Genomic DNA, 281,603 nt, shown 5'->3' on the forward strand with positions numbered 1-281,603 from the left:
TGGAGATCTCCACTGCCCTGGCCTAGCAGAGAGGAGACTTGGCCTCAATAAAGCCATTCTCCCTGTTCCAGCAGGGTTGTGCCCTAGTGCAGCTCCATTTTTCCCTCTAGTCTCACTGCGGAGGCTCTTGTTGTTGCCGACATCCTTCCTTTCTGATAGATTCTAACTGTAAAGCGTCAAAATCAGTTTGAAAAGTCCCTGTCTCTGGATCCCTGTGGTTTCCTCCTTGGAGAGAAACATAGTACGTGGAGGAGATGGTCTCTGCAGGGTCAGGTTGTGTCTCTGCATCCAGGCGCTGGCCCCTGTGGATATGCCGCAGCAAACCACAGCAGGTTTCTGATGTGTATTCCCCTGCCTTCCTCTGCCCATTGTCTTTTGGTGACAACTCTTCACTCCTTGTCAGGGGAGGTGCAGCTTTTCTTCCACCCCTTTCTGCCTATAAGCTAACTTGGCAATTTATGCGCAGTGGCTGTGTGATCGTAATACAAGTATAACAAAAGCTTTTAACACTTAACTCCCCTGATCAAACAGCAAAGTCCAGGAGGCCTCACAGTACCCCAGGGCTGGTTTTCTGTTTGTTTTCTGATTTAATTTCTTCCTGGCACGGTCAGCTTTGATGTTTTTTGCATATATTTGACGCTGGTTAATGTTGGTCAAGAAGCAGAGCTAGAAGCCACAAAGCTTTCATTGGACTTGCAGCAGAATTCCTCTGTGGCCTCAGGCAAGTCACTCAATGTCTCTCTGTGCAGAGAGGGTGATTATTGACTAGAGGGCTGTAGGACCTACCGAAGCATGCCAGGGTTTGCAGGGGAAGGCGTGCTTTGTGTACAAAGTAGTATTTGTATTATTATAATTGTTGTTATATTATAATTTAAGGCAGGCCAAATGCAGGGTCCAACACTGCTCAGCAGAACCTTCCTTTCTGCAAAGCTACGAAAGCAATTTACATGTAAATGAGTTTGTCATTTTGTCTGAACTCACAGGATCATCTTAAAATCCTGCTGTGGAAGAACAAACTTTCAGATATCTGCTTGTGCCAGCCAGAGTGATTTCTGTGCTGTGGCAGACTGCATTCATCCGTGGGATCTCTTGGCCAGTTTTCATTGTCCTGGTTTGTACCAGGCATCCCTTCTGCACTGTAGATGGATATGCAGGGGACAGCGTGGGCAAGAATGTGGCATGGAAATATACCAATCCGGCTTCAAAAATGATGTGCCGGAGCGTCCCATGGCAAGATAATGACCAGACAGGCGATTGTGGCATTCAGGAAAAGGCAAAGGCTGTCCCAAAGCCATCCGCCAGCGGTAGTCCCTGGACCACTCTTGTACGAGCTTGCTGGGGGTGCCTGCAGCAGAGCTGGCCCATTGCCACGATGCTGGCTGCTCTTCCTTGTTTCCAGATGCTAGCTCTCATTAAAAGGAGCTTAAAATCCACATCTTAGTGGAGAAGGGACGTTTGGAAGGTCAATTGTTGCTGTTCCTGCAGAGATCAGCACGGGGCAGGGAGAAGTCCATCAGACCCTCTCTGGGCTCTGACACACATCTGGAAAGCTTAGGACCTCCTGCCCTGTGAACTCTTTGAGCCTTTGCAGCGGGGACGCGGTGCTGCAGGCAGGGAAAGCACCTCCTCCGAGCCGGCTTGTGCTCCAGTTCTGCCTTTCTTATGTGTATGTTTTCCTCACCGTATTTACTCTCATCAGACACTCTGGGTTGGGCTTTCATTGACTTCGGAGGGAGCACGTTTGAAAACCCACCCAGTATCCTTGTGTGTGTGTGTGTATTTTTGTTCTATGTTGTGTATTTATATATAGTTCTGTGTATTGGAGTTAGGAACAGGTGGCGTGCCAGAAATCTCTGGTTCTGAGACACTTTCTCACAGATCCTTGCGGGCAGCCAGATAACAATGGAGGGGAAGGTTTGAAGGGAAGGAAAGGAAACCTTCCTATTTAGTTAAGGGGAAAAATATTAGACAAATGACTGTTAAAATAGAAATGTCTGTCTTACTGTTAGATCAACTATGAGAGAGAAACTGGTGAAAGTCAGCACTTAAGAACCAAGATGGTGTTGCTGCCTCTCACCAGTTATCTAAAAGTTCTGTGCTGCTCAGTATCACGAAGAGCTGTGCACCCACAGACCTCCCCTCCCCTCACACCGAGCTTGCAGCCGTGCCAAAGGCTTACTCATTGGCAAGCAAATGAGAACTTGGAGTTTGGATATTTTCATCCTGGGGAAAGAGGACATGCCTGTGTGTGAAGGAGATGGAAAAGAAGCCTTTGCATTTTAGCAAGCAAGTAGCTTGAAAACGGGAAATGCATCGGTGTCAACAAACAGCACGGTATTTTTCTGGCCCAGACCTGCTGAGATGGTTGGTTCACTAGTGATGACCCTTTCCTAGATTGTGTAGAAGGTCTGAAGCAGGACTGTGTGAAACCAAAACCCGTGAGGCTTGTGTTGACTGGAGATGGTGATCTGAATGGACATGAACGCAGTTTAGAAGCAGTGAGCACAGGTTTCCTCCCTCCTGGAGGAATCTGGCGATGGCAGGTCGATAGGGATGTTTCTAAACATGAAGAGCCTCATGGCAGATCCGCAATGCCTTGAAAATCCAACACGTGACAGTGTTTCTGAAAACAGAGGAGTCCTAAAAGCCAGGGCTACTCCCTCTCTCAAGTCATGATTAAAAACAGGAGAAGGAATGTATAGTTTCAGTATTAAAGTACGTGGGATACGATCTGAGCAGAGCAGTCAGCCTTGTAGCTGGTGTGACCTACAGTGATATTTTCAGTGGCTTAGATAGGTGGTGCCTGCTGTGTCTAACGTCTTTGAGGATGGTGATATATTGGTTTTACTGTACATAGATTTGCCAGCAGTGATTTGAAATGATATTCTGAAGGTCTTCACTTCAAATATCCAGTTGCTCTTGGATGGCTTTTGAAATGACACCATTGGGTCATCAAAATGGTCTTTGAAGAAGTGGGGCTTGTGTTGTTTTTCATCTGTGACCAGTAGAAATATTTAGGGAGTGTAGCTTCTTAAAAAAAGAGTTGAAAGCGATGCTAGGCTTGGAGAGGGCAGATTGCTGGGGAGAAATGGCGTGGGGCGGGAGTGGGTTATTGGCCTCCCTCCTGCACCCATAGCTCAGGCTTGTTCGAGGCCATGTGGTCCTTACACATCTTGGGCCCTGCAAGGGGAACTAATGTGGGTGCAGGGAAGCTAGAAACCAAAGCCAGAGTCACAGGGCCTCATCGCAGCGCGGGGGCCCTGCAGGCAAGACCTCATTTCCATGCCAGGACCCGCTGAGGCCCTGCACAGGTACAAGCAGCCAGCCAGGCACATCCCACTGCATGTTCACGCTCTGGCCTGAACCTGCTGCTGATGGCAGAGACCACAGGTTGCTGTGTTAGCAGCATCTGAGGCTGAGGCAAAGATGGGGAGCAGCAATGTGGCTGCTTCAGTCTCATTTGTTATTTTAAATAGTGTGGGGTGGAGAGTGGAGTGCGAGCTGGTGAGAGTCCCCAGCCTGGTCACTGAGCAAACTGTACTGCTTAGCCACCCTCTGTTCCCTTTGTCACAAGTCCCCCCAGCTCCTCACAAAACCTTTTTCAGCTGTGTCACTGGAAAACATTTGGCTGACTGCACGCCTTGCAGGACGCTGGGGTAGATGGCAGCTCGGCCTGGGACCGTGGCTACTTGGCTGCTGATCTGGCCTGATGACTACTCCCTCTTCCTAGTTAGACATCTAGAGTCCGCACCCTGTTTTGCCAGCTTGTGGCAAGGCAGCGTCATGTCAGGTGGGGAGCAGAGATCCATGGATCTTCAGGCCAGGGAAAACCCTTAGCCCCTTGTCTCTGATTTTCCCCTTGCCTGGGGTATGGCCTTGCACCCTGTGGCTCTGCTGGGTGAAGTTTGGGCCTCAGCCCAAACCTCGCTATCAGGTGAGGAGGGTGTCCGGCTTCACGAGAGCCCTTCCGCCTCCTGGGGACTTGGTCTTCTACACGGCTGCCCTCTGTTTAGAGCCTGTGTTGTGCCTTAACTCTGCCGGTGGGCGAAGCAGGGAGGGCAGATGAGCTGCCAGGAACCCCTTTCTGTGCATCTGTCCCTACGGATAAACCCAGCCTGCGCAGCAGCCAAGCTGTGACCAGAACAGCCTCAAGACGTGTGTTTGCCAGCAGGGTTCACCTCCCAAGATTTTAAAGCTGGATTTACATCTCTGGGACCATGGCAGTTTTTAACGAGCTCTGTAGCAGCCTACTATTTTTATAACATTGTTTCTGTTTGTGTGGTGTCTGCTTGTTCTATGTTCTTTAAAACCCCAAACTTGTGTTCGACAGGAGTCCAGAGTTTCAAATGGAGACTAAGCCTGAGGTTCCTAATGTGTTTTAGGCCCAGCCCCGTGTCAACCTGTCTCTCTCGGGCAGTGAACCTGTCATGTGTCGTGCTTCGCCACCTCTTCATTTCTACCGTGATTCTGTTTCCCCTGAAATCGCTGACAGACCATAAAGTCACCCTAGAGCGGCACATCCATTCAGAAACATTGTTTCTAGCCTCCCGTGAAGGCAGCCCCTTCCCTTTCCCTCCCCAAAAGACCATGGCGTCGTTCGCCATTCGGATAGCAGGAGAGGAACATCGGCCTGGAGAAGGCTGCACATGGCAGATGGGGCTGGCTGGTGCCTGGTTGTTTTAAACTGTCCTGATGCTGTCTCCTGTCTTTAAAAAGAGGAAGGGAGAGAAAAAACCCCAACCTCAAAAAGCCGGAGGGAAATTTCCTGCCGATTGTTGTGTTTTGCAAACACTGGTCTTTTCTCTCGCGCTCTCCCCCTGCTCCCGGCGAGGCTGGAGATGAAAATGGCTCCTTTGTTCCTTTCCCTGGGGCCCAACTGCAGCGAAAGTGCGGCTCCGGAAACCCTCCGCTGCACGAGCGGCAAGGGTGGGAGGGACCGAGCTGTCGCCGTGTGCGGTAGGTCCTACATAAACACAACATGTGTTGACAATGCCACGGGCAGGGTGGGTGCGGGACTGCGCGGTGCTGCCAGTGAAGCTCCCGCGCGGTTCCTCCTGTGGCAGCAAGCGGGCTGCGAAACCCACGGGGGCAGAGGAAGGGGAGGCGGGTGTGAGTGGTCCTGTCGTCCGAGCAGTGACTGATCATGGGCTGGGGGGCTCTGGGCCCTTTTGTTCTCAGCTTTTGGCTTTCCCCAAAGCGGCAATTTGCAGCCCTGTGGAAGCAGACGGCATCCCGCTGGGGGCTTGTTGCTGGTGCCCTGGCCCCTGTGCCAGGATGCTCCTCGCACCCATCCAGCCCTGGAGCCCCAGTGCTCTGCCTCTGGCCGCGGTCACGCTCCCAACCCAAGTGTAGTGATTCCAAACCCTCCTCCTGTCCAGCCCTGGTTGGACACGCCGCCTTTCCCCTTGTGTTTCTTTAACGTGACAGAGGATTTTGCCGCTCACTGGAGACAATATTTGTCTTGTGTGCTGGAGGGTTTCTGCAAAACCTAGAGCAAAGGCAGAGCTTCCCAGGGCAGGGGGACGCAGGGGGGGACTGGGGCCACAGCAAACCCTGACTGCTGGGGCTGCCCTCACAGCCAGAGGTGAACCTTTCTGTAGTGTGTGCGTGTGCGAGTGTGTGCAGTCTGCGTGCGCGGGGTCGCGTCAAGCGAGGAGCCCGAGGATGCTACCGACGGGGCTGGAAGGAGCCTGCGTTTCTGCAGCCGGTGGATCAGTACCTTGTAGATGGCCTTTCTTCCTCCCCCCTCTCCTTTCTTTTGTTTGGTTTTTTTTTTATAAGAGACAAAAAACAAATGGAAAGCTAAACTAGCAGAGGTTTTTAAATATTTTATATTAGTTTCTAATGTAAATTCTTACATGGTTATTGCAGTGCTGGGTGTGTTTCGCCTGCACGTGACTTTTTGTAATATTTTTGTGAATCACTAAACGTTTTTCTCCTCCTGTGTATTCTAAGTGCATTAAACGTATTTGCAGAATTGTTGGTGTCCTTCTCTGAGTGACTCGGCGGGACCACCTGCCTCCCTCTCGGCCCCACGGCTGCCTCAGCCACCCCTTCTCTGCCAACCCTCGTCGGCACCTTCTCCCCCCAGCCCCGGGTCAGTGGGGTCTCTTGCCCAGACCTCTTAAGGGCAGGCATGGGAGAGAAAGAGATCTTCCTTTCCCCCAAAACCCTCAGCAAAACGGCTGATCCCCATCCTTGCCCGGTGCAGGACCCTCCGCCAGCATCCCGTGAGCACCCACAGGTGAAACCCCTTGAGCTGGGGCAACCCGAGCACCCTGATGGCCGTAGCATTCAGACAAGCCAGAGTGGGGAGTGCTTGCATGTGGGTCCAAGGGTGAAGATGTTCAGCCAAGGGATGGCAACCTCGTCCACAGGCGTGGGAAGGAGGGAGCCGGGGTGAGTACTGGGTCAGGCCCACGCTCCCATCCTCTGCCCAGCACCTCTTGGCTTCGGCAGGCTTTTTGGGGGTGTGGATGTGAGTGGGAGACGTGAGTGTGTCAGAGAAGGGACACAGCAAACACGAAAAAATATTACTGAGCTAATGTTGCAATGATTTCCCAGTAACGCTGAACGATTTTGCAGTAATCTTTTTACACTCCTCAGTAATAAATTCCTTTAAGGTGAAGGAGAGAAAGGGTGGAATATTGGGGGAGGGGTGAGGGAGATCACTGTGCACAGAGGAGGGGTGACAGGTAAGGGAAAGGATGCTTGTAGGAAGCTGAAATCCAGCTTTGGGCAAGTTTTGTGCTTGCTCTTCACAGGCTTAAAATCAGCCCTCCCTGCATGGAAAGCGGAGCAGAGGGAAGGCTTTCCATGAGGGTGAGAGCCATCCTTTCCCAAAGAACAGCTCCCACGGCCGCATCCAGACACAAACCATGGTGTCTCCTGAGTGCTGCCGGCACAGAGCAAGCCCTGAGGGACATGCCCAAGGGAGCACAGCTGCTTGCAGAAACCCCACGGATCAGCCAGGAGCCCCAGCGAGGTTGGTTGCTGGGGCAGGGTGGGGATTTGGGGCAGTACGAGGCTGCCTGCAGCTGCTGCCCCAGCCCAAGTCCCCGCATGGCCCTCGACTTCCCGGCAAGCGAAGGGCCACCCGGTCAGGACATCCTGGCACAGACAGCAGAGCCAGGATGGACCCAGGGCCCCACTGCTCACACAGTCCCAGGAACCTGCCCTGCCCACCCCAGCCACTCTCTTAATTGAATTAATTAATTAAATGATCCACCATCGCTGTGGTGACTGGGCAGTGTTCCTTTCTGCAAGGGCACATCCCAGCTGGTCCCTTGGGTCAGCCCCAAATCCAGAGGGCATCCCTGGGGACTGTGGCACAGCAGGGTGACCCTTTCCCACTGTCACCCTGAGCCCCATCACCAGCACAGCCAGGCATGGCCCAGGCAGCCTCACTGCTCTGCCTCCACCCCAGACGAAAGCACCTTCGGGCTGTGAATTTAATTAAGGTTTCTGAAAAGCGGTGTCTGGGAGCCCCTCCTGAATCTGCGGCTCTGAACTTCATTAGGAGCGGTTTGTTGCTAATAATGCCGGCAGCTTCTCTAATTAATAATGGAAGGGCTGCGAACAGATGCCAAGCCAGGAGAGGGAAGGGATTTGTTTGTTTATTTCTCTCCTCTCTTAATTTTTATGTTTTTTTGGAGCGTAGAGGGAGGGCTGGGGCTCCTTTCCCATCTGAAAAGTGAGCAGCGGCACCTGGGAACCTCAATGAGGAAAAGGGTACAGCTGCGGGGTAGGAGACAGGGTGGGGTGGGAGATGGGCCCCCACAGGGTGGGATGAGGGGCAGCACCCCCAGGGAAGGGGTTCCCACTGCGCTCCCTGTTCACCCAGGGCAGAGCTGGCACAGCTGCTGGTTTTGCTGCCTTGGGCACCTGGACACGGTCCTGCTCCTCAAACCCACTCCCATAGCATCACCCCTGCAGCATGTTCCTTCCCATGGCATGTCCCCCAGCCCGGCGCGGGATGGTGCAGCCATGCGATGCAGGGGATGTGGACATGTCTGTCACACAGCACCTGGGCTCCCAGGGGATCGGTGCACCAGGTCCCTTTTTTCTCCTTCTTTCCCCCTCTTTTTGCCTTGCCTCTCTCCTCCTTGCTGTTTTGCCCAGCAGATGTTTGTGGCACAGCCGGCCGCAGCAGCACCTCCCAGCAGGCCCCAGCGCGCAGGACCTGACACATTAACACCCCGCGCTCCTGCAGGCCCGTGGCCAGGCAGTAACCCGAGAGGGGCCTGAAGCAGCCAGGCTGGGATGTGTCCTGCCACCTCCCTCCACCGTGGGACAAGCACCCCTTGCCCCATAGCTGAGCTTCAGGGACAGTGGGGATCCGGAAAGCATCCTCATCCCACTGCAAACCACAGCCTCACTGCCCAGTGTGGGACACCAGGACCTGGCAGGGGTGGGAGAGGTGCTGTAGAGAAGGAGCCCTACGTATGACACAGCAACTTGTCTAGGAGGCCGTGGTGTGCCCAAAACTTCAAGTTCCTCCAAACAGCTCCCAGAGCAACTGTTCTGCTGTCAGGCAGAGTCTGCATCGGAGAAAAAACATCCCTATCTTGCCCTGACACCTCATCGCTCACACTAATTGAAGCCATGGACAAAACGGGCCACGACACGTGGCCAGCACACCCTCCAGGCAGGTCCTGTCCCCACAGCGGGGTGGGCAGTTGGCAGTGCCCACAGACCAGGGCAATGGGGTCCCACTCTGGTGCACCCAAAGCCTATGGCCCAGCGGGAAGGAGCGTGACCAACATCTGCTACATCTCTTCTCCACGAGGCAGGTGTGCTTGCAGGGAGAAGAGTTTGGGGTTTTCTTTCCCCATCTCGCTGTGGGGCAGCTGCTCTCCCGCCCTGGGAGGAGGGGGTGGGGGGTGCTGCGATGGCAGCAGAGCACAGGTGCTGGGGACCACACGTGGCTGGCCCGGCTGCGGGGACACGTTGGTTGCAGGTGCTTTCGGGCAGCCGTTGCTGGGGCAGCTTTCCAAAAAAGTAGCTCAGGTTTGTTGGGGTCTTTTTTCCCCGAGAGGAAAAGTGGTTTTCAACAGTGCTTTCACACTGCTCACATTGCCTCAGGCTTTCCACAGTCTGGCCACAAATAACCTGCCCGAGGGCAGCCAGTGAGGCTGCCCCGATGCTGGGGGTGCTCTTGCTGCCACTGTGGGAGATGGGGTACCCACTTTGGAGGGGTTGGGGCAGAGGGAAAAGCCCAGTTAGGTGTTAAAAACCTCCAAGGGTGCCCAAGGCAACCAGGGAGACCCAGCATCCCACCCGAGCTGGGACCATCCCTATCTGCTCACTGCACAACCCCCTCCTGTCTGTTAAAAATGCCGGAGCGAATGCAGGGCCACAGCACCTCATACTCCTCACTTGCTTTTGGAATGGGAAATTTATCCAAAGCATCCAGCAAAAGGAGAAAAAATAAAGGCAAAACTGGCTGTGGGGCAGGGGGGCTGGCGGGGCCACGTGGCGTGGGGCGTCCCCGGGGGCGTGGGGCAGCGTGGCAGCCTGCCCGGCCCCGGTACAGGCAGCCGAACAATAATGTGAGGCGTCGGGAACACGCTCGGTGGTGGGAATCCCAGTCCTTGCCTTAAAAGGAGATTTTGGGGGATGCTTTTATTGGAAAATTGTTTTCTGATTATTCAGCTTATTGAGAGTTTTATTTCATTATTTGCAAGGCGATGTGAGGGGGGCTTCAGCTGCGCGTGAGCAGCGACAGCCAAGGATGTTTCTGTGGGTTTCCAGGCCAGGAGAGCCGATTAAATCATCCTGTTTGACCTCCTGTGTTTGCAGGCCAGAGAATTTCACCCAGTTCCTCTCACGTTGAGCCCAGTAACTTGTGGGTTTGACTCCAGCAGGCAGGCCAGGACGACATCTTGTCTCGGCTCGATGACTTCAAGCGACGAAGAATCTGCCACCAGCTTCCCTCACTTGTTTGTCCAAAAAAAGGAAACCAAATCCAAACCCCACGGAGAAATCCAACCCCAGACACCCTGCTGCTGACTTATTTCTGATGAGGATGATCCCACTTGTTCCCAACCTTGTTTCAGACAAAGGGGGACGCCCATGTTGCCCCTCGGCCGGGGCCCACCCCCCAGGTGAGCTTTCTGAGCTGGGTGAGTCGCAGGATCCCTCCCGGTCTGCTGCTGGTGAGCAGCTCAAGAGTTAATGAACTTCCAACAGATGTGACCAACATGTCAAGACACGAGAAGTACGTGGTATGGATGTTTATAAGTACATCGACAGAAGGCATTCATAAAAGGTTATAAACCGTGGTAATAAGCAACCCATCAACTTGTTTGGACTCTAACACTTGATTAACCATTTATTAAAAGGTGCAGTAATCATTTATAAGCCATAAGTGGGACCGAATGTGAAGCATGACTCTTTTTATGTTAGTAGATGCCTCAAGAATTTCCTCTCCCTCCACGCCATGTTTTGGGTGGTTAAAGGCTAACCCTGGCCCCTCCTTTGTGGGGTGCACAGGCTGGATTCACGCTGCAGCCTCTTGCTCTCCTGGCACCCATGGAGGAGGCGTCGGTGCCCCCACTCCAGGTTTGGCAGTGCCCCAAGATTTTGCTCACAGGGAGCCCTGGGTTTCTTTTGGCTGGGCTCTGTCTGACCTCAGTCAGTGCTGGAGCATCCCTCCAGAGCCCATGGGGGGGACCTCCTGGGTGGGTTGGGGTCCGGCAGCAGGGAGGGATGGGCAGAGAGGTGCCTGCTGCCCAGCAGTGCAGGGGACAGCACGGTGGTGGGGAAAGCCTGGCAGATCCCTGGGGAGAGGAGGGCTGCCCTGCCCGTGGCTGTGCAGGTGGGAAGGGCTCAAACAGTTCTTCCAGGCATCCCTGGCACAGCCCAGCACCAGCTCTGCCACCCGTGGGGCCCTGTTGGACCCCAGGGAAGGGCTGTGTGGAGACAGTGACCACCAAGTACTGAGCTGAGCGGGTTGGATCAGGAATCAGGGATTTCAGAGGGATTAAAACCATCTGCCCCAAGTCCCTGGTGCCATAGGGTGTCCAGGGGAAGAAGCAGAACACAAGGAGAGCTGGGGACCTGCTCCCTGTATGCCCCTGCAGCCCCCCTGCATTCCCCTGCATCCTGGAGTCAATCCAAGCCCCAGGCTGCCAACGCACCGGGATGGGACAGAAACGCCTCTGACGCGAAGGCAGCTTCATCCTTCTGTCAACAGGACCCTCCTATTTGTTTGCCATCACACTCCTCCTACCCCCAGACAGACCGTGTTTTCCTTCCTGGTGTCTTAACGAGACCTAAACCCATAATTGCTCCCATTACACAACCCAGAGTGACGGTTTATTAGCAATACTTCCTGACCTTATTTACACGGATACATACCCCCATGCTCTCCCCTTGTCCTTCAGGCTTTCAGAGGAGAGCCCCAGCAGCAGGGAGGTACATGGACTGTGACGCTGGGACAAGTCCCTGCCCTTGCCCTGCCTCAGTTTCCCGTGTCTGTGCTGAGCCAGAACTCAGCAGTGCTGCTGAACCTGGGGACTGTGGGTTTGGGGATTGCATGGGGCAAGGTGGGGATGGATGCTGTGACCTTCAAAGGAAAGCTTGGTAGCTGCCTGGCAGGGGGGCTTTTTAGCATGCCTGTGTGGCTGGGTCGTTTGGCTGCAGCCAGCTTTAATTGCGGGGAGCTTGCAGAAAAGGAAGAGGAAGGCTGAGAAACTGCTCCAGAGTGAAGACTGCAAAAGTTGCACCTCGGCTGGGCAGGGACCACAGGGGCCTTCTGGTGGGACAGGGGCTGAACCCACCTAAAGATGGAAGAGAGGTGGTGGGACTGTACCCCACAGCCACCCGCAGTCTCCCACCATTGGATCTGTGACTCAGGTCACTGGGCTGAGGAGCTCCAGCTCTCCCCTGGACATAATGTGGGAGGCTGTGTCAAAGCTTGAAGCTCTGGGGAAGGCGTTGGTGTGGAGGCACAAGCAGGGACATGGGTCGCCAGAGGGATGCTGCTCTCTCCAGGAGGTGCATGTGTGGGACATGCACCCCGCTGACCCTGTGCCCTGAGGACAGAGGCACCATGAAGCAAGAGTGGCAGGGCAGGAGGGCTCGCACTGCTGCCTGGGGGCTGTAAATCCTGGCCTCACCTCACCACCCAGACCAGGTGGGAAATGCCCCCAAAAGTGACTTTGGTACTGAGGCTGCAGCCTGGGCTCAGGCAGCACCAGCCAGGATGGGGCTGTAGGGGCACTCAGAGGGATTTGCTCCTGGCACCACCCATGGTGGGAGACACAGGATGCCAGCGCAGACTCACCACGCTGGGGTCTACCTAGCATCCCTTCCCCACCCTGTTAGGCCAAACGAGTTACTTTTAACCCCAGCCCATACGTTTTTCAGGGTGCAGTGTGGAGGCTGTGCCAGAGTGCTGCCGAGGAGGAAGAAACATCGGGCAAACCCCAGGGCTGGCAGCTCCCTTGGATGCTCACACCATCCCTCCCCGTTAAGGGCTTCCTGCTGGCAGCTCGGCTCCCACAGCACCTCTCTGACTGGCAGCACAGGGTAAAATTAGACTGAGCTGCAATCTACTTATTTTTTTCCTCCTCTCTGCCACCCAGCAAACTTCCACAGCTCTGCTCCCAGTCCGTCCTGTCTCAGGGGGAAGCAGCCGCCCGAGCAGGGGAAGAGCAGAGGGGCCCGTCTGGCCAACAGCCTCCCTCGTGTTTGGAAAAGAAAAGGAAAAAGAAAAAAGAAAAAAGAAAAAAAAAAGAGAAAGAAAATTGTGCTGGGGTTTTTTTTTGTTTGGTTGGGGTTTTATATATATGTATATATATGTGTGTGGAGGTTTTGTGGCTTTGACGCAGTTTCCTGAAAATCCTGCCTCATCCTGCCAGGGGCTGAGCAAATGCACATCCCAGCCCTGAGCAGTGGGGGAGAGCAGGAGGAGAAGCTGGGGAAGCAGAGAAGAAAGCCTCTGCCAAACTGGCCTGACCAGAATGTGACACAGAGCAGGAAATGACTCATGCCGGCAGGGCAGCTGCTCCCAGGCATTTGCATAGAAAGAAACCCACCGGGCAGGGAACCGCACCGGCCTTCCTCCCCCCTTCCTCCCGCTCCCCGTGCTATGGGCCCGGCTCTGGGCCTGGCTCTGGACCCCAGCTCACTGGCACCCAGCAGAGCCCAAAGGCTGGCCAGAGCAGCCATCCCCAGAGCGTCGCTCTGTCCCACAGCTGGCTCTGCAACCACAGATTTGGCTGTTCAACCCCAGACTGGGTAGTTCCACTCTGGATTTGTCCTGGGCCAAAGCAGAGCTTGCCGCTGTCAGCCCTCATGTGGTCCCCCTTGGCCCGCCATCAGTATTTGCTTTTGCCCTGTGCTTTAGGCTAAGGGAGGAAGGGAGTTTTGCCCCATCAGTTTTGCCCCAAGAGGAGACCCAGTTGTGCATCTCTTGCACCAGGACAAAGGTTTCAGGGGCCAACGTGGCATCACCATCCCCAGCATCCTGTCCCATCCCCATTCCCATCTGCCACTGTCAGATGTGTGGCCTTACAGTGCCTAGAGGGGCCTACAGGAAAGCTGGAGAGGGACTTGTTATCAAGTGTAGTGACAGGATGAGGGGTCATGGGTTTGAACTAAAAGAGGGCAGATTTAGATTATAGAAGAAATTCTTCTCTACGAGGGCGGTGAGGCCCTGGCATAGGTTGTCCAGAGAAGCTGTGGCTGCCCCCTCCCTGCCAGTGTTCAAGGCCAGGCTGGATGGGGCTTTGGGCAACCTGGGCTAGTGGAGGGTGTCCCTGCCCATGGCAGGGGCATGGGACTGAGTGATCTTTAAGGCCCCTTCCAACCCAGACCAGTCTGGGGTTTGATGGTTCTGTGAGGGTGTTGCTGGATCCCAACATCTCGGGGTGCTTGGGACAGGGGACTTGCTCTGCATGCTACAGGGAGCTGCACATCCAGCTCCTGGGCCCTGATTTTTAATTATAGATGACAGGTTTCCCTGCAGGTGCTCCATGCACATGCATGAACCCCATGTGCACCTTCTCCAGCAGGTACCAGGCTGTACGGATGCCACAGCAGGGAGGTGACAGTGTGAGATGGATGTGGGTGACACTGCAGGAGGGACAGGCATGGAATGGCTGGACACAAGCAGTGCATGTCAGCAGTGTGCCCTGTGCCAGCCGTGGGGACTTCTGCATCGTGCTTTCTCCATCGGGGCTGTTTCGCTTCTCCTCCACCCCAGCTGGGAACAGGGGACAGCCACAAGCAGACGGATTTAGTGCTGCAAACCAGGGTATTGCTGCCCTGCAAGTTCCTTAAATCCTTAAACCCAGTCTTAAAACTTCAGCAAAAGCTTCAATGCATTAATCACACGGAGCAGGGCGGGGGGAGCTTTCTCCATTGCACTAAGTCACCTCACCAGGCTTACAGGGAAGGGGCCAGAAGGGTGGTGATGGCTTTCCTCTGGCTGGTTAACTGAGTTACACACCACCCAAGCAGCACATTGCTGTGCTGTACTTTCAGAGGGCTCAAGGCTTCTGGAGAAGGTGCAGAGCTGGGTGCAGGAGCCCACAGCAGCATTCCAGGGACAGGGTGACAGTAGGGAGGGAACCTGTCACTTTAACCACCCACAGCTCTGTATATCTGTGTGAACACTCTCCTCCCTCTCCCATCAGCTCCATAGGGTCCACAGCCCTAAATAGCAAAATTTCTGTACGTCACTTGAGTCTGCCCAGGAAAGCAGAGGCAGGTCTTTGACACAAGCTGCCAGGCACAGCCCCTGCCATCCCCTGCACACCGTGACAAAGGCACCTTGGCTCTGTGGACCAGCCAGCACATCCCAGCTCTCTGGGGATGAGGTTCCCCTGTACTAGGCAATGCCACTTCAGTCCCAGACCCCAGTGACAAGTGGCCAAGTGTCCTTGGCTCTGCAGTGCGAGGGGTGACGCTTTATCTCCCTTCATGGGTGGGTACCTACAACCCAGTTAGTGCTGACTGGGGCCTCAGCAGGGATGCTGACACTTAGCCAGGGAGGCTGGCAGGGGTGGTGGTCTCTCCGGGGCAGGGCTAAAGCGGGGGCTTCAAGCAGCCCCTGCAGAAAAGCTGTGCCCTGCCCAGGGTGGGGATGGTGGCTGTCAGCAGGGGCTGCCTGGTGCTTCTTTATAAAGAAGTGAGAGTCACAAATAGTTTTGTGCTGACTCTTTGAGGAGAGGTTTGCCTCCACACAGGCCCAGCCGGCTGACAGCGGCTCTGACACATCCTGTGCCGTCGTGCTCAGCTCCTGCCAGTCCTGGCTGCCGGGTGGCTTGTAAAATCCTGGAGGAGATGTATGGCCCATGGGTTTTGAGGCCTGACAGGGGAATTACATGGCAAACCGCTCCCTTTGCAGGAACCAGCGCTCCAGCCCTGGAACTGTGCGCTGGGTGTGTGAGGATGGAGGGGACTGCCAGAGTGATGCAGAGTGAGCCCCTGTCCCGAGGTGGCCCTGCTGCAGACTTTGCCATGCCCGCAGGGATCAGCCAGCTGAACCCAGAAACAGGTGAAGAGGCTGCAGGAGGCTCCCCCAGAAATGAGAGGTGACCAGGGGACCCCCAAGCCAGGCTGAGTGCAGCACACTGACTGCAGCATGTGTCTGTGCAGCCCTATTGCAGCCCCATCAGCACTGTTGGATGTACTGGGGTACAACACCATTATTATTCGTTATTTTTTTGGCCCAGGGCAGCACTTTGGTACTGGGGTGTGCTGTCCATAACACACTCAGCAGCTAAAGGTATTCCCTGATGCCTGGCCAAAGCATGAAAGGAGGGGGGAAAGCAGAGGTAGGGAAATGGGATGGGGGATCACGTGTGTGCACAGGGGGTTGCTGTAATAGGAAATGGGGGGAGACAAGGCTCACCCTCACCTCAGGTGTGCTTGTTCTCTGGCAGGCAGCCCTTGTCACCAGGGTTGTAGGATGGTCTGGTAGATGCTACTGGGTGGTGTCTCTGCACAGTTTGGTCTGTGGCTTTGAGACGGCAGCTGGGGACATCCTGGAAGCAAATTGCCATCACTGACTGTGACTCAGGGACAAGGCTGGGACTGGATCCTGAAGCAACCCTCTGAGCTTTTGCCTCCTTGTCACTCCACTATAAACCTGACTGTGCACCCTGAGCGGTTTTTGGTCTAATTATTCTGTCCTCCAGCTGTCCATGTCCCATCACACCCCACACCCCCCCACACCAGTGGGGAATGTGAGTTACACCAGCAAAGTGCTTTATTCCCAGTGGCCCCGCACATTTGGTGAGGGTCGGATGCGCAGTGTCCAGCGGAACAGCTGTGGAAACGTTTGGTGCGAGAGCTGTTAAGAGAGACACCTCTGAGCCCTGGGCTCTGGCAGGAGGTGCTGGGGCTGCCGGTTTTGGGAAGACCCCACGGGACAAACGGCTGTTGCTCTGCGTGGGGAGGAAGCACTCCAGAAACGGTCCGGTGACAGCCTACCCGGGAGGGCAGAGCGGGCGTAGGAGGCTCCTGCGAGGGCTTCTGGTACCCGGGGCCAGCTGTGGCCCAGCTGTGAGCTGCCTCCAGGGCCACCGGCTACTCCACCCACAGCGAACCTGGCTCCCAACGTCGGTGGCCAGGCAGCCGCTGTGCAGCGGCTAGCGAGGAGATCCCGCCGGGGAATAGCCCCTCCTCAGAGGCCGGGCAGGGCCGGCCACCCCGGCGGCCTCGCAGCGCCGAGCACCGCGGTGGGCCCCACCGGCGGCCGCGGCCGCTTTACGGCGCTGCCGGGGCGGGGCGGGGGCGGTCTCCCGTGACGCGCGGCGGGCGGGCCCGCGGGCGGGGCGGGGCGGGGCCGGTGCCGCCGCAGCGCAGCGCAACGCCGCGCAGCTCTGAGGCGGCAGCGGCGGCGGCAGCAGCGCCCGGCGGGACCTACCGGCTCCGTCGCCTCCACTCCGCTCGCCTCCCCCCCCCGCCCCCGCTCCGCCTCCAGCCCGCCGCGACCGGCTCCCGAGCGGGGCGGCCCCTCGGCGCGCAGGGGCGGGCGCGCTCGCCCGCCTGCCCCCACCGGTCGATATACCCCCGCGGCCGACGCCCCCATGGCCGCCCCGCCCGCCCCCCCGGCCCCTAGCGCCGGCGCTGAGCCCTGCCGCCTCTGAGGCGCCGCCTCCCCCTCCCCTCTTTCCCCCCCGAGAGAGATCCGCTGCGGGGATCCGCGTCCCCCCCCCCGCCTCCCGCACCCGCTCCTCGTCTCCCCCGGGCCGCGGCCGCCTCCCTGGGGGCGGCGGGAGGAAGGCCGGGGCGTGGGGCTCCGGCGGGCGGGCGGGCGGCGCCCAGGGTGAGCCCAAGATGGCTGGAGGCGGCGGCAGCGGGGGCAGGCGCGGGGGGCTCTGCTGAGCGACCCCGCCGGGACGGGACGGCTGGGCTCAGGCTCGCCCCGCAGCCGCAGCCCCTCCGCAGAGCCCCGCCGTGCGGGCGGGAGAGGCAGCAGGAGCGGTTTTGTTCCGGTGACTTTATTGAATTTTTTTAAATACCCTTTTTTTCTTTTTTTTTTTTCCTTTTTTTTTCCCCCCTCTTCCTTCCCCCCCCCCCCCCCCCCCCCAATTATTTTTGATGCGCCTCCGGTCTCCGTTCTCAGCAGGGCAGCTCAAAATGGCTGAGGGCTGACTCGGCTCTCCCGGAACCGCACGCTTCGGCCGGCTCCTCCCGGCTGCCCGTCGCCGCCTCGCCCTTTCCCGGCGGGGCCGGACCGGGGAAGCCGCGCCGGGGAAGGGCGCTCCGCGGGCGGCTCGGACGCCCGTCCCTCTGCCCCGGGACCCCCAGCTCCATCGCATTGTTGCCGTCGGGGGGTCGCGTCCCCCCGGCCGGCCATGAGACCGGGCTAGTTCGGATCCCCCCACCACCCTCTGCCCGCGGACGGCTTTTTTTTTTACCCCCCAGCCCCGGTGGGAAGTCCGAGCAGGTTGATTTGGGGGCCGCGGGGTTTAGATTTCCCCTTGGCAAAGCCCACCCTCCCTCCCATCCCTCTCCGGGAGCGTTGGAGGAGGCTGGGAGGGCTGCGCTGGGCTGGGGTTTGCTCTGAATGACCGAGCTCTCCCATTCAAGACCTCGCAATCTCGAAGCGGGCGAGAGGGTGGTGTTTTTTTTTTTTTTCTTTTCTTTTTCCTGTCTTGTCTTTTTTTTTTTCCCCTCTCCCCTCCTCCTTTTTTTTTTTTTCTTCTTCGCTGCTCCGCCGGTTTAGAAGCAAATCTCGGGGGCTGCGGAGAGAATTCGTTTTTTCGCCATCGTCATCGTCGCTATTATTATTATTATTTTTTTTTAATCTTCCTCCTTTTCCCATTTTGGATCTTAACCCTTTGATCTGTTTCCTTTAAAAGACTGATTCCCAACTCCCATCAGGGGGAGAGGGAGGAGAAATACAGGGGAGAAACCCCCCCCCTGAGCGAGCCCGTGCTCTCAGCTGTTAGCCAGGTTGGTGGGGGACAAAAGTCCCTTTAAAATATTGAATGTCAGTTGCAAACCTAAGAAAAGAAAAATCCGATCCAGAGTGCTAAATTTAGGAGCTTTATATGGAACTTGGACTCTGCTGCTGGATTTTGTATGGATTTTTTTCAACCTTTGGTAAGTTTCGATTCACCTTCTGGGGTAAAAAGAAACAAATGGCTTTTAGGGGTGGTTGAGACTTGGGGTTGTAAATCTTACAATACCACGTTGGGGGTTTTTAACCGTTCCCGTCGGGGGTTTTTTTGTTGTTGTTTGTTGGTTTGGGTTTTTTTGGTTTTTTTTTTTTAACGAAGCGACAAGGACGTCGCGTTTTTCTCGCTGGAAATTCCTAGAGTGCTGCCCTGTGGTTTATTTTATCCCCGATTTTTAAAATCTGCTGCGGTTTATTATTTCTCGCGCGTGCTGCGGGGAAGGGAGCCCAGCCGTTCACCCCCAGGCTTCCCGTTGCAGGGAGGACAGACCCCGGCGTCCGTCCCTAGACCCCACTGAGCGACCGAAGCGGGTGGGGGGAAACATCGCCAGAGGCTGCCGGCAGAGATGGCCGAGAATTGGAAGAACTGCTTCGAAGAGGAGCTCATCTGCCCCATTTGCCTTCATGTCTTCGTGGAGCCGGTCCAGCTGCCCTGCAAGCACAACTTCTGCCGGGGCTGCATCGGGGAGGCGTGGGCCAAGGAGTCGGGCTTGGTGAGGTGCCCGGAGTGCAACCAGGCCTACAACCAGAAGCCCAACTTGGAGAAGAACCTGAAGCTCACCAACATCGTGGAGAAGTTCAACTCGCTCAACCTGGAGAAGCCCCCCTCTGTCTTGCATTGCGTCTTTTGCCGCCGGGGCCCTCCGCTCCCAGCCCAGAAGATCTGTTTGAGGTGTGAGGCCCCATGTTGCCAGTCCCACGTCCAGACCCACCTGCAGCAACCCTCCACGGCCCGGGGCCATCTCCTGGTGGAGGCGGACGACGTGCGGGCCTGGAGCTGCCCCCAGCACAACGCCTACCGCCTGTACCACTGCGAGGCCGAGCAGGTGGCCGTCTGCCAGTTCTGCTGCTACTACAGCGGGGCCCACCAGGGACACTCGGTCTGCGACGTGGAGATCCGCCGCAATGAGATCAGGGTAAGTTGGACCTTTGCGGAGATGCGGGTTTGTCCAGCCCAGGGGGGCTGCCACACTCCTTGACCACCCTCTCCCCTGCCATGCTCATTCCCAAAACGCCTGTGTTTGTGTAGGGCCTACACAACATCCACCCTGGTGCTGCTCCTCCTCCGCCCGGTCCCCCTGTGGCGGACATGTTAGGTGGCCGCCCCAGCTGAGCAGTGACGGAGTCTGTGGGTGCCAGGGGTGGGGGGGGCTCCCCAGGGAAAGGTGTCCGTGCCATGAGGTCGTAAGAGCTGTTCAGCCTTAGGACCTGCAGCTGCTCAGGTCTGGGCTGTGCTGGGAAGGGTCTAGGGCTTGGGTGGTTTCAGAGGGGCTGTCTCCCCGGTTCCTGCTGGGGTATGGAGCTGTTTGGGGGAAGACAGAGGAGCTGCCAGTGTCCAAGGTCGAGTTGCCCCAAAATCGGGCACCCCGGGGGGGGACAAAGCAGCCACAGATGTGCACCCCGTCTATTGTAAGGCCTGTGAATGTCAAACTGCCGGCTCTTCCTGCTGCCTCCCGCCGGGGCCAGCAGCCACCATCCCCTTCCCCCCCGGCTCTGGGAGAGCTTCGCGTCAGAGATCTAGGGCTTCTCACTGGCGAGCATTTGCGCTTGGGGTTTGGCCAAATAATGGGGTTTTTATTCGGGGGCACAGGGCTGCCCTCCCTCCCTGAAGCAGCATGGGGCATAGCGGTGGATTCGAGGGAAAGCGAGTCTGTATTTTGCTCGTGGCCAGACCATCTGGCGCAAGCTTTCACCCCTGGCTCCTCAGCCTGGAGTTCATGGTGGGCATTTAACAGCTCTGCGGGCAGCCCTGCCGTGACCCCACCACCACCTTATTCCCCTTCCAAGGCCGCCCCTCCAACCCTTCAAAAGAGGCCCGGCGCTTGTCCACCGAATAAATATTTAACAATGAATTGAATGGTGATTACTGTAAAATGGGGATGATTTCCTGTGTATTTTAATGTTGCCAAAATGAGTCACCATTTAGCAATAAAAAAAAAGAAGTCATAAATAAAAATTGCAGTATAATTACTTTCCAATTGGATGGCCAGGCCTGGGAGGGGGGGCGGCTCTGTGCTGCAAGAAGCCAGCCTGAGCTCACAGAAAGGTTATTTTCCTCTCCAGGTTTTCTGGGGGAAAACCAGAGACCTCCGCGGAGGTGCCAGCAGCTCCGCCACACGCGCTGGAAGGGAAAAGACCCAGTCAGGCTTTTGGAGAAGCGCTTTTCTGCTTCTATTTATAGGGAGTCATTTTGGTCTCCCTCTGCCAGGGTGGGGAGCCACCCGAGGAGGGCTACATGGGGCTGGGACAGGGATTGCGTGTGCATTTCCCGGGAGCCTTAGCCAGGGACCAAAACTATTTTTCCAGGTCCTTTTCCAGGATGCTTTGATCTCATCTATTCCTGCTCTTGCTGCGTGGTTTTTTTGTTGTTGCTGCCGTTGTTATGGCTGGATGTTTGCTGCTCCTTGCGGATGCACGCTGCTAATGACCTGGCAGAAAGCTGCCACCGGCTAGGCTGGATTTTGGCCCTGGCGTGAAATTTTAGGGTATGTGGCCAGACACTGAACGCATCGGACAGCCGTATTGTAGAGCTGCACACTTATTTTGTGACCTTGGCCAAATCCCTTGGTACCTCCATTGCTGCGTTATCTTAATTTCCTTTCTCTGCGATGATAAGCTTGTCTCTTCCCGCTGGGCGCGTGGCTCGCTTGGGTTCCTACAGGCTGGGGCAATGGAGGACAGCACAAATCTGGGGGGTGGTGTGCCCAAAGGACACCCCCACCCCGCAGTTGAAGCGGTTCCTCTGTGAAGTGGCTGCAGTAGAGAAGAGCCCGAAGGAAAAAACCACCTGGCAGGTTGCTGGCCCTCCTGCATGGCTTTGGGCAGGTCTCTGGCTGAAAGCCACCCCTTGCCGGCCGGCAAGGTGACCACCTCTGCTCCTGAATTGGGATGCATGTGCTCAGCTGGTGACGGCTTCCTGCCTGCGGGAGCCAGGCCCGGGATTCCTGGCTGCTTGCTCACCCCACGGCAGTGAGCTGCTCTTTGAGCATCCCAGGGAAGGAGAGAGGAGGGAGGAGGGGGGGGGAGCGGGGGGTGAATAATGCTGGGCTTGGGAGGTCCGGGGGAGGCCGGGTTGTGAGAGGTTTGTTCCATGCGTGGCTCGCGTTTGGGAAGCCGTTAATTGAGAAATGAGTCAAAGTTTGGAGCCTCAGAGCCCTGTCCTTGGTGCGGGGAGCTTGCAAGTGTGTGTGGGTGCGACACCGACTCGGTGTGGCGGGGGTGGCCCCGAGGGGGGACGGAAGCCTGCAAGCACCTTCCCCATAAGCCCACCTTTTTTTAGCATTTATTACTCCGTCTCTGCTGCTGGCCCATCTTGGAGGGCATCCTGCCCCAGTCCAATTTAGAAGCGGAAAAGAGGCCTGAAACTCCTTGGGGACAGCACCAGCGCTTTGTCAGCTGGCAGTTGGGGTGACAGAGGCTGGAGGCGGATGTCTGCAGGAAGAAGGGGGGAGGTCTCTGCGGAGGTGTGCGCTTGGGGGGGGAGGGTTGAGGGAAGGGGACTGTTTGGCGTTAGGCACTGCGCAAACATGCGGTGCCCTGGCTCAGAATTGGTTGAACTTCGTGGTGCAACTGTAATACAAACAGTAAATAAAATATGTGGTTAATCTTTCTTTCGTGGGCGTATAAAGCGCTTACCTCCCCTTCCCCCCTGTGAGATGTTTTCTCCTTTGTTTCCTGTTTTTGTAATGCTTAAAGAGGAGAGGAAAAAAGAAAAAAGCCAACAACCCACCCTCTTTTTTTGCTTCTTGTCGTTTCATTTGTGTCAAGGTCTCAAAACGAAACACTTTTTTCTTCCATCTTTGCCCTTCTGCCCCAGCCATGCACCTCCTGCCTGCATGGGTGAACCTGCCAGCTCCCTAGCACGGGGAAGCCTGCTTCCAGGGCTGAAAAAGAAGTTGATAGATTGGGTTTTTTTCTTTTTTATTTAATATCATAACAGAGGAAAAATACATTGGAACACGGGTCAGGAAGCAGCAGCCAGACAAGGGGACTGCCCATGTTTGGCCCATCTTTGGGTGATAGAGGCCACGTATGGCTGAGACCCAACTGCCTGTCGTCGTCTGCAGGTGCCATCAGTTGAAAAAGGCTTAGGTAGAGGCTTTACTCCTGCTTGGGTTTTGTCTTGGGGAATGGAGGTAAGATTTCTCTCTGACCTAGGTTGCAGCATCTTTTTGGGAAATCAGCAGAAAAATCCCTCCAGTGGTTTTGAACATGAAGAGAGAGAATGCATGTTGTGCCGAGACGTGCGGGAAAATGTTGAGAATCCTCCTGTGGGCCTGTAGGAGCAGCCCCCGGCGCTGGCTGTGGAGCAGTGCCTGTTCAGCACATCCAGGGGTAAGGGACTGGGCTGATGAGTCCATCCACTCCTCCATCGCTGTGGGCTTGCTTTCTTGGCAGCATCCCAGATGAGCCCAGCTCAGGTGCTTTCTCAGGTATGGGGGAGAGAAGAGGTGAGCACTTGGTAGGAGCGCAGGAAGAGATGAATCCCAAGTCTGTATCAAACTCTAGTCCTTGGCCAGCATTGGGCCCAGGGCAGAGATGGCTGTGTGGTTTTCCTACCTGTCCCAGCTCTTTGCTTCTGTGATTCAGAAGCTCTAGGTCTCTAGAGGTAAGATATCAACAGCTTCTCTTTGATAGGTGGCTCTGATGCCAGAGACACCTTCCTGTTCGAAATGAGACCCATATCACAATCACATGCAGCCATCCACGCTGGGGAGATTTTGCTGGGAACCCAGCGAGCCCCAGCACTGCGGAGGCTGGGGTCGGCTCCACTGCCAGGCTCCTGGTGTGAGCTGCCGTTGGCTGTTTTACTCTGAAACAGGTTTGGTAACTTGTGATGGGCTGGATTTTTACAGGCTTACTTATTTTCCAGATGACTTGTTTATGAGGAGTGCGGCATGCAGCTCACTGGAGGCATTGTGAGTGCGAGTGCCCAAGTGTTCGAGTGTTAATTTAGCTCTCGTGACTGTAGATGGTGTGGGCTGATGCCTGGCAGACATTTCCCATGGTGCTCTTTGAACATACCTGGTCCGGAGATGACTTTGGCAGTAGGCCCTATGAAGCCAGAGATGCGCAGGTTCTCCCTACAGTCTCCTTCTGAGCCTCCACCAGCACCCCAAAGCTGAATTGCCAGCCCCTTCCTCCTTCCCAACCAGCCTAACCATAGTCTTTCTCTCCCCTAGCTCTGCCTGGTTCCTGCCCAGGGGTCTCGGGAGTCCAGTGCCAGGCTCCTAAATGTGACTGATCATTGTGCCCTGGGATCCTGTCAGTTGGCCAAGCTGCCGTGATGAGTAATGACTTCTTGGGCCTTGGGCAGTCACAGAAATCCCAGCACCCACCTTGCCTCACTTTCTAGGTCTGCGCTGTTGGCCACCATCGATCTGTCAGGCTTTGCTGTGCTGCATTGTCAGGGCAGCGGGGGATCTTGGTACAACCGGCAGCAGTCTGTGTTGCTGCTCTGCTGCAAACCCATGTGGGTTTTGCTGCTTGAGCAGCAGTGGCTATCTTGGCAGTTCCAAATCTTTGGCTGAACTGGGACGGTCTCCTGCTTCCCCAGAGTTTGCATTAAGGGGTTTTCCCTTCTGCTTTCCTGCTCACCCTGAGCATTTTCTTTGCCCTTAGCCCCTCAGGTTACCAGTGGTTTCTTGCTCTAGACCCGCAGCTGCGAGATGTAGAGTCAATCCGAAAAGTGACAGCAGAGATGAAGGACATGGGGAGGAAGCCTGGTGGGTTTGTGTGGGAGGGAGGGGGCTTGCATGGAGGGATGGCTTTTGTAGGATAGGAGCTGCAGTGGAGAATCCTCTCTTCCCACAGGGAAAAACACTATGTGGACAGGTGCTGGGAAGAATCAGGTGGAAGGGGAAAGGAGAGGTTCATCTGAGGATCTTGAGCTGCTTTCCAAGGAGCAGCAACAAATGATATCCCAGGCTTACCCTTGTGGTATGTAGGCATTGGCTGTGCTTTGCAGGTGGGGATGTCTGGGCACAGCCTTGCCCACCCGTGTCAGACAGCCCTGGCCAGAGAGCTTCCTGCCCTGAACCCCTCCTTGGCTGGTGGCTTTAACTGAGCCCCTGAGGTGGGGGTGTCCTGATCTGGTCTCTGAACCAGTGGATGAAAACCTAGCTTTGGCTGGTGGTAAGAGTGTAATAAACTTAGCCCAGACCCTCATTTAGTCTAAATCCAACCCATGATATTTATGTAAGTGTCATGTGGCTGCTGGCATGGAGGTGTGGAACACGCAGCTCTCTCCTCGAGCCTGTGAGCATGATGGAGAGGGGGAAGTAGGAAAGATGTGGAGTGCAGTGTGACACCTGGACTTTCCCCTACCTCTTAGCCTCATGCCTTGCACATGGGAGCCCGAGTGAGCCCTTCGAGGACTGTGTGAGTCCGGGGACCATCCTTCCCTTCCCCTCCTCTCTCTCTAGCAGAGCAATGTCTTCGAGCTCTCCTGTGTGCTCAGCTGAGCTTGGTCCTGACAGAGGGGGCCCACAGTCCCTCCGCTGCTCTGGTCTTTGCCTCCAGAGCTGAGAAGTTGCCTATGCCCCCATCAGAGCTGGGGAAGCAGAAGGAGGGGGGGGTGGGCTAGCAAAGGGGGTGGGAGGAGAAGGCAGATTTCCATGTCTCACAAAGGGCACAAGCGATCAGATTCGTGCAACTGCCCAAGAATAAAGAGGCTCTTACAGTGCTGGCTGCCCTGACCTCTCTCCTCTCTGCTCCAGAGGACAGCGTGTGACCACACAGGGATTTCTTAGCAGTGCTTTGGAGGGAGGCAGTGGGTTTTCTATCCCCAGATCTGTCTGCAGCTTGCCTCGCAGTGTATTGGCCTATTTTTTGCTTGCTACCTTTCTGTTTACTGGAAATCTTGGTATGCAGTGGTAATTTCTTCTTTTCTTCTCTTGAATTTCATGTAATTGTTTTGATTTTTTTGTTGTTGTTGGGTTTTTTTCAATCTGACACTGAAATGGGGCTGAGAGCAGCAGTGCTTCCAGAGCAGGGACAAAAGTAACCAGGAAACACAGGGCAAGAGAGGAGGGATCGACACGGAAACAATGAAATAGCCAAGCAAGGGAAGACTGAATGCTCAATAGCACAAGCCTTTGCAGAAATGCCTGGCTAGTGCAGCATTTTATAATCAGCTTCTGTGCTGGGCTGGCCTGCAACAGTAGTGTGATGGGGGAGGAATGCTTTGAATTAGCTGGATGCCAGAATTAATTCTGTCAGAATTCAAATGTACATGTATGTACAGATTTATAAATAAACACTTGGAGCTGAATTCTGCTTTGCCACGCAGGCTCTGGGGTAGAATCTGGTCTGGCCTGGCTTTTTTCCTTAAAAATTAAAAAATTAAAATATAGTGCTCTGGATCTGGGCTAGGTGCTGGTGACTTTGTTGGCTTTCTGCATTTATCAGCAGGCTCAGGAGGTGCTGGTTTGGTTGGAGTAAGGGGGGTGGCTCGTGGGAGTCAGAGCTGCTGCACTTGCTTGAGGTGGTAAGCAGTTTTCTGCAACAAACCTCTGTTTGCTGGTAAAGGAGATGGGGCAGATGCTGGGGAACCAGTGAGGAGGTGTGGAATGTGCAGGACCAGGGATGTTTTACCCTTGCCTTTCCTCCATGGAAGAAAGGCTGCTAGAGGCAGCCACTCCTAATTCATCCAGGAGAGCTATAGCCAGCGCTTGGGGAAAAGGAAGAAAAGCTGCTCAGTCCCAAATGTAGAGGGAGGGAGGGATATTTCACAGGCGTGAGACTTGGGACGCATGCAAGAGTTTTTACATATGTCCCCCAGATGAACTCGGGGAGGAGGTTTCCAGTCCCAAATCCTTTCTGATAAGGACATCTTTGGTCCGATCTTGCCAGGGGATCGCTGCTGTCCCTTCTCTGTCCAGTGATCCACTCGCGATGGTAGCACGAGCAAAGTTTCCCGGCTCGGAGCGGGGCCCTGCCACTCCGCAGCGATGCTGTCTGCGTAACGCACGCTCCAAGTCATCTGCTGGGATGCTGTACCAGCACTGGAAAAAGAATAAAAACAAAGCCCCAAAGCACTAAAAAACCCTGAACACGAACCAGTTTTATTTCTCTGTTTCCTCTCTTCCCCCTACCTGTCCTTTCTCAATTCCATGTTGTGTGGATGCTCTGGGGGGGGCCGTCTCCAGAGCAGGCTGGGAAGAGCCGAGCTGCGGATGGCTCCAGATGAGGCAGTTGGCAGGGAGTGACGTTCCGGATGGCTGTGTCTCTCTGAAATATGAGTAAACGTTGTCAGACCAGCCAACTGTATGATCCGGGGCTTGAGGAGGGCTGATCTGCCCTTTCCTCCCTCTGCCTGCCTCTCCCTGTGCAGGATCCCCCGTTTGCTAGGCATCATCCTGCGCTCTCCCTGCCTGGGTGACCTGGAAGCTTCATCCTAGAGATGGAGCTTTGGAGAAAAGGAAGGAAAATCCCCCACATCCTAATGGAGGCAATGTTTCTCCTTGCTGTACGACAGCTTAATCCAGACCCTCATTTGAGCCAGTTATTGTGTGGCTTTAAAACCCCGTCCCCTGGAAACCAGTTTCCCACCCCCTTCCCTCCCAGTCAGTCCTGGTCGATGGAGCTGAGCTCTGGGGTTTGGTGCTCGGCCACACGCAGACCCGGATTGATGGTGCTGGCGGGTGGGTGGATATTTTTGTGGCAGTGTTTTTTGCTGCTGGTTGCAGTGGTTGTTGGAAAGTCAGGGGGGTTGGTGTGCGCTGTGACGGGCTCCTGTGTGTGTGGCATGAGGGGAGAGAGGGTGATGAGAATGCAACGTGTCCTTCCACTCGTTATCCTCTTGCAAGCGGGGGGCTGCATCCCTCTCCCCATCCGAATCCGTGCAGAGCTGCCTGTTCTGCGGTGGGAGCTGCTTTTCCCTGCAGGTGAACTCTTCTGCGCTCAGACAAAGGGCTGGGGGTGCCGGTGCCTCCCTTTGTTCTCCTGTCCTGGTGCACCCGCCTCTGTCGGCAGAAAGCCCCTTGAAGCGTGCCTCTCAAATGGATGGAGCGGAATAAATGTGCCGCGAGGTCTCTGTCCCCATTGTGGACCCTTTGGGGATGGGGGGTGGTGGTGGTCACGCTCCCCCTTCCCTTGGGTATTGTGCTAGCCCCTTAGTGGTGGGGGTGGCCAGATCTGTGGGGGAATTACTGCTTCTTTCCAGCCAGCTGTACTGTTTGGCTGAGGCCTGGTGAGCCTTGTTTGGGTCAGAGGAGGTTTGGTTGTAGGGGATGGTGACAGATCCTGTCCCCATAAGTGAGTGGGAGCACATTTGCAGGTTATTTTCCTGCCTCTGCCTGCTGGCATCCTGGGTGTCAGGGCATCTAGGTGGGGGATGGAAATAGTGCCTGGTATGTTGTGTGAAGAGCACCCCTTGCCAAATGTGTCTCCCAAGGTTGTGAGCCCAGCAGGTAAACTATAGTCTGCTCTCTAGCCAATTTTGCAACATTTTACTTACAGCAGGGGAGAAAAAGGTCAGTTTGAGCTCTGCATTAACCTAAAGTCTGGTATGGGGAGTTGGTGTTACCCTGAAGTAGAGAGAAGCAGTGATGAGGCGACCTACCAGGGAATCGAAGTCTGTGACAATGTGGGGAAGCAATCCTGGGGACCCAGGCTTTCTTTGGTGGCAAGTACCAGCACCAAACATGGCCTCTGATAGCTGTCCCCACCCTGGCACTTCTACCCTTGGTCCTTCCTAAGGTTGGCTTCCGGCTACCGTTAGCATCTATGAGCACACATGGTCCTAATCTCCTTTATCAAAGTGCTTGTGCAGCAATCTGATGAACAGTAGTGAGGCGACCAGCGAAAGCTCAACCTTCCTCTGCGTGTTAAAACTGTCTGCTGGAGCCTTCCTTGGGAAGTGTTCCTCCTTCCCAGCGCTCTGCAGGAGAGAGAGAGAGAGAGAGAGACAGGAGGCATCCAAGAAGACAACCTTCACGTGCACGCTGCCTCCAGTAACTGCAAACACAGGCATTGTGGAAAACATTGTCTTTCCCAAAAGGTGGAGGCTGGGAGCGTCTGTCAGCATGGGTAGGAGATGGAGAAGACCAGGGGAGTGGGAACCCCTGGGGTGGCTATCGCAGGCATGTCCCTGTCCTTGGAGCAGTGTTCCCGGGCATCCTGAATGCTGGTCCTGCTGATTGCTTTGCATCCACGTTCTGCCTGGCACCGGGAGCAGGTGTTGGTGTTTTGAAGGTCAAGCAGGGTTTGTGTACCGGCCCCAAGGCACGGCTGTGCTAGCCAGCAGGTGAGGAGAAGCCACCGCAGAGCCAGGCTAGCAGCCAGGTTGGTTTGTGGGTGCAAGCTCAGCACGGGATGAGGAGCTGCTGTTGGTCTTTGGCTCTAGAAAATGGCAGTGCGGTCACCGCTAGAAATGGCTTCTCTGGTTGTACCCTGCACACTGGCACTGCCCCTCCCAATCCCCGTGCGGCCCTCGGCACATCCCGTAACCTCGGTGCCTCTGCCGCATCCTCTTTAAAAGAGGATAATGAAACTGAAAGGGGGAAGCAGCTGGGGGCACCTTGGACTGCTGGGCTTCATAAAGCACTGCTGGTCTGCTGGAGACCTGAGGAGGTGGATTTTTGAGTCAGGAGATTACATGCCAGGTCTGGCTGCCATCAGACTTCCTCAGGGCTGCTCTAGCATGCGCTGAGCCCTGCTGAGCAGCAGCAGCACGGCAACAGGGCTGCCGAGAGCAGATCCTCGGGCTCTGCTGGGCTCCTGAGTGCAAGCTGCGCTCCACTCTGCAGTGCTGGTGTGGGGAGAGGGCATCTGGCGAGATCCATCCCATTCGGGGATGGAAACTGAGTCTTGCATACAGCTCACACAAATCAGTAGGACTGGAACTGAGCAGAGCTCCCCAGGAGGATGGAGCTGGCTGGGGTCTGAGCTGTTGGGCTCTGATTGCCGAGTCAAACCTGGAAGATAAATGACATTTCAGGGGCCTCAGATCAATGATGTCAAAGGCTGGCCTATAATCAGGCAAGATTAAAAACCAATGACAGGTCTCCTCCTAGGAGCTGAAGTCAGTGTCTTGAAGAGGAGCAGTGGGACTTGCTCCGTTACGATTATTCCCTGGCAGTGCCCACATCCAGAACCCACATTCCTGGGCTCCCACCCTGCAACATCAGCAATTTCCCTCCTTCAATCAACATCGAGCAGGTCGCCCAACCCTCTTTCTTGGTCCCTGTGCAGTTGGTCCACAATGCTCCTGCCTTTGGGAGAGCGGTTGAGGTGAAGACAAAAGCGATGTGGTGTCCTGACTGCCAGCTGCTGTTGCTGCTGGAGGGATGAGCTGTGACTGCAGGAGGCAGAGGAGGGGAGGTTATGTTGAGGCTGTGGATGCCGTAGTGTGCTGCATGTTGTAAAGATGCTCAGCTTCAAGGAGAGGAGCCTGCCCATGGCTCTTGACTTTGTCCTGACTGTGTTTCGTTCACCTGTTTTTGTCGATTAACCACACATGGGCAGGAGGCCATCAGGCAGGACGTTTGGTTGAGCCCATTTTGGGGGTGCTGGCGTTTGAGCTTGTCACAAGGGCAGTTTTTCTCCCAGGTGGGTGCTGTTCAGGGGGCTATGACCCCATGCTTGGCTGGTGTGTGCTTCCCCTGGTCAGCAGCTGCCACAGTCTGGCTGAGGTGAATAAGTTGGATTAGTTTTATTTGCAGGAGCAAATTAAAAGAAATTGGAGTCCCTTGTTTCCTTGAAGGGGTGCATGCCCTGTCACACACAGCTCGGCAGAGCAGGGCCGTGCTGTAGCTCCTGTGAAGGTATCTGGGAAATAGGATGTTGTCTCTATTACCCAAGCTTAAGAGCAGTGAAAGGAGAAGGGGCCGTGTCACCTTCTGCCACTGCCCCTTGTGTGCACATGTGGGGAGCTGGAGGTGCTGGTTGCCTTTGCCCTGGGCTCCTCTTCCCCTTCCTCCTCACTCTCCCCCTTCCCTTCCCCTCCCCACCAGGAAGCTTGGCCTTTGTGTGAAGTGATGCCTCCTGACATCAGCGGGGCGGCGCGATTTCCTCCACAGTGGGGAGGGTGAGTGGGCAAGAAGAGGGGTGTCACACTTCCCAAGGGGTAACGTACGGTTATGGCCTCACTGGAGCACAGGGTGGCAGTGCTCTGGGGGAGGCTGTGGGGAGATGCTTGCCCCCAGCAGCATGGTGGTTTGGTACAGCTTTGCCTGCTTGTGCTGCTCTGCCTGAAATCACCATGCTGGTGTGTTGCTTCTTGCTGCCTGGAAGACTGATTGCTTTGGTAGCAGCTTTATTTGACCCCTCTAGGGATGCAGGTTTGGGGTCTGTATAGCTGAAGCTTGGGCATTGCTGGCTGTGGGGTCTTGCTCCAAAGTCAGCGGCCCAGTGCCTCAGAGCAGAAGCAGACGGGTTCAGAGAAAGGCAGGAGCAGAGCTGACGTTTCCTGTGGCCCAGGGCTGCACCTGAGCCCTGTGAGCATCTTGCTGTCTGTGCAGACACGTCACTTTGGCAAGGGCAGGGCACAGCTCGGCTGCGAGGGGGCTTGCGGGGTGCAGGCTCTTGGCTGCTCCTTGAAAAGGGGCTAATGCAACACATGGGAATTGGCCAAGTGCCTGCCAGCAAGAAGCCGTGGCTGGCACCTCGCCAGGATCGTGAGGGCCTCGCATCTCTTTAATTTGCGACGTGTTTACTGGCGCTTTGCAGCTGGCTGGCTGGAAACTACAGGTCCCAGCATGCTCCCTCCCATGTCGCCCGGCTGCTGGGCTCCCTTGGGAGCGTGGTACCACCAGGATTGTAGTCTTGGTGCTGCAGGGGTTTTGCTGCTGTGGAGAAAGGCTCTGGTTCAGCATTGCTGGGCAGAGCCAGGCTGCGAGACACGGGGCTTGCTCTCTGCCTCCTGCTTTCTTATCCTCTCACCACTCACTTGCTCAGTGCAAGACCCAGTTGGATTCTTTTATGTCACCAGGCTGGGGAGGGGATTTGGTCCTATTCTTACTCGTTTGCAACGTAAATATTTTGGTCCCGAGTACGTTGCTGGGAGCTGGGTGTCACGTTGAGGAGTGTGATTCATTCATGCTGTTGCTGCTCGGAGCACAATGAGGCAGCCTTGGGACTGGTCCCAAAGATTTCCTGTGATCACGGCTGGTGGGGAATTTGGGACGTCACGTTTGAGTAAGTCAGATCCCTCTTCATGTGATTCCTGCAAGCCAGAAGTGCTGTGCCATGCCCAGCGTGTCCTTTTCCTGCCACCCCCAAAATACAGCAGGTGCAGGTATTTTATATACGTTTCCAGAGGGAGCTCAGCTCTTGCCTTCCCCAGCTGCTGGCATGTGGAGATGGTTGCAGGGTGCCTGGTCCCAGCCAGCCTAGCAAATCGATGCACGTTCAAAACCTGCTGCGCGTCGGGAGGAGCCCCGGCAGAGTGTCCGACGGGGCAGCGCTGCACAAGCATCCCTGTGTGTTTAGAGGGACAACCCGAGGCAGGAACCTGGGCAGACAGGCCGGAGCAGTGGAAGGTGCCCCTCCATTCCTTGCTTCCACCGCTGATGCTTTGATGCCAGAAGGGACCTTTGCTCTCCCAGTTTGGTCACTGGTGCCACCCTCCGCTCCGGGTGCTTTGTCCTCGCCGTGCCGCTGAGAGCCAGGTGCAGGCTCTGCAGCACCCGGATTCGTTCTGGCATCCTTCGTTAGACGGTGTTTGTTCATGCTGCATTTTTCTTTTTGCTGGCTTGTTTGGACACGCACTGGTACATTCACGGCACTCAGGCAGTAACGTGAGTCTCTTTCCCATTAGGAAAGGGGCCAGGATTTTTTTTTGGGGGGGGTAGGGGGAGTCGGGAGGGCAGCTTCAGCAGTAGTTTCTGAGATATTTCCTTCTGCCGCCACACCCTGCATGAAAGAGCAATATCCGCGGCTTCAGCTGCTATCACAAGGCTCTGAACGTCTCTCTTTTAATATAGATTGGTATCATTTTGCATTTTAAAGTAAAAACACGCTGCAAGCTGCAGACAGCTGTCGGTTGGCAGCTTTGTTTGAACATCTGGTATTGCTGGGCTGCTGTTCAGCACGATCTAACTATGGGATTCATAAAGATTATAATCCGGGCTTTCAGATCCTCAACAGCCGCCTCACGGAAAGAAAACGGGGGAGAGAGAAAACCCAGCAGGGAGGAGGCTGAGGGGTCCTGGGCGTTCAGCAGGTTTTGGTTGTGGTTGGTTCCTTTTTGGGTGCAGAGGGGTGGATGGGCTTGCTGTATGTCACCTTGGCTGACCACAGGTGCTGATGGGCTGCTTCCAGCCTGCAAAACGCCGGGTGCTGGGGAGCTGTAGAAGTGCAAAGTCTGCTTTTTTTTGCCTTCTTTTTTTTTTGCTTTTGCTTTCTTTTTTCCTTTCTCCCCCTTCTCATTTTTTCCAACTTGTGTGCTGAATCCAGTTGAGTCTCATACTCCTCTGAGAAGTGTCTGGCGCTGGCGAGCTGAAGCAGCAGATTCTGCTGTGGCTTTCAGTAGATGTTTGTAACAGTTGTCTGCAACAGCGGGACTCGGTTTCTTTTTCTTTAAAGTAAGTGATGGAGGAGCCAAGGCTCAGAGTAAACATCTTGGCATGTCAAAACCTCGTTTCCAAGAGAAATTGAGCCCTCTTTTCTTCAAGCAACGGGAAGGGTGAGATAGCCACCTCTGTAAGCCCCATCCATCCCTCTGTGATCAGGCACTTTCCTTGGCACCTTTGAGAATTAAGCAGCCTCTAAGCCCCTAACGGGTTTTATAAATCTTGTTAGTTGATCTGCATTTTTGCAAAGCTCTTTGAATCCAGCCTATTGGCGCATAAGTCACCTTGACTTTCCGTGAGGCTTTGACTCCCAACTCACTTTCAGGCTCCATTTGTCAGTTGGAGGTGCACAGAAAACATCCCCCTTATCTTTATTAGAATAAAAAAAAGCTGCCTGGAGAAATCTAGCTGCGCTCTAGTTGGTGCAAGCCAGTAATAGAGGTGCATATAAACCTGTTCTGCCCTTGTTTGTGTTGATTTAACTTACCAGTACAAATTAAAATAGCCTTGAGCGGTTGGAAGTTTAACTAGATCAGTTGGGAGGAGAAAAAAATAATAAAATCATGGCCTTTAAATCAAAGCAGGGTTTTCTTTCCTGTGCTGCCAGAGCCTGGAGAGGGGCTTTGTGCCACCTCCACACCAGACCCCTCGTCTCTGGGTCACCAAACCAGACGCTGATGGAGCGTGTGGCTGCAGGTCATTGCCTTTGCACTGTGCAGCGGTCTCGTGGCTGGCATGTGTGGGCACATGTGGGTACCGCTGCGGCCACTCAGCTATTCAGTGGTATCTGAGTTCCCCCAAGAACCTGCTTCTGCATCCAGGGCTGAGCTCTGTCCAGAGCAGAAACGAGAAATTAGGGGGTAGGAAGGGGAAGGGGCTCTTGTTCAGAGCTCAGGTCCTCCTGTTGCGGGGCTGAGCTGTGGCAGGTGCGGAGTGGAGGTCTATGGGTAGGAGAGAGGCAGCTTGGCCTGCAGTGGGAGGAAGGGTGGAAGAGGCTGGCTGTGTTTCACCCCTGCAGGGAGAAAGCTCTGAGATCACACAGGCCAGCTGGATCTTGAATCCAAGATGTTTGTTTGGAAGAAGGAGTGAGGGTTTCTCAATTTTGCAGGGGCTGCAGATGGGGGTAGGTTTGCTGCCAAGTGATGGGAGTGGGTCTTTGCAGGATGGCTGCTTTTGAAGGCAAGGCATCCCGCCAGCTGCGTTTTGGGGGTGACTGGCCGGGACCCTGAGCTTGCAGCACATTGGGAAGATCTTGGGATTCAAAGCCAGACGAGGCTGGGACAAGAGCAGATCGAGGCAGGATCAGGGGTGCTGCCAAAGTCTGTTTGGTTTTTTTTTGTGGGGGTTATGGATAGAGCAACTCTCAGATGATATGTCAGAGCAACAGCGTTTGTGTGAGGAGCAGGATTTTGTGATTCGGCTGTTCCTGTGCTGAACAACCTCCCATTTCTGCTCAGACTGCCCCACTGGAGCTGACAGGGTGGAGAAGGTCCAGCCAAAAAGAGACTGCTGGGTTTTTACTGGCTTTATTTTTCAGCCGGATCTGTGGTTGGGAAGGGGCAGATGTATGAAAACTTTGACAAAAGAGGGAGAACAGGAGGTTAGGGCCTTGTAACGTACATGTAAATTGATTGAAACATTCAAGAAACCACAAGCCCAGAGTGGGCTGCAGGCGGAAAGGGCAGGACTCCTTACATGAGCTCTTAGACTCCAAAACCCCCTGAAACCTGATGGATCCTGGTAGGTGTAGTTGCAGGGCCCAGGTTTTATTTTCTAGTGTGGCGAGGAGGAAGTGAACAAGATGGTCATCGGAGCCAGATGTGCTCCAGCTGTTGGTGTCAGTCTGAGGTACCAAGTGGCTGGAAACAGTTACTCAGGGTGCTTGGGTCTGGACGCCGGAAACTTTCTGGGGTGTTGCAAATTCCTGTGCTCTCCCAGAGTGCCCTGGCAGTGCCCTAGTGCTGGTGCTCCGGAGTTGGTTGCTCAAAGAGTGTTTGGTGCTGGGTGGGCTTGTGCTGGGGTCTGCAGCCCTGTGACAGGGATGGCTCAGCAGCAGGGTGAATTCTGGCATTGATTTATAAACAACCCCAAATCAGGATGTTTTCCCCCTCAAATCAAAAGAGGGTTTCAAAAGAGCTCCTCTCTCACCCCCCTGATGGCGAGAAGATGCAGACCTTGTCCTTCATAAACACAGAGCTGAGGCTTGTGACTCCTCCTGGCTCTCCTTGCTCCCAGGCAAAGGCTGCCTGGACTGCCCTCCCTCCCGAAATCTGTCCAGGGAGGGCTGCTGGCCAGCATTTGCACCCAGGCCTGGGTGGGGATCTCCTCTCCCTCCCTTCCCAGCAGAGAGAAAAAGGATTTCTTGAGCTGCTCGCTGCCCCGAGGGTCGGGACGCGCCCGCAGCCCCAGCAGCTCTCAGAGCCTGTCTCTCTGTCTTGCTCCTGCACCACCCAAAAGCATCTGCTGTTCCTGCCCAGAGCAGCACAGGAGCATGTTTTCCCTTCTTGCAGGGTCAGCTCACCTGACACTGGCCCTTGCTCCTTGCCTGCAACATGCTGCAGAAGTAGCTTTGATGTTCCTGGCACCTCTGTTTTGGGGGCACATTGTCCATACTGAGCACCCTGTATCAGGAAGGCTCCTGCCTCCAGGACCTGTGAGGCTGCTGGTGCAGAGGGGATGCTTCTGAAGCTGCCAGCCTCATTTCCCTCCTCCTTAATCCCCCTTATCCCCCTTTTGCCCTCGACACAGCTCTTTGTCCCTGCTCAGAGGACACTGGCTGCAGTGGCAGCCAGGCTGCAGCTTGAAGTTGGGGTCTGGAAGTGGCAGGGAGATCCCCTGCCTCCTGCCCCTGTGTGTACAGGAGGCACGGCTGCACATAACCCCGCCGGCAGCGGGGAGCAGGGCAGCACAGAGGCTCAGGGAGGCAAATTTACATCCTCAAGGTCTTTTTGAAGGTCGCTTTCTGATGGAGAATAGGTCCCTGCTTCCTGGCCTCCAGAAATCCCACTGCTGGCCCCGTGCAACACAATGCCTCGTATTTTCCTTTTATTAATGAGTTCTTCCTTTCTACTGGATGTAAACAAGGGGAAGAGCTGACCAGGGCTGGGGGCACCCGCAGCAGTCTGGGATCTGCTGGCATAAGGCCGTGGGAGTTAGTGTGGTCTGCCATGCCTGCCATCCTGGGGTGCCACAGGGTTGAGGATGGACATGAGTACCGCTGAGCAGACGAGACTCGTCACTCTGAGGAAACCTCTGGCTGCTGTGTGCAAGCCGAGCTGAGCCAGGGTAAGGGTACCCTGTGCTGGGGTGGGCATCAGAGGTGGGATGTGGGGCTTTGTAGCTGGGGTACCCAGTGGAGGTGGGGCATGGGGTGAGAGCAGAGCAGGGAGCTGCTTTTGTGAGAGGCAACCCTTGCATCCTGTTCCCCCCAAGTCAGCAGTGGATGTTTGGCCACTAGCCCTTTTCCATGAAGCACCAGTTCTCCCAGTGCTTGGGGGTTCCCTGGATGCTAGCACAGGGGTCTCTTTGATGCCCATGTGCTGTGTGGCCACTGCTCCCATCCCTTCCTAGGGAGGGCAGCTATTAATATCCCAGGCACTGTTTCCCCTCCCCTCTTCCTTCCCCTGCTGGGGATAACCCAGCCCAATCCCTACATAGGGAGCACCGTGAGAAAAGCCAAACCCCAGAGTGGCATGTGTGTGCTCCAGGCTGGCTGGGGCTGGCGAGGCCTCCTGCTCTGGCCTGAGACCTCCCCTCCTGCCTGGTGCTTACTGTAAACGTATGCAAGATGAAACCCCAAGCAGAAAACATTTCCTTCCTGTCCCTGTAAGCGAATCAGCCTCCTGTGAATGCTGTGGGGGCTGCGGGGAGTATAAAAGAGCTGCTTTTGCCTTGGTCTGGTCAGCAGGAGACTGTAGTGGGGGCTGGGAGGGATGCTCCAGGGGCTTGGGCTGCAGGGACTGGTCCTCTCGGGCTGCGGCAGTGCAGAATCTCATGATTTGAGGTCCTGGTTTTAGGGGGCACTGGGGGGCTGTGCCCCAGAGCTGCGTTGGTGTTGAGGTGCTGGTGTGTTGGCAGGTGGGGGATGCTTTCAGGAGAGATGAGAATAGCTGGTCATGTGGGTTTTTCTCAGAAAACCGTACAGCTGATGGCAAGCAGGGCTGGGGAGCAGGAAGCCTGCGAGTGGGAGGCACGTGGAGGCGAAAGGTTGCGTTCGCCGCCTCAGTCCAGGGCTTTTGGTGCATTAAAATTCAGCCGCTGTGACTTCAGACCCGTCTCCAGCAACGTGCCGGGACGTGGGTCTCAATGGGGGCCCTTGATCCCAGTCCCTGGGCTGAGCTGCAGGTGTCTGGAGCCATTCCCGCGACAGGCATCTGCCCTTCGCAGCTTCCTTGCTCCGGTTCCACCTTCCTCCTCCTCCTCCTCCTTGCCCTTCCTCCCCCTCATGCTCCGAGCTGTTCCCTCTGTTCTGGCTTTCCGGTGGCTGCAAACAATGTCCTTATTCACTCAGAGGCTGGGATTTGGCGGCGAGGGGAAGGCCTGGGCGCAGAGGAGAAGGAAGGAGGGAGGCAGAGAAGTGAGCACGCCTGTCCTGGGCCAGCCGTCCAGCTGTGGTTAAAGGCACTCTGTGGGGCAGGGGGTGCTCTGCTCCCCCCGGCTTCCTATGGGAACGAGGGATGTGCACTCTTGTGGCTTGTCCACCTTGCCTCCTCCAATCCTGCGGTGGGTTTCAGCCCAATTTTCTGAGACTTGGCATCCTCCTAGTGTCCTGCAGGTCAGTGTGCAGGGATGGGGTTGCTCTCTGTGGGAGAATTGCCCTGAAGGATGCACAGCACATATCAGACATAATAGAAGCTCCATGGACTTCATTTCCCCCATGAAGACAGTGAGGCTTTTTGCTGCTCCCATTCTGCTTTAAACCAGAGCTCTTGTCAAGTTGTGGGACACCTCTGGCTTTGGGGAAGCTGCCGGGCTCTGTCTTGACCCTGCTGGGAATCAGGCAAGAGCTAAGAATCAGTGAGAGCTCAATCCCCAGGGGAAGGGGGCTGGCTCTCCCCAGGAGGCACTCAGGGACCTCTGGCCATCCTTGGAGCAGCAAAACCTTGGGGCATGCCAGGGATTTTGCTGCCCCAGTGTCTGTCCCAGGGCCACGGGCTGCTGGGGGATGAGAGCATTGTGCTCCAGCCGGGGCACAGGCATAATCCCCCTGTACAGCACCCTCAGACTTAACAAATCTCTCCTCTGTGAGAGGACAGGGGTAAAGCTGGCCTAGGAAAACCAAGGAGACCTCTTGCCTGTGGATTTCTCCCTGCATGGGAGGTTTTGGGTGGGTGTGAGCCTACACCCCAGTGCACCCCTTTGCAGTGGGGAGTTTCCCGGCTGACTGAGCTGGACCCATGCGTGCAGCACCACCCTGGCTTGCAGCACTGCAGCCCTGCAGTGACTCTCAGATGAGGAGCCTGGACGCCTCATATTGTCTGAGCTCTTCAACTTTTGATGACCATCTTTCTGTCTTGTGGCTGCAGATATTTAATCTTGCTGAAGTTCTGCTCTGTCGGGGCAGCCCTGTCCTCTGACAGACATCCCCCTGTCTTCTGCCATGGTGGGGGGTGGATGTGTCCTACACAGGAGTTGGACCAGTGCAGAGCTGCCCGTGTGCAGGTTTGGGGAGGACAGACTGGGAGATGCAGTGAGTGTATACTGGCCCAGCATAGTTTCCCCAGCCATGGTTTCCTCCCAGCAAGCTCTGGGCTGATGCTGATGGGCAGCGAGCCTTTCCCCGTCATGATCCATGGAGACCAGCTGTGGGGTCCTCCCTGGCATGAGACCTTGCAGAGCTTGCTTTGCACCCTGTAGAGGTGGCCCTCAGAGTGGCATTTGTCTCCAGTGCATGACCTTGGTACCCCAAACCCACCTGACTTGCCACAGTGGCTCCCCAGGATGCACCGCGCTCCCCGGGCAGTAAGCGAAGGATAACCTCCGCTTGTTTCTCCATCCACCTTCAGTGGCCCTGCTCCTGCATGGGGTTGATGCCCATGGTGTGAGCTCTTAGAGCTCAGCCTTCCCCCCACTTTGCTTGCAACTCCAGCAGAATTAAACGTGTCCAGCAGCCAGCCCCACCTTGCTCGGGCCTGCGGGGTTGGTGTGGACCAGCCGCTTACCCCAGCCACAGATTAACTTATTAATTAATTAGATGAGTTCACTCTCAGCTAGTGTTGGAATACAGAGCATTTTTGGTGGCTGTTTCCCAAACTGGCGGCGTGTCTCGGAAAAGACAAACTGGGATCATGGAGTTGTTTGGAGCCCAGGAAGGGCGCCTGTACAGAGAGAGCTGAGGTTCTCCCAGCATCAGGGTCACGCATGAAATATGAGAAATTACCCTGAGAAATTCTGATCCTGGAGGAGGAGGAGGAGTTCATGACTTCAGAAATACCAGATTTGGGAGGGGATGGAAAGGAAGGGATATATTTTCCTTTTCAAAATACCTTAGGAATTCAGCTCGTGCTGTGGAGACAATGAGATTCACCCCTTGGTGCCAGAAGGGGTAGTTCATACCCGTGCATCTTGTTACAGTTTTGGTGGCTGTGGGTGGAAAGCCCTCCCGTCCCCTTGTAATCCTGGGCACGTAGGATTTTTAAATCACCCTAAAATCAAGAGAGTGGCTCAAATGTGAGACTTAAAGAAAATGCTGCGTGTCCTCTTTTCTCGCTGATTTCTGTGGCTTTAGGCTGGGTTCTGGTCACTTTTTCCAGCTGTGCAGGGCTATTAAATTAGCTTCTGTGTATATAAGGTTATTTTTATATATACATTTCTGTTTGTATTTGGGATTTCACATAAATGTATGATTTCACGAGCGGAGCAGTGTGAGGTTTGTTACAAAACACAAAGGTTGGCAGCTCTGCCACAGCAGCTGCAGGGCAACGGGAAGGGGACGATGGTACGTGCATGTCCGGGGCTGTTTGGTTCATCCCTTGAGGGTCCCTCACACTGGTGGGGCTGGCAGGGTGGCCTCCACCCTCCGGGCATCTGGCAGTGGTGGGGAAACTTGCCTTTCCCCCCCCCCTCCAAGAACAGGCAGCGTCAGGAGGGAGAGCAGGGGCTGCCTCAGGGTGGCCCCACGTCAGACACCTGATGCGTGTGCCGAGGTGGAATGGGGATTTGGCTTCTGCCTGGTGAGCTGTGGGCCTTGGGTCACGTCCTGTGTTCTTCCCTGCCCCAGCTGTGGGCTGTGGGAGGCAGGCAGGGACTCTGCTTCTGGGGACTCTGTGGGACTCCTCCGTCCTGGACTGGTGTGGGGTGGGTCTGCCTGCTCGCAGTGGAGACAGCAAGTCTCTGCTGGAGGGAGGAGGCGCAGGGAAGGGCTTGGTGAGAAGGCTCGCTATGTCTCTTGGCTCTCCAGCTCGGAGAGCGAGAAACAGCCTGTGCTGCAAAACCTGCCTCAGGTCCCAGGCTCCACTGGCCTCCTGCAAGCAGGGATGTGGAAAGGCATCTCCTTCCCTGCACTGGGTGGCTTTCCCATCAGTTGGCTGTGGTTTCAGTGGGGAAATTCCAGCTTGCAGATGCCAGGGCAGGACTCAGAGCAAGGTGTGCTCTGCTTTGCTCTGGGCCTGTGCAGAGGGATGTTGTAAACTGGAATTTCAGCTAGTGGTGTTTGGGAGATGGTCATGTTGACATGCACCTGCCCGTGCCACTGCCGGAGCAGGCTGCTGCCCACTGTCCCTCTGCTTGGCTGCATGGGGCTGCTGTCCACCCACCCCACAGCTCTGCCTGGTGCAGGACCCAAAACCCCGTCTGAACCCCCAGAAAAGCCACCAGCAGCCCCTCAGCTGGGCCTGGCTGCTGGCACAGAACCTGGGATGCAGTTCCTGCGTGTTCACCAGGCAAGCAGAGCTCCTGCCTGTTCACCTGCTCCCCAGAGCTCAGTTCCCACCGCAGTTAACCCAGGAGCAGGTTGCAGCCTCCCAGCACTGCAGCAGTGCAAGTGATGACCCTTTTACCATGAAAACAGAAGACTTTTAATCTATGCATCAAATCTCCCACCTGTTCCTCTGGTCTTCAAAAGAGCGATGCCCTCTGACGCTCACAGCACCGTGCTTCTGCATCCATGCCCACCCCCCGCCCTGGGGTCTGCATCGCTGTCGCTGCCCTTCAGACCCTGTTTCAGCGGGTGTGCTGTCTGTGTGTCTGTCCACGTGTGTGTGGGTGGGTGTTCACACACACGTGGGCACCGGGCATGCATGTGGAGCGTGCCTGTGAGTGGGCAGCTGGGTTTTTTTAGCTCCTGAGTGTTGTTAGTGGTAGGAGCCCGGTGGCAGCGAGGCTGGAGGTGCCTGAGACCTTAAGAAAAACAACAGGAGGGAGGAGGCTTCGCATTCCTGCTCCCGAATTGAGTCGGAGGTGACAGCCTTTCCCTGCGATGCAATTAATCCCGGCAGCGCCTCTGCCACCCTCCCCCTCCCGCCTCGTCCAGGAATTAATTACTTGATGATAAATCCCCGAGCGGCGGTTTATAACAGCAATAATCCCCTCCAAACGCACCCGCGCTGCCGGTTTCTTCCCATCTCGCCCCTGTCATTGACAGTCTCTAACGCCACGTCTCCGTGCCAGGCGAAGCCCTTCTCCTCGCCCTGCCAGTGTGCCAGGTTTCTCCTGGCACAGATCAGGAGCTGATTTGGAGGGGTGTTTCGGGAAGCCCTGCCCTTAGCTCCGGGAGACAGAGCCCTTCTCTCATGGACAGTGGGCTTCATCCTGGCTGAGGAGGTGTGCAGGAGCTTGGTGCTCGTGCTGAGAACTGGGGATAAGGTTTTGTCCCAGTTATTAGGCTGCTGGCTCAGCCCCAAGGAGTGGGGGCCGGGGGCTGGCAGTGTGATGGGGGGAGGCCCTGTTCCTCCTCTCTCTGTCCCTCCCAATTACGCTGACGCTGGCTCTGGGGCTTGTCACAGAGGCAGGGAAGGGAGAAAGGATTTGGCATGGCATACAGGGGCGTGAGGGGGTGTCAATGTCTCGCCGAGCCTGCCGGCGATGGGTGATGGGTCTTGAAACGGTGCTGCCATAGTGGGAGACAAGCCTCTCCGCGTGTCCCTCAGGGTCTCCAGGACTTGGCAAGGGGGGTGGCCCCATCCAGGGGACCCAAATCAAGCTCCCCAGCTGATAAGGCAGCCCCACACATGTGGCCCCTGCACGGCCATTGAAATAGCGAGGTTTCCAGCTCCACCAGCCACGCGCAGGCTTTCAGCGCGGCGATGGCATCCCACTGGGAAGAAGCCCTGTCCCTCCCAATCCGCGTGGTCAGAGCTGGGGCAGGCAGTGCCGAAGCTTCCCAGGGCGTGCTGGGCTCTGACGGCTGCTTTTCTCTCCTGTCTCTGCAGAAGATGCTGATGAAGCAGCAGGACCGCCTGGAGGAGCGGGAGCAAGACATCGAAGAGCAGCTCTACAAGCTGGAGTCGGACAAGCGGCTGGTGGAGGTAAGTGATGCTTCACCCTGCTACAGCCAGCGTCAGGGACTGTCACCCCATGGCGCCATGGGGACAGGCTCCCAGGGTGCAGGAGGAGGGAAGGTACACAGGAAGAGCAGCCACCCAGACCTGCTGTCTCCATTCCTGTGCTGGCAGTTGTGCTTTTGGGAGACGAAACGTGGGTTGCCCTACAGCCTCGTGGGTCCTGGCATGAGTTGGGAGGCGAGGACCAAGGCTGTCCTTACGTGCCAGGTGGCTCTGCTGCCTCAGCTCAGCACAGCCTTCCTCGGGCCCCCTTCATCCAGTGTGGGAGGGGAGGGTCTGGAGGTGTGAGACCCTGTAATAAACATCTGAAATACCCAGGAGGTGGAAGAGATACAAGTGGGTGTTTGTGGGGACATGGGTGAAACAACATCAGCTTGTGGTTCTTAAAGCCTCTCAGCCAGAGCATGGAGGGGAGGGCTCTGCAGCGTGGCGTGACACCACTCTGGGGTGGGGATGAGAACAAGGACAGGGGTGAGGATTGGGATGGGAATGGGGATGAGGATTGGGATGGGCAGGTTTTTTCAAGGGAGCGCACTTGCCTTAGTGGTGCAGCAGGTTGTTGCTTGGTATTAGCTTTCCGGAGGCAGTCTCTACCCCAGGAGGTAGATCCAGGGGATCCACTGTATCAGCTGAACCTCTGCAGCTCTGGTGGGTCTACCGACACGTTGGGGTCCCACATGGCAGCTGACCACACGTTGGTCTGTGTGGGCATTGCAGGAGAGCGGAGCTGTGGTGCAGCTCTTGGGTGGCACTCACCCCTGCCAGGGAAAGGACCCAGGCATCCTGCACTGTCATGGTGGAGGTTAGAGGGCACAGAGAGAGGGGCTGACCCCGCTCCTCTCCCCCAGGAGAAGGTGAGCCAGCTGAAGGACGAGGTGCGCCTGCAGTACGAGAAGATGCACCAGATCTTGGACGAGGACTTGCGGAAGACCATGGAGATCCTGGACAAGGCCCAGGCCAAGTTCTGCAATGAGAACGCGGCCCAGGTCCTGCATCTCAATGAGCGAATGCAGGAAGCCAAGAAGCTCCTCAGCTCGGTCCAGGTCATGTTTGACAAAACTGAGGATATCAACTTCATGAAGGTGAGATGAGCTGCCTGTGCTGGGGGTGGGAGGGGGGCAGGGGGAGGTCTGCTTGTGGAGCGGGCTGGGGGCACCAACGGGGACTTGCTGGTGCCTCCAGAGGGGCCAGCAGTGGGGGAAGGTGAGGAGCAGCGGGGCAGGGTCAGTGGTCTGGTCGCAGCTTCACAGAGATGCTACAGCTGGAGATGGGTCTGGGGCATTCTGTGCCAGCAGGAGGGGGGAAGGGGTCCCAGCACCCCTGGGCAGCCTGTCTCTGCCTTGGGGCTGTGGCAGGTGGCACCAAAAGGGCAGGTGGTCACTGGAGCAGGGACTGTCCTTACTGACCAGGTCTTCTCCTTCCCCTTTTAGAACACCAAGTCTGTGAAAATCTTAATGGACAGGTAAGTGCAATGGGGCAGGCATGTCTGAGGGGAAGGGGGGCTGTCCTGGGAGCAACAGCATGGGGTCTGTCTGGAGGAAGAGTAGGTCCAGGGATGCTGCAGGGCCTGGGAGAGGCATGCTCCATGCCTCAGTTTCCCTCTCTGCTTGGGAGGATGAAAAATCCTCTCCCTGGGCCATTGTATCAAGTCTTCCCCATGGATGAGGGGAAGCATAGCGCTGTGTTTGGGGCAGGGCAGAGTTGGGCCCCGGGACCCCAGCCAGGGTGGGACTGGTGGGTTGGGATGCTGGGCTCAGCCCAGCTCGCCTGGGGCAGAGGCAGGGCAGGGGCTTGAGGGCAGCGTGGGGCCAGCAGCGTGGAGGGACGAGCCAGACAGCTCCCCTCTGCCCTCCACACTGCTGCCCGAGGGAAGGCCTTTGGCCCTGGGAGGGGGTGTGTGTGTGTGTGTGTGTAAGATCTGTCTGACCCCCTCCTGAGCGTACATTGTCCCTCCCACCTCTCCTCTGCCCACGGGCACCAACAGGACCCAGAATTGTACAGGTGGCAGCCTGCCCCCACCCAAAATTGGCCACCTCAACTCCAAGCTCTTCCTGAACGAGATCGCCAAGAAGGAGAAGCAACTCAGGAAGTTGCTGGAAGGTGGGTGAAGCCTGGGGGGTGCTGGGGGATGGGGCACAGGACTTCCCTGTCTCCTGCATCCATGGCTGGGTGCCCTGCAGATCCCAGTACAGGAGGGTGGGGAAAAGTGTCAGAGCACAGCACTGTGGTCAGCGGGGTCAGGGTGTGGAGATGCCATGAAGCCAGCTCCGGGCGCTCCCCGGGACACTTCCCTTGGCTTGTGGCATGGCTGCATTTTGGGATGACGCAGGATGGAGGCTGGCCTTTGGAGGGAAACATCAGTGGAAAGCTGGGGGCCAGTGTGGTCCTGCAGCCCCCAGCCCACGCCTGAGCAGATCTGACCCACGGAGGCTTCCCAGTCCTCTCTCCTTGGGGTCCGGGCTTTGTGACCCAGGCTTTCCTGCTCTGACCCCGATACAGACTGCTGTCACAAGCTGTGCAGGGCCTCAGCCTGCCCACGCAGCACTTGGGGCTGCTTGGGGCCAGGTCCCAGAGCGGAACCCGCAAATTCACCCCCATACGCCCCTGTGCCCAGTTTGCTGCTGGCAGGGCAGGAGCTGGAGCACGTGCCTCGGGGCTCCTGTGCCAGTGTGAGCCAGCAGCCGGGGCGCCCCGGCGCTGTGCTTGACGCGGTCTCCCTCTCCTGTTCCCCTCCGCAGGTCCTCTGAGCACCCCCGTCCCCTTCCTGCAGAGCATCCCCATGTACCCCTGCACCGTCAGCAACTCCGGCGCGGAGAAGCGCAAGCACTCCACTGCCTTCCCCGAGGGCAGCTTCCTCGAGCCATCGTCTGGGACTGTGGCGAGCCAGTACATGAGCCAGGGCGCTTCGGCTGGCGAGGGGCAGTCCGCACAAGCCATGGTGCCTTGTAGCTCCACGCAGCACATAGTTGGACTTCCCAGCGGCCCGCAGCCGGTGCACTCGGGCTCCGTCTTCAACCCATCTCACTACCCCAACACCACGTCATCTCAGCAGTCTGTGCTCTCCCAGTACGGCGGGCGCAAGATCCTGGTCTGCTCCGTGGATAACTGTTACTGTTCCTCCGTGTCCAACCACAGCGGGCACCAGCCCTACCCGCGGTCGGGGCACTTCCCCTGGACGGTCTCCTCGCAGGAGTACTCCCACCCGCTGCCGCCCGCCCCCGCCGTCCCCCAGTCGCTCCCGGGACTTGCCGTGAGGGAATGGATTGATGCATCCCAGCAGCACGGGCGGCAGGATTTCTATAGGGTCTACGGCCAGCCGTCGGCGAAACACTACGTCACCAGTTAACCATCACACCCTGGAGAGTCCCGTTCCATGGCGCGTTCGGAGAGAAAAGTCTGGTTTGGTTTGGCTTTGCCTTTTCTTTTTTTTCCCCTCCCACCCTTTGAAATCAAACCCAGTTTTCCCCACCTCACACCCCTCCAGGATTTTGGGGAGGGTTGTTCTCTCATCTCTCTCTCTCTGTTTTTTCTTTTCTTTTTTTTTTTTTTTAAATCCCTTTCAAACAAAATAATATTTTTCTTCCTTTTAATTCCTTTTTTTTGTTGTTGTTTTAATTTAATTTTGGAAAGTCCTTGCTGCCCCTCGCTGGGAAAAGACGAGGGAGAAATTACCAAGAAGAAATTGATGGGGATTTCACTTGGGCGTCCGGGTCTGTGCGTTGCGCTCTTCCTCACTCCTCTCTCTGCCTTCGGAAAACTTCGGAAGGGACGATGGCACCTTCTCTCTTTCCATTTCTCCGAGTTCATTTCTTCTGCTTCAGTTCAGTTTTTCCCTTTCCCCACCCCTCTCTCGCCCTTTTTAACCAGAAGAAAAAAAAACCAACCTCATCCAGGAGTCGGTGTGCCCGGAGACTTGTAGATTTGGGGTTTGTTCCCCTATTTTTTTTTTTCTTTTTTTTTAAGACTGATTTGGTTATTTTCTTGTGTTCCGAGGCCGCTCCTCACGCAACATACTGGCGGGTTTTTTTCCTCCTCCTTTCAGAGATTTGTAAATACACAATGGCAGGAAATTTAATGCACAAAAACAGAAAAAAAAAAAAAAAGGGAAAAGAAACTTTAAAAAAAGAAGAAAAAAACCCAACAAAAAATCCCCCCCCCCAACACAACACACCCCCCCACCCCCACCCCCCGGATAAATAAATAAAGAAAAAAAATGAAAAAAAAACCCTGTTCTAGTTTTGAGGAGGGGAAGCGTGGCCCAAACGCGCCCCCCTCCCGCGTATCGCTGATGCAACTTCCTGTAACAAGCACTTTGTATAAAAAAAAAAGTGGACTTCCTGCTCTAAGGCACAGGTATTTATTCTGTAACCGATTTTAGAACACACACACAGAGAAAAAATATTCAAATAAATGTGATCACTTAGTGCAAACGCCTCGCTCTGCTCCAGCTCTTCCCCGGCAACGCCGGCTCCGGCAGAGGCTCCCACCTGCCTTCCGAGGGACCTGCTGCCTGCACCCGCCATGGCAGGGAGGGAGCTTCCCGGCGGGGCTGTTTCGGGGATGGGGTGGCAGCGGGTCCCACTGGGGAAGGGGGTCTCCGCTAGCGTCCGTCCCACAGCCCGGCCCCACGGAGAGGGATGCTGGAGCCGGGGCTCTTCGCTGTCTCCCAGCCGGTGAGGATGTGAGTCAGGCACGGAGCCGGCTGGGCCACATCCTGCCTGTGGCCTCCAGAACAATCCCCATTGTGGGATGGGGACAGGGACAGCAGCTTTCCTGCCTCCACCGGCATCCACCTTGTCGGCCTCGCTGCAGCCCCAGCACCCGGCCCTTGAGGCTTCGACCCACCCCATGGGGCAGTGTGGGTGCTGGCAGCACCCCGGGCCTTTGGTGACCCTTGTGGGGCTGCGGGCTGGCCTGACCCTGCACAGGGGCGAGCTCTTCGTCTGGGGAAAACGGGCTGACTTGACAGAGCGGAGCAGCGGCTTCGCGCCATCGGGGTTTTTCCAGCGCTCTGGTCGGGCCTGGCTTCATTTTGTGCTTTTCCTGGTTGCAAAATGCCCCTGGCTTGGTTCTGCTTTGGATTCCCCCCTGCCGATTCAGTGGGAAACAGGAAGGGGAGAGTCTCTCGTGAGCTGGAGGCAGGGGAGCAGCAGGTCTGGGAGAGGGGGATCTTCACAGCCCGCTCCCCCGTTCCACCCCGCGGGAGGCAGCAGCACATCCCTTGCAGATGGGGCCCCCTTTCCTTTCCAGGTGGTGCTGTGCAGGGGGCCAGCACCCTCTGCCCCGTGCACTCCCAGCCACCCTCCTGGTGGGTGCTGCCCCATGCAAGGCAGCAGAGCCCAGCAGCTTGTCCCAGTCCTGCCCAGGTGCTTCTAGAAACACCCACCCTGTGGGATAGCTGGGGGTTCCCGCTTGGTCACAAGCAAAGTGCCCTGGAGTGACAGGAGGGAGCGGGATGCTCCCTGCCTCTGCCATGGGCATCCCATGATGGCTTCCTCCTGTGACACCCCACTGGCTGCTGGTGGGGAGCCCCTGTGCTGAGGGGGACACTGAAGAGTGTCTGACACTGAAGGGTGACAGGAGTGACATCCCTCCTCACAGAGGGGGGGTCTTGGATGCCCAGCCGGGGGCCAGGGCCCACCCCAGGGTGCTTCCCAGCAATGGCCCTTGGCTCAGTGCCCTCAGGTTTGCTGTCCCAGCTGTCCTTCCTCATCACCCTCCTCTTCCTCCTTGACACAGCTGCCTCCTCCTGCAAGAGTGAGCAGCTGCTGGCCCCGGGTGGGCATTAAAGCACCTGTTGCCTATAGATGGGGGGATGCAGGCACAGCCCCTAACCCTGCAGAGTGACTCCCGAGGGCTTGGGATGTGTCCCCACCACAGGCAACCCCCACCCTGCGCCTTCACCAGAGGGAGCAGCCCCAGAACAACAGGTGCCCTTTGCTGTAGCCCTCAGACCCCCCTGGCTGGGAGGAGGACCCCGGTGTCCCCAGTATGCTGCTGGTGTCAGGGAGGGAGGCGATGGCCACCCCTGGGTCACCCCCTGATTAGTGGGGGAGACGAGGGTGGGGGGGAACACGTGCCCTTGCCCTGTTGGTTTAACGGTGTCCTGGGCTGCCAGGAGGGGAAGTGCCGATGCGGGTGCTCAGCAGGGTTTTATTGATGGATGGCTCTGTCCAGGGGGTGGGAAAAGCAGGGGGAGCAGAGGCACATCCATCCATAAACAGCTCGAGTTGTGAATGGAAAGAGACGGATTAGGAGCTGGGTGAAAACATGTCACACAGCGGAAAGAAAAATGAGCAGCTGGGCCAGACCAAATTGGTGTCTGATGAAGGACGTGGGGCCTGGTGGAAAAAGGATCCTGGGCCGGCGGTGCTGCTCAGGGGAGGCTGATGGGGAACAGCTGGAGCCGGACACGCACATCTGGTGGAGCAGGGTGAGGGGAGTGGCGGCGGCGCCGATAACCGGTGCACCTCTGGGCACCGTGCTCGGGTCGCAGGGCTGCGGCTCGTCCCCTGAGTCCTGCCTTGAGAGGCCAATGCTTCACTTTCGGGTTGATCCTGGGGAGGGGGCAATAGACCCACGGCCCATCCCTTGGCAGAGCTCTACCGGGGGGGCGGGGAGGGGGGAGGGGGGTTTGGGCTCTGCGATGCTGAGGGGTCCCCAGGTGGAGGAGCCTCTGCCTCTTCCACCATTTGCATAGATGTAAATAAGCAATCAACATAATGAGGACGAATGCAAACCAGGCTTTCCGTTTGCAACCAAGGCCTATTTTTAACCTTGGGAAAGGGCTTCAGCAGGGACCCGCAGGCCCTGCTCCCATACCTGTCACCACATCCAGCTGTGGGGTGCTCACACCCATCCCTCACCCCGAAGTGCCACCGACCTCACGGCTGCGGTCAGCACTTGCCACACTCCACTTCCGTTCCCCAAGGAAACAGAAATCATGCAGCCCTGTGGGAAGACAGACACCACACCCTGGCTCATGGGAGCCCTTTTGGGCATCTCTCCCACCCCCAAACCTCAGGTCCCGCTTCAAGCTGGGGTGTAATGCCCGGGGAACCCCCCGGTGCCCTGGGAGCAAAGCTCCATGCTTAAACATGAGCGGTATATTTAGATGGCATCAATTTAAGTTTGCACATCAACCTTATAAATATGAAAGCCCATCTCGGCGAGATGTTTGAGATACCTCATCAGCCCTTGGAAAATATGCAGGAATATTAATTAGCCAGATTTGGGTATTATCTCGTAATGAATAAATGAAGAGACTTGCTGCCTAAGATGAATCACTGGCGGCTTGCTGGGGGTTTTTTTGTGAGCTTTTTTTTTAAAGTGTGTTTCTAAGGTAATTCGCTCTTTTTAACCCAAGGCCCATGGAGGGGCTCTGGGGATGCAGCAGTGCTGCCTCGGGGTGCCCATGACATGGCTGGGCCCTTATGGCTGATGCTTTACACCCCCTGATTTGGCCCCAGACGGAGGGACAAGGCTGGAGCCCTGCCCTGGCTGCAGCAGCCCCGGGCCCAGGATGGAAGTGAAAAGTGCAGGCTTAGTTCTTTAAAACTTATTTTTGGCTTCTTCCCCTCCTGCTCTGCTCCCCGGCTGCTTCGCTCCCTCCAGCCAGGCCAGGCCGGGAACTTCCCGGTTGCTGTAGAAACCCAGATGAAGGACACACTTCAAACGAACAGGCCAAACAAGAAATGGCTTTGTGTGCGCCTCAACGGCCGCTCTCCCTGCTGGGACCTTCTTTGGGGCCTGTGCTGAGCAGCAAGCGGAGGCTGGGGGTTCCCAGGAAAGGGGCTTTCGCAGTCTCCGTTGCCCAGGGGTTGCCCAGAGCATCACCGTGCCCATGGATGCAGCAGACATCTGGGTTTTGCCATGCTGGCCAGCTCTGGCACCCTCTCCCTATCCGGCATTAGAGCTGAGGCACCCCTGGGACCCCAAGGGGCATCACCACCCGCCTTGCAAGATTTTGGGGTGGCAGCGCAGTGTCCCGACGGAGAGAAGGGGCTTGGGGCTGCGCCTGGCCAGAGGTGGCAGGGATGGGGAGGCCAGTGAAAACCCTGAGGTGTGGGTCAGGTGGCCGAGCTGATGGGCCAGGCAGCAGAGCCGTGCTCAGCGGGTGCAGAGAAGAGGCTGGGAGGAGACGGGTCCAGCCTGACCCGCCAGCAGCCGCTGCCACCCCGGGAAGCCCCATCCGGACCCAGTCCCTCGGCACCCCCCGGCGCGTGGCGGCTGGCGGGGCCGGGGCGGCGCGTGGGTGTGGGGCGCTGCCGGCTGCCGGAGCTGCCATTGTTTGCCTTCAATCAAGATGTTTCAGGCGGAATCAAAAGCACCAACTGGGGAAATCATCATCACAAAAAATCTTGCGCCTGCAAAATAGGTCAAGTAAGACTCCAAAGAGAGAGAGCGTCTGATCTGCATTGCAAGGAAGAATAGCAACAGCTGTGATCTCCAGTATATATGGATGGGCTGGGGGGGGGGGATAAATATATATATCCATGCATATGTATAACCGCTTACAGCTGTTGGGCCGTATGTTCATTAGGGCCAACTGTTTTGGAGGCAGAGGGATCAGCGCTAATCGGGAAAGCGAGTTTATCATCACATTCAGAGGCAAAAGTGTCAGGAGCAACTGCAGCCCCCCCCCCCACCCCCACCCCCGGCCTGCAGCCTGCACCAGCTGTGCCACACTGAATGTGCTCGATTCAGCATCCACCCCCCCCCACCCCGGCCCCCACAGGGCTGTGAGACTTGTGGCTCCAGCCCTGGCCCCAAAAGTAGCTGCGAGATGCAGCCCTGGCCCCCTGCCTGGTCTCAGACCTGAGCGTCACCACTGTGTGCAGACTGTCTGCTGTGCCTCAGTTTCCCCATTCCCACAGAGCAGCCCCCGTGGCGTGGCCCCTTCGTTATCCCTGCCTGGCGCTGGCCTCACAGGTGCCAGCTATAAAAACGAACTCAAAATACATACAAATCCTCCTGCCTGACATCAGGCAGGGTGATGGAGCCGGGACAGGACAGCTGGCTGACCCAGCTGTGGCAGGCTGGGGACCACACAGTGTCCCCAGCCCGCAAATGATGCTCTCTGCATGGGGGGGACCCACTCCCCTGGGCTGTGTCCACCTTGGCACCCCAAGCTGCAGCAGCTTTTCTCCACCAGCCAGAAAAGCCTTAGAGCTTGCGGGCTCCAGCTCCCATCAGTACCGCAACGCAAAGGTTGCAAAGCCAAGCTGCAAGGTCAACTTCCATTAAAAATACCTCTCATCCCAATGATTTATTTGCAGGGCGTTCCTGCCAGCGCCTGATTCAGCTCAGACTTGGGGCCTTACCTCACCTGACAGCATCCCTTCCTTGTAGTATTATTTATTCAGGGTAGCGTTTGGCTGCCCAGCCATGCTGCCCGTGGGGCTGCAGCTCCGAGCTGCACCATCACGGCACATTGCTAGCAGAGGAGCTCCTTCCAACCCCTCCTCTTCCAACTGGGATTTTACTTGTGTTTTTTCCTGTTTTTCCCGTTAAAAAAGGATACAGGTATTAGTCAGCCAGCTGAATGGGTAAAGTGGAGGGGGCACACATCCCCCCCCACCACCCCATGCCATTCCCAGCAAGCCTTTCATGGCATTCCCCAGCCCGGGCACAGCCCCACTCCAGCTTTACAGGAGTTTTGCTTCCAGTCAGCCCCGGGAAGCGAAATAAGTGAACAGATTGCAATAAAAAATCCAACAAACCCAAATTCAGCCAACTGAGCCCGGAGCTGCAATTCAGCCAGGAGCCAATCACGAGGCCGCGGGCAGAGCTTGTTTCCACTTAAACAAAACAAAATACAAGAAAATTTAAAAAAAAAAAAAAAGCTTTGGTGCAGCAGCTGGGTGGGTACCCAGCTGGGTGGGCGACACGGTGAGGGCACGACCACAGCCATAGGTCCTGCTCTGGCAGAGCAGGGGGATGCCCACGTGGCTCAAAGGCGAAGGCTGAAACCCCCAGCTCCGCGGACGATGTCTCTGCCCTGATGAAAGCAGCCAGGCTGGGGGGCACATGGCTGTGAAGAGCAGGGAAACGCTGGTCAGAGAGGAACAAAAATCCCAGTGTTTATTCCTCCTCCAGGCTGGGGGTTATTATTATTATTGTTGTTTTCCTTTCTCTCCCCTCCCCACATCCCAGCCACGCCGGTCCTTGTCCTTTCGGGAGCAGTAAATTCATCGTGTGCATGTAAAGCGGGGCTGTGCGGCGAAGGGCGCCGGGCTCGCTCGCGCAGACGCACGCAAGGTCACACGCAGCCTCGCCATAAATTACGGCGTCTCCCACCGTAAACAGCAACAGGAGGGAGGAAGCGCGGCGGCTGCAGGGGCCGGGGGCCGCGGGGGCCAATACATAACGTCCTGACAACTCAAACAACTCTGGGGGTGTTCGCTTGCCAGAGGAGTATTTTTCGCATCCAATCCATTAGGCAAACAAGATGAAAAAGTGTTTCCTACTTCGCTGAAAAAACACCAGGGCTGGGTACAAAGCCTGCCTTAAAAAAATAGAGAAAAGAAATTAAGTGTGAGCATCTAGGATGGTTTTTTCCAGCGGCTCTGACAGCCTCCCAGGCACCCTGGCCTTGCAGGGCGCTGATGCTGTGAAGAGCACTAACGGTCTCCTGCTTTTTGGCTCGTCCTCGTGTTGCAGGAATGGTAAGGAGACAACCTAGTTGGAAAGAAACCACCCCAGAACTTGCTTCCCCCTCCAAACCCCACCTCACTGAACCAAACTCAGGTAATTCTCTGCTTTTCCTCTTCCCTTTCCCTGCCAGGCCGGTGGGACCGTGCCCACGACACGCCTGTTATTAACCTACCAAAGGATTTTTCGAAACAAGAAGTTTCCCCATCTCGCTGGCTGGCTTTTCCAAGAGCTTTGGACAAGTGAAGATATCCAAAGGGAAAAGGCTTCTTCCAACGGTTTTGACCCCTTCTAGTACCAGCGACGGTCTCTGCTGGGGAGATGGGGGGAGCGGTGGAAGAGCAGCTGCGCAGACTGAGTGGCAGCTCCGTGGGACGGCTCAGTCCTCGGCTGACCGCTGGAAAAACGAGCCCGCCGGAGAGGAAGGATCAGCCCCAAACACGAGTTGTCTTTCTACTAAATTTTAATTTATTTCCTTTTTTTTTTTTTCCCATTGACAAAGACATCTAAACCATACACGGAGTGACAACACGGCGCGGAACTGCAAACACCCCTTTTTGGGTGACATTCCAAAGGGAACACAACAGAGGGAGCTTCTGCGGGCGCCTCTGGCCTGGGATACAACAGCCGCCACCTTCTGCTTTTGCGGGGAGCGAGCCAGTGGGGCGGGGGCAGTTTGAGGGGGCTGCTGACACCCCAGAACCCCGGGACAGAGAGAAGTTGGGTGAGCAGTTACGTTTTCAGCAGCAAAAAGTCATCAGGGTGCAAGAAGCAGTACTGGGGGAGGGGGGGGAAGGGGAGAAGGTTGTGTGAGACTTTGGTGAGTGTCCTCTGAGGGCCAGGAGAGCCATTCCCTGATGGAGCTGCAGTGGGGGGAACACGAGTCCCCACGGCTGGCGCTTGCGGTCGGGGCAGGGGCTTGGACCCACGTGTCCTGGTATGTCCTTGGAGAATTTCACTTCTCCGCCATGCCTCCCCTCCAGAGAACACTCGGGGGGCAGGAGAGGCGTCTCTCATCCATCCCAAAGGTAAACCCGGGTGTAATGATGTGAAAGGGAGGCACAAGGAACTGCCCCGTGGGAGGGGAATTATAACCCCTGAGACAAACTTCCCGGGGCCTGGGGTGGGTCTGCCTGTCACTCCCAGCCTTCCAATCAAGCTGGGTGCCTTCCCACCAGCGATGCTCTAACCCAACCGCAAGTCACCGCGCCGACGGGGTGGCGTTTAATGGGCTGTGTTATGAGGGAGGTCAGGAGAGAGGAACACAACGGTCCCTTCTGGCCTTAAAAATCTATGAACTGATGTGACGTGTGGCAGAGCTCCACCCATACCAATGAGGGTGTTTGCACCCTCCCCCCCCAAGTCTCACCTAAAGGAGGGCAAAGAGTTGGCAGGACAAAGCTTTGCATACAGTTACCATGGACCAAACAGGAGGCAAAGGGCTGGGGAGAGGGGTAGAGGTTTGGCCAAGCAGCACAGGTGTTGTTTTGGGGGGTTAGGTGGGGCAGGCAGCTGTACAGGTGCTATTTAGCCAGGTGCTGCCAAGGGAGGAGAGCCCTGCAGAGGGTATAGGGAGCACAAATGCTTTTGGATAAGGTACAGCAGTGAGCAGAACCTCAAATCCTTTCACATCTCCCTCAGGTCGATGCACAGAGATGTTTTCCAGACAAAGAGCATTTCCAGCCACCCCTGCCAGGTGATTTACTTAAGTCAGGTCATTTTAACCCTGCCCCTCCACCCTCCCAGCACAGTTCTGTCACTGCCTTCCTCTCTCACTACCTGGTGCAGGTAAACCAAATTAATCTCCTGGATTATGAGGGAAGTTCTGGCTGGTACAGTCGCATGCAAACAACACACATAGCTGCATACAAACGTACTGAATGAGCCAGCAAACACCTCTGGATCCTGAGTTCAGCAAGGCAGTTGGTCCTTCCAAAGCGGAGCCACAGGAGAACTGCTGTATTTATTTATTTTATGGGTGTTTCCAGGTTTAACCAATGTGAGCCTAAAAAAACCGAATTACCCTTCTGGATGCTTTCTGGGTCCAGAACCGTGGCACCGGTGGGGTGCCACAGGGCAAGTTTGCCACAGCTGAAAATGTAGGGAGTGGGGAAGCACTAACTCAACTCCCTTGCAAGAGCAGGGGCTCAGCACCCTGGGGACATCACTCTGTCCTGCCTGGACCAGAGGGCTCCCAATCACTTCACTCTGCATCTGGTACACAGTGTGAGCAGATCCGAAGCTCGGGAGTACCGGTCACAAAGCTCTCCCGCTCAGCCAGCACAAACTGTGCCTACAGGAAAGGGCTGCAGTTCTTTACAGTGCTTCCATCAGGCAAATGCATCAACTGCAGGGACAAGGCGATGCTGGGACGCTTTTCTCTTCCTTGGGCTGACCCAGGAACAGGCTGTGCTCAGATTCCCAGAGCTCCCGAATGAGCTATGTTAAAATGAACATCTCTCCTCACTTTATGACTCCTTACTCAACCCATGCAAAACTGGAGCTGTGTCACTAGCGATTGCTTAACAGCTCGCTTGAGCCTGCTGTTTTCCACCCCCAGCCGTCTGGTTTTTGAGGCAAGGCTGTGCCTCTCCAGCATGCGTGTCCTGCCTCGGCGCTGGAGACAGATGCACTCGGAGGGTGCTGACTCACGGACGCAGGCAGATTAAAGCTGGATTGCTAAAGCAGTTGCTGCCCCAGCTGTCCCTCTGCCCCCAGCCACATTGAAGACAGTTAACTACCCCAAGATCAACCCCTGAACTGCTACTGTACATCCTAAAGTATGGGGGGACGAGGACAACAACCCGGAATCAGCCCCAGACGATTTAATCTGCCGGGCTGTAACGCACAGGCGGCCAGGGGCTGCTTCACGTACAGTGCAGATGTTTTTGTGGTGAGATGGAGACGTCCAGGGGAAGGGAGGAGCAAAATGCTGGGAGCTCCAGGGGTGTCAGCCGTCTGCCTGGGTCCATGAGTCAACTCGCTGACGCGTGGTAAAGCCACATGCTTTAGTACACGCAGCTTTCCCCACACTGCCCGCCGGTCCATCTCCGAGAGGTGGAAGGGGTAATGCAGTCCCTAGTCATTCTCTGGCCTTTCGCAGGCAGGCAGCAAACAAAGCTGGCAAGCAGGGCAGTGGGATTATTTTACCATCTGTGCATTAGAAACCGGCCCAGGAGTCACCAAGCTCACTTTGCGCAGGACATGGCTGCTTTGGCGTGCTAATGACTCCTGCTCACTGTCAGCTGGGGCTAGATTTGAATCGGGGATGAGGAGCTGGAAAGCACACACTCTTTCCTATTTCAGCAACCGCATCCTTTTAAAGGGGAAGAATGAATCCTCGCTTTAAAGAGCACTTCCCATCTGCCGTTGATCAGGCTCCTCACCCTCCATCAGGGCAATCCGCAGCCGGCACTGGGCTGGGGACCTCAGGCCCTGGGCAGCCAGCCCGCTGCAGGGCAGCTCCCCCTCCAAGTCCCTCAAAGGGCTAGGCAAGGCCTGCCGAGGAAGGAGTTGTGGTGGGGGGTAGGAGAATGTATTTTGCATATTTCAAAAAGGAAACCTGGGACCTGGTATCTCATTCTAGAAAGTAATCATGGACTTAATTGCATTTTGCTGCAGAGTTGCCTTAACATCAAGGGAAAATCAACAGGGATTGTTCAACATCAAGACTAATCTCACATACGGAACTTACTGAACGCAGGAACCACGTTTTTGCTGGCTCAAGGTGAAATGCTGGGCTAAATTCTCCTTCAGCTGCAAGAAAAGCCCTAGGCACGCTCATCCTGCATTATTCCGACTGTAAAGAGCTTCAATTATACACATATAACCCTTCTCTCCCTTCTACAGCGGTGTCGCAATGCAACAGTGCCTCGTTATGATCAAGCTCCTCTTTTATGGCTATAGGAATATGTGGAAGTCTTCTACCCTCGTTACACAAATGACTCCTTAGCAGCTTTATTTTAAGAAACTACCCACAATTGGTAACACAACCATATTTTATCTGTCACTGAGGGGAAGCTGTGACTGACACCTGAGCATGTCCTCAGCAACCACAAACCCGCACGTATAGGGCAGGTCCTTATGTATCTAAGCAGCTACAGCAACTCATCGCTCCCTCTGCTCCACGCTGAATCACAGTCTTGCTTCTGCTTACAAACTTGCTGGCTAATCAGACATTTAATACTATTTATGCATAGGGAGGAAATACATAATTCCTTTATTGGGATAAAAAAATGACACTAAAGAGCAGGTCAGGTTCCAACCCCAGCAGTAGGGTTTAACTGATGTTGTTCCCTTTTTTTCTTTTCTTTTTTTTTTTCCTTTTTTTTTTTTTTCCTTTTAACAGCTGTAGCTGTGCACAGATGGAAAAACATTTGGTCAGAAAGCAGCAAATTAGTGTTTTCAGGCTAGAATTCTGCTCCCACCGCTCCTCCATTTCCATGCAGCTCAGAATGCTTTATTTCTTCTTAGCATTGACATTTTTGCACACCCAGTTCATGCCGTCCTTCAGACAGAGAAAGGTAATGTTAGTCAAGCGAAGGGAAAAGGGATCCCCCCAATCCCACCTCGCCCTCCGTTCTGCCAGCGCTGTGTTCTGCCTCCTCCTGTACCCCCCGCCTGCCCTCTGCGCCCGAAACCGCCGCGGGTGAAAACAAATAAGTGCTTCCTTGCTCAGTAGATGTTGTCACACAGAGGTTATTAAATCTTTCATCTGACCATAAAAAGTATCATCGTCTCATCACGTGGCTATCTATGTGCAGGTCCTTCGAGGAAGGATGGCTCTGCAGCCAGGGTACGTCAGTGGCAGATGAAGGCTCCAGGTTCCAGGTTCAGCTGCAGCTGATGCGTGTAACCTCGGGTCGGTCACCTTATCTTCGAGACCACAGGGTTTAGGGGGCTGTTTGTTACACAGTCAGCTCCCTGTTAAGAAAACGGCTCTAATTCTCTGCTCAGCTGCAAGCCTCGGGATCCAGATCCAGCAGGGTTGCTGGCTTCCTGCGCCCCTGTCCCCAGACTGCCAAAAGGCTGCCAAAGACCTCAACTTCCCCAAGGAGAGAGGGCCACAGGCACGGCACGGCAGGCTCTCTGGGTGAGCTGAGACCCGCTGCCGTGCCGCCGCCTCCATGTTGCCCCTCAGCCATGAAGGTGGTGGCCACGTCGGAGGGGAGCTAAAGAGTTAAGAGAGAAGAGAGGGAGTCCTCAGGGCTTAATCAGAAGCAGAGAGGTTCTCACTTGAAAATACCAATTCACCTTGATAGCTGCGCTATGTGACACTTCTTATCTGAAGGGGAGCAGCAACTTTTGAAATCAGCCCTTGTTGCTGTGTTAAATAAAGAATAAACGAGCCCAGCTTGTGCTGGGGTGCGCAAGAGGCCCTGCACTAATAACACTTCTAACTCTAACCTTGGGGAGGGTTGATGTCTCCAGTTTCATTTATTTATCTCCACAGCAGAGATCAGTGTAAAACAAATTGTCTGAAATCCTCGGAGCAAATGGGAAAAGACGAGAGGTAGATTCATTTTAAGGCCCAGTAGCTTTGTGTCTTCCCCTTTCAATAACACTGATAACCTAGGTGTAAAACATGTAATGCCTTAAGCAATCAATAGCGTGGTTTAAAGCTTATCACTTTAGAGAGAGAGGGAGCCAGTGATTCCCAGCATGAGGAATGCCAGGGTTTAACAATGGGGCTAGGAGGAGAGGTGTCAAGCCTTTGGCTTGATTGTGTGCTTTAGAAATCTGCATGATTGCCTGCAAGGAGCAAAAATAAATAAATAACTAAAAATGCTCCCACAATGATTTCAGCTTCCCCTGCCTCGGAAGCAATAATCACATTTGCACACATCATGGCATACAAGGCAAGCAGAGCTCCTCATTCATTTTGAATGTAGGTTTATTTGCTGAACCAGAACAGCTGAGACAGCTTAAAGTAATAAATATCAGCTGACACCCTCTGCTATTCAGCACGGTAATCCCAGAAACAATGCATCACTGCAAAACAACAAACACGCATCCTATCTTCCACCTAATCTGACCACAACCTGAATTCACAGTGATTAAAACTCTGCCTGCTGCTATTTGGGAGCTGGGGAAGGGGGAAGACAGGCAGACTGTTTCAGCACCAGTGTGGTGAGGGTCATAAAGCAGAGTTTATGATGGGATTTACCATGGCTGGGAGCCTGGCTGCATCGAGCATGTAACGAGGGCAAAAGAATGACATAGCAAAATGCAAGAGGAAAGGTGAACTCCAAACAGGCTTGAGATATGTAAGTAGGTCACTGAACTTTTAAAGCAGGAGTAGGTTTAAAAAACTCCTGGTATGAGTTAATTGACAGGGAAAAAAATTGTATTTAATTGTAAATATCTCTCCGCCTGGCAGTGATAAAGGGAAATTGAACATGCTCAGCTCTCTGTGTGTTGTATCAAAGAAGTATGTGTGAGACACCTTCCTCATCTTCAGCCACACCACGACTACATCCACAGCTTCTGGTGCCCCTTTGCTGGAAGGATGTGTGTTCTGCAGTGTCCTCGAGTGCTTCAGAGAGTAACAAATGTGATAGGAAGCAAAAGAATCTAAAAGGTATGTTTGAGTTTCTTCCATCTAAGGTTTGAAGCAGGATGGAGGGTTGGTAAGATAGAGAAGTCCAGGGAAGCTGCTACAAACACAAAGAGCTGTTTTGGGGAAGGCACACAGGAAGGAGGAAATGGTGCTTGAAATCGAGTCAAGTCCACAAGGAGTCAAGTGTTGTCATCCTTTGTCCCTACACACTCTGTCCCTATATCTCTATGCTTAAAAGATGGCTCTGTGCAGAAAAGTACAGTTCCTACAGTTAACATTCAGGTCTTGATAGATGTCCTTGTGCTGCTTTGTTGAGACACAGAGATGTTGGCAGGTACTCTGAGGATGGAGGCGGATACAGTATTAGTATTCCAGCCTCAAGTCAACCCTGGGAAAACTTAGCCAGGGAAAAATTTCAGATCTTTCAGCTTTGCCTCTCTTAGCTCCTTAACAAGCAGCTAGTAAACTTTACCAAAGCAAAGAGAAAGAACTCCAGGGAAGAAGATAATGCTCCTGGCAGAAAAATGCTGCTCAGCACAACCCTGCCTTGCTGCAGTCGCATCTGCTATTGTGCCAAGGGAGTTGTACTCTAACGCCCTTTGGGAAAGGGCTGGTAGAGCCATCCCTGGGAGAAATAAAATGTCCTGCTTGAGATTAGCCCACTGCTTGCTTATTCTCTGCATTATCAGCTTTGCAGCTATGGGAGTGAAGTAATCTGACTTCAAACACGGAGAACAAGTCCTTTCCACCCCATAAAAAGCCTCCCGATTTCTGCTCCCCTGCAAGCCAGGGATCAGGCGAGGCCACAAACTTGTGACCCCTAACGTGACCTTAAGGACAGCAAAGCTTAATCCTTTCATGTAATCCTCTGTCTGCCATAACAAATTGGGTCAGGCAAGTGCAAAATTCTCCATCTCCAGCATTTTAGGGATGCGTTATTTTAACTGTCTCTCTCTTCTCCCTCTGCTCAGCAAGGACTGTGCCTTCATTAGGTGTCATTCCTTTGCACCTCCAGTCATCATACAGGCTGGCTTTTACAGGCTCACCAAGTGCATTATCCGTTGGGATTCGCCTGGGTGCAAGTTTTTTTGTGTGTGTGTCCTCTGAGACCTTGTATCCTTGATGCAGTGCAGTACACCTTACCCTGCTTAAAAATCCCAAGACTTTACCCTGGAAACATGGTTGCTTTTCCTCAACAAGCACTGGCTCTGCCCGCCCCAGGAGAGCCACAGTCATCAAAACTGGGTTTAAGTCACACAAATAGCCCTAGAACCTTGTTAAGATGTGGAAGATCCCTATCTACCCTGACCTGGCTAAGACATCTTGCTCTGAGGACATGCTGTTGGGATGCCTGTTCTGAATTGTGCCCTTATGAAAGCGCTGAGTCACAGCATCTGCCTAACTCAGGTCTTGGGCTTCACTTTCAACTGGGTTCCAACAGCCAGGGAGGAGAAGGTGACTCAGCCTTTCCCACAGTCCTTTGGACCAAACCACCTCTGGCTTAAATTAGAGAAGTTTAGTGGCTACTCTCAGTGCCACTGGCTTTTATCAGTCTCCAGAGGGCTGTTATGCCTGGGCAACTCTGGACACAAAATGCTGCAGCATCGTTTTTGGAGACAATTCCTTGGGGTGGGCTGAGCTCCTGCTGCCTTGATCAGAGACTCTCGCTTCAGATGAGAAGCAAGCTGCAGAGCATGGACTGGTTCAGAGGTTCAGTCATGTTTAATACACACCCTGGCCCCTAACTAACACCTCCAGCAAGAGAGCAGGCCTGCTTTCACCCCACCCTGGCTGGTCAGGGTGGGATGCACATTGCTTTTGCATGCCAAGGACTACAGTGGAGATCTGGTCATCAAAACACAACCCCAAGAGACTCTGCACAGTGCCAGAGAGCTGTTGTGAGGCAACAGTTCCCTTGTATTTCTCTGATGACATTGGCAATCGCTGCCCTTGCTTTCTGTACCCTGTGCAACGGTCTCAGTGTAAGCTGGTGCAGGACTCCGCTCCAGAGGCAGAGCCCAGGTGGCTGCAGCAGGGACAGCAGGTCTTGCTGCTCCCCTAACGGGCTGAAGGATAAAATCAGACCCAAGCAGACATTTTGCTTGAAAAAGCCTCTAAGCATGAGGGATGTCACTCCTCCCTCAATGGCACCATGAAGTCTGATTAACAAGACAAGTGCTGCCCACGGTTACAGTCAGGAGGTAATGAAGTCTTCAGCTGGCATAACTGGGGCTGCCAGCTGGTGTCCAGAGGACACTACACAGGGTTTCCAGTTAACCCAGTCACCTCTCTTCTGAGTCTGCCCAGGTCACTGCTGGGTCCCTTTTTCCTGGGTCCCTAATGGTTAATTTTAAAAAGAGAAGATGACAATATGGATTCCCTCCTTAATTAACAGATTTATTAAATAACCCATTTCAAATAATAGTTAAATTCTCTAAATTTATATCATTCTATTAACCATAATCTAATCTCATTAACCTTGAAATCCCCAGTCTTAACTACCCAATTCTATACACCATGGTGCTAGCAGCTAAACTAATTAAATGACCTTCAAACTATTTCTCCTTCATGTATTGGCATTATTTATCTTTGCTCATTGCTCTTCCTTCAAGCTATCACAAAAATCTTCCCCTATGAACTCTGTGGCTCCACGTACTCTGTACTAGATATGCCACCACTTCTCCCTGCAAAATCCATCGGCGAGGTCTCCCGTTTTACTCCAGCTAATGCACTCCATCAGCGGCGACAGTTAGTGTGCTTCCTCCTTGGCTTTTTTTCTGAATACCTGATGCTTCCATATCTTCATTTATTTTGCTGTCACTCATTGTCATTTCTCAAAGAAGTCCTTAAAGCAGTGACCTGAGATTTGACTACACAGAGAGCTCCTGGTCTAAGCCATTAGTAGAGATACACACCGTGATTCTCAAAACCATCTTTCTTACTCACACTCTTTAAACAATTTCTTCTTTGATTCCCCTAAATTCTGAGCATGTTGATCTCTCCTTATGGTGTTTTCAGTCCTGGAACATTTTTCCTCCTGTGCTGATGTAGGTTTAGTTTAAAAGCCATCTCCCAAACCTTCCCCCACCCAATGAATTTCCAAGGAAAGGGAGAGCTTGGTGTTCCTGCTGTCTGATTTGACAAGGCTGGAGTTACGGCAGAAGGGAAATGTAGGAGCTCTTTTTCTATAAGGTGTAGGGAGATCGTGACTTCCCTGACCTTTCTATAATAATCAGTTAAGGAATAAGCTGCAGTATTTAGGGCAAAGAGGCTGTAGACAATGAAGTGAGACATTATCTGGCCTGCATCTAAATTGTCTGGATAAGCATGATGAACAAAATATATAGGCCTGCAAATACTTTTATTTAGCTCTTGTCTTCCACTTTCTGGAAGTGAATGTAGAAGCAGATTTCATTTCCCAGTAGAGGGTATTGAGCTGTACATTTTGCTCTATGGGATATAGAGGGATGCACTGTATTTCAAGGAGAAGGCACAGTCGGAAGGTGCGCTCAGTGAAGAAGTGTGGAGCCCACAGATCAGCCTGAGAAAGAAGCATTTTTCAGAGCTCCTGAACAGAAAGTGTCACTTTCTATCATTTATTTCTTGCACATCCAACATGCCTCCCTGAATTCATCTGCCACTTCATTGTCCCTTTGCAGCTGGAGAGCCTGCTTCCATAAGCTAGAGGGGGGCCTGGAGCAGGGAAGAAGGTGACCTATGCCTGCCTGCAGCTTGGGGAACTGCCCCCTCACTTTCTTGATCACATTTCTTTGGACTTGAATTGCACACTGTCATTGTGGAATGCATTTTCCTCTACCACCACCACTTCAAAATAAAGATTAGAGTTGAAGCCTTTCATGAGATTGGCTCCAACATAGCTGAATTTATATCTTAGCTAACTAAATAAAGGCCCTTTGGAGGTCTAAACATCAGGTTAAGAATTGTAAATTAGGAGAACTGCTGTAATGTCCATCCAGGCCAGCATCCCCTTTCTGGATGCCAAGGGAAAGAACATGCAGGAACAGGATCTTCCTTTCTCTGCTTTTTCCCTCCCAGTCCACAGCCCAAGTTGTTCCTCATTCAAAAGCTGCCTCCAGATCTTAGTGGTCAGTGACTGCCTGGGGATCTCTTATGCAGAAATCCACTTAGTATTTTTCCAAACCGACTGTTACTTTTGGTCTCCACAACATCCTGTGCCAATGAGATCCACGATTTAATTTCACAACTTGCAAAGAAGCACTTATTTCTTTTAAGCTGTTGTCTGGTTATTTCATTAGAACCCCCTTCCTCCAGTAACGTGAAAAATAGCATTTAGTTTATCTGACATTTTTATATCTTATTTTACAAATCCTGATGATGTTCCCACTCTCCATCCTTTCTCTTCCAAGCTGCAAATCCCAACTTACTCTCAGTGTGTTCTCGCTGTGCTACTGGTCATTCTCGACAGAGGGTTCTCCAATCTCTCCTAATTCTGAGCAGATATACAAACAGTATTTTTTCTGGTAAGTGTAGTTAAGTGCTAGAAGAGGTTACCTAGAGAGGCTGTGGAACCTCCATGCCTGCAGATATTTATAACTTGATTGCACAAGGGCCTCAGCAACCTCCTCTAGACTTGCAGTGATCCCTGCTTTGAACATTAGTTTGGTCTAAAGACTTCCTGAAGATCCCCTCCAACCTCATTTTTTGTGGACTCTCTGATTCCATTACTACTAAAATCTTTTACATGGGGCAGAGGCAGAAATGAATGTCACATTCAAGGTCTGGGCCCACCATGCCTTTATCCTGCTACGCAAGAAATGTTTTCTGGGATGTTTCTTGTCTGCTTTCTGATAACTCTGTAGCATTCAATTTTTCCTCTCTGGCTTTCAAAAAAGCATTAAAGCTGCTGGTTCCAGTGATCTGCTCCTGAGTAATGGCAGCTAATTTTGAGTCCATCATGGTGTGTGTGTATAGTTAGGACTGTTGTTTCTCATGTGCATTATTTTGCATTTGCCAACACTGAATTTCATCTGCCATTTTAGTGCCTGCTCAGTATTGCAGGCTGCTTCTGTGACTCCTCATACCCAGCTTGAGACCTGACTATCCTGAACAGCTCTGTAGCATCTCTAAGTAAGGCTTTCCTGAAGCTGCAGTGAAGACAAATCCCTTCACCGTTCTGTTCCGTTAAGTATCAGTGGAGGGAATGCTCCCGACTGCTCCAATTGGGAGCACTGCAAATATTCCATTAACTCAGGAAAGCCTAGGAGTGAAGTAAACAAACCTGGGTCCCATTTACATTACAAAGAGCTACTATACTGCAGGAACTGGCTACAGCACAGGAGTCCCAGACACAGCTATTAGAGCTCAGCCCCCTCGGTGGGTTTTTGCTGCTCCACATGCTGCCATTAGAAGTGGTCCTCGCCCTGTGTGCAACTCTTGTGTTTCCCTGGGTCAGGAAAATTGATGGGTTTCTCTGTGGTGCCTGGGTTGAGCAGAATGCCACATGACATGAGCAGCAAAGGTAAATCGGATTTCTGAAGTGCACGCTTGTAACAGTCAAAGGGGTAAACAGCAAAAACCCATTTGTTTTGTGAAAATAATTAACCTGACAGCAGTCTCTCTAAAACAAATCAGTGTCTTCATTTGGGCCAGCCAAGGGGTCCTAGGTGGGGAGGCAATCGCTCTTCCCTTTCCTGGGGATGGAGAAATCCCACAGCCCCACTGCTCTCCCCTCCCTTTGCACAGGGGACAAGACACGCACCAGTTTGGCTGTGCTGACCTTCCTTCATAAGGCAGCTGGTCCAGCCCCACCCTGCAGTTCAACAGGCAGCAATCTCTTACAGATGGCCTGCTGGCACAGCAAACCTTCTCCAGAGCCTCACCTGTACTCCCTCTCCTGAAAGAGCCGAACAAGACTGGATCTGCCAGACTCTGTCCCGGATTGTGTGTAGGTTCAGTCCCTCAGCAATCTCCGAAGCAGGGGCAGCTGTCAGCAAATCCTGCTTGTTAGCGAATATGAGCACGGGGACTCCACTAAGCTTTTCTTCATCCAAAAGCTCAGCCAGCTCCTGTGTCATTTACAAGGGAGTGGGGTGGGGGGAAGATGGAGAGAGGGAAGGGAAGAAGAAAACCTTCAACCACCAGTGGTTGTCTCTAATTAGAAATATATTTAGGGCAAATGCTAGAAAAGCATGCTCCAGTGAAACCTAGATCTTATTATAAGAGAGCAAAAATGTATACAATCATCTCTGCCCAAGGTTCAAAAGCTATTTCTTCCAATTACAGGTTACAAAAATCTTCATCTTAGTCTGAAATTAGCAGTTGCCTTAAAGGCTACAACTCTGTGTTTTACCATTCCCTGCTCCCAGGAGACCAAAACTGATGAAACCACAAAAAACATGTAAATTGGCAGTATGAAGAATCTGTCTTAAGTTATTGCCTGACTGGCATTTGTACCTGAGCAGCCGTTGACACCAGCCCTGATATCTTTGCCAATAATGAGTTTCAGGGTTTCGTTCCAAGTTTTATACACTGCAATTTGAGTGGGAGAGAACTCTCTTTTTTTTTATTCTTTTTTTTTTTTTTTCCCCAGAAATGGAAATCTCCCTTCCACAAGAAAGTGCTGATGCTTTTGAAGGCATTGGCTAGCTGAAGACAAGTTAGATCAGCTTTACTAGCTGGATTTTGGCTCCATACGCAGAGCGTGCATTGGGTGGCATCTTGGGAAATGGGTTTGCTTGTTCAAAACTGGGTGACTCAAAGAGGTGGTTGTTTTTATTCTAATAGCTCAGGTCTGCAGTGGATCAGTGATGGCTGATGTTCTTCACGTCTAGGGTTATGCAAGGGCCTCACGTGAAACAAGCACATAGTCTCAAGTCACTTCTATGTGAACATCTGACAGCAGAATTCAAACCTGTATGGACTGTTTGCCTTACAGGTAGATGAGTACATGAGATATCTGCGGGGTCCTTATTTAGCTGGAAAGATACTGCCCTAACATCTTTCATCCATGGGCTAGAAACTTTTGGATTAAATGAGTGCAGTCAGGGAGATGCTTAAGCTGCAGCGGAAACCTGATTCCATCCCCCCAAAAGCAATGTTTGGTTTGGAAACCAGGACGAGAGAAGGGAGTTATAAACAGAGTTGGCTGGGAATTTTTCAACAAAATAGGTCTTTCATCTGACGCAGCTGATTTATTGAAACCAAAAGTGTTTGCGGAAATATGAGGGGTCCAGGCTGACTCTGCCTGACTCAGGCAAGTGCTCCAAGCTTCTACTTCCCCTCCCTCTCTTTTGCCCAATGAATATTCAGTTACTGATATGGAACAAAATGGCTCCAACAGTGGAAAGATTTCCCCAACCTCTACAACAACCAACAGTTCTGCTATTAAGGTGTGTCTGTGATACTCGAGAGGCAAAAGATTGAGTACGTCCTTCAAATCAGGCAGAACAGAGGGCTTTAAATCTCCCATTTCTGGGGTGGGGGGTAATCTCTTGCTAGCTATTTTGGGACACTATCACTTTCTGAATTTTACCAATGAAAGTTCAAAAGTCCTATTTTTGTTCCATCCTAAAACACAAAATGTTACAAAACATCAAAACTTTGCAAAACAGAAACCTTATTTTCTGTCCAGTCCTAGTTACAAAGTTCTTAGGGTTTTTTTCCCAATTACATCCAAAAGACAATCAAGCCAATATGATTTCCATTTCAACTTTGTAAATAAGAAAATAGGATTCCCTAGGGTCTTGGTTTGGCAAGGTTTAAAGGACTTGGAGAGGTTTCTGCTTTCTGTATTAGGCTCCATTTGCTATTATTGTATAACTTCAATGAAAACCGTTCTATTTAAACGGAATTAGGCTACCTATTTTCCTTGTCTCACATCTACCAAAATAATCTGCATTGATGTTGAAAGGCAAGTCTCTTGAAATGCAAATTTCCCTCATAAACAACAAAATCATCTTCCTAACTTTTGTGAGCAAGGGGCACTCAGAAACACGGAGTTACTTCAAAGGAAGCTGGGCATAAGTAACTCACCTGACCCGTTTCTTCAAACCTCTTCCTATCTGCACTGTCAATGACATAGATCTGAAAAGAAATGAGAGGAAAAGTTACTCTTCCCAGAAGACACTCTTGCACAGTATCATGTGCTTTAAGTGAGCTGAGCTTAATAATTATGCTTTTGGGCACAAAGATCCCCAGTATTATTTATAGCAATTGTTGAAAAGACTTCATGGTATTCTGTGAGGAGAGGAGCCACCTCTTTTAAAGCTGTGTGGGGTGTACAGACACATGGGTAGGATCAGGAAGGAGCAGGGGGCAATGCTGGGGATGCTCTCACCATTTCCACAGCATCTATTATTTGAAGACAACAGAATACTGCCTGGTATCCTTTCAAATGACTGGCTTACAAGCACAGGAGGGCAAAACCTGGGGATCCAGACACAGTCTTTCACCCTAGCAAATGGTGTACAAGCACTGCACTGGTGTGACTATGACATGCTGCCCTCTAGCAGGATGCATCACCTCCTTAATAAGCCACCAAGGCACACAATGGCACAGGGGTCAGATTAATGTATTAGGGACATTGAGTTCCTTTCCATCAGGCAGTCCTAGTGTAGCTGTGGAGGAAGGATCGATCTAGCCTGCAAGATGCCATCTTCAGCTGTCAGCTTGTTCACCAGGCTAATAGAGAAGTCAGGGAGCAGCTAGGTCACAAAGACTGAAAGTAGGGTCCTCCCTTCCTCTCAGGGCTGGGCACCACATCTCAGTCTATGAGGAGGTCCCAACCAGACACCTGTCCCCTGGTACTGCAAAGGGCAGATCCCCTCGCCTGCAGGCTCCCTGCTTTGGGAGGGGGGTCTGTATGGTCTCCAAGCAGCATGGCGTGTGCTTTCACATGTAAATGCAAACAAGCCTTCTCAGTGAAGGCAGGTCTAGGTCTGTACAGCCCTGAAAGTTCCTCCTAAATAAGCAGTTGGGGAGTCCAGCCACCCTCCTGCCCCCAGCAATGCTACTGCAGCTCAGAACACACAAACAGCAAGCTACATCTAAAGAAACGGGGAACCTCAGTATAACACTCAGACAAGAACAGCCTGGCATCTCTTTATCATTACTTGGTCCAGGAAGGTTTTTGAAGGAGAAGGGCGTTGGGACAGCAGACAGGGAAAGGACTGGTGACAAACACTGAGCATTTTGCTTCCAGTCCCTGCCATTTCCCATCAGTGGTGATTGAAGCTGCTAGCATGTCATCTGCATGCTCTTTGGTGGCTTACAGGGAGCAAGTGTCAGCCTGGTTTTCAGGGAATAGATGAGCACAGCACCCCGCCATCAAGATAAATGGCATCCTTGCAGGCAGTCTCAGCATAAGACTCCATGCTTCCAGGATAATTTCGACCAAATAGTAGGGGGAGGGAAGATCTCTAGCAGCAATATCTATTAAACTGTAGGCACTCCTTTAATGAGCAGTGTTAGTGTTGTTTGAAATGGGACCAAACACGCAGCAGAAGAATCTGTATGCCAGGCCTGAGGAGGTAACCCAGCAACCTCGCAGCCTTCTCTGCTGATCATTTGGGGTCTTGCAGTCCTCCGGGGCTGGCATGATGCACAGTGACAGAGGCTGGGGGACACGCAGCAGGGCTGGACGCAGCTGCGTGGGGGTGCGTCAGCAGTGCACGCACTCGGTGCCACGTGATGGGGAAAGGCCTGTGGGCACGAGGTGACACACAGCCTCTCCCTGCAATGTTATCCCAAGCACATGCTCCAGTGCTGTACCAGCTATGCCCATCCTCTCTGCCCCTCCCAAGCACCCACGCCTGTGCACCCCACCTGGGGTAGGAAGAAGCTGCGGGGTTGGCAGTTGTGCCCCGGGGTGAAACTGGACTGTCATCTGTCCTCCTTCAGGACGTCTCAGGGGAAGCGTAGCAACACATAAACACAATAGTTCAGTGCTACTTCTCAATTGGAAGGTGGCACCTCCCATGTTACGGTGCTTCTCTAACTAGCAAGGAAGAGCTCTAAGTCCTAGCCAGCCAGGCCTTCTCCTGCACCACTCTGTTTCTTGCTAGGGAGCTATTTTGCAAGATGAGAACTGGAGACAACGCTTGGGGCGAAAGCCACAAAAGCACAGCACAGAGAAGGTAAAGTATGTGCAGAGTGCCTACTTCCAAACCAGAAAGCACCGTGCCAAATAGCTGCAGGTGCCTGTCTGAATATGCAATCAGCCAGATATCCACACCTTATTTGCTTAGGTTAAGCTTCCAAATATCACAGGTGTGTGATGCAAGACCAAGCTCTCATTCAAAGACACCTACATGGATTTGAATTTGCAATCACTTCCTGCTTTTTAATACCCTTTAGAGGGTCCTTTCTGTTTTGTGCAATATAGTTTATGAGAAGACAGAATGAGGGGGTCCTGGAAATCATGACGTATCTCATCTCCACCTTTCTTCTATGGCCAAGGTCACACAACAGCTTGTTTCTGGTTGTGGTGCTCAGTAGCACAGTTTGAACAGCCACTGAATACACCATGTTGTAGAAACAGAGCTTGAGAAACAAATTCCCGTAAAGCCAGGTGTCTCCTTGGAGCAACAGGCCAAAAGAAAACCTGGAGTAAGTGGGCTGGGCAGAAATGGCAAGTAGTGGGACTAGATGAAGAAATAACATGAATGATAAGTTGGCTCAATTTACAGAGGCACAACCTGCACCAGGTTAGTCAGAGGGGAAAATTACTGGCTAAAATGGAGGTGAGGGCTGGCAAGAGGGAGAAAGAGAGAGAGGGATGGGGGCAGGGGGGAGGTAGAGAGTGTGTGTGAGCATGTAATCAGTATATACCTGATTAATGTGCCAACAGCTCCCAGTCTGGGACTGGGTGTCAGCACAGAGTGCAGGCAGAGGAGCTCAGGTCCACGTGTGCACCAGGTATTCCCTCTGAATCCACACCGCTGCTTCCTCCAAACTGGTTCTGCCTCTATCTTTCTAACCATTTTCTTACTTATATGAAAATAAAGGCTTTCTTTGTGCATTGCTTTAACTGAGGTAGGAGGAGGGCAAGGAAAACAACTCCTTTCATCTCCTTCAGTCTTCAAATTCACCTTTATTTCTGGCCTCCCATGCAGCACATGGTAGGAAGCCCACAGGCCAACGCCGCTCGCTGCTTTTGCCAGCAGAGTCTTCCAGGTCCTGTTTTGCAGTTGCACATTCTGTGCAGCCTGAGCACCTGCCAGAGCAGGCAAAGATCCCCCAGCTCCTGCTTTACAGTGTTGACTTTGATCTGCACCCCTAGTGCCTCCCCACCACACAGAGCTGCCGAGCTTGGACTCAATGGGCACAAGCACCTCGCAGCTGTGCCACGTCCCCCTTCTCGATGGCCACAGAGCAACCCACAGAGTGTGTCCAACTGTGTTTATGCTGTGGTGGCCTCGAACAGCTGAGATCCCAAATCAAGACTGAAAAAGGGGGATCTACAAAGAGATTACTGAGGGTTTAGTAGTGTCATTTAAGCAACAGCTTCATTTGGACGATGCTTTCTAAACTTGCAGGCACAGCCAGGCTCTTCAGGACCCTGACATGAGCCTTGGAGTAGAGTCTCCCGTTCTTAATTTTGCTGATCCTTCTGTGGAAGTGCACTGAAGCTCTTGACACATTAGTGTGAGTGTGTGACAGGATGGAGGAAGGGTGTCTTTCCTAGAGCACTTCCCACCTTCCCATGGGAGCCCTGTAGACCTTGCTTAGAATAACTTTTTCTGCTGCTACAGTAAACATTGCTTGGGGTGGGGAGAGGCCTGGCGCCCTCAGCCTGCCTTCATCCTGGCACACATGGCTGCATGTTAGACCTGATCTTTGAAACTAGTCAGGACAGCACTTGGAGAGTCCCAAGGTAGCATGGAAACACAAAGGTCCTGCACTGTAACTATAACTGTAGTCATCTGTAGCTGTAATTACCTTACAATTAACTAAGTTGTCAAAAACATTAAAGGACATTCTTATGATCAAAGGAGCACAAGAGAAGACCAAGGGGTCTGTGTCCCTCAGCCAGAAGCTTTCCTATTTGATGCCAGATACAGCATTTATTTCTGTTGTGCCTGGGTTTCTCCAACTAGAAAACAAAGGCACCACACCGACCTACATGAGGCTGAAGTCACTAATGCCCATGACAGGCCTTCAGCGTCTCCAGTGAAAGGAGCTATAGGTGAGTAAACTACAAGTTATTAATGTTCTTTCATTTGAAGGAGACTGAGATGAGAGTAAAGGAACTGGCTATAACCAGAGTCATCCTGTGAAAGTAAAAACATACAACTGAATGATTTCTCCAAACATTGCTGTATTTTTCTTACTGCACCCAACCAATCTTGCCATTTCACTCAGAATAACTCCTGTTACAATGGCAATGGTGTTGCTGAAGACTGGGACATTACATTACTTGTTCCTGAATTTCTGGCTAGGACCTTGGAAAACCATTGCATGAACACAGCATTCAACTGCAGCCAATACTCACAAGGATATCAGTGTTTTCAAAATAGTTCCTCCAGTACGGCCTGATCTTCCTCTGTCCACCTATGTCCCATACGTTCAGCTTGAAGCCTTGAGACTGTACGCTTTTGATGTTAAAGCCCTGGAAAAGAGCAGAAACAAAGCCACATAGAACACAAACTTGAATGGCTGGAGCACGTTCATAGGCAGACATTAACACCTTATATATCCCATGCCTGCAACGTGCAGCGAGATGGGCAGGGCAGCCACAAAGATGGATCGGCTGTGGGAGAGGCACTGGCAAAAGGGAACACAGCTGCCAAACCATCAGTTTGCCGGTGTTCTTGGGTCAAGGGGTGATGCTGTCATAGCTATGGAGACTTATGATGCAGTTAGTGCCCTGGGAGGGTTCAGCAGGGTGGGTGCAGGAAGAGGTGGGAGAGATGCAGATAAGGAGAAAACAAGGGCGCTGTGAGAAGCAGGACTGAGCTTGTGAAAGCTGAGAGTCCCTGCTAACATGAAGCCAGAGGTCTCAGCTCAATTCGACAGGACACAGCTAATGCTGGGCTTAAAAGAGCAACAGCTGCACGGCTGAAGGGTCCATTTCATCAATTAGAGCACCAATTGAAAGGGCATTCAAGTAGAAAAACAGGATGTGGTGTGGGCTGGCAACGTGCTGCCACACCACCCAGGGGACTGGGGCTTGGAATTGGGGTGTCAGGGTTGGGAGCTTTGGGAAGCAGCTACGGGGTGGGAGGGGGAGCATCTCCCATAGCTCACTAGCAACCTCCTCTGGTCAACACAGGAGTGATGCTGCAGTGCTTCTGACAGGAGACATCTCCCTCCCGAAATCCCAGGCTCAAAGAAAGGGAACCAGAAGCATCAGAGAGGAAATGCTGGATAATGCAGGACCCTTGGAGCCAGGGCCTTGTCCAGTGCTGCAACATCCTCTGTATATGTCCCTTGTTTGGCAAGAACAACAGGAACAAAGTCTCATCCATGACCCAAAAGCTTTCTGCAGAACTCCACAGTGCTCATCCATCCACTTTTACGCTACTAGAGAGATCTCACCTGATGCTCTCTGGCTCCTTCAGGGAGCCTCCTCTTATGCAGAAAGCACACAAACTTTATGATGCACTAGACTTTACTTTCTCTCTCTTCTACTGAAATAGGCTGCTGAATTATTAGTGCTTTGTTATAGTAAGGCAGGTGGGACCACAAGAACTGCCTTGGGCAGGGAAAGACCTTCCTTACCTGTGTTGGTGTGATGTGGCTGATGTCCTCAGATGCCAGTTGTTTCAGGAGTGTGGTCTTGCCTGCATTATCCAGTCCCAAGAGGAGGATTCTCACCTCCTGGTCTGGGGCACTTTTCAGTTTCCGCAGGATTGATAGTAAACCCTAAAATCATGAGAGGGAACGTAGCTGTCATTTTTCCTCCTGACTCTCTTGCACCTCCATACCATGCCCTCCTCCTATGAAATGGGTTCTGTATGACAGTGGATCTCAGGACACCTCAAACTCCTTCCTGCTATTCCGATTCCCATTTCCTCTTCTAATGCTCCCCCTCATCTCTATTTTCCTTCATCTCAGAAAGTATTGACAAGGTCTCAGACAGCACAAATGTGGCTCAGTGGGGTGCACCACTGGCTGCATTGCTCTTGCCACACAGCTGTTTGGCATTCCCAGTGCCAGGCAGGCAGTACCTATGCATATCCTGTGTAGGAGCTGCAAACCAAGTCCTTGCGAGCTCTTCATTATCTTTATCAGAGGGAAAACCCCATTAATTTAATCTCCCTCCTAGTTAACTGCAGGTTACTATGTACCTGACATCAGTTCTTTTCATAGTAACTCCCTGATCATCTCAAACCCCGTTTATCTGTCTAAAACATGCTGGACCCATGGGGCACGTGCAGTTCTGATTCTCAGGATGTAGCACTTAACAGCTATCTCAGATCACCACACATCCTCGCTAAGAAAAGCACAGTGGATTTCAGTCATTAGCCAGGCTCAGCTCTCTGAGCTGACAGTATCACTCAGGATTAGGAAACAGAATATGCAGGTCAGCTCATTTACAACCATGCACGTTACAGCAGCACACCCAAGCTTTTGTCAGTGCCATGGCTCAGAGACCCACACCTCTCTCAAATGAGGGGAAAAATACTCTGGATCCTGGCACGTAACCAAGAGACGCAAATCAGCCCACTTCCACCTGCCTCTCACTGCCCAGCCCAGTCCCACAGGAGTGGGGCAGTTGCAGCCAAGGGCACAGGATCCCACTGCGAGCCCACAACAACCTGGGTGCCCTTGGACACGTTGCTGCACTGCTCTGCACCCACCTGCTTGGCAGGAACCACTCCTCGGAGCCTGAGCAGAGCACACCACACTGACATGCAGCCTGGGGACACAGATGCTCTTGCAATGAATTTGCCTGAGCAAATCTGGGAGAGGAATATACCTGCATCCCTTTCTGGAGTCCTCAGGACTCCTGCTTAGTCTCTCCCAGACAATTCCCGCGTTGAAGCCCACTAAGACCCAGACCTGGGCACAAAGTTCAAGAATCAGCACAAACCTGGGCCCACAGAGGCCCATCTCTCAAGCTTTATTTGTTCTGCCATTTGCAAAACAGAGACGATGCTTCTTGTCAACCTGCAAGGGTGAATCAGTTAAATGTCACAAAGTGCTTAGTTGCTATGAGGAACTACACCCTCTAAATATTCCTGCTGGGAGCCAAGGACTATTTGAGCTGTGAAGGTTGCTCCTGATCCCCTCCAGATCACAGCAATCAGAAACCTGTCCTCAAGATAAAGAGCTGCAGGATGCGGTACAACTGTCACCACTACAACACCTCCCCTGCCTGTAGCAGTGCCCTTCTGCCGACCGGAGGAGCCCAACCTCAGCCACTGGGAACGGCCACTTTCAACTGCTCATCACGCTGCTCCAAGCTGGGGAGAGATTTGGAAAGGACACAGCACCTGGGTTTTAAGGATATCTCTGGAAAGTTCCAGGATTACCACTGTTGCTGTGCTTTTAAAAAGCACCGTTGAAAGCTGAGGTTCAAAAATTCAGAGCTCCTGCAAGGAACAGTAGAACTGGGGTCTTACAGCCCAAAAAGCAGGCTCAGGGTATCATCTATTTCACAGAGAAGCTGGTAAAACCCAGGGAATCCAGGTCCTGCCCAAGAGCTGTTAATCAGCAACGGGCTCTGCTTGGTAGAGGGTGCCATGCTCGCGTGGTGCAGGCACAGTAAATCCCCAAACTGCTCTTTGTTGAAGCGTACAGGCCTGTAACGTCACGTGCTGAGCCCTGAGGGCCAGATGCTCACAGCTGGCTCTTGCCCATGGACCCGTAGCTAATGAATTTGAAGGGCTGTGTTCAGGGCAGCCAGTGGCTGCAAGCCCTCCCAACCCAACAGCTCATCTCGCTGGCTGCCGTGCCCAGCTCACGTCCTGCGCTGATGACAGTCTGTTCTTCCACACGTCTGAGGGGGAGAACAGGAACTGCCACAGAAATGCCTCTGATGCTGACTTGTTTACACGCGTGTCCTGAGTGCCCTTGACATCATTAAAAAGCACAAGTTTTAACTGCATGACTAGGAACACATTTTCTTTTCACCTGCAGTGAAATTTACAGTTGTGTTTGTTGGCTTGTAAATCCGGGGATTTCAGCTTGGTGTGGACAGACCCCACAGGAGCAGGAACTCTAAAATTCACACGTTCTCCCTCCTTTCCAGGAAAACACTGAATTTCCTATTCTTATGGGCCTGACCCAAGGCCACCATACAGGCAAAGTACTACTGCTGACTTCAGAGCGCTCTGAATCAGGCCCTATTATTTTAGTTTATTGCTCACAGTTAAAAAAAGAAGCTGTTGAAATGCTAATCCTATTCACAGCACCACTCGCTAAGAGCAGAGCAGCGTATCCCTGTGCAGATCAGGATTAGGAGCCTTTACATTTCAGAATTCAACTCCAAAATACCGAGCGCAAAGAAATGTATTACAAAGTATTGCTTATCTACCACGGAACAATTCTCAGGGGTCAGGAAGAGGAACAGTTGTAAATGTTAATAGAGCTTCTCCCATTGTAGACAGATGCTATTTCTGGGCTAGTATGACAGCCTACGAGAAAACGATCAGCATCGTTCCATATTCTACTCAAGTGACACTGCTGCATGGCTGATCACAGGATTATCTGGGGTAGCCAATAGAAGAGAGGATATATATAGAAATAAAAGTATTCTCTAAGGTATAAAGTAAGCTGATTTAAAAGGCTGGAAGACAAGCAAGCCAACACAGAGAAGTGGACTTTATTTCAGTAGCTGCTGGTATTGGTTACGTGGTCTGTACACACAATTTACATCAAGAGCCAAATAACAGTATTGGTTACTGATTGCTGTATTATGAAAATATTCTCTACAACTCGCACCCAGCATTCTCCCTCCAGTTTGGGAAGATTTAAGATTAAGGAAAGCTGTGCACAGATGGGTTTCTAACATTTTTATTTTTTTAACTGGCCTTAGAAGCACACTGGCTAGGAAGACTGAAAGCATTTCCTGACAGCTTACTAGACTGGAAAAAATAACTCAGCTGAGTTCCCTGCTGCATGCCACATTATGTGGGACAAGCAACCCTCACTTACTGCACACACACTGATGGTTGTGCACTTCACTTGCAAACACAGCACTGAAACTAACTTGGGATGATGAGAGCCAGAAAGGAACCCCTTGTTATTAATGGGGGATGCCAGGTAGTAAGCCATGGGAAAAACTTGGTGCAAAGAGGATGCTCAGAAGCAACAGGAGAGGAGCAGACCTTTGAAGCAAACAAATGTGTCAATGCTGGGACTTAATCTGCAGTGAGAAGGAAGGGTGTCCACGATGCCTGCCTGGCAGCCAGGCCAGCAGTACCCGCTTACTGGTGTGTCCGCAGGTGAGAAGCAGGACAGGTTTCAGGCAGGACAGTGGAGATGTTATCTGGCTGAGGAGCTGCAGAGACAACTCAGAGGAGTGTAAGGGCAGTATGTCATTCGCACAAAACTAAGCAGACTGCGGCATCTGTAACAGAGAAGGGAACTGCAGATGCCGCTCAGATAATGAACAGCACAGCGTGGCAGCACGTGCAGCCTTTGGAGAAGGGCAGCTACACAGAGCAACTCAAGGCTGGGCACAGTCAGCCAGCAACCACTTCTTGGTCACCTCTGGGTTAAGCAAACTATGTTTTATATCAGATTGGCTTGTTTAAAAACATCTTTGTCCTTGGCGGAGAGGATTTTCTTTACAAGCACGGTAAGGAGACAGACTGATGGGGTCAGTGATGAGGAGACTGCATTATCCAGACAGCCAGTGGGTACGTACAAAAAGGAAGAAAAAAAGCCAGAAAAACACTGCAGACAATTACTATGAAATCAGAGCGGAGCATTAAATTCAGAGATGCAACTAAATGGGCAAGAGCACTCATAAACACATCGAGCATGAAAGCAAAGCTAACCATCTTATTAGCATCCTTCAGAAAACAGGGATGTGTGGTTTTATGAAAGTATATCATTGCTAGGTTTAAAATACCCACTGAATTATCAAAGGGCTTTCAGTTATAGCTGCATGCAGTAATCCTATTCTCTTAAAAAAATATACAGACATATATAAAAATACAGTGACATTTATAGTCCTAGCTAAGGCTTTTGTGGGTTTATTCAGCTTTAAATCCATGCTGTATATGGGTCTTTTGAACTAGTTGATGCATGTAACTACATCCTGTACCACAGAAGCCGCTGAAAGGAAGATTCACTTTATAGGCCAAAGCAAAAATTGGTTTGGGACAAACAGACTATTGAGATAATCTGTTTAAATATTGTATCAGATTGGCAATATAAGGCCATAACGGAAAGAACAATTTCCCCTTGTACTGAGGGCTGGATACACAGGGCATGGATAAAGCATGGCCCACAAGCCACTGCAGAGCACAGTTGATTCCTATTAGGAAAGAGAAGTAAATGTATTCTCTTTAACTTTATTAGCCACAAAGCTCAGATAATGAATTTAAAATAAAACCACCCTCAGTCACCAGCAATTGCTTCTCTACTAGATCTAGATATTTAGCTAGAATCGAATCAATTCACCGAGATGCAACACAGCCACAAAGCTCAGCACCTCAGCCTGCCGCTGTGACCACATCTCCCCCAGCCCTACACTGATGCCCTCTTCCCCGCTGCTGGAACCACAATTCACTTGTCTTCACTCTCAAGGCCCTTCCCAGCCAAGTGCATTTTGCCGTGGAGGTGATGGCTCCTGTCTCCCTGTGGCTCGTGATGGCAGCCCCAGTGCTGCCAAGGTCCATTCTCAAACCTTCCTGCCTTTCCTGCAGCCGTGGGAGAAACTTTGCCAAATATCCATAAAACCATCCCATGATTCTCCTGCTAATTCCTTCACTGCCACACCTACAATCCTTGATGAGGTTTAGGTGGTGAACATACCGAGTTCAAACCTGTCTTAGGCTCTCCTTACTCGTATTGCTTGGTTATCTCTCACCTCAGACCGTATTTCCGCAGCACGGGGAGGGAGCAGCTCCATGTTCTGCCTGCACAGCACCTAGTGCAGCCATGCCTCACGATTCACTTTTAATTAAGCAATATGGTAGCAGTTGGTTGTTTTTAAAGAGTTAAAGAGTAAGATAGAGGGTGCACATGATGGTTTCAGAAAGTCACACAGGAAAAACAGACATGGGGGAGGATGAGGAGCTTAGTTCAGCCAAATATCCTGCCTTCAGCAGTGGTTATTTGAGGCTACATTTGTTGTCCAGGGTGCGATCCTGCACACACAGAGCTGGAGGATGCGAGTCCTTCCTGACAACTGCACTGATTAGCTGGTGCCCTGAAGAATGACGTTTGATTACCTTTATCTTCGGCTGCAGAACTGCAAATGTCACTAATGGTCATAAAATCACCCAGCCTTTTTCAAAATACAACTGAAGTAAATTAATCTATTGAGCACAGTTTATTCAATACTTCTTACTCTGGCAAAACTCCCAAAAAATCATTTGCTTGCTGCATGTCTCCACCATATGGTGTCATTCAATGCAGACTTTCTTTCCTGCATTGAAATCCAAAATTTAATGGAGTCAAGTCACCTACAGAGTTTTTCCAGCTCAAACCTACTAACATAGTTTTTCTGTCATAGAGGTCACACAGCACTTTCTAGTTTGGTATATTAACCAATATCAGCAGGAATCCTTTATTAATTAAAATTAAACTCCTCTGGTTCTAGCAAGTTTGAAGGAAGCGCTGTGCAGAGAAGAGCTGGTGCTCGGCACCAGGCAATGTCAGCTGTCTTTGTCTGGTGTCAGAACTTGAAAGCCGTGGCCAGTTGCTGGTGCACTGTCCTACCTGCAGGTATTTTCGCATACCAACATTGCAGCAATCAGTGAAATAAACAAAAAAACCCCATGATGTGGAACTGTACTGGGAAACTAAAGCTGCAAGATGCTACAAAAGATCTTGAAGGCATTTTTTTTTTTTAAATGGGGCCATTTACAATAAACCCTTACTGCCAAACAATGAGGGACAAAGGAGAAATTCTGGGTGCTAAATACACCTACAGCAGGCAACAGATAGATGACATTTTTGCTAGAAGCAGGAGTTCAAGGACAGGAGGAAGATGCCTGACTAGGCACTGAGCTGTGCTGGTACTTCATCCTCTCCATCAGACCTGCCTAGTGTCAGCTAGACACTGTGTGACTCAGTTTCTCAACTGTAAAGCAGGACCATGCTTTGATGACCCTGGTTTTGACACAAGGATGTCATCTTCAATCAACAGATTTAGAAAAACACTGTCCATCCTCCAACCCTGCCATCTATCAATAACACACCATCTCACCCAGTAAAGATTGTTCTTACAGTGAGGAGGAAGCAACAAGCTCTGCTTCACACAGCATTTCCTAAACTTTGGAGAGCTGTGTGTCCTTTCATGTAGCAGCCTCCCTTCGTCCTCAGTGTGCACCCACTACAGATGCTGCTTAACAGCAGCAAAGACTTCAGCACTAGACATCCCTCATGCTATGCAGTTTTATGGCTCATCTTCCCCTCTGTGCTCCACCTATAACCTTCCATGACCTCAGCCCCACAGCTGTGAGAAATGCTGGTATGCTCTGCAGGAGGAGACACTTCCCCTCTGTCCTAACTCCCTTGGATGAACAATGAAATAGTTTAAACCTTGGCATTAACCCTCTTATCACTGGAGCTGGAGCAAGCAGTCATTGAAGGGGGTTTAAGCACTTCCCAATGCAATCATAACATGCCAGTAACATGCTCACGGGCAGCCACCACGGCTCAGATGACAAGCAGTAAATTCTTACATCAAGTTGTCTGGATCATTTCTGACTGCTGACCCACACCCCCAGGCTGCCATAGCTGCTTTGGGTACATCTGCTGGTGCTTCAGAGAGTTTCTACCATGAAGGATTATTTTGTTTCAGTGAAAGCTGAGAATCTAGAGAGACAGTTCAGAGCTCTGCAGTTCTCTGCCCAGCCCAGCCAGTCCACCAGGCACCCTGAAATGTCACCCACCCTGCCTGAGAGGCTGCAATTCAACAAACAACTCCCAGAAATGGAAAATAGACAAAGAGGCAGTAAAATGCTGTATCAAATAACACTAACACTGGAAAACACCCGGTCCGCCCTCTCCACACACAGAGCGCTCTGGTAACAGCAGCCAGATCCCAGGCTACACCAGCTTATCGGGACATCACAAGGCAGAAGAGCAGATTTGGCTAGCAGCAGCTGCAGGCCAAGTGTGTCCCACAAAGCACTGCACTGCTGGGGGCAGCTGCTCTCATCTTTACAGCAGATGTCCATCCTGTGATGGCTTTGGTGTCTGGAGTGACGTGCTCCGTCATCAACTGATCTAAAATAGAGCAGATCCCACAGATCTTATCTCAGTCTCCTTCTCCGTGGCCCAGGAGGTGGGGATGCAGCCAGAATTAACCCAGCAAAGATGAGAAGCTGCCTTTGCTGCTCTTGCTTACACTTCCTCCCATAATGTCCACATGCATGAATCCAGCTCTTGGACAAAACATGGCTTCACCCTCAGCAAAGCTCTTTCGCCACTGCCATTTCCTTCTGCCGTGCTCTCTGCACATGCTGCATTCTCAGCAGCAGCTCCTCCACCTACTGCAGTTCTCACCCTGGCAGCTCCAGCCCTTCTTTCCAGTACCCACTGGACTCTCCCAGCATCCCACTTGTTGCACAAAACCTACTCCGGCTTCTAACAAGCTGTTTCCAACACCCCAGCCCATCATCCAACCTTACCCCAACCTCAGACCACATTACAACCTTACCACCCCACCTGTCTCCCAACATCACCCTCCACCTTAACCAGATCCTTCACTGCACACAAGACCCTAATTCTTCCCTTCAGTCCACTTTGCTCTCTCTTGAACAATTAATTTATGGCCTTGAGCACTTCTTTTCTCCCTGAGTCCTCTCTTTCTCTCATCAGCATCAAAACTCTACTTCCAGCCTTTCACACAGTGTATTCTTAGCTATTCTTTTCAGCCCAGACTGTCCCTCATCTCTCCATCCCCTGGCAAAATAACCCCACCCCAGAGTGCACAGCATCCCTGCAAACTATCCTAGCCAGGCAACACTGACTGGGTTTTCCCCATGACTCACCAGACTGTTCATCCCACCCATCTGGCAGGCTTCTTTCAACCCCTGACCACTGCGCCTCAGTCCTGTCCATCCCTGAACACCCAACCCCTTCATGCAGGCTTTCTCTGGCATGAGTGAACTCCCCTTCTAAGGCTGCTTAACAACAACCAGCCCTTCCACCTCAGCAAGCTCTCCTATAGCTCCGGTAGCCAAGATTCAAGTCCCAGGGTGGCCCCTCACACCTTGACTGGATTGTGCAGTCCCCCTTCACAGTCACAGATGCTCCCAGACTCTTTGGAGTGAATCCCTGACAGTCCTCCATCCTCAGCAGGGCCCTTCATTGCTCCTTCCCTCCTCAGGCCAAGTGGGCCATTGCTGTTCTGCTCCCCAGCCCTCCTGAGCACCCAACCCTCCATCACGTGTGCTAGACCTTAAGTGCATCCGTTCTAGGCAAGCTGACCCCATCCCAGCAAACGGGATCCCCACAGAATCCTCCAACTTCCTGACCTCTGCCAGGACCCAACTCAACCTCCTTCTCTGGGTCCCTCACAGCCTCCAGCTCCCGCCAGGGCCCAGCTCCAGTCAGGGTCCCCGTGGCCGGAGGCACCAAATTCGCACGGTCCCCAGCCCCAGCGGCACCCCTTTGGGTGCGTGCCCCAGGCCCCAAAGCACTGCGGCCCCCTGCCTGGCTGGATGTCCCTGCTCCCTCGGATCCCCGGTGTCCCAAGCCCCCACGCGCCCCCGGGGCCGGCACCCCCGATCCCGGTGATCCCCGGCCTGCGGGACGCTCAGGGTTGGTGCCGCCAGCCCTCACGGTCTCAGGCCCGCCACAACGCCTGCCCCGAAACCCGCCCGGCGGGCCGGCCCCGAGGCCCGCCGAATCCCCGGGGGGGGCCTCCGGCTTCCATCGCTCCGCGTTCTCCCGCGACGGGCGCCCCCAGCCTCAGGCCTGCCAGGCGCCCCCCACCCCCTCCCCCCCGCCCCACTCACCATCCTCCGCGCGGCTCCGGGGTTACCATGGGCAACTGCGTCACACACACGCCGCCACTACGTACGGCGTCAGCGCTTCCCGCCGTGCGTACGGAACGTCTCGACGGCAGATGGGAGGGGCGCGGCGCGGCGCCACCGCCCCGCGGCCAGCCCCGCCTCCTCAGCCGGCGCATGCGCCCGAAGGCCCACGCCGGAACGGGCGGGGGAGGGGTGTGGCGCTTCGAGGCTGGGTGATTGACGGAGCGCGGCCACGCGGCGGAGTCCGGGCGCGGGGGGCGTGCGAGGGGGCTGCCGGTAGGGCCGCGCCGCGGGGCGGGTGGGGTGCGCGGCGCAGTGCCGGGCAGTGCCAGGGGACGGGCGTGGTACTGCCGCGGCGGCGGGGTGCAGCGGTGTGGGCAGCGGGCGGGGCGGCACGGCACGGCGCCTCGGGGGGCGCGCGGTATCGCACCGCGGGCAGGGGAGTGCAGGGAGCTGCCCCGGGTAGCGCTGCGGGGGCGGTGCGGTGCCGTGCAAGGTGGGGGGAGAGCGTGGCGGCATCGAGGAGGTGTGTTTGTCAGTGTCCGTGCGGCGCGATGCGGTACGGTGCCGTGGGACAGCCCAGCCTGATGCCAGGGGGGCTGCGGTCGTTGCTGGGGTCTGTGCGGGGCAGGCTCCGGAGGATGCAGTGCCGCAGCGGGTGCGGGCAGCGTCCTGGGAGCGTGCGGGGTGCTGGCGTGCGGGGTGCTGGCGTGAGGTGTGCTGCCGTGCGGGGTGCTGGCGTGCGGGCTGCTGCCGTGCGGGGTGCTGCCGTGCGGGGTGCTGCCGTGCGGGCTGCTGCCGTGCGGTGCCAGCGGGGACTGACAGCGGGGTGGGGGATGCGGCGCCGTGCCGCGTGTGTGTGTGTGTGTGTGCGGGGGGGGTGTGCTCGCAGGGCAGTGCTGCTGGGCCCCGCAGTGCTGTGCGTGCCGCCCCGAGGAGCGGGTGCCAGGTGCTGGGGGTAGGCCACGCGAAGGGGAGCGCCCCATGTAAGCGGGGTGGTGTGGGAAGGAGCTGCCTCGCCGCAGCCTCCTCTGGCTGGCACCAGGGTGCAGGAGGCTGCCGGGCTCGGGGCTGCTGAAAGTCCAACTGTGCTGTTAAATATCAACTCTTACCCAGTTAAGCGCTCCCGTGGCCGTGGCAGGCCCACACCTGACGGTCAAGTGAGGCAGGACCCTCCTGAGCCACCTTCTCCTCCAGCCCAGACCCACGTTGAAATGGCCGCTGTCCCCCTCGGCTTCAACATTGATGCCCCACGATGGGACCAGAGCACTTTCGTGGGGCGCCTGAAGCATTTCTTCAACATCACCGACCCGCGGACTGTGCTGGTGCCGGAGGCGGAGCTGGACCGGGCCAAGGCTCTGGTGGAAAGCTGCAGGTGAGGGGCCAGGGCATGGCTGGGGCAGGTACCTGACCACCTTGATGGGATGTGGGGCTTGGAGGTGGTGGTTCCCCAGTGCTCGCACTGGGATGTCACACCCCTCAGAGACCGTTTTGGGGAGTTTCCCAGGCTTCTCCCAGGAGCCTCAAGCTGGGACAAGTTTCCCCTCGAAGGAGCTGTTTGTTTTCTCCACCTTTCATGTTTGGTGCCTGGGGCTCCCTGCCCCAGCAGGGCCAGGTGCCTGTGGTTCGGCAGGGCACCCCACAACAGGCTCTGGGCTTGCAGGGCCGGGCTGGTGCCGCCGGGAAGCACCCAGGAGCAGCTGCTCTACGCCAAGAAGCTGTATGACTCGGCCTTCCACCCCGACAGTGGTGAGAAGATGAACCTCATTGGGAGGATGTCCTTCCAGGTGCCGGGCGGCATGGCCCTCACTGGCTGCATGCTCCAGTTCTACCGGTGAGCCCCTGGGGATGCTGGTCTGGGGGACAGCTGTGACAGCCCCCAGCCTCTTGAGGCGTCCCCAACAACTGAGGCACAGCTAGCCTGTCTCCTCCAGGGCTAGCTGCTGCCCATGGATCCTGTGCCTGCCTTTGTCCTGTGGCCAAGCCCTGTGTCTCTGTGGCTGTTCCCCAGCACCCAGCCTGCAGTGGAAGCATCATCGATCCTCTCCCAGCCCCTGGCATGGCTTGGGATGGTCTTACTTCACCCTGAGCTCAGCAATTCTTGGAGCTTCTGTAATGATTAATGTGGCTAAGCCCTGTGTGGTTGCTGCTTTTGCTCCATGGACCGTAACAGCCCCCCAAACTGAGGACTGAACATGCCCCCAGGCCAGGCTGTTCCAGTGTCTGCAGCCCATGCTGACAGCCCCCTGCATTCCCCTTCCGAAATGGCAGCTGGGGGGTGAGTGGTTGTGTCCCCAGCACAGAGGACATATGGGATAGACGCTGCCTTTCCCAGTCAATCTTGGTCCCATCCCACCCTGATTTGCTGGACTGGTTTGGCTGTTGATGGTGAGGTCTGGCCTGGATGGGGGAATCTCCCAGCACCGACTGGTCTCTATGTTCCCAGCCCAGCTCCACCCTTCTGCATCCCAAAGTTTGCTTAAAGCCCTGTCTCCTCATATCCCCTCCTGCCCTGTGTCAGTGTCCCTGAGACTTCAGTGGCAGTCCAGGTGCCCTGGTCACCCCAGAGCCATCTCTGTCCCAGTGTGCACCCTCCTTGCTGCTTCCGTTGACAAAAGTTTATCTTGGCCTGGCAGGATGGCTGCCACCCTGCTAAGAGCTGGGTCTCCCACCCCTGGCTGAGTGCCCTGCAGGGCTGGCTCCATCCTGTGCTCTCCAAAGCCCTGCAGCAGAAAGGGCTCCTGGGGTCATTGCCTGGCGCTGCCACTGGCTCATGGCTTTGCTGCAGTGCCTCAGTTTCCCTTGGGAGTCACCATGCTGAGTGTATTGAGGGCATCTTGGCTGTCCTGCTGGCAGGCCTGGCCACAGGCACAGGCTAGAAGTCCCTGATGGCTCTTGGGCACTCTCCTGGTCCTTGCCTCCACAGGACAGTGCCTGCAGTGGTTTTCTGGCAGTGGGTGAACCAGTCCTTCAACGCCATCGTCAACTACACCAACCGCAATGCTGCTTCCCCCATCTCACTGAGGTGAGCATGCCCTCACACAGGATGGGGACCACCCTCTGTGTTGGGACCCCCTGGATGCTCCGTAAAGACTTCCCCCCCCTGCCCCCATGCCACATCTTGGGCACCAAAGGAACAGGATCAAGGCAGAGTTGGTGTTTCTGTTCTCTCCCTTCTTTGGAAATCACTGTCCAGGCAAATCGGGGTGGCTTATGTCACAGCCACTGGAACAGCCCTGGCCACTGCAGTGGGACTCAACCTCTACACCAAGGTATGCCAGGCTGGGGCTGGGTGGGGCAGCTGGCAGCATCCTGCCCTCCTGTGTTGATGCCAGCCTGTCTCCCACAGCGAGCCCCTCCCTTGCTGGCCCGCTGGGTCCCCTTCGCGGCTGTGGCTGCTGCCAACTGTGTCAATATCCCCATGATGCGGCAACAGTAAGTGCCATGTGTGGCCAGGGCGCTCGAGGGACCCAGCTGCCTCCAAAGGCAAGCTGATGGTAGCCAGGTTCCTTGGCTGCCTGGTCACCCTGCTGCAGCTTCCCATCCCAGGGCCTGGAGGGGGTGGGAGGGAGTCGAGCCAGAGTCGGCTTGTTCACAGTGCTGGGTCTCTGGTGGAGGGTGCTGGGTGGGGTGGCTCAGCCTCTGCCCAGAGCAGGGGGGTGATTTTGGGCTGGGGATAGTGATTCTGGGGTCTGGGCTGGAAGATCCCTCAGATGCAAAGGTCTTCTGCATGTAGTCATGGGAGAGCCCCAGTCCACAATGTTCTGATGCTGGGACCCCCCAGACTGGGTCCATGTAGAGACCTGTGTCTGCCACTTGGGGTGCCCCCCAGGAGTTGGGGTGCTGTGCGTAGGTCTGCCCCTGTCTTGGCTGTGGGTCCCAGGCAGATGTTGGCCCTCCAGATGGGTGGACTGGGCTTGCTCCATGCCCTGAAGATACCATTGGCTGAGCTGGGGACTGCAGCATCTCAGGGCAATGGGGTACCCAGAGCTGCTGTGACAGTACAGCACAAGGAACCCCCTTGGCACACTCCATCGCTGTGTCCTCATGCTTCTCTGACTATCCTGGCCCCCACTCACAGCTGCCTGTTTCTTCTAGGGAGCTCATCAATGGGATCACAGTGACAGATGAGGACAACAATGAGCTCGGCCACTCCAGGGTGAGCCTGGGGATGGGTGTCTGCGTCAGGGCATGACATGGTGGGGGCTCATCTGCTGCTTTTGCTTTCAGAGGGCGGCAGTGAAGGGCATCGCGCAGGTTGTGGTTTCCAGGATCACCATGGCAGCACCGGGCATGAGTGAGTGGAAGGCAGGAGGGTGCGGGACTGGACCAGGAGCTCCCCCGGGACCCACCACCTTGTCCTCCCCCAATTCAGTTTTCCCCAGGAAGAAGAGGGAGGGTTACCCTGCATCCCAGATGGCATTTAGTCTCATCTCAGTGATGGAACTGATGTCCCCATCCTGCCATTCCTATCAGAGTCCCCTGAGCCCCAGCCCTCCTCATCCCAACTCACAGCCCATGGGGAATGTGGGGTGCTCCCATGGCAGTTGGGCCCCACAAGGATATCTCTTGCGCTCTCTGGCCCCTTACCCTACAGCCCAGCATCTCCTTGCCCTCATGAGACCCATGCTGCATGCCCAGCAGGAGTGATGGGATGACGAGGAGCATGGACAATGTTGCCTGGGCGATGGATGGATGGGGATCCTGTGCCAGGTCCCTGCTGTGAGCAAACACCCAGTGGCCCCCCGCACAACTCACCACTGCCATGGCCCCTGGGAGGACAGTCCTGCTGGGGCAACCCTGTGTGCTGGCTTGCGGGGGGGGCTGACCTTTTATCTCTGCACCTAGTTATTTTGCCTGTCATCATGGAGCGACTGGAAAAATTCCCCTTCATGCAGGTGAGCCCATGTTTCTCTTGCCACTGTTTTCCAGTCTGGTGGTCCCCCAATTGCTAAAATTCTGGGGATGAAATGTGGGGTTGCAGATCCTGGCTTGCTTTGTCTTCTGAGTCACCAGAACACCAAAGGTCCCTCAGGTGACATGGAGAGGCTGTGGGAGGGTGACAGGGGTTGGTGGCACCTTTGGAGGTGTTGGGCATTCAGCCCTGCTTGAGGGGAGAAGTCTCCTCACCCTGTGAGCAGGACCTGTGCTGAGGCTGTGGACTCATTCCCAGCTCTTCCCTTGCAGCGGATCCGGGTTCTCCATGGGCCTCTGCAGGTGCTGTTCTGCGGGGGCTTGTAAGTATGTCACTGCTTGGGCAGCTGAGGGTGCCTGGAGCATGGCTCTGAGGGGTGATTGAAAAAAGGCCTCTTCACAGGAGGAGACTGCAGAGCTTCTTGCCTTTCAGCCTGGGCTTTCCCCAGTTATCAGGAGTTGTGGGGTGTTGTTGTGGTTTTACCTGGCTGAGAGCTGACATCCATGCAGCTGCCTGCTCTTTAAAGGGAAAGAGGAGGGGGAGAAGTGCGGGGGAGCGGGGGCGTGAAGGGAAGGGAAAAGGAAGGAGCAAATAACCCCAAAACCAAGAAACCAAAAGCCCATGGGTTGGGATAAGGATAGTTCACTAAAATAGCAGAAAGATAAAATATAACAATGCTAACAGGACTTTAGAGCAAAAAATCTATGAAGCTGTTGATACACAATGCAGCTTCTCACCGAACCCACAGCTCAGGCCGTGCCACCCAGAGCCGTCCTGGAACCTGACTGTCCCCCAAAAACCATGTGTCCTGGAGCCACCCCTGCTCCTCCTCCCATCAGCCCCCCATTATACTGAGCAGGACGTAATTGGCATGGAATACTCTCTTTGGCCAGTTTGGGTCACCTGTCCTGGCTTCATCCCCTCCTTTCTCATTAATAGAGAAATATGAAGAGCTGAGAAAGTCCTTGACTGCTTGACCACAACTAAAAACATCAGGGTGTTATCAGCACTGCTTTCATTTTAACTCTCAAACACAGCATTCCATCCGCTGCTACAAAAGAACTTAACTCCATCCTGACCAAAACCCGGACAGGTGTGAAGGGCACCTCTTAGGCTGAGATCCCTGTGGCTGTGGGGCAAATGGGCTGTGATCCCCAACACTAACACTTGGCTTTTCTGTCCCACAGCCTCCTGTTCATGGTGCCAGCAGCCTGTGCCCTGTTCCCGCAGAGATGGTACTTGTCCTACTGTTTTCCCCTCCTGTGTGGGATCTTGGAAGCTGCCTTCTTCCTTAGCTCTTCTCTGTCCATCCTTGGAGAACCATGATGGGCACCAGCCCTTCAACTTGAGGCAGCATCTGCCTGTACATGCTGGTGCCCCAGGCAGCGGGAGAGGGTGTGCCAGCTCTGTACTGAAAGCAGTGGGACCCCCATCCCCATCGGCAGCTCTCTGGCCCCCAAAACTGGGAGCAGTAGATGTCAGGGGTGGGTGGTGGGTCTTGACATGAATCTGCAAGATCCTAGGGTTTGCAGGGGACCTTTAATGGCAATGGCAAGGGAGGGTGGCCTGGTCATAGAGGAGGACTGGTGGGTCTCAGTGTCTGTACCCTTTCCCCACAGCTCCCTGGCGCTGGCTGACCTCGAGCCAGAGCTGCGAGACAGCATCGTGGCCAAGCACGGTGACAAAGTGCCATATGTCTATTTTAACAAGGGACTGTAAGCAGAGACTACCTAGGGAGCTATCACAGCCCTCCAGCCCCCTGCCACCACCAGCCTCACATTCCCTGAGCAGGGCTCAGATGCATGGTCCAGCCAGATCTGGCTCCCAGCGCAGCAGCCTCCCTGCTGCCTCCTTCCCCTGGAGCGGCAGGCTCTGGCTCTGCATGTCCAGCTTGCAGCACTTTGGCTTCTCCTGAGCCTCCCCCTTTCTGCAGCTGGCTGTGTCCTTGCCTTTGAAGTCCTTCTTGCCCTGGGTGATGGCTGCGCTTCCTGTGCCTTCCTCCTGCCCTGCACAGGAGCACCTTACCCAGCCTTCCTGAGCCTCACATGGTTGCTGGCCTTTGCCCTGCGAGGCATCAGGTTCTCCCTTGGAGCTCAGAGCACCGTCCTACCTCTGAAAGCAGGTGTCCTGCCATCAGACCAGGAACCAAAACACGTTGCTGCCTTAAGCCACTGCAGTGGCCTCTTAATCAAGAGCTGGGTTTTGCCTTGGCAGGCAGGAAGGCAGGGGGGTTGGACCTGATGATCTTTTGAGGTCCCTTCCAACCCCTACAATTCTGTGAAGGGACCGGACCTATCCCCTCTGTACTCCAAAGTCCAGGGACCAATGCTTGGACCATGCGTTCCTTGCTCTCAGCTTCAGGTTTTACTCACTTTGCAATTGCCACAATCCAGGAAAGAAATAGCTGATTGTTTTTTATGCTGTGATTTTTGCAATCTGTCCATTCCTCTGAGCACAAGAGTCAGTGATGACCTTTGTCCTGCATTTTGCTGCCCCTATGGTAGGACAAAGGGCCTGCAGCCTTGGGGGACAGTTGACTCTGGTCCCTCTTTGGAGGGGGGGAAGGAGGTGCAGGAGTCAGCCATTGACTGTGGACAGCAAATGGCCCAGAGGATTGACAAATAAACTCTGGTGATTTTTAAAAAAGCAACTGCTGGTTCTTGCTTTTTGCTGGTCTCTGGGTGTCTGCTTCCCTGGGCAGAGCTGGTATGTGGGTCTCATGCTTTAAAAGGGAAAGGTGTGGGTTCTTGTCTGACCAGGCACCAGGGTCAGCACAGGGGATGGGAGGAGGAAGAGCTGCAAGGGCTGGTATGAACCCTGAAACCCTTGGGCTTCCTATATAGCCTTCCCTGAGAGGCTCTTGGGGTTGCAAACAGTCCCAAGAGTAGTGACAAAGGGAGATGACAGTGCTGTGCTTGTGGTGAAGCTCATTCCGTTGGGAGCAGGATGCTATGTCACCCTACAACCATGGGTGCTGTTTGCCTTTGCCTGGCAGATTTGCACAATGCTAACCTGGGTCTGCTGCATGGCATCTCCCACTCACAAAACTGGGGAGCTTCAGTTCACTGCAGCCTCCTGTTTCGAGAGGAGGAATCAGCCCCAGTGCTGTGGCCAGGCTCTGCTTGGTAGTGAACATCCCCTCAGTGGGACAAGCATGTTTCTAACCATCTATATGATGCAACTGCTCCGAGAGCCCTGTGGTCTGGTGGATGATCCATGCTGCTGTAAGGGCAGCAGCATCTCAGCCACCTATCAGAGTGGAGACACAGGGTCTGCACCCAAAGGTCTTTCTGGTGCAGCTCCTACAGAGAGAGTGACCAAACCCGAAACATACTTCTTGAAGGGCCAAGCTGTACCTGCAGAAGGTTTGCTTCTGCCTCAACTGCAACAGGCAGAGGGCAACATCTCCAACCACATGCAGGTACAGCTAGAAAGCTGCATAAGAACTCTGAAATAATTCATAGCTCAGTGGAAAGTGGGAAAATGTGCTCAAATTTGTGTACCTGTTCTCTGGGCATTAATAGATTTCTTGTTAATGAGCAATTAAAAGAAAAGATAAGCACATGAACCAGAATAGATGTCGCTGCTGTTGAGAGTGGGAAGAAACCACGAGGATGTATCTCTGCTCTCTTTTTTTCTTAAGCTCCTTAAGCTGCTCTTGCCCTACACCCAAAACTGCTTTAAGCATTTCTAGAAAGGCACGGCCTGGGCTGTGTTTGGGTACAAATTGCCTCTGGCATGCTTGGGAGCATGGCAATGCCACAGCACCCTAAAACTGCTCTTCCCCTGCATGTCACAGCCATGCTCTTGCTGTTGACCCTGCCTGTGTTTGCAGCATGTGGGGGTCCTGGCAGGAGAGGGGGCTCTGCGGGCAGCAAAGCCAGGGCAGTGCGACTGTGGTGGGAAAGCCTCAGTGGTTTTGTCACTCCTTTGTTCCTGTCCCCAGCCATACCAGAGGGGTGATGGAGCAGGGGGACCCTCTGAAGAGCTATTTCCATTTTGTGCAAGTTCACTCCCAGCCCTTGGGAGCGGGACACAGTGCAGCTCATTGCTTTTGGTCAGAGGAAGAAGGTTACTCTTAGCTCGCAGGATCAGCAAGTTGGCTGGTGCCAATCTCAAGCCAGCCTTCTCCTCTGAGTTTCTAGCAGCGGATTTCCTCTTCATGTTGACGTGGATTTATGCCAGCTGACAGTTTAGCTTGGTGGAGTTTCTAGGTTTTCAGGCTGTAGCTGTAATCTCCCCATGAGGATTCAAGTAATCTTTACAACTCATGTCACTGCTGTTGGGAGATGGTCACTGCAGCTGGTACCTGCTTGTGCTCCCAAAAACCACAGGAACTCCCTAACCTGCCTTGGCCTGGCCACTAAACAGAGAGGTCACAGCCAGGCTGCAGCCTGCACGTCCCTGTGCTGCCAAGGGTGGCTCTGGCCAGCCATGCCTCTGTTTCCCATCGCCGCAACAGGAAGGAAACCTCATTACCGGGAGTCAGAGCCAGACTCATCCCTGTTTGTGAAGAACTGCAAGTGTTAATTGCTCTCCAGCAATGAGTCACACCCGGTCTGGGCTTGTCCCTGCTCCCTGTGCTCACAGCCTTCTCCCTGTTGTGCCTCTAAGTTCCAGGGCTACCTGAGAACAGCAAACAACTGCGTGTGGCCAAAATGTCAGTGCTCCAGCATGCTTATGGCCTCCCCTCAAATGATAATCAGACCAAAGACGCCATGTTGGGCTGCAGCAGTGCCTGGGGAGTGGCTGGGGAGGCGTGGGAGGCTGGGGGTCTCCTCTGAGGCACCACAAGACCCAGAAGGCAGGCTTGGCTCACTGCTCCTCACCGAAAGGCTGGTCAGGCCAGAGCACTGCCTGCCTGGAGAGAGGACCAAACAGGGCACACGTGCAATGGGTTAATACCTCCCGGCCCACGCCAGTGGCAGGCGGGTGAGCTGATCCAACAAGGTTAGGTGTGCCCCAAGTACTGCCCTGATTGAAAAACTCCAGGATAGGAGATAAGCTGCTAGGTTGATTCCCCCCCGCCCCCCTCCCCTGGCACTTCTTAATTATCTGAGCATCTGATAAACCTTGTCATGCCAGTCTGGCATGGAGGCTGCCTGTTGCGCCAGGAATGGCGCCATAGAAAGTCTCTGCTGCAGAAACACGGGCCATATTCCCCAAGCTGTGAATGAACCCAAAGTATTGGTGCCCCCACTTCTCCCAGGGATGCAATTCCAGGCAAGGGACTGCTGTGTGGGGACATGCCAGGCCCTGGCCATGGTGGGAGATTGTCTTATCCATACAGCTTCTGTCTCCTGCTGCGGCTGGCACCAACATTCAGCTGCCTGCCAGGTGCTGCCGCCGCTGTTTTAGCACCCTCTCTATGTCAAGTTCCCCAGTGCAAACCAGGCCCGGGTGGGCTGTTTGGGTTTGGGGCCCCGTGGGTGCACTGGGGAGGAGGCCAGGCAGGGATCCCCGTAGCCAGGTGTGACCAGGCAAAGGGGGGTTGCGCGCCTGGCTGCCACTGGGGTGTGAGGGAGACTGTAGCAGGATAGAGGGTGATTGCGCACCCCCCCGCCCCGTTTTGCAGTGTCCGGGTCTGACCCCGGCAGCGCATTGCACTGGGGTTGCAGGGCCAGGGGGCGGCCCACCCCGCCTCTCCGGCCAGTTCCGACACTCACAATATGGCAGCCCGGCCCCCACGCCAGGCACCCTCCCCGGTGCGCCACACTCAAGATGGCAGCTCCCTGCGGGCAGGCCCCGCCCCTCCCGGTTCTGCCCTAAGCGACAGCGCGCTGATCCAATGACGAGCTAAACAGTGCGCCGTCCGCCCAATAGGCGATCGGTTGGGGCGGGGCGGGGCGCGGGGTGCCCCTCGGCTCCCGTCCCGGGCCGCAGTCGGGCTGGGGAGGCGGGGAGCGGGGGGTGGGGGGGATGGCGAGGAGGTTTCGTGCCGCCATGGCTTTGCTGCTGTTCCAGGCCCTGTCCGAGGGGCTGCCCGTCAGCGTGGAGCCTGCCCAGGTAAGGGCTGCCCAGGAGGGACCGCCTGGGGTGGGTCTGGGGTCGCGCTGTGCTGTGGGGGGCTGTGTCCTTGGGGCGGGAGCCGGCTGTGGGGGGCGCGCAGGCCTGGAGGGGCAGCGGTGTGAGCCGGGGGGCTGTGTCCTCCGGGGCCAGGGGGGTGGCCTTTGGGGTAGGGGGTCAGTCAGGGCTGGCAGGAGTGGGAGCGGGCGCATGGGGTGCGTGGACCTCTTGGGCTGGTGGAGGGGACTTCGGGGGCATGCTCGAGTTTGAGGACACCCCACCATCCCCCTTGGCTTAAGTAAAGCTGTAGGAGATGCGGACACCGGAGTTCAGGGGTGTTTGTGTGTCGTGGGGATGGAGAGGGGTCGTAGGGATCTAGGCATGGGTGGCAGTGCCTCTCGGTGGTGCTCTGCACGGCAGAGCGGCTGCAGGACCGGGAAGAAAGGTGTGTGATGGTGTTGGACGAGATCATGGAAGAGGTGGCTATAGTGAGGGCAGAAGGCTTGAGCTGGCAGGTGCACAGGGGCCTGAGGATGGAGGCACGTGTGTCTTTTGTTGGTGGTGACAAGGAGGGAAGGTGGCCTGTGAGGGGACTGGGTTGGAGGAGGTTTGGGATGTGCTGAAGGGTGGCGCTGGGGCAGCTGGCCGGAGGAGTTGGGCCGGTAGGGAAATGGGATCTGTGTGGTGCTGCACGGGCCAGGTGAGCTGGTCTTGCCGTGGCAGGAACTGTGCTGGGCAGGTTCAGTCCAAGACTCTATGCAGAGGGAAGGAAGAGAGAGTGTGTTTCACCCGGTGTGGGGGGAACTTGGCCTTGTCTTTGTAGGCTCTCACCACCTGCATACTGCCTTCTTCATACCTGCAAAGGGTTTTAATTAAGTTGATTGTCTTCTTCATCTCTTTACTCTGTTTCCTGTCTATGCTGCAGTGTGTGCTGTTCAGATCTCTAGTGATGTTCTTGGGTCACCCTGTGTCGACACCTGTAAACCTCTCCTACTGTGATCTGTATGCACAGTGTCAGTCGGAGAGGACTGTACTAGGCCAAGCAACACGTGCACAACCTGGATCTTATTGTCCACGGAGTCAAGATGTCTTTTTTCACCCGATGTGGAACGTAGATCGAATACGATGACTTCTGATTTGATGTGGTGTGTTACTTACAAGGTGCAGATTGTAGTTTGCATTTGTTGAAGGTCTGAGCCAGTGAGATGCTGCTCTGTCACTGTGGGTTGCGTGGTGCTTAATGTCACAGGTGTGCAGATGGGGAGTGTCCCTTCTGGAAGGGGTCCATTGAAATACTGCCCAAGGCTTCTGCAGGAGGAGGAGGTGAGGATTTTGTCTGTGACTACAGATGTTATCCCCTTTTTGAATTCCCTTCTTTAAAGGGTGCTGAGAGCACCAGGTTTACTTTACAAGCTGTGTAATTCCCCGTTGGTAGTGCCATCCCAAATGTCCTTCAGTTGCACTGAGGCTAAGGTTTGCCTGTTGCTGCCCTAGGGAGCCAGGTGCGGGATTGTGGTGAACTGTGCTTTTTCCACATTGTCTCAACTGGCTTTAAGGGATGCAATACCTCCGTTTCATCTGCAAGCTGAAGTACATAAACTAAGCATATGTCAGCACATCTTGGGGCCATTTTGCTCTCTGGTTGTTGTGGTATTTCCAGCTGTGAGCAGTGGTCAGGTGGTAGGACTATCTGTACAGAAGCTGTGAAAGTCTTCGACCCTGTACATGCTAATAAAAATACCATACCTGCTTTGAAGGGTGTGAAAGACACTTCCTGCCTCATACAGCTTATACCCAAGGAGCTGGTAGAAGAAAGGAATAGGAAGTAGAGAAGGAGGAAAGGAAGAAGGAAAAAGGAGGAGGGTGTGTGGAAGCAATTATACAGCTAGGTCGCTTGTGGAATAGTTGCATACGTGACTTGTGGATATTCTCTCCAGTCAGTGCACCAGAAATAATCCTAAAATAACGTCTTGAGTGGTACAATACATGAGAGTGGGGGAGAAGAGCTTTGGCAGCCTGTGTTTTCTTTAGAGCACTTAGATGTGGATGCATCTTTTACTCATTTTCTTTTCATAGTTTGTCTATATAAAACTCCTGTGGTTTATTTTAGATCTTAAATGTAGACTCTGTCTGTCAAAAGGCTGGTATAATCTCACTGCATACTAGAGATTGACAGCTACCCACTCAGAAATGACAGTGGTAATGCAGGAACTTGAAAGTGAGTATGCAACAAAACTTTGTCTGCTTTGGTGTTGCCTTAGAGCCCCATTTCCTCAGAGCTGCCAAGCGTGTGGAGAAGAGGTCCAGTGGGGCAGTGCTGGGCTTGCAAGGTCTCTGCACTGAGGTTTCCTGCATTTCTAGGTGAAACCCTGACAGCATTTGTCTCTTGTCCTCTCCAGATTGTTGCTGCCCTTGCTGCTTCTTCTGACTGCTGCCTGGTTCCATCTACCTTGCAGCCATTTGCCATGCCCTGCTTGCCCCTGCTGCTGGAGAGCTTGTTGTTTGGGGTCCCTGCCTCCTCGCCTGTAAACTGTCCCGCAGACCTGGTGGTCTAAGGCTGGGAGGTGCTGCAGGAAATATGTCCTCTAAATAATTCAGGAGGTGGAGCTGTACTGCCTAGCCACACTGAACAAACATTCCCGAGAACACCCTGTACTCTGCAGGAGGGTCTGATTTTTCAGGTTAAAATAAGTCCAGGCTGCCCAGGATCTTCAAAGACCTTTCTTTTAACTAGGACTTGTTTGGGGTGGTGGATGGAGGGGAGAAGGAAGATAATTAGCTCATTGCCATCCTGAGTCCAAGTTGTTTAACTGCCTCTGTGACTACTGATTGCAGTTTCACTTGTAATCAGAGCACAAGCCCCTGTTAGCTGGAGTTGAGGCATTTATCAGTAGATTGCGGGCAGAAATTTTGCAATTATGTTATAAAATCAGGATAAATGTTACAGGAAGAAGAAATCCAGCCATGGTCTGTTGCTACGGTAGATGTGTAGCCTTCACTGCACACTTTATCTGGTCACTCCCCTCTCGGTTTGAGGGAGAAGGAAATAAGAAATTAATATCTTTTAAAAAGAGCTTGATCAAAACTGTAATGAAAAACCTAGTAGCTTGTCTCTATGGGGCAGAGTAAAGGTTATTTGACCGCCTTAACTATCTGTCTGCTTCCCACGCCTGCAGCTTAATTATCACATAGTTTTCTCAACTGTTGTTTTCTTTAAAAACAAGAGATTTAAGTGAATGTTAACTATGTGACAAGTCTGTGGAATCTGTCTTTCTCTAATAAGGTGTTTTTGAGCCAAATTCTGACAGAAGCGTGCTCTTCCTAAAGACTGATTTCACCCCAAATTAAAGACTTTGCTTGAAGTACTGTGACTTGAGGGATGATTCATGGTATGCGACAAAGAGGACAGATCTTTGCTTAAAGGAAGAACTCAGCATGACTGTTCCTGTGGCTAACACCCCCATAACACAGAGTTTCTGTCCAAGACTGTGTGCTCTAGCTGTGACCACAGCTCTGATTGCACCAGTGTGGAGCTACCACTCCTCATCCAAGAGTTTAGCTGCATTTGGGCCCTCTCAGAGCATCACTTCAGGTAGTTTGTGAACTGAATAGCCAAGTTTCAGTTTTCCTCGGGTAAGAGAGGCTCATTTAATCTGTAATTTTAAGAAAACTGTTTTGATTAAGGGAAGGGTATTTAGTTGCAACTGCACTTTTTCCTCCTAAAATGCGCTGGGGTCCTTCAGGAGGAGAGCTGCTTGTGTAATTGTGGGATAAATTTTGTCTGCAGTGACATCTTGGTGACTCTTGGTTTTTGGCTTGCTAATTTCCACAGTTTTGGCAGGAGGCAGCAGAGATCAAAGTACGTCCTGTACTTGTTCAGAGCAGGAACCTCTAAATAACTGTGCGGATTGGATTAAGGACCGCTCATGCTGTGATGATTATACCACCCTGAGCTCCGGTGTGTCCTTTGTATAGCCTGTGTTTGCGTGTTGCCCTCACTATTGCAGACGATGCTGTCAGAATTTCTCTCTGCATCTCTGCAGCCCTGCAGCCGATGGGAAGTCTGGCCCAGAGGTGTCCGATGCATCCTGGGGAGTGAATGGGACCCATCATTGCCTTTCTGAGAATTTCCCTCTACATCTTAATTAACAAAGACGTAGCACTCTGTTAAGAATAAACTTGGGCAGCTTTTGCGGGGCTGTGCAGTGCTGCAGGGGAACTGGGAAAGTTTCATCTGCCAGGAGGGCTGTATGGGTACAGTCGGGGATTTTTCCATCCTCGCAGCCTGGCGAGCCAGGCAGGGTCAGGCCAGGTCAGCCTTGCCCAGCCAGCGGCACATCCAGTACCGGCTGTCCCCGAGCGGTGGCTCTGCTGGGCGCAGTGCTGCTGGGCAGCAGGGATCCTGCCCTGAGTACTGGTACTGCCATCAGCCCTTCCAGTTAGATGGGGATGGGTGTGTTCAGTGTGTGGCCACATTTCAGCAGCGGTAACTCAACTCTGGCTAAAACAACCCAGCGACCCCTCGCTTTGATTCCTAGAAGTGCCGCTTCCCTAAGTGCCTGAAGCAATCGCTCTCCTGTGGGAACTTTCTGTGGGGATGGTGCTCTGTTCCATAGCTCTGTCAGCCTCCCTTGACCCAGTATTGTGCTGAAGTTCACCTTTGTCTTGTCTTTCTGTGGTATTAGAAAGGTGTTAATGTAGGTAACAGATTGTGTTTCTTCATAGTCTCAAAACACAGGGACATCTTCTGAGGTAGTGAGCAGTGTCTTTAGTAAATGCAAACTGCCCACCTTTTATTTTTCCTCTTTCCCGCCCCCCCTTTAAGTCATTTTAGAAGGACTGGCAGGATTGAATAGCAGGTGTTAGTTTGTGGCAAAAAACTAGTGATCTTCTAGCCTACTTCCATTCAGTGTTGCCTGCTGTGCCCTTTGGTCGAGGCTGTGCCTGTGCAAACGTCTCCTTGCCGGGCAAGTCCTGCAGTTTTAGTAATGCTGAGCTACACATGGCCTTTTGTTCTGTCCCCTGGCAACATGCATATGTGGTACTGGGTTTGGGGATGTTCCTCTAATCTGAGCTGTCCTGTTTTACAGGGAACAGGGTAAGAATTTGCCCTTTCTGGTTAGCTGCACAGGAATCTTCTTAGCTTATTAATGCATTTAACCGGTGGCTTTATGGCTGTACACGCTCCTGTCTTGCATTTGTTTCAGGGGGTTCATGAATTCAAGATGACTGGGCAAGCTGCTCTTGCCAGGGTTGTGCTGCTGCTTTTGCAACATGGGAGAAAGAACTTGGCGTGTTGGGGTATCTCAAAAGCAGTCTCTGAGGCAGGGCCGGTGACAGTCTCAGCAGGGCCATTAGTCATGTCAGGGTAGAGATGCTTGTTGCACGTTGCAGGACAACCTGATTGCACCAGGTTTTGGTCTGTGCTTCTGAGTCAAAAGAAAGTGTGGGATGGTACTCCTGGATGGCTTCACGGAGAGATGCTGATGGGGAAGTCAGGTCCCTCCCTCCCCTTGCTGTCTTGTGTGATTAGAAAACCCACAGCTAAGAAGATAGGCTTTGAGATGCCAACACCTGGCTGATTTGGCAGCAGAGCTCTGACAGTCGATTGCCTGCATGGCTGAGCCTGTGAACAGCGCACGTAACAAACACGCCTGAAATAACAGCTGGCTGGAGGGAACAGGCTTGCCAAGCAGGAACTGCGTGCCCATACCTTGCCTGTGACAAGAGTGTGTTGGTGTGGCAGTCACAAATGATCCTTTCCCATGATTTCACAGGTACTGACTGCAAAGGAAGGCTGAAGGGGCTGCAGAGACCTGCTGTTTATCTGCTTGGAACTTGATTCTTCTCTAATGATGTGATTATCAGTAGGGTCACTGCCCCCAGTATTATTTTTAGATGACAACCACAGCCTCTGCAAAGGCTTGTGAAACTGTAACGCAGCGCTCTGCACGAGGGGCTTGCGGGGTGCGAAGCGAGGTGCTGCTGGCAGACTGATGCAGCAGGCCCAACCATTTAATGCCAGTGTGGCCCATGCTCCCTGGCATGCTGTGCCCTGAACACCACCTGCAAACAGATTTTCTTTTGTGTGGAGTCAGCTTGTGGTGTTTCTGGTTTGCAGCTGCATTCTCCACTGCGCCAGTGTCCATCCACCCGGCATTGCCTGAGGTTGGTCCAAACCAGCAAGAGAAAAAAGCATGAGAGAGCTGGGTTGTGCAGGAGATGGAGATGCAGTTACCTGACTCTTCCTTCCTCCCAAGCACTTTTACACCACCATGTTGTAAAACAAACACTGACAGTGTACTGAGAACACTTTGCTAGCAAGTCACTGCTTCAGCATGGAAGAAATCCTCAGTGCATCAGGGGACAGAGCTTTTGCCATTTAAAAGGCCACCAGTGTCTTGCTGATATGGGTTGCAGGCGTGTAGGTGGGTATGGAGAGCAGCTGCCAGCACTGACAAGCTGCAGGCTTCTGGGTTTAGGGAAGAAGGGAGAACAGGGATCTTTGATATTCTCGTGGCAGTTCAAGACCTCAGGATCCTGAGTGTGGTCCTTAGGACTAGCAGAGGAAAGAGTGGCCTCAAGAAAGGAAAGATCTCCTATCAGTAGGGAAAAGGATTTTCTCTACTCCTTCCTCTTTAATCTTCTGTATTACTATGAGGTGGAAGTTTGTTACTACTTTTGATGATGTGTTTTAATTTCATCTCTGGCTCTGGTGTGCGCAAGGCAGTGTTAGAAATTTCAGAGACAACATGAGCAGAGGTCCATGAGGTTTTTTGGTGTGGTTTTTGGTTTTGGGTTTTTTTTTGGGGGTGGCGTTAGTGTTTTGGTTTTGGTTGTGAGTGGGGGTGGGGTTTTTTGAGATCTGGGAGGCGTTATGATCAAAGCAAAAATTATCTGTATCTTGGGCTCTACTTGAGGCTGAGGGAACTTGTCAAGATACTGATTTGCCAAAAGTCATGGAGTTAGACAGAGAATGGCTTTAGCAGTAAAATGGATTTTGTTAATGCAAAGAAGACAGTTCACAGAAGGAGGTGAGCTTTATGCAGTTATCAGTGCCTGGCTCCCCATTAATTAATGCTGAAGCCACTGGACAACTTACAAACAAATTTGATAGGAAGAGACCTCAAAGATGCATAAGATTTGAGCAGAATTCCTGAAAACAAATAGGCACAGAGTGACCTAAAAAAAAAAAGCAACCCCAAAACACAACAGGGAAGCATCACTGAGTGAGAAGGTACAGTTACAAGCTTATTAAGCACTAGGAAATTTGTGAGTCCATGACTGACTGACATGATATATGCCTGAGCTTCTGGAAGAGCTTCAGTTGGAGCTCACAGTTTGCCAGCCTGCAAAGCCAGTCAGCCTTGTGGAACAGACTGATGGGAGGTCAGCTTTGCAGAGCTCCAGTGGTTACAGAACTACTTCTATTTCTCTTTTTTTTTTTTTTTTGTCTCCTGCCAGCTGAACAGCAAATTGAAGGGGAAAGGGCTGATGAGCTTTAGAGACAATTATGAAGAGTGTATTTTGCCAGGAATCTACCGGCCATATTCAGCTTTCCCTGTGTTAAGGTGTCGAGGATTGGCTGTTGCAAGTGGGGAGGAAACTCCAATGTTAATGGCATGCTGGCAGACATTGCAGGGGCTTTTTAGTGAGCAGAACTGATTCACTCTTCTCTCAAGTCCCAGCACACAGATATGACCAGTGGGTAAAGTACTGTTGTACACAAGAAACTTTTTTTTTTTTAAACCTAATATAGAGCTGGAGCTTGTAATCAAGTCAGTCTGGGAAAATGCTGTCAGTCAAACAACGGTGTAATTGTGGCAGCCACACCAGAAGCCTGATAGGGAAGGAGTGCAAAATATGCAGAAATGCTCGTCTTTGCCAAGCTTTGTATTCCTGACTCTGTAATAGGCTTTTTATTTGTTAATACTGCATCAGTAGTTGCATGGGGTTTTTTTTTCCAAAACCTCTTTCTCTGTGTGGGACCCACTTTAAATCCCAGGTAGTGGGTGATGGCCAGCAGGAAGCCACAGGACCAGCACATCTTCTCCCTCCAGTTCTGTTGCATAAAGTATCCCCCATGGCTGTGGTCAGAAAATGGGTCCCAGGGAGCTAGCAACCTGCTGCAAACCCACCTTTCAAGCTCTCTGGCTGAGCTAAGCAAGAATGGGGACTGACTGGTGTGGAATGAAAGGGTTAAACAGTGTCTGGGATCAGTCTGAGCCAGGAGGTAGGGGAAGGGCTGGAGGAGGTGATGGGCATTGTGCAGAGGTGGTGTAAAGACTGAACAAAACCTTTTAAGAAGGCAGTTGTGATACTGGGCTGACTTAATCTCATCCTGAGTATCGACTGTATTGGTAAAATTACCAAAAAGTGCTTCCCATCCCCACATACTTCTTGGGGGGAGGAAAGACTGTTTGCCAGAGACAGTCTGAAAGACCTTGGAAAGCATTTAACACAGCTACCTGAATGCATGTGAAGGTCACGACTCACGGCTGGGTCTCGTGTGATGAATTCCTCCTTTCCTTACACTGTTTGTTCCCTTGCAGACTGCTTTTCAAGCAGTGAGTGCTGAAGAGGAGGGTGAGGAGGGTTGCAGGTGTATTGTGTTGTCTTCAAATTACCTTGCTGTTTTGACTTCTGTCTTTTTAGACGAGCCAAACTTCACAAACCGCTCGCATTTGATTCTCCAATCTCCTGTGATCTAAAGCTCGGATAAGGCAGACTTGCAGACATCTGTCATTGCTGATTGTCTCCATTTACTGACACTGACCACTTGGACTCCCACAAAGGCCATCTTAAATTGCAGTGTCAAAAATAAGAATTCTTAATTTATTTTCCTCTCCGTTTCCTAGCTGTATTGTTTTCTATCTGTCTTCATTGTTTTGCTCATTTTTCCTACCCATCTTATTAGGGAATTTTTGCATCTCACGTAGATGATAATTAAATATCACTCTCATGCTTGTGGCTCATTGCTTTACCAAGTTTCTTGCTTTTCTGCTCTGTCCTTGTATCGCTCTGTTTTCCGGATATGTGATCATATTAAGCCATCACAGAGCAGTTAGGCTGTGGAAACAAGAGTTAGGACCCATTCTGTACTCTTAGATCCACCCCTTGACTATGAAGTCTGAGGGTCGTCCTGGCATTTTAAAAGATGATTCAGAAGGTCTGAAGTGATTTTACTCTTCACAGTATTACTTTCCATTCTGAAAGCTGTAGTCTGCTGTCTCTACATGGGCTAGCTGAAGAAGCAGCCCTCCTCTATTTTCAGCATGCTGTGTATTTATTGAGAAGCATTGTGCCAGGAAAACTTTAGATTAAGGGACCAGTTATTACTGTGCTGGTGTGTAACTTCAGAGTGATAGGAAGTGTGAGAGGCTTGCTGAATTCCTTGCCTGGATGAAGCCCAGGCAAATCTTTTTTTGACACCAGCCTTTAACAGGGCAGATGATCTTTAGGGAACAGAAAGAATAGCACTGATGCTTTCTTGTCTGCATCGTGTTATCTAGCAGTGCATAACCAAAAGTCTTCTCTCTATGATCCTACTCTAAAATATTTTAGAAATAAAACTGAGGGATTAAATATATTCAGTGTGTACTAATAAAACTGGACTGAATTTGTGTATGTAAGCAGTGAATGCTTGGGCTTTGGCTTGAGAATACAGAGATCTGCAGGGGAGGAAAACAGCACTAGGGGAGATGTTTCCAGTGGCCTGGTTGGGTCCTGTGCCACTTGCATCTTGACCTTCTGGAACCGAACAATGGAGGGTGACTTTGTGTCTGTGAAACTTCGGAGTCCTTCCTTTGACACACAGGTACTTTTTGCAGGAACTCACCAGTTCTGATCCAGATTTACCACATGATACTAAGAAAGTAATTCCATATTTCATACCTAAAAGGGGGGCATTAAAATAGTGAAAGTACTGTGAACTGTGGAGGTTTTTTTGTATCAAAATGCTGGGAGATTGTGTGGTACTAGGTATATAAATACTGGGTAATTTCCCTCTCCAGCTGGGGGTCTGGGTGAGAGTCTTCAGGTCTAAATTATTAATTGTTAACCAAGAAACTCCAGGGTTTTTTCTGCAAGGTTTCAGTCCAAAGGTTTTCAACGCCCTCAAGTAATATGGTCAAACTTTACCTAATTGTTGAGATACAGTTTTATTGTTCTTGGCTTCTTCTGTACTTGAGTGGGGACTGTTCTCTTTGTCTGGAAAGCATTACTGTAAATAATCAACATGTGAAGACATAGAGGATCAAGCTTTTGTGCACCTCACAAATTGCATGTGCTGTGAAAATGAATAATCCAAGTGAAAACTCTTCCTCCTTCTCATATCCCCCCTACTCCCATCAGGGGAGTTGGAACTAGATGATTTTTAAGGTTCCTTCCAACCCAAACTGTTCTGTGGTTCTCTGATCTCTTAGTTAATTGGCTCTGTAGTGAAGTCAGGAAGTTGAACTTACTGTATCATGTTCCCCCTTGAAAGCAACATCACGCAGAGATGCAGACTGGGGACTAAACCACCAGGTGCAGGGAGCAGAGCTGTGAGATGAGCGAACTTGCTGCAGTGCAAACGCAGGATCTGAAAAGGGGGTACAGAACCCAAACTGGCAGCCTGAACTGTTTTGATGGCTGTGTTTTGGTTTGAAAAATCCTCAGATGCTTAGAACAGGGTAGTCTTGTCTCTAGACCTTTGGAAGGTGTACCAAAATCTTTATGGTGGCCTACATGAACCACAAGAGCCTGTTGTGCATGCCTTGGAGAGTGAAGGTGAGAGGGAGCCTGGAGCAGGTCCTGTCTATTGTGGGACCATGTTGGGGTGGGCAGGCAGAGTAAGTGGCTTTCAAGTGCCCCTGAGATGTGGATGTCAGTGCACAATCTTGGCTTGCTTTCTTTGGCAATAGGGAACTTGACTGCCCGGCAACGGAGCTGCTGGGAAGGCTCAGACATCTGTTTTAAGTTTGTTACAGGATGGAATACTTTCTATAATACCCAACCTTTCTACAAAGACACTTCAGGTCATCTTACTCTAAGCATGACATTTTATATTTGACCACTAAAAAGACATCCTCCATTTCCAAACAAGCACGTCTCTTGCATCTATCTCCAGCTATTTTTACATTGCACCTTTCATTTAGGTGATGAACCCTCTAGTTTGAATTCCTAATTTTTCAGTCCTAACCTGCCTCCATCCCAAAGTACTTGGGCTTTCCATACAGATAATCCTCATGTCCTCCTGCAAAGAGGGAGCAGGGTACTTCTGCGTGGGTGGTGGGTGTTCATCCTTGCATTTGTTGTTCTCATTTAAGTGAGAGCTTGTTCAGCTTGTGTCAATAACACCTTTGATCCTCTTATTTAAATGAGGCAGTGGGTGTCCTGCAGAAAGACCTCTTTAAAGTGCCTTGCAAGGTTACGCTACTACATGATGGTTGATAAAAGTTCATAAAACTGTAATTGGTCTGGAGACTATGAACAGTTTCCCAAGTACAGTTCCCTGTATTGCAGTCTGCAGCAAACACAACGTATTCTCAGCTGATCAACCTCATGTGGACTTGTGCCTGTGTGAGTAGCAGCTGAAATCAGTGGTCTGAGCTCTAATCTGCAAGTCGCAGACAGTAGGTTATTATTTACAGAGAACGCTGGGCAAGTCTCTGGCTGCAGCGTTTTCACTCAAAAGGTCACTTCCGTGAGCTGGTGTGCAGCTGAATTCAATGTTCCTTCTCAGCAAGGCAGGCCACGCTGCGGAGGGCGTAATTACACTAAATACAACTTTGTTCTCTGCTGAAAAAATCCATCTGAAATAAATTTTTCCAGTCCTTCCAAGAAATGCTTTTAGTGAGATAAATAAAAGCAATTCTCGCAGATTTCACATTCATTCAGCAGGAATGTTGGTGGGTGTAGGGTGCCTCCACTTAAGTCACTCATCACAGTGCCTTCTGGGCTCTATCAGCTTGTGTATTCAATAGCTGGCTAAGGGTAGTGTTTGCAAATTGGGTTTCTCGCAAGCCAATTAAAACCAAGTTCATTATTTCTTACTTGTTTTGAATCCTGGTTATTACTTTGAGTAAAATTGTTCTTAACAGCAAGTACAGAGAGTTCATTTAGACTCTCAACTCGGGCAAACTTTATGAATGCTTTGATAGGTACATCTGGTTTTAGGGATGTACGTGTATTTAGGCAAGCTTTTGTGCCCCTCCCTTCCCCCCCACCCCCATCGTTGGCACTAAGTAGATTTGTTTTCTTTTGTCTTCTATTTTGCAACACTGGAAATACTGAAAAAGTCTCTGCTTACTACAGAAGGAAAACTAAGAGTTCCCCCCCCAACTTCTAAGCAAGTACTTAAATTAAAAAAACCCAACCCTCTGATCAGCATGTGAAATGCCCAAACTTCCCTTTCTTTCAGTTTTTTGCTAAGTACAGCCCAGGAGCTCTGCTAGTCGATCAAGGTGGGAGCTGCATCTTTGGGTGGTTTCTCCGGGTTGGTGAGCAGGTCTGGTCACCTCTGAGGTTTCAGAGGGGCTCTACAGGGTGATCCCCGAGTGTCTTTGCGCCTTCCTTGCAGAGACTCTAGAAGTGGTTTCTAGTCTTCTCCACTCAAAACCACCTCATGGTAGCTTTGGGAACTACCTGGTAATATTGTATGGTGGGTTGTTGCTGCAAGGTCATCTTCTACAGAAAATCTGAGGCTGCAAGGGAGAAGAGACTCAATGTGGCAGTGCCAGCGGTAAATGAAAGAGAACTCAGCCATTCTGCTTTTGCCATGAATTTGGACAGCCCTGTGCTTGGCCTGAAGAGCTGTGGCACCTGTCCTGTTTCCTTTTAGTGAGCAGGAGGCACTGAGGCCTTTCAAAAGGAAAGAGTCTGATACAGAGATAGAGGGAGGTCACTGAAATCTGACCACTCATCCTTCATTAAATGAAAGTAATAGTCCTGGGGATGAGGTGTGGAAACTCACTTCTTCCTCCATTCATTGTCTGCATGCTAGGTTAGATATTTATCCCTCAATGACTTAGTATCTCTTCAAGCTCCATTGACACTGGAGAATGATGAAAGGGAGAATATACCTCTGTCATTCAACTGTGGGCTTGTACCTTATGGTCACTGTTCCGCATTGATTTGGAGCAGATTTCATCAGCGCCGAGATCATGGCAGTCTGTCTTTTTTCTCAGTGTATTCTTTTCTCTCCTTGCTTTTCTCCTTTGTTCCTGCCACCACCTTCCTTTTCCCCGTGCAAGTCTCTGTGTTCTCTTGTATCTATTGAAGCAATCAGGTGTTGAATACTTTGTACTTGCTAATGAAGCTTCTTTGGCAGTGAGAAGGCCAGAGAAGCTCACTTAAACTAATTGTTGTTCTAGGATCTCTCTAGGCATCCTGACCCTCCGTGCAGACATGGTTTATTTTTTGAAAGATTGTCTTGAGTTAGAAAATCAGCTCTTGTCCAGAAACAAAAACACACATTCATCCAAACCTGAATTTCACGTGGGTTGTGTAAACATGTAATTTGGGTTAGGTCCGGTCATTGGAAAGTATGTGATGATATTGTCCTGGAATTTACAGGGCAAGAAATGTGGGGAACTTCAGAAAGTCACGTTAAGTGTCTCTGGAGAATTGCCTCAGAAATCCTGACCTCTGCATTTCTGCCGTGTGCTTTATGTGACACGAGTGAAGACGGTCACTTGAGCAACTGCAACATTATTGTACGTGTGTTTGTGTGACATTATGAACTGTAGAAGGAATAACACTGTGCTTCCCAAGCTGCTTCCCAGACACTCGGCCCCTGGATGCGGCACATGAGCCGTCACTCTGACCTCAGTGCACCCTCTGCTTTGATCCATGCCATGTTGCCTGTGGCCTATCACAGATTGCTGGGGGTCTGGGCACTTGAATTTCTAGGGGTGATGGCTGGGGTGCTTTGAGATCCAGGGTCAGTGTGTGAGGCTTTAGGTTGATCCGGATACCCGATTCCTATTCCCATCTGGTAAAGGTTTCCCGTGCAGGATGTTAGTTTTACCCTCCTCTTTATCAGTCCTGACAACAGTTGTTTCTTAAATGTTGCTCAAGATTTTCAACGTGATCCTGGGATGACTGCTAATTCCTTCAACCCCTTGTTTTGTTTTAGAATTTCTAATCCCATTTTCTATGACTAAATTCAGTTGCGTGGTTTCCACAGCCAGGATTAGAGTTTACTGCTATAGGTACGTCATTCTGCCTTTGAAGCTGCTTGCTCATGCTTTCCTTGGCAAGCTCTGGCAGACACGCTTAGCAACAACAGAGATCCTATCTTTTTGAAGCTGCAAAAGGGTTAATCACAAGCATGTTTATGAAACCAGGTTGCTTACCCTTACAAAGCTCTTACTGTGATCTTTTTAGATGCTTTTGGAAGATTTATCACCTGCCTTTGTAATTTATGTTATGTTTTTCTTTCCTTTCTTGAAGCTGTTTTAACACTGTGTGTGATACTATAAAAATGAACTATGATAAGAAACTCTTCTTGGCGAGCCCTAAATTGCACACCTCTTGGATGCAAACTGGAGAATATGACTGGCTTCCTGTGGATGGCACAAAATTTTTGGCTGGTGTGTTGGGGGTGGTTAAATGAGCAAGCATAGGGCATCAGAAGTACATCTGCAGCTTCAAAACACATCCAACAAAAGGACTCACATCCCTCGGGCAGGCAGATAGCTGTTTGTACAGATGTTTTTTTCTCCAGAGCCTTTTTGTAGGATTGGTTACAGTTGTGGTTGAGTTTACTTAGGTGTGCAGGGAGAGAGGCTGGTGGCTGTTCAAGGGTTTCATCGGGGAGATTAAAGGTATTGCTATTGATCAGGATGTTTCTTTGTGTGGAGGCTCTCCAGTGAAATGGAGCACCTGAGTATATGTAGTACTTCTTTAAAGATGTTAACCAGGATCTACCCTCTGATGGGAATTGTTAATTGTGCTTTTGGCTCTTATCTGCCTTGCTGGCAGATGTACCATTGTGAAATTTTTACAGCCTAATAAAATATTAGAGGATGCTTCACTTCAAGAGGAAACTTGATGGCTGCTTTCAGCTGATGCCTCTTTGAAACCAAGTGAGAAACGTGTGCTGGCCTCACTGGTACTTGAGGCTACCTCTGCAGCATAGCACCTGGACAGCGATGCAAGGTCCATGGAGCACAGAGAGCCCGAACAGTTCTGGTAGGGTAGATGTGACAGTGCCAGGCTCTGCATATTTGTTATGATGCAGTTGAGCAGATCATGGAAATCTTGTTTTTTAATGTATTGACTCATTTATGGATTTTGATAGAAACTGTGTCTTGATTTTTGGCGCATTTCTAAAGCCCTGAGGGAGACTCTTTGGACTTGCTGTGTTTACCCCAGGCTAGTAGTGAATGCTGAACTTGTCCAAGTACTGACTTTTGGTATGAAGTTGCGTGTTGTGTACTTGTAGTACAAGGATCTTTCAGAAAGCCATAGCAATCTGGTGACTGTTATTTCTATTTTCTTGCTTGTTCAAATCACACAAATCTAGACTCTTCTGTTTCTGAAGATTTCATTTATTTCTTTTTTTTATTTTTTTTTCCTCCCCAAGAAATCTCTCTCCTGGGATTTTAGTATTTGGTCATACAAATCTCTGTGATTACAGACAAAGATCAAGTGTCACATCACTAGGTCACCAGTTCAAATCTAGTCCGAAGTGGTAATGGGCATTTTTATAGTCCTAACACCTTTCATCAGGATTTATGCTTAGCTGCTTAAATTAAAGCCAGAGCATTTGCTATTCAGAATTATGGATTCAAGTGGAGAATAAAGACTAGAAGAGGGTTTTTTGTATCGCAAAAAACCCCATTTGACATCTGTATGTGCTAGTCAGCATACATAGTGCTTTGAAAGAAGTAAAGGAGGCATCTTCCATGAAGAGGGTGTGGTTTGCTGCATAAGATGTGTAGGGTAGAAAGGCATCCTCACCTAGCAGAGAAGCGTATGCATTAGGTATTTTTGGTGTGCTTTGCTGAGATTTTTTTTTTAATTTCAGGAGCCTTTGAAGAAAGTATAGGAGGATATAGACTTTGAGGGGGAAGAGATTTTGAATTTGGGAGTGCACTGTGAGAGTTTTGAATGGCAATTAAAACACTTCTGGATTAAGTACTTCTCAAATTCTTCCAGGCAGCTTCTCTTCTAGAGAATGATGGCTGGTTGGCTGGTCAGTTTACTTTTTTCTTGTCTCTTCTAGCATACATGTTGGGGTATTTGTATAAAGCTTCACTTCTAAATCTGACCTCTAATCTCACGCTTCTGGTCAAGAAGTGTGTGGATGTTAGAGTAAAATCTAGTTCTTAAGGTAACTCATTGGACTGTGTGTTCCCCGGTCTGTAGACAGTCTGAAGTGGTTCAGTTGAGCCGCACGGGCTTTTGCAGCTTCACAGTTTCTCCTTGTCAATTAATTATTCTAAAGCTGGGCAATCTCTCAGATATGTTGGGATATGGAAAACCTTGTAAATCTCTGTAGTCAGGGGCTGATGGCTTGTGTGCTGGGATCTGTCTGCAATCATCTCTTACTTCCAACCTTTTCCTGAATGTTTCCTGAGTTCTCTGGCTTGTTTCAGGGACCAGCTTGGCAGTGTATCAGGAATCAATAGCTGGAGTCCTTCAGGAAAGAAGCTGAAGATGCTGAAGTATGAATTCTGGTGTCCTGGTTGTTAGAATCTGTTAGGAGAGATGTCAAGATGTGAAGAAGAGAGATGTGAAAGCTGGTACAAAACTTCTCTTTGTGCTCCTGAGTTGAGAAATTAGTATCTAAGTTGGCTTCCCCATCCTGAAGGCTGTTGCATGGCTTCCCATGCTTCTCATGCCACGGGAAATTGCTGGTGACTTTTGTCAGTATTTGGAAGCACAAAAAGAGGGTTGTGAGGTGTGGAGACAGGAAAAAAAGGTATTTAGTGACATGAAAAAACCCCAACCAACCCTGCCTGTAGATCTTGAGTTATCACTGTGATGCTTCATGACAAGGATTCTAGCCCTGAGGGTCTTAAAAGTACGTGTGCAGATTTCTGCCTCTCTTGATGCCGATTTGCTTTATAAAGGCAGTACTGAAGTTCTGTCTTAGCAAAGGAATTGTTATTGTGGAAAAGATTTATTATTTTAAGTGTGTATTTGGTCTATAACGGGGTAATCTAAAAGGAATGTGCTGCTTTTTAATGAAGACTGACCCTAAAAATATGGTTGTCATCAGGAATTGCAACTTTTCATGAATGGCATGACTTTTTATTGGTTGCCCTTGTTTCAAACAAGTAACGAAATCGTGGCATGTCCATGTCTGAAACCTGTTATCTTCTACTTAGGTTATGAATTCTAGTTGTTTTCAATACAAGTACAAACATTAATACACTGAACTAGTGTGAAAAAACAATGTCAAGTCTTTTGTGTAAAGTAATAAGCACTACCACATCAAGAGTCAGAGTCAGTAAATTCTGTTTGTATTTTGCTGATGGAAATGAAAGTGGTATTGCCAAACATGAACTCCAGTATAGTTTGAGAATGGACCACAAGTTATTTGGAGTCCCAGATCTATGTTGTATAAAGGCCATAATTTGTCTTGCAAAAAACCTTGGCTAATATTACAAAATGTGTTGTCTGTCTTTTTGAAAATAGATGAAATAGATTGCAGAAGAACATATTTGTCAACAGGAAGTAACCATAACCTTAGGAGGCATGCAGGCATCCAGCACGGCTGAACAGGACTGCAAAGAATAAAGACAGAGCCTCTTTCCCCTCGCTTTTCAGGCTGTAAGTAGGACCAGAGAACACCTTTTGTGAGGGTTAAGTAGGCTTTTCAAACCCCTTTGGGGTGTGTGTGCAGTGTCTTAATGTGTCATGGTACTGGGCTTTTGTGATACTGACTGTGGGCTGTGTGGAGTGAAGCTGGAGGTTGTCACCAGCCCACAGCTCTTGCGCTCCTGGTGCCAGAGGAGCGTTTAGGTGTCAGTAGGGCTTGGTGCAGCTCACATCCAACACGGGAATGTCAAGGGGTCCCTGTGCAGGTGTCTGTAGTGCTGCCAGATGTGCCTTACTGAGCTGTTGTGTGCAAGGAAGGACCTTTTGTGATTGCGTTGATCAAGATATTACTGTGGGTGTGTCCCTCATCCAAGGGGAAGAGTGAGGTCAGTAGGGATGAGTGTTGTGCTGCAGCTCAGACTGGAAAAGAGATACTTGGTGTCTTGGGAGGGTAAGTCTCACACTTCTTTGGAGCATTCAGTCTAATGTGGCAGTCGTAATGTTATGTGGCAGGTGACTTTCTTATCTTCTTTGTTGAGCTGCCCTACTTTTTCAGGTGAAGGCCAGTTCTGCACTTTGTACTCTGTTTTTTCCTCTGGCAGGGGTTCCTTCCTGTTGTCCCCGTACACGTGCCTCAGCTCTGCCCTCTGTCTCCCTTTGGCTCATAATGACCTGCTGGTGTTGCTCCTTGTAGATGTGGCTAGGCATCCCACCCTTCAGAAAGCTGGAGGCCTGGTTTCAGGTTGTCTCCACATGTTTTTGGATGTGATATATAGCCATTTGGATGTTGGGCTTTTAGATATTCGGATGTTGTGGTGGGAAATAAAGGCAAGCAGGGAAGCAGCAGACAGGAAAATCCTCCTGTCTGCTGTATCTGCCAGTAGCCCTGGAGGAATAAAACAGAGATGTTCTTTTAACTCTTCCGCTTTTTGGGTTAGTTTTGCTTGTTTGTTCAATGAGTATTTTCTGTCTCAGAACACGTACAGAAGTGGGATGGCTACATATGCTGCTCTCAAAAAATCAGAGAAGCTAATGTTGGCATTCTCACCATTTCCCACATCATCTATACTGACACAATGATGTTCCTTGTAAATTGATGGCAAAACATATGATCTTTCTTTTTTTAGGTCTTGCTTCCCTCCACAGTTTAACTCTTGTTATGAGGTGTATATCTGATCAAAGGATATTAACATAATTTTAATCTTCTTGCTTTTACAAATTTGGCTTAAAAATTCTCTGCTTGAAACTTGGCAAACATTGCCTTGGTGTGCAAACAGTGGAGATGGGATAGGGGAAATCACTTGGCTGTTGAAAAACTACATATGGGGAAGTCACATGGAGCTTTCAGTGTTTTATTTATAATTCTGCAAAGGCTTCTTCTAATTTGAAAAATAGAAAAGACCAAATTGTGGCTTCTGGAAAGCAAACAGCTAGATTTTTCCATGAGTATTAACTTCACAGATTGTAACACTCTTTCCTCCTTAAATACTATTTTTTTTAGCCTTCAGGATGTATAATTGGGTAAACTAACATTGCAAAGAAAACCTTAACTCCTGCAGCATCTGGCTTTTTAGATTCTAATTACGAAACTGTAAGAAATGTTTTGTTTTCATTTAGCAAATACACACTGAATTTCCAGAAAGGTAACTTGATTTACAGTAAGCGTGCCCAGTGGGAACCATATGCTTTTCATGTTTGGCTTTTAGTGGAGGATTAGGGTATTTCTTTCAAAATCTCATTTCCAGAAGAACGCTAGTTTTAACCATTGAGTAACACTGAAGTAAGAATGGAAGCTCAGGTTTGGCTCTATGTGTGAACAGACATTCCCAAACACAGGTCCTTGGAATGATTGTACTAGTTAATAACACAACCATGAGTTCTGAGCAGTGTTTTGCTGATAGCAGTATAAGATAACTATAATGTGAAATTACTTGAACAAAGGTAAAGGAACAGTGACAGAAGTCATCAGCCTGAGAGACTCCAGCATTGTTCTTCCCTTGGAATTGCTGAACATGACTAACTCTTGCAGAGTGGCATTTAAGGTTACATTTGGAGTCATTAGGTTATAAACAGTCCACAAAATATTTTGCATACTTCATGTTAATATTCCTCTGAAGATCAAGATTCCCTGGGGAAACACGAGAATATGCAAGAAAAACATTCCTAGTTCTTGAGATTTATCTACAACTTCCTAGATGACTAAAGATCAACTGTCTCATGGAGAAATCATTACAAAACAAATTTTGATGCTGCTCTGAGACTGGGTAACAGTGGGGGGAATATGCTTGGTACGGCCCCTTCTTTTAGTTGTCAGATTTTCATCATTTTCCTGCCTGACTAGGTGTGTAGATTGGGATTGGGAAATTTTTCTGTCTTGAATTCGGTAGATTTATACAAACCTTCGTGTTCAAAAATGCTTTTAGTCCCAGGCTGTGTTGCAAAATGACATGGCAAAAGCGTTCCGATCTTGACAGAATGTCTGAATTTGTGCTATTGATGAGAGAGAAGGATCCTTTCATTTCTGTTTCTCAGGAAGTCTTATGGGGGGTGTGTGTGAGGGGGTGTCTCAACCCTTCTTGAAGACGCCAGAGTGTCTGAGAGACATGACCTACCATGTAACTTTTTGCCAAGAATAAATTTGTGTTTACTGTGAAGAAGTGGCTGTTTTGTGCTGGGCACCATCCATGTAAAACTGGGTCTGGGGGGGTGGGGGCTGTGTTGTGCTTGTGAAAATGGTTGTGTCCTTTGTTCTGTTCTAGCACTGGCATTTTCCACCTTTCCTGAATGCTTGGCATCTACAGCGGTACATCGAGAACCCGCTTGCCTGTGCGCCCTGCTTGTGTGGTCAGCCAACCTGGGACAGCACTCTGAAATAAAGCCTCTAGACCCACCAGCTTGTCCTTCAAAAATGAGTTTTATTTCAGATTCCACTGTTACTTTGTGAAACACTGGGAGGAGCCACTTGTCAGGATGGCTCTGGGAGAACTGTCACACTACAGCAAGATCCGGGCTCTCTGTCACACCCCTGACTTAAATGGCATTTCTCATATTTGAGGACGCAACTCACAAGGGACATCCTTGGCATCTATGTGCATCCATATTTCTTCCATCCTGTTTGGATGAGAGGTAAAAAATGGAGGACCTGACAGAGTCTCTTGAGAGCTGCTATAAGCAGCAGACACTTGTGAGCTAGTCGCAGTTTAGAGACTGTAGGAGCCACTGGTGTGCATTTCTGCTCCTGAGGAGTTTAGGAATGAGCATTTTCCATGTGTTTGCTGAGTTGTTGGCGGTCTGGTTATCCCTCAGTGTAGTTCAGAAGCTAGTTGCAGAGAATTTGACATCAGTACTTTACACTAATGAGGAAGCAGCAGGGTTGCGCTTCCTCCAGCCTGCCTGGAAAGGAGAAGTACAGAGGCTCAGCTGTTCGGAGCTACACAACTATATAAAGAATAATAATAGCTCACAGGCTTTTAACTACTCAGCTCAAGCATGCACTAACTGTGTGTTAGAGAACTAAACCTTGTTGAGTGTGCCTGATCTGATAGCAGAGATGCTTGGTTGACCTCTGATACTGATCTGGTTTCCAAATTGAACACCATCCGTAAGGGTCTCTTGGTGCATGGTGACACAGTGAATACCGCTGGTTCTGCTGGCTCGCTTTGGTAGACACAAGTTCTGTTTCACTGATAAGTTTCTACACTTAGCTAAAAACTGTTTTAGCTTTTTTGATTGAAACTTTTCTTTGAATTTCCCAAGAATTTGTAGATATTCTTGACAGTCACTTATGTTTTTTCCTTATGGCGACTTCAACTCCACGTGAGCTCAGACTTCAATACACAGTCTGCTTGTATGGTGATACTATAAAGGATAAAGTCATGCTGTCAGTTTACGCTGAATTCTTTCCACAAGTAGGTTTTAAAAAGTCTTAACATTCTTCTTTCTCATGCCAGACCTGCATTTTAAAGGAATCTTGAAATTTATTGTAATCTTTATTATTTTTTCCTGATGTTAAAACCATCAGTTGTCTAAAACTGAAGGGACAGTAAAGATTTAAAAATATTTATAGATTTTACTGTTCATATAGTTTGTCTTTAGCATAAGAATTGTCCTGCAGCTAGCAAGGGACACACACAGGCTTAAGAAAGGTTCTGCAAATTCAGTGTTCAGTGTAAAAGAAAAAAACCCACAAAACAAAAAAACAGCCAAAAGAAAGGTATTGATCTAAAATTTAATGAGGAAACTTGAGTAACTCTTTAACTGACATATGGACTATTGTCCTGGGTTTGGCTAGGATAGAGTCCAAACCCAGGACAGGTACATATATAGATACAGCATTTGCTTTTCTCCTAGTTCTCAAGGGGAAAAAAAAAAAAAAAAAAACCTCAAAAAATTCACAAGCTCCTGATTGTTGTTCTACACACATTAAAAAGAATACTAAATGTAAAGGGGTCAAATTGAAGGGAGCAAATAAGGAGTAAAAAGTTAGAAAATGAAGTGCTTCAGTCTCTAGTAAGGTACTAGAAAAAAAAATCCCTGAAAGCTTTATAAGCATCTCTAAGGCAATGGGAAATGAGCAGTGTGGATTTACCAGGAACAACCTCATGGTGGGGGTGGAGGGGGGGGGGAGAAATAATATGGTTGATTATGGATGTTTTCCGGCCCAACACAAGTGAGAGAGCACATTGGTTATGGGATGCTGAGTAGGGATCTGTTTTCAGGATTACTGTGACAGAAATATATGCTAAGGAGTAGTCTGTAGTGGTGACTGGGGACCTGGAGGGGTTGGTTCTGCCTCTTGTGCCAACAGTTTGGGAAACAAAGAGAAAGCACCTGAGGGTTTTTCTTTTTGACAGGAGAACAACTTGAAGAAATAGTCTGAAGCCTGTGTCCTTTATCCTGAGGGAAAAACGCAGGGTACTATTGGATGCAGTCAAATAGAGGGAGCCTGGGATTTTGGGATGTATCAAAATTGACTACAGTTGTTGCAGAAAACCTTATCAAGTCTCTAATGATCTAGTAACAGATGTGATCTATGCAGGTATTTTGTAATACTCCCTGTTTGTAAGTAACATGCACAATTTTTGACCCCGCATTTTAAGATGGGTGTATGGTGCGGATGGAGAAGAGCAGTAAAACTGATTTAATCCTTGCAGGCTATGAAAAATTACTTCTTTTGTCTTCTGAAAGCAGCTTATAGAGGAATGGAACAATTTTCCATTGAGCTAAGTGAAGATGACTGTGATCAGTTGTCTTGTTTTTAGTGGAGAAGAAAGAGTTACTGTCTTACCTTGCACTGAGGCTGGAATGAATGTTAATGAGAAAGAACACCCTAATTTTTTAAGAGCACTGAGCACAGGAGCACATTGCTGGTTGAGGTTGTGAGAGCACTAGTGACTTAAGTCATCTTTAAGAATAGGTTAGAGAAATGTTGAAGCTTAAGGTGCAGCAAACTGTTCCCAAAGCAGTCTGACAGGGTGACTTCTTGAGAAGCCTTTCTGCCTGGTGTCTCTGGGCTTGTGTCTTTCATTTTCAAACAGCCCTGCCCTCTGAAGTCAGCGTTAAGGAACAACTGCTGAAAGGCAGACAGTCTGATGGCCAGTCTGTAATTAAATCTGTAATTAAATCCTGCTCACAAATGTTGCTGTCTGTTCGAAAGGTCTTTATGTATTTTCACCTGGAAGATGTCTCTTTCAATGGTCTGATGACTTTACAAGCTGTGGCAGTTTTCTCACTTGTGTACAGGAAAGGAGGGTTGGTCCTGGTTTTCCAAAGGAGATGCTCAGAATTTCTACTCCCCAAACTACCTGTTTCAGGGGAAAAATACTACTGTAGAAGCCTGTGATGTGTCAGAAGCGAGTATCTGTAACAAATGAAAGTATTTCCTTGCCTTAGAGTTTCTTCATTCAACAGTCCATCACAGGTCTGTGAGCTTACCCAGTGCTGAGGAGGACAGGTATATTCACCCTTTGAAGAAGGAAATAACTGGCTTCTGACAGCTTGGGGTTTGTTTGAGATTTTTTTGTTTGTTTGTTTATTTTTAAGATTTACTGTTTTACTGTGGTCATGCTAATTAGCACCAATTACCTTCCTGTGAAAAGGAGGATGTCAATCAGTTTTTTGAGCTGTTCTGATTTATTTTTTTTTTAATACAGACACATATAGACTATTTGGTTTATGCTGTGGGAGAACTGAAAAGAAAACAATGGATGCAGAAGTAAGAGGCCACTGGTATTGTGATCTAGAGGAAGTGTGTGTCTGGAAGCCAGACTTGAGCAAGGAGAAAGCAAGCACTTACCCTCTTCTCATTTCCGTAGCCTGCAACCTTGCTGCAGAGAAATGTGTGAAAGAGGTAAAGCAGTGCCGGTCACCCTGTCCTCATCCAGCCCGGCTGCAGCCAGGGGAGTGTTGGCTTTATCTGCCAGTGGAATAACAAGCACTAATGGAAATTACAGCAGTTGGGATAAGATAATACCCATAAAGGCGGGTTATGGTGATTAGCGTTTCTTCCCAAGATAAAGCTGAGCTGAGTTTTGAGTTCCTGGGCATTGAACTATGTGAAATGAAGCATGCTTGTGCGTGCAAGGAGAGCACACCTTCCCTTGTGCCTAAGGGGGAGACACTACACATGCCACAAAGGTGGAGGAGGAGGAGGACAGCCGGGTGTTGAAGGTATCTGCCCTTGGAATGGTAAAACCGCCCGGCCTGCAGGTACGTCACTAATATTTAGAAACTGGCTGGGATTCTGGGTGCCACTAGTGCTTTTAATTCTTAAGCAGAGCACAAACTGCGTAATGCCACGGCTGATGCTGAAACACGACACTGGGACGTCGCTTCCTCCCAGCCGCCTGTTCCTTACATAACTGTTGGCTGTCCTGGGGCGGCCTCCAGATGAGCCGAGCCCAACAGGAAATATTTGGGTAACCGGTGGCAGTTCTGCTGGGCACAGAACGAATAACAATTAGTTGTGTTTAGGGTTCGATGGTTGTAATTTCTCAGACAAATTTCCGCCACTCTCTCCATTTTACTGTTAGGGAAAACAGCTGCAGAGAGGAAAAATGCAGCAGGATGGAGGAGCTGGTGATGGGAGGCATTGAATTATGTATGTTCAGATTGAACCAACTTTATTTGTACCTGAAAACCTACACCTGTGAAGTTACTGCATTATGTAAGTTGTGCTTTCTGAGGGCTTTCCTGTTCGTGGCAATCCCAAAAGCTCTCCCTTTCTGTTGGCAAAGCAACAAAGTGTGTAGCCTTTTGGGGAGCTTTTGTTGCCTTCCCAGTAAGGATGTGGGCCAAAGCAGAACCTGTACTGCAACAAGGAAGGGATTAGGCATTAAGGTCTTGGTACTTCCTGCTGTTTCACTGACATGGGTAAACTCAGCTGAGACATCACTTAACCATACACTATGCTGGTTTGTTTGTTTCTTATTTTTGTTTACTCATAATTTCAAAAAAGAGATTAGTTCATGTTTTTCTTCCAAGTACTTGGAGAGATCCTAAACAACACAGCAATTCCAGTTTGAAAAGATGAGCTTGTGTTTAAGATGAGGGTTTCTGAAGTGTTTTTTCCCTAAAGTTGCACGTTTGAAGAAGTTTTTAGCCATGGACGTTAAGATCTGGTATGTCTTAGAGTTTTGTTTAGTGATTTGAAAGTGATGTCTTTAATACTCTTGTGCTGTGATCTTTTAAATGCTTGTGGTATTGAGCTTTCTTAATAGTTAAACTTGTGGTTTCCTTTAATTCTTCACGTTGGTTGTATGAAGATAGATGTACGTGATCCTTAGTGTGCTTCACTTTGGAAAACAAGTCTTCCTGTCCTTTTGCTGGTCAGACCATGCTGTGTGGAAGGGCATTCCTCATGTTTGTGCTGGGCTCTAACCACAAATTGAGCCTCAGCCAACCTGTCACAGTTCAGATGAGTTTACTTTTCTGCCAGACAACAAATCCTGTAACTCTAGGTACTGCACAGCCCACTGGTGTTAACTGACAGACTTTAAATTTTGGGAGTATTGTATTGTGATCCACGTATATTTTTCTAAAAGGATGAAGACTCAGTTAAACCAGTGGTTTGTGTACTGCAAACCCAGTCATCTATGCAACCCAGAACCTACCTATTGATGGGGATGTAGGTGCCATGACAGAGCCTGGAGTGTGAAATCCAGGAATAACAGCAGGAAAGTGCTTGAGGCTTTCCATACATAGGACACTCCGAAAATGTTTCTTTGCCTCAGCATAACCTATGCCATATTGCTCTGCTGTGTAACATTATCAAACCATAACATCCAGAAGGGTGCTCAGAGGCAGCTGCTAATGTCTTTTTGCTTTCACAAAGGATTTCCCAGAAAATCTGTTTCTCTCAAGAACAGTAAGGCCCATGTAGAAGTGATGCTTTGCTGGAAACAGAAACTTAAGTCTCAGAACTCAATAAAAGACCTCTTTCTTGTAAACTGAGCAGGGGAAAACAAGACTTCTGGTATTTTGGTTTTTTTTTCTAAATTTGTTCAAGCTGTAAACTTAAGCACCAACAAACTTGAGAAAGATCTGACCAGGTCGTATGACTAACAGATCCCCCAGCAAAAATCTTATGTGATGGGAAAGCCATTTTAACCAGTTGTGTGCCTCCTTCAGGTTAGCTAACTGCACTGTTGCTCAAGAAAGATCTGAGCATCTTGGGGCAATCAGATGCCTGTTTGATACCACTGTTCTGAACAGGGTGTGGGGTTTTTTTTTTAGGTTTATATGAAAAGTAGCAGAGGTTAACATCAAAATCCTTCCAATTTTGTAGGGTTATCATCACTTAAATTACATGCATCCATACCCATGTGATTGCCTATTACATTTATACTTCTGTGGGTGTTTCCCATGGTCAACATGTCTGTGCTTTGTGTGCAAGACTGGGTTTTATCTGAACACTAGCATTTTGCAGAGTGGTACTTGTGAGAATGAAAAAGGCTGTGACTTTCCTTGGCTTTTGTCCTCTTGCACATGGCAATGTGATGCCGTTTGGTTCATCCTTGACCCTCCTCCCCTGTTCCAGACTTCTGTCTTGGGTATATCTTGGTGATGAAATGCCTGTATCTTCAGTGGGTTCTCTGGTTTTGTGGTCTGTGCTTTTTAAGCACATTGGCAGGCTGAGGGAGATCAATTTCTGCCTGATCTGCAGAGGCACTTAATTCTGTCATAGTTGGGCCCAGCAGTGATGGTGCCACATCCCAGATAATTTCTGCCTGTAAGTATCCTTCTTTTTGAGGACTTACAAGTTAAGATGGTCTGCCGTTATCTTAGACCCTGATGAAAAATTCCCTATCCTACAACCACAGAGGGTTGTTTGAAGTAGCATTACACCATGAGTTCTAGAGGCAACAGAAGACTAAGGAAGAAGAAAACCTTAAAATCAATGCTAGTCACCCCAGCACTAGTTCTGTTAGCTTTGGCAAATCCTGTCTCAACAATAAAGCCAGCTGCCATTTTGGCATCAAGACAGACAGACTTGGCATCAGCCCCTCTGGCACCAAAAAAACGCTTCGTGGGAGCTGGCACCAGCACTGTGAAAAAAGGGTAAGGCCCAAGGGAAATGCCAAGCAGACATGAGATGAGTACTAAAAATAGTGAGCTGCTGTCATTTGGAGAGAAAACAAATAGCACTTCTAAGACGAGGGCACTGAAGATCTGCATCAAGGTTGTGCTGGTAAGCACCTTTGGGACAATGCTGTTTCCTGTGATGACGTGACCAAAGGACACAGGCAGGCTGTATTTTTGGTGCCCACATGGTACAAGACTCTAAAACTAGAACAGTCACTTACCGTCTTGATGCCACTTTTGGGGGATCTTGTTACTGTCTGCAGGCTCTGCCTTCTTCCCTGTCTGGAGCAGATCATCTCCTTCTGAGCCGTTACCAAAGGTCCTGTTTGCTTACACTGGCGTAAGGAAAACAAGAACTACAGTGCCAAGAAGTAAGGAGCCAGGCTAGTGTCCCTACACCACCCCAGACACACTAGCCTTCCTGGAGACAGTCTTATCAAATGTTTAACAGCTGAACTCCCCCCTCCCTCCTCCTTCTCCCCCTCCCAGCAGGCCCAGAGAAAGCTGAGTAGGCTTTCCAGTGACTTCATTACCCACTCCAGACTAAAACTGAAGCCTGACATCGGTGCCCAAAACCTGGGAATGCTAAAGAGAGAATCGACCTTGCCTCCTTTCAACTCTTTAGTCCCCTTGTGCCTCAGTGGCAAAGGACTTCAAAGCTTTTTAAGACCTCTGGGCTTGAATGGCAAGGCTGGGTATCGAAACAGTGGTCATGCAAAATAGATGATGCAAATAATCACTGGCATTATAATTACATTGGTTGGCCACAACATTGCTGCTTTGAAGAAAAGAGTGCTGGACCTGTGGCTATCATTTTCTCCTTGGTGGGAAAAAGCACTGGGAAACAATGTCATTGAGGGCTGGAAATTTCAAGCTACGCTTAGCAAAGACTATTTTGGTCACTGAGAAGGAGCCTGGACTTTTCATTGCCACCACTGTCCCATCAGCCAAACAGCAGAGTGGGTAGGAGTGCCTGGAACAGCCTGCATGTGGCCTTTTTTGTCTCTGCTGTCAGATGGCTGTTGGAGAGGAGTCCTCTTGGGTATTTCCTTCACATCCACCCCTTGTCTGCTCCCTGCCTTTTCCTGAGCACACTTCTTATGACAGCTTAATAGAGAAAGCAGCTTCAGGTGAGGGGTTGGTTGCTGTGCAGAAATGCAGAGCAAACACCTTGACTGTTGGTGGACAGGCTCCCACTGAATAAACACCCGGGGACAGAGTGGGTAGTGGCTTCCTCTGCATTGCCCCCTCCTTTGGTTCAGGACTTGTGCTTAGCTTTCAGATGGGGGTTGTGGCACATACTTGCACTTGTCCACTCAGCTGATTTGATTGGAATCAAGATCCGACTGGCATCAAGCATGAACTGTTGCCACTGAAGCTCTCTGCATCACTGAGTGCATTTTGAAGTGTGCAGTCTCTTCCTCCGTGGTTAACCAGTTACTGAAAGACAGCTGACCAGTGAAGGTGAAATGCACTGTCCCTATTTGCTTATCTTGACTTAGGAACCTGCAGTAGTTTCTTGCATTTCTACACCCCTGAGTTGACAGAAGCGGTGACAGGATGCAGGACGAGGGACCTGCCCAAGGACAGGTTCTAACCACTGCAAGCCCTTTTGCTTCACTGCACTTCACAATTTACTGATCCAGCAGACACTAGCACTGGCTCACAAGTCCGTTCCAACACATGTGGTGTCCTCTCCTGCAGTTATTCTTTGCTCTCTCTAAACAATGATTAAGTTGCTTTGGCCTGACAGACATTAAATGCAAGTGACTTTGTAGTTGAACTGCACACAAACTGGGGGACCCACGCTACCATGCTCCTAAATATTATGGTAGTACTGGCCACACTGGGTCTGAACGTGTTGTTTTGGACCATGTATTCCCCTAAGCAGTAGAGTAGATACTGCAGGTCCTGTAGGTCCTGGAAGTTTTCAGACTGACCTGTTCCTGTTTGTCTTCTGGAATATTGTTGATGATGTTCTTTGTAGGCAGCACCAATGATATACGTTATATGAACCTGAGGCGTGTTCTTGTAATGGTGCTGTCAGGGTGGGGAGGTGGCTCTCCACTCTTCAGGAATCATCAACAAGCAGGCAGATTTTGCCAGCAGGTGGCTAGCCAGAGATTGCTTCCAGGCAGATGTAGTACTGCATCACTGTTCCATGATTTCCCTCCCAGTGTCTCATGCTGGTTTTGCTAGCAAACAAGCCCCTTTAGCACATTTGCTGTCAAGGCAGATAAAGCTTCGTTGTTCTTGGCTGTTGTCTTATTCTAGAGAAATGGAGGTCTGCTTTTATGCCTGTCTGTATATTTATTTCCCCTTTTTTTTCTTTATCCCCAGAGCCACCTCCAGGATGGGTAAAGATAAAGTCACCCTCATTCAGGTTGCTTCTTTCACATTCTGTTTTGAGTGCCTGACAGACCTGTGTAGTCTCAGTTCTAGCACCCAAGGCTGTGGGCCGACTGATGAAAATGGATAGCTGATGCTCCAGGGGTGCTCCTGTTACCAACATGGAAATAACAGAGTGCACAAATTGAACAGTCATTAGATAAAATTGTTCCAACTTTATGGTCAACCTGCATATATATAGCTGCAGAACCATGGTATTAAAGTTTAACTGAGGGGATATTACATACCACCCATATTTACTGTTCAAGACCCCTCCCTGCCTAGGACTAATAATGGAGCAACTGAGAGTAGCCTTGTGCTTCAAGCCTGACAGATCTGAGCAGTGCAGCTCCGGGTTTTGTTCTAATTGTGTTGTCATAACTGGATCATCTGAAGGTCAAGCTGTCTCCTCTGGGGATATCAAAATGGATATTCTATCTTGCTGCGTTACTAAACCTGCTTGCAACATCTTCCATTAAACATGGGAGCAGCTCTGAAAAGGCCCAAATGACTTCTGTCACTTCCTTCAGTGGCATGCTAATATCTGAGGTCACGAGACATGGTGTATGTTGGGCTTGTGAAGGTGTCAAGCAGCATCCTTTGCTTGACATCATGTTTGGGGCAGATGGCACGTTCAGGAGAGCAGCACCACAGACTGGTGAGTCCTAGAGGTCTTTATTCCCTCTTTTTCAAAGGAAACTCGGTCACCGTTATCCTCTAGTGGCATGAACACTGACATACCAGAAGAGGATGGCTGGTGACTGCCTAAACAGGCAGATCCTCACAATAACGTAGATCCCATAATCTGTCCTGACATTAGCCTGGACTTTTCAGAGCCCTCAAGAGATTCATGTACAGAGAAACTGGAAAAACTTGTGCTTGCTCTGTTTGCTATAGCTCAGATAGACGTGCTTTTGTGTCATAGATGGGTGGCCTTTGCAGATGTTAAACTCCAGGTTCACTGCTGAGCCTGCCTTAGAGCTACTCTTGCATTCATTAAAATAATTACTATTTCAGCTCTGGTTGCCCCCAAGCAGGGAGCAATAGAAAATTAGAAAGGTTTTGGAAATGGGCAACGAGCAGCTGAAGGCTTTGGGAAAAGATTTTACATTAAGAGGATGGGGAAGATTGATATCTTTTATAAGAAGATGGCTAACAGGTACAGAGTAATGAATGGGCGAGAAGATGGATGGGGACTTCTGTTCCCACCTGCTAATAATACGGAAGTCAGATTACAAGGAGGTGAATTCACTCCTGATGAAAGGAACTATTTGTTCACAACCACTGTCTGTGAAACTCGTTACTGCAAGACAAGCACTGGGGCAAGTAATTATGAACTTAAAAAAAAAAAAAAAAAGAGGGAGGGGGTAAAATTAGACCACTTGGAAATCCAAAGCAGCTGCAAAGATTAGGAGAACTTTGGTGATCTGAAAAGGTGTTAAGTGTATTGATTAGGGGATTATAAGGGTAGGATTCTCATCCAGTTTGTTTGGGGTTTTTTTTGCCCTTCTCTGGGGTTTTTTCCATACTCACCTATAGCAGAGTTTGTGGAGTGTGTTATAAGCCACTGCCCCTCAGAGACTGCAAGATAGAGTGGCTGCTGCCACTGCAGTCAAATGCAGTAAATGCGTGCTTGCAAACCACCTTTTTTGTGTCAATCTCTTCAGGATTGTTAAATTCACACATAAATTAGGATGCTCTTGCTTTTCCACTAAGTTACAGTCCTTCACAACTTGTCTTAGATCTGGAATGACGCTTCGCCTTTTGAGTACGTGCTGGGGGAGAGGCGGGTGGTTAAAGTTAGATTCCTTCTGACAGTAGGGATTTAGAAATTGCTGCATTGGCTCAGCCCTGGGATCTGCCTAGTCCAGGGCTCTGGATAGCAACAGCCAAAATCGGGTATTTGAAAGGACAGCGTGAGGCCACACACCAGATTACTAAAACAGAAAGCTGCCCTTTTATATCACTCCTGTTTGTCCATAGAATTGGAAAAGCAAAGGTTGTGAGTTTGTTTGATCCAAGAGCACAAAAGCTGGAAAATCCTGCTGCCTGGCTGATCCTAGTTACACGGGTGTTTTGTATCCTCCAGGAAGTTACTTATGTGCCTGTTTTCTCTAGGGGAAAAACTGAGATGTGCTCACCTTAAATAGCAAATTTATATGGTGGCATTAAGTTGGTGTAAAAAGAAGTAATATTTGTGTGTAGCCTTACAGCCTAATTGTGTAGAGGACACCCACAGTGGGGTTCTCACTGGGGAAACAACCCTGGGCTGGGCTGGGCTGGGCTGGGAGGAGGCAGCAGCAGTGGTCACTGGTGGGGGGCTGGCAGCAGCAAATGGGTGTCTCTCTCTGACACTGCTGCAAGCTATCTGGCTGGCTGGGGAGGGAGGGGGGGGGATGCTGTTCTGGGTTGAGTTTTTTTCCTTTCCTTCTTGTAATTTTTTTCCCCTGATGTTGCAAATTAGCATTTGTAAGAATGTGGTTTTTCTCTCTCTTCTGAAGTCCTGAAATTGCTGCTAAAACTGCTAGTAAAAAAGGGATTCCATGAACTCTCTATGGATAAAAACTATATTCCTTCCCTCCTCAAATATTCTAATGTGCTGAGCTCCAAAAGCCAAAGAGGCCAAAAGCTAGGGGTGTTGCCCCTCTGTCAAATACCCGTGGAGCTGCTGCCAGCCCACGTGGGAGTGGTGGTGGTGTCCCAGTCCCCCCCACCCTGGACAGACAAGGACAGCTGCTGATTAAAGTGAAGCAAAAAAAAAAAAAAAGAGGTTGCTGAACTTTCAAAGTGGAGGTAGAAAAGGGAGTTAAATTTAGATTACCTTCTGCAGTGTCATCTCCTACACTGCTGTGGAACTTGCTGTACTCCTTACTTGGGAGAGGACAAACAAGACATGCCATCCTGGGCAGCAGATGATAAATTTGTTTATAAGCCTTAATTGCCCCTTGGCATGAAAATATGAAATGAGCTCAAGTCGAATGAGAAACCTTCCGTTGGGGCTAGTTGTGTTTTCCTTGGGGAGAGGTGGATTAAAATGTCTTCCTATCACCCGTCTGATGCTGCAGAGGCCCAATCCTGGTCCTGCCGAAACCAGAGGGGTTGTTGCCATTCCTATAGTAGGACGGCTGTTACCTGGAGGGGCTGAGAGTTGAACAATGCCTTAGGAGTTGTTTACTAAAGAAACGGAGCTGTGGTGGTAGGCAGAAGGTGGCACGGGAACGCTTTGGGTCTGTGAAGACTTTACCCAGGTCCCTGGGGTCTGGAGGTGCTGGGAGAAACCCCAGTGGGTGCCCCTGGGGCTCCAGCGCCGTTCGCAAGCAGCGTCAAACGTAGCTTCCTCCTCAAAACCAGATTAAATGCCTCCTTTTGCTTAGTGAGGTTTAATCACCACTGAGGAGCTGTCAGCTCTTGCCAACATGTTTAATAGATTCCCCTGCGCTCGCAGCATCCATTTAGCAGAGAGGAGGTGGCTGCTGCCCGGCCGCGGCTCCCTGCCAGGGTCCCGCACGGCAGCGCTGCCCGGCAGCAGGCAGCTCCCGTTCCCAGCGAGCTGCCGCCTCTCTTAAGGCTCAGGGCTGGCTTTTTTTTTTTGGGTTGGTTTTTTTTTTTTGCCTCTTTTTTTTTTTTTTTTTCAGAACTGCCTGACCTGATGTCATTTCCCTCTTGCAAACACCCCGGCTGGGCTGCGTCTGAGATATGTCACGGGGAGTGGGAGGAGGAGGAGGAGGAGGAGGGGGAGCCAGCGAGTGCGTGCAGTGTCCCAGGACCCTGTTTACTTAGCATTCCCAGCCGAGGAAGCCCTGGTTTAAATAGGATCGGAGGAGCGGGCTGCCCCACAGCAGATGAGGAAATGGTCACTGTGGGGCTTTAAATTCCTGCCTTCCCATGCGCTGGTGCAGAGGATGAGCCTGCAGAATGCCTTTCCTCCTGGGTCTCAGACAGGTAACCAGCCTCGGTGCAGTGGGAGCTGCTTGCTCAGGTGGAGGATGTGACTGACTGCTTTTATTTTTATATTTCCCTACCCCAGGAAGCGATTTCTGACTTTCCCAAAACGGAACCGTACACACAGCGCTTCCCCGCCCGTGGTGCTTGATTGGGGAGCGCGGTAGCGTGAGAAAGGCTTTTTAATAGCAAGGAAGGAGTAAAACTGCAAGCTGGAGAAAGCAACTCTCTTGTTGTTGCGGCAGGGGGGCTCTTTGTGTCGTGCTGCGGTGCAGTTTTTATTTGGTTGGGTTTTAGGGTACTTTCAGCAGTTCTTAAATAAGGAATTGTGTTTACATTGCTTAAAAACATGCCAAACTTGGAACCGTTTCCTTGTGCGGGCAGTGTTTTGAGCGTTAAACTGCTGTGTGTTGGGTTGGTTTTGGTTTGGGTTTTTTTTTAAAAAGAGACTTTTACATAAATCTCATCTCTGACAAAGGTCACCAAACGGAAAATGACGATGGGCTGTGACCCCCACCTTGCTGACTTTGTTATAATCGTTCTGGGAGAGGTTAAACTTGGAGAAGAAACTTGGGATAATTTAATAGCTGGTAATGTGGAGTGGAATCAGAAACGGTAGCAACTGCCCAGCTGCTCCCCGCTGGAGGAGGTGCCAACTATGTGTTCCTAGGCTCGGGGAGAGCAAACCCTTTTTTTGGTCTGAGAGGCACGTCTGTAGGGGAATCTAACTGTAAACTCTTCCCAGCACTGCTGGGATCTGCAATCCGCAATAAATAGATACTGCATGATATCAGACTGTTGCTTGCAGTTTCTAATGCAGAATTAAAAAACAAAGATGGGAGTGCAGCATATTTTAAACTACCTACTTTTGAGTTGTTTAGAAAGGAAGGCAAAAGGGCTCAGAGCACACTGCTGAGTAAACAGTGCTCTCTTTTTCCTTATCAGCTCGGTTTTTGGTGAAATGCAGCTCCCTCCCCTCCCTCCCTGCTGAACTGAAAACAGTTTTACATAGGAAACTACCTCTAGCACAATGACCTTCTGTAACTGAATGCAGTGGCTGTAATAATGGTCTACTTGTTAGCACTCGGCAAAGAGACTTTCCCTAAAAACTCCGAACTCAACCAGAGAGGGAAATTCGGGCATGAAGGCTGAATGGCTTTAGGTAACTCTCCACTTGCAGCGAGACGTGACTGGGCTTAACTACTGAGTCTCAGGGGAGTGTTTTTCTCTAAAGTCCCTACTTCTAAATTAATCCTTTTTGTTTTAGCGAGCTGTTGGGGGTGACTGAGGTGCTGCATAAGGTGTAAAACCAGAAGTTAGGTGCAATTTGGTTTCATTTGCTCGAACTGCAACCATCTGGTTATCTCAGGGGCTGCGTGGTGCTTTTTCTCGGCTTGCAACGTTTCGGCATTGATACAGAGGCATTGACAGGAAGCGGAAAAAAGGTGTTGCCTCAAGAACACAAGAGCAAAGCTCTTGACTATTTTTATCCACTGATGAAGGATACAGTGGGAAAAAGCTGCCTGCACGGCTGCTTGAACTTTGCTTAGTTTTAATCATCCTGAGTCTTAATAATTCCTTAATAATTCGTAGACTTTTTAAAAATAAATAAATAAAATGATCCCGATGATCTCTCGAGGTCTCTTCCAACCCCTTTGATTCGATTCTATGATTCTATGATTGACCCCTGCGTGCAGATAGTGTTCAGCGATTGCTTCTTCCACTTCTAAAAGAGCGGGTTGGGGTGGGGTGGTGGTGAAGGCTTGTTAGTGAACAGCGCTATTTAATTAGAAGTGTGAGAGGAATTCAGGAACATCTTGTCACGCATCCGCTTCTATTGTCTCTTGTGTTTGCACTCGGGCTGTAAACACTTGGTTGTCTGGGATGTCCTTTCTTCTCCTTCCCACTCAGCCCAAGGGGTGCTGATCCTGGGGTGCTGATGCTGGGCTGCGCCTCGCAGGCTTGAGGTGCAAGGTGGGGTCTCTTCCCCCACGCTGCATGGCGAGGAGGAAACGGTCATGGTGAGAGTCTCATCTCTCCGGGACAGGCACCCCTTGCCTGCCGCAGCACTGCACAGAGCTGCTGCTTCTCCTGGGTCTGCCTTCCCTCTTCTTGGGGACCCGGTGGCGCGCAGCACGGCAGATGGGCTGCCGAACACGTGGTAAAAATAGGGAGCTTGGCTTGTTGGGGTTTTTGTTGTTGTTGTTTTTGTTGTGCAGTGGGGATGATGTTTAAATGCCTAAAATGCTAGGTCAGCTCTCTCTGACACCGGCGCAATGTGGGTGTTTAAAGCTCCCGTCTCAGGAAACGTGATTGTGGATCTCAGCTTTCAGTTTTAAGCGAGCATTTCCTCTTAGGGTTGCAGGTGAAGCAACATGTTCTTCTAGTTAGCTGCTTAAATGTAAAAGGGGAGGAAAAAAGGCTAAAATGTTGGATTCATAACTTCTTCAGTTTTAATTTAACTGCTGGAGGTTCTCAGTGTTGTCATCTGGTTGGTGGTTTAAAACAACAGAACTTGAGACAGCCTCCTCAAAGCTGTCATTTCCTAGAAACATCTCTCTCTAATGTGAAAGGGCTGGGACTACAGCTGGGAAGCTTCTCGTAGGTGTGAAGCAAGTAAACACTTTCACATGGCACTTAATGCGAATGTGCAGTTCGTGGAGCCTGAAAGTGAAACTTGTGATAAACAAAAATGAAACCAGCTGTTACTGAGGTATGTCAAAGGGTCCCCCAACTGTGGAAGGACAGTGTTCCTTTAAAGATTGTTGGAATGTTTCTCCCAAAAGAAATGGATGCAACAGCTAAAGGTTAATAAAACCTCAGAGGTTCTGCATCTACTGGGGGTGAGGATGGGTCTGCTGATTAATCATGGTGATTTCAGTGTAATTCTCCTGGTGCTACCATTAGCAAAGCAATCAATGTTGTGGATTAAAATTCCCATTTTGGAGATCTTTATTGTGCCCAGGACAGCTCACAGGCATCATTTCTCCCCAACTTACTATACTTTTTAAGTATTTGGATGTTTGCACTTCACACATTTTTTTTCCATGTTCAGCAAAACGGAATTTGTAGTGGGTGTCTTATGAAGAAATGTCCAGACTTGATTTATTTCCTGGCCTCAGTTGCCTGTTGTAAGGCAGGCTTAAAGGAATTTATCCCCTGTCGTGCTGGCAGGGGCTGGCATCCAACGTTCCAGTAACTCTCAGCAATGAAAGCCGGTTTCATCTTTACCAATGTTACGTGCTTTCATTAAATTGAATCCACCAAAGGCATGGAATTTGCTTAGATGGTGGATTTTTGCTTTTACATTCCAAAGGACTAGTGACTGTAGTGTTTATGAAGATGGGAGAAGGACCAGAGGCGTCAGGGTGTGGGTCAGTCCTGAGCTGCTGTGGTAATTCAGGGCACTCCTGTGTCCTTGCTGTGATCCCACCTGCTGTCCTGTGAAAGGGTCTAGTGGGGGTTTATTTTTAATTAAGATGAATATTGGTTAGGAGCTGGGGGGTGGCTGACAAACTGGGAATTGAATTAAACCCTATGGCAAGATTTGGCATTTCAGCCTAATATTTTCAATAGCAATTTTAACCTACCGCCACTTGAGACTCTTCTTTGACAGTGATGCTCATCATCTTTGGTAGCTTTGTGTTTGCATTCTCATGAGCTACTGCAGATTGACTTGGCTAGCCAACACTAGGGATAGTCTGACATGAGTCTGAGTAAAAGCCAAGTGGTGCATCATAGTGAGCATCCAATACAGATTTTCCCTGTTGGCTGTTTCTAAAGTATGTAAGATGCTGACAGCCACTTCTGTTCCGTTTCTCTAGGGGCTTCAATAATATATATTGTCCAAATGCTGATTTATAAGTTACTCAAAATACGTAATGTACAGCATTTTTTCTGAAGATTGTGTCACTTAAACCCATCCTGCTTGGTTGTTACGGGTGCAGCTGGGTACTGAAAGGAAGGGGCTGCCTCCTGTGCTGTGAGTAATGAGATTAGTGAAATAACTAGGTCAGGATTTAGCCTTTTTTTTTTAATTATTAAATAGAGGCTTATTACCAAAGGCCCCTGTGAGAGCTCTGAAACCAGAAGGTCTGGAGTGGTCACAGGTTGAGCCCAAGTCCTGTTAAAACCAGTAGCATCTTGCCCTGCAGCGGATGCCAGCTTGGCAGTCTCCCTTCAGCCTGCTGCTGGGCTTTTCACTGTGTCCCCCTGATTGTGTGCCTGTTACTCAGCTCCTTACTCACCCCTGTCATTCTGCTGTTAATCCCCATCTCTTCCAGTTCAGACAGTAATTTGTAGTGTCTGAACAAAAGCTGTATTGAAGTTTGGGAAGTACAGGAAATTAGAATAGGTCTAAAAGCGTCTAGAGGTCTAAATAGGTCTAAAGGGTGTGTAACCTGCTGTCAGTGAATGCAAGTCCTGTTTCCAAGTGTCTTTCAGGGTGTTGGTGTGTTACCAAGGTTAGGATGAATGCTCTGGCAGGCTGAATGACACACAGAGGCCATGTAAATGCAAGGTGCTCATATTTAGGGTAATGAAGGCCAGATTTATTCAGAAAGAGGAGACAGAGCGAAAAGCTAAAATGGTTATTAGATCTCTGTGTGGTATCAGTCACTGCTGGTTTTGGTTACCTGGTTAATGCCAATTGAGGAGTCATCTTTTGTAGGTGGTTCACTGCCAACTATGCACTTTTGAGCGTGGGCTGTGGTGTTTGTTGCTGCAGTTGCACATATTAATTTTCAGCTTGGAAAACAGCCACACTGGTCTGAGATTTCCTCATCTTCCTCTTTCCCCTTTTTGACATAGCAACAGCGTTCCCAGGTTAAATGCTGACTTTTCAGAGTAGAAAAGCTTGAAGTGCCTTGATCCTTTTGTTGTAATGATACTCCACTGTCAATTAGTTCTCATTTCCCCCTATTTCCCAAGTTGGCTTCAGGCACAATAAATCCTAACAGATTTACAGGTATTAAAGCCAACCATTTAGTGCTGAAAACCTTTACAAAAGTAGGATGAGGAGGTCTGATTCCATCCTTTCTTGCAGCAAGGAGCAGTTCAGGCAACCTACAGACCTCCACGAATGCCTCCTGTCTTGATCATACCCCAGATTTTGACCTTTAATTTGTTGTGTAGAACTCCAGCAAAGGTCCAACATTGAACTGGAAGGTGGAGAAAATAATTGGGTTTTCTTGCCCAGCATTGACGTTAATGTTTGCGTTAGCTTCAGATGTGACAACATATGGCGCTGCCTTGAGTTCTCTTATACCTACCACTGCTGGATATTTTAAGGATTATTTGTAAAAGTACTTGACAGCAAAAGGGTGCTCCTGACAGAGTTGCCAGCATGCTGTGGGTTTATCACAAATGCTAAATGTCAACAAGAAATAAGTGGGAAAAAAAAATTTATCTTATTTTTGTTCAAAGTTGCTTTATAAAGTTTATGACAAGTGAAAGTTAACCTGAAACACCACATCTAAACCATGAAGAGACCCTCCAAACACACGCCAAGATGGGGCCTTCCCAACACAACTGGTTTAATGAGAAAGAGCCTGAGCTAGGTTTAACAGGGGCCCTCAGTTGGGTTGGGTGAGGAGAGAACAGACTCCAGGACTGTAGGGCCTTCTCCTGAAAGCTTCCAGCTTTCGAGTGTGTCAGGGATCCAGTGAGTTCAACCCCTCAGATGTGCGTCAGCTCACAGGGTGCTGGCAAGGAAGCAGTGATGCACGTGCAGTCTGGAGTACGTGCTGCTCTACAGGACAGAGCAGATCCCTTGAAGTTAACTGGAGATCTCCTGGGCTTTGCAGGTGGGAGATAACGGATGGCATGTTCGGGCTGCTTAGTTGCAAAACAGGAATATTCTGCTCTAATGGACTTGAATGCTCTTTGAGAGCAGACCCGTGTAGATGCTGCTTAGTAATCCTGTCTGGAGGCGTCTACAGTTAGCTGAACCAGGGCTGGTGGGTAGAGATGTGCTTGCCTGGACAACAAGAAAACAAGACTGTCCTACAGCAGGGATGCCTGTGCTGGAATGTGATAACCACTGGCGATTGGGGAAGAAAGTGCTTTCGGAAAGAAACCCTCCCTCTTCCTTGTTTGTGTAAGACTACCTAAAAAACCCAAACAAAACCTCTTTGCAATGGTTTGATTAAAAACTCTATGCTACTGAGAACAATAAAAATGAGCGTTAGAGGCATTAATAGAAGTGGAAATTAGAAACAAAGGCAGGTCAATAAAATGTGCCTGCAACTTTGCTTCTAGGAGACTTTTCCCCCTCATATATACTTTTCTTACTTACAAAACTGCTCCTTCAGTCCTTGCCTTGTCCGTGCCTGTTGGTGTGGAAGAGGAAATAATGTGCTTTCATAGCACGAACACTTGCAATAGTGTTTCCAGGAAACATTTAAGCTGCTGATAACTATATTGTTGATACGTCTTAAGTAGTTACCCTTTGGCAGCGTGTCACAAAGCATGAATGGGAGAAGGAAGTAGAAATAATACAGCACTGATGGTATGAAAAGTGCAGGCTGGGATTTAATTGGAAATGAAAGCCTGATCAGAGTGCTTGGCAGTAGGCAGAAGATGCCTTAAAAAGAAATGTTAGGGTCTCTGTCATGGTCTGTACTGATGGCAGTCCAAGACATCTTCTTTGGCTTGTGAAATGGTGCAAGAAACTGTTTGGTGGCTCAGCTTTGCACAGAACTGAGCCTTAAGTGGGGAAGGGAAACTGAAACACGCAATCTGAAGGAGACACCTGAAACGTGTCCTGAAGCAATGCTCTTTCTGGCAGGACCTTTGCTCCTCGGCTTTTTCTGAATATTTGTGGCCTTTGCGTTTTATCTCTTTCCCTGTGCTGGGTTGAATAACCTAGCGTTGGAGGTAGCTGTGCTCTGAGCAGGGGTCAGGCCATGCGACCTGCTGGGATCCTTTCCAAGCCAAATTATTCCTTGATTCTGTGAAACTGTTTGGAAACAAGGGTGACATTTCTGGGTCTGACACGTGGCACTGAGTCTGACGGCTCCGCGTTCCCAGAAACCCATTGGTGGCTGAACTGGCAGAGGGCTGCAGAAAGGCTCCAGAAGAGCAGTGTGGGCTTTGAAGAACATGGCTGGTGGCCAGCACTGCAAGGACTTTGAAACTCTGGACTTTCTGAGCTGTGGGAGCTGAAAGGTAACTGTGAGGCTATCCAAAGGTACAAGTGCTTACGCATTAGCGAGGCAGATGATTTCGCTGGACAGTAGATGGAAAAGCAGGATGTTGATTGAAACTCGATCTCCAAAAGCAGGCAGGAACAACCTGTGGAATACCAGCCTAGCTGCTGAGGATCTTCTGTTCAACATGCACACCCATCCCCTCATAGACCTGCTTGCCAGCTGAGCTAACAAGCAGCAACCCAGCACATAAGCATAGGGCATTGCGGAAAGGTCATTACAAATACAATAAGGTCAGCATGAGGGAGTCAGGAAGTTCAAATAAAAGGATTATGTGATAAAAGCTTCTGAAAATAGGACTGCTGCAGGTTCTTAAATGGGGAAAAATACAGTGATGCTGAAGCTGTTATAGGTCGCTGCTGCCAAAAGTTGCCAACGTGTTCCTTACTGCTGTTCTTCAAAGCAGGCAACACTGAATGGAAATAATTTTTGGAAGCAAAGATGGGTGGTCAAGGACAGACCAGTGCTCTGATGCAGAGGAGTTCTGAAACGGCACCATGGGGCTCTGTGACTAGCTCCATGTGATTCAGTTGCTGGTTCAACAGGTCGCATTGATCTTCATGTGTCACAACCTCAGCCAGTCACTTTCTGGCTTGTGCATTATCAACAGGATTACAATTTTGCAATGGGATCTTAATTTCTCAATTCTGTTGATACAAGAGTCAAAATCTATGCTGTTTGTCAGTTACGTTAACTCTACAAGGCCAACAAAAAGGAGGGAAAATGCAAATAAACTAGTAAGAACAGATAATAGATGTGTTCTGATTTACTTTTGCTGACTAAAACTACAATTTTTGGAATTAATAGCAGAAAGTGCTGTGCTAGCTCAGCAGTGTCTCCTAAAAGTTGCTGCCATGCACCACAGTTAGAGATGGAAACACCTCCTTACCCTATAGGAAAGATTTTGTCTCTTATTGGCATGCAGTATCTCAAGACAAAATATAAAAGCTTTAGCTACCTGTAGTAAAACAGTTGGAGCAGTCTGTTCAACCAAATGGTCTTCTGAAAAACCCTATCCAAAGTTGGTGTGACTTCTTAGGAGAAAAATGCTGCATGGGATCTTCTCTGTTGAAACTTACGTAGTAGGAGGTGGTTCTGCTTTGAGAAGGTGTGTTGCTGCTGTACTGTGGGTGCTCAAGTGAGGGACCCACGTGCCCAATGTTGGGCAGATACGGCTCTGACCAGGAGTGCTGCATGTTAGGGGAGCACCAGCACTCCTCCAGATCCCAAAACAGACTGAGTCTTCTTAAGAACTTAGTGCAGGACTCTGGCATGGAAACTGCTGCCTTACGCCACTTGTTTGGGGCGGCCCATAATTTGGGGTGGACTTTGTGCTTTGCTCATGGAGTGACTCCCCAGAGGCTCGTGAGGAGAAGCGTGCCCGTGGTGCCCTCACGTAAGAGAGGAACAGTGCAGCTCAGCACGTGGTGGGATCCACCGCTGCACGTTCCTGTAGCCTGCTGGCTGGCTTTGCTGCTCTCCCTAGCTGGTTGGGTTCGTTGAGGGTTTTTTAATTATCTGTTTGTGGTTTTGTTTTGATTTTATTTCTTGAAAGGTGGTGCTTAAAAAGTGAGTTCTTTCAACATGTCTTTCAGTATAAGCCTCCACACGTTTTCTTTGCCTTATCATAAATGTTTAGTGAAATAAAGTGGGAATGTTAGTCTTTGCTGCAGGTTTGTTTGCAACATCAGTGTTTTAAGATTGGTGTGTTTCTTAAGAAGCTGTATAGTGTATTCTAACTTCCAGGTTGCCCCAGAGAGGATGTACAAACCACAGCCTGTAAAATGCTTCTGGTTTCCTGTGTGTTGTACTTTTTCTCACCCAAGTTTTCAGACTAGCAGGAAAACAGGGACTTATGTGAAATGGTGCACCACGTGAGGACCTGAGACCTCAGACCATAGTCCTTCCCATCTGAATGTCCCGAGGACCTGCTGGGTGATGCAGTACAGCTGATTTGGCTCTGCTCCTGGGCTACTTGGCTATTCCAGGAAGAAGTTTTACAGGAATGCTGATCTTCTATAAAGCACATAGCTAATTATGAAGGAATCATTTTAGATTGGAATCTTGCAGGAACATACTGTAATTATCATTTAGATCTAAATGAATCCGAGCAGTCTTTTCTCAAGTTAAAATGTTCTGTTTATTAATGCAGTTCCCCCACTTGGCATTGGGCCCCAGTAATGCAGCAATAATGTGTAAGATGTGGAACGAATGATACCTCTTCTTTTAAGAGGTTGCTTGGCTCCCAAAACATGGTAACTTTTTAATGGTGAAGGAAAGGAATGATGAGAAAGCAGCACTGACTAGGTGTTAAAGCAATGTAACTCACAGATTTGGAGGTACTGGGCTTTCTTCTGAACAGTCCTGTGTGGGTTTTGGTGATCCTTAGCTGTGTTTTAACCTCTATGTATTTTAGAATTTTGCAAGACCATAACTTGTGACTTTTCAAATGCTTGCAGATCATTGACTAAAAGGTTACATTTACAGAAGGTACTGACAAAGCATCTTAAAAGTGTGTTTGTTTAATTTTAGGACAAGGAAACCTGCATGGGTGTCAACAATCAAAGTTACATATGTGAAACGGGCCACTGTTGTGGACAATCCCAGTGTTGCAACTACTACTATGAACTCTGGTGTAAGTCCTTCCATTTTGTATGGCTTCCCTTCCTAATCTGCATGGCTCTTGTACCATACTACAGGTCTGGCTTGTGTCCCATGGGGTTTTATCCAGCCCTTGTTATGCATTGCCATTGCGTTTCACTGCAACACCAACCAGGGTTCACCTGATGTGGCATGGGAAATAGGGTTGTTACAGTGGGCATTACTGTTTTTTTGAGGAGTAACGGGTTGTCTTGCCATGTTTGTCACAGGATATCTTTTTTTTGGGGGTTTTCACTGATTTGGACAATACTGAGGGTGCTCAAAATAACATTGTATGTACGTGAGGAGCCCGTGCTTGAAGGAGAAACGCCGATACGCACAACACTAGTTTGACACGCTTAAACAGAGACTTCATTCAGTATCTTTTATCATATTGCTTTAGTTCTTTGCAAGAATGACAGATTAAATTTGATTTGTCTTTTTAAGCTGCTCTTTTAAACAGAGGGGGCCAGGACACTTACTCTCTTCAGGACACATTGTGTTTGGAGCACAGCTTTTTGGATGGAGAAGGTCTTGGGCAAATCCTGTGGCCTGACAGTGACTGAATACCGTGGGCAGTGAGGAATGTATACTGCCAATTGCAACCCTCTAGTCTTCTCCTTCCCAAAATCTGGAATTTAAAACTAGCCGTGTTTTCTAGTGAGTGGTTGAGTGAGTGTAACCACATCCCTTTAGATGGCAGCAGGCAGTCAAAGCAGGTCAGCAAACTTCAAAGTTACATGGGAAAATGGGAAGTTGGAAGGATAGAAAAGTAAGAAATGCTGAATTTTAAAGGCAAACGTTTAGAGTTTTGCTTGTCTGATTGTGTCTTCCTTTCTTGAGGAGGAACACAAAGGGTTGAACGGTGATGTTGCCATGCTATTTGTACTGCCAGGAGCCTAGGCTGAGAAGGCATATGTTTTCCCAGAATTTGGAAATGTGGAACTCTGAATATTGTACACCCACATTAGAGACTGGAGGTATTTTCTTACCACACCCAACGATATCTTGTAGTTTTTATGCAACTGTGCTGTCTACTTAATCCCACTGCTGTGCCCACAGTTTCACTTTCTCAAAGTAGTGTGTGTGGGGAAATCTATTATACATACAGAGAGCGTCACTTAACCTGGATCCAAGGACAGGAATAGCTGACACTTTATCCTTTAGTCTGGAAACATGCTTTTACTTTTCAAATTAGCCAGTGAAGCATGGAGGTTGTGGTTGTAAATTAAACAGGACTCTAATAGATTCCTTCAAGACACACTGTGCATCGGACTGCAGTGGCTGGGTTGGTATTAATGGCAGGATTTAAATGTACTGCAGACCTTCTGCAGCAGCTTTATTTTCAGAAATCTCCAGGCAGTTCAAGAAACAGTTTGGGACTTGGTGGACAGCTCTGGGGACCCTAGCAGGCCAAGACAAAGGCATGAATGTGTCTGGCTAGGACTGCCTGCTTCAGATGGCAGCAGTCAGCAGCACAGGCGGAACAGATGACTGGAATTTGTTCGGACTCTATGGGATGCGTGGACAAAGCAGACTGGGGAAGGTCAGACCCTGTTTTGGATTTGTGTGGGTGGGAATGTAGAGGAAAAGGCATGTATGCAAGGGCTAATGGACCTTGTGGCAAGCAGGGTCTAAATTGAGCATGGAATATAGCTGCAGACTGGAGCTTGTTGCGCAGTCACCGTGTTTCTCCCATGGACACCTTGGAAGAGAGTCTTAATGGAATTGTGTGCAAACAGCACGGTCCTGAGCAACCCCCCTGCCATTGTGATGGGATGACATGACTCTGCTGCCTTTGTGCTCCCACTGTGGCACAGGCTTTTATACTTCGTGGTGCCGGGCTGCATCATAAAAGTTCTTGGAGGATAGAACTTCTATGAAGATCCTGTGAAGTTTGGCTTGTTGAGTCTGGAGAAGAGAAGGCTCCAGGAGCACCCTGGAGCACCTTCCAGTACTTAAAGAGGCTACAGGAAAGCTGGAGAGAGACTGATTACAAGGGCATGGGGTGATAGGACAAGGGGGAATGGCCTTAAGATGTAGGAGGATAGATTTAGATTAGAGAAGAATATCTTCCTAATATCTGTGGGTGTGGTGAGGCCCTGGCACAGAGAAGCTGTGGCTGACCCCTCCCTGCCAGTGTTCAAGGCCAGGCTGGGTAGGGCTTTGGGCAACCTGGGCTAGTGAGAGGTGTCCCTGCCCATGGTAGGGGGGGGGACTGGGTGATCTTTAAGGTCCCTTCCAACCCAAACCAGTCTGTTATTCTATGAAAATGAAGTTTTGTTAGAAGGAAGCCGACAGTATTTCAGGCTTCTCTCTAGGGCAAGTACACAGGTCATGCTGAGATCACAAAATAAACCTATTGGTGGCATACACTGCTGGATAGTTCCTCAGGAGGAACAGGTTTCAGTCTTGAGATTCACATTCCTTCTGCTTTGCAGAGCATCACGTACCACACTGAGATGAGTGGAGTAATGCCAACATGAGACCTATTCTTCTAGGCTTTCTGCAAATTCAGGCAAACAGCCAGCATCAATGAAAAATTGGTCGATGTTTTCAAAGCTTGTTTTGCCATTATGAGTGATAGAAAAGGGTTTCTGGGATTGGGAGGGGAGACATAAGGGACCATGTCCTTTCAGTATAAGAAAACTCGTGTTCTAGATCTTGCCACCATGGCTGCAGAACTTACCTGCTGCTCCAGGAACTGTTGAATATCTTTGGTAGGTACGTGAGGTCATGCACACCTGAGACCTTCAAGGGGAATAGCGGTGATAGGATATGTAAATAGTCTAGAGCAGTGACATGATGGTGTGGAGAGAAACAGCTTTACATGGCTGGAATAGGTTAGCTTTTTTAAAGTTATTATTAACTTTGGTTAATGAGCAGTTAAGTTAGCAGCACCTTTTAAGGATGGCTTCACAGTTCTATGTTTTAACAGGTGTATGCATATGCTGAAGTAGCTTTTGAGAAGTGTCTGTTCCTCTTGACCTTCTTAGACCACTGGTGCTATAGTGTGCCTGAGAACAGACCACCTTCCTAGTCCCCCTGAATTAAACCCTGGATTTATTCTCCACCACAGCTTTGTGGAGAGAAGCAGCAGAGGAGGAGGGTGGCATTTGAAATGGAAAAGAAAACTAGTCTGTCTTTGCTGGACATGCCTTCTGAAATGTGATCCTGTCTTGTGGCCACTTGGAGTTTTTCCCATGAAAAGGATCTTTTTCCCTGTTTAAGAATTTGAGGGAAGTTTGTCTTTGAAAATGACTGATCTCAGCATTTCTAGACAGCAAGCAATATTGCAGTAATTAAAAACCAGTCCTTGAGGGCAGTGGATTAGGATGCAAAATCAAGGTATTATTTTGTTAAGGGGTGGAGTGGAGGAATGGAGAACATGATATGCCAAGCAGGTGGACAGCCCGTGTTTAAAATTAGATAACAGCCCAGTTCAGATTCCCCACCCATCTCTTATTAATAAAAAATAGTGCCATGTTGCCAAATAATAAAACTATATCCAGATTTAAATATATATAGGTGTCATATATATATATATGCCTAATATATAAAGGTCTAATTAATTTTTAGCTCAGCCTTGGTAGTCTGGTAATATTGGGGGGGGGGAGTGGACTACATCTTTTAATTTTCTTAGAATGGAATCATAAAAAGTAAAAGGGAAGAAGGGGCTTCACTGGTGTATTTCCTCATGGGGAAAGGTGTGTGATGGGGAGGTGGCTGAGCTGGTTCAGCATTTTAGCCTAGCAGCTTCTTTGGGCTCCCCAGGGAGCTCACAGTCCCCAAGGGAGAGGTGGTGTTCTTGGGAGAATGGCAGCAGTCTCTGCGTTTTGCTTACTAACAGTTTTTATTCAGGTCTGGTATGTGATTGTGATTTGCTGGAGTTTTCTAATGTTGGCCTTTGGCCAGGCCTGACAGGTGTCTTACAGCACAAATATGCCCAAAAAACGCTTTTCAAAGCAGGGGAGAGGAAGGTAATTGAGGGTTGCAGGTTAAGAGTAACTTGAAGTGTGTGATACAGACTGAAAACCAAATCCAGGTCTCCTGACATCCATCCTTGTGTCTCCGCTTGCCTGTTGAGGACCAGCATGAGATTAGGCTGTCCCAGAGGCTCTGAACACAGCATGCAAAGCGGTACCAAGTATCTTGAGTGGTGTGTTTGGAAGAATAGGATGGAATAGCTTCAGGAGTCATGGAGTGTGGAAACACATGGCTGGTCACTGTCTGCAGATGATGTCAGTTGTAGGAGTTCAAAGTTAGAGGGCGTAGCTGGTCGTGGGTTTGGGTACTGTACAGCAAGCCAGCATTGGCAGCAGATTGAGCATTCACGTGTTGGATGTGCCTCTTTTGCTTCATTTTGGCTGCTTTAGCAGGGATACCAAGTCCCTCTGTTTCTGAAAGGAGAAAAAAAAAAGATCTTGACTGTTTGGGCCCTACTGGAAGGGTTGGACAGGGAGAAATGTTCTGTTTGCAGGCAGCACAGTGAATGTTTTTGCTGATTTTGAACATTTTGCTCATCTCTGTACACTTCCCCTTGGAATCTCCAGACAGCTCTTTTCCCCAAAAAGTGTGCTGCCAGAAAAATTTGGCAGGAATCCTTTAGTTCGCTAAAACTAAAACAACTGCTGCACCACATACATGTTCCAGGTCAGCTTTACAGTAGGAATTCATTTCCAAGACTTTGCTGCAGTTCACCAAAGCCTTCAGTCAAACAACATACCAGTCCAGTCCTGTGTTGTCTTACACTCCAGTACAACCACCTCCTTTTTCAGAGGGATTTGCCCTGTTCCTTGCCTTTCACCCAGCCTCCTACACGGATGTACTTGCTTTCTCTTCCCTAGGTATCAAGCTTCACCTTTGGCTGCTGCTACTCCTCAGCTGGTGTTCCAGCGATAACCCTGCCATGACAAAGCCTAGCTGAAAGTATAGGGCAAACAAACCAGATGTCCCAGCCGTGCAGAAACTCAAATAGGGTCACGAGGGAGTTACTTCCTGATTGTCTTGTGCTTTTTGTAGCCTAATCCCCACAGCGAAATCATCTTAAACTTGTTTTGCTGTGGCTGGGTAAAATTCACAAATCCAAAGGAGAAGGCAAGCTGTCTTGCATAGTCTGACTTGTGCCCTGCATGTCCTGCTTCCACCTGCTCCCTGTTAAACAGCGAGGAAGGGCAAGAGAGCTTGCTGGTGCTGTTTCATCCCCTGCTTCATGTACCCCCACCCCAGCTCCTCGCCAGATACCCGGATCTGTTGGTGCAGACTGTTCTTCAGATCTTGTTCCCATATGTTCTGGACATGGTCTCAGCTGGATCTTCCCCTCTGAACTCTGCCAGACCACTGCTCATGCATTTTACCAACATAGATGTTTTGGGAGGAGTAAGTCAGCTGGAATTGACAGGGCTTACAGAGGTGTCTTCTGGAGCATGGGAGCAATTGCTCTTCAGAGGCTCCTTCCCAGGACAGAGGCATAAAAAACAACATCTGCAGACTGACTGCCTCCAGTTGACTCTCATTGCAAGATAAGCAAAGGATTTTTCTCAGATGTCTTTTTCCATCTTACCTCATGGCTGTGGGTGTACCACGTATGCTGGATGCTGTCCTGATAACTGGAAACCAGCTGCAGTTAATGTCCATCTCCTCCTGTCCCACTTACCAGTCTGGCAGCAAGTGAGCAGGAGCTGGAGATACTGCCTTCAGCTGCTTGCTTTTGCCATCATACTCCACAAACATTCAGTAACTTTTTCCTGCAGTGTGCTTAGGCTGGGTCTGCAGTTCTACTGATTTAAACTGACATAAAACTGTCCCTGAAAGTCAGAGTCTTTCTCTTGCTACTGTTGAGTTTGGCAGATACGTTCCAGTCTGCTCTGGTTCCCTCAAACCAGTTCAAAGCACAGTTGCACACAGCTTTGTGCTGGCATGAGAAGAGGTGGAGGAGGCAGCAGGAGGTGTGGAAGAGACAGTCAGGAGAGGACCACGTCATTCAGCAGCCTTTTTTTTTTATTATTATTCCTTCTTAAAATGTTTCTAGGCCTATGGCCTGGATCCTTCTCCTGGCGTTCTTGAGCAGCAGTGTTGACTCGTACAGGCTCGTGTCTGAAGTGGCAGGAGATGATCTGGTCTCTCTGCCAAGGACACTGTTAAACCCCAGTGCATCTGGGTTGTGGTACCAATTAAATCTCTCTCCTGGTTTTGATGATAGTGTTGGCCCTGTGCAAGACTTCTTTTTTTTCCCCCAGTCATGACTGACTGTGAGGCCACCATTTGGGACATCACTTGTTAGTCAATGAAATTGTCCCACTTCTCCTTCTGTTCAGGACCAGCTCTCATGGAGCCAAAGCTATTACCCAGATGCTTGTCAGCCAGACACAAAAACACTTTGCAGTATGTTTTGGCTTGCTTTTAGGGGACTCCCTGCCAATAGAGCGATGGCATTTGCCCAAGTTTACCGTGAACTTGAGGGCAGATTTCTCTGTTCCTACCCTTGGAACACTCCAGAAAATGTTTTCCATTTTCAGGGGATAAAAGGAGCTTCCCTCAAAGGGAATGCTGGTGGCTACATCCCAGGTAGCAAACAGCACAGACTCAACACTGCTCCCCACTTTTCCATGAGGAGGGAATGCTCTGGGTTCTTTATTCTTAAATTATTTTATCCTTAATTGTTCTTAAGTTTGGGCAGAACTGTGTTCAGTGTTCCAGAAAGGTTTTTCGTGAAGCTTTCAGTCTGGCATGTTCTTTCATGGCTGCTAGAAAACATCTCCAAGTGCATGCCTGTCTGATGGGACTCCCTTCTCTAAGGACGCTGTAAATGTAGCAGCCTTCTTGTTCTTGGATATATCTTCTGGCTGCAAGAGATGACTTTCATGGGAGGCAATTCCATTCTCAGGTCTCTTTGCAGCTCCCTTCCTGACTGAGCTTGGAGCCTTACAGCTCTGAGCCTGGGGAAGACATCTGATGCTGGGTAGAAGGTTGGCTTTTATGAAAGGTGTTGATGCTCTGGAAGGGAAATCTCTTGGCAAAACTCAGCACCTTGGCTGGGTCTGATTCACCCTTTGGTTGCATCATTATCCACCCATTGGCATCATCAGTGAATCTGACAGAAAATACAGCTGGGTTTCTCAGTACTCAGCCTTTTTTGGGCTGGGGCAGTTCAACTTCTGACTCTTCCATAAACCAAGAGCGAGTCTGAAATCGCCTTCCAGTCTGACAGTCCCTTGGTGTGCATTTAGCTCCAAACGGGTTCATCACTTCTGTCAGTGCTGTCCATCAGCAGTTGTTTTTCCAAAAACCTTGTGTGATCTCTGCTTGTCACGTTGCCCTCAGATTGCCACTTTTGTTCCCAGTGGTCACTGCCAGGTTGGCAGTGGGAAATAATCTCTCTCAGATATCTCTTGGCAAACGTGGCTCAGGATGCCTGGTGTCTCACAAACCTTCCTCTTTTCCCAGTGACTGCAGTGATAGTGCAGTGCAGCTGAAAACCAGCTCCTGTCCGTTTGGGAAGGAGGCACATGCTGAAGAGCACAGGAAACGCTTTAGGGGATGGGGAAGGCTTTTGGGGACAGTGAGGCAACCAGAAGCCACGTTTTGCTTGGCTTCTAGAGGCCTTTTAATGCCAAACTTGTGTTGCCTCTGCACATCTCACCCATCTTCAGCACAAGGCAGAGCTGCTACCCGCTTTTTCCATGAGCGAGGTCTTGGCGTGTGCCGCTGCCGTGCTCAGCTCCGTGGTTCCTGCCCGTGTAGTGTTGTCTTTGGGTGAATCTGAAATTCCCCTCCTTGCCCTCCTGCCAAATGAGCTGCTGGGCGCTTGGGCCGGTGGACTGCTCGGCTCACCTCCCTGCTGCTGGTCTGGAGCCCGGCATCACCAGGTGTACAGTGCGCAGCTCGGCCCTGGACATCTTCACAGCTCATACTTTTAGACATAATATTTACAATTGCACTTGGCCTCGCACACGTAGCTTTATTCCAGATAAATGACTGTACTATATATTTGCTAGGCTTCTACAGGCTTTCTGTTCTGCAGCCAAAATTGCAGCTGTGCCCAAACTTCTGGCTAGGGCATGTTGTAGAGCCTTTTATGGAGGCCCTGGGCTCCCAGCACCATGCTGGGCTTGCAACCAGAGCTGCACCCGCTCCGACTCAGCGCTGGCACCCCTGCTGAGGTGACAGCCCAGGAGCCCCTCGTGTGCCTCAGCACCTGTGAGTGGGTGTCCTGTCCTCTTTGCTTCCTCTGTGTGGGGGGAGCTTTTGGCCCTGCGGTGTGTGATGAGGGGTGGGCAGAGCCATTAAAGAGGACACCAGAAGCCAGGGCAGCAAAGGACTGTGGTGGGCAAGCGCAACTGACCTCTTGTGATCATCCAGGCAAGTCCTTGGGCTCCTGCTGACTCAGGGCTTGAGTAATTCCTAGAAGCCCTGGGAAGCGTCGGCAGTTAATGAAACCGAGCAATAACTTGGTATTAGTGGGTTCTTTTTCTTGAAATTCCCATGAAAACCAACAGATCTCACCCACATGTGGTTGGGAGTGTGCACAGACCCTTTGCATGAGAATGGAGGTGTTGTTCCTGGCACTGTGGCCAGATTGCAATCCAGCAAACTGTGGTCTGTTTACTTAAAGTGCCACCTGTGGTTTCGGTAGGATCCAGCCTTAGTTTATTATCCTAAACTGCTGTATTTTGTTACTGCCTGTTGTTTACAGAGTTGCCGTCTTCCCAGGAATGGCTGAGCTTACTTTGACCCCTACTCTGAGCTTGTGCCTCGGTTTGTCTGCAAAGCACTTTGGGATTTCTCTGGAACGGGTAGAGAAGTTTTCTAAAGAAATACTATTTTTTAATCTTCTGGATGCAGGCTTGGGTGGGAGCAGTTATTCCCTGCAGAAAAACTGGGCTACAGCTGAGATTGCTTAACAGTGGCAGTTCTCCAGGACATCTTAACTAACTAAGTGCTGCTTCCTACCATTGCATCTAGAGTCCTTGGGAAAGGACATGATCAAATGTGTTAAAAAGCATCTGTTTTCATAACTGGAGCTAAAATCCCTGGATAGTTGGGTGTAATTTTCCATTGTTTTTGAACACACGATCACGGGCTGCTCTTCAAAAATAAGGAGTGCTTAGAAGATGAACTGCAGGCCTGCTGTAGTGCATGGTGCCGTGCTGTGCCAACGACCTGGTTTTGACGAGAGTGTTCTTGCTTCCTCAGCAAGCGAGAGCCAAGGGACCTTCTCTTAGCAAGAAATAAAGTGTATTAGGGGGAATCTTCAAACTGCAAGAGAGTGGCTGCAAGCTTCTGGCTTTGGAAGGAGGGGTGGACTAGACCAGTGCCTTTATTTTATATAGCAAGGCATTTTTAGAAACAGGGAAGGTGTGTGGAGAGCAGCAGACACTTTATCAGCTCGCTTTGAAGGAAGTGCAAGGGGCATCACATGTGCTTTGTCTTTTGCTTCTCTGGAGTGAAGACATCTTCCCTCTGCCCTTCATGGTACAGCTGAGCAGGCTGACTAGAAAAACTGCCTAGGAACCTCGATTTCCAGCCAAGCAAGAAAAACGGAGCATGTAACACCTTCATTTGATAGCAGGTTTGATAAGGTTTGGTATAAGGCAGAATCCAGTCCATTAGGGAAATTGGTTATGCAAGGCAAGAGAGAGATTTCAGTTTGCTGTGCCAAAACACAGGGAGAATTCGGGTTACGACACAGGGAGGTGAAAGTCGAGGCTCAAAACGCTCGGAGGCACGATACAGCGTATCCAGTTCACCTACAAACAGCCTGGTGCGGGGCTCTGAGATCTGTGGTATGGGTTGGCTGCACTTTGTCCTGATCCAGAGCAATGCCTCACTCATACTTCACATTCCTAAAGCGTTCACCTTTTCCCCACCCAGCTCTTAGCAGAGAAAACACGGCGAACTCAGCAGGGGATGCTGCAAACGACAAGGCATGGTAGAGGTGGGACTCAGAGGTTTTCACTAGGGAGAAGGAAGCTGCCTGACCTTGCAGGGCAGGAGGCAGTGCTGAAAGCGGGCTCTAGTGCTAGGAGTCTTCATTTGGGAAGAATGAAGAGTGGCAGAGGTCTTGCTGAAAGAAAAACGCTGGTGTGATCTCCACTGGGGAGCGGCTGCCAGGCGTTTCTGAAGTGGGAGCTCTCCTGGTATCCGTAGCTGCAGAAAGCTGAGTTTAGGGAAGATGAGGGGTTGCAGGTAGTGAGCGTGGGCTGGGGCTGCAGGAGACAAAAGGTTGTAGCTCTCCCAAGTGCATCTCGGAAGCATTTCTCTAGTATATGCAAGCAGGAAGGGGGATTTGTGGAAAGGGGCTGTTACTCCACACTGAGGGAGTGGGGAAAACTCAGGAAGTGCTCCTTCTAAAATTCCCTTCTGAGGAGCAGCGTGCGTACGGTACCACCGTGCACAGGAACCGGCCGTGACCACAAGCAGGGCAGAACTTAGGTTCCTTGAGGATTCAGAGTGGGGGGCTGGTTTAATTTAATTTTGGATAATTTAAGACATTGAGTACAGAAATAAGTCTTAAAAATATTTTGAGACATTTATGCAAAAAGAATGTATTTTTTGTTAAATGTAACAATGAAGGATTTGGGTGGAAATTAAAGAGCAGTGCAAACAAAAGCAAAACATAGTGCTTGGGGTTTTCCTCTTCTGTGGTCAATCTGCAGAGTGTCTTTTGTGTCCCAATTGTTATTTTCAAACCAAAGTGGCAGTGGGAGACAAGTTCAATGCTGCTCTCAGCTCTGCTTGTATTTTTTGGTGAGATGAAATAATATCCAAGGGGTGGGGGCGACGAGGCGTGGGGGGAATCTTAGCCCTGTCCCTCTCTCTCTTTCTCCTCCAGAGTTGTGCCTATTGAACATAAGGCCACGCTGTACCAAAGTGCCTCAGAACTACCCCATTCTGTCAGGGCTACCAGAGTAGCAACCACCTACACAGCCTGGTCCGTGTCGAAGCCTCCTGGCACCCCGTGCATTGCTGCCTTTAGAGCAGTGCAGGGTTCAGATCCAGCCTTTCTGACGATCTCCATCGCCTTTGTGGGGTTTCCTGGGTCTGGATGTGGCTTTTGCACTCTGGCTAACACTTGCTTTTCCCCTGCTGCAGGGTTTTGGCTGGTGTGGACCATCATCATCATCCTCAGCTGCTGTTGTGTTTGCCATCACCGACGCACCAAGCATCGCCTGCAGGCCCAGCAGCGACAGCACGAGATCAACCTGATTGCGTACCGGGAAGCCCATAACTACTCGGCCCTGCCGTTCTATTTCAGTATGTACCTCACACTGTGCTTCCTGGAGCTTGTGGGGAGCAGGGCAGCAGTGAGTTTCCCATGTTGGGTGGAAGTGGGGAGCAGTGCCTGGGCTCAGCAAAAGGAGGGGGGCAGCTCTGCTGCCTAACCTTGGCTTGTAGAGAGGAAGTGGTGTACCCCAGCTGCTTGGATGCATTTAACCCCCTGAGTCGGGAGTCGAACTACAGCAGCTACAGCACCTTCACAGTGTCCTGTGACTTGGCTCTGTGAGTGCAGTGATTCCTTGGAAAGCTCTGAAAACACCTCGTTCAGGACTTCACGAATTCTCCTGCTTTCCAGCTTGCACTTGCTGCTGGTGGGACTGAGATGTAAGAAGTGGCTTCACAAAATTCGGTCACACAGGCTGGGTGGCAGTGGTGCCTCAGCAGGGACCATGCTTGCTCCCACCCTGTGCTGCTGGTCCCAGAACAATGCTGCTGGTGAGCAGCTGTGGGAGGCTGGACAAAGGAGCTGTTGCCCACAGCTCAGGCAAACTGCTAGAACAGTGAGTCTCGGCCTTTTGATTGGAGGTACCACAGCTGAGTTTCCTGCAAGGGACTCTTGAATGGCATGTCTGAACTTGCTTTTCTTGTTAAACTCTTGCAGCCACCTCAGCAATAATGCCCAGCAGCGCTTTCCTTCCCAGCCCCAGGGACACACAACTGCATGTGGAGAGCTGCAATGCTGTCTTCAGTCTGCTCTGGCTCCACAGGCTGTTTTGTTGCCTCTTAAGAAATAAGTAAAATTTTTCATGGATTTGAGGGGCTGTAAGCACAGCAACCAAAACTCTTGCCAGTGCTGCCAGTTTAGTCTGACTGAACAGAGAAACTGAATCCAGCACTAAAACAACCACCACAAGTCAGGATCCTGAGTTCCTTGTAACTAACTGCTCGTGTCTCTCCGTGCTTGCACAAAGCTTTGTGAGATGAAGTCTTTGCTGTTGAAAGTGAAAACTCAGCTGAGAAGCTGGTGTTGGAGAGGGCTGGCAAGTCATCTCCTGCCAATGCAAGCCATCCCTTGGTGCAGTTTATGGGGCTATATGGGGTTACAGGGCAGTGGAGGGAGGCTTGCCCGGTAGCCTGAAGTGTAGACTCGAGAACTGGGAGATCAGGTTGATGTTCCCAACTGTGTCCATCTCTTCCTGTAGTGGTGCCCTCCATGACTGCTGCTTCTCTGAAAAGTGGCATAGCTTGTTTGTGCAGAGCTTGGCACTGAGTTTGGCACCCCTTGTTAAGCCGGTTGAGCTGTTTGGCAGGACAGTGCTGGTAGCTGACAGTGACAGTGACCTGTGTTAGTGACTCATGTTCATGAAGTTAACTTCTCCTTGCTTCCCACTTGTAGGGTTTTTGCCAAATTACTTACTACCTCCCTATGAGGAAGTGGTGAACCGACCGCCGACCCCCCCACCGCCGTACAGTGCCTTACATCAGCAGTGCATCCCAGCAGGCAGCAGTAGCACAGCCCCAGACACGCCAAGAAACCTGCAGCCAGCACAGAGCAGCTCAGCAGCACCCAGCAGCAGTCACAGCAGTACTGACAGCGCTGGCTCCCCTCACCGCAGGGACCCCGAGCCCTCCACCACCGCGCTGGTGGAGCGAGCAGTTGCCAAAATGCAAAGTGTCGAGCCCGGAGGTACCAGCACGGGAGCTGAGCTGGTGGAGAGGGCCAGTCCCGATAAGGATACAGAGTGCAAGGAGGAACTGCTGAAAGGTTACAGCTCTGAGAGCCTAGAGCAGAGCAGCGCCATTCCCGACGCGAAGGACAAGACGCCGGGCAGGCAGCGCCGTTTCACCGGTGACTCGGGCATCGAAGTCTGCGTATGCAACCGGGGCCATCACGATGACGACCTCAAGGAGTTCGACGGGCTCATCGATGATGCTCTGGACGGGCCCCTGGACTTCTGCGACAGCTGCAGCGGCCGCCCCCACAGGGACGAGGAGGAAGGGCTTTTCGATGCCGCGGAAGAGCAGCACCGCGAACACAGCCACCACCACCTGCCCCGGCAGCCGGTGTGTGTACTCTTGAACACAATAAACGAGCAGGACTCTCCAAACTCTCGTACCAATAACTCCCCCAGCTAAGGTGACAGCGTGGAAGGGAGAACTGGGGAGAAAAAACAAAGAAATAAAAGTGAAATAAGAGGATTAAAACTTTTAACAGGAGGAAAAGGTGATAAAACCTTTTGTTTTTGTTTTTTTTTTAGTTTCTTTTTCTTTCTCCCCCTCCGATGTAATTTGGGGACTAGTTCTCGAAGATCCGGCTCGTGGGGGAGACGGGTCACTCTGGGTTTTGTTAATCGTGTCCGTCCTGCTCTGTGGGGCAGGGACTGATGTTTCTCAATGAAACCTAACAAATGGAATTTTCCCAATGGTGATTTTGGTGATGGTTACTACGAGTTTGTTGGTTTTAGTTTTCCGAAACACTGCTATATCTCACAATCAGTAAAGCTCAGCACATCTCACCCTGGGAGGGTACGAAATCACTGCAAGGCTTCAACCTCCAGGTGTCTTCCCAGAAGCATCAGCTTCTGACAGTGCCGGCAGTCAGTAGCCCAAGAGTTCTGGTTTGATGTAAGTGCTCTTGAGGCATTGGGGATTTCTTTTCATTTTAGGTGGTTTTTTTTTTTTTTTTTGGTTTTTTTTTCTTTTTTTGGGGTGTGTGTGAAGTTTTCCCGCAGCTGATGAATACCTGAACACATCAGCCCTATTAATCTCTGGTGCTTTGGTGTTTGAGACAGCAGGTAGGAAATTGCCCACTCGAAGCTGGTGACTGAAGGACCAGTTTCTTCCAGAAGGAGTGTTAGCCTACAGTAAGCAGTTTGCAGAGAAAGGGTGTGCAGAAATTTGCCTTTATATGTCTTTTTTTAAAGACAAGGGTATTCCTTCAATGCCTCCAAGAGCACAGTTAGAAGTAGAATCCAGGCAGCTGGGCTGCCTTCCAAGTACTGTGGTCTCCAAATGACCTTTTCCCGGTGTGCTGCAAAAGGGCTTGGCTTTAGATATTTTTTTCTCTTTTTTTTCTTTTTGCACCCCAAGAGCAGCACACCTGAGTTAAAATGACAAAACAAAAAGAACAGGGCTCTCTTTGGCCAGCGTGCCTTCAAGCTTCGGTGACGCATGTTGGAAGTGGAGACGAGAGCTCCGTCCGTTGCGAAGGGAGGACTTACCGTGTCCATGTGGAAGACCTGTGCAGTATTGTTTTTAGGGTTTTTTTTCCTGATCCAAAGGTCTGGTGCGATCCTAACGTTGACCACTTAAATGAATGTCCATTTTATTTTATCTTTTTTTTTTTTTTTCATGGTGGCAACTGGCTACTGTATAACGTCTGTGAGCGTGTGTGTGCGACTGCAATCCATGCATGCGAGTCCTACTGGTAATACAAAAACCTGCTGTAAGACTGCAAGAAAATTTACTGTAGCTTTGCTTTAATAAACGGTAGAGATTTCGTTAGTAACGACCTGAAGGAAAAAAACAACCAACCTGAAGAGCTGAAACTCACATTCCCTGAGTGCTCGTGTGGAAGAGAGCACCGTTCAGACTGTGTACCTTGTTCTCTCGCCCTGGGGTTTTCTCCCCGTCCCTTTTATAATGATGGTCGTCCAGATCGTTACTGTTATGGGGGGAAAAACAGAAATTGAAAACTGAATTCAGACATACTCAGATTTGATTGATTGAAAAACCAAAATCAGTTTTAAATAAGGTGAAAACCAAAATATAATGCCTTTTCTGATAACTCGGCCCTGTGTGTGTGTATCATTGTGAGTTAATGAGATGTACCTGCAGTTTGTGGTTTGGGTTTGTTGGTGTATTGTAACTGGAGGTGTGTAGCTCTGCGCTGGGTACAGGTGTCAGAGCAAGACCAGTGCTGCTGAGCACAGCATCCCACCCACGATTCGAAGAGAGCACTTTTACCTCACAGGGTGCAGGAGAATCTCCGTTGCCTGTCAGAGCCTTTCTCTCCCATCAGAACAGTGGATGAAGACATGCTCTTCAGGTTGGGTCTTGGGGAGCTTTTAAGAACAAAGGATTTTGATTTGCATTCAGGAGGCCTCGTTCCTGGACACCTGGAGCACGAGTGGTAACGGAGAGGCCGTGCCTGCCCGGAGCCAGGCTGGCTCGCTGCACGCCACAGCCACCTGGGGACCGGTCTCTTCCAGCCCTCTTCACTGACCACGTGTAGCTTTTGAGAAGAGAACTAAAGATCCCCAGTGCCACCCTTAGGAATTCTGTACGTATTGGCACCTGGCTTTGTTCCTGGCAGCACAGTGGAAGCTGAAAAAGCACGTCACCCCTTATGGACTGGGACTGCACTGCTGTAAAGCCTGGGGATGGCCCCGTGCCCGTGGGAGACCCTCAGCCAACATTTCTCTTGGCATAAGGCAAAAAAATCATGTATTTGCTTTCCTCCCATCCCACTGAGGGCATAGGAACCCCCCACTTCTCTGGACACAGAGGTGAGTACTAGTAAGCTGCACTGATGTCCTGATCTTAAGGCGTTGGGAAGCAGCGGTGGTGTGCCTGGGGTGTGACTCCTGGAGGTCTGTCAGGTGTTTAAAGACCACGAAGAAACACAGCACAAGCTGTGTCTCTTCAGCTCCCGTGTCTGTGGAGGAGCAGCACGATGCTTCAGGCTTTTAGACTTGGACGTGAGATGGCCAGTGTGGTGAGGGGGAGTGGTGTGGGGCAGGACCCCGGCCTGGTGAGCTCCTCAGAGATGTCCAGGCTGGTGTCTCTTCAGGGGAAAAACATGGGCAGGCAGAGGACTCCCAAAGCTCCAGCTCTGGAGCTTCAGAAAGGTGCTTGATCCTCACATGTACCCCTTCATAGAAAGCCAGCGCCACCCAAGCTCCTCTCTGACAGCAGACTGTGGGTGTGAAATGACAGAGCAGTGAGGACATGGGGGCAGGTGTGCACCTGTAATGCCAGAGCACCAAACCCCACCAGTTCCAGCTGTAAGGGGCAAGTGTTGTATGGGATCATGAACATGTCATTTCAGAGCTCTGTGGCACATGGTGCAGCACAATTGAGAGCAAATCAGTGTCCATCACCGCTCCCTGTTCTTCTTTACTATGTGCTTTTAAGTGTTAATGCTGGTAATACTTGAAGTCTGTTTTTGCCAGAGTCTGTGGCCCTGCAGCGCTGCTTCCAGGGCATGTGTCTGGCTGCCGAAATTGGCTCTGAGGGCAAGGACCTGGTGGGTGTCCTGGTAGGCTTGGGATGTGTCACCTGGGGACAGGCTTTTCAGAGCACTGTGATTCAGGGTTCCTGGGACCGGTGGGCACCGCAGCATCACCTCAGTGTTCCTGAAGGACTCTGTGGCTCCCATGATAGACATTTCCCCTCTGGGAACACCCTTCCTGCAGCATATCGTCCTGTGTTTGTATAGCCCAGCGGATGGGTGTGGGCTGAAGATGGAGGAGGAGGGAATTGTGTGTCCTGGTGCTTGCTGGCAGCCCGCTCTTGGAGCGTGTACCTACCTAACTCGAGGCTAAGGGAAGCTGAGGACTAGTTAGGCCTCTGTGTTACACGCTGTCATCAAAAATCCTCTGGGCCAGGAAACCTGAGCAAGCCCCTGGGACAGGACCGAAATCAGCAGGCTCCACTGAAAGCACGAGGCTGCACCAATGGGTGATGGGAGCTTTGGGCTGCGCGCCCCAGATCCCGTCGGGGATGTGCGTCAGTGGCGACAGCCTGGGCCCTGCTCGCTTCCTGGGCCACCTCGCTTCCTGCCCCACGCAGCCTGGGTTCCCACAGCCAAATATCCTCATGTCCCCCGCACGCCTCAGCCCGGCGTGTCCCACAGTGACCTGCCCCCGGCGGGGCTTGGCAGGGAGCCGGGGCACGGTCTGGCTCCAAGGAATAAACTCCCCTTGCCTCTCCTTGAAGCCTGCTGCTGCCTGGCCCTTGCTTACCCTGCCTGTGCCACGCATCCTGGGAAGTTTCCCCCCCACCACTACCCTTTTTTCTTTTCTTTTTAAATTTTTTTCTCTTTTTGTTTCTCTAAGGGAGAAGCCTGGGCCGGGAGGGGAGTAGCAGTTGGGAAACATCCTGCAGCCTGGGAAGGCCGGCATCAGTGGCTTTTCCTCCTCAGGACTGGTTCCCCTCTCCCTGGCCGCAGGGATCTGGTGATATCAGATGGGGCTGGTGCCTGCGCCAGGCCCTCTCCGTGCCGGGAGGGGCCACAAGCTCCCTGGTTGTTTCTCCATTTGTTTTTGGTGGAGGCACAGCTGTGTCCCAAGGTTGGTGCTTACTCAGCTCTGCTGGCACCCAGCCTGCCACAGAGCCCGCAGGTATTTCTGGTGTCGCCTGCTCCTCCTGCCCCGGTTGTACCTGTCCCGTGCTTGGTGTAAAGCGAAGCCCCTAAAATTTGGAGGGGTCCTGAGCTGAGCCCTGTAGCACAGCTGGGTCAGCCGAGCGCTGTGGCGGTGCCCGTGCTCCCCTCACTGGGTGTGTGTGATGGAAAGGCTTGGGCTAACTCTGCCCCCTGCCCTCAGGCCTGGAGCTGCACCTCCACTTCATGGGGTACCCGGGATACAGAGTGGGCACAGCTGCGCGTGAAAAGGCTTCATCCTTTCTGCCATCATCAGTTCCCCTCTTGCAGACCCCCTCCGCCACAGGAAATGGATCCACTAGTTCCCAGTCCCTTTGGCACCAACCCCTCCTGTCCTGTTTGCCCTGTGCAGAGACCCAGCGTGGCCCCAGAGGAAGGGAGGGCAGGGCCCCGGTGCCTCAAGCCCTTACAGCAGCAGGATTATTTCAGTGGCAGAAGCCTCAGCGTTCCCAGCTGAGCCTGTGCTCAGCCAGCCAAAACCTGGTGCCAGGTGCTGAGGTTCTCCCTGACTGTCTGTGAGTATCAGCGCCTCATCCCCCCAGTCTGTGGGTCACTGGGCTCTCCTGTGCCAGGATGAATGAAACTACAGGGCTCGTCCGAGGTGGTGGATTTGCATGTCTTGGGGTCCTCAGTTTCTGCAGGGGACTCAGGGGAGCAGGAGGAGGGAGGGACGGAGGGAAGGGGCTGTGCAGGTTGGGTCCAGCACTGCCCCGCTGCTGCTGGCAGCCCAGGAGAAGCTGGCTGGTGGGCTCAGGGGTTCGGATGCAGCAGCAGGGCTCTGGAGCAGCTCTCAGGACATAAATACCAGCTGGATGATTCAGCAGCGTCTCTGTCTGTTCCCAGAGCGGGAGCAGCCATGCCGGCGGCTGTTTACCAGTTCGCAAGGTGCTGGGCAGCTGGTGCTGGGAACTGAACCCCCTGGGGCGGCTGCTTCTCCCGGTCAGCCGGTCGGGAGAGACGAGCTGGGGCAGGGGGCAAATCACCCCACGGCAGGGCCGGGCTCGGTGTAGTGGTGTTTGTGGTGCGTGGCTGGTCTCCAGGCCAGAAATGGGATGTGTGGGCCCTGGCGCATGGGGAAGCCCAGCTGGGGTGCGAGCTTTGGGCAGGAGTCTGTGGCTGCAGCCATTCTCTGGTTTAGAAACATCCCCCATCCAAAAGTCTCTGTTTCTGCCTCAGGGTCCAGGCTGGTCCAAGTGCACACACCCTGCAAGGTGCCAGCCCCATGCTGACTCTGGCAAGGAAAAAATCCCTTCCCCTATGGAGCACACACAGACTCCCTTGGCAGAAGGGCACAGAGGTGTAGGAGGTGCCAGGCTGATGTTCTCAGAGGCAGCGGGAAGCTGTAGTTACTGGTCACCACAGAAGATTGTAGAGGAGCCACCCTGCCAGCACATGATGCTGGGGACAGGGCCTGGGGCAGGACCGGGTTGGCATAGAGGTGCCAGTCCCCAGAGCATCATATTTAGCCAAGATTTCCCCAAACCCTCTCTGAGCCCAATCCCCCTTCACCCATCCACCCACTCCAGCCTGTGCTGGGCTTGCAGACCCCCTCTGCCTAGGGGGATTGGAAACTAAGCAGCATCCCCCGTGTGATGGAAGCGGGAAGGGGTGTGAGGCTCAGCCCTTACAAGCCAGCAGAGACTCCACACAGCGACGGTGGAGCTGGGCTCCTGCTGCACTCCCCTCAGCCCACTTCTGGAGTCAGCTGCGCGTATCGCCCCGAGGACTGTCCCTGCGGCCGGCATGGGCACCGTGGGTCTTCCTCCAGCTCCTCCCTACCGCCCCGAGAATGGGCTGGGAGGAGGGAAGGTGCTTCTGGCGCTGTGCGGGGCTGCGGGTGTGTTTCCTTCACCGCCCCAGCGCCGTGGGCCGGCGGGACCCGTCTGGCATCAGATGCTGAGGGGGGAGGGGGCTGCGTGGAAGCCAAGCGCTGGCGGTTCGAACCCCCCGACCGTCTGATGCAGAGAGTAGAACGGTCGTCGGGGGGGGTGGTGGTGGTGTAGGTTTTACGTTGCTGTTCCTGCTAGCCAGAGCGCGGGCGGGGGGAACAGAGAAGGGAGGAAACACGGGGGGCTGGGGGGCCGGGGCGTTGCACCGTGCTGCGCTGCGTGGGGCTTTCCCCTCGGCCCCAGCCGCTTCCCCCCCCCCCCCCAGGTGCCCCGAGGCACGGCTGGGCTGCTATTCCGTTAACTATTAAAAGGTGCAGTAACTAATTGCCCGCTGCCCTCCGCGCACGGCGGCTTTTAGCGAAGGCGAACACGTCCCCTCGCGTCGCAGGGAGGTTGTGCTGCTCAGCCTGAGGGCCGGTACCCAGCCGGAGGGAGGGAGGGAGGGTCAGCATCAGCGCCGGGACACCGAGCAGGCAGGAGGCGCCACGATGCTGCGCGGCCAGTGCCTGCAGCCCCCGGCTCTGTGGGGCCCGTGTGCCGGGGCTGCAGCTCAGCTCAGCTGGGTGGGAGCCTCCCAGCTCCTTCTTTTCCCCGCAAGAAGTGGGTGGGGGTCCCACTGCTGAGGGCATGCTGCCTGGGATGGGGCAGGGGAAGGCAGGGTGGGGGGAGCTCCCTCAGCCCCGGGGCAGGCTCAGCTCCCAGCTTGTGTCATGTCCGTCCTCCCTGCTCCCGTGGGGAAACTGAGGCAGGGCGCAGACAGGGTCACCCACCCGGGGACATGGCCACTGGGCACAGTCTGGGCAGTGCTCACCCACAGAGTGCCCACTCGTCACCTCTTCCCCCTTACCCCGCTGGGGTGGGCCCTTCACCCCACCAGCCATGCGGGTGGCTGGTCTCCGTGGCTGATGGATGTCTCTGGATGGGCTCCCCCACATCCCCCGGGTGGGGAGGGCAAGGGGCTGTTCCAGCTAGCAGCCCAGCAGAGGGGCCACAGCCTCCCAGCTCAGCCCAGTGCTCACATGAAGTTTTGGGGTAACCGTACATTATCTCAGGCACCCTCCCACCTCCCCTGCCCAAAAGTCAGCTGGAGCCACACTGCTTTGGGAAGAGCTTTATCTGGGCAACTCCACATCCATGGGGGAGGCGGGGTGTAGACCCCACGTTCCCATCCAGGGGCTTGTCCCCATCACGAGGCCACTCGCCAGGCGTCCCGCAGCCTGGCCTTCACCCGAAACTTCTGCACCTGCAGCACGACACCAAACTTGCCCTCCAGCGAGGGCAGGGGCTGATCCTGGGGGCACTCGAGCGTGAACCTCTGCAACACCCAGGCCAGGAAGAGGAAGAGCTCCATCTTGGCCAGGACTTCACCCAGGCAGACGCGGATCCCGGCCCCGAAGGGCAGGTAGCTGGGTGAGGGTGAGTGGATGTGCTGGCCCTGCTCATCCAGAAAGCGGCCTGCAAGAAGGGGCACCACTGGGGTCAGCAGGGATCAGTCCCTTCTGCCTGAGACCTGCCTGAGCTCATCACATGTGTGTCCCTCCCATGAGCTGCCCCAGCTGCAGCGGGGGAGGAGCAGCATCTGGCCCCCCACCCCAGGCTCAGCCTCTCCTGCTGTGCCCACCCTGTCGTCCCCTGCCCCCCCCCCAGGAGCACAGGGGGCACCCAACCCACCGGGGTTGAATTCCTCGGGCTTGTCCCACTCCTTCTCGTCGTGGTGCACGGACCAGAGGTTGATGATGACCCTGGCGCCCTTGGGGATGGAATATTCCCCGATGCTGCAAGGCGAATGCAGAGTGAGGTGGTCGCTCCCTCCTGCGGTCTCTGCCCGAGTCCCAGCTGTGCCCCGGGGTCTCACCTGGTGTCGGCAAGGGACACATGTGGGATGAGCAGGGGGGACACGGGCCGGATGCGCAGCACTTCACTGATGGTGGCCTCCAGGTAGGGCAGCAGTGGGCGGTCGCTGAGGTGGGGGTGACGTGCCAGGCCGATTTTCTGGTCCATCTCCTCCTGGATCTTCCTCTGGACCTGGGAGGGGAGCAAGGGCTGGGGTGGAAGCCCGGGAAGACGGGTGGCCTGTGCGCAGGGTCTCCCCATGGCAGTAGGGCACACCTAGCATCACCAGCATGTCCTGGCAGGTTGTGCAGGGCAGAAGTAAAATGCCCAGAGCCTGATCCTGCTTATTTGCAGCACCTGACATCTCTCTTGGTACCTGCATTGCCCAAAGCCCCCACCATGTCCCTGGTGCCAGAGGGAGCCCAGCCCCCCTGCTGCAGGGTGCAGAGCCTACCTCGGGGTAGTGGAGCAGGTAGAGCACAGCCCATTTGAGCACAGTTGTGGTGGTCTCCACACCAGCCCCGAAGATGTCCCCCACTGTCATAAGGAGGTGGTCATCAGTCAGCTCCAGCCCTGGTGCCTGGGGGCTGCTGTTCTCAGCGTTGAGTCGCACTTGCAGGAGGGCATCCATGAGGTCCCGCACCGTGCCACTGCAGAAGGCTTCCTGCCAAGAGACACATGTGAGTTGGGCTGTCGTGGCACCGTCCCCTCCTGCCCCAGCTCCAGCACCCTGCAGCTCCCGAGCATCTCCCTGTGCTGGGTCCATTGGCACCTTGTGTTCATTGAACTTCTGCTGGAGCAGCTGGTCACGGACCTTGAGGCATCTCTTCAGCAGGGCCAGGTCCTTGTTAGGGAAGATCTGGGGAGAAAAGCTGTGTTACAGCAAGGGGCTGCAGCTCAGCGCAGCCTCTGCAGATTCCCAGGCAGTTGCTCTGTGCCCAACCACGGTACTGCTTCTCATGGAACAATGGGATGGGGACCTTCATAACCGTGGGGGGGGCTCAGGTAGCCACTTCCTGCAGGACACATCCCAGCTCCTTCTGAGCTGAGGGGAACAGGCATTTTCCATGTCCCTACTCACCTGGAGCCAGGGGAAGATGTCCACCAAGCTCTCCTTGGCCACTGTGTCCACAATACCCTGGCTGTACTCCAGCATGGCCTCGAACTCGGGGTCCCCACGTTGGTAAGAGGAGTTGAAGCAGAGGGAGCAGACCACGTTGGTGACAGCCCGTGTGAGCTCGGGGGCCATGTCCAGGGCCACATCCTGTGCAGTGCTGAGCGTCTCACACAGGGACGCAGCCTCTCGGCAGACTGGGGTGAAGGGGAGAAGCAGGCAAAGGGGTGGTGGTGAAGCCGAGGGGGTGGAGGGGGCAGCTGGGGACTGGAAGGGGAGGTCCCACACTCATTCAGGGTGTGCAGCCTGCAGAGAGCACCCCCAAGGCAGGGCTGAGCCCTGAGGTGCTGGGCTGAAGGATGGAGATAGAAAGAGAAGTCTCCATGTGCGGCTTGATGCTCCTCCCAGGTGGAGTGAGGAGCCCTGGGGAGGGGGAGGTGGGGGCTGGCTCCATGCAGAGCAGGCAGCAGGGAGCTGCCTCCATGCCTCAGTTTCTCCATCTGTGAGTGGAGTGAGGGAGATCAAAGCTCAAAGCTCATGGTGGAAAATGCCACCTCAGGGAGAGGTGTCAGGGATGGAGAGAGAGGGACCAAGCCCCCATTAGGCAAACTGGAGGATGCTGGGGGGTTAGGGCTGAGGCAGTGAGTCTCCCGTTAGTTCCCGGGGAATCACAGGGCACAGAGAAAGCAGACATCCAGCCTGGATCAAGTGCAGGAGGGAGGCAGAGCTGGGAGGGAGCCTGGGGGCTGGCAGGGGCACTTACTGATCCTCTCGAGGGCAAGTGAGCCCTCCCCAAACATGGAGAGGGCAGCGTGCACCAGCTTGCGCTGGAACTTCCAAAGGGGCCCGTAGCTGGCGAAGGCGATGTCCTTGCCTCCCCGGGACAGCAGGTCTGTGGTCACCTGTGGGACAGGCAGCCCTGGGGTCACCCTGCTGCAGGGCAGCCCCAGGGAAGCTGTGTGTTGGAGAGGGGGAAAGCTGCGGGGGTAGATGGCCATCTCATCCCAGGGATGATCTGGGGGGTTGGTGGTTAGTGCTGGTGGGCAAAGCCCAGGTCATGAGCTTTGTTTTCTCCCCACCAAGGACCAATGCAGAGGTCAGGGGACAGATGCCAGGGTTAGGGACTGGGGTGCCCAGAAAACTTAAGGGGTGCAGAGAGCCTGGTGGTACCTGAACCCACACCCCCATGCCCCAGATGAAGCCAGCCCAGAGGAAGAATGGGCACCCTCTGGATGCAGGATGTGTGGGATTTGCCCTGGGGAACAGGGAAGGAGGGCTGCCTGTGCCATTGCCTTGCTGTAGGCAGGACAGGGAGAGGAGACAGATCCGTGGGTGCCAGCGCCTTTCCTGTGAGCATCCCTTGCACCACCCCACCCCACAGTGGGATGGGGTCCCCCCCAAACCTGCTGCCAACTCACGGTGCGGGGCCGTCCAGCGAAAGCCTTCCCCTTCTTCAGCAGCACCTCCCTGGCATGCCGGTAGCTGTTGACCACCACGACGTAGTGGGAGCCCATCCAGAGGGCGTAGAGGCTGCCATAGCGGCCCTGCAGGCTCCACAGCCGCAGGTGGAGCTGGGGGTGCCCAGCCAACTGCAGCAGGCTCCCCACCAGCGGCAGGGCCGGCAGGCTCCGCGGGCGTCCCAAACCCATCCCTGTCCCTGTCCTCGCCACCGAGGCGGCTCGCCGGCGTGCCAGCCCCCAGGCGCAGAGCAGGGCCAGGGCCAGCAGCAGGGCTCCCAGCAGCAGCATGGCGGGGCTGGCTGCGAGGCTGCGGCAGCACAGGGGGCCTTTATACCGGCTGCGGGGTTGTTGCCTTGACCCTGAGGCGGGCTTGCTGCCTTATCGAGGGGCTGGAGGGGGAACCAGGTGCTGGGCCTGAGGCCAGTGCTGCAGCTGAGCATCTGGCGGGGGGCAAGGGCAGTGAGGCCACGGCCGCACCGGGTGGCCATGGGGAAGTTGCATCCAGTGGGCTGCAGGCCAGGGGATGCCCAGTGCTGGGCCTGTCCCTGGGGCTCCGTCCCCAGGGCCTGGGGGGTGCAGGGGCACCTAAGCCCTCAGGGTATCCCCTAGGTGCCCTGAGCTCAGCTGGGGAGTGCTGGAGTATCGGGGTCTGTGCTCAGGCTGGGGGCCCCTCGACATGTCTGGGAGGGGATGGAGAACACAGGGCTGGGGCACGGGGAAAGCACCGGGATGTGCTGAGAAGCACTGGTCAGCACTGGTCAGTGATGAGAAGCACTTGTCAGCGCTGGGCAAGTACTGGGGTGTGCTGAGAAGCCCCGCTCAGCCCTGATCGTCGTTGGGCAGCCCCGGGCAGCGTTGGGCAGCCCCAGGCAGTACCGCAGCCCTGCTCGGCCCTCAGCCCCGTGCTGACGTGCACAGCCTCGGTCAGCGCTGGGCAGCACCGGACAGCGCTGGGCCGCCCCGGGATGTCCATGTCCAGGGCGATGTCCGAGTCCGATCCCAGGGAGGGTTCCTGGGGGCAGCCGCGGCGGGACGCGACCTCCGAGGGTGCCGTCCCGGGCAGAGGTGGCCACTCCTGGGAGCTCTCCCGCCGCGGCGGTCCCCGCGCCTTCCCAACTCTTCTGACCCGCCGCGCTCGCCGTAGCTGCACGGCCGGACTCTTCCGACCTGTGGCGCTCGCCGTAGCCGCACGGGCGGGGCAGGCGGGGCAAGATGGCGGCGGGGGCTGCGGCGGACGCCCAGGCGCGCTTCGGCCACTCGGTGAAGGGGCTTCTGACCGAGAAGGTGACGAGCTGCGGCACCGACGTGATCGCCCTCACCAAGCAGGTGCTGAAGGGCTCCCGCAGCGCCGAGGTGAGCAGCGGGTGGCGCCGGGAGGCCTGCGGGGCCGGGCCGGGCCGGGAGCGGCGGGGTGTCCGGGCCGGCGCTGCCCCCCCGCCCCCGGGGGATGCTTCTCGGGGTCGTCGGCCGAGCCGGGCGGCGTGGCCGGGGAGCGGGCGGCTGGCGCGGGGCATGCCGGGGGCTGTAGTCGGGGCCGGGCGCGTCCCCGGGGCCGGCGGGACGCCCCCGTAGGGCTGTTGGGCCGCGGGTGCCGCTGCCGGCGCTGGGGGGGCTGGCGGGAGGCCGGCGGTCGCCTGTGCCCCGGGACATCTCTCCGGAGCGCGGGGCTGGGGCGGTCCTGAAACCCGTGTGCGCTGGGGGTGGGCACGACACCGCGGTGCTCCCCGCGAGCCCTTGTGCCGTGTCAGCCGGGCCCCGGCCCGTCGGCAGCGCTGCTGGGCAGCCGCCAGAAGCGCTCGGGAAGCGCAGAGCTGCCGCCGCTCAGTCTGGTCCCTGCAACTTGTTTTTTTAGCTCCTGGGCCAAGCTGCTAGAAACATGGTGATGCAAGAAGATGCCATCCTGCACTCTGAAGATGTAAGCCACGTTTATCTGCTACAGCACCAGTGTTTCTAGTGGGCAGGCGGAGAGCAGGGTTGTAAGAACAAATACGCTGTTCCTGGAGCCCTGAAATGGAAATATGTGCATCCAGGCAGCAGGGCTGGTGGCCAGAATAATTTACTGCTTTTTCAAACCCTGTGTGCTGCTGGCCTTCCTGAGTCCTGCAGCGCAAGCCAACATCTCTACCAGAAAGCTCGAGGGCATGTAGGTTGAATCAAATCACTTAGTGTCTGTGCCTGGCATTGGGAAAGAAAAGGGGAGCGTGCCACTGCTGACAGGTACTGGTGGGGGTGTTTCAGAGGCAGCGTGGTGGGACAGTGATGGCTGTGCTGGAGGAACTCCCTGGGCGTTGGCACAGCTTGCCCTGTGATTCTGCTGAACTGCTCCTGTGTCACATTCATTCTTTGTCTTGTTCTCCACAGAGTTTAAGGAAAATGGCTATAATAACCACTCATCTACAGTACCAGTAAGTAGGGCACATGTTCTCTCTGGGGAGCTGGGTAGATTCCTCAGTCCCTTTCTGTTCTGCTTTGCATGAGTTCCGCTCAGACTGTTCCCTCTTGCCCAGCTCCTCAAAGCTGAGTAGACCCTGGAACTGGAATCTTCCAGCCCTCTCCAGCTCCACTGGTACAGCTCAGGCTGTTACGGGGTGGGAGCTGGGAGTTTTGCTTCCTGTTTGCCATGCGCTGTGTCTCCTGCGAGAGCATGTGATGCATCTAGGGCCAAGGGGGAGAAGACAGTGCTGCTCCTGTCCTCTCAGGACTTAATCCAGAAACATAACGGGGATTTGGCCTCCTGAGCCCTTTTCTCCAACATAACACAATCCCTGTTGCTGAGATTCTGTTTTTCTAATGCTCTTTTTGTCTCTTTTTTTCATCTAGGCAAGAAGCAATCCAGAAGAAGTGAGTACTCAGCTGAAGGAGCACCAGGAGGACCCAGGGACATGTGTAGGAGTTGATGGAGAGGGAAAAATGATGGAGTAGGTTGGGGCAAAACAGTGAAAATGTTTCTGCAGCTGCCTTTGAAGTAGATGCTGGCACAGAGGGATAGTGTCTCAGTGTTGTGAAGAGATGGGAACTGGAGCGAAGGGGTGATTTGTACCAGAGCTTCCAGTTGTTTCATTAACATGGTAGAGCCTGTGAAATGATTTGTGACAGGAGATGAGGGTGGCATAGAGCAGAGCTGTCTGTTTTGGGTCTGCAAAATGAGGATTGCTTGTGGAGACATGGAGGTGGGTTGGGGAATCCTGGGGTTACTCTGCTGTAGCGTTGGTGCTAGAGCTGTGCTGGTCCCTTGGGAGCAGGCAGCGCGGTCTGGGGAGCAGATCTGGCTGTGAAACCTCTTCTTGTTTCATCCCCAGCGTGGAGCAGTCGTCCAACCTACAGGACCAGCTGAGTCACTTGCTGAAATGAAGTGCAGCTGAAGGCATGAGGACATCTTGACTGGCACCGAGGGCAGTGAAGCCTCCTTTCCCCTCCAGACCCCCGGGTTCAGACCTGTGTCTGAACGGTGCTGGATGTCAGCTGGGATACGCGCAGGGTCTGTGTTTCTGGGCACATGGGGCCCCTCTCACGTGCCTCCATCCACGTCTCTGCTCCAGAACACTTACCCGCTCCTGTCTGAAACAAATTTGCCTGAAACTTTACCCCCCCCCCCAGCAATTCCTATGTCCACTTACTTCCCATGTAGCATGAGGTCCTGGGCCCACACCAGCACCCCTGGGAAGAAGCACATGAAATCGAGCCATAGAAGTTCCTGCCGTTCAGCACTGGTCTGTGTTGAGGCGCAGAGGTAGCACAGGGCGCAGTTGATTCAGGGTGTGTTAACCAGCGGGAGCTCTGAGTGCCTGGGTGGAGAAAGGCACTTCCCTGTAAACTGAGGTACCATTCCCAGGCCAGCACTCCTGGAAGCGGGATCTGGGTGTACATCTCTGTTGTGGGTCCAGCTGGACGTGGTTTTGCCAGCGTCCTTCTCTGAGGTTATCTCTCTGCTCCGCTGGAGTTTGGGACACCGTTCCCTTGCCAACCCATCTGCACTGTCTGCAGCCTTCAGCTGTGTTCTTCCTGGGCTGCTGCTCCAGCTTTTGATGGAGCAGCCTTGGAGCTGCGGGTTTGGATCTGGTTGGGAAGGTGTCCAAAGGCCTGCCTGGGACGCGGGCAGGGGAGCGTCATGAGCCGCCGGGCTCAGTTCTGCGCTGCTCTGTGTCTCAGGACCAGCGACCGGGCTCCTGTTGTCATCCCGGGGAGCGACAGCAGGCCCGGGCTATAAATACCCAGTCTGGGTTTGAAGTCACTTATCTGGAGCACTCAGCACGTGGGAAGCTCTTGTTTGCCCAAGTGTGCTTTTCATCGGCTGATAGGGGAAGGCAGGCTGAGAGTGGGCATCAGCCTGCCGTGTTCCTGCTGGAATGCTGCTGGGGTCTGGTTCCTGTGCTGCAGAGCCTTCTCCTGGGCTGGATGCCACCATCCTCTCCAGTGCCACTGCCGCCTCGGGCTTCGCCTGCATCCCTGTGAAGGTGCCACTGTTAGCTTGGAGCCCACTGGGGGTATTTTTGCCTTGGGAGGGGCCCTGATCTCCCCCTCCCCTCCCCCCCCCCCTTTGCAGATGCACTTTGGGAATGAGGTTTTTCCCTGAGCTGATGGAGAAGCTGTGATCCACTTGCTGGGAATAAAAGCTGCCCTGAACACCACCAAACTGCAGCAGAGTCTCTTCTAGGTGCCAGTGCTGGTGGGCACTACGGGGTGGGGGGAGACGGACGGTGGGTCTCTGCCCCCCCATGTCCCATGTCATGCTTTGGCTCCGGGTGCTGCTTTGGAGATGCAACGTGTCCTTGCTGCAGGTGGCTCGTCCCCTCCAAGGTCCCATCCTCTGCAGGGGCCAGAGCAGCCGTACAGCATTGAGCTCTGCTCTCCTGCCTTTTGTGGGAGCAGAGACTGGGTTGCGCCGGGGTGTCCAGAGATGCTGGAGAGGGGGAGGCAGCAGGGTGGGTTTTTTTGGGGGGTGGGCGCAGGCACAGATGGTGGGTGATGGCAGCGGGTCCCCGATGGGAGCAGGGCCAGCTCGCCGCGCTGTGCCCCGGGCTCTGCGCGCAGGCTGCGGGGCCGTGAGCCCGGGGGCCGGGCCAGGCGGCAGCCGGTGGCGGGCGGAAGCCGGGCCCCGGGCGGTGTCGGGTGCCGGGGCGGAGCGTGGCCCAGGCCGGGCAGAGTCCGGCAGGGCCGCGGCGGCTGGAGGCAGTAAGGCAGCGCGGCCCCGCGGGCACCCCCGGGGCTGAGTGAGGCCTCTGCAAAGCGCCGGGGGGAAGCAGGGATGGGGAGGGGGCGGTGGGGTTTGCTCTGCAGGGAGGTTTATGGGGGCAGCTGGGACTGGGCGCCTCGGGGGGTGATGTCGTCAGGTGCACCCAGGAGAGTCCCACTAGGCTGCAGGTTTGGGGGGGTCTCCCCGGGTGTTGCTGGTGGGTGGGGGAAAAATTGCTCCTGTGTTTGGGGGAAGAGGAGGGGTTCAGCGGCCTCGGGAGAGCCTGTGGCGGTGCCCATCGCTGGGGCGTCAGGCACCATCCCCACGTTCCCGTTGCAGTGGCAGCGCCCTGCGGAGAGCAGATTCACCGGGAAGTGCAGGTGAGGGGTGCGGGTGGGAGCTGGCGGGGGGGCGGGGTGGTTGGGCAGGGGGCCGAGCCCGGGCTCTGCCGGGATGTCTGCTGCCCGCAGAGGGCAAAGCTTGTTTCAGGGCCCAGATAAAAACATCCGGCGTAGTTGGCTGCTTTGCTCCCGTTTCCCAGGGACACGGGGACTGGGCACCCCTACGGTTCCCGGCCCTCCTTCCCTGTGCCCCTCGGGTCTGGGGGCCGCAGCCTGCACACCCGTCTGTGCTTGCAGGCAGGGGGAGCTGCGGAGGATGCTCCACGTGAGCCTGGTTTGTCACCAGGTGCAAACAAGAGTGCCGGTGCTGGAGAGCACCGGGGGGCTTACAAGCCAAGCACAGGCATGGCCCCCATGTTTTGGTGCATGGGGAGATCCTGGGGCACAACTTGCTGACGTTTGGTGGCCTCTGTCCTTCCCACCGCAGGATTACTACGGCAAAGAGCTGCAGAAGTCAGAGGACCTGAAAACCAATGCGTGTGTCACATCAGCCAGGCCCCTTCCCAAGGCGGTGAGAGATGCTTTGAAGCGTGTCCATGAGGAGGTGGTGGCCAGGTAAAATCTGGGGTCTCCCCTCTGCTGCTGTCGCCCTGTGTGCTGACAAACCCCCTCCCCCAGACCACCATGGAGCTCCTCTGCCTGGCTCAGCTCAGCATCCCCCCAGGTACTATGGCTGTGGTCTGGTGATCCCCGAGTGCCTGGCGTCATGCCGCATCCTGGACCTGGGCAGTGGCAGCGGCAGAGACTGCTACCTGCTGAGCCAGCTGGTTGGAGAGCAGGGTCACGTCACCGGGATAGACATGACTGAGGGCCAGGTATGGCGCAGAGCTGGGATGTCCTCTTGTTCCACCAGCATCCCTTCACCACTGTTCCCTTCCTCCTTCCCAGGTCGAGGTGGCGAAGAAGCACATTGCCTACCACATGGAGAAGTTTGGCTACCAAAAGCCAAATGTGGAGTTCCTCCAGGGCTACATGGAGAAGCTGGGAGATGCTGGGCTGGCTGATGAGAGCTATGATATTGTCATGTAGGTACCACATAGACCTGCTGCTGCTCAGAGCCATGGGCTGGGGTCCGGATCCGCATCCCACTGGGTTGCCTGTTTCAGGAGCACGTGTTAGAATAGGGTAATCCCAAGGCAGAGTCTGGGCTAGAGCCTGGGATTTTCATGGTCAAATTGGCATCTCCAAATCCTATGGGAAGCAATGGGACATGCAGCAGCTGGCAGATGTGCAGCATCTGGTGGTACTGAGCATGCGAGAGGGTGCACATGAGCCTTGGTCTTCTCCTCCCCAGCTCCAACTGTGTGATCAACCTTGCACCTGACAAGAGGGCCGTGCTACGGGAAGCCTACCGTGTGCTGAAGGTATACTGGGGCTGGTACCCATGGCAGGAACGAGGCAGGGTTGGGGTGCCACTGGGATGCAGCAAATGGGGTTCAGCAAGGTGGGGATGTGGGATGGGGTCAGAGGAGGGCATCTCTGCAGGGTAGGTCCCGAGCAGAGTAGTGCTATGGGGTGCCTTGTTCTCCCTGTCCCTTTCATCACATTGCTTCTTGGGGTCTCCCTTTGCTTCTTGCTGCCTTCCAGCCCGGTGGAGAGATGTACTTCAGTGACGTCTATGCCAGCCAGCACCTGAGTGAGACTATCCGGAAGCACAGGGTGCTGTGGGGTGCGTAGGGCTCCAGGATGGGGGCGGCACGGGATGGGGGGACTGGACCTTTGCCTCCATCACACACATCTGCGGTCTCTTGCCAGGGGAGTGCCTGGCAGGAGCTCTGTACTGGAAGGACCTGTACAGCATCGCTGAGGAGGTGGGGTTCAGCCCCCCGTGCCTGGTCACTGCCAGCCCCATCACCATCGGCGACAAGGAGCTAGAGAGCATCGTCGGTGAGGGTCTGACCAGAGACTGTTGGCTCTGGGCAGTCATGAGTAGCTGTGCTGGGATCCTGGGCTCTGCCAGTTCCCAGCTGGGGTGCTCAGTGCCCAGCCCTCCAACCTCTTGCAGGTGACTGCCGCTTCGTCTCCGCGACATTCCGCCTGTTCAAGGTGCCGGGCAGCAGCCGGGCCGGGCCGGGCCAAGTCATCTACAATGGTGGGATCGTGGGGCACGAGCGGGAGCTGGTGTTCGATGCCAACTTCACCTTCAAGGTGCGGGGAGGCACACTGGGGTTCCCCAGGATGCCATGTAGTCCTGGTTTGTAGGGATGGGGGGGGGGGAAGCTGATGACACAGTGACAATCAGCCACATCCTCTGTGATTTTAGGGGTAAGCTGGGTGAGGGGGAGCAGAGGTGCTGTATAAACCAGGGGAGTTGCAAATAGGGGCAGGAATGGAAGCTAGACCCATGCAGCACCTGAGGGTGAAGGTAGGAGCAGGACATTCATGGTGGCTTCACAGGACAGCCAGCTGCTTGGTCATTGTGGGTGTTTCTCAGAGTTTTGGGCTGGGCTGTGCCCCTGCATTTGCTCCCATCATCATCTGGCTGGGTGGCTGGGGTCCCCTGGGCCACATATCCTGGACCCCAGCCTTGAGGCTGTCCGTCTTTCCCCAGGAAGGAGAGGTGGTGGATGTGGATGCTGAGATGGCTGCAATCTTGAGGAGCTCCAGGTTTGCAGATGAGTTCCTGATCCGTGCCAGCGGGGCTAATGCTGCCACACCGCAGGGACGCTGCTGCAAGGGGGTGAAGGTTGGTAGCGGGCAGGGATGGTGACATGGGGACATCAGAGTTGCCCCAGGGTATCAGAGAGGCAGTGGCATGACACCAAGTGACCTGAGCTGTTCTGGGCCAGGCAGGAACCCATGGGGCACCAACGGTGCTGCCTGAGTTTGGGCAACTGCACCCCAGTGCAGGTTGGAGCCCTCCAAAGTGGGGGTCTGCTCTATCCACCAGGTGTGAGAGTCCCTTGCCCTGCCTCAACATGTCCCTGGGGGCTGCCGAGGCTGACAGCTGGGCTTTCCTGAGGTCTCCCAAGTAGAGTCATTCTTCTCCCAGAAAAATGGCTGGGGACAGCCTACCCCAGGGAGGTGATGGCCCATCGCTGTGGCTCAGTGCTGCTCAACACTCTGCCAGCTGCTGATGTGAGCTTGGCCCTGGCTGCCAGCCCTGACCCAGCAGCACAAAGCAGCTTTATCTGCTGGAAGCCTCACTCCTCCTCTTTGGTGGTCTCTCCAGCCCAAAGATGGGCCAGGAGAGGCAAGAGAGATAAAACTCTGCAGCCGTGCGTCCCTGAAACACAACCTTGGGGAGGGGGAAGATGTTCTTGGATCCTTGTCCAAGCAGGGACATTTCTCAGATAAAAGCAGAGCAGAAGTCCCAGTGAAGCTCTTGGCTTCCTCCTCGTGGCAGGGAAAAGCAGCTGGGGTGACAAGGGGCTGCCCTCACATTAGCTAGGGAGGGTCTGCCTGTGGGCTGCATGGAGCATGTTGGGGGGAAAATACCATTTTCCCGAGGTGTCTCTTGCTTGCCCCTGTCCTGATCCTGCCCTGGGTTGTTCTCTGCCCTCCAGGAGAAGATCTGTGATCCCTTCCAGCTGCTGGAGCGACTGGCAGCCCCGGCTCCTGCCTGCCGTCCTGGTGGCGCCTGTGGTCCCCCTGGGTGCTGCTGAACAGCGAGTGATAAAATATTTGGGTTCAAAAAGAAACGTGGGGAAGTGCTGAAGGGTGGTTTGCAGTGGTGGCAGCTGAGGAGGGCCTGGGTTCTAAGGGGGGGGTTGCAGAACATCTGGAATGAAAAGCATGAGCGGCCAGGCGATGCCCAGTGACGAGAAGTCCAGACACAGGCATGACAGCCCAGAATTCTCAACCCGCCCTCTGCCACCAGCTAAGTAGCAGAGCGATTAATTCACAGTGTAGAGATTAAACATAAATAATGCCCATAAATACGTTTTCTTGGGAAGTTGCCTTGCCACCTTGTCCTTTTGGTTTTGGATGAGGCTATGGGTCAGACCTGGGAGTATCATAGCTTGTAAGTTGTTGGGTTTAGAGCTCCCCATGATTAAAAGAAAAGGCAAATGGAATTGGTGTCATGTGCAGGTAACAAGGCACGCGTTGGCGGGCTTCAGGGGGTCTCCCTGGCAGACCCAGGGAGAGGAGCTCTGGGATGGTGTGGAAGGACGCCACTGATGGGACCTCAGAAGGACCCGCTGAAAACATCTGAGATGCTGTTTAATGTCTCTTCCCCCACCCTCCCAGCCCCCTGCTTAGCTGTCTTCCGCGATTACATACAAAGACTTTGTCTCAAAGTCCCCAGACGTCCTGGGGGAGGGCTGGCAGCAATTAGCCCCGGCTAGCACAGAGCCTTCCCAGCGGGAGCGGAAGAGCAGGTGGGGCAGGGGGTCCTACCTACAAACCCCTTCATTAGAGGGGTCCCTGCCGCGGCCTTTCAGCTTGCCAGGGGAGAGAGGCGCCCGCAGCCAGGTCCCCCCCCGCATGCATACAGGAAAAGGTCACAGCTAAATGCCGCTCATTTGCACAGCACTGGTTGGGGTTTTTTTCCCCAAAATTCTCAGCATTTCTGGGAGGAAGCAGCAGAGGGAACTTGACTTTTTGGAGTATTAGAGTTTTCCCCAGGCTCTGAATGGGGGGTGGGGGGGTGGGGAGGGTGGATTTTGGCTGCCTGGTTTTGCTTGTGCACAGCCGTGGGGGTTTTAGCCCCGAAGCCGTGAAAAGAGGGGCTTCCCACGTGAGGAGCCCCAAAATACCCTGTCCAGCAGCCCGGTCTGGGTGTTTTGGTGGTGGCAGCGATGGGCCCATGTCCCCCTCTCAGCGCGAAGCCCCACGTGTGCGGGGGGAGCTGGCGGGAGCCGGGACCGGTTTGTTTGTGGGTGCAGCCCGTCCTCTGCAGACCCCGAGCACCGAGGGCAAGGGGCGCGGGGCTCCCGGGCGGCTCTGAGCCTCCACAGCGGCAGCTCCAAAGCCCCGTCCCACCGGGGCCAGGTCTCGGCGCGGGGTCGCCCCAATTCTCTCCGGGGGGCCGGGCAAGGGGCGCGGGGCTGAGGGGGGGGAGAGCGCGGCTTGGCAGATCCGCGCTGAGCGGTCAAGTCCGATGGCGGGAGCGACCGAGCAGAGGCCACGCTGGGGCGCGGAGGGCGCCCGCAGTACGGAGCGGGGAGCGGGCCTCGGCCCCGAGGAGCCCTCCCCCGGGAGCGCTGCCGGCGGGAGGGGCAGCGCAGGCGGGAGCGCGGGGGGGACGCTCCCCGCCGGGCTGTGCCGCGCGCCGCCGCCAGGGGGCGCTGCGCGACCGCCCACCGGTGCCGAGGGGGTGCCGGGGACACGCGGGGCGGCGCACCGGGGCCGCCGCCGCGGGGGACGAGCGGCGCGGCGGGCAGCGGCAGTGGGCAGGGCAAAGGCGGGAGTGTGTGTGTGTGGGGAGGTGGGGGGGGGAGCGGTCCCGTCCGCCCCGTCCCGTCCGGTCCTCCGCGTCCCGCAGCGCAGAGGGTTCGCGAGCCGCCCCGCCGAGCGCCGCACGCGCCGTCCCCAGCCCGCCGGCCGCACCGCGCCCCCATTGGTCGCGCCCCTCCGAGGCTCCTCCCCGCCGGCCCCGAGTCCCGCCGCCATTGGCCGTGGCCGCGCGGCTGGCCCCGCCCCGCCCGCCTGGCGTACACACCGGAGTCACGCGCCCCCCGGGCTGGGGAGGCGGTGGCTGGCGGCGAGGCGGGGCCGGGCCGCCATTGGCGGGGGGGGCGGGCGCCGATTGGCTGCGCGCGGGCCGGGCCCCGCCCCTGCGAGGCGGGCCGGGAGGGGCGGGGAGGGCAGCGGCTTGAGGCGGTGCTCGGCTCGGCCCGGCCCGGCAGTCGCCGCCTGTCGGGTCCCGCGGGCGGTAGTGCCCGCCGCCTCGCCCGCCGCCTCACCGCGCCCGCCACCGCCGCCGCCGGGGGAGCCGGGGCACGCCGCAGGCGCCGCGCGGCGATGCGGGGCCGCGGCAGCGCCGAGCCCTGACTAAAGATGGCCGCGCTGCCCGGTGGGAACATGGCGGGGGGCGGCCGGGGGGCGCGGGTGGTGCTGCTGCTGCTGCTCGGCTGTTGCCTGGTCCGGCGGCCCCCGGCCGCCGCCGCCGCCGCGCCTCCCGCCGCTGTTCCCCCCTCGGCGGCGGCGGCGGAGGAGACGGTGATCATCGGCCTGCGGCTGGAGGACACGGACGACGTCTCCTTCATGGAGGGGGGCGCGCTGCGGGTGAGCGAGCGGACGCGGGTGAAGCTGCGGGTCTACGGGCAGAACATCAACAACGAGACCTGGTCGCGCATCGCCTTCACGGAGCACGAGCGGCGGCGGGGCGGGCGAGCGGCGGCGGGGCCGGCGGGGCGCGGCGGGGGCGGCGGCGGCGGGACGGCGGGCGGCGGCGCCCCGCAGCGCTGCGGCATCCGCACCTCGGACATCATCATCCTGCCGCACATCGTGCTCAACCGCCGCACCTCGGGCATCATCGAGATCGAGATCAAGCCCCTGCGCAAGACGGAGAAGAGCAAGTCCTACTACCTGTGCACCTCCGTCTCGGCCCCCGCTGCCGCCGCCTTGGGGCCCGGGGCCACCGGAGGGCTGGCAGGCGCCGAGGGGCCGGCCGGGCCCCCGCCCTGGGGCGAGACCACCTGGATCTACCATGACGGCGAGGACACCAAGATGATCGTCGGCGAGGAAAAGAAGTTCCTGCTGCCCTTCTGGCTGCAGGTCATCTTCATCTCGCTCCTCCTCTGCCTCTCGGGCATGTTCAGCGGCCTCAACCTGGGCTTGATGGCCCTGGACCCCATGGAGCTGCGCATCGTGCAGAACTGTGGCACGGACAAAGAGAAGAACTATGCCAAGCGCATCGAGCCTGTGCGGCGCCAGGGCAACTACCTGCTCTGCTCCCTCCTACTCGGCAACGTCCTGGTCAACACCACGCTGACCATCCTGCTGGACGATATTGCCGGCTCTGGGCTGGTGGCCGTGGTGGTCTCCACCATCGGTATCGTCATCTTCGGCGAGATCGTGCCGCAGGCCATTTGCTCTCGGCACGGCCTGGCCGTGGGCGCCAACACCATCTTCCTCACCAAGTTTTTCATGATGATGACCTTCCCGGCCTCCTATCCCGTCAGCAAGTTGCTGGACTGTGTCCTGGGCCAGGAGATCGGCACGGTCTATAACCGTGAGAAGTTGTTGGAGATGCTGCGGGTCACCGACCCTTACAACGACCTAGTCAAGGAGGAGCTCAATATTATTCAAGGAGCCCTGGAGCTGCGCACCAAGACGGTGGAGGATGTGATGACACCCCTCCGAGACTGCTTCATGATTGCTGCCGAGGCTGTGCTCGACTTCAACACTATGTCCGAGATCATGGAGAGCGGTTATACCCGCATCCCCGTTTTTGAGGGTGACCGCTCCAACATTGTGGACCTGCTCTTTGTTAAGGACCTGGCTTTTGTGGACCCCGATGACTGCACTCCGCTCAAGACCATCACCCGCTTCTACAACCACCCTCTGCATTTTGTCTTCAATGACACTAAGCTTGATGCGATGCTGGAGGAGTTCAAAAAAGGTGGGCTCGTGCCTGCGTTGGGGGCACGGGGGCGGGAGGCGCTGCTCGGTAGCCGTCAGCTTCTGCCTTCTTGAGGCGAGGGGATCCTGCAGCAGAGGCTTCTGGGGTTCCTGCTTGCAGAGGGGTTTGGGAAGGCGCGTTCAGGATGGAGGGTGGCCGGTATGCAGGCTGCTGCCAGATCTGCCCGTTCCCTGGCCCAGAAAGCTGATACGCGGCTGGTATGTGCCCCCCGGCCGCTTTTCCCCACTGCACTGGGATATGTGTGTGTGGGCACGGTGCCAAGCAAGGTTGTTTTCTTTCTTGCTTTTTCCACTCATCTGTCCGTTATAGTGAGAACTGCTGACGGGAATCCGCACCCGTTACTTGGCGGTGTCTTCTCCGTGCTTTTTCAGCTGGCCTGACAGTGAGGAGGGTGGGCTGCTCGGGTAGGTCACCCATATCTTTCAGGCTTAGTGCGCGCACACGTGCTGAGATAAACAAGACGTTTTAGCTCCATTCATAGGCTCAGCTGGCCAACCTCAGCTCTGTGCTCGTGTTCCAGCTATTTTGATTGACGCTTTGATCTTGTAACTCATAAATAGTTTCAGGGTCTTAAAATACATTCGAAAGCACTTGTTGGTGCTGCGCTTCGGAGTTACAGATCTCTTTTCCTAGGCTTCCCTCTGCCCCCCGGGACCACAGGCTCAGCCAAGATGTGACCCTTCTTTCTAGCTCTCCACTGTAGCCTGTGTGTGAATTGCATCAGAATGGGACTGAGGCTTTCTGGCTCTGTCTTAATTGTTGGAGGTGTTAACCTGACAAATGCATCTTAATATCTGTTATAAGCTTTTGCTTATGAGGAAGGAAAACCCTTTTTTAAAAAACTTTTTTTCCTTTTTAAACCTGTTCCTATCTGCAAGCCAAATAGTAACGCTGTATGGCTGGCACAGGGCAGTTAAGGGAGATTTCAAACAGATTGGATATGTGGACTCCAGTACTGGAAAATGAAAGGCAGTGGGAATGCCATGGAGCTGACTGTGCCCAGGGAGATCTGATCAAAGTACTGCTGAGCAGCTCAGTCCCTGGGAGATGCTCTGGCTGAAAGAGAAATCGTTATGAGGTGCTGACCCCACAGTTGGGCTAACGGGGAATATTTGAGTTCACCTTTAGCAGCTACAAAAGTTACCTTGCCGACAACTTGGTGAGTGGTCTTTCTAGGTAGTAAATCTAAATTGCCAGTTAAATTTCAGGTGCTGTTTTGTCCATGTGCTGAGCTTTGTCAGTATGGCATTTGGTCTCCTTCTTTCTGCTTAACTCAGTCATGGGGATTTGGAGGGTTACCCCATTGGTTACCTCATCTTTATTTCATCTTTGTGGGTTCACCTTTTTACCGACCGGGGCAGCGGTGGTTTCTTTCTGACTCTGTGGAATGATGGGGAAATCTTACTTGCATTTGGAGCTGTTAAAGGAGAGAAGAGGCCGTGGTTTCTGCACTGTGGGCCTGCAGCTCGGGCCTGGGAAACTCAGTTATGTCACTGAACCGTTGTCTGGTTGGGATGGATTTCGCTGTGTCTGCAGGTGTAGGATTTTTCTTCTGTGCCCATCTCACTGCCCCTGTTATTCAGACTCCAGATACCACGATGGGGCTCTTAACCTGCAGCAGCACTGGGGTTTTGTTTGCAGCCGTGTGTCTGAAGAAAGGCTGTTACCTTGGGCGTTTGATTTCCCTTGTCTGAAAGGGATGAACAGAGGAGTCCCTTACTAGCCGGGAGAAGGTGTGTGTTTTAATCCTGCAACTGTGGCCAAGCCAAATATGCCTCCTTACAGTTCCTGAAACTTGTGCTTAAAATAGGCTACTTAAAAATCCTCCTGGGTTGCTTGGAAGGTGCAGATCAGAGATTGCTTTCCTTGGTAGCCAGAGGACTTCCCCTGCCTGCCTAGGAACAGTCCCAGTAGCACATGTCTAGGACGGCTTCCTAACGTGTGTGTTCCCTCCTGAGATCACTTTGTCCTGGAATAGTCTCCATAGTTGTGAATTAATTCGGGCTTGTTTGATCACACTCAAATGTTTACTTCAGAGCAGCTATGCTGGTTGGTCTGTATGGACAAGCCCTCTTCAAAAAAGCGCAGATATGGTGGAAATAAATGGCTTCCTTTGTGTCCTTTGAAATGAATGTAAATAACTGATAGCTTGCTTGATCTGGCATAGCACTGTGTCTTTTGCAAGAGTTCTTCAAACTTTCTTCTTCAGAGCAACCTTGCCAAATTCCCGTGAGAATGTACAAATTAAGGGGTGAGAATCAAATTGCATGTTACTCTCTGGTAGAGTGAGGAAAATAAATAAGCTTACGGTTTTTAACTGTTCCCTTCCCATCACATTGACCTGCTGCTGCTGTAGGCTTGTCTCAAAACTCACGTGTGTTTTTTCCACCCAGGTCCCTGCTGCCACTGTTCAGTGGAATAGGCAGCTCGTGTATAGCACTTGCCAGTTGAAAAACCTTAATTGGTTTAAGGAGGGGGGGGGGGGTGGGTTTTGGTTTGATTTAGGTTTTTTAAAGAAGTTTGGTAATTAACTGGGTGGGCAGGGTTTTGAAGCTTTTTTGGAAGGGGGGGGGGGGGGCAGAATCAAAACATTCTTAACCTAAACATGGAATGGAGATTAAAGCCAAGCACAGCAGGATGTATGTCCTTACCCTGTTGCAGAAGATGAAGTGGGTAGTTCTGTACTTGTTCCGGTGTTGAGGCTGAACAGCTGGAGGATTTGGTGGTGGACCTGTTCACAGTTGTCCACAGTTGCAGAATAAAGGTGTTTCACTTCTGTGCCGTCAGGCAAGAAACTTATTTTGAAGAGAGCTGCAGCACATTCCCACTCCCTTGTTGCCTTAATGTCTTGAAGTGTGAATACAAGTGATTTTGGAAGCAGTCTGCAAAAAAGCTTCCCTTCTAAAAAGCACTGTTTGCTTACAAATAAACAAATCAATAGCTTTTGAAAGAGGGGCAATTTTCTGTTCCCATTGACACACCTTCGAACTTTACCAGCAAAGCCATTTGCCTAGGAGTTGTACAGACTAGCGTTTAAGTTACTTGAATTCATTCACTCTAATGCAAGGATGTATAAGGTACCTTTTATATGGGCCTGGGAGGTGCCCTGCTGACTTTGCTCAGCACAAAGAGGTATCTCATTTTAACGAAGTTGATTCCCATCTGTCCTGATGTTGGTGATTGTTACCTGCTCCAGGATCGATTTGCATCCTGGTTCCTAAGCTGTGGCAGGGAGTGAATGAGTGACAAAGTCGTTTTTGGAAAGAAGCTGGTGAGCTGTCTCCACTGGTCTCCTTTTTCTTGCTGACAAGTGTGTGGGCTTGCTTTTTTTAATATCTTTTTTTTTTTTTCCTTCCCCTCCTCCCTTTTTGACAGTTTTCCTAAGTCTCTGCTCAAATGCTCTCTGGAACTTGCTCTTGGTGTTTATCACAGGCAGATCTCTGCATGTGTGATCCTAAATCCAAAGTGTTCTATTTCTAGCTCCCTGCCTGCCAGAGCTACAAGAATTCAGCTTGAAAAGCCTCATGTTGTAATACTAATATTTTAAGATTGGCCCACTTTCTGCAAGCCGTTGCAGGGCTGCTTTCCTGGTGGGCTGGATGGCTTCAGAGGGCAGCAGTTTGTCCACTGGAGTCCTCCTTGTCTGGGCACTTGGAGTCATATATTTTGATTTTTTTTTTTTTTTAATGTATCAGTCTCCACTATTATGTTATCCTAAAGATCAGAGTTAATAACCTGTTACAGACAAGTGGCTGTAACTGTGTGCAGCAGTTAGAGCCCTTTTTTCTGAATCACATGGCAGCCTTGAGAAAGTTCCTAGATTCCTTATTAAAAACATTGCCAACTAGACCTTAAAAGACTTTTGTTTCCTAAAAATCTTGTCAGATTTAACTTGATCTTCTCTTCAGGCTTTGTTGGTCCTGTGTTGTCTGTTTTTAATAGTGTGTATGTTTCGTGACTACATAGGACCTGGAGAAAAGCTTCATCTCTTTCTTTTCCCTCCAAAGAAACCCAAGCCCCAGCAACCTGAAATGTAAACCCCTTACTTTTGAGGGAGTAGAGAAGAATAGTTAGACCTACTTGCTCTTCTTTTGAGCACACAGATCCTCTTTTTGGAAGCGGATACAACAGCAGCAGGTGATTGGTAGCCCAGGGATCCAAAGCTCTTCATTATTGTTGTTCATCTGAGTTGGTTTCATTCTGTTGTTAGGTCACTTACCTTTGTGGTACTGCTCCAACCCAAACTTGTAGGTGGCTTCTTTCCTTCTCCATTTGAGGTTTTATGGGTTCCCATCCTGCTAAGTCTGAGTCCAGACTTGCAGTGATTAACTCTTACTTAGTGGATCTGAATGCTTGCTTTCCAGTGTATCTGACAGGTTGTCTGTCTCCGTGTGAGCCTGTGACTGCAGTGTTATGAGAAACTGGAAGAAACTACATAAATCCCTTCTGGGATTATGAAAGGCATGTAAAACTCCTCCTTGGAAAACAATATTGTTTTCAAGACTGCTTGGCTAATAAAAGGCACCTCCTCTGATCCTTTCAGGGAAGGTCATATAAAGGGAAAGGTACTGAGGAGGTCCAGTGTGGAGACTTTTTGTGTGAAGAGAGTAGGGGGGTGGTAGGTGGGAGAGAATTTGCCACCGAGGTACAGAGAACTTAGCAGGATATATGCCTGCAGATTTGTTCCCTGAACAAAAATTGCATGTGGGGGTTGCCTCGTGACAAGCTGTTTCTTGGCTGTCTGACAGCGTAGCACCCGCAGGTACTGCGCTGCCAAGAGCTTTGCTGGCCTTGCAGAGCTCGGGGGATGCGTGCTGGTTCCACTGGAGAGGGGTGGATGTGGGTTGCTGCAGGCAGCCCTCCTGCTGGTATGCTGGGAGGGAGCTGTGGTGGGGGGTGCATCGGAGAACAGCATTGGATCTTCCTGCACACCCTACTGCGAAGCTTTTTTTTAGGGATCAGGAGAAGAAGAGATGCTTCTGGGCAGCAGCAGTGCTTCTTCACCCTGGCCTTGGTGAGGAGCCCAACTGGAGGCTCTGTTCTGCTGCTAAGAGTAGAAAGAAATATGTGATTCTGTTGGCTGGCAGGGTCAGGAGTAAGTGAGTTAAATATCTTGAGCAGTGGAGCCTTGGATCTGACACTTATGTTGGGTCTAATTCTTGGATTGCTTTTGAAGCAATTGCTAGCAGCTCTTGTCATTCAACAAAGACAAGAAGTTGCCTTTTCCTCCCCTCAACTGTTTGCTAAGTTAGCACGTGCTTTCCTGAGCTGAAGCTGAGGGGAGTGAATTCCATCAGAAGTGAACCACATTCCTATCTGCTTTCTCTGTGTCTTTAAAGGTTATCTGTAATAGGCAGAGATGTAAACTCCAGGTCAGTCTGTGCAGCCAGAAGCATTTCACAGCCAATTTTGGAGTAGAACTGAGAGAAGAGGCAGAATGTCAACTTCTGAGCAAATTAAATACTCCAGGAAAATGATCAGGTAGATTAACCATTGCAGTATTCTTCCAGGGCTGAAATTTTTTTATGTTTAGAGTTTTGTTTTTTCTCTGCCAACATGAGGTCCTGAGGAGCAGAGCACTGTCTTGGTGAGCTTCAGGTGGCTCTAAGGGTGTAGAAACAATGACAACTAATCCTCAGCAGTAGTATGTGTCTGACAATGGCTGTGACCAAGACCAAACTTCACCGTGGAAGCTTACTGATCTCATGAGGCTGCAAATCAAGAAGTGCTGGAGCTAAAGATAATGTCTTAATTCAACAGCTCTAGATGCTGTGAGTGTGTCTAATCAACACGGAGCCTTTGTCAGCTCTTGTGCATAGACAAGCAGCAGTAGTAGGGTACCTCCTGTCAGTAGCTTTGCGGTGCTAATGGTAGAAAGAAGTGGATCTAAAGGTTGTATTTCTGATTGTGACATCTGTATGAAGCCATCCAAAGGTAGGGTTTGTTTTGACAGGCTGTGATGTCATGCTAGCTGGTAAATGAGGAAATGAAGGAGTTAGCCACCTCACACTTCATATGTTATAACTCCTCAGTCCCCTCCTTTCTTTACTGAAGGAATCATTATAGTGAATGGAATATGATGGAGGGAGTTACTAGGTCACTTAGCTTGGAGCATCATTGCCATTAAACTGTAGAGAAGATTGAGCTATCTTTCTGGTGTTGGCTAGTACAAGGGTTTCTTGCTCACTTGGAGGGCAAACGTTCTAGTACACAGAAATTGAGACCTGGAGAATATGGAGTCTCACTGCTTCACCTCTTCTAGGCACCTTATAGTGTATGCTCGATATCAAGAGTTATAAATCAGTTTCAGAGCTGTTTAGGCACCACCAAGTAGGCCTAGAATGAAAGAAGTGGCCAAGCAGTGTGTTGGCTGAGTCTATATCTCATCCTGAATTCTTCCCTAAGCACTTAACAAGAGTTTACTGTTTTGTTAGCTTATGAGCCTCTACAAAGCTGTGGTGCAACTGCCAGTCTAGGTAGACCAATTGCACTTCTAGTGCTGACTCCATCCCAACTTCACTGATGAACCTTGTAAGACTAGCCCTCAGCATAGAGTACTCCAGTGCTCTGAACTGTACCCTGGTGAGTGTAACCTGGTGTTCCTGTTAATTTGGCAAGGTCCTGGAGTACAAGCTACCAGCTGCAAATAGGAGTATAAATGGTTGGTGTTACTGAGCTACAGCTAACAGCACATGGATCACAGTCCTAAGTCAGGTTCTTGATCCAGCTTGGCTCCTGCCAAGGTCAGAGTCATCTCAGGACTATCTTGTGGGGGTTTTTGGTGTTTTTTTTTTTTATAGTTTGGTTTGGTTTTTCAACAATATGTAATCATAGAAGAAGAGATGCATAAATCTGTCGTTAACCTTCTGTGGAATTCACCTTTTCCTTTGGCCTAGAAATCAGAATTGCCCAATAGTTGTCAGAAGAAGCTATGCTGGGAATAAACTAGGGCTTAGTTTGGTGGTATACCAAGTATCTGTGAGAAGGACATGGAAAGTAAAGCTCATTTAGGAACCTTAAGGGGAGGACATAACCTAGTCACCTCAGGGTCGGTGGTCTAACAGAGGTAGGTGTAGGGAAGATAAAGGAATGGCCTGGAACAGGTAAGCTGAGAAGCCCCTGGGTGTTCTAAATGGGGGTTTTTTGTGCCACATGAAGTAATGACAATCTGATTCTTCAAAGCATATTGTTATGAATGTAGGCAAAGACATCATAATCTGCTGAAAGATTTCCCATAACTACTGAAAAAACAAAATAAAAATCCCAATGTCATACAAAAAAAAAGCCACACTAATGTTATGACTCCGGGATACACAACTGTACTGTGTTTTTCACAAAGTGGACTTGGAAGAACCAGGTCCTGATTTGACAGTCCAGCTTGAAACATGTCCACATTGCAGTATCAGAAGGATAATGGCAGACAGTTCCCTCTTTTTCACAGCAAAGCCCATTATGTTTGGAGAGGTACTGGATGTTTTTTTACTTGCCCCTGTTGCATGTACCTGATGTACCTAACATAGTGGCTGGCTCAGCTCATCTTTCCATCCCTGGTCCCAGTAACAAAGAAGATTTGATTATTTGCAAACTTGTCTCCACCAATTCCTTTCTGCTCTCCTTTTCTCAAAACCGCTCACTTCCTTGTTTATGGATCTGTCTGTAGTAGCTTTTCACTCTCAAGAGTCATGAGTTAGGAGCCCTTGGAGACCTTTGAGCCATTGTTCTTAGGTTTTGTGTTAAAATTGCCTGGGAGCCTTCCAGAATTTTGGTAGGCAGCCATTTCTCACTGAGCAGAAAAATGACTTTCAGGATTTGCCACACTTCAGTGTTGTCTGTGGGGCAGGATGAGGACTGTTGGTCTTTAGTGACTGTGATGTTTAAGTGCACAACCTGTAGATGCAAGAAATGCTTCTTTGGGTTGGCTGATATGTTGGAAATGAGGATTTGTGGTTACTTCTGTGGTGTGCAGACATGAGTCAGTCTTGCTCTTTACCTACTGGTGATGATATCTGCTTGAGAGGACCAGTAAAAGAATACTAGAAAAGCAACTTATCTTGCCACCAAGTTGTCTTAAAATACCTAAGCCCTAGACTGAACAGAAACCTCAAAGCTGAGAAATCTTGTGTGGATGGGATGGGCTTGTCTCTGTATTGAAACATTTCGCTTGTAAATGTAGTTGGGCACAACAATTTCAGTGTTTAAATATGAAGCAACAGCCCTTCTTATTGAGGAATTGTACTTCGAAGGGCAGAGCAAGTGTGATGCTTGTCAATCTGAGAACTGAAGCCTGATGATCATTGGGGCCTCGGGAGTTACAAGTTAACGCGATTTTGCTGCAGTTACTAATTAACCAAGCAAGAGCCTTGCTCTAGCCAAAGGAGCTGGGGCCAGGAGATGAGCACATAGGTTTCATAGGAAAGATCTGTATGGCTTTGTTTTCTGTAATGCTTTCCGTTGGGATTGCACCACTCTCCAGCTGGCAGCCCTAAAAGGATCTGCTCTTCAGATGAGAGTGGTGTTGTAACATTGCTTTCTGCAGGGTGAACCATGCCATCCAGGCCGGGCTCCTACTTGCTCGAGGTTCTCTCCCACAGCAAGTGTGGATGAAAGTGGTGTTTTGTTTTGGGTGGGTTTCTCTATAGTGACGCTTTTTGTGGTGGTACAATCTCCTTCACTGATATGATGGAGCCACCCAGGGCTGTTGATCTTTGTGGAGCTGAACAAGGCTTTACTTTCCCCACTTGTCTGTGGGAAGTGAGGGCAACAAAACGCTGACTCTGCCGTAGGTGGATACTCTGCTGCCAGCAAACAATTTTAAGACTGATCTTGCCATTTCTGGTTTCCTTCCAGTACTCCACCTCCTGCTCTCAGAAGATTGTCCTGCCTGCCCTTTGCACTGGGGGTTTAAAGTGCAGCCCTTGGCTGAAAGTGATCCTGCAGGACCCCTTTCCATGCTGCAGTTACGTGAGGACAAGGATGATCAGTTGCCTGCTTTTATTGCTTGCGAATTGCTTGTCAGCAATTTCTAGTCACCTACAAAAAAAGAAGAAAATCTGCCAGTGTGAACTTGTTCTTGATAAAAACTTACAATCTGGCACCGAAAGTAGGTGTGGCTGTGGGTTTTAGGGAGGCTGCAGGCTTAGTTCCTCCTATCTGGCTGGGGACATCCTTCCATTGGAAGCAAGTACAGCTTTGACAGTTACAACAGGAAGTGCAGACAGTGGCCCTTAGTTGATGTTTCAGGAGCATCTAGTAAGAGGCTTCAGTTAAGTTTTGTACTAGTTAAGGTAGGCCTGAGTTGTGACTTAGCAAAACTTACCATAATGAATAACTGAGTTTGTGGGGGTTGTTTTTCCCCACACTAACTGAGGTATGGGTACAGATAAAACTTCTGACTTTCAGCTTTTATTTTAGTGTCTTGATGTGTATGTGGGGAGAGAGCAGAATCATCTCTCAAGATACCAGTTGTGTGAAGACTTGCTGGATGCTTCACTGGAGGCTGGGGCAGTGGTCCTATGAGTAACTCATATGTTTGGGCTATGCAGTTGTGGGATTTATTCTGCTCTGCCACCTGATCTGTTGTTTGTTGCATGCTGGTTTCCTGCCCTGGTGGGGAATAACTTTTATCTTCTCATTGATATTCTAGTTTGCCTGGAGCCTTTTGGAGCGTTAGGCTTGAAAACACTGATAAGTCCACAGTTAAATTCAAGGACTTCACACAGCTCACTGAGGGTATTTTTTTTTTCCCTTCTCTTAGCACAAGCAATTCTTCAACACTCTATGAATGGGATTTCTCACAGAAAAATTAAATTCCATATCAACATCATTGTCTGTTTCTCTTAATGAAAATCTTGCACTGTGTACTTTAGGCTCAACATCAGCTCCCAAATGTTTGAGTGCTTGCTTCCAATGGAAACGAGCAACTTTTGTGTATAGCATCTAGGAAAAGCCTGCTTATCTTCCTTCAGTGTGTTTTCATGGGGCTCTTACAGAAGTCACAACACACTTAAAGCTTTATTCCCTTTCTATATGATAGAGCCTGTCTCTCTGTCTTCATCAGGACTGACAGTTTTGCAGGTCTTTCTGTTCAATTGATAAAGGCCCGGGGATGATTATGATCACTAAACTGGGATTGCTTTGCCAGTAGTTTTCTAGTTTAATCCAGTTTGTGTTGTATTGACTGAAGGCTCACAAGGAGATCTGGAAATGGAGGAATTGCACAGTTCACCCTGTAGGCAGTCTTGGTGGGGGGTGAAGCTTCCCAACGTGGGAATCCCCTGAGGTTACAGCTTGAAGGCAGCTGGGGCAGTGAAAAAACTTAATTACCTGCATAATGGATGCTGTCTCCAGGAACTACAGCAATCTGTTGCTTGATGCCAAATGTAGGGTTAAGCCTGTGAGTGCAGTTGTAGTGTGTGCAGCCAATATGTAAGCAAATAGTGTAGCTTGCTTTTTTCCCCTGCTTTCTCCAGTGCCCCAAGGTTAAAGGGTGGGGATGGAGGTTTTCCCGTGTTGTGTGATGTACCACAGATGGGAATCCTGATCTCTCCTCCTCTCTGCAGGGACACACCTGCTCCATATAGCATGAGGTCTACCAGGAGAACTCTGTTGTCAATGGCTCTATTCTGTTAATGTGTTGTGGTTGGTTGGGGTTTTTTTTCCTCCTTTCCAGAACAGCTGTTTTGAATTTTCCAGTTTTTGCTGTAATCTTTGAACAAGCTTTCTTTTTTCATGAGAGGGAGACTGGGGGAAGGGTGGGGTGAAGACACATACATTTGAGTGTTGAGGGCATTTTCACTTCTGATTCCTGGCTTGAAAACTGAGTTTGAACTTGTTGCCTGCCTGCTGTTTGAACATGGTCCAGTGGTAAGAGGCTTTAATACATTTCTTCTTTGCAAATCATCAACCTCACATCTTCCAGTAAAGGAAAGAATTTGGGAGTATAGCTTCCAAGAGTAATAGCACTGTCAGCCCCATGCAATGCACAGGCTCTGATCAAAAAGTTCCAAGGAAAATAATCAGAAAGAGGGAAGTTGTCGTGTTGTATCCCTGATGGTTTTGCATTTTAAACTGTTGGGCTTTGCAGAGAGGCCAGTATGCTCTTTTTTTCAGATAGACATACAGCCATCCTGGAACTAATAACTATGCTGGATATCTTAATCCAAGCATAGAGTAGAGAAATTAACAAAATTTCTCGTATTTCCCAAGTTTATACTGATGATGGTCTGTAATTGGCCATTTTTCCTGCTGTCCAATTAATTTTTAGCTGAAAATACTGGAGGCTGCATCCAGGTACCCTGCTGTCTACCTGCATCTACCTCAGTAGAAAGAGCTAGGTGCCTTGAAGTGCTTCAGATGCTTAAAAGGAAGATGCTGAGCTGTGAGCCACTATGAGGAAGCTGGTAGGCATGGGAACTTGTGTGGTGTTTATGCCTCTACCTCTCCTTCCTCTAAAAAGCATTAAACCAGCAGAGTCCTGGAAGTTTTTAGAGGAAGTGTCGTCATGAGCATTCGTTCAGGAACTCAAGAGATTCATGTAACAAATGGGGTCATCTTAACTGCCCTCCCCAGTGCTGCAGTTGGTAGTTGCGGTAAGGAATGAGTGTGTACTGTGATTGAGCATGCACTCCCACAAGGAAAGGCAGCATGCAGTTTTTGGGAGCAGGTGGTAGTGCTGTGGTAATACTCATGAACAGTTCTTCCTAATGAGAGTAATTCTCATCTCTCAGTGTTTTCCACGGTTTTGGGGGTGATTGGGATGTGAAAAACGTGGAGATATGACTGAAAGCAAAAGTTCTTGCAAATAGGAACAGGTAACTTTTTAACTAATAAACATTAGTTTAATGCATACAAGAGATTTAAATTTCCTGTTTGTTTCCTCCAAAATGGAAAAAATGACCCAAGGAAATCAAAGACATACCTGCTTCAAGGGACTTGAGAGCTGGGCAAGGATGAAGTGGAGGGTTTGATCTTTTGGATTTCCTAGTGCTGTCCAAAGTTGCACATAAACTAATGCCTGCTCCTTGTGCTTCAGTCACTTTGCCCTAGAATAAGGACTAATTTTTGTCCCCTTCCATTGTATCAACTGTGTGGTTTTGTGGAAGTAAGTATGTTTCAGCTTTTCTCCTGCAATTTAAGGTATGTCGTAGGAGTTTGGTTTAATTTCTATGTAGTAACTTCCTTGGATGATGATCGCAACTTTCTTTAGACTGACAGTCCCTCCAATGACAGATTATTTTTCCCTTGCCCAGAGGTCAAGACAGCCCTTGGCTGTCAATGTCTGTAACTTAGTGTTTCCCTGTCCTTTCTGTAGATCATGTGTACTTCTCCAGGCACTCTTTGTTGGCAGGAGGTGAGGACAATCAGAGAGACTGGGAGACAGTAGCAACAGGTTTAAATGAGGCCACCAACTATATGGATGTGTGAAGACATAGTTAAGGTGAATGCCCCTATGGTTAATGCTTTGTTCTGTGTATCTTTATGGGTATTAAAATTGCTGCTGTAAAGTTCATTGTTGGATGCTTTCTAACTTATGTCACAGGGTTTTATTCTGTTGGGGTTTTTTCCTTACCATGTCAGAGGTGCTGTTTATCCTTTTATCCTGAGCTGCTTGGCTTTTGTTTTCAGACAGTTTTAAAGTAATGTCCAGTTTAGGATTGATTATGAACTAAGTATTTTTCTGTTTTACTGGCTGAAGACTTAAGGACTTCCCTGCTAGGTGGCATGCCCGTTACTGCTTCAATTCCCAGTCTTGAGGGATGTCGAAGTAGCTCTCTTGGTTTTTGGTTGGTTGTTTTTTTCTTTCTTGTCAGTGGCAAGGTGGTAACCAAAGTATGATCAAAAATCCTTGGCTCCCTTACAAGCCAAGAAGTCTCAAGCACTATTCCTGGCATAGCTGGAGAATGTGTTCTTGAACCAAGGGGCAGGTTGGTTACAGCAGGGGCTAATGCAGCAGTGTTCCTTGTTGCCATCCCTGCCAAGCAGTCTTGAGTGAGCTGGGTAAAAGGGATGCAGTGCCAGTCTGTTCTCACTGCTGGTGAAATCTGGGATGAAAGGGATGCCTTAGTTGGGCTTTTCTGCTTATTGTGTGTGGTGAAGCAATATGGGGAAATAGCCCACCAACCTGCTATTTATCAACAGTTCAGCAGGTGTGCAGATGTGTCCTTTTGATAGTCCAACCCTGCTCTATAGTGGTGCAGAATGCTTCCTCTGTATGCTGCTCACACTGTCCTGCCTTTTCTCAGAGTATTGATGAAGTCTGGATTGTTCCACTGCTGATGGTTTTATCGGGGCCCATGTGTATGTCAGGGTCTAGGCTGGACCTGCCTCCTTGACACAGAATTGAAAGAACCTGTGTCCTGTTGATACCATTATCACCACGTCTCTTCATGTTTCTGTTAATGACTGATGTCTGATTACAGTGTCTGTTACTGCAGAAGTTCAGTGTTGGGCTTGTAATCAAGGGCACCGTTGTGTTGTGCTAGCATGAAGAGTTGAGCTGCGGTTGTGATCACATTGATCTGTCTAGCTCTGTCCTGGTTCTTTATTGTTTTCTTTGGCATAGGAGGTAGGAACAAGATGGAGGACCTCCATTTTCTCATTCCTCTCTGAGGGGTTAGGCTTCTGTAGGGAAGGTGTGGACAGGGACTAGCACATCCTTCTTCCCTTCACTGGCTGAAAGAAGAGGTGAGGGAATGGTGTCCTCCAGTAGAGTGTGAATTCAGAAATCTGATTGGAAAAGTTACTATGAAGGAGACAGAAATAGATTCCTGGTTTCAGATAAAATCACTTTTTATTTTGTGTTGGAACAGGGAGGTGAAGGGAGTGATGATAGGGCTATGCAGGGCAGCCTTTGAGGGCTGCACAGGGAAGAGATGGGAGTGTCGCAACCTTTGGGTTGTTAACCTTTTGAAGTCGCATGGGGTAGATGTCTCATTACCCTTGCCCCGACACATGCACATTTTTACCTGTGACATACCAAGCAAATTGCCTTCTGCTTCAGCTGGTGAAGGGTTGTTAAACCTGTTTGGCTTCAAGGCAGTCATTCTGGGGATTCTCTTTATCTGCATGCGTGAGGGTCAGAGGCCTGCAGAAGCTGCCCTCCTCTTCCCAGGACTGATGTCTGCTCTGCAGGACCAGCGCTTAAGGCAGAAGCTTCTGTCTTGGGTGAGGGGTTTTAGTAAGTGCTTACAAAAATAGTGGTAGTGTCCCTGCAGGGTCAGGAAATGGAGCTGTGATGCTTGTGGGGGAAGCTGCAGCCACGATAGGACAAGCCAGTGACTTCTGGCAATAGAGAGGGTGTGCAAGTGCTTGAAGAACTTATGAGAGAAACAGAACATTAAACTAGCTTTGCAGTTTGAGTTAAAATTTGATACTAAATTATTGAAGCCAATTATCATATGTTTCTTATTTTCCCCTATCCAAGGAAGCTGTATTTAACTGAAGTGGCTGACTGCATTAGTATCTGTTAAAGTGCTGGCTTCAGCATGAAGAAACAGTTTATCTCCATCATGTACATATACACAGAGATGCGTGCTGGCAGTGGTTGTCTCTTGGTGAATAGCATGTCTGCAGCAGGTGACAGTAGTACTGAACAAAGTTGTGAGCATTTATGTTGCTTCTATTTTTTTTTCCTATTTTTCATCCAGCTATTGCAAACTCCTGTGAGATTGCTGAGAGAAGCCTGGGGATGGGGGTTGTCAAGGAGAATCCAGAAGCTCTGGAAAGAGGGGAAAAGCTAGAGAACTGCAGTTAAGTGCATGGGAGAAGGTTAAAGTATAAAATACAGAAAATCAGACCTATTATAGAAAAATAGGTGAAAAAATGTAGAAAGAGTAAAATCTCCTGATGAGAATATTCACTGAAGCATCTGACCTCTGTCTGCTGCTTGTGTCACAGCTAACACACCCCTGACCTGCTGTGTGTGCTTGCCTGTGTTTAGGTGTGTCTCAGTGATCCCTTTAATGTTACTAAAGCAGGTGCCACATAAGATGCAGGCAGATGAACGTTCTTCTTATGTTCCACCAAAGGATATGACTCATTGCTGAAGCAATGGTTCATTTAGCAGAGCAGTTAAACTAAAAGTATGGAAACTGTCAGGCTTTCCAATAATAACTATTTCCTTTGGATATTTCTTCTGTTATGGACACAGCAAAGGAACATGGTTGTGGACATTGGTCTGTTAGGAATTGACCTCTAGTCAAAAGTTCAACTGATGTGAGCCTCATATGTGGGTAACTCCTTGGCAGTAATGCAAGATTTGGACCTATGGAAGGTTATTGTCTTGATCTTTTAATCTGTCAGTTTACTCTTCATTCCTGTGTTCTGTTTGGATGTTGTAGTTTTGAGATGTTTTTGGAAAGGGTACTGGGAAGACTTGCAAACATTTTTCACGTAAGAGGTGGTTTGTCTTCGTGGCTGGGAGGGTTCATTTGGACACTTGCTCTGCAGATTTTTTTTGTTTTGTTTTGTTTGTAAAAACCAAAGTTCTTAGAAGTTAGATGGCCTTGGCTTCTTTGTTCTTCTGTCTCAGACATCTGTATCAGCTCTCTCACCAAGCTCTTTATCTTACTTGGCTTTTCTGTGGATGCCTGGAGGCCTTGGCTCACATTCTCAAGAGTGTCCACTGGTTCAAGAAGCCATCACTGCTATCAAATTACCTTGACAGCTGTTGTCCCATTTCATATTTGCCATCCCCTCCCCCTGGCTCCCTTGTGATTTTTGGCAGAAGCTGTGGATATTGAGCAATAAAACTTGGAGCTGAGAATCCTTTTGCTGGTGGGAAAATGAGATGAGAGCATACTAGTTAATGCCTTGCAACTTGACTTCTTGCTGATGTATAATCAGTAGCATCTTTATTGAAAACAAAACTACCACTAGTGACTCTGTGGATTGAGCAGATGGTTCATTTACTGTTCACCTGTGAAGATGTGTATGACCAGACATGCTCCTGATGAGGAGTCCTTAACAAATGCCTATGCATAAAGACTACAAACAGCCAGCATGCTCATGTTGATGGAAGTAACCCAGAAGGACATGGCTGACTTTGTCTTCATGTTAGTTTTATTATGATCCTTCCCCTGCACAACCTGAAGTAGAGCTCCTGTAGTACTTTTTAGTAGATGTTGAAGATGACCCTATAAGCAGCACTTGGTCTTGCTTGGATTTGATTCAACAACATGTAGAGATAGCATTTGAGAGCTGCTCTTTTGTGTGTGTTTAGGGATTTTGTTGCCTGCCTTTTAAATGCAACCATAAACCACTTCTGACAACTGACAGAAATGGTGATAATCTGGAGACCAACCATCATAGGAGAGCTGCCATCCCTGTAAAACTCTCCTTTTGAGATGTTTTGGGTTTCCTTCGTCAGTTGTTTGAGAAGTTGGCTGATGCATGGCATGCTTTAATCTCTACTATCGTTACTCTTGTCCCTGTTAGAACATGTCAGGAACTAAATTTTGTGTAACATGCTGGAAAAATTAGGAAGGAAGGAAGAAGCAGATCTTAACTGGAAAGATGACTGACAGAAAACAATGAACGTATCCAGAACACTTAGTTCTGAGGAACACATAAAGGAAAAGCATATAAAAAATCACTTTGCTTGCAATGTGTGTGATTTACTAGCTGATAACATCAGTGTGAAATGTAAAGCTTGTTAAGTCTGGATCAGTCCAGCCTTTATGCATGTCTTACAGCTCCTAAATTACTGTGCCAAAGTGGGGAGACTAGACTCCTACAGAAACACGTGCTGCGACTGTTCTGTGCGTATCTGCAGAGAGGGGTATTTTAAGCAGTTGGTGAATGGCTCTAGCTTGTATAGAGCAAAATCCTGACTTCAGCCAACGACTGTAAATTTGAGGGCTTGTGCCTTGGGACTCCATTCCAGTAGGAGCTGTTGGATTGTGGCACATGATGTGGTCTCAGCATTGCAGGTGCTGTGGAGTTCTCCAAGGTTGTGCTGAAGAAGGGCTGGGGAGGTAGTGCCACCAGCTGTGAAATCAAGAGAGAAACTCAGCAAGCATAGGATGGAAGATGTACTCTGACTTCAGAAAATGACAATTACATCTACATTACCTCCTGGAAAAGAAATAGAAGAATGGATTACATCTAGGTGAAAAATACATGAAGTGTCCTCTCCTAGCTGTAACGTGTGAGGTGCTGGGTGGGATGTGCAGGTTTTACGTTGATGTGTGGGCAAAAACCTTTTTACAGGCTTTTCTTTCCCTCTGAAGGAAAACAAAGCCCACTCCATTTGGCTTCAGTTTGTTGTACAACTTGATTAAGGTGGGTTTGTGTTATTTTATTTTTTTTTAAAAAAAGTGGCAATTAATCCTTTGTGCTCTGCATCCCTTGTACCCTGGCATTTAACACGGGTGTAAACAAGGTGCTCCCTGGTCCGGTCTCTCCATGGAGCTCGCAGAAAGCGCTGGAAGGCTTGAGCTTCCTGCGATCCCTGGCATGTCTTCCGTTACGCAGCTACGGTTATTGTAGCAGTAGGGGACTTGTTAGTTTTCCAACTGCAGTTCCCAGCCAATGTGTCCGCTCTGCTGTGTAGACTCCTGCATGTTCGGTGTTTAAATAATTCTATAGCTTTCAGGCATCTTGCATTTCAAATATGGGTGGAGAAACAAGTGTTGGCCTTTAAGGCAGGGGTTTCAAAGGCTTTTGATATCAAAGGCCATGTTGACAACTTGGCAAGCACTTGTGGGCTCAAGTGCTTAGATCTTTAGGATAGGAGCTGACTTGCTGCAGGCGTTGGAAAGGATGTTTTGCATTGTTTCAATGTATTGTCAGGTGTGTTACATCCTTTCTCTTCAGTGTGGCTGCTGAAAGGTCTCCTGCTTTCATGCTAGGCTTGGCTTGCTTTCCCTTCAGCCAGAGAAGGGGTTAATTTGCTGTTACAGTCCACTCTAGCTTGTGTCTTGTTCTCCAGTCTGTTCTGCTTAAGCATGCTCTGGTGGGGAATCCCAGTGCCGACTCCTCTGCCCCAAGCAGCTCAGGCTGTGTCTGCAGCGGGTGGAAGGGAGCTTTTGGGGAGCTGCTGAGCTCGGCTGTGAGGCTGCAGGGCGGCAGGGAGCATCTCAGCTGGGAGCCCTTTGTAGCCCTCTCCCTGATGAGGGAGGTGGATAGGGTTCTGCAAGCCCAGGAAAGCAGCTGGATCTAGCAGGGCAGAGCTTGTCTCTCCTGGTCAAGGTCTTGGAGGTCTTACCAGATTACTTGCTTGTTGACTGTGTGAAATACCAGCGTGTGTCCCTTCTGCTCCTCTCTTGCACTTTCCAGCCTTGCTGAACTGCCACTCTGCTTTTGTGTGTGTGTGTGTGTGTGTGTGTTAGCTTCTCCTGTTTGTGGTGGTGTTTGAGAGGATAGATGAACGTCTTACCAGGTCTTAATGAACTATGCTTACATCTGAAGGGGGATATTTTTATATTCTGTGTGAGGCAAGAGGAGTAGAGAGGTGGATGCTACAACACAGTGCAGCAGGATAAATGCAATGCCCTGTTGCCACCAGCATAGTTACGAGAGTGTGGAGTGCAACCGGGCTGATACCTGGCTGAAGCGATAGCTTGCTTGCTGGAAGGAGCAAAGCTGGCACGGATGTTTCAGCTGTTAAATGCAGTCACAGGTTTTGGTCTGAGGTGGAAGCATACTTGAAGAGCTACATTGTTTTGCATAAACGACTAAACAACAAATCTGTAGCAGTGTGGAGGAGAAGGCAGTTCTTCTAACTCCAGATCATGTGCTTTCACCACAAAGACCCTGTTTCTTCTTTTACTTAACTGAAGAATTCCATTAGATCAAAAGCTAGTTAAGGAAAATAGAGCCCCATGTGGTCTTGTGTGGTTACTTAGGCAAGTGCTATTTTTAGGAATCCCAGTTGAGTAAGCCCTGGCTCTTGCTGCTGTTAAAATCCATGAAGCAAAATTAAAACTTCTACCTTCATCTGAACTGCATGTAGGCCACTTGGCTCTAGCCATCTGGGGTTTTTTCTCACTTGTGCCACCCCCAGCTCATTCCCTGCCTCTGGGGGATTTCTGCCTGATCATTATCAGAGTTGATAATGAGCTCTTGCCCTCCAGTCCTAGAGTTCTGCCTAACTCTGCTCAACTGCTTCTCCTCACTTTAGCATCTGTGCCCCAGTTTCATTGATCTGCAGAAGATGCTCCCAAAGGAATGGTATGAAGCTGAGACAGGGGAGATTTAGGTGGGTTATTAGGAAGAAGCTCTTTACTGAAAGGGTGGTCAGGCAGTGGAACAGGCTCCCCAGGGAAGTGGTCACAGCACTGAACTTGATTGAGTTCAAGAAGCACCTGGATGATGCACTCTCATGCTCTGACTTGGCTGGCCCTGTGTGGAGCCAGGAGTTGGACTCGATGATCCTTATGGGTCCCTTCCAACTCAAGATATTCTATGAGTCTGTGATTCTCCTTGCCCGCTTTTCCCCCTACCAAAAGTAGGAAGCCCAGGTTTGCAAAATGTGACTTGTGTGCAACATTTTCTCCTTGGTGCTGCTGAAGAAAGCTTCTTGCTCACAAAGTTTTGTATACAGACCTGCTTGACCTGCCTTGTAGAAGCATTTGGGAGAGGGTGGTGGTAGTGATGACAGAAGTAAGACAGTTTGGTCTTGAATTAAAATATAAGAATCCAGTTCCTTTTTTGGAGACAATTGCTTGATGGTGACCAGATTCCTCTCTATAACTTCATGCCCTGGCTTGCAACATGTAAAGGTTTTGTTGGTTAGCTTTGTGATAATTTTTCTCAGAATCTGGGTAGAAAAGCAGTAGAGAGGGCATGGCAGGAAAAGAGGCTGAAGCCTGAGAAAGCTTTGGGAGTGTAGCTTCAGAAAAATCCCTGCTGAACCTTTTTGGCTGAAAAGGCTGAGAACTGCAAGTGGTGCTTTGTTTGGTTCATAATGTTCATACAAATTTATTTTCCATATTTATTAAAAAAAATACTTCCATGAAATCACTCTGTCACAACTCTTAAGCAGAACAACAAACTTGTAAGGGCCTGGAGATCTAGCCAAAGGACTTGGTTCAGAAGAGAGGGCAAACGGTGTTTTTAGTCTGAAGACTCTCTGTTGGCTCAGTATTTTTCAGGTTATGTGGTCCCTGCCTGAAGAACCCCTTGTTTAAAAACAACAGCAGCAACAAAATGCTTCTGAAATCTTGTGCCAGGGCTAAAATTCTCTGCACTACCAGGCTGTATGGAGAAGGCATAGCAATACTCAGTGAAATATTTGACGTCCTTTGAAATGCAGAGCAAGTAATGGGTGACCTTTTATGCTTGGTTGACATTATTCACTTACTAATGTTTCATGTCAGGCTGAGGTGGTGGGAAATTAGTCAGGGATGATATTTGTGCTGGTGTAAATGCAGCTAGTTAAGTTTTCATAATGTTTCAATCTTCTCCATTTAGAGATCTGGCTTGAGTTTGAGTGGCAGAAGAGTGATCTTACTTATACAGGTTGCATGTCCCCCCAGTCTTGTGAACACTAGTTAAGAGCAATGTGTAGAGAAGCCACAGGTGACTTGAACTGAAGCAGTGCATTAAAATGTTAGGAAAGTATTAGTCTCAGCACAGTTGTGGATCAAAACATCCTTGACTGTGCTTAGAGTATGGATGGTCCTGTGCTGCTGCATCCTTGGTAGTGTGGATGTGGTTGTGTCAGTTGGCAAGGCTCAGGGCTATGTAACAGGTAAATATATAAGGATCTGTTGGCTAGATGAGGCCATGTATGTCTAGTCAGTTCGTGTGTCCCCACCCACCGCTGCTATAGCTGGGACAGTTAATCACTCTCTAGAACAAGAAGGTCTTTGCATCAGAATGTGAAATCCTTCTGTGTAGAGGAGTTGGTCTTGTGGCTATCGGAGGTTCTACTCGGGACCCACTTCCATGCTGGGAACCTGCAGTCTGTCCCAGGACATTGACTTCCTGTGGTTTCACTTCGTGCCCTGTAATGCTTATTGCAGGGTTGGGATTTTGTTGGGAGTGCTGGTGTCTGTAAAACTGTTCTGCCTAAAATCAACTTAGGAAGTTCCACACCAACATGCGTAAGAACTTTTTCACAGTGAGGGTGACAGAGCCCTGGGACAGGCTGCCCAGGGAGGTGGTGGAGTCTCCAATCTCTGGAGATATTCAAGACCCGTCTGGACACCTGTCTGTGCAACATGAGCTAGGGAGCTGCTTTGGCAGGGGGGTTGGACCCAATGATCTCTGGAGGTCCCTTTCAACCCCTATGATGTTATGATTCTATTCTATGATTCTATGATTCTGATGAGTATTTGTTTGCAGACCCCCAAAAAGAAGGATGTGGTTACTGTTCCTCAGGGCTAGAATTGTTTTCTGTCTGGACAGCTTTATGGCTTCCCATCACAGAATGAAAGCCCAAGTAAATAATCCCAAATTCTGTGAAAAAATATGGAATAGATAACACTTAGCTGGCCTTGACGTGGCCTGGGGGCCAGAAACAGCATCAGTATGTGAACTGCCATAAAGATCAACTGTATAAAGTGATAGGCCTGGGAGCCAGGATTTTTCACCATAAAATATTGATTGCTTTCCGTCCGGAAAAGGAAGTAGATGTAACATCTTGTTACTGCAGAGTCTCCTTGCTGCAGCTTAACCAAAGAACAGGCTGCTGCCAAGCCACAGAATGAATTAGATGGAGTTAATGTCCCACAGTGACAAAGACTGAACTGACTGGTGAGATGTGACATCAAGTAAACAGAATGAGCATAGCATTTCTCGCTTGTATCCTTGTAAGAGGAAGAATGTTGTGATGTTTTCAGTCTGTTGAACTAGTTCTGTAAATGTGTTTTTCCCCGCCCCTCACACTTTCTGGGTGGCACTGCAATGAATGACTCGACTAGCTAGCCTGCCAGGCAGCTTTTTCTGTAGGTTTCTTTTTTTCCTTTTTTAATTTCCCTAAAAATCTTGTTCCCAAATAGTATTTCCCAGTCACCTTTTTTTCTGAAAGAAAAGTATTCTTTGAGATCTCGAAACTATATTTTGTGTGTTAGCCATGGGTGTGGTTTTCACCTTGAAGTCCTGTTGGGATACAGGGTGGAATAGGTATCATCTGTACTTTTACGAAAGATCCAAAAAAGCTGTTTGATATTGTTTTCTTCTGGCAGATTTTTTTTTTTTAAGAAACAGCTGTGGAGTATTGCCACGTTGTGTTTTGGAGCGTCCAAAACAGAGTGTAAAAGGTGACTGAATACAGATGCCCAAGAGCACTGGTGTTCATTCAGCGTTGTCTCTGCCTTCAGTCAAAGTGAGTGGAGAGGGTTAGTCCCCAAAGAGGTGTCTTTAAATGCCTAGTAGCATGGCCGTTTTCATCTGCTGTGGTCCCATGTTTCACCCCTAAGGGAAGACTGCGATGCTTTTGAGAGTCGCAGGAGGTGGAGAGTGAGTAGAAGAGCACTGTAAGAAGCTGGCAAAGAGCACCTCCGCAGCAGGGCTTCAGCTCTCGCATAGCCAGCTACTGGGTAAAACACCTGCAGCCCTTATTCCCCAATAGAGGAAATAGTGAATATTAAGTAGAGAAGACTGTGTCGAGAATTACAACATTAACAAAAGATCATCTCATTGCTCTGCTTCCTCTATTAGCTAAGCTGTGCGGAGGGAGAAGCTGACTCACGCCAACCTGCGTTACAGGCCGCTTTGGGTAGAGCAGTTGGAAAACTGTGTCACTTCAGCCCAAGAGAGCTGTAAGAACAGAAGTGTGGTAATATATTAAAATTACATCAAAGGCTCCGGGAGATTTTAATGAGATCAGCCCCATATTTATTTTCATGGTTAGGAGCAGAAATAACTGAGTAATGTCATGGAAATATTCTGGAATGAGGACATGTAACAGCCAAGACTGTCTCTAAGCTGGTCAGAGGCTTTGCTAACTCGAGGTGGGTGGCTTCGACTTAGGGTATTGAGTACTCGCAGACAGAGGGTTTAGGCAGAGACCTGGTGAAGGTCCCAAAACAAGGAAGCCAGGCAAACATGGCAGTGTTACTTGAATCAGCAGCAGGGCCAAGCCAGCATTGCTGTGGGCTGTACCATCTCTTTACGCTTAGTCCTCCCTGGTAGTCTGTGCATTCAATTAAAATGGTCTGGAGCTGCTTCCGAGAGTGGTTAGGCCTCAGCTCCCTCTGCCAGGCTGCTGCAGCGGTGGCTGGTCCCAGCTCGCCTCAGCAGGACCCCGCTGCTCCAGGGACACTTCTCGCCTCAGGATTTTCTTTGCAGGTAGCTGGGTACTGCACCGGGGTAGGACCGCCAGTCAGTTCAAGGCTTAACGTTTTTAAGGGTGTCCCATATTGCAGGGGAATTGGTGTCTTCTTTGTGGTCCCCAGAGGGTGTCAGGAGCCAGCGCCAGCTTCACCATCCTCTCTCTTCCTCCCCCTGAGCTTTTTCCAGCAGTCAGCAAAGCCCTGGGCCTCTTTATACATGCCTGTGGCATGCTCAGGGTGCTGCAGGAGATCTGTCGCTGCGTGGATGGTGTAGAGTTGTATAAGCCTGTGTCAGCAAACTGTCCATAACGGGTCTGAGAAGGTTTCTGCATATTCCCTTGCATGTCTGTGCTCTCATGGGGCCACGTATGCTCGTGCTGCATGCACTGTGTATTTGTGCAAGCAGGAGGCTAAATATTTTCCCTGGGCTTTGCCGAAGGAAAGGGATATTTTTTAAAAATGGCAGGCATTTGTTTTAGTCGCTTTGTCAGAAATGAAGGGAAATGTTACTCAGCTGGTCGGAGGTCTGTTGGAAGCAGGGTGTGTGTGGCTGTGATAGAGAGGAACATATCTGATCTGGCAAGAGGCGGGCTCCAACTGTTAGGTTACTTTGTGGCTTGTGGAGCCTATCTTTGTGTGGCATTTCAGTGGCAGTGAAGGTTTTAGGCACCAGAGCTTGGACTGTGCTCCTGCAGTTTAGAGGAAATGCATCAGCTCCTGTGGGGCTGGATGGCAAGGATGTCCCAGAGGGAGCAGGGAAGCCAGGGGCTGAATCAGCAGTGAAAGTGCTTAGCGGTATGTTTGCACCTCCCAAACAAGTATTGAGACAGAGGTGGGTTGGGAAGACATAGATAGTAGGCTTGAGCAGCGTAGTGTGTTCCCGTTTGGAAGCAAGATGAGGGATGTGGTAAAGAGAAACCTTTCAAAATGGGAACCAGTTCTCCTTTCCAAGTGACTAAGCTAGGAAGTCCTTGGCAAAATTATTTCTTAAGAAGAGTATCTAATATCCTATTTGGAGAAAAAAGAAGTTCAGTACTCTCTCTAGCATCATATTATTGCTGTTCTATTTCTTTTTAGACTTCAACTTCAATGGTACGATAAAAACTGTCTCTCTTTTAATGTACTTATCAGTAACTAACAACAGTCTTGGAAAATTGCTTGGTTTTCCTGCCTCAATCTCAAATGTTTTCCCTCTTGCTTTCAGCCACCTAGCATCTGACATACTAACATTGTGTTTTCTTCAGAGTGAATTATGCTTAAACTTAACAGAGGCACAGGAGAGTTGTGTGTAGTGCAAAGTTCTTTTATAAATGAATAGAGAAGTTGCATTTAAACAGTCCTTAAGAACTTCGTGGGTTTGGATGCCAAGAGGGTGCATGTATTTTAGTATAGGAGGACAGAAGTCAGCACAGCCTTTCAATAAGTCAAACAGCAAAAGATAATGGAAAAACTTGTCTTTAGCCTTGCTTGAGTCAAAGGAGAAAGTCTAAATATTGTTTTTTTTTTTACTTTTTTCCCCCTCCTCCCTCCCTTTTGGACAAATTTCACCTTGTGAATAGGTGAATTCTAAAGAAATCCTGTCTCTCTTATGCTAGCTGTTCATGGAAGAGTGCTATTCTTTCAGCAGGCAAGTTGCTTGCAAAGTGAAGTCGTCCAGATACTAAGAGTCTGTATTATTCTGTGATTGAAATGGGTGGTCAGTCAGGAATCCTTCAGGCTCATGAGGGTGGTGTCTATAAAAGCCTTCACTTCAATAAGAGTATTTCTCTTGCAATTTTATTAACTTCTGGTAAAAGTGTCTGGAGTTAGATAAAACCTGGGATTGTTGCAAAAGCGTTTTGACTTGTGAACATTGTGTGGTGTAGACATGGTCGTTGTGGACACAAGGCTACACGGTGCCTCTGGAGTCTCCATTCCAGTCCTGCATCTCTAAACTGCTTTGTGGTCCTGGGCTCCTGGTCATCCTGCCACCACGTTTTGTTGTTGGGTTTGATTTCCCTAGCAGGAGTCCTGGGTGTATGAAAGGTCAGGGCACAGCTCAGGCTTTTCTCAGTGCGGCTAGAGCATGATTTGAGAGTCAGGCTTTAGGAGGGGTGGGATGGGGATGTCCTTGTCTTGCAGTGTAACCTCAATTGTCTGTGTCCTCCCTAAGCTTATAAGAGAAAAGTTATAACTTAAAGGTTCAGTCATCTTTAAGGTCTCCGCGGGCTTAATCTTGTGTGTCTGGTACTAGTACTTTTCTTTCTTCGTGCATATGGCATGTTAGGAAGGCATGAGACAATTCCCTGATGTCATCTTTGTGCAAGAGGTGTTATCTGATGTTACCCTGCTGTGCTTTACAGTGGCCAGCGTTATAGTCTGGCTACTGCCAATGGTAAAGCACTTGCCTTGGCATAAAAAGAATAAACCACAGACACTGCTGGAGAATGAGCACGGAGGAGGGAGGAAGCTCTCTGAAATGTTACTTGGTTACACATGCTCAGTCTTTTGGGAACTGATTCCCATGGACTTTGAAGGGAGCAGCGCATCCTACTGTGGCTTTTCAACCAAGATATTTTTGTGGAGTGGTGTTAGCCCAGGTTTTGGTCTTATACATAGCCACAGAGGAGAAGCCTCTGAGGACTCTTCGTCCTCTTCAAGTCCAAACAGTGTTAGGCATCATAGTCTGACCCTGAAGGGTTACTTTAATCTGCTTTAAGTGAGACAGATGTATTTTATTTTCCAAAATGCTTTAATTGCCTTCTATATTGTCCTTGCCTGTCTTAAATTGGCCACTTAAACCTATGACTACAAAAGACTTGAGTCTCCAGGCTCTTTAAAGTCGAGCAAGAAGGTTTTGTTCGTGCTGAAAATGCAACATTACCCTTTGATAGAAAATAATAAAGTGTGACTGCCTGAGATGAGCAGTTGCTTCATCGTGCATGACAGAGCAAATCAATTTTCCTCCCATTGCTTTTTCTCTTGGGAGACAGCATGCCAAAATAGGCAGTACGCTGTACTGTGAATGTTCAGGGTTAGATAAATGGTGCACTGAGGTTAGTGGTTTCTTTTTCTTTCTTTTTTTTTTCCCCTCCACTAATAGCTTAAATAATTTTGCCTTTGGAAGCCCTAGTGTAGGATTTCACATGTCCTAACAATACATTTTGAGTTTAATGCTTCGGTACAGGATTTCAAGTGTGGGTATTTTCTCTCCTGTCATCCCAGATGCTTTTTTGAATTTGGCAGGCAAATAAGAAATGCAGCTGTCTTAAAAGGTGTAAGGTGCTTGTGGAGGTTTGGCTCAGCCATGTGTGTTCTGTTCGTAGGGAATGTTTTCTGGAACAGTGGTTTGGGGTTGTTTTTTGGGTTGGTTTTTTTTTTTTTTACCCTTCAGCATAAGTGTTTCTCTTGTTTTCTATAATTAACAGCACAACATTATGCTGTTGTATACAACATGTTGTTAGATGAATTATTAAAACTGTTGTGGGGAGCTGGCAAACATAACATTCCCCAAGGAGAGGGAAGCGAGATACAAATCATTCTAATCTGTCAAATTTTGTGTCGCAGAAAGAGTAATGCAATCTAGCAGGAGTCACTGTGAATGGTAAACAGGGGTAATACAAGTGCAGGAGGAATCAGAGCATCTTGAAGAAACCAGGAAGTGTCCTGAGCATTAGTGAATGTGGACTGTGGAGGGGACCAGGGGTTTGAGAAGTGATGCTTTTTGGTTGTCTCTAGCAGTTCAATGTACTAGTAAAGGCACCAGGTTTTCTGGAAGCACATAAGTACTTAGGGCTTGGAAGTCCAGCCCTCTGTGAGGGGTTGGTTTGAACAGCCAGGATAGCATCTGAAAAATGGGAGCCACAGTGCTAGAAGAGACTTTCTTAAAAGCTGAGAAACCATCTTGTCCAGTAGTGGACCTGTACAGCTACCTGCCTGTGTAACTCTGGTTTTTTGGGTGTTGTAGTTTTGGGGGTTTTGTTGTTTTTGTGTGGGTTATTTGCTTGTTTTGCTTTGGTTTGGTTTGGGTTTTTTCCCCTTCCCAAAATAGCCCTGCTACTGATGTTCAAAAAGGATAAAATAAGTAAACCAAAAAAGTTGTTTGTGAGGAGGATTTCTTGTGAACAACAGTTTGACTGCAGCACAAAGCTACAGAAATGTCCTGAAGTTGTCATAAAAAAAGCATAATCAAAGGTATTACTGCATAAAACTTCAGGTGGTGAGAGGCTAGGAGCTTAAAAGAGACAGTTTGAGTAACCAGGACATAACTACTCATGAAAGCTCCTGATTACTAGTAACTTCTACAGGTGACCAGAGTGCCACTGTTGATGCCTGTAGATGTCTGATATGTAATACTGAAATTACAGCAAAGCCTGCAACAGATGTTGGTTCCTTAAAGTAACACATTAGGGCATTGTCTTGGTTTCCTCTAGAAGATGTTTTGCACCACAGAGTATGATTTATGGAACTGAAGATGGTGTATAGGAAATGATGGTCAAAGGCTTCTTTTTTTTATGTGTCAAGCAATCACTCTTGGCTTTGTATGTTTGTAACCAGGCCTTCAGCTGAAGGCAGACCCACTAGCGAGCTGCGAGCACAGAATAAACTGAAGGTTAAGTTACATTTAATCTGTGCTGGCTGTCTGGACTTGGTAGGCTGTAGGGTGCTGCTGATTCTCACCTGAAGCTCAATTTTAAATAAGGTTGGGAGATTCTGTGAAGGCTTCAGCCTGAATGGTGTGTGCTTCACAAGTTAACACCGACTGGACTTCAAGACTAGAGTTGGGTGTAAAGTTAATAATGCAGTATATTGTGTGATATAATTGTGCTGGAAGGGTGCAAAGCGAATCATGCAGGAGTCAGAACACAGGTTGTCATAGAAAGAATCCATCTCTTGAAGGCTGCCTTGTTGGCCTTAGATGGTAGGCTTGCTAAATCTGTAAGTGGCAGAATTTCAGCTGATGGTCAGCAATTGTGTGTGACTGGAAGCGGGAAGGCATCACCTGGTTTTCTTGGTGCATCAAGTTTCATATAGACTTTTTTCCAGGTGAAGATAAAAACATGCCTGAACATGAGATAGAAAAATGTTATAGAATGTGGCATCTATTTAGCAATCCCTTTGTGGTCAAAAGAGCAACACCAGCAATGCAGCAAAGGCCAAGCTTGGCTGTCTCCACTGAATTTAAAACTTGAGACATCAAGTGACTTGACTCAACGGATGTCTCCACTTCTACAGATTGTTATTGCCAGATATCTGTTTTGAGGCACTTGAAGCCAGCATAGCTGCTGAAATGGGCTGTGTACTCATTAGTCAATTGGCAGAAGGCAGTGCACGTGTATATTGTCTGTGTTGGGCTGATGGGTTCAGGCTTGCTTCAGTGGTGGTTAGTCCTTCTGCTCTGGATGGAAGACCTCTGGTGGAAAGAGATCCTAGGGTGACTCCTAGTAACCTGCCTGTTCAGTTAGATTGTCAAAGTCAATTTTTTATGTTGCCTTCACCAGAGGGGAGACCAGCACAGCATGAAGATAAAAGCTGCTCCATCTGTTTTATTTGTAGGCATTAATTAGAAACTGATGAAAGAAACAACTTTGGTTCAAGGCTGATAGGATGCCCAAATTATATAGAGTCTGAATACAGAAGCATTGCTGCTCTACAGCTACATAGAGCACACAGCTGAAACTAAAATAGCTGAGTTTGTTCACACAGTTATGGAGGATTTATACAAATAAATGTAGATGCTGTGTTTATGGTTGCGAGTGGAAGCCCTTGCAGGGACTTTCAGTATTTGCTTGCCTTATCTTCCGAACGGCTGGTGTTGTAACTGTGTGCTTAGAGTCTTGTGTTTTCTTAGTGACTTCTACAATTTGTTCCAAATGACATTTCTTAAATCAAAATAACTTTGAATCCTGAGGCTGGGAGAGGAGATTAGTACCTTAATGCAGTCGCTTTGGTTTGTGTCTTATCGAGGTACGCTGATAAGGCTTCTACTGAGCCTTTCCGGTGTGTAAGGAAAGAATTGAGTACTTGTCTGTCTTTGCTGGTATGCCTTTTCCAAGCAGAGAAGCCTGTCTTTGTATTGAAGGTCAACCTTGTGTGTCCCCACAGACCAGTCACGGTGGTCCATCACATGCTCTGTAATCACAGTAATGCATTTAATATTTTCCATTCCTTCACAGCCGCATAGGAGGGGAAGGTAGACAGTCTGTCTGGAGGATAAAGGAAACTCAGGCTTGGTATTCAGACATGGCATGATACTCCTCTGGCGCATCTCCTTTCAGCCCTAGTGACTTTCTCACTATCTGTCTTCTATCCTTGCTCTCCGGGTTTAGTTGATGAAAAGAATTTGCAGTGGAATGAGGCAGAAGTGTGGAATTAACTTTCTGTGTCCCCATCAATGCTACTGATTTTGTGAGCTATGTTCCTTTCCTGCAGGCTCTCTACTCTGCGAAGACATTTTCCTGTTTCTTCAGGTATTTACCAGAGTAGGGCATCTGGAGTTCTGAGTTCAACCAGTTGGGAAACATGCTTTTTACTCTTGAGTGTCAGAATTCCGGAGAAGGTAGATTTGGGAGAAATCTGGGATATCCTATAAGGATGCAGACACAATCTGATTTAATAAACCATTATCTAAAATAGACAAAACCTGTTATCCTGGAGAACCTGTCTGTTCTGAGAGGCTGGAGAATGCGTGCAGCTTCTGAAAATGTGAGTTTTAAAGACAAGTAACTATATCTGATACTACCACTGGTTATGTATTGGATCTACTTCAGTTCCTTCACAGAGATACTCTCAACCTAGTGCTTCTTCCAGTACTGGTACCTCAACCTCAGTCACTCTGTGACTTTGAAATGCTTCGTGCCTATGAAAAATGTAAAAGCAAATCCAGGGATTATCTGGTGCCTTTAAACTGAGGATAGTCTGCCAACATCAAAACCATTCCTCTGAGCAGTTGTGATCTCACTGCTGCTTCTTGGCCAGAGTAGAAGAAGATATTCATCTGTGTTGATGTATCACGCCACCTGCACAATACTCAGCAGCTCTTGATGCACCTTTGCACCATGCTTGCTTCAGCAGAACTGTGTGACCTCCACCTGCCAGGTGATGCATGGATTGTCAAATGGGAAAAGAGTTTTAATGTGCCTATATCTCTTTTGAGAGAGTTGGATATACAGTTGTGCAGAGCTCTGCGGGACTGCCTGGGATTGCTGAAGGAGCAGTTGTGTTTGTGGGTTCCTGTGATTTATCAGATGACAAATGTTGCAGTTTTGAGGTCAATAACAGTACGAAAGGAAGGCTTACATATGGTGGGCTTTTCTTCTCTAGATAGTTTAAATGTCTGGAAATGATGTTGTGGATTATAATGCCAAATTGAGCACAGCATTTAACCTGGGAGATCTAATCTGCTGTCTCACAGTTCTGCCAAACCCTGTTGAAAGTTGAATGTAATCAGTTCAGTTGGGTAATTTGTACTAGGAGAGTTTGAGTCAGATGGTGGTTCCTCAAGATGTCAGAACTGTTTCTTCTAACATTTCTAAGCAGTATTCAGAGGGTCTTGGAACAAGACTCTCATCTAATTTACTTCCCCATCTCTTTCTAAGACAAGGTAAGAAGGGAGCACAGAAACTGGCTTATCTCCCCTGTTGTCATTTCGCTGTGCTGATACTGCAAGCATGCATTGGACTCTTGTTTACTTTTAATGGCCACCCAAGCTGCCCTTTCTAAGGGCTGTCCATGCCCAGTGTGGTACCTGGTGCTCACAGACATCCATGTCTGCACTCCACTTCTTGTCATAGTGCAGACAGTCTGTGAGGACCATGGCCTGCAGAAGCACTTGCTGGTTCCAGCAGAAATCCAACTCATTGCTGTCCTTCAGGATGCTGTCATAAAGGTGCTTTGCTGGGTAAGCAAAACATTGTCCTCTTCTTATTTCATGTTAGTGGTCAGCATAAGTTTAGATGACCTTCCAGGGTGGACAGGAGATGTCATCTCATCTATCATTTTGTGTCTTTGAGTTGAGAACCCAGTGGGACCTGGGGCTTGTCACAGTGGAGAAAGACTAGTGGGAAGCTTTATTTGATGCTCTTGATGTCACTTAAAGGGCAGGACCCGTTGCTTGGCAGGAAGCATGCGTTTGGCCTTTCCAAAAGCTATGGTCTTTATGCTGGTGGCCATTAATTCCATTCCTTTTAAGGCAGTGGTGAGATTGGCTTGATGTCTGAACCTTCCTTGGCTCCTGCTGGACGGCATTGACCCGGGTGTGGTCTGGAGCCTGTTCATGTGAGTATAACTATCTTCTCCTGGCAGTCTGCGCGGATCCGGTGTCCATTCTTGTACTGTTTGTTCTTGTCAGCTGGCTCTGTAGTTGTCAGGCTGTGTTGACACACCTTTCCTCTTTGCTATGGAGAGATCTAAGCAGCTCAGGCCTTGCTTCATTATTCTCTTTGGTGATCCCCACAGGCAGTATTAACACTTCCAGCTCTGAGACTGCCTGGCGCCTTTGCCATGGTACCATCACACATGACATTGAGAGAGGTGCATAAACTAGACCTCTTGTGGAACTGCTTGCTCTCTGTTTTGAGCAGTTGTTCCCTAAAATTCATACTACTTAAGCTCTGTTGAAAACTACTTCTGTGTGAGATGTATTGTATTCCTTGGTTTGCTTGGCTAGCTGGCTATCTAGCGATGCTTCACTGCAGTCAGCCCATGGAGTGGACGTCTCCTGTCTTTTGTTGGGATGAGTCTTGTTTGGAAACAGACCAAGAAAGTTGAGTATGTAGAGAACATGGAAGTTGGTGTAAAGCCTGTTGTCAGGGATGACCATGTTACCTTTTCCTTTGAGCTGTCAGCATTTCCCAGTAGCTGCTCTGACCATGGTCAAAATGGTAGGAGGGCAGGCTTCAGGGTTTGGTTGACAGAGGTGGCAAAATGTGGCACCAAGACAACTTGTTCTGTTTAAACTACACCCAGCTGTCCATTGAAAGGGCCTGGGTACTGCCTGTGCATCGCAGGGGAATCTCCTTTTGGTATTTCCCCCTCCTCTCCAAGATTGTCTCCTGTTATTTGGAATTTTTCCAGAGTTTCAGGTTATTGTTCTCTGTGTAATTATGTGATAAGGATACCAGTTAACCCGCTTCCTTAGGCACTGACCTCTGCGGGGGTCTAAGTGAGGGTGACAGTGTGTTTTTGTCTGTTTGCATCCTGTACAATGCAAGCAGTTTCTGATAGGGCTTCAGCAACGAAGTGGCAGCAATGTGAGAAGTTCAGAAATTGCTCTGATTTTAAGTTAAAAGCTGCCAATGTGGAAAAAGGCATTTGCCCTGCTCTTAAGTGTTAAAATACTTGGAATCCTGTTCCTTTGGGACAGCCATTCTCTGACTGGTCATTGCTAGAAGTTCTTTGGTGGCTATAAAATTGTATATGGCTTGGTTGAAGTTAGGAAGCAGCAGGCCTGTTAAATCACTGTGCTAGAAAGCAAGTGTGTTGGCAATCTGCTTTGCAGGTGCTGACCCTACTGACTCAGATGTCCTTATTTTGCAAGTTCAAAGCTGATAACATAGATGCTGACTCTAAGTTCCACAGAGATGACTCAGACATGATTTCTATAAATCACCAGATAAAATTGATACAGCGGCTATAAATAAACACAAATATATTCCACTTAAAACAGGAATGCAGAGTTTGAATCCAATTGCTTATATTGGAGCATTGCCAGTGCCCTAGGTAAGGCTAATTGGAAATCACAGAATCAGAGGTTGGAAGAGACCTCAAGAGATCATTGAGTCTAACCCCCAAGTTTTATAAATATTGCAGATTTAGATTCACCTTTAATCCTGGCTACAGGATGGAATATTAAGTAAAAAAACATGCAACAAACAGTAACAAAAAAACCCAAGTTGCAGAGGCTTGGGGTTTGCTTGCAAGACAGCTCCTTGTTAAGGAGGTAGAAAGTTGCTATGGGAATACACAGCTTGTGTGCTGCAAACTGCATACATTGGTTTGATGGTGTGCGCTGCATTTGGGGCAGGATATGAGGGGACCATGAAATTGCATGTGCAAATAATCAGCCAACCCATGGAAATGATGGAGCTTAAACCTGCCCTCAGACTTGCACAGCCAGTCAGACCTCCCTTTAGGAACAAAGAAGGTGCTCTGGCTCTGCAGACTTGTCTCCAGCTAAAGGTCTGTCAGGTATCTGAATCGTCCTTCTGCTCTGGGTTTTGTACTCAACTCCCTTGTAATCCTAAAAAATAAGGCAGGGAAGTGTAATTCACTTTCTCATGTGTCTGGGAATAAAGAGTAGAATGCAACTTTCCTTTCTGTTTGGTGGGTGCTGTTCAAAATCAGGCCTCTGCCAAACAGGGTCCAAGCTCTTTTCTTGCCAGAGACACTGACCCCGTAGGTAGCCTTTAGCTCATCAGCCACTAACTGTTCCTGTTACAAAATAGTGAAGTTAAGCTGAGGGGAAAAAAAAATTGAACTGGAATTTAATGTAGTTTAGAATAACAAGGGGGTTTGTTGATTTGTCTCATCTGCATTGTGTTACACAAGAGCAGTATCAATCCACCAGCAAGGTCACTAATTTGTCAGGCTATATCGATCATCTACTTCACATGGTTTCCTGCAAGCAAAGCAAGAAGGTACTGTGGTCACTAAAAAACAAAGCAGTCTGAAGTGATGAGCTCTGCATTGTATCTGTGATGTTAAGGAATGAGTTCATGTACTAAACAGTGGAGTTCAGAATGGAAAACTTAACTTGCAGCTTGACTATTGCTAAGGGATAAGCAGGGAAAACTGACCCTCTTTAACTATTTATTCCTTCTCTTTATCCTATAAAAATGTCTTTGTGGCTTTGTTGTGGCCTTGTTGCACAGTGAAACACTGCCTGCAAACCTGTGCTGAGTAGCAAGGTGGGGCAGGATGAAGCTGTGCATGCTTCACTCCTTAGGAGGTTCTCCAAAGAAGTAACAGCTTTTCCAAATTGCTCTGATTCTTCAGTCAGTATTGAGGAGGGGAAAAGTGCTGAATAATATACTAAGCCTTGCATCTGTTCACAGCACTTCAGAGTAAGGGAAGCTTCTCTCTGCTTCCACTTTCAAACTGCTTGGGAGGGACTTGGGAGCAGACATGCTCATGTTTAGAACTGGGCTGGGGTCATGGTTATGGTGATGCTTTGTTGGGGCAACTTGCAAATTAACCCCATTTTGCTATCACGTATCAAATAAGAAGGTATATTTCATGCCTTTGTGGACAGAAGCACAGCAAATCTCCTCACTTTCTATTCCAACAGGGCTGAGAATAGTCTCTGCCTGTCCTGTAGTAAAGTAATTGTATTTCTAGCAGCTAGGAGACTGGCTCTTTTGGCTTCTCTTGCTTAACAGCCTGGTCTGAATTTGTCTGACATGAAGGCAAAATCAAATCTTCTTTTAAGATTATGCACAAGAAAAAGGAGGTGATGGATCTCCACCCTGATGCTACTGGAGCAGTTTCAGTTCCCACACATGAATTCTAAATGCAATTGGTGTGGGAGCTGTGTCAAAATGCTCTGTTGCCTTCTGCTGTGGACACCCTTGTTTGCTGGAAAGGTGGTGTTGGTTTGTGCTCCTGACAAAAAAAACAACATTTATTTTTGCATTGGATAGTGACCAACATGCTTGTGTGGATACTTAACTAGATGGTAAGCCTTATTCAGAGGGGAATGTAGCAATGCCATGCCTCCCACCTGCTCTTTTCCCTCCATCCCCACAAATTTCACCTCTGGAAGAGAATTGGATCTGGTCGTGGTTGTAGCAGTTGTGCTAAGAGGCCTTTTAATCGTAAGAGGCATTGCTGCAGTGCCAATTTCTGCTGTTGTCGTCCAAGTGTAAGCTCTTCTGAAAACCCAACTCCCAAAACACTTACATGTGTATGTCCTGAAACATGCAGCTCATCCTCATGAGGAATGGCTATTGATTAAAAGAAAACAAAAAGAACACAATTCCTAATGCTTCAGTGGACAAGATTAACTTTTTAAATGTCAGAAATGGTCATTCTACCAAAGGGGGAGATTTATCAAGTTCACTCAGCTTACACTGTGCTTAAGGACCCGTTTTTAAACAAAAACTAGCTCCATGAATATTCACCACGGGCACCTGGTCTCTTGTCCCTGTGTTGTGTGTCCAACTGCAGCAGGTTTTTCTTGTGAATTGTTTGAATTTTGCAGAGTTATGGCTGAGGTTGTTTCCTGACTCCTTTATCCACCAAACCCCGCACAGAATTCCCATCGGAGCGCTCAGGAGCAGTGCTGCATTCCAGCCTGGCGCTTGCTGCTTGGCAATGGCCGTGCGCAAGTCAGCGGGGAAATTAAGACAACCTCTGAGATTTGATGCTAATAGGGCATTGTCCTGACCTTGTAATTCCGAATCTCAGAACAAAAATCTCTAGTCAGCCTCATCGTTAATTGACACAATTGCTCTTGGTATGATCCTGCAGTAATCATGTCGTGATGGCTTGGAACATACTTGCTAATGTAAGTGCTAATTGGTAACTTGGTTAAGCAAAGCGCTGCTGTGGGCATGTGTGTTCAGTGAAGTGTGTCCTGACACTGACAGCCGTTCATGGCTGATAAGAATACTTTGCTCTCCCTGTTCATGAGTATGTGCTCCCATTCACTTCCTTCAGTGCCAGAATTGCTTAAAAGAGGAGTCCAAGTGGGAGATAATCCTGATGCTATTGTATTTTCTCTTTGTAGACTGACTGCTCAGTAACAGTCTTCTGCAAATACTGTGTCGAAACTCCTATGTGTATTGATCTTTATAAACTGAATTATGTTCCAGTTATATGTACTGAGCTTCCAGCAAGGCACAGAGCTGGTTGGGTTGGCAGATGAGTCCCAAACACAGCCTGAGAGGAGCACACATCTGTAGTGTACAGACAGCAGCTAAACTCGCTCTGTGTACCTGGAAAATGCAGTCTCTGACTTAGTCAGATCCTCTGAGGAGAAGCCTCAGGTAATTCAACAAAGTTCTAGCTGGTTGCTGGTTTAAGAGACATCTTGGTACTTTTTCTTAAACCTAGGAGGCCATGTGAGCAAGGTTTTGTTGCAGAACAATTATAGTACTATCTGATAGTAATGTGAGAAACTTGAGGTGTGCAAGGAAAACTGGAGAAAAACATATTTAGAGGTGGTTGTCTGGTGCTTCCATAAAGGCGCCTCTGCCTCTGGAAATGGACTTAAAAAAATAAAAAAGAAGAAATTCTGCAGCTCTCAAACCAGCTTGTCAGTTCTTCCTGGAGAAAGCGACACTTGATCTAAGTGTAGAAATTCAGTGCAGCACATCTTGATGTGTCCTGCCTGATGCATCGAGGAGAGAGAAGCATGTCTGACAAACTGTCTGCATGGTGGCAGTGCTGGCTCAGCTCCCTGCTGCAGCGATCCCAACTACAGGTGATGGCTGTCCTGGTGAGAAACCTGGGTGTGGGTGGCTTTTTGGGGTTTAGTTTTGTTTTTCCTGCTCCGGCTGTCTCTTTTTCTTCCTTCTCATGTGTTCTGTTGGGGAGCAAGGTGTTTTATTTTTTGGGGGGGGAAAGGAAAAGGGAAGAGGCAGAACTGTAGCTGGTGTATCAGAAAGCACACAGAGTGTTTAAGCTTTGCTCACCATTGCACTGTGAGCTGCGCCTGGTTACATTCCCACAGCTTAACCCAGAGTGTAGAGCTTTTATTAGTAATTAGCTCGTTGTGGCTTTAGGGCTTTCAGACACGAGTAGTTGTTTTCATTGGGGGTATTAATTATGAATCACAAACCTGTAAACAGCTATAGCCAAGAATGTGCACGTTTGCAGATACGACTGTTTTCCTGCTCAGCCCTGGGTTAGCTCTGCACTGCCCTCATTGTTGTTGCAGAGAAGTGTATGGAAAACATGTTTTTAACCTCCTAGATGCTATTGAGTTCCTGCATAGCGGTCTGTGAAACTGTGGGAAAAACGGCTGCTCACTTGCTTTCTAAGCAATCTGGTTTAAGTATGATGGGTTGGAGCAAGGACTTTGAGAGCCCACTTCTCAAAAGAGCTTGCTTTTAAGATCCTCTTATAAATACACTTAAAAATTATTTGACTTAAATCTTCTGGGGAGGGGAAAGACAGTGTTTACACAGGACAGTCTTACCAGCTCAGCGTCACTGGTGCTGGCTTTATTTCCAGTGTTGTTTTACCGATTTTCTGCAAGCAGCAGTAACTAATTAAGAAATCAAATTAAATTCTCTTCCTATTGAAATTGATAGGAAATCTTCCCTTTAATTCAGTGGAGCTTAGTTTTTCCTCTTTGTCTGGCAAACTTGCTCACTGCTCAAAAAACCAGGGTCTTTGTAGACCAGGGGTCTTGGAAGGCTCCTAACAGCATCTCGTGCCTGTTGAGATGAAGCAAGACAGAATGAATAGGGGAGACTCTAGGTAGAGATGATGGGACATCTGGATTTCTGTTGTGGAAATGCTTCCCAACCATGTGGCATGAATAGTTCTTGACCACTGACTTGACATTCATCAACAAAAAGGAGAAAGGAGGAAAAAAACTCGAAATGACCCAAAGCAGGATAACAGCTTTTTGTATTTCTCTGGTCATGAATTGTGAGAAAATGAGAGCTATTTTAATGCATGTGTTGGGTTGTTGATGTTTGAGCTGCTGTTTGGGGAGGAATAGTACTCCGCTATATATGTACAGTACTGCTATATATGTATAGTACTACTCCGCTAGCTATTCTGTCGTCATGAAAGAAGCTGATCTTCCTCTCTTCGACCCTGCTTTCTGTGCAGTCCATGAGAAACTGTTTGTGTCAGATTTGAGTTTTGAGGGACACCAGAAATCCAATCGGTGGTGGCTGGGCTTGCTTTTTTTCCCAGCAGGTTCCCTCCTCTTGCTCTTTTGATTTTGACTAAACTCTCGTAGTACCTCTCTAACCACAACCCTCCCCCCCAACAAAACAAAACCAATAAAGAAACCCCCAAACCAGCCAAAACTGAAACCCAAACACGAGAAACTAATTTTGCAGAGGTAATAAAAGCTGAATCATAAGTTGGCTTTTGAGAAGTAATTTTCTTGGGCAGATTCTTGAGGCACTTTCATTATTGCTAATTTCCTTTCTTTAAATGTGTTTTGTAGTGGAATGTCAGAGAAAACACAGAAGATGTACATGAAATAATTTGGGTTTTATTGCCAGGTCTTTGTGTAGAGATTTATGTGAAAGGATGGGGGAAAGTGTTTTTATCCAGTCTTCTGTCCTCCCCTTCCAAGTTAAGAAACAGATGGTCTGACCTGTGTAAGGCTTTAAGTGTTGGAATTGGCATCAGTGTCTTCTTAAGGATTATTTTTAAAAAAACAAAACCCAGGAAGCACAGTGTCTTTGCTCAGCGTGAAAGCTGGTCTGTACAAAAATAGCAGGCTCACAATATGTGACTGAGATGATGCCCCGACCTAAATAAGGAAAGTGATTACCTGGTATTTGGAATGTGGCTTTGCTTCTGGCATTTCCTCCTGCAGGTATGTGTACCTACCTTCCCTCCCCCTACCCATCAGCATGCACTTTTCATTAGTGTTGCAGCTTCCACATATCTCATAATCTAAGCATGTCTGACGTGGCAGCTTGCAAGGTGGTTCCTTGAAGTGGGGCTGGTTTGATTAGTTGTGCACACACTGGGAAGGAAAGTGATGGAGAGTTGTTGATGGTAGAAGGTATCTGCCACATCTAATCTAGATATAGATGGCCAACTGTGATTTTAAATTCAGCCTAGATTTGTTTCCTTTTTAATGTAACACTTGCTGAAAATAAGGGAAAGCTTATTGCTGTTCATCACAGGCAGTTAGATTAATAGTTCTCCACAATGTGGAGCCCAAGCCCACAGAGAATAGATTTTTATTGTTTTCTGTAATGAGTAAATTGGTTTCAGAGAGTGATATTGTTGATGGGGAAGAAAAGCATCAAAACGGAAATCTGTTTAACACCTGGTAGGCTTTACTGGTGGTGTCTTCTCCAGTTAATGAGGTTCTGGGTTTAATTTCCAAATCAAATAAAGTCTTCTCAGTACAGTGTAACTAAGGAGCATTTCTGTTGTAAAACTTGCAAACTGTGGTTGGGAAAAAAAAGTCGCATGAAAATAGATCATAAACCAGCGTGCTTTAATAAAAAAAAAAGGACTGCCAGCCCTGCTGAGCAAATCCTGGTGAAGTATCTTTGGAGGGGTCCCTATTCACATTTTTCATTATGCTTCTTGGTAGTCTTTCTGTATGTGCTCATTGCTTTAACTGAATGAAATTATTGAAAGTCTTGTAATTTTTGCAAAACTTTTTAACCTTGTTTAACCATTGCCACCTGTCTTGGCCAGTGATTAGGCTCCAGCATACCTTTGGAACACAGGTTTGCTCTTTATGCTTGCAGAAACCTTTTGGGCTGGCTTATTCTGTTAATAGCCAGACATCACCTTGGCCTATGAACTGAGCTGTTTGGGCTGAAGGAGCATCCTTGAGAAAGGCTGCTGAGTGCCTGCTGTGTGCTCTTGGTCCCTGGGCCCTGCCATTGGCCTTGGGGAGAGAAGAGGTTCTGGGCTATGGGGAATCTTTGGTCTTGCCCATTACAGCTGGTTCTACAGAGAACCTGCTGAGCTTTGTTCAAGCTGAAGCTGTAGGCATAATTCTACCCTGTTGTTACATCTTAAATTGACATTATGTGCTTGTTAAATAAAGCTGTGATGACAGTGCAGGTGGAGCAGGGTAGTTTACTTGTTATTGCTGCCTTTCTAGAGGAGAACGTGGGAATTAAATAAGAATCCACAATTGGAGCAGTAATATCTGCTTCCTGTCCTTTCTGATGCATCTCTAACCTTCCCTAATCACCATACTCCTTTCTGACTAGCATCTATCATGTCACTCTCATGCCCTTCTCAGTGCATGCCATCTGTGGACAATTATCTTGCCTGCAACTGCTTAATCTGTTGGCATTTCCTTAAGCGAGAGCGTCTGCGGAAGAGTGTTTGTTTTGTTGCTGCCTCCTTTGGAAAAAGAATATCTGGCACATCTCTAACTGAAGCCAAATGGTTGTTGAACAGGATGAAAATTGTTTGATCTTGCTTATGTTACAATATTTGCTACCCTAAGCTGTTACGCTGAGAGCAAGGTTGGCTTTGGTTTCCACATGGCAGGCCTACACAGGCAGCTAGCCTCGTGTATAAATAACATGCTAATTGCAACAGAGCTTGACCCTTCAGCTGAAGTGGAGCTGGCTGCCTTGTGTGTCCAACCAGCTAAGAGTTTCCATATAGGCAGAGGAGTTAATGGGCTGTGAATGCACACCTACCTTGCTTGTACTTCACTGCTTGTGTCACCATAACTCCATGTAGCATGCATTATAACTTTCTCAACTCTCTGATCTTTGGGGTCACATCTGTGCCAGGATTGCACTTACATAGTTATCTGTAGGATCATATTTGTTTGCTGGAAACGCAGATGTTTGATGTGACTTGAAGCCAGTCTTAATAATACTTGGTTTGTATATGACAGGTTCCTCTTAGCCTCTCTTTATAAAGAAGCAAACCCTTTTACTTGAGTATCAGGCATGTTGTAGTTTTCATTTTGTTTACCTTAGGATAAGAAGCCCTACTGAAACCGACAATGATAACGTTCCTAAAGACATCTAATTTAGAGGTGTATCTGCTGCTCCAGTTCATACCTGCTGGTGAAAAATGAAATTCTTGCTCCTACCAATTGATATGACTGTGGTTCCTAGCTGTGGAGGTACCTACAGCCATAATATATTAACTTTGAAAGGAGGAGTTGAATGTAATGCAGTGTATTCTCAGCTGGAAACATCTAGTCTTGTTGGGGTGTCCATGCTGTTCATCCACAGTGATGTCTGGTTGCATCTGTGGAGGATTTCTAGTTATTGTGAGACCTATGTGGTATTTTGAAAGCCTGCTTGTCCAGCTCTTATAGACTGTTCCTGTGTGGTGTTTTGTTGGAGGGTTTGTTTCTTTGGGGTCGTGGGGCTTTTGCATGATTGGAGGGGTTTTTTTGTGTGTGTTCTGTTTTGTTTTCGAGCAGGTTACACTTATGGGGCTAGGGAATAGCTTTCCCACTGGAGCTAGTATGTTCTAATGAACCTTGCTTATGGTGTGTTCTTTAGTCTTGTTAGGTATAGCTAGCAGGTCTGGCTTGGCAAAATTAACTACTCTGCCAAGGTTCTGAAGTCACTAATGTTTGGGGGGTTTCTCTGCTAACCCCCTTATGCTTTCTGTAGTCTGTTCCTGTGTTTGGGCAGGAAACAGTGCACCTCTGTGCAGGCAAGCAGTTCAGCCATTGAAGGGCAGGCCCTGGACTCACCGGGGATCAGGAAAGGCAGAGAGAGTTGGAACCAATGCTTAGGATAAGTTAGAGAGTTTAGCAGCAGGTCCCTAGGAAAGGCTCACGAAGAGATGGAACTCTTTCTGTCTGTGTCTTGAATTAAGTGTATGATATTAACTTTGAAGGGAGGATGAAAATGAGATGAAATTGAGAGGTCTGTCATTTTGCAGTGGATGTGAGCTTTTCATTGAGTCTCTTGGAGGTGGGCCAAGGACAAACCATTAAATTCTTCAGCAGGGTAGGCTCAACTCTTTCTTCTGTTTTGATGGAGAAATGGCTCTCGTGTGCAAGGCGTCTGCTGCGGAAGTTCACAGAGATTCCCTGTTGGAAAAGAGCTGTCTGATTAGCTGAAGCACTTTAATCCTCCTGCTAGACTACCTACAGATGTGCCTTCAAGCGAGGTACATGTTCATCTTCAGCTGGGAGTAGATGTTTGGGGAAGTGAAGAAACAGCAAGTATGATAGATTGTCCTAATGTACAGAAAGCGAGTCCCTTCCTGCCTTTCCCCTCCAGACCTTCAGATTGACCCTCACTTACTGTTTATGTTATGCTGCTTTCTTACAGAATTACTAATTAATTTCTCCTGCTGAAATTACACCACTGTGATTGTAAGAACTTCACTGGGGGCTACTGCTGACTCACCTCTGCGACAGAGGCAAGATCCCCCCACAAGAACTTGTTTTCTTTTTGGAGGGCATCACAACAACTGTTCAGATTTCAGTGGGAAGCTACAGTGCTACAATAGTTTCTACTTAATTTCCATAGGAGCTACTTTCTAATGCTAATTTCACGCTTGATAAATACAGTCCCTTGTTGCCTTGGCAACAAGTTACGGCACAAATGTTCATTACTGCTCTACTGGTTAATGAGTCTCTAGTGTTCTGAAAAAAATTACAGCCAGAATTAAGTGGGTTTATTCACTTTTAATCTTAAATCACCCCCAATCTGAAAGCACAATCTGCAGCGTTTCCAGGTAGAAGAGATACCCCAGTGCAATGGCAGAATAACCAGAAGAACTTGTAGAAGCATTTAGTACAACACTGCCATTATAAATACATGCCTCCTTCTGCATTATTCTTTCCAAGGTCTGCTGTTTTACAAGGATGACTTGGTTGTGAACACCAAAATACTTGTTTATGAATGAGATAAATTTCCAGAAACACGCTTTTTGTCAACAGTCATCATCTTTCTTAATGTTGTCTAGCTTGACCAGGTTAGCTTAAGAGATTTTTCTGTGCTGTTAGAGCTTTGCATCCTGTTATTTCCTACTTTATTGTAAAAGAAATGAAGGCATATTTGGTTTGATGTCCTGAGGCAACGGTAATTATTTTCCAATACAAACGTGTCAAGGAACCACTTGCCAGTGGCTGGTTTTGCACCAAGTTCTCAGTTTCCTTTTTTATTTTTTTTTTTGTAGAAGGTCTCATTTATGGAGATTTGTTCAACTTGATTCAGTTCACATGTAATTAAGGCAAGAGTTCCTTGGTGCTCCGTTGGTTGAGAGGGGGCTCTGCTAGTTGACCTTTTCTTTGGTGACTCAGCGTGGAGAACTCAACACTTCCCTGCCGGGCAGAGACCATTGTTAACTTCAATTCCATTATTATTTTTCATTTAAAAGCTAATTTACTCTTTTGCCTTCAATCCCTGTCATACACATTATTCCAGCTGTTAAGTAATATGAAAGTTTGTCTTTGGCAGGCTGCACATGTCATCTTGCCTTGGGAAATCAAAAGGGAAGATTACATAACAGCTGACAGTAAATTTGGCTCCAAAATGTCATTAAACTAATGAACGTTGAGTTTTCTTTCCCAGTCACAATATTCTTGAGTTCAAAACTAAAACCTCTTTTTATGTGAAACCTAGAATGCACTTAAGTGAGTGGCAAAACTTCAGGAGCTTTCTGATCATACACCACTAAACAGAGCATACTCCTTGGTTCAAAAATCGGAAATCCAGACATATGGAAGTCACTTGTCCCTAAGTAAGTTTAGAATAACTTTTTTAACTTTGTCTGTCTCTAAAGTTACTGTTACAGCTACCTAAATTTGATGTCTGTTGCTTTTTACCTCTGAAGGATTCCAGGCTGCTTATTTGAATGCAGAAAAGCATTGCCCCCCTTTGTTTATGAAATGCTTCTAAAAAAAGGGAACTTTTTTTGATATAATTTTTTAAAAGACAAATTCTATTTTGTTGTTGTTGAAGAGTAAAGATTTATAGGGCATAAAACACCTGTGAAGGAAAAAAATGTTAGTACAACTGCTTATTTATGACATGCCTGTAAAAACTCACGAAGTGTTGGAATGAAGTTCAGTTGCTGTTATATGTATTTTAACCGAAACCCAAAGCTTTGGCTGGGAATTGCTAAATTCAGCTCTCTACCATTGCAGCTCCTTAAGGACTTCTGTAAGACCAGAGAAAGAAAATTATTGCTTCTATTTAGTTTAGCAGCATAGCTTTGTGTGAAGAAATCAGTTTTACCATCTCAGAACTTCCTCTTCCTTTGTTATTTACTGTAAGAATGTATTTGGTTGCAGCGGGGTACCGCATTTTTGCTGTGGCTATAATAGTGTCGCTATGTTGGGTGCTTGCTGTGTTAGAAGCTGTAATGCAACTTGTAATGTCAGTACATGTCCCAATCCTTATTTGTGCTAGAAAAAATTTTACAAATTATACAGTACTATATTGGCACTTTGCATGTTTGAAAAAGTGCAGTAGGCAGGTGTTTGGGATTTTGTCATTTGGGGCTTTTTGACTGATTTATTTTTTTCAGTGGTGTTTTTTTCAAAATTCTCTTTAGAGAGGCATTTATTGGGCTAATGAGAAAATGGGCTTGCAAATCAAAGGAGGGTATGTTAGGATGCATGGGTGTGGGCTGCTCTTCAGGATGCTGTTTACCGGGATGCTCTTGATTACTCCTGCTTAATAGAAAAATCTTGTTTGGCTTGTAAGTCATACTGTAAATGTTGTTATTGCCTGTTCTAAGAAACAGAATACTAATACACTTTCACATTTTTCATATATTAGATTAAGAAATTGTGGTTCTGAGGCTTAAAATGAGCCTGTGGTGAAGCAAGCCACGTGCATGATGTGAATAATGATGATGCTATGCAAGCACTCCATAGTAGAGTAGTCTCTAGTGTGGGTGATTTGGATCTTCATGTCTGTGCATTTTAACAACCCTCATATGAACAGAGTAATGCTGTTTGAAGTGGGGCCTGAGTTACACAGTTCAGACTTTAGACTTTCCTTGCACAGCAGGCAAGTCTATTTTGCAAAAGTAATCAGGAACCCAGAGCAGGTGAGATGCTCGAAACTCTTGTTATGTCCTTAGATGTGTGCTGCCTGATGTGGCCCAGGCATCGAGGGTGGATGGTGGAAAGCACCAAAGGATAGCTGTGTATGTTAAAAATAAATGGATGGTTTAGTGGCTTAATTAGTAGTAGTAAACCTGATGCAAAAGTGGAGTCTATATATGAGTAAAAACTGTTCTAAGAAGCAATGTATTTATTACTCAATTATAGGGTAATTTTCTTAAGAGTGTGTTGGGTTTTTTCCCTGGAAGCTGTGGCAGGCTTGTCAGAGTTCCTGTGGCAGTATCTGCTTGTTGATCTAACAGTACCTGCAAATTTGAGTGGAGTCTCTTTCAGCAGCACCTGTCGTGGTTCCTGTTTCTCCATCAAAAAACTGTTGTTTTGTGCAGGATCAAGGCCAGTGACTAATGTTCTCTCAAAATCTATTCAGAATCTGCTTAAAATTAAGAGCAAAATAAGCAGCACATGCTCCTTTTGGATCACTTGGTGCTTGCAATCCTGTGCTAGTGCTGCAAGTAGTACAGGCAGAGTGGGTCAGCCTGGGAACTGGAATTACGAGTGAATATATATGGTTCTGTTTACTTGATCTTAAATCTGTAGGTAGATTTGATTTACTAGTTCTGCTTGCTTTGTATGCATAGCCTACCCTGCTTGGTATTCAAAGGCAAAAAGTGTATTTACACTCTTATAAAATACTTCAAGCTGGACATAGTGTTCAAGGTGCTGACCAAGTGTACAAAATGTTTTGCTAAATGTTCAGGCCCACTGCCTCAGGGAAAGCTGTTCCAAGCATACTAAAGCAAGGTGGCAAGCTGTGATGAGGAAGGGTTAGAGAGTCAGCTGGCCAAGCACTGGCACCAGATGGGCTGGGCAAGCTCTTTGGTTGAAGGGCCTTCTGAAGGAGCAGAATTCTTCCACATTACTTGTGTCACCAGGATGATGCCCAAGTGCCTAAATTGTAGATGTGTTCTGGGGAATATCTGTAAGAGGAAAGACATACTAATCAAGAGGTGTGATCTCTTGACTGTTGCTGTGAAAAGTGTGCCGGGATAGGTGGAACTCTTTTGGTTTGACCTTGTGTGACTGTCCTGTTGGGGAGCTCCTAGGGGAGTCTCAGGACTTGGGCCATGGTTCCCCCAACAATCAAAATTAAAAGTCAAGGGGAAATGGTCCTGCCAGAGCCTGCCTTGTCCTTGCAGGATCTTCCTTTGTCCATTCTCATTCTTCACAAGTAAGTTCAAGATACTAAACCTCAAGTATCTCAATTATTTCTGGGTTAGTTTTCTGGAAATTGGGTGTTGTGAACAGGAGAGAATCAAGAAAATAACTGGATGGGGCAACTTAAGGACAGAGATGTCAGTGACTTAGTGTCAACAGTGTAAACAGTGTCTGGTGAGTATGGGAAAGGCCAACACTGTGCTGCTGCTTTGTGCAATAGCTCACAGCCCTCTGTCAATGTGTACATTAGCCTTTTTGATTGACTTAATAGAATGATGTTGTAAGTAGCTTGTAACAAGTATGAACAGCTACAAATCTTCCTGAAAGTTCCCAGCAGAGTGTTACGTTAGTCTTTTATGCCTCTGCTCCAGCCAGATGTCTTGGACATCTCCTTTACGTTTCTTGGTCTTCCTTGTTGGTGGGGATTTCAAGATGCTGAGTTAGCATGAGTGCTATCACACCTGCTTCATAAGGGAAAGCTGCCACAACTTCTAACCCTGAAGTTGAACTGTCTACTGTCTCTTGTGGAACCTCTTACTGCTCTTTACACTGTGTTTTGGATGATGTGGGAGCACCCCAACATGACTTACCTGATGCTGGGTATAATTGCTGTTGTTGGTTTCCTAACCATATTTTTTGATTGTTTATATCTCCTCCTCCTTCTCCTGCCTTTATCTACCTTTGAAAATAAAAGCTGCCTCCAGCCATTTCCAGCTTGTTAATTCAGTGCAGGCTGCAGCAGACCCGGGCGTTTGGGCAGGGGTAGCTTCACCGCTGCTGCTGCCATCGGAATGGCCGTACCCTGCACCAGCAGCCCTTGGTCTGCATCTGTCCAGCTGGGAGCATAACGAGCTCAATCTCTGTGATGAGTGAGATAAACCCCTCTGCTGGTGTTAAACTGTTCCTGTCGCTTGTTCATCCTGAACTTCTGAGGGCTCTAATTGTGTAACCTCTCCGAGAGCTGCGCTCTGTTGCAGCCGTGACAGTTACTCTTAAAAAGATGGTTTTAAGGTGGAAATCTGTGTGTGTCTTCTGTCAGCAGGCAAGATGATATTATATCCTGCTCCTATGTAAAGAGCAGTGAATCTTCCAACTGAATCAAAGGATTTAACCCCTTATAACTCCAGAGCTTTACCTGCCTGTTTTGAGGAGATGCCTAGATGCCTATTGTAACACGTTTCTGATACCTGCCTGACTTAAGAACATGTGCTCATCACTTCGGGGGGAGGGGGGGGGGACACGGACGACACACAGACTATTTCTTAAGCCTGTGAGTCTGAGGTGACTGACTGGGTGTTTTTTACATGAGAATAGGGTGAAATCCCCGTTTCCTGACCTTACTGGAAAGGATCATCAAAACCTCAGGTTGAAGGGTCTGGTGGTGGTGACAGAGGGGAGGATAGTCCAGGGGTTGCAGTGGTTTCTTTGGATCTGGTTAAATGACTTGTGTGTGAGCTTGCAGTTCCCACCTGCCCTGTAGTGGATCCACTCCTAAAGCACAAGCACTTCTGTGTACCCCTGGGACCCATTCCTCTGCTGCCTTTGGCACTGCTAGCACCAGGTTAATAAATCTGAGTGGCTGGATGAAGCTGTATCCAGTCAGAGATCCATCTTACCACATTTGCCCTGCTGCATTGTTTCCAGCTTCTGGTATGTGGAGTGGCCACCCTGGGTCAGAGCAGGAGCCCAGCTTGGGTCCCATTTCTACTAGTGGCAGAGAACAGAAGTCTTGAGAATAAAAGAAGAACAGGGTCTGCATGCAGTAGTTCAACCCCACTACACCATCTCTACTTCCAGCTACCTATAGCTACAGACCTGCCTGAAGCAGAAGCAGCATGTTTATATTTAGCTTTCAGTTGATTTTTTTTTCCTTTGAACCCATCCAGTTTTACTTTTAACTCATGTATTATTGCCACCCACAGCGTCCTCTGCCAAGACATTCTCATCCACAGGGTGAGTGCACGTGGCTGCTTACCTCTTTGATTGTTTTGACCTTGCTATCGGTTCACATTCCTTATCTCTTCTGCTAGAAAAGAGCATGAGCAAAGCTTTCTTTGCTACTTTTTCCACGTTGCTGACTTCTACAGACCTGCAGAAGCCAGCATGAGCCTGGAAGTGCTTATTCATTCAAACTGCTTATCCTGATGGTACAGTGTGACCATATGATCAGGGAGAAACTGAACCAGCAAAACTGTGACTCACTAGCTGACTACAGGAGTTGGCTGCTTCTGTCAGGTTCTTCCCTCTTCTTACCTGCTTGCTTCAATCTTCTTTCTGCCCCTGTATTAGGTTGTACTGTGAAGGGTGCTTGACAGTACACCATGACACTGCATCCAAGACAGAATAACAGAGTATAACGGAGGCCTGAAGCTGCAGAGGAAGCTTTAACGGGCCGACTGCACCCTGAAATAACTGTGCCAAAGGAATGGTGTGTCAATGTAAATTTTCCTTCTTGAGTCAGGCAGTAAAAAGCTTAATTGTCATGCATGGAGGTTCAGGGTACATGTTGGGGAAAAGTAATGACAGAGCAATGGAACAGGTTAATTAGGGAAGTTTTGGACGACACTAGGAGATGAGTATGCTCAAGGGATGAGATCAGTGAGAAGATGGAAATGGTATTATGTTTGCCTGGTTCGATTGTTTCTCTCTATCATTGTAGACCTCAGGTAGAGGTGGATATTAAAGGGGTGGGATTTTTCATAATAAGCTGGTGCCTTCTGTTGGCAATGTGTATTTTCCCTGTATAACGAACCTCCCCTGAAAACTCTCTCTCTGTTAAGATGCAATAAGCAAGGTTTGTTAACATTTTAATAAACTCAGAAGGTGGGAAGGTTGTTACATGGTCCAGAGAGTGAGAGAACAGTTTACCTGGTGATGCTCAGGTTAGATCAGCTTAGTGCTTTACATGACAGATCCTGTTTCTGTAAACGTAATTACAACATTCCATAGAAATAGGAATACTTTTAGAAAACCATTTAAGAAGGCAGGATTTGGAGGTAATACAAAGTGACAGAGCTGTCTTGGCTCAAGATAGGTTCAGCCTGCAGCTTGTATAACATCTGCTTCTTTGTATTTCTGTACTGGACAGCTAGATTCCTGTGATAATCAGTGCTATTATCACTGAATGCGGGAAAAATGTTATTTTAGAAAGAATTCTAAGCTGTGCTTTAAACAAATATCCAGAAGTGAGTAGTTTCAGTAACTTGGGTAAACAGTGCCCATTGTTGCAGTGATGCAGACCACCAGCAGCTGCTGGTCTCACTTTCCCCACGTTTCTTTTCTGAGAAGAAGGTAAGGACAGGCCCACTTTTTACTAATTTCCTTCCCCCTCATTTTTTCTGTGCCTTTTAATACCAGTGTTAGCTAATGGTGTGCATTTATTTAAAAATGCTCCTTCCTGCTTAGCCATGATTTTATTATCTTCCTGGAGATATTTGTCTTAAAACATATAGACCGTGGACAAAAGGCCAGAGTTGAAAGAACTATGACATAACCTTTGACAAGGTTTAGCTATGTATTATTTGACAGAAGATGGGATATTTTTATCTCAGCAGTTACAGGGAGCGCTGAGCTGACTTTCCTTGGGCTAATCTTAAAAACCCAAAATACAGAAGAGCCCAGTGCAGAGACGTTTGAGACTGCCTTGGGCCTGAAGCTAGCACATCCTATCTACTTGTGTTAATCTGGTGCTGTATTTAGGCTAATAAGCTGCAGGGTCTTGCAGATCTGACCTGGGTTGAGTTGTCTCTGTGCTGTAGCCTGTTTTTTGTTCTAGACGTGCTCCTTGCACACGCTGAATGGATGGTTCCAGTCTACATATAGGATCTGTGACTGGGAGCACAGTGTTGTAGAGCTTGTTTCTTGGCTGGAGGCAGGTGGTGGTGATGGTTTTCCTTCATTTCTTTTCCCCAAGACTTTGTGTCTCCATGTGGTTTTCTGATGAACTTCAAAGTGAGGGTTAAGTTCTGACAAGTTTAATGATTTATGGTTGTTTTCAGTCTCCAAAGGACCCTCCTCTACTTCCCGTCTTGAGGAGTTAAGACTAAACTTTCTGTGGGTGTTATCAGGTGTATTTGTCTTTTGCTTTGCCTGGCACCATCCTACATTTTTTCAGGGTGATGGTTGATAGCTTTGAAACTAAACCAAGCTTTTGCTGACCATTTCTGCTGTGTATTTTTATCCAGGGTACTATAGTCAGGGCAACCCAATGATGTCTCCTCTTTCTTTCTGGAAATACCATTCTGCTGAAAGTTGACACTGTTTTATCTAGGTTTTCTGAAGAAACACTAGCCTATTCCTGTCCATTATAGATGTCAGCATACTTTTTTTAAAAAAAAATAAATACTATGCTCTTTGTGTTTTTATTGCTCACCTTCTCCAGCATTGTCCCTGAATGATATGGGCGATCCCAGAGAACTTTGACCTCTGTTGAGCAACCTTTGCCTTCTCCGTGGATTTTGAATGTGTTCTTTGTCGTAACTTTGCTGTCAGGATGTTATTTCATCCTCTGGCAGTTACTGCAACATTAAGTATTTAAACTTCTTTTAGTGTTGGAGGAACACTGGCAGTGAAAGCAGAACAAGGAGGTCTCAGAGGTGTGTAAGGGAAAGATGATGCTTGGCCTCTGCACAAGATAGGTTATGTTTCAGTGGGAAGACTTGCCTTGGACCAGATAAATTCTGTTATCTCTTTAGCTGTTCCTGAGGCAGCATCAGACCTTTCCAGGTGTGTGTTCTTGTTCTTGGGCAATTGAGAGCTCCCCTGATTCCATGTGTGTACTTGTTCTGCTGTTGCTGGGTTCACTAACCTGGCATCTGAGAGCAGTACTGCAGAGACTGCTGGAGTCAAGAGTCCAAGCTACCTGTGAGGGCACCTTCACCATATTTATTACAGCAGCATGGGTTAGTTACCCTAAAACAAGGTCTTACACTGTAAAGGTACAGCATAGAGGGTGATGGCCTACCTTGGTTCTCCCCAGGCTACAACTCCAGTGGGCTAGGGAGAGGACAGCAATATTTGACCCCGAAGCTGTGAGGAGGCTTTTTGGAGCAATGGTTGTCAGTTAGGGATGGTGGAGGACTAGAAAGATTGATCATATGAGAAAGCAGACAAGCAAAGGTGAGAACACTGCAGTTAAAGTAGAAGCAAAGCTGAAGCTCTCTGAATTGCTGGTGCCTTCTGTGTCTCCCTGCTCAGCTTCCCTCTGGCTCTGCTGAGCTCCTCTCTGCTGTGTCTCATGACTGGGAGCGCAGGTACCGGGACAGTGTGGTGTGTCCTGTATAGAGCTGTCAGAAGGCTGCACTAGTCCCATTCGGAGTGTGATGATACCTGGAGGGAGATGCATAGCAAACCTCCCAGTACAAGGGACATCTTTTGGTGTCAGCAAACACCTCTGGTCCCCTCATTTTGCATGCAGGGTCATGTATATATTGCCAAGCTAGCCTCTGAATCTGAGGTGCCATCTAGCCTGACCTCACTGCACCCCAAGATTTGCATGCATGATGTTTTGGTGAGAATACCAGGCCTGAAAGATGTCTGGAGCAGACTGGCTTTTGTTTTTAGCTAATGCAAAAGAAAAAAATATTAGAATGGACTATGACCAAACTCCTCATTCTGGTCATTCCATTTCCAGAAGAAGTAGGTTAGAAGTAGGCTGGGATGAATGCATGCCTTGTCCGGTTCCTCTCCTCCTCTGCAGAGAGGAACTCAGAGTGGGAGGACCTGAGATTGATGGAGCTTGTTAACTTTATGGGGGGAGGATCTGACCTCAGGGCTAGTTCATCTTGGGGGGTGGGGAGAGAAATCTCTCTAGCAAATTTAGTGTCCCGCTGGAAGAAATCTGGCTTGGCTTGGGTGCCTAGAGCTGTGATGGAGTTATGGATGTCTGCCTCAGTTCTGCTAAATAAGCTCGGGATGAGTAATGAACTCTTGAGCAGAAATCTGCCTGCAGGAGCTGCAACAGCCCTTCTTGAATTTTGCTAATACCAGACTTTTGCAGACTCCCTTCTGGAGGTCTTGTTCCCATCTCTTTCCTCCCTAAGTCCTCCTACACCTTCCACTTCTCCTTGTATTTCCTGTTCTCTAACCATTTCCTCTAATGTATTCCTTTTGGTGTTTTCCCCTTGGCCATTGCCTTGCTTCTGACTTGTTACCTGCTTCCTTTCTGTGTTTTGCCTGGCTCCCTGTGCCTTTGTGCTTCACAGTTCTGGTAAGTGTCACAGGCAGAAAAACATGTGCTCTCAGGCTGTAATTGGGGTGGTTAAACAGAGACCTCATATACTTTAGTAATCAGTGAATTTGAAGTGACACCTCCTTCACCTCCTCCCTGCCCAATGCAGCTGTGATCCAGCTGATGTGCAACTCTGCATGGTGCTGCAGGGAAGAAGTCCTGCTGCATGTGTTGTGTGGCCAACTGCTTAGAAACCTACCTTGGTGGAGGAGAGAAGCTGGAACTCTCAGAAGGATCACAGTCCCAGGTTAGGGGCTCCAGGCATTTCTACAGCACCAGCATGTAAAAATAATGACTAGAAATTCCTATATTGCATAACTTACCCTATAATTGCTTGTGGCATCTCTAGCTCTTGATGAGCAGGGCCATTTGACAGCAGTTGTTTTCCACGTAAAAGGCTTATTGCTGTGAAGCACCTTTGTTCTTCAAGAAAGAAGCATCTCCTGTTGCAAGCTCTCTTCTGGTTTGGATCGTCTGAACCAGACGGGATTTCAGTGTGTAAAAGTCTCCAAAAGAGGTTGTTTGGTCTGCCAATGATCTTAGTTGTGCTGGAGAAGCACAGGACGCCTCGGGAGGTGGCAAAAGCATGGTGAGAGCAGATAGGTTGTCTTGGGAGGCTGCTTGTCCCCGCTGCCTTGGTTACACTGTGGTTAGCCTGTGCTGACACAGAGCTAGTGACCAAAACCTTCTTTCCTTGGCTCCTGCATGAATCTGCTGTAAGTCGTGGCTGCAGGCTGAAGCCCCTGCTCGAGTTTGATCAGTGGGCAGCTCTCAGGGAGAGTGACCTGAAAGAGAAATAAAACTAGTGTTTTGGGGTGGAAGGAGATTCCTGTGCTTCCTGTTGCCTTAAGGTTTGGAAAGCAGATGCACCTGGTCTGCCATATTCCTTATGGAGGGGATCTTTCCATGGTGAATGGGTATCCATACCTTGGGGGGGCTGCCATGTCCTAGATGGTGCTAACTTGAGCAACGTTTTTCTGGGCTGCTTCCTTGCAGGGAGGGAGGTTGGTCTGCTAGTGGTGGTGTTAGAGTCACTTTATTGAAGAGTTTGTTTGGTTTTTAAATGCCAATTATCAGTTAGCTTCCAACTAATTGCTTTCTATAGTATTGTGGCTGTGAAAGATTGGAATAAGCTCTTGAGTCTTTCCTGGAAGCATCCTGGCCTGGAATTAGGTTGTGTGGTTTTGGTGCTGCAGTTTCCAAATTGCAAAACAGTAATTATCCTCACTGTCAGGGGTCCTCTGTTTTATCAGAAATGTTTGTCATGCAAAACCAAATCAGGCTGAATGAAATAGAAGAAATGGATAGCACCAGTAGCAACATAAGTCACATCTTGGACTAGCTGAAAAGGAAAGAAACTCTGAAATGTTAGAGATGCAATTTGAAAAGCCTTCTTAATAAATAAATTTAAAAAAGATTCTCACTCACGATTGAATCGGTATATCTGACCAAACACTGTTGATTCAAGGGTGAGGTATCTCAAGGACCTACTGAAGTTGTGAGGTAAGGCTGGCTGCTCTGCCATCCTCTTGTGCTCAGGCATGCTGGGTACCAAATCTGGACCCCTGCTTTGGTAGGGGAGATGTTGCACACTCTCAACTGCTGAGATTTTGTATACAAGGAAAGACAGGTTGGAAGGACAGACCAGGGCTTGTGTGTTTTAGTGATGTTTTTACCTTCACAATATGTGTTTGAAGGAGAATTTAGAAGTGTCATCTTGAAAAGGTAGGGAAGGCTGTCACCACTGGCAACTGTGTGGGATGTGAAGTGGAGAGTGTGGTGCTCAAGGCTTGATCTGTTGAGTATCTGAATGAAACTGCCATCATCCACCTCCCTGGAATAAATAATTGATGTGAACAGCACCTTATACTTTAAGGTCTGCAGTTTCCATTTCCCTGTGGTGTTGGGTAGCTGCTCTGTGACAGTCTCGGTAACCGTACCATGTCATAATACATCATATTTTTAGTTCCTACCTGTTTAGGGTTGCTGTATGCAACTATGCATGTCTGAGTGGTCCATGCCCTTCTCTGGATGTGGTGGGCTCTGTGGCTCTGCCCAGGGCTGCATTTGACTGGCCTCTGGAGGAACAGCGCAACCCTGTGCTCACTCCCCTGTTAGGGAATAGAAGTGTGTTGCAGGAGGAGGTGCTGTTGCAGAGACTTGAACTTCAGTCCAGCAGTCGTCCAGCTCCATGAACCTTGTCCCTAATTACACCCTGAAAACCATAATGTGAAAGAGAAGGCTGTCCAATCCAGCCGTTTCGTCCTGGTCTGTGCTGTATAGACTGGAATTAAGGCACCAGTACATGGGAATGCCCAGAAAAAAAAGGAGGCAATCTCTGCAGTTGAGTTCTGACCCTGTCTTATGTAGTTTTAAGGAAGGTGTTTATACTCAGTGTCTCTTTTTTTTTTCTGTGAGCTTTCAGTAAGTGCAATATTGGAGGCACCTTTAACACTTTAAATCCTTGACTTAAGGAAAAGCCCTGTATGTGAATTGCATTTTCTGGTATGTCTCAGAAATAACAATGTTAGAGACACTGCTCTAGCATTCAGAGCATAGAGCAGCCCCAATCAAACTACATCCTTCAGCCTCAGTGACTCATGCAGGGGCGAGAGCTCTGCCAGTTCCTGAAATTTCAAACTCTGGTGATGTCCTTAGAAAGGCCCTTAGGTCAGCGGTCACCACTCAGTCCACCAGACAAATGAAACTTGATTGCATTAAGAGAAGATTTTTGTTGTTGAAAGGTGAATGCCAGACCAAGTGGGTTTCTTGGAAATGTGTTTCATACCTATTCCGTTAGTAGGCTGTTGCTTAGCCTTCTCAGGACTCTGCAGTTCAGGCCAAAAAAGGAACACAGTGTTTCAGGAAAATTAAGGAAATTGGGCAATGCAGAATGCTGGTATATGCAACTGTCCCTCTGGAGATCTTTTTGATCATAGAGGTAGGTTGTTTTTATAATCAGCTTTATTTCTCTGTACATCTTCAGATATTGGGGTTTTTTTTCCTTGCCAATCTAGTTGCAAAAATATAAATATTTTGAGGGATCCTGATGATTCTTCTGCTACAGGTAGTCTGAGGTGTTCTGATATTTTGAAAATACAGTCAATGCTTATAATTGGAGAACTGAAGAAAATTCAGCCCATGAAATGACTGCAGAAACAAGTCTATAGTCTGATAACCGGTGACTCATTTGTGAATAGAGAGCAGGTGATTGCCTATAGGAAATACGTGCTTGGATGCCATCCCAAAAAGATGCTAAACCTTTCCCAATTCAGGAAAAGGATAAGGGCAGGGGGAGGGGTATATGTTGGCATAAATAGTTTAGTGAAGTAACTGGAAGGGACTTGAAGTAGAGGAACAGCCTGAAGGTGTTCTTGGTAGCTATTTTGGCTCATCAGTTTTTGCTGGTTCACTGATCGTGTAACTATTCACTCTTCTCCATTGCAAAAAAGCAAGTTCTTAATGTTTTAAAAATATTTCTGCATCCCTAGATAGATGCCTTTTGACTGGTTCTTCAAGTTCTGGTATTTCTCACCCACTTACCCAAAATAAGTCTGCGTTACAGTAGCTCATTGCTGTAGTGTAGATGGTACCTTGTCCCCTCTTTCTTTAGATTCTGCAGCAAATTATCCCAAATGCTCCCTTGTTTTTCTGTTTTCACCCTTGTCCTCCTAGAAATCTTTAAACATGTGGGCTAAAAAAATTGTACAGGAGCAAATATTCATGACCTATTCCTGACAGCTTTTGTAATTTTCTTGTACGTACAGCTTCTCCTCTCAAGAACAGCCTGTTCTGGTTAGTTTGGAGAGGTCAGAGGCAAAAGCTTGCTGCTCTTCTGGGCAGTGTCCTGGTAGGATGGGGCTGTTTGCTAGGAACAGCCCAGTTGTCCACTGAGCAGTGACACATGCTGTGCGGGCAGGAGTCAATGGCATTCATTTAATGGTGTTAAAGATCCCTTTCTTTTACAAAATATTTCATACCACTTCTTGCTGTGGCACCTTTCAGGAGGAGGATGGAGCCCATTCTCCTCTGAAGGGCTAATGCATTTGAGCTGTGAATAGTAAATTCTGGGGATTAATGGATGGGTTTAATCCCACTACTCAACCCAATCACCTCAAATCTTATTACAGTGCTCAGCTGATTAAAATGAATGGTGATTCCGGTGGGGATACAGCTTTCCCTAACCCATTTGCAGATCTTCATGGCCACAGTTTTGTAAGCTGCACTATGCTCCTGTGAGGTGCTCAGAGATTCACTCTTTCACACCATACCTTACATGGTTGAACCCTTCAAGAACCTAGTGTGTGAGGATTGCTATAGTAGTATTCAACTGACAGGAATCGTGCTTGGATTTAACCTTCCGACTTCCCTATAATAAAATCCTTGTTAATCAGAATACGTTCCCATGGTCTGTCTTGTATGTTTAGGATCCTTAAAAAGGGAAAGAGGAAGTGAGTGCTTTTGTCATGAGGCAGAAGCTCATTGTCTGGCCTGAAATCAAATCTAGAGAATTAATATATTTAAAAAGAAAGAGGAAAAACTGTGCTTACTCTCTTCTCTTACTTGTGACCCTGAGATACAACTGATGCCGCACCCAAATGGAGAGAGTCCCAGCACTAAGTCCTGCAGTGCAGGTGGCAACTTGACTTGTCCCACTTAGCACTAAGAAGTGCAAATATCCCTTGGACAGGCTACATGCTTTCAAGCATCTCCATAGACTGAAGGCTTTTCTGTTTTCTAGCACTCTTCCCATAAGCTTCCAAATGCTGGTCAAAGAAGTTCTGAAGATAAATTGGTATAGACAGAAAAACATGGGTATGGAGGAGAGCAGGCTTGCCTAAGATTATGTTGAACCATCTGTAAAGTGGGAACAAAGTTTGGATCCCCTGACTCTTGCCCTCCAGTCTAATTGCTGGACCATACCCTCTTCATTTTTAATGATTGCACATATGAACCCAGCTTTGAGTCACTTTAATCCTGTAGAGCTCATCTGTTTGGGAATTTTAACTATGACTGATATCCAGCCCCCACTTCATTTCCAAAAAAGCTCATGGAATTACACATTCCAGTCTTTGTAGCCAGAGCTGTGCTTCCTGCAAGCTGCCCGACTGCTGGGAATGTGGCTCTCTGTGCGGCCTAGCCTTCCAGGAATGGGGAAGGGCTCTTCCCCGTGTCAGAGCTTCTCTGGAGGTGTGGAAAAGTTCAGCTCTCTGATCTGTAGTGACCATGCCTCTTGATGCAGGACAAAAAAGTTGTATTTTTCAATAAAAAGACCCTGAAAATCTCCCAAGGGTCAGTACGGTATTGCAGTATTAGGTATTGCCCCATTGCCATTGTATTCGTGGAAAGATCTGCCACCTTTTGGCCCCACCAAGACTCTTTGTTTCAGTCTTAAGAGTAGAGGTAACAGAACAGTTACTAAACACTGTCAAGATGGACAAGGCTAAAATTGAACCTTTTCTGTCATTCCTTCTCCCCCAGAGGACCCAGCAGTCTCTGAGTGGTCAGACAAGTACCCTGAAACCTCTGCTAAAGAGAGACCAAGGGTGTTGAATGCCATCTTCTCATCAATCAAATTCAGATGTTTTCAATGTTGTAAACTTTGCATCACGTTTGCCCATTACCTGTGCTGTCTTTTGGAAGTGGGCTGTGGGTAGCCATGCCTAATATCCCCTCTGCAGCAGAATTGAATGAGACATGTCTGGGGTTTTAGGTTTTCTTTTTTACCTTTAACTTCTCACACACATCCTACAAGGTCTTACATGTACAGCAAACAAGTTTACATGAAGGGCTGTAGGTTTCTTTAGTAAGAAATTCAGTGCCAAAGTTATTGTTGTCTTCCACGTTGCATAGCCAAAATCACCCAGGCCTTGAGGAGCAAGTAGTTTTCATTTGACTGAAAAGAAGTCTTCTGGTGAGAGAATTAAGTCATGCCTTGCTCTGTGCAGTGATAATGTTATGGAGAAGCTTCTAGTGAAGTATGCTCTAGGGCACTGCAATGGAAATTATAATGGGCAAGTGTAAAAGTGACCCCTCCCATACAACTAAGATGATGTGTTTGAACTGGGATTTCTCAGTTTGGAAGAGATACCTGTTGGAAGCCTTAGAGGAGCATCCTGAACAACTTTACTATTTTCCTTGTGCCTTAGATTACATTAATCAAAGGATTTGGTGATAGAACTGAACTTTTTGCCAGCTGCTAATTGCTGGGCACTTTGGAGTGGCGATCACAGTGAGCTGTGGCCCACTGGTGTTTCACCATTGTTTCTCCCAGAGGCTGACGTAAAATTAACTAAGGGAGTGAGAATGAGGGCAGCATACTTGGGAGAGAAGGGGGAATTATGCAAAAACCTGGCAGATTTTCTACAGTGGAGGGATCAAACTAAGGAGCTTTACCAACATGCAGCAGTGTCAGGGTTGCTGACCTCTGCCAAGTTACATGCCAAATCTGTGGCTGGCTGCCTGCCTCTGGTATTGTTCTGATGGATTTTTCTATATAAAGCCTTTTTCATTAAAGAACATTTGTATTGCATTCAGAGCAGGCTGCATGAATGTCTATTATTAAAAAAAAATTTTGAAACTCAAATCTTTCATGTTGTACTTAAGTAGGATTTTTGATTGTGATCTAGCATATTCAACTAGTGGTAGCTGTCTTAATGAGACCTGCTCTCATTAAATAGTCCACGTATCCTGCTGAAGTTTTAAAGTCATTGACTGAATTTGCTGGCTGAGTGCTAAGAAACAGAGTTTGTTTGAAGTGATAAAGCGAGTTTTGATGACCATACTATCATAGGTAGGTACATGAAAGAATACTGTTCAAATTTCTGATTTTTAATCATCAAATGAAATAAAGTTGGGAATTGAAGAAGCAGGGTAAAAAAAGTAAAATGAGCCCATCCATGAATAAACGAGCAGGAGGGAGATGATGGCATCTGCTAGTTCCATGAGCTGATTATCATGTACTTCAGACAGGTTGACTTCCTGCCCTGCGGACAAATCCTCATCTTTGATGGAATAGTTTTAAAATGCAAATTATGTCTAGATGAACTTTATCAGAAAAATATTTTTAAATGTTTAAGTTAAAGCTTGAGTTATTAAAATAAACTTAAATGCTGTTGCATGTAAATTTGAGTCTGCTTGCTTTTGGGTTTGATACAAATTGTATGTTTGGAAATAAACTGAACACCTAACACCGTTTCACAACACAAGGAGAAATCTGGAGGAGCAAAGTGTAGTTCTCTTGTTCCTTAAACAGACGTGGTTTGTGTTTGTGTTATCACTGAACTGGCATGCTCAAACCGCAGTGTCGGGACAGGAACCGGCACAGGAGACAGGGCCAGGGCTGCTCAGCGTGCCTGTCCCTGCGGCTCAATGTGGACCAAGCCAGAGGGTTTGCCAACAGTTTTAAAGATTTTGTTGGGGTGTTTTTTTTATGCCACCCAGTCTGGAAACAAATACTATACATCACCTGGTTTTCTATTGGAGAAGTTGCATCTGTGTTTCTCTAGCTTGAAGAAAATGTGAGTTTCAATTCCTGGGGCTCTTAATAGGAGTTTTAATTCTAAATTACTTACCTTCATTTACCTGCGTGAGGACCAGCCTGTTTATAGTGGCTGATGGCTTGTGAGCTGCTGAAGCCAGAAACCCCTGCTTTATAGTCTCAGAAAGCAGCTGTAAAATCCCAGCTTTCAAATAATATGAAGCATTAATCTCAAATTGTAAAACTTCACAAGGTGTCTGCTAAAATCCTGATCTGCCTGAACTATGGAGCAGAAGGTGCCTTCTAACATGTCCTTATTTTAAGGTTTGATGTGTTTTTGTCATTACCTGAAGCACTTTAAATGATCCAGAAGAGCATTGCTACTTTTTGAAGTGTTTGTCCTACATTTCTTAGGAGACCTCTCTAGACAACCTCTTCTGTTAACTTGTGCCTCTTCATTGTGGGAAGAGCTCCTGTGGGAGGGTGCACATGGAAACCGTGGTTTCAGACTGTGTTGTGCCTGCTTGCTGTGTGTTTTGCTTTTCAGTGAACTAGAGGAATGCTGGATAGTGATTGTAGGGTATGCAATTATTGCGTGTGGGGCTTGGAGGAATGATTTTGGTCTGTTAATTTACATTTACATCTTGCAGAGAGTGCTTCTAACTTTTCTTGTTGTAAACAGCCATTTTTCACACTGAGGATATGGCATCTAAAAGACCCCAAACCAAAAAGCAATGCTAATATTCTCAGGGGTCTCTTCCATCTGTTTCATCTCCTTTGGGGTCTTGGCTTGCAGATTTGGTGTGCTTGGGTTTAGAAAGAATAATATGTTGTAATTGAAGGCCACAGTATTGTGGTTATTCTACAGAAACTGATAGTTAAGTAGAACCCTGTTTCTCCTCACTAGGCATTGAATAAATTACGATGTGTGGTAGGAGGCTGGTAAGGACTGCAGCTTTGCTCTCTTGTGTTGTTCTTGACTTGCTGTAAGAGAAGAACTTACAGGTTCCTTTGTTCTTTTCCTGCTGTTTGTCCATTCAAACCTATTTTCCCCACAAACAGAAATAAATTGCCCAGAGGCAAAAGCACAAATGCTCTTACTTTTCTATCCCAACGAGGCAACATGTCTGTGTGCTGAAGTCCTTTTCCTACTCCTTTTTCTGCGTGCTGTCAGACCCATACTGCTCGGCTTTGTAGTAGGATAGGAATGTGTAGGGGTCAGTCACTGTGTCCCAGCTGAGGGGACTTCCAGCTCTGGGAACATAGCTTCCTTACCCGCTCTAGCACACTCCTTTGTAATCATCTCATTAAACTCGGTAAGAACAAGTACATGGTGGGATTTTGACACGTAAGACTGATGTAACAAATTAAGTAAGTACCCATTCCTGTGGTCAGACATGTATATTTAACTAGACAGAGGATATTCGGTTAGTAGGAAAAAATTGGGGTTTGGAATTGTAGTATTGTTTCAAAGCTCTTTTGCAGTGTCAGGACTTCCTCCACGTTCTGACTTTGATGAAATTGTTTTGCTCAGCCCACGTTAGATGTTTTTTTTAACTTGAATGGCTACATCAGAAACATCATCTGGGGTTGTGGTGAGTGCTCATGTTGTTTCAAACATATACCTGTGCAGTGAGTCAGTACATCTTTTGTGTAAAAATGGTCTCAAGCTTATATGTTATTTTTAGTGAAACCAAGGCTGGTATATGAAAGGCTTTGGGACAACTTCTGTGATTGAAGGTGGCAGAGAAAACCATACTGATAGACTGCTTACTGCTGAAAGCTTGCTTTGTAGTATCAGATTAATTTCTCACTGATGTCCCTGTTTAGGTGTTTTGGAAATACTGCAGAACTAATAAGTCTGATGAAATTCATTGATGAAAAACCTTTTTCTATCTAACAGAAAAATCTGCATCTCCAAGCCCTAGCTATTCCATTTAAATCTTCTATTTATCTGGAATAAACAGAGAAGTGGAAGGCAACTGCTTGCATAGGTTCCCAAAAATCTCTTAATATTCCTTAGATATATGAAAATGACAGATCCCATCAGTGGAATGAAAACACTAACCAGTAAAATTGGATTAAAGTTAATTTAAAACAGGATCCCATAATTAGGAAATTCCTGCAAAGTTGCATGAACTTGTCATCGTAACATCTTCAGGCTACAAGCATGGCTTGACAGCCCTGCTGGGACAGAATTTGAAGTTGTTAAGCTTCACTAAAACACTTGCTTTTCTGACAGCTCGACTACACAAGGCAGTGTGTAAAGGTAAATGTTACAGACTATCCGGGCCTACTCTTGTTCTGCTTGGTACCGTTTTGTTGACCGCCTGCCACATGAACACTCTTGGAAGCTCCCTCCCCTGTAGGGACCAAAGGAGATGGAGGGCAGTGCTTCTGTATTTCAAGGTGCCCTTTTGGATCCAAGGAGACAAACCACTCAGTGAGCAAAGCTGCCTGTCAGTTGGGAAGGACTGTTAGACTATTCTCCGGTTTCTTTCTCCAGATGGAGTCAAAAGGATGTGAAAGGGAAAGAGAAAAATCAGGAGACGCAAACATCCTTCAGCAAATCTATTTTCATAAACCTATTGCAGCAGGAATTAGGATGTACTCACCCGTAAATCCTTTTAGCAGACATAATGCCATTAATTTATTCCTCCTCTCAATATTATTAAAAGAGTTCTTGCAACAAAAGAACCCCAAGGCTAGTAATAATAAATTCTTCATTTTACAAAAAGACAGGACAAGAAACCCCAGTGAAATAAAATTATTTTGGAGCTGCTGTATAGTCCCCACCGTTAAAATTAAAATCTTAATGCAGCTTTAGCAGAGCAGAAAGCTTTCTGTAAGAGTGCTTTTTGAGTAGGAAGATCAATGCCAAATGCATTATTGGGCTTTATGAGCTGCTTGAATCTTTAAGGTGTTCTGGAAGGGAAAAGCGTAATGCAAGGTTAGTTAAAATTATTTCAGAAAGTGCTGCCTTGCTGAAATGTGTTCATTATGTTCTTGAGCCTCCTCATAAAATATTTGGTGCTTTACATTCTAAGGTATGACTTGCATGGGTTTCTTTTTATGGGGTGCAGGGAAGGTGTGCTGAAAGTTACAGCGTGATTTCTAATAGGTTCAAGCAAGTACATTTTAAACGTCCGTGCAGGGATACATCCTGTAATGGGCTCAGCTTTTGGCACAGGAGGTCTGGGTTTGAGGCTGATGTGTGCAGTCAACGTGCAAATAACTGTAGTAAGAATGGGCTGGGGAGAAGGCAGCTGTAACCCTACTGAGCTCCCCTTGTCTAGACTATCCTGGGAAGTAAAGTTGCTATTATAGATCAGTATACTTCACCTACTGTTGGGATATTGACCATGACCCACCATGACCCAAATCTCATGCTTGGCCTCTAGAGATCCTACCCCCATCTGTTGTCGAGACACCTCTCGTGATGGCAAGAGTGACTCGAGAAGCCTGACCCAGTAATGTGTGTTATTCCCACTTCACCCATCCACAGTGGAGCAGTCAGAAGCCAAATAAATGCGGGATCTAAGTGCAGTGATGTATTGGAGCTGAGCAAGCTGAACTCTGAAGTTACTAGAAAGGTAGGTATGGTTTCTGGTGAGAGGGAATTAGGGTTGCAACACAGTATGTACTTAGAGAAATCTTGGAAGCAGCCCAGTTTCTAAGAAGAGTTTAGGCTTAAACCTGGGGCAGTGCTGCTGTTCAACTGATCCCAATGCCAACTGCAACTGGGTGTAGGGAGGGCACATGCTTGGGCCATAGTCAGTGTTTTAGACACTGACAAGCACCTAGGGAAAGCATACATATATGGAATAAGCTGGCTTGCATGTTTGGTATCTTCCCAAAATGTTATTCAAGAAACAAGTATCCTGGTTTTGGGCAGGCTGGAGTTAACCTCCCCAAGCAGCTAGCACAGGTGAGCTGAGTTAGCCAGAGCTGTTTTCCACACCACCTGACACCACTTCCTCATAAAAGCTGCTGCTTGGGGAAGGGTGGGGGCTTGTTGCCTCCAGGACAGTCTGAGTGTGGCTGGAATGTCGGGTGGGTGGGTGGGTGGATGGATCAGTTAGTTGGTCCTTGCCTTTGGGCAGCACTCTGTAATCATTGGCTCAATAAGGTACTCTGTGTTAGTACTGGGTGTGAGTGTAATTGGCCATTATTGTTCTGCAGTCACGGTGATTTTTGTCAGTAAACTGTCCTTATCCCAACCCAATGGAGGCTGGAGGCTCCATCTGTCTCTCCTGTGGCAGTGTGCAAGTGGCGTGTGGTGCTCAGCCACTGTATGTCCTTTCTGGCACCCAAAAGGTGGGAAGATACTCATTCTTCCCCTCCCCCCACCTCCCCACCGCCTTCTTCCCTGGCCTTGGTGTCTGTACAGATTCTTACATCTCACTCCCTTCTCTGGTGGCAAAATGCACCTGCCTGTGGGGTTTTTTTTCTCTTAAATGTGATTCACAGAGGTTCTGTGATCATTGCCATTGGCTCGGCCTTGGTCAGCAGCAACTCTGGCCTTGAATGGGCTGATGTTTACTCTCTGAGGCCTGCAGAGAGCTTCTAGCTGCTTCTTGCAGGAGCCATCTCTGCAGCACCCCCTTCTCTACCTGCACATTGCTGTGCAAAACTGCGACAACAAGCTTTCTCCATTTTGGTACTAAGTTGTTTCTTGCACGGAGGTCGTCCTCTAGTCACTCAGTGCCAGCAGAACCTGCTTTCCTTTAAAGAGCCACATGTTTATTTTGCATAATCTGAAATAACTGGGATTTAGGATTTGACAGCTTCTCAGGAGCAGATTTCAGGATCTGCTGAGGGAATCCAGACTGCTACCCAAGTCCGTCGCTCCAGGGGTGTGTTATCCATCTGTGAACTTGCCTCTCTCACCGACAGCTGTAACTGGTGATTCTGCCTGTCTCCAGTGGATTACCAGCATGATTGTGGGGATAGACGACTTGATCTAAAGGAATTTAAAAGCTTGCCTTGTTTATTCCAGCTAAACAAAGGCTGAGTCGATATATTTGTTCTCTGTAGCGAATAGGAAGGATAAATATCAGAAAAGGGAGAAGAGCTGTGTGAGATAAAGGGCAATACAAGAACAAGTGTGTATAAAGTGGCTGGAAGTGAGGTGAAGATTCCTTCACCCTTACAGCATGCCAGTCAGTCATGGGAACAAGAGCACGTCAAGATGATGCTTGATGGTGCTTATAAAAGGGGTATAAACCAATATGTTTGTAGCAAATGCCCCACAACAGCATTTCCAGTCCTGCTACTATATGAGAAGGTAAGATACAGGTTGTAAATAGATCAGTCTTTAGAGCAGTGTTATGACCTTGGAAAATGGGGAGTGGGAAATTAATTCCTTTTACTTAGGAGGTGAGCAGCATACCCAGTTAAACCTCCCAGAGAAACACAGCCTCATTAGAGCCATGCTTGGCTGCTTATTCGCTTGTGACAATTGTGATTAAACGCTTAGGAAGACAAGGCTCATTTAGTATTCCCTGGTGGGCATTTGTTTCAGGCATTGTGGTTTTGATTGAAAAGCGGCTGTTGACCAACACTGAGTTTAGCTGTACTGGAAAGGGAAGAGCTGATCATGGGCACTGGGTAACACTGAGGGAAGAGGGTACCGTCCTATCGCTCCTACCAAAGAGGAACTGGGAGATATTCTCTCTTATTCCTCCTTTATTACTTGCTATTAAGTTCCTAGGTAGGTGCAACCTTGCATTTTGAGCTGAGGCTCAGGGTCCTGCCTGGGTGAATAGTCTGCCATCTGTACCTGCCACTTAAACCCCTTCCGAGATGGGTGCAAGAGTTTAGCAGAAGATAGAGGTACAATTACCTGCTCCTTTCACTATGCTTATCACCGTAGTAGGTGATAAATACAACTGTAGAGTATTGAGTTCTTGAATTACTGTTTGTATTTGTGTAACTTTTTGGATATTCTGTCTTGGCAGATGGGCATCCGTCCCATTATTTTGACTCTTGATAAAGCTTTGCTCTTGGAGTGCTGTGAGGTTGGGGTTTCACAATGTTAAGTGTTCATTGTCTTAAAAAATGTTGTTGCTTTTTTTCAATAGGTTTTGAATTTTCCTGATTCTTTTCTTTATCAGAGTGTTTAGACTGATTTCCTCCAAAAAGGCACTTTGCTGTTCTCATCCCCTTCTATATCATCTTTTATCACATTCTGTCCAATAACTTTTAAAACTCTTTTGTTTTATCAAATTTGACACATGAAAAATGGTCTGGGAATATAGATCAGAAAGTATTTGAAGGGGAGCAGAGGGAGAGTGTGAAATAGAAAATACCAGAGGCAAGCAGTGAGAGAACACGCCTGGTTTTCCATAGAGTCATGTTTCATTAGCTCTAGTAACTCTGGAATGGCTTGTGTTTTGAGAGGGAAGTAGTAACACCTATGTAGTGCTCTGAAAAAGGGATAAATTCCCTTTTGGCTAATGGGGTATGTTCCTTTAAATGAAGAGGATATGAAATTAAGATCAATATAGTGTTTTGGAGGTTTGTTTTGTTTTTCTTTGGCTTGGGTTTCTTTGGGGATTTTTTTTTGGGGGGGGGGGGGGGGGGTGGGGGGGGGTGGGTGTGTTTTCATGGAATCACAGAATGATTTGGGTTGGAAGAAACCTGCAAAGATAATCTAGTCCAATCCGTTTTCCATGGGCAGGGATGTCTACAACTAGACCAGGTTGCCCCATCCAACCCAGCCTTGAATGTTTCCAGGAATGGGGCATCTACAGCCTCTCTGGGCAACCTGTGCCAGTGTTTTATCACCCTCATTGTAAAACACTTCTTCCTTTTATCTAGTTTGAAACCATTACCTCTTTTTGTTAGTTTGTGTTTGTTTGTTTGGTTTGTTTGTTTGTTTACTTTCCAGTGGTGGGAATTAGATGATGGTATAGGCATAGCCCACATAATATCCCAGTTTTGATCTGTAAGAACTGGGGTGAAATTTGACCAAACTGGTGATGAGACAGAACTGGGCAGAGTTACAATGCCCTTAGGGAATTTAATTTGAATGGAGTTTTGTATTTAATAATGTAAATGCAGTGCTGACTTGTGTTGGTAAAACAGCCCTTGAAAAGCAGTGATTGGCTGTGATGTTACTACCAGGGTACCTCTGGATGTAAATTTAATCTTATAGCACACTAGGTCTGTAGATTTTTAAAACTCAGTGGGGTTATTTCTGATCAAGTATAATCTCAGAGCTGTAGAGGTAGAGTGGGTACTTCTTCCCCCACTCCCCACCCTCCCTCCCCTTTAGTCTGAGTACAGGATGAGAAGTTTAGCTAGTGCTGATGTTGCAGACACGATGCTGACAGAGATCATCTTTCCTGGTGATTGAAGCTGAAGTCCTGATTGTAATTTTTTGGCATTACCGTTAATCCTAACCACATACTAATGTCGTCTTCACCCTCATTTTTTTCTGTAGTTTCAGTAGGTGACATTCTTATTTCCACTTCGTAACAACCTGTGGCACGGCCCAGACAGGCACTGCTGAGGAAACCGCCGCTTTTCATGCGGATACTGAGCACAATACTAACAGCAGGAGTATTTAAGTGCCTGTGATGATTCAACTAGGTAGAGATATGTCTAAGGGCCCTTCTAGTACTCTCCAAAATTAATTTTCCTTCAAAGGTCTCAAGCTCAGCACTTAAAAGCCTTGAACATCATGATTCTGTTTGGAAAGTTGCAGAAGTTCTGTATGTGGATCTAAGGAGATATTTCACCCTTTACTAATGAGAGTAGTGAATCAAAAGCAAAAGGTTACAGGATACTATGATTAAATGCGTGTAGAATCATCACATAAATCTGTGGAGCTGAGAGGCAGTGAAATTAAGCAGCTGGTGAAATGTGCCATAGATTGAATTTGCTGCTAATAATTAGGAGTTTGTTTGAGCCAAGTGCTTTTCCCAAGCCTTGGGAAGTGCCAAACCAATGAATTATTCTTCTTACCAAGAGCAAAGGGTAACTTCTGCTACTGTATTTTTCTATTCATTGTGTTTTTACTGGATATAAAACAGTCACAGAGAAAGTAATAGAAATACCACACATGACTGAGGAAAAGGAATCTGGAGATTCTATTCCATTTGTCCAATTACTGACAGCATAGCTCCATCTGTAAATCTTTGGATAAATACTGGCTTCTTGTGAGGTTTTTCAGTCACCTCCCATAGGAATTGTCAGACAAGGTCATAGCTGAGTTCTGTCCAGCTCAGTGTCCCATGTTCAACAGGGGTAGGGACCAAATGCTTCAGGGGAACACAGAGCTAGGGATTTGTATGTGTTAGGGCCCATATTCCCACTAGATCTCATCTTGGTCTACAGTAGAGAAGGTTGGATGGACGAAGCCTTGTGCTCTCTCCCTGTTTGATGTTTCTGTCGTTACTTAGCCTTCTAGATGAGAAAGCAGGAACCTTGTTGGTGGCTTAGCTCCTTTTTGGTGGCTCAGCATGAGCCAGCAAGTTGGTCTAAGCTTGTCTTTTCTTTAAGGGGTATTTTGGATAGTGGTGCAGTGCCATCTGTAGGGAAGTAGTTAAAGAAGCGCAGAAAAGCATGAAGTGGAATCACTGTGTAGGTATGCGGATGGTAAAGAGTATATCCTGCTGCTCCATACTCAGCCACTGTATTATGTCCAGTGCTGCTTATTGACCCCAGGATAGCCTGTACATGAAAGTCTAACAGCCATCCTGAACTAAAAGAGAGGTCAAGAGCTGAAGCGTTGATAAATGAGGCTTAAAGTGTGGATGATTTAAGTGAAATGCTGATGTAACAAAGATTTAACTTTTCTGCCTGGTTTCCAGTGTGAACTTAGAAAAAGCATGTAACTCCTCTGGGGAACCCCATATATGTGTTAGGCACAGACTGGAAAATGGGGGTATGTACTTCGTGTTCCCCCATGGCCACGCAGCACTGGTGGTACTGGCTGTGGCACTGCTCCTGTACAACCCACGCCTTGTTTTGATTCACCATGCAGGTCCATGCTGAGTGAGCATCCGAGGGGCTGTTTGTAAGTATTTGATACATTTATATCTATAATATTTATCTATATATATCTATATATAATATCCTAAGGAAGAAATTTTCTACCTGATGCTGCTGGGAAAAATATAGAAGATGCTACATAGGTAGCAATATAAGCTGAGATCAGCTGCCACACAGGAGACGAAAACTGCTTTGTAATCCTGGGTGACATTAGTTTCTCTTTTGAGAATATCAAGCATCTAAAGAACTTCTCTTTCCTTTTCCCCTCAAACATATAGGTATATAAGAAGCTTAGGACAGTACTTCCCAGGCAGTGTGCCTGATTTTTTCATTAGCTCAGATGGCAGCTTTCTGTCTTTTCCAGTTTATTGTCTTTGCATATGAGGTTCTGAAAACACATGTCAAATATTACCTCTGTCTCACAGATTTGTTGCTAGCAAGAAGCATACAGCTTTCCAGGCAACTTTCCAAACTCCTGATCAGGGCAACTGAAACAGTGATACAGAGGCACACTAGCTTTAAGTCCAATCCCATGTAAAGAGTTCTGTTGGTCCCAGTGTGCTACGTGGTATGTTAATGTCCTATCACTCTGAGAGGCAGGACTCTCAGCAAGGCCTGGGAAACTGCTATTTCATTTGTAGTCTTTGTCTTATGGGGAATTTGTGCATATTGCATGACTATAAAGGTGGCTGCAGAGTAGCCTCTGTGGTCTGCAGTTAGAACTGGTTTTGTCATCAGTCAAGTCAATCTTTCCCCCTTGCTTTACTTCTGCTGTTTTCTGGACCTGCACTGAGCTGGCACATTTTGTCTTTGTTAAATGAACTGTTCTTGTGCCTGACATTCCTGGAGAATTGGAGGTGACTTCAGACAGACTCCTGTCAGAGCTCTTAAGGACTTTCCCCTTGACCCTGTGAGCTTATTGAGTGTTTGGCTTTCCAGACCCGCACAGCACCAGCTGAAAGTGATAGCTCTGGACCCCGTACTTTTCCTGTTTCATCTCTCCTAAAGTCTCTGATAGTGGATGGTTCTAAGGGATGAGTTTTGCACCTTGTGTCAACTCTTGCCAAAGCTGTGTTCTGAAGGACTGAGTTCACGTGGGTGTCAGAAAACTCTTGTGGGATGAGAAGCAGAATCAGTTGGGGGAAATCCTCAACTCCCTAAGGAAAGGTGATTAAACATTAGGTGGGAGCTCTTTGAGTGGGAATGGAGGACTCTTTCTGTTAACAGAAGTCTGCTTATGCCTTGATTCAGTTTCTTCAGGAGAAGGAGGAAGACTGTCAGCTTCCAGGAAAATGAAAAGAATTTTCTAGCTATTCTTTTGACACAATAGCCAAAAATTACTGCCCTGGTAAGGGTACCTGTAATACCATTAACTCAAAACTGCACATTAGCAAAGTATTTTTATTGAGCAAGCCTTGCCATGGTGTTTTGTTTTCTGTATTAGTTAAAAAAGGGCCTAGAATTACTAGTTTAAAACATCAGTGATTCTGCATTTTAATGACAGATCTCACAAAGTTGGGTCCAAATCCACAATAAGATATTGGAGTATACAGACTGTTTTTTAGGTTTCTTTTGAAAGCCAGCTTTCCAGTTAACTTGGGATCTGCATGGGAAAGGGCTTTTTCTTCTCCTTTACCAAACCAGACCTACCAATTTCCACATTGATGGGATGTTTTATAAATTAGTGCTTTTTGGAAGACAGGGTCAGGAAAGGGTCATCTTAGGTTTATGCTGCAAACACAGTGACATCTCAGCTTCGGAGTGACTGCTGCTCTTCCCTAGGGAGGTTCATGGATTGTCGATTCCCCACTGGGTCAGGGAGTATGCCTCGTTGCACAGTGTCCCCCACCTGAGTGGGGACAGGACAGGCTGCAGAGGGAAGGTGGGCATGCAGATGCCATGCATGGGGCAGAGTCCTCTGCTTGGAAGGTCACTGACTACTTCTCAGTGCCTGTGTGACTGCTGGGAGCAGAACGTCCCCGAGGTCTGAAGCCTCGATGCCTAAGGAGATGGGGAAAACAGGTAGTGCACCTTGACGCAATCGGTGCAAGACTAAATGTCTGTGAATGGAACAACTTACCGGCAACATTTTCCATTTGCAGCTCCATGTTGAGGTAATTAGTTCAAATGAGCTCAAACTGCTGGAAAACTGCAAGAGCAATGGAAAATAAAAAGGTCACTGTGCATTGCAGGGGTTAAACAGCTGGGCTGAAAAACCTACAGCTCTCTAAATTAAAGGGAAAACTACAGTTATTTGGTAAGTCTAATGCATCTCGGAGGTCCTTTAGAGAGGTTTATAACTTTTGCCTGTCTCTGTTTCATTGCTTGAATCAGAATTGTTTATACTTCTCTTTAAGTTTGCCTTTAGCTTCACGGTTGATGAAAACTCATCAGGGAACAGTTCCGTCTACCCCATAATTATGCGTGTTAGGACCTGGTTTCAACATCCTTGCCAAAAGTAACAAAGAGCACAGTGCCCCCTCTTCAGCACCCCCTTCCCACCAGCCTCATGGCAAATAGCTTCATTTTTAAAATAGTTTAAAATATGTTAAAAAACCCTCAAAAACACAAAGCAGTATGTGTCCTCGTGACAACTTCAGATTTCCCATCCATTTTCTGCTTGGAGCTTGCTTTTTAAAAATACCAAAATCACAAGTTTTGGCCTTGACAGTTTGGTTTGGCTCAGTTAGAAGGACTGATACTTACCACTGGTGAGGTGAATGGGGGGAGCTGGAGTAAATGAGTACGTCCTGAGGGTTTTTTTTCTCTCCCAAGAATTCTAGCTAAGCTCACAGGTATCAGTTGATGCTGTTACTTTCTGAGGCTAAGAAGAGGATTAGAGTAAAGAGGCTTTCAGTAACTGAGTGTAATTGCACTAGAGCCCTTCATAGTAGAAATAGAAAACTGCTGATGAGAAGCTATGAGGGGATCGGCATTTGGAAAGCAAACTTACATGCACACGTACTCTTGCTTAAAATCTCTGTTTTCTAATTCCCTAATTTCTCTAATTCTAATTCTCTAAAGGGAATGTGTGAGCGTTTGTGGTGGTTGATCTACTGTGCTGTTGCTGTCAAGCAGAGTAGAGGCTTTCTCTTGCTATCTCAATTTACCTGGGGGTTATGTTATATTTGGAGAAGAGGAGCTAGCTGAAACAGCTCCTGGTTCATGTGATCTTTCCTTTGTTTAATTTCTGTCTCATCTCCTTTCCTCTTAATCCAACATGACTTTTTTATCACTTTAGATGTAGTCTTTACTGTGACCAGCTCTACAGTTTTTAGCTTTGGCTATTGCTGACAGTGAAAGCGATGAAGTAGCCATCAAGTAGGGCCCCCTTTTCCCTTCTCTTCCCTCATCCCTCTTCAGTGAGCCCTGTTGTTGGGAAGGGGAGTTTGCATCTGTGCCTTGGCTTTTTTCCCACATGACACATTTGTGACGAGCAGTACTGATCACTTCCAACAAAGGATTCTAAGGAAAGGAAACGCATATGCAGGTCTGATTCCCTGAAATGGAAAGGAAAAGACGGGAGCTGTATGTACAATCATGTTGGAGACAAGTGAGCCATAGTAGGTTTCTCCTCAGCTCTTGAATGTGCTAAAATGTCTTTTGCCTTGTTTTTTCAACACTTGAGAAATGTAATTTGGGGTGGGGAAAAATGAGAGGAGGAATTGGTAAAGTGAAGATTCTTTTAGGGAAACAGTTGAATCTTATACTGACTTAGGTCTGATAAGAAAGCTTATCTTTGAACACTTGAGAAGCTTCAGCAGGTCCAGTGACTACTCTTACTGCATATTTGCATTAGTAAGGGGCTGTTCCATCACTCCATGTAAACAAAACCCCCATGACCGATGAACACCTCTTTCAAGATGCATCTGTGCACTCCTGCCTTTGAGTTGATGCCTATGCTGGTACAAGTTGGGGTAATGAATGAATGATCATTCAGGACACACACCACACCAGACTGCAGTTTCTCTACTGCTGTGAATCTGTATCTGGGCGTGGAATAAGACATCTCTGTGAGGACAGTGGTGTAGCTGCAGTGCAAGTGTATCACATCTTTGTATTCAAAACCATCCCTGTTAGAAAACTGCAAAGAGAAATGTTGGAAAAACAAAAGATGTCTTTCTGCATCATTTGTGGGAATTGTCTGATAAAAATTACTTGTCCAGGTGGGATTTTCTAGCATTTTCTGTTTTGCCTGGTTTTACTATATGCACCAAACTTTGGTAACTCTGATGTCAGTATGAGGGAGGATTTGTTCCTCTTCCTCAGTAATCTCAGCGACATTTGTTTGGCCTGCTGACCTGGTGATGTTAGACAGGACTTGCATTTCTTAAAACAAAAGTAGAACAGAGGGATTGATACACTGGGGACATCCCAGGTCTGGCCAGCACACAGTAACACAGTTGTAATGCCCTCTCTTTCTCTTTGCCTGAAGACCAAAGCATGGGCTTTTGCTCCATGTATGAGCAACATCTAGAAACACGTTGAAGCAGAGTCCAAAGCACATGTCTCTCACTTGCCTTTCATTTTAGGCCACTTAGTTCCCTTCTGCACTGCCCTCATTGGAGTTAGCAGGTCAAACCTTTATTCTTGTGATGATGTTTGCCAAAACCACCAAACAGAATTCCTCCATCCTGCAGATCCAGCTGTCTTATCATCAAAGCATAGAATAGTATGGTTTGGAAAGGACCTTTAAAGGTCATCTAGTCTGCGTGACTAAAGAGCACGGCAAGCACCAAATCTCAATTGCTGGTGTCCTGCTTGTGAAGCGATGATCTCATACGACGCAGAGTCAGGACAGTTCACTGGAGAGCCCTACGTGCTGGGACTTGGGCAGCTTTCAGCCTGGTACTCCATGTGCTGGGGCCTTCTCCCATCAGGAGCCACAGGTCACATTCCTCCCCAGCTCTTACTCTAAAGCAGGGGGCTTTGGTTGCCAAATAAATCTTTTCAGGCAGGAAGGAATGTTTTGTGGAGGGGATTTACCTGTTAGTGGATTAGGCTATCCCAGAGTCAGCGGCCCTGCCAGCTCCACAAGAACCTGCCCACTGCTGCCTACTTTGAAAGCTGTTCCCTCTTGCAGCTCTTGCGACCAGGCTCTGCCTGACCCTGCTGCTAGTTGGCAGCTTCCTCATTTCCCCCAAGTGTTGAGCAGGTAAGCCTAGGAAGGATGGTGGTGAGGGCTGCTGTCTTCAGGAATCTCATTACATCTTTCGGATGAGAGATAGGAGCCTAACTTCAACAAGACTTTACAGTATGTTGTTGATTCTTAAATTGTCCCAGGACCTCTGAATGACCAACCATCAATTAGCTCCGACCTCTTGTGGTTTCACAATCTGGATCCAAACGCTGAGGTTTGACTCTCTGTCTCAAACCCCTGACCGCAGTTCCTATTTTTAAGCAGGGATGGAAGACCGTGATCTTCTGGAATTCATTAGCTTCCCCTCCCGCCGCTCCCCCCAGCTCCTTCCCTGTCTATCAGAGACATCGCTGTGTTAGTGTGGCTGGCTTATCCTGTTCATCTCTGCAGTGGTACATCAGGGCTGCAGCTTAAGATACCTACACTGCTTTGTGTTGTACTTAAGCATCTCAGTGCAGAAGTGGCCTTTGTTGACTTATGAAGCAACTTCCAAGCCCAAATGGACTGGTCTTAATGTTTTCTCCCTTTCCTGTGGCTCGCCCTTCCTCTTCTGTTCGTGTTTTTGTTTTTCTTGGGAACATCCAGTGATATGGTTGACCTCCTATGGGTCAGGGTAGAGCTACAGGCGCTCCTGCAGCTCCTCACTCAGCTGTCCTGCTGCCCTCACCACTCTTGTTTTCCCATGGCAGCCAGACCACCTGCTGATGTCCAGCGCAGCCTCTCCACTGGCTGGCCGCTCGGCAGAAACCCCGGGGGCTTTAGCTCTCCTCGCGGAGCGCTAACTCGATTATTGGATTTCGGATTAAAATAAAGGCTCTGGGAGCAGAGCACAGATCACAGCGTTAGTCCACTGAGACGTGTGCTGAGCAGCAGGGGTGTGTTTCCTTTGGGTTTCATATGTAGGTTAGAAATGCTTTCTTTTGGGGGCCAAACTGTCATTCTCAGACACTGTAGTCAGCCTTACCATCACCCCCACAAAGCCTACATGTCTAAAGGAAGTGACAGAAATAGATGCGTTTATTTCCAAAACAAAACCCTTTGGTCCGGAGAAAAGATACCTGCCTCCTGGGAAAGGGGAGAAGGCTCCCATCTCTTCTACTTGTCTGAGCTTGAGGTCTCTTGTCCTTTTGTCTTTGACTTGTTTCCCATCGCTTATCGTTTACTAGAAAAACATTCCAGCATGTGTGCAATGTAAGACCACCGAAAAAGATGAAGAAGAGATGGATGCACTGCTGCTCCTCTATTTATAGGAAGAGAGAGATGAACCAAAAATGATATGGGAAAATTCAAATCTTTAAATACTCTGGGAGGGATGGATGGAAAAAGGACTGCTTTCATTGTTCACAGGGTTCAGGAGACTTTCTCATGAGCAGCTTGGTGTAACCCTGGGGCATCTCACTTGTATGACTGTGAGGATTTCTGTGCACAAACACACACCACCTTGTTTCTGGAGTGTCTTATTTACTTCAGCAAGTAGCTGCTGCAGCAGTTGTACCTTGTCATCTGAGTGTGCTCTTGCCTTCCTTCTGAGTATTTTCTGTGCTTGTCCTCTGGTGTAACTTGCCCACTGCTATTAGCTTTTCTGATCATTTCACTCGTGTCCGTGTTATTCTCTCTACCTTAGGCTTGCACATTTTCCTTCCAGTCACCATTTCATAATCCCCTAAACATTTGGAACATTCCCTATTTTCTTTGAGAACAGTAGGCTGCTCTAAGATAACTTTTTCTCCTGACAGCTCACTGAAGTCTCTTTCTTGAGCCATTTTCTTGCTGTGTTTTCCTATGCCTTTCTCTAACCTATTTCCAGAAGCACCACCACTTTCTCTCAGACCTCCTGCACTAATCAAGTTTCGCTAGCCCTGGTATTTGGAAAACACATCTTCCCCCATATTTGATGAAGAAATTGTTACAGTACTGGCCTGCAGATAAGTGGTTGTTCTTGATTAAAGACTTGGACTTGTGCTCTCTGCTCTCACCTCAGAGATTGGCTCAGACCCGTTGCAAGGGGAGAGGGAACAGTTTTCAGTTCTGATTTTTTGAAAGGGTCTTTCATACCAAGGTGTTAAAGCGGGATGCATAAGGGTGGGGTGTGATGCTGCCTTGAAAGCAGTGAGGAATTAAAGGTGTGCAACTGAGGGTAGGAACTGAGGTCTCTCCATTGCAGGCAAGATGCAGGGCGGGCAAGAGTTTCCTATTTGTTCTTACCCTCTTAAATGTCTCTCCACTGCACATCTAGAGCGGTGTTGACCTCATCTGTTCTTTCTGCCAGAAACTCTTCTGCAGTGCTCCTCTTGTCCATAAAACATTCCCTAGCATTACCTGCTAAGCATTCCCCTCAGGTCACCTCTGTTGTGGTGCCTGCAGGAAACAGCCATTTTGCAATGACCAGACCACCAGGCCAACTTGCCAATACTGGTGTCTGCTGGAACAGGGAAATGCATCAGTGCTTCACACAGTCATTCTGTCCCTGCCATCATCTTCCTGGTCCTTGCACCAGAGAGGCTGGGGTGTGCTGGCCTCTCATCTCCGCATTACCCTGGCTCCCACTGTGGATTACCACAGAGGAGCAGGCAAATTACTAGGTAGTCTAATGACCTGGGGTAGAAATGGTGGTTTGAGCACTGATTCAAGTTCTACCACAGTGGAAATAACATGAATCTCGTTTGCAGTTCCCAGAGTTCCTCCCTTTCCTTCTCTTCCTCCTTCTCTGTATTTTGTTTCTGTTGATAAGTCTTTAAATGCTGCCTTTAAAAAAGCCACTGTCGCCAACCGCTCATTTCAGCTTCAGCTTTCCTTAGAAATGCACCCATGTGGGATCCAGCGCTCGGGATCCCTCCCAGGCTTGCATCTGCTCTTGCTTTCTGCCAGGCAGAGCCTGGGGTGCTCTCTTTGGTGATACACCTCTCCCTGGCCTGGGAGCTCCTCTGTGTTTGAGTGCTGTCATCTGACCACTTTATGTGGTGGTTGATCTCCGTATTTGCCACGTAAGCTCTTGCTGGTGTCACTAGGAAGAATATCTTCATTACAGGGCCTGTAAGTCTTTGTTATTCTATACAGTAAGAAAGATTGCTTAATATTTGGATGGAAGAGTTCTAGAAAATAGTGTGGTCTGGTGATTTATTTTTTTTTAGCTTGAGTCCAAGGACTGTTTCTGACGTCTCAATAAAGGTATCTTAAAAACAATAAGCTTCTTGTCAGTAGAGAACTCAGATGTACAATTCTGCATTCCCACTGAGCGTTTTTAGCAGTCCACAAATTGAAAAAGGTTGAGGACTATTGTTGCAGTCAATTTGGCAAATCATTTCCTTTGAGTTGTTACACTGCATAAATATTTTGCTGTCCTGCCAAGAGCTGTTGTTCTGCCAGACATGTCATCATCTCAATGAATAATAGATCTGAGCTCCTGATCACTTGTGGTTGTAAAAGAACTTGGTGTTCCTGTGAAGCTGGGGAGATCTGGAGTTCTTGGTCTCAGCATCTATAACTAGTCTTGTTCTGTGGTCATACTGTGGTCACCGCATTGTGATATAGTCTTGTTCTAGATCAAAGGGTGGTACCCTTCCCTTGTACCATGCAGCTGGACTGATATAGTTGCTAATTTTCAGCTAGCAAGAAGCTGGTGATGTGAAGTGTGACAGAGCCCTGTGAAGCTTTTGTAGGAAAATCTGGAACTTTTACTGCTTCAGTTGTGCAATTGCATTTGTTAATCCTTGGTCCCATTTGCTTTTCTGGGTATTTGGAGCAACAGGAGTCACCAGGTGGGAGAGAAGACAAAGCTTTTTGATAAGAAGGGAAACTGGTTGCTGTGGCAGTAAGCACATGAGATGCCACCAGCCTTTAAAGACCGAGAGGAGGCAGATTCTGTTCCTGAGAGTAATTCATGTTTGTTTCTGGAAAGCTGCCTGCCACCGCTGCTGTGCACAGCTATTGCATCAGGCTCTCCTCTAAGCCCGATGGACAGTGCCTACTGTAGCCGCTCCCTGTTAGACCCCTCTCTCGGTTGCTTTGCCTGGTTGACTCCAGCACCCTACACAAGGTTGTGACCTTGAGATGCAGGGATGGGTATGCTGTTATTTCAGAAGCTTTATTGTATTTTAAGAGGGGAAAAAAGGAGTTATTGTTTAGGCCATCCAAGGGTTCTTTTTATCATGGTAATTAAGCAACTGCTACAAAAGTACCTGGCCTTCATTGCTGAAACTCCCTTTCAGGAAAACTGGGACACTCTGCTCATCAAAGAAGGTGTTCAAGCAGGAGTGTTTGGCTGGGTATTAAAACAGGCTCCTGTGACACTTTTAAATACTATAGTGTAAGTGCTGTGAGTGTGAATGGTTTAGAACAGTGCTTGAGCAGAAGTGATGAGAAGGGAGTGAAAGCTGTAAAAAAAAGGGTGAGGGGATTCTTAATCCACTGTACTATCTCTTACATTTACTGATACTTACTTTTGATCTGTTCAAAAAAAAGTGCTCTCATATTTTTTGCTTGTTTTATTTCCCTTAGTTTAAACACCAAAACAGATTAGGCAGTTTTACAGTTATGTTTGGGTAAATGCAAGAAATGTGGTGTTTGGGGCATGGAATCATAGAGGACTAACTAGAGAGTAAAATTCAAACCCCTCAGACTTGTGCAAGGAAGTCTTACAAAAAGGTTTTATCACTGTCATGTAATTATCAAACTCTATTTCTTTTATACAGATGGGGCATTGCAGTGTGGAGCACTCTCACAAGGGTAGCAGTTGTGGTTGTAGTTTGAAATGTTTGCTCTAAAAGACTAGGACCTCAGTGAAGCTGTTCTGCCAGGGAGAGTTTGGCTAGATGATCTCCAAAGGTCCCCTCTAACTTCTGTGAATCTGTGAAGAAGCTGATGGTCTTTGTTCCCCAGGAGATGGGTGTTAGGCCCCAAGAAAACCTCTTTGTGCCTCTGTCCTGGCTCATGACAGAGATTTTTCTGGAGGGAAGGAGGAAAAAAAAAAAAAAAGACGTGGACTAGATGTCTCTTTGCTGAGCTTCTTGGACTCGTCCCCTGGTTTGTTTATTTTGGTGTGTATTTCTTGTGTCAGAGAAGTTCTCAAGGGAATTTACCATTCAGCATTTCATACAGAGATTATCATAAATCCAAGAGGTTTTTTGCTGCTTTGTCTACTTTATGGCAAAGCTCACTGGAACGTTAATTCATTTTTTTTTTTGTCGTGTGTGACTTCAGTTCCACGAACTAATATTAGTTATACAGTGAGGAGACATCTATATATAAACACAGAGCTTTGTATGTTTCCATATATACCCATGTTTCTATATATAAGCAAAAAGCTTTCATAGGAATATTTAAAAATATTTTTCACATTTTGTCGTGTATTTTATGGTGGGAAAGTGTAATCGGAAAAAATGCATTGAGATCTTGTGGGACAGTAGGTAAAATAGCTACTTGTGTGAACTGGGTCTTTTTTTAGACGCAGGCGCTACAGAAATAGCCAAGTGATAGCCGTGCTGTGAACTCAGAATGCATTTCCTTTTCGCCAGGGTTTGCTGCTCTGTTTGTCTAACCCTTGTAAGGACAGCGGTGCCGGGTGCGTAGCCGGGCTCCTGGCTCATGCGAGGCCTGGAAGGATGGGGACCTGCACCTGTGTTAATCTGGCACCCGTGATGATGCTCATCAGTAGATCATGTAGTCTGTATTTGAGCTCTACTTGGAAATAAATGGTATTTGAAATAAGTAAGTTGTGTGTGGTGTAAAGTAGGTTTTGTACAATTGCTTGTGCTCACGGCTTTCTAGCAAATTTGGGATATTTTTCCTTTACTTCATCATGAAGAAGTGACAGTCCCTTTCCCATCAGTGGAAATTACAGCAATAGTTTGAAGTTTGTTGTCTCCTGTCACCGGGGAGCTGGCATAGGCTGTAACTGCTGGAGGAGGGGTAGAGGGGGACGTTACTTGGAGAGAGATTTGGGATTTTTTGTCTGGTTGGGATTTTTTGTTTGGTTTGGGTTTTTTGGTGTTTTGGTCTTCATCAGCTTGTTTGGGTTTTTTTTTTTCTTACCTGTCCTAGTCCTCCAAAGCTTTGAGAGTCACTGAGTTAGAAAAGTCAGAAACACCATGTTTCTATAAGTTTCACAAAAACGTGGTGCATGGATAAGAGAGGAAACTTTTCCTATTGCTCTCTCCGAGATGGAGATGAGAGCTCAGCCCTGACCTGTTCTGTGAAGGCAGCACCACTTGGCTGAATTTTCAGATGGACCTTTCTAGACCAGGCAGAAGATGCAGGAAGAAGCCCAAGATCATTTGTGGGCCTCAAGAACGGGTCGGGGGGAAAGGTGAGGATGGGTTGCCACAGCAATTAGGAGATCAACAGGGGAAAGTAGGGTATTGCTGTATGGAAAAATGCAAAATGTTAGACCCATCTGTTAAAAAAAACCCCAACCCATAAATTTATATATATCTGTGAGTCTTTAGCTTTTCCAAACTCTCTCATGCCCTAGTCCTTGGATATTGTCCTGTGAACCACATACAGTGACACACATCCGTTCCGCTATTGTTAATATGCTAGATAAATACTGTTGTTTATTCTATAGATTTAAGGGCAAGTCCTCAGAGCCTAGTAGACTGATTTTCTCATTGGGGTTCATGTTGATGTTTTTGTATGGGCATAACCAGAATGTTTGGATTTAGAAGCAGCCACGGAAAATAGCAGTGAAGTGTCCGTATGTATGTTGCGTGACCTAGTTGCCCATGTCTTTTCTAGCAGAAGTTAGAGCTCGTTTACTTTAGTGTTCATTGGGATGTAGAAGAATTCAGCCTAATCCTAGCTAAAAATAAACAAATGTGAGGCCGAAGTCACGACAATAGAACACCATTGCTCTGAGGCCATTTCCACAGTCAAAGGCTTTCAGGGATGCAGGGATGCTGCTATTGGGCACTGTCGGAGTGCTCTTCATGTAGGCACCGATTTGTGGGCAAAGTTGTATGGGTTGCTTGAGTTTTATTTCACTCTCTGTCCTCAACAGGGAAGCTAATTTGACCTGTGCCCATGGGCTTAACCATGGTAATTAAGGTTGTTACCCTACCTAGAAGAGTTGTGCTTTACCATAACTGTCATCAGAATGTTGCAGGAGGAGTTGGGTACGCTAGGTCAGTGGGTCATAGTCCTACATAGCAGCTTGTTCACATGGACCCTTGTGAGCTCTTGCTGTCCTGAGGTACCTCAGTCCAATGGTGTTTGCATTAGTTATTCCATGGTGTTAGAAGAAAAGTATGGGAGCCTAGACTGAGAGAAAATCATAGAGTAGCTCTGGTCTACGCATACACAAACAAGGTCGACAGTCTGAAAGAGAAGAAAGAGATCTGTCCCTTGCTAGATGAGATCGTATAAGTGTTCTGCTGAGATCAAAAGCCCAATTCCTTATGAGAAGCTACTCCATGAAGCTTGTTCTGAAGTAAAATTGTCAAAACAAGTGAAGGCCCAGAACTCTGTGAAATTAAAGCTACTTAACTTAGGTCGTTTGGAAGTAAATATATTCAGATTCATTTTGGATGAGGCTAAAATAATGAGAGAGACTTCTGCAGAATGTCAAAGAGAACAGGTTGGGTCCACTACACCTTCCCTGGGCTGAACAGGCAGACCAGGAAAGAAATACCATCCTGGCAGAATTCCTGTTACATCACTTAAATATCACATCTCTGCACTTTATGGGAAATATTTGGCAAGAAGAATTTGAATAATATTGTAATGTAGGTGTGAGTTGGATGTCATCCCCTGTCATCCACACCCAGCAGTCAGAAAGCTGTTGAGCTACCCTGATTTATGTGCTGTCTTTGAAATAATTTTTGCCTGAAAATTATTTTGTTTTAAAATAAACTAATGAGAATTAAGTCTTTTTATTGTTGTCGTGCTTTCTGAAATGCCATGCTTAATGTCTCCGTCATTGTGTTAGATGTGATAAATATTGTAACAATACGTTTTTGTAAAATTGTGGGGACAGGTTCACTTGGAATAAATCAAGGAGTAGCTTAAAATAATAGTAAAGTAGACCTGTGAAAGGCAGCTGCTGTTAGTCTCAGTTCCACACTGATTTTCTTCATGTTCTAGGTAGATCCTTAGGCATTCTGGAATGAAGGAGCTCTTCATCACAGCAAAACCAATGGTGGCAAGTTCACAAACTCACAGCTTTCTGCTTTGGAGTCTTTTTCTCCTCTTCATTTTATCTCCAGTGTCTTGTTGCCCAGCGGCAAGGCTCCCTATTCACCCTATCTCCAGTTCTCTCCGGTTCTCTTGCTGAAGGGACAGGCCTTTGCTGTCTCATCTGGGAGGCTTCCTTCCTCCTTCAGGAGCTCTGGACAAACTCAGCCGACCAGAAGGCTGTGCAGGGCGAGCCAAAGAAATACTAATTAGATGGCTGTTCACAAATGGAAACCACATAAATTAAAAGTACTCGTAGTGTAATTGCCACAGAGATTGGTCTTTGAATTCTCTCTTTCTGAAGTCTGACCCAGTAATACCATTTTTGAGAACTGATTTTGCTGCGTGTGGTTGGAAAGAGGGTGTTTTATTACTAGTTCACTTGAAAATCTTACATATGAGTAATTGAAAAGTCTGAGGAACAAAGCCAGTCATTTACATCTGTTCTTCTGTATATCTGAGTGTGTTCAGATATACCATCGGTATTGTCACTCTTTCAAACAGGGCAGTGTAAGGTAATCTTTCCCTTTCCTGGAGACGTTGAGTCAGCATTTGAACTGGCTGGTGTCTTTGCATGATAGGCATTTAAGGTAACATGTCATCAAGAGAAAATCTACTTAATTCCTTAGCAAAAAGCAAAATCATGTGGGGTTTTTTTTCTTTTGCAAAAAGAAAAGGAAAAAAAAAAAGCAGTCTGCAGTCAGTTGGGTATCTGTGATGCCCAGTTCTGAAATCAGTTGCTTTTCAGTTTGCTGTTGTGTCAGACACTTCCAGCATGTCTTTGGATGGTTTAAATAATTTCACCGCACGCTCATACCCTTAACTGTGGATCTGTACATGTTCTCAAAGAGGCATGGGTCCAGGATTCAGCTGTGCTCTGTGCTGTTCACTAAAATCACACCAAAGCAAAGTGAAGGTGTTTCTGGCAGCTTCAGAAGGTTGGAAATAGTCACTCCAGTTGAAGTTCTCTGGTCCATGATTTTGGGTCTGCCTTGATGCTTTTCAACATTTAGATGTCACACAGGTTTAGTCTTGAAAAGGGTCACTTTCCAGCCCATCTTCCCACTGAACTTGCTGTCAGTGTGAAACAGTTCTGCGGCAGCCGTTCTCGCATCATTGCACCTTGTGGGGTCTGAACCAAACAAAAAGCCAGTGGGAGATGATGATTGTGTTTGTTGTGCTCTCAAACGGTTGCACTATCCTTCGTTTCCTGCTGAAGCAATTGGAAGTTGGTCTGTCAGTGCACCCTATGTTGTTCTGGAGAAACAAATGTGCAGAGTCAGAGCTTGAATGCTCACATGGCCCCGATCCTGCACTACTGCGAAGTCAAGGTCACTGGTGCAGGTTGTGTTAGAGGTATGTTTATCCCGTGGCTCATACACGTAAGTGGTTCTGGGGTTGTATAAAACCTCCTGGGTGTGAAGGATGTTGTCACCAATTTGGAAAGTGAACAGGGTAGCTTTTTGTTAAGCTTCTGCTGGTTCTTGCCACAAGACAAGTTAGAAAGCCTTGTGCTGAGCTTGAAAAGACTGACAGTGCCATCGACCAGGCAGGGTTTTGAGCTGCTGGAATTGCAAACTGCATGTGGTATAAAGGGCCTGAAGTAAAACGGGTCATTAAAATAAAATATTAATGATGTAAGATGTTGGTAACACAGGAATCTTTTAAAATTTTTATCTTAAACAGTGAGCTAAAAGTAAATTACAGGAGCTTATGATAGTAATAATAATAATAATGATTTTTTAAAAAAGATAATATATCCAGCCCCCAGTTCCTTTCACAGCCCACAGTCCCAAGATGCTGCTCTTCCTTTTCAGCTCATACGCTTTGCTCTTAGCGTGGTTTAGGTCCTTATGTAAGCATGCTGGCCTCAGCTAACCTCCCTCTGATGTCCAAACATGTTTCTGTTGTGCCTTCTAGTACTTTACCTTTGTCAGATTTAAAATCTCATGGTGTAGATGCCAAAATCTAGAAGCTCCACAAATTAAACTCAGTTTGTTCTAGGAATTGAGGGAGGCAGGATTAGAGGGAGGATTAGATCAGTAGGATTTTTGGCTGTGATGATGCAGAATAAGGCTGTTTTTCTGTTGGTGTCGTGTTTTGGTTACCTGAACATCAAAGTCATTTGAGTTCATCGTTGTTTTGGGTCGACTTCTATTTTTGTTACTCATAAACACCTCTTGATGTTCTGGATTTTATTTAGTGGGTTAACTGTTGGTTGGCAGAAGCAGCCTGTTGGGCAGGTGGAGTGATGGAGGAGATGAGCAAGGCGAGAATTTCTCTGCTGTGCCCTTACGAAGGGCTCAAGAAAATGTTGCCTCGGGTAGGGGAGAGGGCGGAAGGTGTGGTGGGCACAAGTCATAGCAAAGCTACAGATGGAGACAATGGACAGGCAGATGTTGGTCGCTGCTCTGGAGTCCCAGGCTGAAGTATACATCTCTCCAAGAACATCCACTGTCCTGGATTCTGCAGCAGGCCAGCACCTGCTAGAGCCCAGGACCTCTCCTCTCCATCCACTCGCCGCTGGCTGAGGTGTGGGAGGACCTGGAGCTTGGAGGTTAGCGAAGCCAAGGTGCTGCGCTCCCTCTGCTGGCTGCATGTCGCTGTCTGGCGCCTGCTCTTCGGTCCTGAAGGAATGCTGAAATCCGTGGGACAATCTTGAACAAACAGGGAAGTAATAAAATTAGCATGGATCCTTTTTAGGGTCCTTGAACACTAAGAAAAAATCCTGGTTGACCATCCTGTGGGGGTGCAAGCCAGTAAGGAGATGTTTTTCTTACACTTCTTCCCCGAAAGGTCGTTACTTGCCTTGGGAAGTGGAGGCACAAGGGAAATTGCATCAGCATAAGTCACACTTCGGTATCTTCCGAATCTAGCGTGGAAGACTTGAACAGTGACCAAGAATGACTTCAGTATTCTGTTTGCTTGCCTTAAATTTTATCTGCATTTTTTGTTCTGTGTTGGCCCAGATAGCGATAGGTCTCTCCTCAGACTCAGGATTTTCTCTTTGCGTTGTTGCCACCTCTCAGCTTTAGTTTGCTGCACTCCCTGAAGTGCCTCCTTCATTTGTTTTTTCTAAACTTGCCACTAGTTTCTCATCTCAAGACACCAGTGTCCTGATATCATAGCCTTGTGCTTGGGTTAGAGTCATGGAGGGGTATTAAAACCCCTCTTGTTTTCAGGAGAGTTTTCTCTCTCAAGCGTTACATTCTCCATCTCTTCCTCTCCTACTTTGGATGCAGCGGATACTTCTTGAATCTTAGGGAAGCAGCTTGTGTTTGTCCATTTACCTGGTTGAAATCAGATGTTCTGGCCAACACTGAGTGCAGCTTAGCTAGTGGTGTGCATTTTACACCCCTGTAGACTCTAATTATTGTCAATTCCTGTCACATCCAGCCCAAATTCCCTACCGGATAAGGACTGTGTGACTGGGAAGCACTGGCCTGCTGTCCGTGGCAAGGGAGCAATTACTAATGTTCAAGGAGTTTCTGAAACTTTTCCTCTCTGCTCTGCAGTTTCAGTCCTGCTGCCTGCCTCTGCCTGTAGTAGTTTTCCCTCAATGTTCTCCCTTCTCCTGACTATTCCTTAAGATATCCTCTTTGATAGCAAATCTTTGAGTTGAAGTGACCTTTTTCCTTACACTCAGGTCTCTCAAGTTATTTCTAGTTCCCAGCTAATTTCCGTTACGCATAGACCTGTGGTGACTGCTCAGCTTCTGGTCCAGATTTCTTGTCAGGTTCAGTTCCAATGCATGTAAAGCTGAAACAGGTAGCAGCGTTCTAGAGCTGTGGTCTCACTCTTAGAAGAAGCAGCAAAGTAAATTAAGTTTGACAGTGTGCATCTCACCAAGGTCTGACCAGAACAGATTGAAGGGTAGGCGGCAGCAGTTGAGTCGCAGTGCCTACCCCGAGTGATGGAAAATGTTAGCTGGAGATGGAAAATGTTAGCTCATTGCTTCTCTTCCATCTGCCACGGGGCAGCGGAGAATTATTGAGTCCTTTCTACAAGCTTTGTCCAGTCGAGTTTTCAAAGTTGCAAGTAACTGAGCTTCTGCCATTTCCCTTGGGAAAATATTCCTTACAAATACAATTCACTGTCAGGAAGTCATTCTGAAACTCTCCCTAATTTTTCCTTTTTGTGGCGTCCTCCCACTAAAATGGGCTTTAACACAAAGAATCTATTTAAAGCTCTCCTTTTTTATTTTCCTGTGAAGCCTGATGTGGTTTCTAGTTAATGTTTGTATGAGACTCGTGAGGTTTAAAGGCGAAGAATCGCTGGGCTCCCTGTGGTTGCGCTGATACTTTCACTCGTTTCCTTGAGGGTCTGGATGAGTTTTCATGTAGCTGTATCAAGTGAATGTTAGTTACTGGGTTCCCTTCCCAAATAGATACTAAAAACAATTGTGTGTTTTGCTTCTGAGAAGAACAGGAGCTAAAAAGTCTAGGCTAGATCTAGTTTATGTTAGCGGACAAGTCTTTTGGTTTCTCTTGATTCTGTGAAGGGTGCTGTGCTGTGAACCCAAAGGCAGCATACACCAGTAAGTGCAGGGGGGATAAGGTAGCAGTCTGATTTCCCCATTGAAAATAATGAAAATGCGAAAGGAAACAGCATGAATGCAAATTTCTGGTAGTAGAAGAGAGACTTAATGTCCTTGAGCTGTGCTGCAGAACAGAAATTTAGGAAAACACTTGTTACTTCTGTATAATTGCTTGTGAGCCATTGCTACTCTAGAGGGAGTTGTTTTTAATGGTTAAATTATACAACACATTTTAAAATGGGTTGTTTTGCATTTTGCATTGAACCCGTGAATCTCACTGACAGACCACGTTGTTTACCTTTTGCAGAAATCAGTCTAAAGCAAAGCAGTCACAAAAGAATAAACCTGGAGGTTTTTCAGAAGCACAGATCATTGGTTAGCAAATTCAAGGGCAGCTGAACACCTCCTGGGATTTTTTTTCTCCATGTCATTGTAGGCAAATTAAACAGGTTATAGCTTAACGTTCCAGGGCACTTACCAGCAGTGAATGAACTCAGATTACAGTTTTAACAAAAATGGACTAGCCTGAATCTAATTTTACCAGAGAATGACTTAACAGGAATCTTCTCTTTTATAAACGTCTACACAAGCTTTGATTTAGCACTGATTTGTTGTTAATAAAAGGAAATGGAGGGTCATAAGTGGGATCTGCTTCTTGCATGGGGAAATAACATACAAATCTTCCCAGTTACTAACTTCATAACCCTCCTTCTGCAGAAATAGAGGCATCTCTAGTTGCTCACTCATGATGTAAGCTTATACATATCATGTATAAAACCCTCTGTACTGACCAGGGTGTATGTTGAGCTTGGTCAGATGTTTTAGTCTCTAGTTTGAACTGCGTGGCAATATTCTTGAGGTCCTCTCTCTAAATGTATAAATGCCTCAGCATCAAAGGGTGAATTATTTTTCCTCATATCTTTTTCAAGGAATGGTCAAGATACTGTAAGAGGCTCAGTATTTCAAACATTCCTTCCAGCTCTGTTCTGTGCGGTCAGTCAATCACATGGACTCCCGGGAGCTCATTCTAGGTTCACTGGCTCATGTGGATTTCACTAAGCATCTTCATGTTTCTTTAAAAAATGAAAAATCCAAGCTGAGTGGCAAGATTTTGGGCAATGGGATTAGACTGGCTTTGCTTTTAACAAAACTCCTTGGTCCTTTAGTTGCCCGTGAATGTAAGTGAGAGATTAGCATTTGTCACAACTTGTTTCTCAAGCTGGGTACATACATAAGTTCTGTAGACACTTGCTGATGTTACTGACCATTGCTGTAGATGGGGGAAGCTGCCTGCCTGTGGCCACAGAGGAGCTGTGGGTCAGAGCATCTCACACAGTTCTCTCCTGGTGCTGCTTATTATACATCACTCAGGTCATTTCTGCCTCTGTCATCAGATCTGGCAGTGCTGCAGAGCTGCCTGCTTGCTAAATCTCATTGTATCAACACTTAAAACAAGTGATTAAAGAAAGATTAATGTCTTAGATATAGTGTGGTTAGAGACCGTGGCTGGAAAATCAGTGAAGTATAGAAATTATTTATATAATTTCCATGCACACTTGCGCTCTGTTTGATTTGTGTTCTGCTCTCAAAGCCCTTGTAATACTATAGACTTACCTGCATGTTTACTTTATTTAACTCCTTGTTGGATATATGCTGTATCTCCTTAGCAGTGGAAAATACAGGTGAAACCTCTCTCAGTTGAATAAAGCAGTATGACAAATACCAGGGACCTGATAAAGTCTTTGAATGAAGCTGTAGCCAATTTCTATTTAAGACACGCAGAGGAGTCATTATTTTACTCCCAGGCCACTTCTGAAGTTGCGCACATGCTGTGTTGTGTTCTTTTACGATGTATAAAGAAGTCTTTGCACTCCTCTGGCTTTCCTTTCAGCCTTTCTGCCTTGATTACTTCCATACGTGGAGGCTATTTCACAGTCAACTCTGCAGCCAGTTTGGGGATGCATCTTTGTGACACCTCTGTCATCAGCACTGATGCTTCTTCCACTGTCTGATGATTTCTGGCAGACTACTGGATCTGGATCAAAATTAACTTGCAGAGACCCAAGAAATATAATTTTTGGGTCTGATCTGTCTCATCAAGTGCCTCTGTGAACATCGGAGCCAATGCAAAGGAGGGCGAAGTCTTTGGGAGCAAAAGGCAGCTTTTTAGAGGCAGCCAAATTAGATTGGCTTAAATTCCTCTGACCCCAGCAAAGTGGTGTGTTCATGAAAGTCAGGGAGAGGCAAACCTGACAGGCCAGAGGGAAGAAAGGTTAGTGTTGAGCTGTGGTTGAATAATTTATCTATTTTCAACAGAGAAACTCTCCGCAACATGTGGTTTTAATGATGAAGGTAGAGCTGAACATCGGTGCTGTCCACCAAAAAGTCCAATGGCATTTGGAACTGGGACAAGCTGCAAGGGTCTTGATACTTCAGGTGATAAATAAATCCCTAAAAATCAGAGATTATGGCTGAGGCAGGAAAAAAGTGTTTCTAGCCTTTGCTTTCTTTGTAGAAAGAGTGAAATCTCCGATAGCCATCCGTAAGTAATTCCTTATTGTCCCACTTTGCATAGGAGAGCAGTAGCTGGACAGATTGTGATCACTTGTCTCACATTAGGTACCATTGTCAGATCAGAGGGCTGTGGCTGCCAAAATGGGGAGAGCATAACATAGTTTGGTCATCCTAAATTCTTGATGGGGACCACTTTGATGGAAAGGAGGTGTAACTGGTTTTGTGGCTGCAAGTTGAGCACAAATTCCCATGCTACAGCCCCTCAGGTCCTTCCCCAGTCCCATTCATGAAAATCTCTCTCATTGCGTGTAGATGTGGCCAGGACTCCGCTCTTAGAAAGGCTGTCCTTTTCAAAATGTAAAATTACAGTACAGAAATGGAAAAACCACTGTAACTTGGTGATTCTGATCAAAGCTGAAGCTCTGAGTTGATGTTACGGTTTGTTTGGGCTTTTTTAAAATTCATTTTTCTAGGTAACACAGACTGGGCACTCAGCGCCAATGTGTGAGAGGGGTGATCCTTGGGAATTAGCATCTGAACGAGCATGTGCAAATGAGCTGCCCTGGTCTGGGTTAGAAATGGTTCTTAAAGGAGTTATGCTTTTTGACTTTAAAGCAAATATGCCAATACCTGAGCAGGCGCCGGGAAATAAATTACAAGATTTGGTGTGTCTGTGTGACAGTTTTGTGTGCCACAGTTCTTTCTGAACGTCGTGATGCTGAAAGGATGTAATTGGAGTAATATATTACAGGGGATCAGCAATGATAATAGTACTTAAATCTTTCATGCTTTTATGAAGTCGCCTTTTTAAAAAAGAATGCTGTTCATTGAGTGTTAAAAAGAGCTGGAAGTCTTGCAAGGAAGGCAAAGAAATAAAACCTGTCACGGTTAAAGACTTATAGTACAAAATGAGTGTTGATTCTTTAAAATCACAAATCATCTTTCTATTAATTCACTGTAGAATAAGGTCTCCTCAAGATAAGACTCAGCAGTGCTGTGGAGTTGGTATTTAAAGTATGTCCATCTGCATCTAAACGAGTAGCTCCAAGACAATCAGATTATGCAGTAGTTACTTTGGTGAGAATATCGCCTAAGTGGAATGGAAACTTCATTTTGAGTCTAATATTAGACCCTGCTTTGGAAAATTCCTTTTAAATGATCACAAGCTGGGAATAGCAAAAGAATTTAACTTTCGACAGACAGCATTCACCAAGAATTTGTTTTTAACTGCTTATGTTGGGTCCCTGGGAAAGCAGATGTGAAAAACTTACCAAAGTGAATTGACTTGACCTGATGCAATGTTTATATCAGTAGTTGATAAGTTTTCCTCCCTCGTCTTAATTTGTTCGGGATATTTTCATTCTTTAAGCATGAGTAAGTCTTGGTTGGAATAGTTTGAATGCTTCTTAGTCTAATAATCCAAATCTTAAACCATGCAGACATTATTGCCTATAAAGGGGGCTAAGCAAAGTTGAACTATTTTGGTTGTCTTCCACGGATGGGGTGAAGTATGGCTTTTGTGACTAGCAAGGAAGAATGTGAGACAGCGCTGCTTACCTCCTGAGAGCAGGGAAAGCATATTCATGGTGCTGTGTTTGTACTGCAGAATGCCACTTGTGTCTGGTGAACCCTTAGAATGCACACTGCTTTTTCTGCAGCTTTGCAAAGGACTGGCTTGCAGTGGCACCTGGGGAAACTGGCAACCAAGTGTATCATAGCTGATTTCAACAGTGATGATATTATTCCTGTGGCAGAAAGGAATTATAGAGTACACTGTGAATAACGCACCATTCAGGGATCTTTAGAGCCATTAGTATATACCCTGTCTTAGCTTTTCTCTTTGTTGATCAGACTCTGTCACTGTGAATATTTTGATTAATTAGTTCCTAAGTAAGCCACCTTCCTCTGGACAGAACGTGTCTAAATAATTATTTTTGAGGGAGGGAGGAGAAAGAGAGAAACTCACAGAATGAGCTGAACTCTTTTCCCCAGCTCTAGCCTTTCTTCTGTGGGTTGGGCATTGCTGATGTTTCCAAGCTTGAGGAGAACATCCACAGGAGCTTGCTGCAAAGGAAGGCTTCAACCTGGGCTTCCTCTGCCAATGCATGGATTGAGAAGTGGAACACCAGTCAACAAGATAATATAATGAGTTCAATGCCAGGGTGACAGTTGCACTGGGAAGAACATTGGAAAGAAAACACTGATCTCTTTAGCCGTTCTCCTCGAGTGCATTAGGTGGAATGTGTTCCTCAGACAGAAATCAGATTACAATTTCAAGCATCTGTTAAACTTTGCCTCTTTTTTCATGAAGCAATCAACCTTTTTGTCTTATAATTGTGTGCCTATAATTCTGCTGTAATTTCTGATCTTTCAGGAATTTCTAAAATGTCTAAATTGCTGATCTGTCTCCTTGCAGGCAAGTCTCACCTGGCTATAGTACAAAGAGTAAACAATGAAGGAGAAGGGGATCCTTTTTATGAAGTCCTGGGAATTGTCACTTTAGAAGATGTGATTGAAGAGATCATCAAGTCTGAAATTCTGGATGAAACAGATCTATACAGTGAGTAGAAATATTTGTGTTTTGTTATAGATGAAAGGGAAGACTCCATCCAGCAGCAGCTGTCTTTAATAGCCATGTTTTGAGAGATGTTAAGTTGCCATTTAAAATCTCAAAGGTCAAATGACCAGCACATCTCTTACACAGTCAAAGTAATTTTTGGTTTTGCAGTGTGGGCACCTCATCCCTTTGCACTGTATTAATTCAGAAACAGGGCAGGCTTCTTTGTTTGTCCTTTAATCAAGAAGGTTTACATCTTCAGCAGTTCAATTTCTCCTGCTAGCTGTTTTCCATCACAGTGGCCTTGTTAAACCTTTTTGTCATAGTGCTCACAACCTCCCATGTTTTCCCCTAACTCCTCCTCAAGGGCCTGTAGTCCATCTACTACTGTAGAAGTCAGGCAAATACCATGCCTCAAGGAAGAGGAATGGAGTCTCTTTAGAGTCTGTCACTTATTCAGAAAACCTGAGAATGGAAAGTCATCCTCAGGGCTAAAAACAACATGTCCTAAATGACGCCTCTTTTTGTTGCTTAGTGTACAGCTCATTCCTTCCTTTGTGTTAATATATGTTGAGGGAGATGCTGCTGCAGGTCAACTACTATTTGGGATTTGTGAGATCTGGACTCTCTTCTTTCCCACTTTAGAGTTCGTCAGGTCTTTGGCCAGTTACTTGAAGTGTCTTTATTTCTTTTCCCATCTGCACACTCTGGCCTGTGCATACAGGGCTTCCTTTCTGTCATTCTTCATCTGTCTTGTCTGTGCTTTCATCACTTGCTGCAGATGCTATTTTTTACTATCTGTTTGCATGTAGCAAAGGATGTCTCTAGATTCTGTTGTAACAGAAATAGTAATTTTAAGTATCTTTAATCCTGCTCAGCTGTCCTTTACATTCTATATCTTTCCTTGAGAGAGGGATATGAGTGTTTCTGCAGCATCCTTTTCAGGCCGACACAAGGATCTTCTCCCTGCGAGGGAGATGCTGAACGAGCACATTATGCTGCGGGTTAGACACGCTTCTGCTTTTCCTCATACACTGTTACTGCCCAAACTATTTTCTGTAGCTGCTCAGTATTTATGTGCCCAAAGGTTCATGTAAACTGCAGTTGTGTTTTACCATATTCTAACCAGCCAAGTTACTATGCAAATCACAGAAGTCCAGTTGGTGTCAATTTCTTTTCATACCTTCACAAATGAACCGATGGGCTAATCATGTTCTACAGGGTGAATTCAGACTTCCTTATACTCCACAAAGATCTTATCTTTGACTCGTCACCTTTGAGATATTTCTGTGTTTCTAGGAGTGAAAAGACACTGCATATGCTTTTCAGTGTTTTGGGTTTTTTTCCCCTTGTTTGTTAAGAGAAATCACATAGATCATTCTGTGGACAGAAAAAAAGCTTTGACCATTAATAGCATGTTAGAGGGCAAAGAAATGAGAATTTAATTTTACTGTCTGAGGACTTCATAGATTAAGAAAATAGAGCTGGTGAGGATGAGTCAGTTTGAAACTCCCCTTCCTGGGAAGATTTTACTATTGAAACTCCCTGGTTCCAAACAGGAGGGGAAGTTCACTTCCTGGGCTTCCTGGAGAATGATGGAAATTAGTGGGGGGGTCACTCCTGCTATGTACTATGAAGATGAACTTCTTATTTCTTTACACAGCACTGGAATTCATTCCATTACTTAGACCGAAGGAAACTAGCAGTAAGGGAGAGAGCAGGAATCCAGAGAAGCAGTAAGGATCACATAAGATGTGATGGGTTTTGGATTTGGGCAGAGTGATCAGCTGTAACCACTTCCAGTTGGTGCAGTGAGAGGATCATGCTTGGGTTTAGTGAAGGTACCTCATTGTCCATGATATTTTAAGGCAGCTCGTTTTTTATATTGGTATCAGCGTGTCAGTGCTGGTAACCCCATGTAGCACCAGCTGGTGCTGTTCAGTTTATTATATTGCTGAGCTCAGACCAAGCTAAAGTGAAACCTTTGGACTGATTTGCCTTATGCTAGGTGTTTACTTAGAAGTAGACCTTATGAGAAAATTTGGCAGTGTTGTTATGCCTTTGTTCTCAAGTTTTAAAAATGTTTTGTTTTGCTTTGATGGAAACTTGAAATTTGATGAAATGGGTGACCTTGGTGTAGCTGTGCCTTTCTGCTGCTTCCAGGACAATCCATTTGACCTCTCTTCGGGTAGAAGCAATTGTGTATTCACAGCTTTTGCTGAAGACTGCTCTCACTGCTGAAGCACTGCAGCTGAGTTTCTCAAGGGTTGCATACCAAATAAACATGTGGCATTCCTTCAGACTGCTCTAGTCTGATGCATCATAAAGGCTTCCAGAGATGTTGGGAGCAAGAAAGAGGTGGGAGCGAGAAAAGGTGTTAAATATATCTGGCCTATCAGCATCTGGATAGACAGAGTGCTTCTGAGCATGAGACTTTGTATTAAGAATGCTGGCAGGGTGGAGAGGGGAGGTTTGTGTCATGACACTGGTAGGCTCTGACTATGTCCCAACCAGTGTCACGATGAAGAGCCGTCAGTGTGCTGGGTTCTTAGTACTGGGAAATTGGAGCATTTTTTCATGGGTGACACACTACTGGAATCTGTCCTGCACTCCCGTGGCCCTAGCCATGGTAGGAGAGCACTCATCAACCTTTCCAGAGACCCAGGAGATAAAGGTGTATGTTCTGTTCTGCATTGGCCTCAGACCACAGAGTTCATTTGAGTGACATGGAGTTCACTGTTCTGGCCTGGGTTTGGCTGGTGGCCTCTCTTATTTCACTCTTTCTAATTGAAGACGAGTTTAATCATCCCCTTAGTGCAGCTGGAATGCTGCTGTTTTTCACATGTACCGATGCAGAGAGGGTTTGCCCTATGTGAAATCTGGGGTTTTTTTACAAATGGAGTACTTTAACACACCCTTGTGCACGTGTTCTGTGTGTTGCAGATGAATAGTCTGGTTGCAACCATCAGCTTATGTTGCATTTTGACATCCTCACCTGAGTGTGGTGAACATTCCTATTTCCAAACAGCTGTATGTGTACCCACAAACTCTGTGTCACTTTTCCCTTGTAAACCATGGAGCTACAGGAATCAAAATTGTTTGCCCTAGTAAGTATTTCCATGGTCATCCAGTGAAGGTGTCGCAACATAGAAAAGGTTGTGCAATGCTGATTGCTCTGGCAAGACCTACAGATGTTGTTATGGTGTACATCAGTATCCTACACCTAGAGAGCAGAGCTCTGTTGTAGCAGGAATCTAATCTTTAGAAAAAACAAGGTGATTGCTACCTGTTAGAAAATGATGCTTTTATCTTGTTGGCCATTAGACCGTGGACTTGCTAACCTTCTGCTGTCCAGCATCTGGCATAAGCTGCATCTTTACTGGAGGCTCTTTTAGGTGATTTAAGAGCTTCAGGTCTTGTCCTGCTGGTTTTGTCAGTTGCCCTGGTACACTGGGCAGCTTGGTTTTCCCAGATAGGGACAAAAAGGAACTGGCTTTTAGTTCAAACTGGCTTCTAGTTAGAACTGGCTTTTAGTTAATTCCTAAACGTTTCTTCTAAAATGAAACAAACTCACAGGCTTAGAAAGACCTGTGCAGTGTGTGGAGGACATAGGCAGTATTGGGGGGGAAGGTGATGTGGGAGGGCGGGATGTGGAGTGTGTGCTGAGGGAGACTGGCATCACCTCTGACTGCCTTGGGCTGGGCAGCCTGTCACTGAGTATGGGCACATGGTCAGTGAGTCCAGTCCTCTGGGAACTGTACTTTCTTTTCCTGGTCTGTCTGATAGATGCTCATCTCAAACAGTTGGTTTTCTCTTTCCTTGTAAAGTCCTTGTGTGCCAGACAGAACCGCACTTGCATTTGATGAAATATTTTTGTCCTCATTCACTTGTCTGGAGTTCACTGCAGACATCTGCTTTGTCCTAAAGGTAAAGGGACAGAAGGAGCACAGGAAGAGAACAAGAACCCTCCCAGAACATTGTGTGGGTCTATTTGCAGCACCTATCAGCCTGCTGCTTGCCTGCCCACCCAACTGATCAGAGGTTTGAACGCTGTTCTGTAGCTGGCTCCAGTCCCAGCTGGCTCCTTCAAGGAAATTCATGCAATCATTTGTGGTGTCCTGCATCCGGTCTGGAAGTTCAGGAATATTACAAGAGAGATCACAGCCTAACATGTATCTGGACCCCTCATCTTCTTGAGCTCTCTCCCTTAGCCCAGGAGCTCATGGGCAGCCTTGCTTTACTGCCTTTGACTTGATGACCTCTGGGGGTCCCTTCCAATATAACACATTCTGTGATTCTGTAAAATGTCTAAATATTCCCAGAACCTACTGAAGATAGTTGCAGTATTTGTCAATACCTCACTAAAAGTTCTACTGAGGGTATCCTTCATCCATCACATTGTTTATGTAGCAGGACCAGTGTCACAGCACTCTATAAGCAGTGATTGCTTCAGCATGCCACTATAACTTCAGTACCCAGGTTTCCATCACACTTATTGTAGAAAGGACAGTAAGAAGATAGCTGGTCTGGATTCAGTTACTTCAGTCACCATCCTATTCTTGGTTCATATGTCTTACAGAAAGCTCAGAAGTGGTTTGGAGAGGGAAAAACAAGACCATCCCTTACAAAAATAAGCCATATAGCTCTGCTCTCACTGTGTAACGTTTGTCTTGGGGGAAGGTTTCTGGACAAGTGGCTGAGGAAACAGTAGGAGGAGTCGAAATCACCCATCATTTGATTAAGAGTCTGGGTCTGTTACCTTGATGGCTGATGCAGACAGAAGGATTTAAGGCATCCTCCCACAGTGTGATGCTGGCCCTGTTTTCATGTACCAGAAGTGCAGCGTGAAGCTGCAGTGGTACAGCTCTTTAATAGGAGAAATACAGAGATGCTTTACTGCCCCACTGAAGAGACATTTCCTGGTCCCAGGGTCAAAACTTGTACTTGTGGTGATTTTTGCCTCCCAGAAGAGAGGAGTGATGGAGCTCCTTGTGAGAAAGCATGTCTGCCACAGTATTTCTCTTAGCTTTTCAGAAAAAGCACAATTTCTATTCTATTTATCTCTAACAAGAAGTAGGACCTAGTGAGAACTTCTGATGAACTTTTCTCCTATCCACTGTCAGTTGTTTTGGTATGTATCTTTCCTTTAACTACAAGTACAGATAAGGTTTGTCTCAGACTATATTCCTAAAGCAGGGATTGTTTTTAAACTTGTAACCACTCCCTTGGGTGGATTCTATTCCTGCTTTTGGAATAGAAACTGTAGTTCCTGATGTAGCCCAGATCCTGGGTAAAGTACAACTAGGGTAAGAGGCTTCTACTTGCAAAAAAGAAAAATGGGCATGAGTTGTCATCATTCTTCTCCATGTGCTTGGAAACAAGAATCTCAAAATTTTCTGGTTTGCACTGTTCACAGAATGAGCTTTAGATGTCTAGAGTAGATATGTTACTGTCAGTATGCTATTGCCCCAACCTCAACCACTCTGAGCCTTATGTAGTCTATAGCATGTAATTGGACATCACTTTAATCACCTTTGCATACCTAACCCAAAATCTGGCAACAGCTACCAGGGAATATGTGTGAGGCATTAGCTTCACCTACACCTCTTTGTGTGCTTCCCTGAATTCTCTGGAGGGAATCAATGTACCAGAACTGCCTGTGGTCCCTTAAAAGTCCAGTCATTTTAAACCAATGACAAGGGGTCTGATAGATGAATAGCTACAGGGTTTTCAGTGTCTTTCCCTACTAAGGCCCTGAGCCATGCCTCAGGCCAGTGGCTCACAGTAATTGCCCCAAGGCGTGGGTTTCTTACAAGACAGGGTGGATCTCAGAGGAGTCTGATGGCATTCTGCTGCTTATAGCCAGTGCTGCCTTACACACTGTCAGCAGAGAAGAGCAAGGTTGTGCCATCCAAGCAGAGACTTTCCTCCTCAGAATTGAGGTATACTGTACCCCAACAAGCCTATAGCTCTCCACTTGCCTGGTTTTCTAGACATTTTGGTAGATCAGTTTAGCAGGTAGGTGATAATGGTTGGGGTGCTTGTGCCACTGCATCTCTGCCTTTAGAATCACAGAATCATAGGGGTTGGAAGGGACCTCAAGAGATCATCGGGTCCAACCCCCCTGCCAAAGCAGCTCCCTAGCTCATACTGATCAGATAGGCGTCCAGACGGGTCTTGAATATCTCCAGAGAAGGAGACTCCACCACCTCCCTGGACAGCCTGTCCCAGGGCTCTGTCACCCTCACTGGGAAAAAGTTCTTCCGCATGTTGGTGCAGAACGTCCTACGCTCCAACTTGCAGCCATTGCCCCTTGTCCTGTCCCCACAGACCACTGAAAAGAGGCTGGTCATTTCCCCCTGCATCCCATACTTAAGATTTTTATAAACATTAATAAGGTCCCCCCTTAGTCTTCTTTTCTCTAGGCTGAACAGTCCCAGCTCACTCAGCCTTTCCTCATAGGGGAGATGCTCCAGGCCCTTAATCATCTTTGTAGCCTCCTATGGACTCTCTCCAGGAGATCCCTGTCTTTTTTATACCAGGGAGCCCAGAACTGGACACAGTACTCCAGGTGGGGCCTGACCAGGGCAGAGTAGAGGGGGAGGATCACCTCCTTCGACCTGCTGCCCACACTCCTCCTGATGCACCCCAGAATCCCATTGGCTCTCTTAGCCACCAGGGCACACTGCTGGCTCATGGCCAACCTGTCATCCACCAGGACCCCCAGGTCCTTCTCCACCGAGCTCTTCTCCAGCAAGTCATACCCCAGCCTGTACTGATACAAGCGATTATTCCTTCCCAGGTGCAAGACTACACTTGCTTTTGTTGACTCTCATCTGGTTTCTCCCTGCCCAGCTTTCCAGCCTGTCCAGGTCTTGCTGAATGGCAGCACAGTGTTCCTGTGTGTCAGCCACTCCTCCCAGCTTGTCTTTCACAAACAGGGATTCCCCACCACAGGGCCTGTTATAAGACACAGACAGACTAAGTGTCAAGTATTTAGCTGAATAAAGCACAGGAGCCCAGGATCACTCGCAGATTAATTCCCATATCTGAATTCCTGAAGCTAGTCCATACTTCATTCTGGCTCCAGTGCCTGTAACGCGGCCAGAGATTCCCACCCCCGGGCTGTACACCTTGCCAGCCTTTGCTGAAGTTTGGACAGGACAAGAGAAACTGCATACACTAGACATTGGGAGTTACTTGGACCAAAGGCATGTGAATTTTGCCAAAGCTGTGAAGAGTCAGTGAAGCCATGGTGCAGCATAAGAAATAAGTCACTGCGTGTTTAGTTTATGTACTTGCTGGGAATTTTCTAAGGAATGTAAATGAGAAAAAGTAGCTACCACAGATATTCTCACTGAACACCACCTTTTGATCATTAGTAACACTGAGCAGGACTCCTCCCCACCGAGAAATGCACATACACCCTACGTGTAAAACGCAGAGCCACTCTGCAATTAGACACTAGCACACAGAGATGTTCCCCCCACTGAAGTGGCAGAGAAGTGAGAGAGACCCGGGTTGCCTGGCTGTGCAGGACCAGGGCTCATGGCAGGATGAGCCCTCAGCACAGCTCCTGAGTTGTTCCTGGTTTCTACTACGTGCCGATGAGCGGGGCTTTGCCTGTACTACAGAGGGGTCTGTCTGCACCCTGTGCTCTGGGTGGCCATCCCGACCGACCCCATCCAGCGCGGTTCATGTCAGACCCCACGCTAACAGAAATCACTTCCCCTTTCTTTTCCCACTCTCCCTTCCCCAGCTGATAACAAGACGAAAAAGAAAGTAGCTCATCGGGACAGGAAGCAGGACTTCTCTGCCTTCAAGCAGACAGACAGCGAGATGAAAGTTAAAATATCACCGCAGCTCCTCCTGGCAATGCACCGGTTCCTGGCAACAGGCAAGTGCGGGGTTACCTTTCTTTGCGAGTGTGCCAGAGCCTCGGAGGCAGTTTGTCAGCAAAGGCCGGTGAGGTGGGTGGGACAGTGCAGGCGGGAAGGGAGGCTGGATTGTGGGGTGACAAATAATGCCACTGTTGTGTTTTTCTTTTTAAATTCTCTCCTCTCCTGTGTTCAGTGTCGGCATGAACCCTCTGAGACATTTACCAGGGGTGGACCAGTAACTTTAAATTGGTCTGAAAGGTAAGGATGAATGCCAAGTGCCGCACTGCATGTCTAGAGTCCGTCAGATTAACGACTAGCAAGTATACCCCATTAGGAAGAGCTCAGGGAACAAACCAAAGAGGACTCGATACCACTGGCCAGCTGACTGTAATTGCACTCTGGCGCCTTCTCCAGAAAGAGATGCTGGACTTTTTGCAGGAAGGTCTAAACCTGTTCCATGAGACTTTTTGACTCCAAGTGAAAAACTCTCCCGACACATTTAATGCAGACTGCGCAGGCGGTTGAACTGTACTTTTTAAAATGGATTTCTGGCTGGCTTGTGTGACCACCGTTGATGACTTCAGGTTTCAGAGGACAGTTGTCTCCATCTCAGAACACCTTGATGTTTTAGCCCTTGAGTGGGCATTCTGGCAGAGAGGCCAGGGCCTTGAATGGTTTCTTGCAGCTGATGTTGCCTTTCGTCGTAAAGTTGATCCTTTCACCTCAGAGATGAGACCTGTTAACGGGAGAGCTTGTGGAAAACATACCTTCCTATTGCTCGTGTTGTCTCTCTTTGACATATAAAGACTTTTCACACGCGGGCCTTTCAGACGGGCATCTTTCACATCAACATATATTCATGGGTTGAAAATGCTAAAGTTGTTTTGTCTCAAGTTTGCCAGCACCAGTTGGAAATTAGTACTTCCCCTCCTCTAAGATGCACTAACTGCCTGCCTGTATGCTCCTAGTCTGCCTTCATGCTTTATTTTGCCTCTGTGACTTGAAAGAAACATGTTCGTGATCGGTTATCACATCTCAGCTGAGGGGCAGTAATTCCTTAAAAGGCTTGGACTCCTACGGCTCATGTGCATGTGAGCATGTCCCTGGTGAAAGGAAGCAGTTCATCGGGAAGATGCGGATTTAACAGCAAGCAAGGCGCTGTTCATGTAGTGGTAGAAGACTTGATGGAGTTCCGTAAACATCTGCTCAACAGACATAGTCTTACAGTGCCACTTCTCTACTTTTTTGTGGATGAAAGGATTGTGTAGCTTAAATCCAGGTCTGTCTGTGAAAGCCACTGCTAAATAAGATAAAAGCTCCAGTTTTGGTTTCTCTGTTCTAAATTGAGAATAGTATCTTTGGCAGATGAAAGGTACCGGGACATTAATGGTCCCCTTCTGAAATGAGGTGCTAGGAAAGCTTATCAGTTTGCATGTGTGAGTCTCGACATCCCTGGCTTAACTCTCCCACATGAGGATGAGCTTTTCCGCTTCAAACAGCTCCCGTTGGGAACACTGAAGAGCAAGTGGATAGGCAATGTGTTCTGTGTGTCAGGCATTAATCCCACGTGGTTTAAACTGACCTGCACTGCCTCACACCTTGAATAACTCTTCCCATAGGAACCGTGGCAGCCCCAGTTGTATCTTTGATTTATGTAGAGCATCTATCTAGAGCAACTTTCTAGGCCCCAAACAGTGATTTTTAGGTTTTAAAAAAAATTTTTAAAGTGCAATATATGTAGTAACTTGAATACCTTTTGAGGAAAGAAAAAACAAATTCAGAGGTTCTCTGTGCCCCAATTGTATTCCATTTATACAACTCTCCAGTGAGCCTATACAGCCGTGACTCTGAACTCTCAAGAGGGCAAGACTGCCTTTTTCTCTTCTCTTTCAGATGAAGACATGTTTTTTGGTTGTTTTGAAAAATACTTCAGTAATGAAAGTTGGGGCATTCCTGTTTTTTTTCCTCCCCTTACAAATCTAACAGTGTCAAAAGACAGGAAGCCTGCAATTCCATAATGGATCTCTCTGCACCTCTGTGTCTTTTATAGGCAAATGCTTATTAACGAGTATTGATAACTTCCTGCCAGGCACATGAGGGGTAATGCCGACTTATGTCTTGTGTTGTAGAAGTAGAAGCATTTGGTCCATCCCAGATGTCAGAGAAGATCCTTCTCAGGCTGCTAAAACATCCAAACGTCATCCAGGAGCTGAAATACGACGAGAAGAATAAGAAAGCCCCAGAACACTACCTCTACCAGCGAAACAAGCCTGTCGACTACTTTGTTCTCATTTTACAGGTCAGATATATAATTATATAGATGTGTGCAAAATCCTTCATCTCCTGTTGTGTCATTCTCTGTACCTCTTCCAGTTGTTGAAATTTGTCCTCTTTCAAACATGGGCCTGGAGCTATGGCTCCTGGGAACTGCTCCTGCCTCCTTTATGGTCTTGCCTGCCTTGAGGAGCTCCCTCAGCTGCTTTCAACCTCAGTTGGGAAGGGCAGACAGCCCTTCTCAGTTCCAGCCATCTGTTGAAAGCTCTGTATGCTTTAGCTAGCACTAGGATGGGTAATGCAGAAGAATGCCCCTCTGTACAGCTGGCATTGCTTGGAAAATAGTGGCGCAAAGAATGGCATGTCCTGAGTTTGGCCAGGGTGCTTCCTCTAAGGTGGTTTTTCCTTTTGTGAAAGGAGGCACAGGGAGTTTGACAGTTTGCAGAAAGGACGTTAGTCTATGCGATTTCCAAGTCTCTACCTTTGATGTTGAGAAACACGGGTCTCAGTGGGTGCAGTGTGCCGTCTACTGAACTGCTGCCACCTCCTGCCACTGCCCCTGCGGGTCCCCGGCACCCTGCCATCCCAGCTTTGGCCCTACCTCGAGGTTGCTGCATTTGTGTGGGTTTTACATGGGAGGTGGTGTGGAAGGACTGTTTTCTGTTTGTTCTGTACAGGATTGCTTCCAGTGCTGATACCTCCCAGGTCTTGTAACGTGACAGAACGGTGAGGTAAAGCTTTATGCAGAAACTTCGTTTCTGTCCAGCACTGTTTGAGCACGAGCTGTCTTTTAAGAGAGATGTTGCTGGAAAGGTGCTCATGTTTATATCCTGCATGGCTGAAATCAGTTTTGGTTATAAAAACGTAACCATCATAGCTAAAGTGGTAACACAGGGCTTGAAATCTTCCTTAATGTGGCATTAAAAAAAAAAAAAAAAGAAAAGAAAAAGAAAAGGAGGAGAATTTGAACGCTATCAGTGATTAAAAAAAAAATTAAGAAAGCACCAGAATAGGACATTGTGTATTCAAAGAATTCTCTTTTTAAAAAGGACTGTTTTTTTCAAACACTCGAGGCTCTTCAACTTCTCTTTCTTATGTGCTGAGTTGTTGCAATCTGAAATATTCCAGAGGCCAGATAATGCTCCTGAATGAGGTAATGCTGCAAAGATGTAAGTGGAGGACATGGGCGATACAAAAGAACAATCAGTTCTTTCTGAGCTATGCTTCAATCAATAAATATTTAGCAAACACGATGTGCTAGCTCTGTAATGCGTTTGGAAAAGTGAGTCTTGCAGTACATACATGCTCTAAAAGTAACAAGGTTGGTCCTGCAAGGATCAGGAGGGGAGAAATACGCTGTTTGTTACTTGGACTTACTCTCTCATGTTGAGAAACCAAGACTACTTCCCAGTAAATGCGTGCCAGAACACAGTTAAATGTATGCTGTGTGCATGAAATTACCTAATTTAACCTCTGCAGAGTTACTGTTTCAGCTGGAATGTCAACTGTTTGCATCAGCTATTCTCTTAGCTGATGGGAGGTTCTTCTGTAGCAGTTGGAGATTTGTTTTTGCCACTGTGTTTTTTCAAAATTCCTGTTAGAATATTAAACAGTAGAAAACCAGAACCCACATATGCATGCATTTAAACAGGGCAGAACACATCTAACAGCGTGCAGGAGGAGTTCTTAATGGCTTTTCAGCTACTGTGACTATGCCACGCACACCTGGTCTTCATGTGGCCACCACTGGGAAGCTTGGAGGTGCTGCGTGTGCTGATACAGCAATGGCCTTGGAACTGAAACTGAACTCTCACTGCTAGTTACTGGTTTGTATTTAGCTACTAACTCCAGACTGGCCGTATGTGAAGATCAAACCCTGATCGTGTATGTCTTTTGGAGACCTGGTCTTGGCTGGTGAATGACTACCAGCAGTAAGGAGGTTGAGAGGTCTGTTTATAACCAGTCTTTGCCTAAATGACAGAGTTTGGAAGACTTATAATGAACAAATAAGCTACTTATTTGTGTAGTGGAGTGGAATTGGTTTTAAAAGGGATTATAATCCTTTTATAATTCCTATAGGAAGTTGTTGTTTGTGGTAGCAGGAAAGTGGTTTTGTGAGCTGGGTGCTCTCTTCCTGCTAGATAGATTATGTGTTTTTTCTCCTCTGGGGCAGTTAGACAAACTGACTTATGTAGGTTGAGTTCATTGTCACATTTTTCTGTCCCAGTACACTACTGTAATGTTAAGGGCACAATTATTTATTTTAAATAGTGCTTAATGAAGGAAACAAGGAGAAATAAAATCTACCTTTTGGACTCGTTTTGACCCAGTTGTGTCCAGTTGATGTTTAGCCTACTTAGTCCACATGGGATGGGCAGTTTCTGCCCTTTCCAGCCTAGCCAGAGGGAAAACATTGCACGTAATGGCATTGTTTGCCTGAAATCCCAACCTTTGCATAGTTCATAGTTTTGTACAGCACTCAGGGTCCTTCTAGGTGAAACCCAGCAAAAAAGCAGGATCTGAAGTCAGGGGTGATGGAATATGTAAAACTGGTAGAAATAAAGAATACCAAAGTATTCGAAGAATACCCCAAGACTGTTCCTTCAGGAATAAGGGCCTTGTTTCTGTGGAAATCTCATCAGTGAAGGCAAACAGCCTCCTCGTGTGGTGTCCCATCTTTCTTTCCTATGTTTGTGTTAGAGGGGACTCTTTGTGTGAATGTGGTCTAAGTGTCTCAAGACCCCAGATGACTCTGTTACACATCAGCTTATTGTGATATCAGGGGGGACATTTTTTCACTGTGCACTGAGGGAAAGCGGCCTGGCAGCACTTGGAGCAGGACAGTAGTACCACCTCAGGCACTGTGGTTATCCCACTCCTTTGTGGGGACTTGGGCTGGCCATAACGTACCAGAGACCAGGATAGCTCAGGGCCCTCCAGGATCAATCCATGTTCAGGCACCATTTTGAACTGCAGGGACCAAGACACCGTGTAGGAATGTCAGGCAAAACCAGCTTTCAGGGCTCAAGTCTGGTCTTGTGCCTTGAGACCTATGGTCCCTTTTAATTGCAGCTCTCTCTCCTTTTCCTTAACAGGGGAAAGTGGAAGTGGAGGCTGGGAAAGAGGGGATGAAGTTTGAAGCTGGTGCTTTTTCCTACTATGGGGTGATGGCCCTCACAGCATCGCCAGGTATGTCCTCTTACCTTCTGCTTCTGGAATGCACTCCTGCACAAGCCTGCCCATCCTGTGAGCGCAGCAGGAGGAGGCTGTGCAGGGCATCCCTCTGTGTCCATGGGGCTGATGTTATGATACCTCCTTGCCAGTGAACCTGGCACAGCATCCCCGGGAGGGGCCCTGGCCGGTGGCCACACTGACTCCGAAACCCAGTGGCTGGCAGTGGTTTGCCAGCTCCCGGAGCGTAGCGAGCGATGCCTTTGGTACTGGAGGACAGCTTTGTAGTTTTGCTCAGGGGTTGAGTTAACGGGAATAAATAATTGGTGGCAGAGGGACACCTAGTGGTGTGAGGTACAAGCTTGGCCGTGGTTTGCGTTGTCAGCGTCTTGAGGAAAAAAGGAGGGCAGCGGTGCAAGAAAAGCGATCGCTTCCCTGGGCTTGTGTGGAAATGTAACCAAGGAATGGGCAATCGGGGAAGAGCTGGTGTCTGAGGGAGAGGTGTGAGCCAGTTCCTGGCACACAAGTGACAGCCGTGCAAGCCACTGCCTGACAGGTGCAGGTTGGGAGACTGTTTTACAATGCACCAACAGTAGCCTCCAGTGGTGTATTTCAGCGTTTGGTGATGTGTTTTGGTGCCAGCAGCGTCACCACTGAGGTCTCAACCTCAGCTGGGAATCCACAGCCCCACTGGGGAGAGCTCAGGCGCTGGCGTTGGCCATCTGCTGACTCAAAGCCATGTGCTGACCTTCAAGGAGAGAGGTTTCTCTCACTGAAATCAGGTCCTCCTGTCACAGCAGGGTTTGTGTCCCATGGGAGAGGCAGCTTGTTTTAACTGTACACTCAGGAGCACTCCCTGTACGTGTGTGTACCTTTGTGTATGTACATTAGCAAACAGTGTTGGTGATTTTGCAAGTTATGAGTATAACCCTACTAAATTCTATGGACAGCTACAGATCTCTTGGATGTGTGAGCTCACTTTCACAGGCAAGGCTAACTCTCCCTTAATTATACACACTTCCATTTGATTAGTCTAGCTAATACCTTTTGAGGCTTGACAGATTTGAAAGTTGGCAGAGCACCGGGTGGATTTTATCTGCTATAATGCAGCTGCACGCGTGTGTGCAGCTGAATTATACCCTCAGCCTCGGAGCTCAGCTTTTGCAAGATGGGCCAGGCATGGAGCAGGGTTAGGCATGGCCACTTCTCCTCCCAGACCTACACTTGGAAACCATTTGCACGTCTCTGTTTTGCCAGCATTGTTCAGTTTGAACGTTTTCATGTGGGCTTTTTTTTTGTGTGTTGTTGACTCTCCCCAAAACCATGCCAGTTCCCCAAGTCCTGTGAGGTCAAATAAACCCATCTTTGCCTGCCCTGAAACCCATTTTTGATTTTGGTGCATCAAACTTAAAGATATGCACTTTTAAATTAATTTCAGGCAACCTTGGATTTATTTACCTTTGATTGGTTGGCTTTTACCAGTAGCAAACCCCACATTTTGCTGGCTTTCCCTCCAGGTTTTAGAGAATTTGGTTTATGATCCCAAGATTCATCTCATCCTGAGACTTCTGATAGGATGAGTTCATAAAAGTAGATGTGTGTTGCTCTGTGTAGAGAGGAAAGCTCAGTGAAAGTGTAAGTCATTGCAGAACAAAAGAAAACAGCCTCTCTGTGTGACCTGACAAGACATCAAATGCCTGCTCTCCCCACCTGGAATGTGAACTCAGTAACAGGAGAGTAAAGCATTAAAAAGCAAAACAACCCCGAAAATCAAAGCCAAGCCCCCAAAAACACTGACAAAAGAGTGAAGCTTTTTTATTCCCTGTCTGGGGAAGGCTTTGCAGTAATGATGAGCAGTGGGGTACCCATCCTGACAGGGATTAGCTGGGAGAATCACAGCCTCGCCTCACACTGTACTGAAAACATGAAGAATTGGTTTGGTCTGACTCTGGGCAGGAGCAGCCCTGGTGAAGCTTTCTGGTTTGTTTAACTCTCTGCCTTCCAGCCTGGAGTGGCACCACTGCTCCTTCTGAGCTATTGTAAAACTGACTGTGCCTTGATGTTCTGTGCTGGATAACCATTCCAATCAGCAAGTAAAAACTGTTCGCTTCACTGTAATTCCTTAGGTTTGGGTTTTTATTTATTCCTAAAACTGTTTAATTGTCTT

At 49.0% G+C, this 281,603-nt stretch overlaps 9 protein-coding genes and 1 long non-coding RNA gene across 13 annotated transcripts in view; 8 read left to right on the forward strand and 2 right to left on the reverse strand.

The window, feature by feature from the left end:
- Positions 1 to 18,496: 18,496 nt before the first annotated feature.
- On the forward strand, positions 18,497 to 25,373 carry LOC311192214 (E3 ubiquitin-protein ligase TRIM8-like; the record flags this gene model as incomplete). Its single annotated transcript, XM_084264638.1, has 5 exons — positions 18,497 to 18,567; positions 18,901 to 19,557; positions 19,671 to 19,732; positions 24,263 to 24,366; positions 25,360 to 25,373. The coding sequence occupies exons 2-5, from the start codon at positions 18,988 to 18,990 to the stop codon at positions 25,371 to 25,373; spliced, it is 750 nt and encodes a 249-aa protein (XP_084120764.1). The 5' UTR covers positions 18,497 to 18,567; positions 18,901 to 18,987.
- A 17,178-nt stretch (positions 25,374 to 42,551) lies between these two features.
- On the forward strand, positions 42,552 to 44,106 carry LOC311192928. The gene is made up of 3 exons (XR_014617361.1): positions 42,552 to 42,620; positions 43,505 to 43,738; positions 44,087 to 44,106. It is a non-coding gene; the product is annotated as an uncharacterized lncRNA (long non-coding RNA).
- A 4-nt stretch (positions 44,107 to 44,110) lies between these two features.
- On the forward strand, positions 44,111 to 47,086 carry LOC311192215 (E3 ubiquitin-protein ligase TRIM8-like; the record flags this gene model as incomplete). Its single annotated transcript, XM_084264639.1, has 3 exons — positions 44,111 to 44,118; positions 44,641 to 44,756; positions 45,395 to 47,086. 3 exons carry the CDS (start codon positions 44,111 to 44,113, stop codon positions 46,000 to 46,002), a joined length of 732 nt encoding a protein of 243 aa, XP_084120765.1. The 3' UTR covers positions 46,003 to 47,086.
- Positions 47,087 to 56,839: 9,753 nt separating this feature from the next.
- On the reverse strand, positions 56,840 to 83,012 carry ARL3 (ARF like GTPase 3). Its single transcript, XM_084265355.1, has 6 exons — positions 82,941 to 83,012; positions 73,570 to 73,713; positions 72,341 to 72,457; positions 67,882 to 67,932; positions 65,730 to 65,915; positions 56,840 to 57,816 (listed from the first exon to the last, which is right to left on the reverse strand). Exons 1-6 carry the CDS (start codon positions 82,941 to 82,943, stop codon positions 57,769 to 57,771), a joined length of 549 nt encoding a protein of 182 aa, XP_084121481.1. The 5' UTR covers positions 82,944 to 83,012; the 3' UTR covers positions 56,840 to 57,768.
- Positions 83,013 to 84,172: 1,160 nt separating this feature from the next.
- On the forward strand, positions 84,173 to 90,515 carry SFXN2 (sideroflexin 2; the record flags this gene model as incomplete). The annotated part of the gene is made up of 11 exons (XM_084265442.1): positions 84,173 to 84,333; positions 84,622 to 84,792; positions 85,885 to 85,983; positions 86,155 to 86,230; positions 86,308 to 86,393; positions 87,057 to 87,117; positions 87,189 to 87,255; positions 87,807 to 87,856; positions 88,146 to 88,195; positions 89,061 to 89,108; positions 89,493 to 90,515. 11 exons carry the CDS (start codon positions 84,173 to 84,175, stop codon positions 89,590 to 89,592), a joined length of 969 nt encoding a protein of 322 aa, XP_084121568.1. The 3' UTR covers positions 89,593 to 90,515.
- Positions 90,516 to 93,792: 3,277 nt separating this feature from the next.
- On the forward strand, positions 93,793 to 152,390 carry WBP1L (WW domain binding protein 1 like; the record flags this gene model as incomplete). Of its 3 annotated transcripts, none has more annotated exons than XM_084265352.1 (4): positions 93,793 to 93,879; positions 137,286 to 137,388; positions 148,488 to 148,649; positions 150,010 to 152,390. In XM_084265352.1, the coding sequence occupies 4 exons, from the start codon at positions 93,793 to 93,795 to the stop codon at positions 150,747 to 150,749; spliced, it is 1,092 nt and encodes a 363-aa protein (XP_084121478.1). In that variant the 3' UTR covers positions 150,750 to 152,390. The 3 variants fall into 3 exon arrangements, with proteins under 3 accessions (XP_084121478.1, XP_084121479.1, XP_084121480.1); XM_084265353.1 differs by lacking the exon at positions 93,793 to 93,879 and adding an exon at positions 127,300 to 127,545; XM_084265354.1 differs by lacking the exons at positions 93,793 to 93,879; positions 137,286 to 137,388 and adding an exon at positions 127,300 to 127,545.
- Positions 152,391 to 158,073: 5,683 nt separating this feature from the next.
- On the reverse strand, positions 158,074 to 161,582 carry CYP17A1 (cytochrome P450 family 17 subfamily A member 1; the record flags this gene model as incomplete). Its single annotated transcript, XM_084265392.1, has 8 exons — positions 158,074 to 158,342; positions 158,559 to 158,662; positions 158,743 to 158,912; positions 159,175 to 159,384; positions 159,493 to 159,579; positions 159,802 to 160,031; positions 160,598 to 160,736; positions 161,253 to 161,582. The coding sequence occupies 8 exons, from the start codon at positions 161,580 to 161,582 to the stop codon at positions 158,074 to 158,076; spliced, it is 1,539 nt and encodes a 512-aa protein (XP_084121518.1).
- A 924-nt stretch (positions 161,583 to 162,506) lies between these two features.
- BORCS7 (BLOC-1 related complex subunit 7) lies at positions 162,507 to 164,753 on the forward strand (the record flags this gene model as incomplete). The annotated part of the gene is made up of 5 exons (XM_084264821.1): positions 162,507 to 162,647; positions 163,147 to 163,209; positions 163,656 to 163,699; positions 164,115 to 164,135; positions 164,594 to 164,753. 5 exons carry the CDS (start codon positions 162,507 to 162,509, stop codon positions 164,643 to 164,645), a joined length of 321 nt encoding a protein of 106 aa, XP_084120947.1. The 3' UTR covers positions 164,646 to 164,753.
- A 1,687-nt stretch (positions 164,754 to 166,440) lies between these two features.
- Positions 166,441 to 170,763, forward strand: AS3MT (arsenite methyltransferase). Of its 2 annotated transcripts, none has more exons than XM_084265769.1 (11): positions 166,441 to 166,466; positions 166,807 to 166,847; positions 167,296 to 167,423; positions 167,533 to 167,683; positions 167,757 to 167,893; positions 168,163 to 168,232; positions 168,456 to 168,537; positions 168,624 to 168,755; positions 168,874 to 169,016; positions 169,420 to 169,554; positions 170,375 to 170,763. In XM_084265769.1, coding segments are annotated over exons 1-11 (1,119 nt in total). In that variant the 5' UTR covers positions 166,441 to 166,465; the 3' UTR covers positions 170,474 to 170,763. The 2 variants fall into 2 exon arrangements, with proteins under 2 accessions (XP_084121895.1, XP_084121896.1); XM_084265770.1 differs by having other exon boundaries at positions 166,462 to 166,504.
- Positions 170,764 to 172,811: 2,048 nt separating this feature from the next.
- The window catches only part of CNNM2 (cyclin and CBS domain divalent metal cation transport mediator 2), a gene marked incomplete at its 5' end in the record, with an annotated part of 115,555 nt that continues 6,763 nt past the window's right edge, over positions 172,812 to 281,603 (forward strand). The window contains 5 exons of the mRNA XM_084264934.1: positions 172,812 to 174,378; positions 265,971 to 266,114; positions 273,871 to 274,008; positions 276,121 to 276,290; positions 279,361 to 279,454. Of these exons, the coding sequence (XP_084121060.1) occupies positions 172,812 to 174,378; positions 265,971 to 266,114; positions 273,871 to 274,008; positions 276,121 to 276,290; positions 279,361 to 279,454 (2,113 nt within the window). The remainder of the gene's footprint in view (positions 174,379 to 265,970; positions 266,115 to 273,870; positions 274,009 to 276,120; positions 276,291 to 279,360; positions 279,455 to 281,603) is intronic.

The sequence above is a fragment of the Gallinula chloropus genome (genome assembly GCF_964237585.1).
Source record: "Gallinula chloropus genome assembly, chromosome: 5".
NCBI classification, from domain to species: Eukaryota; Metazoa; Chordata; class Aves; order Gruiformes; family Rallidae; genus Gallinula; species Gallinula chloropus.

Excerpts from the sequence above, each read along its gene's own strand:
- ARL3 (XM_084265355.1), bottom strand. Across the intron at positions 65,916-67,881 it reads GGTTTGAAGAAACGGGTCAG|GAGCTGGCTGAGCTTTTGGA; the intron begins GTGAGTTACTTA and ends TAAATGACACAG. Across the intron at positions 57,817-65,729 it reads TTTCAGGAGAGGGAGTACAG|GACGGCATGAACTGGGTGTG; the intron begins GTGAGGCTCTGG and ends CTCTGTCTGAAG.
- AS3MT (XM_084265769.1), top strand. Across the intron at positions 167,424-167,532 it reads CATGAGGAGGTGGTGGCCAG|GTACTATGGCTGTGGTCTGG; the intron begins GTAAAATCTGGG and ends GCATCCCCCCAG. Across the intron at positions 168,538-168,623 it reads GAAGCACAGGGTGCTGTGGG|GGGAGTGCCTGGCAGGAGCT; the intron begins GTGCGTAGGGCT and ends GTCTCTTGCCAG.